Source organism: Monodon monoceros, unplaced genomic scaffold (assembly GCF_005190385.1).
Source record: "Monodon monoceros isolate NGI ecotype Baffin Bay Population unplaced genomic scaffold, NGI_Narwhal_1 Super_Scaffold_6, whole genome shotgun sequence".
Classification (NCBI taxonomy): domain Eukaryota; kingdom Metazoa; phylum Chordata; class Mammalia; order Artiodactyla; family Monodontidae; genus Monodon; species Monodon monoceros.
Genome location: NW_021703783.1, coordinates 6,959,962 through 7,241,800, shown reverse-complemented (window position 1 = coordinate 7,241,800; position 281,839 = coordinate 6,959,962). Strand labels below are relative to the sequence as shown.

Genomic DNA, 281,839 nt, shown 5'->3' with positions numbered 1-281,839 from the left:
GTAAATGATATTGGATAGCTATTATGTAAGGAATATCTCATACCCAGTCTCTGGATTTCTGAAACACCTGTTAGAGGGTAAAAGATGACATTTATTAAATTTGTACATGTATGGTTTGAATATGCACAGAATATTTCTGAAAAGATATCCAAGAAACTGAGAACCAGACTTCCCTGGCGGTCCGGTGGTTAAGACGCCACACTTCCACTGCAGGGGGCACAGGTTCGATCCCTGGTCAGGGAACTAAGATCCCGCATGCCATGCTCTGTGGCCAAAACAAACAAAAAACAAAACAAAAATAAACAAACCAAAAGAAAGAAACTGAGAACCATTTACACCCACAAAATTTGCTTCCATAAAACTTGACTTTACCATTCCACTATCTTCATTAACATGACTTCAGTATTCCAGGAACCTCTTGCCCAGAAAATAAAAGTTGCAAATAATCATATTGTTCATTTCAGAAACATCCAGAAAAACCATTTTAAACTGATCAGCTTTTCCATAGTCAATTATCAAATGATTGTTTATTCTTGAAGACTTTTTGAAACCCTCACCTTGCTGTGTCCACAATCCTAAAACAAGATCCTTACCCAATCTTAATCAAACACTACACTGATAGTCCGCCCCCCCCCCCCCCCCCCCCCCCCCCCCCCCCCCCCCCCCCCCCCCCCCAACCCCCCCCCCCCCCCCCCCCCCCCCCCCCCCCCCCCCGCCCAGACCCCAGAGCCTCATCAATCTCCTGACTTAGCCCTCCCCTCCCAGACGCTACTAAGATGCCTTCAAGGCAACATGCTCTATTACCACAGTTTGAATTAACCCAGCTTTGCCTTATCAGTTGGTGTTTGGGCGATATTTTCAGGGAGCTGGCGTTAGACAAAACTAATAGCAGTTACTCCTGAGGAGGGAACTGAGAGAAGAGATGTGAGACAAAACTAATAGCAGTTACTCCTGAGGAGGGAACTGAGAGAAGAGATGTGAGACAAAACTAATAGCAGTTACTCCTGAGGAGGGAACTGAGAGAAGAGATGTGGAAGGTGTCTTTTTGTGCCCTCAAGTTTCTACATCAGAATGTCTTATCTATTCCAAAGTAAATGATTTCTTTAAAAAAGAAAGAAACAAAACTGAAAATTTAAACACTTAGAAAATGCAGAAGACACCATTGTATATGCTCCTCTCTGACCAGAAGGTGACACTTCCTTGCCTAGGTCGGTGCAGGCTACACCCTTACTGAGGGGTGGGCCAAGGGATGACAGAAGAGCCCAGGTACATGGCAGAGGCCCCAAATGGGACTGGAATTTTAGAAACCTGGAAAGAAGGGTCCAGGATATCTACTCACAGTAATAGCTAATATTTATTGAATATTTTCTAAATGCCAAATAGTATTTTAAAAACAGTTTTCTTAAGGTAAAACTTGTGTATAATTAACTGCACATGTTTCAAGTGTGCAATCTGATGAATTTTGACAGATTTATGCAACCATGAACTATCAGCACAATCAAGATCTTGAACATATTCATCACCCCCAAAGCTTTTCCTCAAGCTAATTTGTAATTCATTCCTCTAGATAAGTTTTTAAGTACTCTGAGGTATGTACTATTACTCCCATTTTACAGAGGAGGAAATTGAGCTGTAGATAAATTACTTGCCAGGTGTCATTCAGCTAACAAGCTGTTATTTAAACACAAGAAAGAGCTCTACTCACCACCAGTCCCTACCATCAGGAAGCTTGCACAAGCCTCTTAGATAGCCTTATCCACCAGAGGGCAGACAGCAGAAACAAGAAGAACTACAGTCCTGCAGCCTGTGGAACAAAAACCACATTCACAGAAAGACAGACAAAATGAAAAGGAAGAGGACTATGTACCAGATGAAGGAACAAGATAAAACCCCAGAAAAACAACTAAATGAAGTGGAGATGGGCAAGCTTCCAGAAAAAGAATTCAGAGTAATGGTAGTAAAGATGGTCCAGGACCTTGGAAAAAGAATGGAGGTAAAGATCAACAAGATGCAAGAAATGTTTAACAAAGACCTAGAAGAATTAAAGAACAAACACCTGGAAGAATTAAAGAACAAACAAACAGAGATGAACAATACAATAACTGAAATGAAAAATACATTAGAAGGAATCAACAGCAGAATAATTGAGGCAGAAGAACTGATAAGTGACCTGGAAGCCAGAATGGGGGAATTCATTGCCACAGAACAGAATAAAGAAAAAGAATGAAAAGAAATGAAGACAGCCTAAGAGACCTCTGGGACAACATTAAATGCACCAACATTCGCATTATAGGAGTCCCAGAAGGAGAAGAGAGACAGAAAGGACCCGAGAAAATATTTGAAGAGATTATAGTCAAAAACTTCCCTAACATGGGAAAGGAAATAGCCACCCAACTCCAGGAAGTGCAGACAGTCCCAGGCAGGATAAGCCCAAGGAGAAACACGCTAAGACACATAGTAATCAAATTGACAAAAATTAAAGGCAAAGAAAAATTATTAAAAGCAACAAGGGAAAAACAACAAATAACATACGAGGGAACTCCCATAAGGTTAAGCTGATTTCTCAGCAGAAACTCTACAAGCCAGAAGGGAGTGGCATGATATATTTAAAGTGATGAAAGGGAAGAACCTACAACCAAGATTACTCTACCTAGCAGGGATCTCATTCAGATTCAATGGAGAAATCAAAAGCTTTACAGACAAGCAAAAGCTAAGAGAATTCAGCACCACCAAACCAGCTCTACAACAAATGCTAAAGGAACTTCTCTAAGTAGGAAACACAAGAGAAGAAAGGGACCGACAAAAACAAGCCGAAAACAATTAAGAAAATGGTAAAAGGAACATACATATCAATAATTACCTTAAATGTGAATGGATTAAATGCTCCAACCAAAAGACACAGGCTCACTGAATGGATATGAAAACAACACCCATATATATGCTGTCTACAAGAGACCCACTTCAGACCTAGGGACACATACAGACTGAAAGTGAGGGGATGGAAAAAGGTTTTCCATGCAAGTGTAAATCCAAAGAAAGCTGGAGTAGCAATACTCATATCAGATAAAATAGACTTTAAAGTAAAGAATGTTACAAGAGACAAGGAAGGACACTACAGGATGATAAAGGGATCAATCCAAGAAGAAGATATAACAATTATAAATATATATGCACCCAACACAGGAGCACCTCAATACATAAGGCAAATGCTAAAAGAGAAAATCGACAGTAACACAATAATAGTGGGGGACTTTAACACCTCACTTACACCAATGGACAGATCATCCAGACAGAAAATTAATAAGAAAACACAAGCTTTAAATGGCACGGTAGACCAGATAGATTTAATTGATATTTATAGGACATTCCATCCGAAAACAGCAGATTACACTTTTTTCTCAAGTGCCCATGGAACATTCTCCAGGATAAATCACATCTTGGGTCACAAATCAAGCCTCAGTAAATTTAAGAAAACTGAAATCATATCAAGCACCTTTTCTGACCACAACACTGTGAGATTAGAAATCAAATACAGGGAAAAAAAGTAAAAAACACATACACATGGAGGCTAAACAATACGTTACTAAATAACCAAGAGATCACTGAAGAAATCAAAGAGGAAATCAAAAAATACCTAGAGACAAATGACAATGAAAACACGACAATACAAAACCTATGGGATGCAGCAAAAGCAGTTCCAAGAAGTTTATAGCAATACAATCCTACCTCAAGAAACAAGAAAAATCTCAAATAAACAATCTAACCTTACACCTAAAGGAACTAGAGAAAGAAGGACAAACAAAACCCAAAGTTAGCAGAAGGAAAGAAATCATAAAGATCAGAGCAGAAATAAATGAAATAGAAACAAAGAAAACAATAGCAAAGATCAATAACACTAAAAGCTGGTTCTTTGAGAAGATAAACAAAATAGATAAACCTTTAGCCAGACTCATCAAGAAAATGAGGGAGAGGACTCAAATCAGTAAAATTAGAAATGAAAAAGGAGAAGTTACAATGGACACCACAGAAATACAAAGCATCAGGGAGGGCGGGAGGGAGGGAGACGCAAGAGGGAGGAGATATGGGAACATATGTATATGTATAACTGATTCACTTTGTTATAAAGCAGAAACTAACACACCATTGTAAAGCAATTATACTCCAATAAAGATGTAAAAAAAAATACAAAACATCAGAAGAGACTACTACAAGCAACCCTATGCCAATAAAATGGACAACCTGGAAGAAATGGACAAAATCTTAGAATGGTGTAACCTTCCAAGACTAAACCAGGAAGAAACAGAAAATATGAGCAGACCAATCACAAGTAATGAACTTGAAACTGTGATTAAAAATCTTCCAACAAACAAAAGCCCAGGACCAGATGGCTTCACAGGTGAATTCTGTCAAACATTTAGAGAAGAGGTAACGCCCACCCTTCTTTCTCAAACTCTTCCAAAAAATTGCAGAGGAAGGAATACTCCCAAACTCATTCTACGAGGCCACCATCATCCTGATACCAAAACCAGACAAAGATACAACAAAAAAGGAAAATTACAGACCAATATCATTGATGAATATAGATGCAAAAATCCTCAACAAAATACTAGCAAACAGCATCCAACAGCACATTAAAAGGATCATACACCATGATCAAGTGGGATTTATCCCAGGAATGTAAGGATTCTTCAATATATGCAAATCAATCAATGTGATACACCATATTAACAAAATGAAGAATAAAAACCATATGATCATTTCAATAGATGCAGAAAAAGCTTCTGACAAAATTCAACACCCATTTATGATAAAAAACTCTCCAGAAAGTGGGCACAGAGGGAACCTACCTCAACATAATAAAAGCCATATACGACAAACTCACAGCAAGCATCATTCTCAATGGTGAAGAACTGAAAGTGTTTCCTCTAAGATCAGGAACAAGACAAGGATGTCCACTCTCACCATTATTTTTTTTTGAAGTTTATTTTATTTATTTTTTTATACAGCAGGTTCTTATTAGTCATCAATTTCATACACATCAGTGTATACATGTCAATCCCAATCGCCCAATTCATCACACACACACACACCCACTGCTTTCCCCCCTTGGTGTCCATACATTTGTTCTCTACATCTGCGTCTCAATTTCTGCCCTGCAAACCACTTCATCTGTACCATTTTTCTAGGTTCCACATATATGCGTTAATATACGATATTTGTTTTTCTCTTTCTGACTTACTTCACTCTGTATGACAGTCTCTAGATCCATCCACGTCTCAACAAATGACCCAATTTCGTTCCTTTTTATGGCTGAGTAATATTCTATTGTATATATGTACCACATCTTCTTTATCCATTCATCTGTTGATGGGCATTTAGGTTGCTTCCATGACCTGGCTATTGTAAATAGTGCTGCAATGAACATTGGGGGCACTCTCACCACTATTATTCAACATAGTTTTGGAAGTCCTAGCCATGGCAATCAGAGAAAAAAGAAATAAAAGGAATACAAATTGGAAAAAAAGAAGTAAAACTGTCACTGTTTCCAGATGACATGATACTATACATAGAGAATCCTAAACATACCACCAGAAAACTACTAGAGCTAATCAATGAATTTGGTAAATTTGCAGCATACAAAATACATGCACAGAAATCTCTTACATTCCTATACACTAACAAAGAAAGATCAGAAAGAGAAATTAAGGAAACAATCTCATTCACCATTGCAACAAAAAGAATAAAATACCTAGGAATAAACCTACCTAAGGAGGTAAATGACCTGTACTCAGAAAACTATAAGACACTGATGAAAGAAATCAAAGATGACACAAAGAGATAGAGAAATATACCATGTTCTTGGATTGGAAGAATCAATATTGTGAAAATGATTATACTACCTAAAGCAATCTTCAGATTCAATGCAATCCCTATCAAATTACCAATGGCATTTTTTACAGAAGTAGACCAAAAAATCTTAAAAATTTGTATGGAGACACAAAAGACTCCGAATAGCCAAAACAACCTTGAGGGAAAAAAACAGAGCTGGAGGAATCAGGCTCCCTGACTTCAGACTATACTACAAAGCTACAGTAATCAAGACAATATGGTACTGGCACAAAAACAGAAATCTAGATCAATGGAACAGGATAGAAAGCCCAGAGATAAACCTATGTACCTATGGTCAACTAATCTATGACAAAGAAGGCGAGGATATTCAGTGGAGAAAAGACAGTCCCTTCAATAAGTGGTGCTGGGAAGACTGGACAGCTACATGTAAAAGAATGAAATTAGAACACTCCCTAACACTATACACAAAAATAAACTCAAAATGGATTAAAGACCTAAATGTAAGACTGGACAGTATAAAACTCTTAGAGGAAAACATAGGAAGAATACTCCTTGACATAAGTCACAGCAAGATCTTTTTTGACCCACCTCCTAGAGTAATGGAAATAAAAACAAAAATAAACAAATGGGACCTAATGAAACTTAAAAGCTTTTGCACAGCAAAGGAAACTATAAACAAAATGAAAAGACAACCCTCAGAATAGGAGGAAATATTTGCAAACAAATCAATGACAAAGGATTAATCTCAAAAATATATAAACAGCTCATGCAGCTCAATTTTAAGAAAACAAACGTCCCAATCCAAAAATGGGTAGAAGACCTATATAGACATTTCTCCAAAAAAGACATACAAATGGCCAAGAGGCACATGAAAAGCTGCTCAACATCACTAATTATTAGAGAAATGCAAATCAAAACTACAATGAGGTATCACCTCACACTGGTTAGAATGGGCATCATCAGAAAATCTACAAAAAACAAATGCTGGAGAAGGTATGGAGAAAAGGGGACCCTCTTGCACTGTTGTTGGGAGTGTATATTGATACAGGCACTATGGAGAACAGTATAGAGGCTCCTTAAAAAACTAAAAATAGAATTACCATCTGCCCCAGCAGTCCCACTACTGGGCATATACCCAGAGAAAACCATAATTCAAAAAGACACATTCACCCCAATGTTCACTGCAGCACTATTTACAATAGCCAGATCATGGAAGCAACCTAAATGCCCATCGACAGACGAATGGATAAAGAAGATGTGGTACATATATATACAATGGAATATTACTCAGCCATAAAAAGGAACAAAACGGAGTCATTTGTAGAGACGTGGATGGACCTAGAGACTGTCACACAGAGTGAAGTAAGTCAGAAAGAGAAAAACAAATATCGTATATTAACACATATATGTGGAATCTAGAAAAATGGTGAAGATGAACCAGTTTGCAAGACAGAAATAGAGACACAGATGTAGAGAACAAACATGAACACCAAGCAGGGAAAGCAACGCAGTGGGGGGAGAGATAAACTATGAGATTGGGATTGACATGTATATACTAATTTGTATAAAATAGATAACTAAATAAGAACCTGCTGTATGAAAAATAAAATTAAAAAAAAACACAGGGAAAAAGTGAAAAAAAAAAAAGAGACACAAAAAATAAACACAGGCAGATTTGACACCAAATATACATTAAACCAGTAATTTTCAAGCTGTAGTACTTGTATCTTTGGGAGTGTATGGAAACTTTCCAAAAGGTACGAGGGCTGAAATTACCAGATCTTCAACTTCCACATGGGTTCTCCATCTGAACGCTTCACTGAGAATGGGCGATGTTAGTGGAAGCTTCGGGATCACTCCTCTGTCTTCTCTCCTTTTCACTTTACAAGAGGTATAAGACTCATTCATTCCGTGGTGCATTGTTCTGGGGGTTAAAAAACAAAACAAAAAAAAGCAACTCCTGGCCACCAAAAACACTTTGAAATATCGTCACTTTGTGTAGGTAAATTACATTACTGCAAAATTATTTTTCAAGTCAAGATTTATAACTCAACCAAATTTAAGGAGTACCTAATCAAGCTGAGCTCGGATAGATCATTAAGAATCATTTTTGATGAAAGAGTGTTATACGGTTTTTGGCATATAACTTGAAAGAGTTCAGAAAATTCAGTGACATTGCAAAAGTTAAATGCCTTCCATTCCTAGTTACTTGTTTATATAAGTGAGATTTCTCAAAGAATGCATCTATAGAAATTTAAAACAGAAGTAAAATTAATCCTAATTTCTATCTCATTCTAGAAATAAGTAATAATCATCTACAGATATATACATTAATTGAAAAAAATCCCAAACTATATCTATTCCACTAGGAATTGCTTTTCCAACATTATTTTACATTTTATGTTTAATATTTATTTCCCAAAATATGTAATATACGGTTAACTTTTTATTTTTTAAAGTTATGCTGATCTGTTGCATCTATTCATAGTTGTAATGTTAACTCAATCCACAAGAATTCTTGAATATCTTTGCACTTTATAAAATAAAAACCCTTTGATATTTCAAGTTATATATGTATTTGGGGGGTAGAAAATTTGATAACACAATCAATAAAACTTTTAAGCATAAAAATATATTAGGAAAAAGTTTATGAGGAAGATGGATGGAAGTATTAATTAAAGAGGGAAAAGGAACAATGTAAAAATTCTGACTGTTGAACTTATTTGTGTAACTTTTTAATGGATAGTTGGTATGAAGTATAGATTACATCACACATTTCTTAAGTGATGCAACAGTTTTATTCTTTTAAAAAAATTTATTGAAATATAGTTGATTTACAATGTTATATTAGTTCCAGGTGTACAGCACAGTGAATCAGTTATATACATATACGAATATATATATTCTTTTTCAGATTGTTTTCCCTTACAGGTTATTACAAAATATTGAGTATAGTTCCCTGTGCTGTACAGTAGGTCCTTGTTGGTTATCTATTATATATATAGTAGTGTGTATGTGTTAATCCCAAACTCCTAATTTATCCCTCCCCCTCAACAGTTTTATCCTGGCCAATATTATAATATCCAGAAATCATACCTTTTCAAGTATTTAAATTTAAGATGAAAATTCCAGATGTTGACTGAATATATTCAAAGGAGTATGTGCTTTTAAAAATTTCTTTTAGGACATATGCAATGAGAAATATTTGAAGTTTATGTTTCCTTCCAAATTTTCTTCATGGAAAACAAAATTAGTGGTCCTGATTGGTTGATCCAAAATCTCTCTGGCGATGTGTTATGGACTGTATTCTGTTCCTCCAAAATTCATCTGTTGAAGCTCTAACCCCCAGTGTGATTGTATCTGGAGTTGTGGCCTTTGCAGAGGTAATTAAGGTTAAATAGGGTCATAATGGTGGGGCCCTAATTCATTATGACTGTTGTCCTTATAAGAGGAGGAAGAGACGCCAGGGAGGCACCCAGTCAAGGCAAGACCGTGTGAGGACACAGTGAGACAGCCCACTGCAAAACAAGAGGAGACTCCTCAGAAGAAACCAAACCTGCAAGACCTTGATCCTGGATGTCTACCCTCCAGAACCACGAGAAATAAATTTCTGTTGTTTAGTCCACCCACTCTGTAGTATTTTGTTATGGCAGTCCTAGCAAACTAATATAGGATGCTTCAAGTATAGAGTATATAGTAGAGACCACAGCCCTGAGAGACAGCCCCATTATTTATGACCACAGAAGCTATTTTTAATATCAAACTACAGGATAGAGTTCTGAATTAGCAAACATCTCTGTCAAAGTCACATTTTAACCTCATGATTTTAATCTCATGATTTGAGCGTCATCAACTCTATTTCAAAGGGACAGCAGAATCACCACAATTCGTTCTCTACCCACAGCTTTAACCTCTCTGTTAAAGGAAAATGAGAATGCATTTTTTTTCCATTTACAAAATGTGACACGGTTCTTGCCCCAAAACTAATAAACAGATACACAGAGATAAATTTGCATATAACTTCATGTTAACTTTTTCCTAACACTATTTGCAAAACCCAAATTCCTTTCATAATTATCATGAATTTTATGCCTCAAAACTCAGTTTGAGGATCAGCTTAGAAAAGTATTGGCTTGGGCTTCCCTGGTGGCGCAGTGGTGGAGAGTCCGCCTGCCGATGCAGGGGACACGTGTTCGTGCCCCGGTCCGGGAAGATCCCACATGCCACGGAGCGGCTGGGCCCGTGAGCCATGGCCGCTGAGCCTGCGCGTCCAGAGCCTGTGCTCCGCAATGGGAGAGGCCACAACAGTGAGAGGCCCGCGTACCGCAAAAAAAAGAAAAGAAAAGAAAAGAAAAGTATGGGCTTACACGGTGGTAGTTCAGTGGAACTGAGAAGGAGCTCTTCAGTATTATCGAGGAGAGGAAGTTCATGAAATCGAGGAATCCTTCAACATTACCAAGAAAGGGGTCTGGGGTAGAGAAGGAAAGAGAGCATCTTGATGAAAATTCTCCTCTCCCTAATGTCTTTTTTTCCACTCTTTAATGTATTTCCTTATTTATCCTTTATGCTTTTCATCCCTCTTTTTTTTTTTTTTTTGTACTTCTCTTTTTTCTTGTATTTCCTTTATCCCACCTACTTTTCCTTTCTCACCTATTCCATCAGGGAACTTAAGAGAAGACAAAGAAGTATCAAAGTAGCAGAATATATGAAGATAGACCAACCATGGCTGTTTTTTGATAGAAGGCAGTACTGCTACACACATAGACTGACGTTATTCTTATCCATGATTTATTGCACTAGCTGCCTAAGGCTCTTATAGTCTAAGTCACATGCTTCTATCTTGAATACACATTAGAGTAGTCCCATAGCTTCTTGGGGGGTGGCTGGCGGGGGGGCTTCATTTTCCTTCCCTATTTTCTCATTTCCCTCCCACCTCAACTTATTTTCCCTTCTATTCACTTTCTCCTTAACGGAAAGTCTTCTTAAATCATGACTATCTGAATGGACACCTCAAATAACCACTTCAGATTTAAGTGTGAAGGGGTAGAGCAGAAAAGTGGATAAAATCCAGAGAGATTAGGTTGGTGTTTAATGGCCATTTCCTATTATTTATATCATAGTTACTGTAGAACATATATTTTGGTACCTCTCATCTAAAAAACACAACAGTTCCCAGTGCTGGTTGTTCATATTTAACCTTGGTTAATATGTGGTACATGTTTCATTTATTAAGTAAATATTCTTGAGCACGTACTATGTGGTGGAAACTTGTCAGGCACTGAGGGGTCAAAGATAAATAAATCTGGCATGGTTCCTGTCCTGAAGGGTTTATAGTCTAGTAGGAAGCATCATGAAGACAAACACAAAAGTACGAGAGACATGAGCAATGCCAAAGGTGTGGCTGAAGTGCTAGGGTAGCCCAAGGGAATACTTGTAGTGCTAAAGCTCAAGGATACCCCGGAGGAGGTGGCTCCTCAGTTGGGTTTTGGGAAAAAGAAGGCAATAGACAAAATTTTAAGATGCAGTGGAGGAAAGTTGGGTGACCTCCACCGCTGAATGACCTTGATTGTCTCAGTTGAGTTTATTCAACAAATATTTATCTATTTTTTTAAAATATTTATTTATTTGGTTGTGCCAGGTCTTAGTTGTGGCAGGTGGGCTCCTTAGTTGCGGCATGTGAACTGTTAGGTGCAGCATGCAGGATCTAGTTCCCTGACCAGGGATGAAACCCCAGCCCCCTGCATGGGGAGCACGGAGTCTTAACCACTGTGCCACCAGGGAAGTCCCTCAACAAATATTTAGAAGACGTTTATTTCAAGTCTGACAATGTGGAAAAGGCTGGGAATGAAATGATGTTTACACAACATCATTTCAATCTGTTTACAATATAGATGCACATTGGTTTTCTATTGCTGCTGTAACAGATTATCACCAATTTGGCAGCTTAAAAAAGTACCCATTTATTTTCTCACAGTTGTAAAATCAGAAGTCTGAGCTGGGCTCATCTAGTGACACTGTTCCAGATCACACAGGACTAAAATCAAGGTATGCGCCAGCTCTGGAGGACAATCTGCTTCTAAACTCATTCAGCTTGTTGGCGGATTACGTGCCTTGTAGCCATAGATGGAGGTCCCTGGTTCCTTGCTGCTTCATCCTTATCATTTTGCCCCCTCCCTCTTCAAAGCCAGCAACAGCTGATCACGTCCTGTTCTCACAGTGGATCTCTCTGTCTCTCTTCTGCTGCATCATTGCTGCCTCCAGCTACAGAAAGTTCTGTTTTTAGGGTTCATGTGATTAGATTGAGGCCACCCAGGTAATCCAGGATAATCTACTTTTTTTAAGGTGTGCAAGCTTAATCATACCATTTTGCCATTAAGGTACCGTATTCAGTAGGGATTAGGGCATGAACATCTTTGGGGGCCATTATACCTACCACAAGATGAGATCAGATAAGTACAGAGACATTTACAACACACTATAATTGGCCCTCTGACACAGGTGAGTATAGCATTTTATGGGACCCATAGCACATGTAATCTTGAAGGGAAATTGGGAAAAACTTCCTCGTATTAATTATCTATTGCTGCATAACAAATAACCTGCAAAACTTAGTGACTAAAACAATATATGTTTGTTTTTTCGCAAGTTTTCTGTGGATCAGGAATTGAGGAGCAGCTTCGATGTTGACTCTAGCTCAAGCTCTCTCATGAAGTTACCATCAAGGTGTCAGCGGGGGGAATTCCCTGGTGGTCCAGTGGTTAGGATTTGGAGCTTTCACTGCCATGACCGATTCAATCCCTGGATAGGGAACTAAGATTCCACAAGCCACACGGCACAGCCAAAAAAAAAAAAAACCACGTCAGCTGGTACAGTCATTTGAAGGCTTGACTGGAGTTGGGTTATCCTCTTAGAGTTTACTAGATGACTGTTGGTAAGAGTTCCTTACGGGATGGAGGCCTCAGTTTTTCACTATGAGGGCCTCTCCATTTGGTGGTTTGAGTGTCTTCATAACATGGCAAGAAACCGTACTATCAATTATTTCCTGATCTCAGAGGTCATACATCATCACTTCTGCCTTCATCTATTCATTAGAAGTGAGTCACTAAGACAGCTGATATTCATGAGGAAGGAAATTAAGGAGCACTTTTTAAAAGGAGAGCTCAAGAATGTTTGGACATATTTTAAACCATCACACCATCTATCGGGTCCTAGGGATATTATATCTATTAATCCTTTCCGTATCTCTCTGTAGGTTAGTCTCCAGTAGAATCCACGCTGACTGGTTGTTCTTTTTTTGTTTTTTTAATATTTATTTATTTAGGCTGTGCCAGGTCTTAGCTGCAGCATGCAGGATTTTAGTTGCAGCATTCGGACTCCTTAGTTGTGGCATGTAGTTGCATGTATGCAGGATCAAGTGCCCTGACCAGGGATCGAACCCAGGCCCCCCTGCATTGGGAGAGCGGAGTCTTACCCACTGGACCACCAGGAAAGTCCCTGACTGGCTGTTCTTTATGACAAATGTACTCACCTTGCTTCTGAGTGTGACGTGCCGACACCTGGCTTCTATCATTTCGGGAACCTACCTTTCTCAGTACTGTCAGGGGATCCAGTTTTTTTAGCACCTCCAACCTTCAGCCCATGCCTGCAACTGCAGCCACCACTTAGCTTCTCCATGATTCTGGTGCCTCACTCAACAAAGCATTCCTATTACTTTGGTAAACAAAAAGTGCTCTGTATCTTCCCATGGACCACTTCTCTGAACTAGTTGATCCCTTCTTCAACTATCTACCATGGCAGTTCTGTCATTTCTGCTTCTCTTAGTGTGGGCATCACTTCCCTCAAGCTTCCTAAAAGCCATCCTGGTGGTATTTTTTGTACCATCTCCTGATATCCTTACCTGGGTATAAAATGCTGTTTCCTCAGAAAGTCCCCCCATATTGATAGACTCTCCCTTATTTGACCTATGTTCTAGATCCCTTGATTCAGCACCTCAGAATCTATCTCATGTGCACTCTCCTGGCTTCTGCTGGTTTAAGATCCTACAGCTTCTCCTGGGTATAATCTTTTTCTTCCATTAGCAGGCCCAGCACTTCCCCAGTCAGACTGTTATGTGACTTAACCCTAGGTATTGGGCAGGAGAGAAATAAGGGACATAGGCTGAAAGGACCACGTGCTGTCTCATAAGGTAGAAGCCTCTGTCTCCTCTTTAAGCAAGGGAGAAATGATAGCATTTAACAGAGAGGAGGCCCTGAGAATTCAGGGGCATCTAGAAATTGAAAATTTTTGAGGGCACCAATTGTGATATGCCCATCCCAATGTCTCAGGGTCCCAGTCCTTCCCAAACAGTGCTTTGACCCCGGCATACCAGACCTGCGATGGCCGAGAGTTCAACCATCTGTGGAGCTATTCAACCTTCCTCTTACGACAAAGTTAATATTCAGATTTTCCTGCCCTTGGGCTGAAATGTATATATCTTGCCAAGAGGCCTTCTGACTTCATACTTGGCATTTAATTGCTTATTAATCACTCTTAACATGTAATTATCTCTCTCCAAAACATCTTTGCTCCTTATCAAAAGCCATCCAATTCCACTGCACTTGTAAATACTATCTCCACTTCTTGATGCCTGGTACAGTACAGATGTTGTGACTTGGATGAACCTTGAAAACATTATGCTAAGTGAAAAAAGCCAGACACAAAAGTCCACATATCATGTGATTACATTCATATGAAAGTTCAGAATAAGAAAATCTATGGAGACAGAAAGTAGAATAATGGTTAACTAGAAAAGATATACGCACCCCCTATGTTCACTGCAGCATTATTTAAAATAACCAAGATATGGAAGCAACCTAAGTGTCCCTCGATAGATGAATGAATAAAGAAGATGGGGAAGGTACAAGCGCTATAGGAACAGAGATTCCTTGGGGGCGATTTACTGATTAGAATAGAAAACACAACTTGAGGGCCACAACCTGTAGGACTAGTGGAAGTTCTCCAGGCAGAAGAGATAGGAAGGCTTTCCAACAGCATGATAAAAAGCACATATCAGGGCTTCCCTGGTGGCGCAGTGGTTGAGAGTCCGCCTGCCGATGCAGGGGACGCGGGTTCGTGCCCAGGTCCGGGAGGATCCCACATGCCGCGGAGCAGCTGGGCCCGTGAGCCATGGCCGCTGAGCCTGCGCGTCCGGAGCCTGTGCTCCGCAACGGGAGAGGCCACAGCAGTGAGAGGCCCGCGTACCGCAAAAAAAAAAAGCACATATCAAAATTATCAGAGAGCATAGTTAGGGAACTAAAAGTTGTCTGGTATTCCTGAAGCAGGAAGTATTAAGTTGGACGGCCAAAATTGGAGCTGGAGGGGCAGAAAGGGAAAGTCCCCCGTGCCACAAAAATGAAGTAGAACTTTATCCCTAGAAGTCCCTAAAGGATTTTAAGTGAGGAAGAGACATAGATTAGGATTTTAAATAGATATTTCTGGAAGCACATCACCTGAAACAATTAGACACTCAGACGTGTTAGTTGAATGAACAGGGACAGCCATGTGTATAGAGAATATACAATATGTAATAATACACTTAGTGGTGGAGGAACGTTTCGAGATGGGGGAGCAGGATTTTTCCAACAGTCTGGATGATGTGATACAAATTTGAGTCAGGGCTTCAGGAGGAGGAATGAAAAGTTCTATGGACTCTAAATTCGCCTCTTGTATATTTTGTTTATTAGGTAGGGCTCTTTCCTGATACTGCTTCCCTTCCTCAGTCCTGTTTCCCACTAAATCCATGATGAAGAATGGGACTTAAGGGAGAAGGGAAAGCCGTCTCAATTAACTTTTTTTTTTTAATTTTTAAAATTTATATTTATTTTTGGCTGTGTTCGGTCTTCGTTGCTGCACGCGGGCTTTCTCTAGTTGCAGCGAGCCGGGGCTACTCTTCCTTGCGGTGTGTGGGCTTCTCATTTCTCGTTGCAGTGGATTCTCTTGTTGAGCAACACAGGCTCTAGGCACGTGGGCTTCAGTAGTTGTGGCTCACAGGGTCTAGAGCTCAGGCTCAGTAGTTGTGGCACACGGGCTTAGTTGCTCTGCGGCATGTGGGATCTTCCTGGGACCAGGGCTCGAACCCATGTCCCCTGCATTGGCAGGCAGATTCTTAACGACTGTGCCACCAGGGAAGTCCCCTCAATTATTGTTAAGAGAAGAAATGTTGGCGAATCCTGGGTTCTGAATTCTTTTCTCTTCCTCTGTCAGTTAAACGTTGACACTCCCTTTCCTTCTCTCCCCTTCTCTTTTCAGTTCCCTGGCTAATCCAGTCTTTTTCTTCAGCTACTGACTTGAGCCTTTATATCCCACGGGCCTCACAAATCCTCGAACTCAATGTATGACACTGAACACACAATTTTCCGTCCTTCTATATCTCTGCCTGAATGGATGGAACCACCCACATAGTTGACGAGATGCAGAACATGCCACCCCAAAATATGCCACTTTGGCATAAGGATTATTTTGAGCTGAAGGCAATTAAGAAGCTGCAGATTCAGGAGGAACTCTCTGCCCTCCCTCATTCTGCCTAAAAGCAGGGCATAAATTTCCCTTTCAGAGCTGCCTCTCCTCCCCTCTCCCACACCAGGAGGAGAACAGCGTATCACAGGAGACAGAAAGTGGCAATGACTTGTATCTACCTAAACAAATCTTAAAATAACCCTCATCTCCTATTCCTTTTGCCCATATATTTACCTTCCCACAATTGACAACCCCTAGAAGCCCAAACCCCTCCTCCTTTGTTTTGCCACTTCTCTCAAATTAGGCTTGACTGCTTCTTTGGGTTTTCCCTTTTTTCCTGTGAAGCAGTGATGTGCACAGGAAAGAAGCCTTTTCTCCTGTTAATTTCTTTTGCCAACTTAACTCTCAGGCCCCAGTCACTGAATCTAAGTAGGTAGAGGAAAAGATTTTCCTCTCTTACAGTCTACAGCCCACAGTCTAGAACCCTGACAGTTTCCCAGACACTTCCCTGACTCTCTTGTTTTACATCCAATCAGTCATTGACAGGAGTGAGCTTTATCTGAGCCCTGTGCTCCTGGAAAATAGGCTGGTTAGGAAGTCCCTCCATCCTTTTGTTTTCCAAACCCCATACCTTTTGTGGCAGGGAAAACAGCTAACTGTAAAGGATCGCACTGCTCTTGTATATTCCATGAAAAGACTCACGTCCGCCCTTGCTCATGACTCCAGTAAGATCCAGTCATGACTCCTTAAGTTTTCCGACCTCTGTAAAACCTCAGATCTCTTTTCCTTTCCATGAGATGCTCTTCATTAATGAACATGTTCTCTATTGCAACAGCCTGAATAAAACCATCTGCTTAATTACCTGGTGCATTTTGTCTTTGCTATCACTGTGTCTTCCTGAGGCTATCTCCTCAGTGAGTAATTCTGAACATGCCCCCTCCTCTTCGCCCCCACTGCCGGTCCACCAGCTCTTACTTAGACTGTTGCAGTGCCTCCTGCACTTCAGGACTTCAGCTTTACTCTTCTCTACTCCATTCTTCACTCTGTTGCTAGAATGATCTTTCTTTCTTTTTCTTTTTTTTAAAAATATATTTATTTATTTATTTATCTGGCTGTGCAGGGTCTTAGTTGCGGCACACGGGATCATTTAATTGCAGCATGCGGAATCTAGTTCCGTGACCAGGGATCGAGCCTGGGCCCCCCGCATTGGGAGTGCAGAGTCTTAACCATGGGACCACCAGGGAAGTCCCTAGAATAATCTTTCTAAAAAGCAATTCGTGACCTAACTTCTCTCTACTTACTCACAGACACACACACACACACACACACACACACACACACACACACACACATCATCCAGGAGTACATTGAACTACTCTGGGGAAATACCAGCCTTCTTCCAAGCTGGTAGCTCACTCTGCCCAAACTTGCTCCCTTGTTTTCTGGTTGCCGCTCATCCAGCTCAGGGACCAACATGGAGAAGCCTTTCCTGATCACCCCGTCGCCTCAGTCTGGGAAGGTGCCTCTCCTATGTACTCCCATAGCTTTATGTACTTTTTTCTATCATTATTTTTTGTCTCACTATATCACGACTGTTGATTTGTTTTCTTTTTCTCACTCCAATAGTCTGTGAGCTCCTTGAAGATAGAAACCTTACTCTTTTTTTTAAATAAATTTATTTTAAATAAATTTATTTATTTTAAATAAATTTATTTATTTATTTTTGGCTGCATTGGGTCTTCGTTGCTGCGCGTGGGCTTTCTCTAGTTGCGGCGAGCGGGGGCTACTCTTCGTTGTGGTGCGCAGGCTTCTCATTGCGGTGGCTTCTCTTGCTGCGGAGCACGGGCTTTAGGCGCTTTAATGCTAAACACTACTTAAACCTTAAAATCACCTTGCTTCTCAAATATGCACAAACGTTTATATTTCAGTAAGTTGAAGAATGTAAATTTTCTCATGAACATTCATTTTTACAGTGTAGTTGATAATATTAAATCATAAGATATTCCTTCAACCCCAGAGACACAAGAATAGTTTTTGTAATCATCTGATATGTTTTTTTGGCCAGATATAACTTCTTAAATCTTGAGGACCACCACCTCCTTCCATTGCAAAAAAAATGGGAAGTTTTGGCAGGAGCTACAGACCCAAAAGAACAGAGGGGTGGGGCTTTCACTGTGTGGGAGGAGCATTCATGACTGCTCTCTTTTCTCTAGAGTTCTCTGTTCTCTTCCCATCATACCGAAGGGTAAGGCAGGCTTAGGGATGACCTCCTTTGGGTATGCTCCCCATCTTCTCTCACTCTGGGAACTCCTAAGAGGAGCAGGGCAAAGTCTAGGGTGGAGGAGGTAAGGAACAAATAGTTTATGCAAGCGTGGCCTTGGGTGTAGGGAAATACCTACATCATGGACTTACTTTTCCCTGACTCTTTTGGTCAGAGTTTCTGATCAGTGTGTGGACTTCCAAGGTAAAAGGGTGTAATTACCTAGAGAATCGTCTCTGTTTAAATATCACTATTCGCTCCCCAACCCCCCTCCCATTGCCTCCAAACTTGTTTCCAAAACGAAAACATTGCCCCAAGGAAGAGTTTACACCATGATAGGTATCCCAAGTGGGCAAAGGCTGGGGGGAATCAGGCTGGAGAAAAGCAGAGATGATAGGGAATTGTGGCCAGCCACTTTTCTTGTTATCAATCACTGCTTGCCCCAAAGTGACAGACTGGCTGAACACAGTCCCTTAATTAGGATTCTCTTTGGACCTCTCTCTGAATACTTGACTCGATTCTTTGCGAAGTCTGGGTCAAAAGGTTTAAGGAAGAAGCCAAATTGTGAGCTTTTGTTAAAGAATAACCATATCTTTAAACAGAACCTTTGGTAACCACAGGAATATGCACAGAGTCGAGCACACAGATTTTCTTTTCAAAGAAAAGAAAAAAATCTTTTTAGTCTATTCCCAAAGCCCTAAATTACATCTTCCCTTAGATTTAACCTCCAGGAAGACATTTTTATCTTCCCTGGAGCACCCTCTACCACCATCTCCTCTCTGGAGAGTCTCCTAAATGGCCCAACAGAATGGTTAAATCAATGACCCCTACCCCAAGGAGCTTTCCCATATAATTCCTCCTTTGTGTGATGATTCCTAGCCCATCCTCCTCAGCCCTGTATTCCGGCACCTGTGCATCTGTGAAGTCGTAGAAAGTAGCTGAGGTTCAGGCCTACCCATCTGTTACCCGCTCACTAGTCAGTCAGAGTGTTAAAGAGAAAAACCACAGGCCCAAAATGGTGTCACTTGTGCTGAAGCCCCTGATACCAAACCTAGATTTAATACCTGACCTGACTGCCATTTCCACCTTCCCCAGGAATGTAATCTTAATCAACTAGTCTGGAGTTTTCCAGTCAGCACCAACAAGGTCATCTGCCACGTGGGCCTTCTCCATCCCCCAGAGGAAGAAGAGGCAATCTACGCCGTAAAATCCTTGCCATTCCCTCCCGCTCATTCCCCCAAAAAGATGTCGTGGCCTAAAAAAAATTCTTTCTTTTCTTTGGCTAATAGCTCCTTTGCCCTACCCTTCTTTATATAAAAACCTTCAATTTTGTACAACCCCTTGGAGCATCCTTCTGGTTGCTAGAAGAAATGCTGCTCAATTCATAAATCACCTAATAGAGCCCATTCAATCTTCAATTTTATTTGGTTGCTTTTTTTTTTTTTTTTTTAATTTTTTGGCCATACCACGTAGCATGTGGGATCTTAGTCCCCTGACCAGGGATTGAACACACACACCCTGCAGTGGAAGCGCGGAGTCTTACCCACTGGACTGCCGGGGAAGTCCTGCATTTTGTTTTTTTTTTTGTTGTTTTTTTTTTTTCAATACGTGGGCCTCTCACTGTTGTGGCCTCTCCCGTTGCGGAGCACAGGCTCCGGACGCGCAGGCTCAGCGGCCATGGCTCATGGGCCCAGCCGCTCCGCGGCATATGGGATCTTCCTGGACCGGGGCACGAACCCGCGTCCCCTGCATCGGCAGGCGGACTCTCAACCACTGCGCCACCAGGGAAGCCCTGCATTTTGTTTTTTAACAAGAGAAACCAAATTGTTTGATTGAACGGGTTCTGCTTCAAGAGATGGAAGAATGCTGTCCAGTAATGTCGTGGAGAATTCGTTTAGTCTCTTTCCATCTTCTACCCTGGAGGGAAAAAACAAAGACAGAAGACATCATGATACACAGAAAGTCTTCACAATCATAGAGGAGTTTTTTCCTGACTAGAAAAAAAAAAAATCTCACAAAACACACGATGGGATTATTAGAGTGTTATCTAAGGGAAGTAGAATCAGGTAATCTTTACGTTTGTCTTAGTATTTTTATATAAAAAGATATATAATGTAATAATTAGGAAAATTTTCAGCCAAAAAAAGAAAATACTGTTTTTAAAAATCACATAGAACCCCTCACACAAATGCCACTATTAACTTTTTCTGATGTGAACTATGGAGATGATTATTCTCTCTCTTCAAGAGTTTAGGACATATTGTACAACAACTATACCTCAGTTTTTTTTTAATAAAAGAGTTCAGGACAAAAAAGGAAAGTCCACTTTATCAAAAATACGCTTCCAAAAGATAATACCCTTAACTCAGAAGAACGTCTCCTTAACTTCTGACTACTGCCACCCTACCCCAAAAGCCCAGCCTTCTTTCTTCTGGGCTTACCTCATTCACAGGGATCAGAATATTGAATTGTTGCCTGTTCATCTGTAAAATTAAATGACATATATTATATTGCAGGCCTAATACCTTCAGAGAGAAAATACTACATAAAAGTTACTGCTTTAACCCTCTTCAAAAGATTTCTACAGGTTATGAGCACATTCAGAATTACAGCAAGTTTCCAATGACTAATATTTGCACACTTGTAGTAAATTAGTCATTGCAGCAAAAATATTAAAAATAGTTAGTCTTTAGAGAACATCGTTCTTTCAGTCTATGGACCACGTTGTACAAAATATGTCTAGTGCAGAAGACATTTTTAAGTGGCATATAATTGAATTAAAATGCTTTAGGAGATCAGATAATGTAATTATGTGCACTTGGCTTGGAAAGGAGTATCTGTAAAATTAAGGAAGATATCATGAAGAATGAAGTAGAAGTATGTTGCAAGATGCAGATAAATCTTGGCCATCACCTGGTAGGTAGTAGTCATAGACTTTGATGGTTGCTGGTTTGAGGTTGGTGACCAACAGGCTTTGGCTGATGGTGAAGGTATAGGTCTGAGACTCCTTACTAAGCTGTGGGGAAGACAGACAAACATCACATTAAAACAAAAGTGAAAATAACATCTCTGTCAGGTGGAGGTTAAAAGGCTCTTGCTGTCATCACACAGATTTTCTGAAGCCCTTCTACCTCTGCTCTATGCCACTCCTAATATTGCCTCCTGCTGGCTTCCTGGCTTTTTCTTCTTAGCATCTTACCGCTTCCTGGTCCTTCTGCAAAATGGGTCTGTTCTTGGTCTACCCTAACCCATGGCTCCTCCACTGAATTAAGTGAAGTGGCCAAAGGAACGGAGGCTTCCACTTCACTCCAACACCTGTATGCTCCCGATCGCCTTTCTCTCTTCATTCAGGTCTCTGATCAAATGACGTCTCCTCAGAGAGGCCTTTCCTGACCACCTTACTTTATCTATTTATGTTTTTAAGATTTTTTTGACGTGGACCAGTTTTAAAGTCTTTATTGAATTTGTTACAATATTGCTTCTGGGTTTATTTCTGTTTTGGTTTTTTGGCCGCGGCATGTTGGATCTTAGCTCCCCCGACCAGGGATGGAACCCGCACCCCCTGCACTGGAAGGCGGAGTCTTAACCACTGGGCCGCCAGGGAAGTCCCCTGATTGTTACTTTAAAACAATCACATCCTGGCCTACCTCCACCACACTCCTGCGTAGTACTGATTACTACTAAAATTATTCCTGAATATGTGTGTGTGTGTGCACATATATATGTACTTTTAAAATTTGCATATTGCTTGTCTCTCCATTAGAATATCAAATCCATGAGGGCAGGGGTCATGTCTACTGTTTTTACTGCTGCATCTCTATCACATCGAAGAGTATCTGGCATACATTGGTGGCTCAATAAATATTTGTTGAGTAAGTGAATAAATGGAGAGTTCAAAACAACTGCATAGATTAATCTAATATAAAAAGAAAATAAGATTTATGCTGTAAATTTATGTATTTATTTACTTTTATTTTATTTTTGCTGCACAGTGTGGCTTGCAGGATCTTAGTTTCCCAACCAGGGATCAAACCTGTGACCCCTGCAGTGGAGCAGTGGAGTCCTAACCACTGGACCGCCAGGGAAGCCCCTACGTTGTAAATTTAGATAGGAAGTTAGAAACACCTAATTGGAAGATATTTCCAAAGAGATTTCTTTAGGTATAGTGCTTCTAAAAGCATGGTCCAGGAACTCTCAGGGATCCTTAAGACTGTATGTGGCAGACTGTGAGATCAGAGTTCTTTTTGGAATAATACTAAGACATTATTTGCCTTTTTCATTCTCATTCTCTTTCACTGTACTAGTGTAAGGGGGCTACCTGATGTGTGATATTGCAACAGATTGAATGCAGAAGCAGATGGGAAAATTTTACTCTCTTTGATTAAGCTAAATATTAAAGCAAAAACATAAAACAATCTGCTATTCTCATTTTGTTTGTTTTGAGAAATACATTTTTCACAAAATGTTATATTAAAATGCAGTGAGTTTATTTTTGTTGTTTTTAAGTGACAATAAATATTTTAATATTTTTCTCAGTTTTAATTTCTAATAAGTTAAATGTCAATAGATGTAACCCACATCACCACAAGCTCTTTGAGGTCATTTAAGAGTAGAGAGGGGTCCTGGAATAAAATCTTTGGAACCACTGTTCTCGTTGGTCATTTAGTTACCATAAAGATTTAAAGTAAATGACTAATATAAACCAAAAGAAAGCTGGGACAGCAGCCTTAATATCTGACCAGATAGAATCTAAGGCAAAAAAAAAAAAAAAAAGTGCCTGTGTACGTAGAAATCTAAATCTAAATCTATATATATATATACACACACACACACACATATATAATTAGTGTAAAAGAAGCACAGTGTATACTAATAAAAGGAAAACTGAAAAAGATATGTTCATAATATATACATACCTAATTATATAGTTGAAAAATATATCAAGAAACAACTGACAGAATTGCATAGATAAATGGGTAAAGGACAAATCAATAATGGTAATTAGAAATTTTAACAAGCCCTTTTCCAAAACTGATAGATTGAGCAGGAAAATAAGCAGAGATAAAAAAAGACATGAACAACAGAAGTAATCGTCTTGGACTTTCAGATCTCTATCTAGATCAAGAGAAAGGGGTTGGACCTTCTTTTGGAGCACACAATGAACATTTCCAATAAAGACCATATATTAGGTCACAAAAGAAACTTCCATGCATTTCAGAGGCTCACTATCATGATCTCAGACCATAATGCAATACAATTAGAAATTAGTAACAAAAAGATGGCTTTAAATATCCCATGAATTTCCCCAAAAATTAAGATATAGAATTAAATGGTAATAAAAACAATGCTTGTCAAAAATTGTGGGACAAAGACAGAGTATACTTAGAGGGAAATTTATAGTTCATATTCATCAGAAAATAAGAAAGACTAAAAATAAACAAATCGGCATTCAACTTAAGAAGTTAGACAAAGAATAGCAAAAAATGTCCTTTCCCCTTCCCTTCAGCCCAAAATAAAGAAAAGAAATAATGAAGAAATTAAGGAAACAGACCCCCCAAACCAAGCAAGCAAATAACAAAAAAACAACAGAGAAGAGGAATAAAACCAAGAATAACTTGTTAAATGTGAATCAGATTGTCCTCTGGTGATGCTGGTCAAGAGAAAAGGGGAGAAGATACATAGAAAAAGGAAATAATCACAGATATAATCATGACGATTGGCTTTTAGACCATTAGACTTGACGTCTCAGATTAGAAGCTGACAAAGCTGGCTGGATACACTGACCGGCCTGCCATTGCAGTCTCAGGAATGGTGCCATGGAAATTAGAATCCCCAGATGCTACTCTGGACACTGACAAACAGGATGACTTGACAAGCACACTCACTCTATAAATTCAGCCTCAGCCTCCTTACATAGAACGAGGGGTGCCGTGTGAGACTCAAAGAAGGTGTGTATGAAAGCATCATAAACTTTGCAAAATGTTTAAACAACTACAATATCATGATTTCAGGGGTTTTCCTGATACACTAACCAGAGTTGTCTCAAAAGAAACTATACAGGACTTATCCTAAAGAACCACCCCCTGGCAGATAAGAAAACCACAGTTAGATGAATTAGTTGGTGTGGGAGCAGAAAACATTACTAACAACAGTAAATTTTAATTGGAGATAGTCTTGTCTGTCAGTTATATAATAATGCTACCTTTCTTCCTTGTGCTAAATAGAGTATGATGAAATAAGCATCGTAACAGTTTTTAGAATACTACTAGTCCTTGAGAACTCCTTATTTGGTTGAAATGAAAAGTTACATACAATGTCTAATGAAAATTAATTAACATTAACATTACATTATAAAATAATAATAATAATTGCTAATGTTTACTGAGGGTTTACTCCATACCAGGTACAATTCCAAATATTTTTTCATGTCTTAAATCACTTAATTCTTTCAACCACTCTGTGAGATAGGTAACTATTTTTACCACTACCCACCCTCATTCTACAGATGAGGAAACAATCATTCAACAATTGCAGCCAATGTTAGAAGCAGGATTTTAACCCAAGCACTCTGGCATCAGAGCCTCAGCTATTAACCACTCTGTTATTCTCCAGAGCTGTCATGTTGGATGTGGATATTAAGCCGTTGAAATGTGGCCAGTCAGAAGTGAGATGCGCTGTCAGTGTAAAACACGTACTGGATTTCAAAGATGTAGCAAGAAAAAAGAAAAAATGTAGATACCTCATTCACACTTTTGTATATTAATTACATGGTGAAATAAAAAAACATTTTGGGTATATAAAATTGAATAAAATATATAGTTAAATTAATTTTATCTGTTTCTCTTTAATTTTTTTAATGTGGCTACTAGAAATTTTTAAATAACACAGATGGCTCCCATTTTGTATCTGTTAGATAGTGCTGTCCTGGAGATGCAAAGGGGTATTCTACGGTACACCAGTAGAGTTCATCTTGTGGTTGTGAACTCCCTCTCCCAGGTTCCTCGTCTTCGTGTATGTGACACTAGTACATGTACATTAGAAGGGAAGTTGAAAAGACACGTAAGCGATCAAGTTCTTTGGTTCAGTTCCTAATCCCTACCTGTTCCAAGTAGATGTTGAGTGTGTCAGCTCCAGATTCAACCTTCTTCACCAGTTGTTGCTGGAGAAGCTGAATAAGAAAGGAGAAAAAAAAAGGAGACTGAGAGCCAGAGCCTTCCCTATCCCCTAGAGTAATCTTCCAAAGCTCTGCCATGGTTGCAGAAACAACATATACTGTGGAAAAGGTAAGAAAAAGGAACCAAGACTGTAACAGGTTCCATATCATATATCCGGTGCACCTTTGTAGCCCATTTAGATAATAAAATCATGAGTTGTATGTATAAACCATGATGCCCATTTCACCAGCTTTTCAATGATAATTAAAAGCTATAATAATAAGCCCCCCCTCAGAGATAGAAAACAGAAGCAACTTACTAACTGATGGGTGCCTTCCATTGGACTGAACCCGGAAAGCATCTTTACTTCCACAATAACCATATTGGAAGAGCTGCGACTCCCCACATAACTGAGGGCAGAAAGAAGCAAATCTGTGTGAGTCCATTATCTTCCCTCTCGGCACACTGTGCATCTGCCACACACACACACACACACACACTCTCTCTCTCTCTCTCTCTCTCTCTCTCTCTCTCTCTCTCTCTCTCCAGCTCAGCTTCCATGGTCTAGGTGCCCCCCACCTCACCTCCGCTGTCCTCACCTGGTATGGATGTTCAGAGCCAAGGATCGAGGTGAAGTATGTTGCTCACACCGAGCTTTCCCTATTTCCACACTAAGATTAAAGGTCTCCACACTTTTAGGAGGGAGAATATTATATCTCAGCACCGTCTAGTTGGAGGAAACAGATAACCAGATCAGAGTTGGGAAGGATTTTAAAGCTTGTTCTGTTTGATAGATAACTAATGAGAACCGACTGTACAGCACAGAAAACACTACTCAGTGCTCTGTGATGACCTAAATGGGATGGAAATCCAAAGAAGAGGGGATAGATGTATACATGTGGCTGATTCACTTTCCCGTACAGCAGAAAGTAACACAACATTGTAAAGCAACTTTACTCCAATAAAAAAGAAATAAAAAATAAAAAGAGGGTACGGTTCGAACGACTTTCCTTGCAAGTAAGGTAGATGAGAGAAGGTTCTACTAGAGGCAGAGATGCCCTCAGACTCTCCTTCCCAACGCACACTAGTCCTCCTGGAGCCCTGCTTACCTGCACAAAGACACAGCCCCGGCCTGAGGCCTCCAAGGTGTACACCCCGGGGATATCGGGCAGAGTCTCCTGCTGAAACACCAACCGGTTGGCAGCTTGAACGTTGAAAGTGTGCTGGAAATTCTGAGCGGATTTTACAGCCAGGTTGACTTCCTCAGATGGCGCATAGACAGTAGTGGCATACTTGGCAAGAGCTTGGAGAGCAACTACAGTATCCTGAGGAAAACAATCAGGCATCAGGCATATGCTTACTGTTTTGTGGGCCATTGGAACTAACCTCCAACAGCCCTGTAACCTACACACCTGATTGTTGTTCGCTAGCTTGGATGATACCTCCTCTAAGTATCTAAGAACCACATTCACCAATGCTGGGGAAGCTGACATAGAAATCATAATATCTTACCTGCATAGAAAATCACCATCAAGTCATTCTTGAACATTCATGGGTCGTTAGGCTAATTTCATATATTTATATTCAGCAATGAAACCTAGCTTCAGAACTGGCTACTGTTAGAAGTAAGTGGATCGAAGGAAATCCAAAAAAGAGTATACATATCTATACGTATAACTGATTCACTTTGCTGTACAGCAGAAACTAATGCAACACTGTAAAGCAACTATACTCCAATTTTTTTTTAATTGGTAAAAAAAAAACTAAAGAAAAACAGAAGTGAGTGGATCACTGTTCAATATATATTTTGCAATTTCTTTATTTGGGGAAGAAACAGCAGTAACTTGATAACCCTAAAAATTGCATGCTCTTCAAAGTTATTTAATTGCATAATGATCTTCTGTGGCACAGGGTACCAGGGGATCCTTGGAAAACCCATCCTTGAAGGACAAAGCTTCTTAGCCATTATGACATGTGACAATCTTTTCTTCATCTGGGAATAAGACAGATAAACTGTTTCTAAGAGAGCATGGCATCACGTAAAAAGTGTGAGCCTTTCCTTTCTGAAAACATGATTTATATAAATTACAACTGGAGGAAAGAAAAAAAGAATGAGATATTCTGCAAAACTGTCATATCTCACTCTGTGTTATGAGAATTTCTGTATGCTCGAAACTTTGTCAAATACCTACTGCAGAATAAAGGAACCCCACTTCTCCCTATCCCAAACAAAAAAGAACCGTCATATTTAGACATCACACTGTCATATAAAGATAGGAAGACAGGTATCAACCCAGGGGAAGCTGTGAACAAGTTATATCTGTGCAGCTTGGCCCTCTACAAACAACTTTTTGTCTATGCTCTGTGACCTGGAGCCCAGGAGGGCTTTATTCCTTGGACATGTGGAGACAATTCAAGGAATGGGACCTCGCCATCACCTAAAAACCAAAGTGGGTGATATGTGACTTCTTGTAATAGCCAAGGATTTTATTGAAAAGCAACTCTGGCATATATCTGTCACTGAGAATTCTAAACATTCCATCCTCTGCTTTCTAAAATTATATAATTATTTAGGGCTCAGCAAGAAGAAGGAAATCCTTCCTGATCTTTGGCCAAGAATTTCCCTGAAATAAGGAAACATAGTACCATATAACTTTTTAAAATTCCAATTAAGTCATTACCATATGCAAGGTCTTAACATCATCTATTAACATCTACACCAGACACTCCATCTATTAAAATCTGTTCATTCTTCCAGGTCTACTTTACACGTTACATCCTCAGTGAAACTGGCCCTAATTTCAACAAGTCATACTATAATCGCTATGAGAACAAAAAATGTGTTTTCTTGTTTACCTCTGTATCATCAGTGACGTGGAAAGAGTAGGGATTTAATACTATTTACAGAACAAATGAATTAATGGCTATTCTCTTTGTGATCATCAAAGATGATTTTTATGACATTATTTGAATTTATCATACAATTCCACCTCTTTTTTTCCCTACTGCCACCCCACCAATTCAATTTCTCTTTACCCCTAAACTAGACAAATGAAATAGTCTCGCGATCTCTTCAAATCCAGTGTCTCTCTCCTCTAAATCATCCCATATCCAAGGGACAAATTAATCTTTCTGAAACAAAGTTTAAAAAAATTAATGGCTCCTCAGAATTAGGCAGAATCTGAGTCTGACATGCAAGGCCCTTCATAATATGAAGCTACCCTACCTTTTCAACTAAGTCCCTTTATGCTTCAGCTAAACCAGTTTTCCCAACAGCCATTCTACGGTTTTGCAAATGGGTGTCTCTACTCAGACTCTTCCCCCTTCCTTTCAATAGTTGCCTAAAATTTTTACATGTCCCTTTAGATCTCCCTCAAATGCCATTCCCCTGTGAAGACTTTTCTTATCCCTCAAGCTGATATGAGGTCTCTCTCCCTCTTGAAATTCAATATTTTGTACCTTTTGTATCTTTGTTCTGTAACCAGATCCTGCTATGTAATATATACAACTTTTCCTAGCTTTCTTTCTAGATTGTAAACTTTTTAAAGACTATATCTTACCAGATTTCCAATACCTGAAATAGGAGGTATACCCGTAAAATCTTGCTCTTATGCTTACAGACCCCATAATTGGCTTTCTAATTTGTGACTATGTAATACATGTCCTCTCTTCATGTAGAACATAGATCTCATGATGTTTCATATTCTACAAAGAAAGAGACTTAAATGCATATAGTACTATTTATGTGCTCAAATGACCTAATTTTATGAACCCTTCTGTATATTTTTCACATGATTTTCTCCCTTTCTATAGAATGATTAGTCTCTGGACCTACAGGGCAAGGGCGATAGTTTTTCCTCTCTCTCCACAGGGGATCTAATCCTACCTGATAAGTGGCAGGAGAGCAGGCTACTTACCTGAGTGGAAGAGAACCCTCCATACGCATTTTGCTGCTTGATCAACCAAGCCACTATGCTAGCGGCCTTGTTTATCTCATCTTGAGTCAAGTCAGCTTTGCTAAGCCAGGCCAACAATACATATGCCGTAAGTTCCACATCTACAGCCTCAGGCTCAGACCAAGGGCCGGCATCTGATGATGGAGGAGGTTTGTGGCTCCAGTGTAAGGACTTTCCTACGGAGGAAAACACATAATTAGGAAAGTCTTAGAAGGAAATGACTTTCCTATATTCACTTTGTAAATGCTACACCTTAAATCAGAGAAAGTACCAACCAAAAATTAATCGTGAGTTAGAAAAAAATATTTCTCAAATCTTCTGATTTATTGGCCACAATGTATATGCAAGGATGTGTGTGTGTGTGTGTGTGTGTGTGTGTGTGTACACCCACACATAATTCCCCAGGGTAAAGCTGGGAGCATCAATGAATGCCTCCAGCAATAATATCAAAACCTCCCTTGTTAATTTATAAATTCTTATGTTAATGGAGATAGGTAAGTAGAAACTTCTTTTAAGAATTTTATGTGTTTGGGGTCTTTTTTTTTTGGCTTACAAAATTTTATTAATTTTCAGCATTTATTTTCCTTAATCCAAGGTCTAACATTTTAAGAAGAATAAAAATGGCAGAATATGCATAAGAACTCTGAGAAACCATAGAAGAAATGCTAATGAGGGCGAGCAAATAAGAGACCAAATCCCGACTCTATGACAGCCACAATGGCAGGTAACTTGAAGACAAAGCACAGCAAGTAGAAATGAGAAGAGTGGAAGGCTAGAAGTCTAACTAAATATAAGGTTAGAGATAATAAATACATAGCCCACAGGAGGCCATCTAAGTGGAAGAACAAAAGAAAACGTGAGCCTGCAATGCAAGGTAATGGAGAAGAGTTAATCACATTAAACTAATATACACCTGAGCAGATATAACTCCACCCACTGTCTGAGATCCCCATTCCACGACTAGAGTTGCTTATACACAGGCCAAAAAACTACCCAGAGCCCATATGAGAGGACAACTCGGCAATGACATTCGTATAAATGAAAGCTGAGATTAAATTTCTGCCTGGAAGTATAATTTTAAATAAACAGCTAGGTAAATAAAATTCATTAATAATGTATTTACTAGATCTGTTAGAATATTGAATACTTTTTTTTTTTGGCCACACCACGTCACTTGCGGGATCTTAGTTCTCCGGCTGGAGATTGAACCTCTGCCCTCAGCAATGAAAGCGCCGAGTCCTAACCCCTGGACCGCCAGAGAATTCCCAGAATATCAAATATTATTCTAAATACATCCAAAAGTTTGAAAAGGACCTTGAGAAATCTTCAAGTTCAAGTCGTACCCCATCAAACTCCATGATTTTTTTTTTTTTTTTTTTTTTGCGGTACGCGGGCCTTTCGCTGTTGTGGCCTCTCCCGTTGCGGAGCACAGGCTCCGGACGCGCAGGCTCAGTGGCCATGGCTCACGGACCCAGCCGCTCCGCGGCATGTGGGATCTTCCCGGACCGGGGCACGAACCCGTGTCCCCTGCATCGGCAGGCGGACTCTCAACCACTGTGCCACCAGGGAAGCCCAAAGTCCATGATTTTACACCAAAGAATTGTTAAATACCTGCAAAAGGGCGGCTCTCCAATGCCAATACGTTTTCTGACTAACTTCTACCATCTATTTTCTCTTCACGTTAAAAATATAACATGCCTTTGAGGACTTTCAGGGGCTTTCCCACAAAACTGTTAACAATGATTTTACGACTTAACTTTTACTAAAATGAATCCTAGAATTGAATAGATGTGGGACTACGGAGACTAGGGAAATTTTTCACATATTTTCACAATTTCAAAACACTCCTGGGATTTCCCTGGCGGTCCAGTGGTTAGCGCTCAGCGTTTTCACTGCGGTGGGCCCAGGTTCAATCCCGCAAGCCACACAGCATGGCCAAAAATAAATAAATAAAATAAAATAAAATAAAAACAAGAAAGCAAAAAATTCCTAACATGGCCAACATACCTGAGATGATAGCCTGTTGATCTAGCTTTTCAAGAAGAATGTTTCTTCTCCTCATATCCCCAGCCAGAGTGAAAGTATAAGCTAGTAGGGCCTGTGTGTAGGGGGTGGTGAAGACGGAACCCTTGAGACACTGCAGACCCTGACTCACCATCATGTCCTAAAAAGTGAAGATGAAGAACTGAATTTATAAGGCATTCCTTTTAAAAGGGGCAATGATAAGGAAATCATATCCTCTTTTGAGTTTAAAAGGCTGGCTAGGGACAAAAATAGGTGACTTTCTCTAGAAACAGGCATGATCAGGAGAGTGTCAAGGGGAGGAGCTAGAGGAACTCACATCTGTGGTCTTTCCCATCTCCAGCAACGCAGCTGTGATGTAGGCAGTCAAGGAGACCTTGTCATCAACTCCACCCTGGATGGAAACGGAGATAAGAAGTCAGGACAGCAGCCAGCACATGAAGAATTGCATGCACATTGCAAAAAGGTGTCCCCTCTGAACAGATGAATTTTTTTTTTTTTTTTTTAAAAGCACTCCTGGGACTTCCCTGGTGGTCCAGTGGTTAAGACTCCGAGCTCCCAACACAGGGGACCCGGGTTCCATCCCTGATCAGGGAACTGGATCCCTCATGCCTCAACTAAAGATGCCGCACGCGGCAACAAAGATCCTGAGTGCTGTAACTAAGACCTGGCACAGGCAAATAAATAAATTTTTTTTTTTTTTTTTTTAAAGCGCTCCTTTCCACAGGCTGACCGCAGCCCCAAGCCTCCAGGACACACAGTGGAGGGGAGAACTGGCTGGACTTCAATAACTGCACAGCCTTATACGGTAACCTGCAAGAAGTAACATGAGGTCTTCAGCTCTGAGTGGGTATTTAGGAAACCCAAGATAAGGTGTTAGGAAGGATAACAGGTTTAAAAAAAGGGAGGGTGAGGAGGTGGGATAAGGAGAAAATCTCTTATTCTCAGATTTTTTACTGAATCTGAGATTCCCCCAAATGGACATTCCCCTCGAGTGGCATAAAGCCCAGCTTCTTCTCCAGGGGAGAATAGGTAACCCCTTCCTTGATTAATGCCTTTCACAGAAGGATATTAGCAATTTTTAAAAAAATATATGTAATCTAAATTACTATCTTTGTTCTATAGATAAGAGTACCAACACTTAAAATGGTTAAATAGTTTGTTCAAGAATACACACTGTGGGCTTCCCTGGTGGCACAGTGGTTAAGAATCCGCCTGCCAATGCAGGGGACAAGGGTTCGAGCCCTGGTCCGGGAAGATCCCACATGTCGCAGAGCAACTAAGCCCGTGTACCACAACTACTGAGCCTGCACTCTAGAGCCCGCAAGCCACAGCTACTGAAGCCCGCGCGCCTAGAGCCCATGCTCCGCAACAAGAGAAGCCACCACAGTGAGAAGCCCGTGCACCACAACGAAGAGTAGCCCCCGCTCGCCACAACTAGAGAAAAGTCTGCGCACAGCAAAGAAGACCCAACGCAGCCAACGAAATAAAATAATAAAATAAATAAATTTATATTAAAAAAATACACAACTAATAAGCTGAAGGACTGGGATTTGAACCCAGTGGGTTTAACTCTGGAGCTCCCGATAAGGACCGAACCACCAAGCTTGACAACATAAATGATGGGTTTCTTGAGAGACTGGCTGGCTCTGGTAAGACAGGAGGAAGAAAAACCTCTAGGATCTTGTTCTAGTCACGTCCTAGCTTGTACTACTCCCCCATATGGGGGACACTGGGAAGATCTTGCATAAAGAACACTAATGAATCACATAGAGATTTTGTTTTCAATGCTCAAGATTTTCTTTTAATTGAATTTTTTTTTTTTCGGCTGCAACGCACAACATGCAGGATCTTAGTTCCTAGACCAGCGATTGAACCCATGTCCCTGCAGTGGAAGTGCAGAGTCCTAACCACTGGACCTCCAGGGAAGTCCCAGTGCTCAAGATTTTTAATCCAGGTCCTGGAATAGCAATAATGATTCCTCTAGGAAAGTTGGTACAGTCTTTCTCTCACTCGGTCTGCTCTGAATTGAACAAGCTGCCCGCACCCCGACACCTTGCTGTGTTGGGAAAGGTCAGGCAGTGCAGTGAATGGGCGGGAACAGTGCCCCTGGAATCCAAGTGCTGTGGTTCAAATTACAGTCCTGCCGCCCACTAGCATTCACCTCAGGCAGTTTACTTAACCCCTGCACCTAGTTTCTTCATCTGTAAAATGGAATTTATAATGATATGCCAGTGCTTAGCACGTTGATTTGTTGTAAACATTAAATATGAATCTCCGATAGAGTACTTAGTGCCTGCCAGAGAGTAAACCCCTTACAAAAGACACTGGGCTGTCTAGGAGTCCCCACCAGAGGAAATGGCTTTGCTTCAGACTTAGGGAAGTAGTAAAAGGCTCAGAGATCTTCTAGTCCAATGGTTCTCAAACTTTAGCAAGTATCAGGGTCTCCCAGAGTTCCTCAGAGTAGGTCTGGGGTGAGAGCTGGAATTTGTATTTCTTTTCTTTTCTTTTCTTTTTTTTTAAGATTTTTTTGATTTTTTTTTAAAAGATTTTTAAAGTCTTTATTGAATTTGTTACAATATTGCTTCTGTTTTATGTTTTGCTTTTTTAGCCGCAAGGCATGTGGGATCTTAGGTCCCGGACCAGGGATAGAACCCATACCCGCTGCATTGGAAGGCGAAGTCTTAAACACTTGGACCACCAGGGAAGTTCCTGGAATTTGCATTTCAAACAAGTTCTCAGGTGGTGTCGATGCTGCCGATCTGGGGACCATACTTTGAGAACCATATTCTAGTACATATTCTCATTTTACAGATGTGGAAGCTGAATGCTCAGACTGGTTAAGAATAATGACCAAGGTCACCCAGAGCCAGGCCTGAGACCTGAAGAACTGACTCTCAGGCCGGTGCTCTCTTGATTCTTCTCACTCAGAGGTACAAGTTCCTCCCAGACACAGTAGTGGGCTGTGGGCCCCTGGGCAGGTCCGCACCTTCATAGTTGTGTGAATGAGCTCTCCCACGTTGGCATAGCAGCCATTGGAGAGTTGGTTTCCCGCCATCCACCTGAGAGCATCCTGGACGTTCCTGTCATCAATGAAGATGAATCTCTGAGCCTGGTCAAAGCATTTGGTGACAAAGGCTGTCAGCCTGTATGGGTGAAGAGGGAAATGTGGCATGAGGGTGGATTTCCAGGGGACGGTGCAATAGTTCTACAGTTTATTCTGTTGAATGGTTCCAGAAGGGGAGTTGAGGAAACATAATGCCATAGGAAGCTTGGAAAAGGGAGGCATTAATTGGCATTCATGGGGACAAGAACTGGGAGGTACAAGGTCAGAGAGAAGAGTAAGGGGCTTGACCATACATGAAGCTGAAATAAACAGTATTAAAGTTGTAGAGGATAGAAAGCAAGAAGGAATGGGGTTAAGGGGAGAGGTAGAGGAATAATTCCAGAGGGTTCAGGAATTATGCTCTGGGGTACAGAACTCATGGGGAACTGGGCAACATTACCATGTGTTTCCATTTTCATCCTGCTCCCCAAAGGCACTGTAGGATCCGTTCCTGTGTTTGTACATCAGCTCCCTCTGGTACCCTGGGAAGCCAGATGTGGTTTTAGATGACAGTGATAACTTCAAAAAACACCCCCATGGCTTTCAAGGATGAGGGACACTTCAGGGGCTGAACTTCCCTGAGTCTTATCACCGATCATAGGCGCTAGACAAGGTGTCCAAGAAGAAAGAGTGAACCAACTCACCTAGCCTCAGGAAATCCACTGCTCGAGACTTGATGTCCTCAGTCAGCATCCCTGTCTTCTGCAGGTACTGCAAGACGTAAATGATGGGAGCGAACAAGAGCATGTTCTGCTCCCCACAGCCCTTTGGCATCTGCACCAGACTGTCTAGGTTCTTCAGGGCTGTGCCCATGATGTCCCCTGGGATCCAAAAGGAGAGGGAAGGAAGGTGGTGGTAGAAGAAGGAACCCTTAAGAGTTATTATCATGCATTTAACAAACACATATTCACTATCATTTAGTGAGTCCCTACTCTGTGACCTTGGGGGCAACAGTCTCCACCTCGAAGAGCCCATAGTCGGGGGGGCAAACAATTACAATACATTGCAATGCTAATTTATTATAAGCAAGTATAACATATATAATATCGGGTATGTACAAGGTGCTGGAGTTCACAGAGAGGTATGTAGGCCACCTGAGGGTGTTCGTGGCTTTTAAGAAGCTGATGAGGTTTGTAACAAAACCTGTAACGCTTAGTCTCAATCTCTAAGTGCCTCCACTGCATATAAATACATCACCCTCCAAATCACCAAGTCTCTCCCAAACACACACACACTCCTGACACGCTTTTCCACGTTATGTCTCTGGACCCCTCCATTTACTTCACAAGCCAGTAAGCCTGACATAAGTGACTCATGAACATCTGCATTTTAGTCATCGAGTTCAATTCAAATGTGCAAATATGTACTAAAAGTCAACTGCAGGAACTGTACTAAAAACAAACATGAAAAAGACATGGCCCTTGTCCTCAAGGATCCCTCAGTGCAGTGTGGAAGAAAGACAGACAGTGAGCTATAATACAGTGAGGTGAGTGCTGTACCAGAGGTATGAATCAAATACAGCCAAAACGGAGACATTTTAACCTGGAAGGGATGTGGGTAGGGGGTTAGAGTACAGAAAGCACCTAACATGTATAGGCCTTCTACTATGTGCAAGATATTGTGCTGGGAAATTTATTATATCTAATCTTTACACCAATCCTGAAAGGTAGGTTATTATCACTGTCTTACAGAAGGGAAAAGAAGGATCGAAATTTTGGGGGGGTTTTTTTGGGGTTTTTTTTTTTTTGCGGTACGCGGGCCTCTCACTGTCGTGGCCTCTCCCGTTGCAGAGCACAGGCTCCGGACGCGCAGGCTCAGCGGCCATGGCTCACAGGCCCAGCCGCTCCGTGGCATGTGGGATCTTCCCGGACCGGGGCACGAACCCGTGTCCCCTGCGTCGGCAGGCGGACTCTCAACCACTGCGCCACCAGGGAAGCCCCGAAATTGTTCATTAACTTATCCAAGTTCACCTGGCTATTAAACGGCAGAACTGGGATCCTAAGCCAGTTTGATACAACTTTCAGGCTCATGTTTTTCTATTTGCTCCCCCTCCTTGCCTAAAGAAGTGGCATGTCCTATGTAAATATGGTTGAATCTTCCCAAAACTGTATTCAAATATATGAAGTCCTCATTTTTAAATGGTTCCTGCAAACATTTCGTCTCCCCTCCACCCAATTTATAGACCTAAACCTAAATACATATCAAGCTTCAACGAGCTTTAACTTCCTCCTGCCCAGACTCTTTGCTGTTTTTAACCAGAGTATACGTCTATCTAATCCCATCTGCACTGCACAGGCTGTATTTGCCCACTTTGTAAAATAAGCTCTTCTTCCTTCATCACTTCTAATCTACCATACCTTCCTCCAGGTAGGGCCATAGGCCTCAACCCATGCCGCACCTTGGCAGCCTCTGGCCCCGTTTTTCCTTTTTGAGCCGAGAATCTCTGGTTGCTTACCGTGAACAGAAACATAAGCCTTGGCTGAATCAGGAACAACATCCACAGGGACCTCCAGGGAGATGGATTCTGAAGCCACTTTTCCTATGAGGGGCAGAGAAAAGGTAAAACAATAAAAGGTGGAAATAGTGGGGGTTCTCACGCCCAAACCACAGAAAAAATTGCCGTAAACCAGGGTTTTCTATACCCAGTGCTTTCCGTGGGCTGGAGGTAGATTTTTTTTACCCTATTCACAGTGGTCTTTGCTGAAAATAAATTCCAGCGAGAGACGTAACTGTGCTGTACATTTTCTCTTCTTCATCCTGCCCTTCAGCTACTTGGCCCCATTGGGAATGGCACCCCTAGACTCTCCTATTTCTTCTTGTCCTGTATATTTCTCCTTTTGCCTAAGAAGATCTCCTGTTGCTAAGGGAATTCTCACACCAACCCCTCTCTGTGTTCACCCACCTTTGGGGCACAACAGTGAGCTGTGTGTCTTCTCCACAAGGACTCCTTCCGGCTGACACGGAGAGAGACAAGGATGGGTGAAAAAACACAGATGAGTATCAGGGCAGGTGGCACTGAAGGAATAGGAAGGGGAAGGGAAACGGGGAGAAGAGGTCCTGCCTGCGCTCCAGGGCTTCACTCAGAACTAGAAAGAACAGAGCTTCTCTTTGACATTCAGAAGGACTCCATTTCAACCCAGGGAGGGGTTTCTCAGTAAAATTCTTTCTGGGCTAGAGCTAAGGATAAGTTTAGGAAACTTCTAAGAGACAGGATTGACAATGGGGTTCATGATGACAGGAAGCAGTGAATGATGACATTAGGGATTTTCTTAGGAGAAACTAACATTCATTGAGTGTCTACAAAGTAACAGGTACTGTATTAGGTACTTCCATAGACCATTAGTATGGGTTAAGCAAGTAGTTAAGGGCAGAAGGGGGTCAGGGAAGGATAAAGATGAGCTGCCTGATTGGAGTTGGAGTAAGACTGCTGCAAGAGACTAACTGACATGGTTAGACACACACTGAACATCCCTGGCTTGGTTGCTGCCTCTACCTCTGAAGCTAGGCCTGCAGAAAACTCACCTTGACCAGAACTGGTTTGATGAGTGTGTCACTCTGGCCCTTTTCTGGAACAAACCCCTTCTGGTCCCCACAGAGTTCATTTAAGTCCAGAATATTAGTGCTGATGGTGAAGTTTACATGACCTGAGAAGAAAGAGGGCAAAAGGAAGACATCAGCTCTATCGGCAGAGGTACCAATGAGGTCTCTTCCCCTCCAGACTAGCGCTTCTTAAACTTAACAACGGCATACAAATCACCTGCGGCTCTTGTCTGTTACAATACAAACTCTATTTCGGTACATCTGGGGTGGGGCCCACATTTTGTGGTAGGTGGCCTCTAAGGGACCCCAGTGATCCCTGCCTCCTGATATTTACACTGTTGTGTAATCCCCTCTCCTTGCCTGTGGGCTGGATTTAGTGATTCGCTTCTAATGGAGAGGATAAGGCAGAAGCAATGAGATGTCACGGCTGAGCTTAGGTTATAAAAAAGACTGCAGCTTCTGTCTCAGGTGCACTCTTCCTCTCAAGCCACGAACTCTGGAGGAAGCCAGCTGTCATGTCATGAGGCAGCCCAGTGGGGAGATTCATGTGATGGGAAACTGAAGGAGGCCACTAGCCAACACCTGAGGCCAAGAACTGCAGCCTTCAGTCTAACAGTCCTTGAGGATCAAAGGCTTTGGAATGAGCTTGGACGTGGGTTCTCTCCTGGGCAAGTCTCTGGATGAGAACACAGCCCTGGCTGAACTTCATGAGGGACCTTGGGCAAGAGGCACCAGCTAAACTGCACAAATTACTGACCCACAGAAACTGTGTGATAATAAATGTTTGTTCTTTTACGCTGCTAAATTTTGGGGTAATTTGTTAAGCAGCAGTAGATAACTAATACACCCAAAGACTGTACTTTGAGTGGCAAGGACTTAATCCAAGAGCAAATGACATCTCATAGGATTACTGTGATGATTAAATGAGTTAATTCATGTAAAACACTTAGGACAGTGCCTGGCCCATAGTAAGTATTTGACTAGTAACATATCTCTTGTCCTGGCGTAAATATTAAAATCTCCCTCTTTCACTCTCAAAATAGTCCAGTGTGGATAGTGTTTTGGTCATCTACCAAAGAATATTTGCTTATTTTTTTATAACATAGACTTAGGAGGGAGAAAAATAGAGGCAAATACAAAGAAGAGGAAAGAGAAAACAAAGCAAATACTGTAGAGGAAAGGGTAGAGTTCTCAGTCTCTGTGCTTTCCTTGCCCATCTGCCACTTGCTTCTCTTACCCAGTTTGACAGCTGTGATATTCCAGTGATAGGATTTTGATTCATCAGTACAGAGACAGCTGGAGGCCTGAGAGTCTGTCTCTGGTTCCACCTGGTACTCCTCTGATTTAGCCAGGTTAGTCTGAACCTGAAGGGGATATTTGAGTGATAAAGTGATAAAGGGTCAGAGTAAAGGAGACAATACACAGAGGTTTAGGAAAATATGGGCACAGAGACACCGACATCTCATTTCTTTCTCAGGGAAAATTGGTACACTTCCAGTTTAGGGACTGACACCTGCTTCTTGCATCCCTAGCTCTTACCCAGATGCACTCCTTCAGATAATTGAAGATGGTGGCAGTCAGACGAAAGGATTCTCCACGAACGACCGAGTAAGGGAGAGTCAGATCAACAAAGAATGGCTTGAAGGCAGTCAGTCCAACAGTGGGTGAAAGACCAAAGCCTCTGGACTGGGAAGTGCAAAAAGTCATGGCCTTCCATGTGGTGATGGTATCAGGAACTGTGACGCGGATAGACTCCTTCCCTGAGTTACTGTGAGAATACAAGAACCCAGGTGAAGCAGACAGCAGGAGAAAGGCATTTGGGAATTAAGCTACAAATTTGTCTGCAGAAGTGAGTATTTCGTTGCTGTTGTGCGTGGGGGAAAAAGCAAAAAGGCAACCGCAGTGGCGGCCCACGTGAATCTCAGAGTGTGAATCTTCGAGTGAGGATGTACAAGTATGGGAGAAGGGGGGGTGTCTGAGGATGTGAGGAGGGGAGCATGTGTGGGTGGGCATCTGTGTGCAAACATACCTGTAAGAGAGCCCAGTGCCCTCTGAATCGGTGAGAATATGCCTTCTTAGGGTTTGTCAAAATGAGGTGGTAAGCAGTGGGCAAGAACCAAACTAATATGAAGATGTGCCTTTCCGTTTGTGTGGGCCTGCAGTGAGAATGCACTGTCTGCACTGTGCAAATGTGAAGACGTGTGAATTTGTTTTGAGTGATCGTATATAACTGTTTAAGAATCCAGGGAAAGAAACACGTTCTCATATCCCCATTAAACCTTCTTGGCTTGAGACTTAGGTTCATTAGAAATTATCTGAGTCACTTCTCTGCTGAATCTACACTGTATGTATAATTTTGTTATACATACAGGCATCACTTCTAGGCACCACTTACCCAACAGGAAACAGATCCCAGAGCCAAGTCTCCGGGAAGTACTGGCGAACCTGAGAATCCTCTGGCTGAATTGGTGATCTGGGAGATGAAGGGAGTCCTAAGGAGACCAAGAACAAGGGAAAAAGCAGAGGACTTATGTCATGTGATAAACTGAGGTGGAGAGAAAACCAGCAAGAAATTCAGAGGGAAGCAGAGAACCTCCAGTCTGAGATGAGGACAGCTAGTGAGCCTGCGCTCTAGAGCCCGAGAGCCACGACTACTGAGCCTTTGTGCCACAACTAATGGAGCCCGCACGCCTAGAGCCCATGCTCCGCAACAAGAGAAGCCACCTCAACGAAGAGTAGCCCCCGCTCGCCGCAAACAGAGAAAGCCCATGAGCAGCAATGAAGACCCAACACAGCCAAAAATAAAAAGATAAATAAATTAATTAGTTTAAAAAAAAAAGAGAGAGAGATGAGGAGGAAGGACCACTGAGGAACTGACTGGTCGTGAGGCTATCGGGAAATGACAGACATGGACGTCTGGCCAGGGAATGAGTAGATAAGGGCTTCAGGCTTCAAAAGTCCTCCCCAGAGACAGAGAGAGAGTGAGATCCTAGGGAAACTGCCTCCATCTATAACCCACAATCCATTATCATTCTGGCTACTGGCTCAGTACAAGAATAGGAGGCAAAGAGGGAGTTTTCAGAGTTCCATGATGCTAAATATCTCAGTGAATCTGCAAGCCACAGAGGCAGCTTACCTCTCCCTGAAGTGCTGTATTCTGAAGTTCGGTAACTGCAATCTGGATTCTTGATTTCGGCATTGGACAGTATTTTCAGGCCCACGTCCTGATAGGCACCAAAGGGACCAGAGAATGAAGAGTTATGGGGGTCCTCTCCCTTACTACAAGGGCTACTGCCTTGAAATTTCACCCTCAAAGGGTTAAACTAACAACTTCTTTGCCTATTAATTGTGAGACCAATACTCAGCCACCAAGATTGGTTCACTTCTATTCCAGCTAGTGTGAAAGCTTTTCAATTAAACTTATTTCATTGTGTTTATATATATAGAGAGAGAGATAGATGTATTATGCATATGTATATACACACATATACATACGTTTTTGCAAAATGATCACCACAAGTCTAGTTAACATCCATTACCATATATAATTACAAAAAATTTTTTTCTTGTGATGAGGACTTTTAAGATCTATTCTCTAGCAACTTTCAAATATGCTATACAGTATCACTAACTATAGTCACTATGCTGTACATTACATTCCCAAGACTTATGCATTTTATAACTGGAAGTTTGTACCTTTTGACTACCTTCACCCATTTTACCCCCCTCCACCTCCCACCTCTAGCAACTACCAATCTATTCTCTGTATCTATGAGCTTGTTTCGTTGCTGTTGTTGTTGTTGTTGTTAGATTCCACATATAAGTGAGATCATACGATATTTGTCTTTCTCTGTCTGACTTATTTCACTTAGCATAATGCCCTCAAGGTCCATCCAGGTTGTTGCAAATGGCAAGATTTCATTCTGTTTTTGGCTGAATTGTAGTATTCCACTTATTTCATCGTTCAATATGTTTAATACTTCTTCCAAACGTTAGTAAATGTATCCTTATTATTTGATTTGGACTGAATTTTCTAAGGGCAGAGACCATATCAGCTCAATCAATTCAACAAAAATATATTGAGCATTATGAAGGAAGAAGCATTATAGAGAATACAAAGATGAACAAGACCCACTTCCTGACCTCGGAGACCTCCTGGTCAGATGTGGGCTAAAGCATCCCAAACTTCTGTGGATAAAATAGGTGCAGTATCTTTCATAAGAGAGACTTCTGGTCTACCTCTCTTCATTTTCCTTCTTGGCTGATCCCATGGAAGTCAATGTTTGGAGACCCCAGAGAGAGGACTAGTGTATAGTCTCAGACAGTAGGTGACTTCTACAAGCATGAGGACCAAGTGAGGCTGCCTTACCCATCAGGAGTTTCTTTCAAGATTTTGCCCCTGCCAGTGCCCATATGACTCTGCCTGCTTTATTAAATGTGGGCTTTCCTTTCCCCCTCCCGCCACAGTTGTTTCTATGAGAACAAAATGGGTAAGAATATTTACCTGGAAAAAATTGAAAAGAGCTATGCTTTGAGGGAACCAAGGCCTCCATAGATAAGTACGCCTGCCCCAACGCTCCTCGGGCACTGCATCAACGCGGGGCTGGGAAAACTCCCATGGGTCAAACCCTGGACAGTCATATTCAGCCACCTGATAGGGGTAGCGATCATACCATAATGGGAACATACGATAGAGCTGAGAAAAGACAGAAAAGGAAATAAATTTTTTTTTCTTAAGAAAATAAAATATTGACATAGTGAAATCAGTTGAGAAACTTCTCTCAGATTCTCATTCTGGTGGCACAGTTTACTGCTCTTGTATTATTTCTCTTCATTATTCCAGAATTTCTTCCATCATAACCCCTTCCACTAGTTCATCTTTTTTCATAATCTGTCACCCTTATCTCCTATTTCATCTTTCCTGATACTGATCACTGTGACCGTATTAATTGTGTCCTTCTCGTATCATCCTTTCTTTCTCTTTTTTTTTTTCCTTTGGCCGTGCCGCATGGCTTGCGGGATCTTAGTTCCCTGACCAGGGATTGAACCTGGGCCCACGGCAGTGAAAGCACAGAGTCCTAACCACTGGACTGCCAGGGAAGTCCCCCTATCATCATTTCTACATTCATTTCCACACCAGCTTTGCTACCACCTTGTGGAGATGCAATGTTTCCCTGAGACTCTCTTTCCCACTGCCTGGGATCCATCTCTTAATTCTGATGCTGTCAGTCTGCCTTCTCTGTTGACTCCCTCTTGCCACCACGTCAGCAGACCACTCACAGAGCTGTTGCTCAGCTCACTCTCTGGCCTAAGCAGCAAGACACTCTCATCCACGGCCCGGACCGCACACAGGGACTGGGGAGCTGCCTTCAGCTGCAGGTCCACATCTGCTCCTGGAAGCTGCTGGGAAGGTGAGAAGCCAAGGGAAACCTGGGGAAGAGAAAAGGGTAATGTGGGGATCAGGTCAGCCTGGAGAGGAGGAGAAACAGTCATCACCCATATGCCCTAAGTATGGTCCCCAGCTCACTCCCTCATTTTTATACTGATTTTTCTTTGTCAAGTATTGCCCTTTAGAAACAGTGTCTTGTAATACAATTGGAAAAACTAAGCAGCACGGTAGAATAATGTAGAAAGTTTCAAAGACAGAAAGTAGAAAGAAAGAGAATTTGTGGAATAGCTATACAGAACACGTGACTTCCCAGCATGACCTTTTAAAAGAAGCGGGAGAGCGGGAGAGTTCAACAGGCCATGCGAAAGATAGAGAACATGATATCCAGCTTCAATATTAACTCCTTCTTTCCCCACCCCTGCCTTATCTCCAACCCCAGCATACACAGGCTGTCTCTCTATGTCCAGATATTTCCTTCACCCTCTTCAATGCCATTTTACCTGATTGTCAAAGCACATCTCCACTGAGAAGTGAATTTTGTCTGCTATAACACCTCCACCGGGAAAAATGGCATACATCACCAGGGAAGGATCAGGGGCTAGTCTGGAGTTGAAGGTCAGTGAGAGAGAGAAGGAGCTTTTCAGTCCTGAAAGGGAAGAGGGGATATTCAGGAATGGGAGTACACACTCACCTACCAATGACATCCAACCCTGTGTTTGCATTTCTTCCTGAGCCAGCTGCAGGCCTCATGGTGCAGGTTGCTTCACACTGTCCTATTCTTCTGTGGTTACTGTTATGGACTGTTCTCATTGCTCTTACTCTTGCTTCTAGTATAAGAACTATTTCTTGGAAATTTAAAGTTTAAGTATTCCAAGAGATGCATGAACACTCACCTTTCCTCTCAGACTTCAAGCGTTTCTGCCCCTCCATCTCCAAATTCCCTTTCCCTATTAACTAAGGAAAAGAAAAAGAAGTCATCAACAACATAGAAGAAGATCTCTAAGCTTTATTCTTTTATAATCCTTGTAACATAAAGTCTACTAAAATCCATCCTTACAACCTTTTATTTAAAACAAATTTTTTTTATTGAAGTGTAGTCGATTTACTATGTCGTGCCAATCTCTGCTGTGCAGCAAAGTGACTCAGTTGTACACATACAGACATTCTTTTTTTATATTCTGTTCCATTATGGTTCATCGCATAGTTCCCTGTGCTCTACAGTAGGACCTTGTTGTTTATCCATTCTAAATGTAATAGTTTGCATCTACCAACCCCAAACTCCCAGTCCATCCCTCTCCCTCCCCCCTCCCCTTGGCAACCACAAGTCTGATCTCTATGTCTGTGAGTCTGTTTCTGTTTCTTACAACCTTTTAAAACTTATCACTCAATTGAAAATTCGGTAGAGGGTAAAGGGGTTGGGGATAAATTAGGAGTTTGGGACTAACATATACACACTACTGTATATAAAATAAATAACCAACAAGGACATATTGCATAGCACAGAGAACTATAAATATTTTGTAATAACCTATAAGGGAAAAGAATCTGAAAAAGAATTTATATATATACAAATTATATATATATATATAAATAACTGAATCATGTTGCTGTACACCTGAAACTAACACAACACTGTAAATCAACTATACATCAATAAAAAATTTTTTTTAAAAATTCAGTGGAAATGAGTATACCTTGAAATTGTCTTGAGTCCTTCTGACATTTGACTCTCTGGAGGAGAAATCTCTTTTTAACTCTCCCTTCCTCTTCACTCTCCCTTGAAACTGAATTCACTGAGATGCTTTCTAAGCAGGCAGGCATCTCAGGCTCCAGTCAAGGGCTCTCTGGCCAGTTTCTCAGACTATCTTCCACACTGAGCAGCCCCAACTCCACTTTTCTCCTGTAGGCCTCGCCACACTTCTGTCCCGAAGACAGTACATGTATTATCACTCTGCCTTATTATTTCCCACCTACCTCTCCTCATTCTGTTATTTAGGATGATTGTTTTAACTTGATGAAGACACTGGAATGATTCAGGGGGAGAAATTCTCTCAGAGACTTTGAGGAGATGATAAGGGAATAAAGAGACTCTGGACCATCAAACCCAAGGTTCACATGAGTCTAAGTTCCTCACGATCATCAAGATGACCAGTAAAACTGCTTGCCTTTATATTTCTTTCAGTCTACAAGTTGTGACTTTATTTCCCCAGCAGAGCTGCTATCAATGTTAATTTTTTTTTTTTTTTTGCAGTACGCGGGCCTAACATTGTTGTGGCCTCTCCCGTTACGGAGCACAGGCTCTGGACGCACAGGCTCAGCGGCCACGGCTCACGGGCCCAGCCGCTCCGCGACATGTGGGATCTTCCTGGACCGGGGCACGAACCCGCGTCCCCTGCATCGGCAGGCGGACTCTCAACCACTGCGCCACCAGGGAAGCCCTCAATGTTAATTTTTAACCCTATGTCATCTACTTAAAAATACTGACCAATGAAACACAGAACGAAATTTATTCTGAGTTGCCATCCCCTCCTCAACCTCCCTCTTACCCATCCACCGGGCTCCCTTTCAGCCCTGGTCAGCAACATTGTCTCATTTATTCCTAGTTTTATTTCCCCACACAATTTCCCTGGACTCCTGTTCAAAATCTCTTTATTCCCCATTTCCCCCCATCTTTTATACCTGTATAAACACAGTGGCCACTGGCCACATGTGACTACTGGAGCCCATGAAATGTAACTAGTCCAAACTCCTTTAAGTATAAAATACATACTTTGAGTTTCAAAGATTTGCAATGCAGCTGAAACACAGAATGTAAAATATCTATTAATAATTTTTTATGTTGACTTCATGTGGAAATGATCATATGTTGGATATACTAGGTTAGACAAAATATATTTTAAAAGTTAGTTTCCTCTGTTCTTTTAATTTTTTTGATGTGGCTTCTAAAAATTTAGAAATTATCTACGTGGCTTGCATTATATCTCTATCCAGACTGTCTGTTCACCCCGTCTAGCTCACTGTCTTTATTCCCTTTCCTTCCCAACACACTCGCACCCATCCCCATTTCCCAGTCTCACATAGTAGGAGAAGATGACTTCCTGGTCAGGTTCTGCATCAGCTGGATCGATGTAATACTCCACCAGCACTTCCTGGGGCCGGCCACATTCCAAGATGCCATTTGGCCGGTGGAGGGCAAGGAAGCTGCGAGCTGTGCTGTAGAAGGGGTCCAGGTACAGGTAGGCATTGTGGTAGTAAGGAGGCATTTCTTCTGAATCATATGCCGTTTCTTCCAATTGGAACATGCCCTGAGAAAGAGAGAGAGAGAAAAAAAAGGCCTTACAATTCATGTACCCCAACTGTATTGACCCCATGGACTTGTTATGATTCTCAAATCTGTACTGCCTAAGAGTGGCATGTAGATATTTCACTAGAGGTTCAACCAAGGATATTTGAGGAGTCCATAATAGTGGTTATATGCAGCAGCATGTTGGTACAAAGGGGAGTAAAATAAGGGCTGAATTATAGTTGTCAGGAAGTAGGAAATTGTGGATGATATACCTTCACAGACTGAAGCAGGGAAGAGATAACTGTGACTAAGAAATTAAAGGATATATCTCAGAAGTAAGAAAACTAGGTACAGAGGATAATAATCATTTCTAAGTAGAGTGATTGAATGATGCCTAGAGTACAGAAATACATAAATTAGCCACAGCAGAAATAATATGTATTTGCTTGAGCAGTGTAGCTGGATGATTGCATTAAAGGCTTCAATTCTTCATCCCTCCCCATAGCAACATCCTTTTTTATAGTTTTTTTTTTCTTAATTTTATTTATTTTATTTGGTTGCACCAGGCCTTAGCTGGGGCAAGCAGGCTCCTTAGTTGCGGCTTGCCGGATCCTTTAGTTGAAGCACACGTTCTCCTTAGTTGCGGCCGGCGGGCTCCTTAGTTGTGGCGTTCGAACTCTTAGTTGAAGCAAGCATGTGGGATCTAGTTCCACGACCAGGGATCGAACCCAGGTTCCCTGCATTGGGAGCGCAGAGTCTGAACCGCTGCACCACCAGGGAAGTCCACTTTACCAAGTGTGCCCTTTTAGTCTAACTGTGGACCTACCATGTGACTTGTTCTTGGGAATGGGTGTTAGCATACGCAAGATAAGTAGAGGCTTAGAAAAGCCCTTGAACGTCTGCTTTTGCTCTTGCATGTCTGCTTTCGCTCTTGCATCGCTTCACTGCCATGGGAATATACCTGGGCTAGCTCAGTGGATTGTGAGACGTGTGGAGCGCCAGCCCACAGTCAGCTGACCCACAGACAAGGAAGTCCACCAAGATCGGTAGAGCTGCCCTTCTGTCTACCCAGCTACAGGAGCAATAAACACTTCTTGCTGTGTACACTAAAGCTCTGTAGCTGTCTGCTAGGCAGTAGTGCGTGGCAACTGATAACTGATACAAGTAACCTTCCCTATAAGTTATGCAAAACCTAGAATTCTCTTCTTTGTTATTTTAATGAGTAACAGAAAGAGGGAAAAGGGGAATAGGAGGAAGAAGATGACTCTGAACCACTTTTTCCTCCCTAATCTGATTTCAAATAAAGGATCAGATAGAGATGGAGTTAAGTTATAAAATGAATTAGCAGAAATAGCAATTTTTATCTGAAGGTCATTTATTTGATTGGTATTAAAAATGGGATCTAAGAAAAACTTTTTGTCAGCTGAAGGGCAGGACCGGTGAATGGGGGAGATGGAATTCCCCAGGGGTGGTGGGTGGTGGTGTAGTGGGGGGAAAAGGAAAATTTTGACGTTTTCCTTCGGGGAGGCCTTCCTTCCTGGAAAGCTGGACCTCCCAGTGCTTACCTCCAGAGAAATGACTTTCCCGTCCCAACTAGCCGTGTCCAGCTCGAAGGCAGCAAGACCTTCGTCGTCAGTCGTTAGGGTCTGCTTCATGGTTCCTTTTTCGCCACGAATCATCAGAAACACTGTATGACGCTTGAGGGGGGAGTCATCATGGCCCCTAACTCTTATCTGAGGGGTGAAGGTCATCAGGGCATTAGAGTCAGGTTTAGTGTAAGTTTGAAACTGTAAGAATACATTTCAGGAAAGAGTCCAGAGAAAGGTAAATGTGATTCAGGGGTTGGAAAGTAGGATCTGTGAGGAATTGAAAAACACACAGAAGTAGCTTGGCCTGGAGCAGAAGTAGATTTGCCACATGGGTTATGAAGCGTCAGGGCCCTTCATTTGCATACAACCCTGCCAAGCCTCTGTACATTTTTTTTGCTTTCATTTTCCTACAGAGAGACCCCTTCCACTCCTAAATTGTAGAATCCTTAGGCTTTAAGAAAGTCTGGATCTACTCTTGGTCTAGAGAAAAGATGACTAAGGAATAAATGGGTCTAAATATGTACAACATTCTTGTGTTCAGCAGTTGTTTGGGAAGTGAAGAAAGCTGAGCTGGAGAGAGGGGTAGATTGCTAGGAATCAGCAAGAAAACACTACCAATGTTTAAATCTCTAAAAACAATGCTTCAGGAGCTATAAATGGCTCTCTGTCACAGGAAGCTTGATATTAACCTTGCCTAGATGCAGAAGCTCAGACTAGATGATCTCTCCAGATAACCTGCAGCTCTAAAATTCAAAGATTTAAACATGAGAATGTGAAGCCCTGGCATGAGGAAGGGCACTGAAGTCACATTAATATTCAAGGCACGTGTCATATGAGATTAAGGACACACAGTGCAAGGAGTTAAGCACATACTCTGAGGCAGGCTGCCTGGCTTTGATCATAGTTAACACTTACGAGCTTATGACCTTGGGAAAATCATTTAACCTCTCTGTGCCTCAGCTTCCTTATTTGTAAAGTGGGGCCAATAACAGTGCCTAACTCAGGATTGTTGTAAAGATTAAACAAGTGAATACACATAAAGTACTTCGAACAATGCTAAGTTAGCTATTATCATATGTGTACAGGAAGGAGGTGACAGTGGATGGTTAAGCATTTTTTTGTCTGTGCAGAGACAAGTTTTAACATACCTTTCCCCTGAAGGGGAAATTAGGGTAATAATAATAATTGGTGTCTTCAAAGGTCATTGAGCCCCTTTGTGAAGAAACGTAGATATTCTGAGTGGTATTGGCCTCCACACCTGCAGAGGCAAACCAGATGTATGATGATCTAAAAACCTGATATCCTCACCTTCATGTTTAACATAAAATCCCTGAAAGGATGGTGCCACTGGAAGTAGGAAGCTGAATATATTTCTGGCCAAAGATCCAAACCAACTCCTCCTCCCCAAACTTTTGGAGAAACAGGGAGTGGATGGCAGAGGGAATCTGGCATTTCCCTTTGACTGTGAACTAGGAACAGAGTCCCTTCCGAACAGCGATGAGGGTGGGTCTTGACTCCTCTGAGTAGGTCTGGCTCTGGGACAGCTCTTTTCCTTTCTCTTTTCTTAATGAACCAAGGAGCATCTCACTTACCTGTCCCTTCTTCCACCACAGTAGCCACGATACTGATGTCCTGTCTGTAAGAATGGCTAGTGAAGTTGAAGGTAGACATGGCCACAGAAGCTGAGAGGCATCCTGCTTTGTCGGTCTAATGACACAATCAGAGAGAGAGAGAGGGAGAGAGAGGATGAATAACCTAACCTTTACTTCCATTCCATGATGTCCTGTAGAAGAAAATAAGTTCTCTTCTCTATACTTTCATTTCTCCAATTTTAAGATAGAAACCCCAACCCATAACATGAAGTATATACCCACACATATATAATTATAAAGCAACTTGGAAGTTCCAAGATATGAGGAGAAAAGAACCCACTTCAGAACAGGAAAGTTTTATCTCCCAAGGGTTTAGGTTAATTTCTTGATTCCAAGGCAGATTCTAAAAGGCTTTATCTTTTGTGGGGATAAAAAAGACTGCCTTGTTCTTTGGAACTGGGATAATAACCATGTGAAATGCTTTCTACTTTGGGTTTTTGTTTGTCTGTTTGTTTTTAACCACTTTTCTATATTGGTGCTTACTTACTCTTTAGGACATAGGAACTAAGGTTCCTTTTCTACATCCCATTTACTCACCTTTCCAGAGATATTCTTGCATCTGTCAGATGGGAATTCCCCTTCTGGCCCTGGAGGCCAGTAGGTATATGCCTTTTGACACACTGATACATGCACTATCCCAGGCACGGGCTTTCCATAGGTGTACCTAACCCAGAAAAGCATGAGAGTCAGAGTTGGGCAATTCTACTTACGATCCAACCCTCCTCCTCCAAACACCACTTATCCTTCTCTCTCACATTCCCACCTCTGGAAATACTCTGACAGTCCTAGCCTTCTCCAGCTCTCATTCACATCCCTGCTTTGCTCAAAGCCTTAGAGTATTGCCATTTCACAATAAATACCATCCAAAGGACAACAACAGTGTCTTTCTTTTTCCTTACTCCTATTTCCCCATGGGATTCAATATTGTGCTCTGTACAAAGGAGACACTAAATCAATAATGCTGGCTGAGAGAGCAGTGGAAAGTAAGGACAGAAGCACAATTAGAACATGTGTTCTTGCAGAACTCTTGACTCTGGACTACATAAAGCAGCCCAAGGTTTAGCTGCTACCTCCACAATCCCTCTTTCCATAACACTCCCTCACAACGTCTCTCAATATAGCTTTAATCCTCACTGGATCCAGAGCTTTATTCTTACCTACAGCAAATTTTCACCAAGAAAGAATCGTCTACCATTGATAACTGTTTGGGTTCCACCACTTCCAACTTAAACTTAGGCAGCACTGGAGAGAGATGGAAAACGAAGAGGAAGAAGGTTTTACCATACAGATAGTGGTCAAAAAGAGGTAGTTTAAAGTAGAGGGGTATAAAGCAGTGATAATTAATTAGCTAATTAAATTAACAGGGCATTATTAAGGTAAAATGCTCCTGAAGTTATCAGCCGGTTTAGCACTAAAAGGAATAAATAATCCCTCTGGGTCTTTTTTTTGTTGTTTTTAGGTAAGAAGTGGATTTATTTAGAGAGAAACACACTCCACAGACACAGTGTGGGCCATTTCAGAAGGCGAGAGGCCCAAGAATATGGGGCAGTTAGTTTTTATGGGCTGGGTAATTTCAAGGGCTAATAAGTGGGAGGATTATTCCAACTATTTTGGGGATGGGGCAGAGATTTCCAGTAATTGGGCCACTGTCCACTTTTTGATCTTTGATGGTCAGCCTGGGAACTGTCATGGCTCTGGTGGGTGTGCCACTTAGCTTATGCTAATGTGTTACAATGAGCATATAATGAGGCTCAAGGTCCACTGGAAGTCAAATCTTCCACCATCTTGGACCTAGTTCCTAATAGATTTTACTTGACCTTTGCTGATTTTGACACAAGATTATGTCCAACACTTTGACCTACTAATTCTCCCACCTACCATATTCTTCCACACTGAAGGTGCCAAAGGTCTTGCCCTCTGCCACAGCCACACTGTAGGTGCCCAGCGTCGCCTCTGGTGCCAGTTGGAAGGACAGGTCTACAATGCCTTCCTTGGGTACCACGTTCAGCCACTGTGCAATCCTATTGTCGTTTGGATCCTGTGTCCATTAAAAAGAAATCCCATGACGTGCCTGCCTCTTTGATTCCCACCCTGCACTGCAGAAAGCAGGTAAAGAAGCAAAAAGAACCTAAAGAATCCCACCCATTGCTCGTGACCCCCATGGTCTGTGTCCAGGAAGAAAAGGGCCCTTGAGGATTCAAACAATCAGACTGAGTCCTTTAAAATGTTATCATGTTTCAGAAAGTGGGCTTTAGGATGCCCTTTACAAAGAGTGATTATTCTTGGTCCCTTAAGTGGGGCAATGCTGAGGGGACTGATTGTAAGATACCTGAATGATAGGTAATTTGACAGAAGAATGGAGGGGAAGCTGTAAGGAATTTCGCCTTCTTAATACTTCTCACAGGTATTCTTGTCATGTTCAATGGTTGAGTGTCTGTGATAATAGCCAACCCAAAGACTAAGAGTACAGAACGAACCCTCGTTGGATTGATACAGTGCAGAGAAGGTACAGGCATCAGAGTAGGAAGGTTCACCACTATAGAGGTTGGTGTCCTTATTTACAGAGGTTTAACACTGAGAGGGGCAGGGTGGGCAGAGGCAAGAGAACAGGCACAGCTTAGGCGGGATTGCAGATACTTTGTGCTGGTGCAGAGTCTCAGGCTCTGGGCCAAGATCCCAGAGTCGTTGCTGACTTCAAGCTTTAGCACCAACCACCTTCTCCACAACTGACAGAAAAGAAAAAGAAACTTCTACTTACTTGCAGTTCCACAACGGAGTACTGAAAAGGAAAACCAGATAATATGGGTTAAAGAAGAGCCATCAATAAGGATAGGCTTGCTGAAAGCAAAAAGTTCACGAAGGCCTCTCTTTTTCTCTGTTGCCCACTCCTTCCTTTCTAAATGTCTCTTTTGTGCCCTGGTAAGAGTAACAGTGGGGCAAAGGCTTATTGGCTGGCGGAGAAGAGAGAAGAGCTTTCCTAAAGGGATTGCCAGTCTCCAAAAAATTTGAAGAAATGGAACTTCAGACCCTCAGCACCCGTCAGTGCTCTGTGACTGAGCTCTTCCACAACATGCCCTAAGAGAAAATATTAGTATCTGGAGACTCCACCATGTTTAAACCTCTTCTTGGTAGCTGACGTTCTCCTGGCCTCCTCCTCCACTTTCTGAATGCCAGTGGGCAGGAACCTTTCAAGCATTGCAAAATAATTTCTTAAAAGAAAAAAAAAGTTTAAAAGAGCTCCATCAAAGGATCATGTACCATTTCCTCAAGCAAATGGATATTAAAACCACTAAGTTCAATTGGAGAATGAGTCTTTGTGCTAGTTGTCAAAGTGTCACCCCAAAATTACTCGCTAATTTCAAAAAAGGACACACCTTATCATTGGAGAAATTAGGCTGTCATCACCTTAACTAAGTAATCAAACTCACCATCACTAATAATGGGACAACCTGACATTATGTGCCTCCAGAGATGTATTTGAGGTTCACAGCATTACCTATTTTTCTTTCACCAAATATTTTTTACCGAAAGTTTAGCTTAAACCTAATTAAGACTTCAGAGCTACTTCCAGAAGATAAAGGAACAAGTTATATTACACAGTAAGGAAATAATCAGGCAAATCAAGAATATCAAATATTCCATAAGACAACTAGGCTTCCTCAAAAGTCAATATCATATTCCAGAATGCGGACATTCTATAAGTCATCTAGCCTGATCTCTCTCTCACCCTCTCTCTCAAAAAAAAAAAAAAATCAATCTAATAAGAAAATAAGGGGGATTTGTTTAGATTAAGAGAAATTTTTGAAATGTAACAATCAAATGTAATGCATGAATTTGATCAGATCATAGTTTGGAAAAAAAAACTCAGTTATTTGGAAAAATTAGAACTGAACATTAAATGATATTAAATAATTACTGTTAATTTTCTAAGGTGTTATAATAATATGATGATTATTTAAGATACACTTTTAAAAGATGCAGGCATCTAAATAAATAAAGCAAATATTAACAGACATAAAGGGAGGAATTGACAGTAACACAATAATAGTAGGGGACTTTAACACCCCATGTACATCAATGGACAGGTCATCTGGAAAGAAACTCAGTAGGGAAACAGTGGCTTTAAATGACTTATTAGACCAAATGAACATATGTTCATATATATATGAACATATAGAGAGATATATTTATATATATAATATAATATAGAACACTCTATCCAAAAGCAGCCAAATGCACATTCTTTTCAAGTGTACATTGAACATTATAGCATGATAGACACATGATAGGCCACAGAAAGAATCTCAATATATTTAAGAAAACTGAAATCATATCAAGTATCTTTTTCAACCATGACACTATGAGACTAAAAATCAACTACAAGATAAAAACAGCAAAAAACATAAACCCATGGAGGCTAACCAACATGTTATTAGACAACCAATGGATCACTGAAAAAAAGCAAAAAATAAAATACTTGGAGACAACAAAAACACAATGATACAAAATCTATGGGATGCAGCAAAAGCAATTCTAAGAGGGAAGTTTATAGTAATACAAGCCTACCTCAGGAAATAAGAAAAATCTCAAAAAAACCCCACAACCTAACCTTATATCTAAAGGAACTAGAAAAGAAGAACAAACAGAACCCAAAGTTAGTGGAAGGAAATTATAAAGATCAGAGCAGAAATAAATGAAATAGAGGCAAAAAAAAAAAAGAAAAGATCAATGAAACTAAGAGCTGATTCCTCAAAAAAGATAAACAAATTGATAAGCCTTTAGCCAGACTCATCAAGAAAAAAAAGAGAGGGCCCAAATTAATAAAACCAAAAATGAAAAAGGAGAAGTGACAATCAACACCTCAGAAATACAAAGGTTTGTAAGAGATTACCATGAATAATCACCCCTCAATAAAATGGACAACCTAGAAGAAATGGACAAATTTCTAGAAATGTACAATCTCCCAAGACTAAACTGGAAGAAATAGAAAATATGAACAGACCAATTATCATTAATAAAATTGAATCAGTAATTTTTTAAAAACTCCCAACACACAGAAGTCCAGGACCAGATGGCTTCATAGATGACTTCTATCAAACATTTAGAGAAGAGTTCTCAAACTATTCCAAAAAATTGCAGAGGAAGGAATGCTTTACAACTTATTCTATGAGGTCAGCATCACCCTGATAGCAAAACCAGAAAAAGATATCACAAAAAAAGAAAATTAAAGGCCAATATCACTGATGAACATGGATGCAAAAATCTTCAATAAAATGTTAGCAAACCAGATCCAACAGTACATTAAAAGGATCATACAACATGATCAAGTGGAATTTATCCTAAGGATGCAAGGGTGGTTCAATACCCACAAATCAATCAATGTGAAACACCAAACAAATTGAAGAATAAAAATCATGTGACCATCTCAACAGATACATAAAAAGCTTTTGACAAGATTAAACATCCATTTATAATTAAAAAAAAAAACTCTCAACAAAGTGGGTATAGAGGGAACATACCTCAACATAGTAAAGGCCATATATGACAAGCCCACAGCTAACATCATACTCAACAGTGAAAAGCTGAAAGCACTTCCTCTAAGATCAGGAGCAAGACATTGATTCCCAAAGAAGTAAAACTGTCATTGTTTATAGACAGCCTGATACTATACATAGAAAATCCTAAAGATGCCACCAAAAAAATAACTAAAACTCACCAATAAATTTGGTGAGGTTACAGATACAAAATTAATATACAGAAATCTGTTTCATTTCTACACACTATCAGAAAGAGAAATTAAGAAAATGATCCCAATTACAATCACATCAAAAAGAATAAAATACCTAGGAGTAAATCTGAGGAAGTAAAAGACCAGTACTCAGAAAACTATAAGACACTGATGAAAGAAATTGAAGATGATACAAACAATGGAAAGATATAACATGTTCATGGATTGGAAGAATTAATATTGTTAAAATGACCATACTACCCAAGGCAATCTACAGACTCAATGCAATCCCTATCAAAATACCAATGGCATTTTTCACAGAACTAGAATAAATAATTCTAAACTTTGTATGGAAACACAATAGATGCCAAATAGCCAAAACAATCTTGAGAAAGAAGAACAAAGCTGCAGTCATCATGCTCCCTGATTTCAAACTATACTACAAACCTATAGTAATCAAAATGGTATGGTACTGGCACAAAACCAGATACATAGATCAATGGAATAGAATAGAGAGCCCAGAAATGAGCCCACACATATATGGGCAATTAATCTACAACAAAGGAGGTAAGAATATATAATGGGGAAAAGACATCCTCTTCAATAAATGGCGCTGGGAAAGCTGGACAGCTACATGCAAAAGAATCAAAGTGGTCTACTCTCTCACATCATACACAAAAATAAATTCAAAATGGATTAAAGACTTCAATGTTAAACCTGAAACCATAAAAATTTTAGAAGAAAACGTAGGCAGTAAACTCTTTGACATTGGTCTTAGTAATTATTTTTTGGATATGTCTCCTCAGGTAAGGGAAGAAAAAGCAAAAAATGTTTAATGGCACTACATCAAACTAAAAAGCTTTTTCACAGTGAAAGAAACTATCAACAAAATGAAAAGGCTGCCTACTGAATGGGAGAAGATATTTACAAATGATATATCTGATAAAGGGATAATATCCAAAATATACAAAGATTTCATACAACTCAACATCAAAAAAAGCAACCCAATAAAAAAAAAAAGGGCAGGACTTCCCTGGTGGCGCAGTGGTTAAGAATCCACCTGCCAATGCAGGGGACACGGATTCAAGCCCTGGTCCAGGAAGATCCAACATGCCACAGAGCAACTAAGCCCATGTGCCACAACTACTGAGCCTGTGCTCTAGAGCCCACGAGCCACAACTACTGAGTCCACGCACTGCAACTACTGAAGCCTGCATGCCTACAGCCCGTGCTCCACAACAAGAGAAGCCACCGCAATGAGAAGCCCATGCAGTGCAATGAAGAGTAGCCCATTCGCCACAACTAGAGAAAGCCCACGCAGCAATGAAGACCCAATGCAACAAAAAAATTTTAAAAAGAAGATGTAATATATATATATATATATATATATATATATATAATGGAATATTACTCAGCCATAAAAAAAATGAAATCTTGCCATTTGCAACAACATGGATGGACCTAGAGGGCATTATGCTAAGTGAAATAAGCCAGACAGAGAAAGACAAATACTGTATGATTTCACATATATGTGAAATCTAAAAAAAAAAACAAATGAACAAGCATAACAAAACAGAAACAGAGTCATAGATACAGAGAACAAACTGGTGGTTGTCAGAGGGGTGTGGGGTGCAGAAAGGAAAGAAATAGTTGAGGGTGATTAAGAGGTGCAAATTTCCAGCTGCAAAATAAATGAGTCATGGGTATGAAATGTACAGTGTGGGGAGTATAGTCCAAATCTATGTAATATTTTTGTAGGGTGACAGATGACAACTGGACTTATGGAGATCAGTTTGAAATGTTTAGCAATATCAAATCATTATGTGATGTAACAGGTACTAACATAGTGTTGTAGGTCAATTATACTTGAAAAACAAACAAACTCATAGAAAAAGATCAGATTTGGGAATTCCCTGCGGTACATGATTAGGACTCGGTGCTTTCACTGCCGAAGTCCGAGGTTCAATCCTTGGTCAGGGAACTAAGATCCTGCAAGCCTTGCGGCCTGACAAAGAAAAAGATCAGATTTTTTGCTACCAAGTCAGGGGATGGGGGGATGGGGAATTGGATGAAGATGGTCAAAAGGTACAAACTCCCGGGCTTCCCTGGTGGCGCAGTGGTTGAGAGTCCGCCTGCCGATGCAGGGGACACGGGTTCGTGTCCCGGTCCAGGACTATCCCACATGCCGCGGAGCGGCTGGGCCTGTGAGCCATGGCCGCTGAGCCTGCGCGTCCGGAGCCTGTGCTCCGCAACGGGAGAGGCCACAACAGTGAGAGGCCCGCGTACCACAAAAAAAAAAAAAAAAAAAAGGTACAAACTTCCAGTTACAGGAAACGTAAGTACTAGGGATATAACCTGATAAATATAATTCACACTGCTGCATGTTATATATAGAAGTTGCTAAGAGATTAAATCCTAAGAGTTCTCATCGCAAGGAAAATTTTTTTCTACTTCCTTAATTTTGTATCTATATGAGATGATAGATGTTCACTAACCTTATTGTGATACAGTACTGTATGTACTGTATCATACAGTACTGTATGCCAATTATATCTCAATAAAACTGGAAAGTAAAAAACAGTTATCTCAGGTAATAGCTCTCTTTCTGGCCCAATCCCACCCATACACACCCCCCACCCCCATCTACATTCTTTTAGGCATTTAAGAAAGAAGTAAAAGTTTCTCCTGACTCTCTGGGACCTTGATTGCCTTCAGCTCAAAATAATCCACATGCCAAAGTGGCACATTTAGGGTGGCAGTTAAGGGGTGGGGAGAATATTCTGCCCTCCTTCCTTAAGGGAAGAATAGGACATGTACAAACCGGGCTCTTTACACAATAAGGAGGCAAGTATCACTGAGATTACTGTGGATTGCTATAAATTCTACAAAAAAACACAACAAACAAAAGAAACCAGTTCCTCAGAGAGCAAAGTACTTTTCTCACACAGGGAGTCAAGAAGCAGATTTGGACACCAGTCAGGCAGAAGCAGTCTCTGGAAGGAAACAAGTGTTCAACTAGGAAGATAGCATTTGCAGTGGAAGCTGCCTGAGGTTTCTGAATAAATGGGTGTAGTAACCAAGTTAGATAGAATCAGTTAGTATCATGTATGCTTCAGTTGCTTGAGGATAAAATCCCGAGCTTTGTAAACTCACAATTTTTGTCACTCTGTTACCGAGTAAAAAAACGTTTAGTTAATTTCAGTGTTTCATTTGGAGTTTCAAATTCAGTGTTTCAAATTTTCAGTATTTCAAGTTGGAACTTGGAGCAGGGGCTGACTAAAGAAATGGTGTGAGGAGGAAGGAGTAATTTGACAACAGAAATAGAGCATAGCTATGGAAATCAGAGCACCCCTCAGCAATTCGGCTCAATTTGAGCATAGGAAAGATAATGTAAGAGGGGTAGCTAATGAGATCAACCTCCAGGGGGCAGTAGAGTCTAAAATAACTGGCTGTGGCTACACTTTAACCCTTGCATACCCTCTTTTCAGCTCTGGAATCAACACTCTGTTTAAGAAGTAAGTACTTAATATTACACCCAACTGATAAAGAATACAGCTGATACGAAGAAGAAACTGAAAAGAATTCTAAATCGGGAAAGAAAGTAGTGGTTGGAGGAGGCTACCAATTAATAATAAGCTTATAGCTTCCCTGTGCACTGGGAAAGGAAACAGCAGTTCTGAAAACATGGAGATGGAAATATAAGTAATGCTTTCTCCAAAATTATCTTTTAAATTTTCATTTGAATACATGGGCTGTAACTGAAGGAAAAAGAAGACAGCCAGGAGTGTCTGAGAGGTCTTTCAAAAGCACTTAGAAATGACACAAGAAAAAAAAAATTGAGAGCAAACCTATCATAAGGCTAATGATTCTAGCGATCAGGTAGTTCAAGGAAAATTTAAGTATTCACCAAATGTTACCACATTTTTACCTTTGGCAACGGAACTTTACCTTAAAAGAATTGTCTGCTCTATAAATTACCTTGCCTCATAGCAAAAAAAAAAAAAGATGGTGGGGGTGGATATTCTTATTTCTTCCTTCTGTTAAATACACTCCTGAATTATTTCTTAGTATTTGAACTGCAAAGCCACTAGGTGTCACTCCTGGAGGGAAAGTCTTGAAGTTTGCAAGAAACTGTTTTAAAAACAGCAGCAAATGAAACCATCTCTCAGGAATGTTAACCTAATTGATGTTCTCAGCTATCAAACATGGCAGCTAGATGCCTCTGCATGTTTTCAGGCAGACAAGGGCGGGGACGATTTGGATGTGTGCCCGGAGTCTAGAACTCCAGTTCCCACAAGCGTTCTGCACCTAGAGGGCCTCCCCACCCCGGAAAGAATCTCTTCTCTTCCCTCTTCTCTCTCAGTCAGCCCTACCCCTTTCCCTTTCCCTGTCCCTCTTCCCAACTAAATTCTCACCTGGTCATTTACTGGAACAAAGTTGCTGGTGAGGGTGACGATGCGAAAATGCACTAGAAGGAAACAGGCATCATTAGCAACGGGGATTTTTTTCCCCTCTCAGAATCTTTCTTTCTTCCACCCTTTCTGCTTCCTCACACATACTTCTTAGTCAGCAAAATCCCATCAGGTTTTACTTTTGTAATAAAACCTAGTCTGACAGAGAGCTCACACCCCAAACGGTTTTTCTTCCTGGCTCCTGACTTTGAAACCTCAGAATGGAATCCCCTTCTAAGGCAGAAGGAACAAATACGAATCACAGGGCTCCAGCCAAATGCCCTTGATGATGCTTTCTGATTTGTACACAAGCAGCTTGCTGTGAGAACCAAGCACCCAGTTACACCTGCCAAATTCCATTCCAAGAGAAATGTGTATTTTGTTTTATTTTATTTATTGACTTATTTGTGGTTTTGGCCGCACCACTCGGCTTGTGGAATCTTAGTTCCCCGACCAGGGATCAAACCCAGGCCCACAGCAGTGAAAGCACCGGGTCCTAATCACTGGACCACCGGGGGACTTCCCTGTATTTTGTTTTAGATACACACACACAGTAGCAACTCCACCAACTAGTCTTTTGTGTTTGTAGTACTGCATGTATTCAACACCCATAACCCTTCATCCCTCCAGACCTCCCTCTCTTCCTTGGTCCACCGGCCTGCCACCAACCCGCAAAGCCCCTCTACCGATGGGTGCAGCTGTTCCCAGGCTTTTGTCTCATCCCATCTGTGTGCCTCTTACCTTGCTGCCCTGGGTTATACACAGGTTTGTCAGTTTGTATAAAGATGCCATTCTGCTGCCTCTGAATTAGAACACTTTTCTTCTCCTCAAAGTTGATTTTATTTCCAGTTCCTCTCACCCGGACCGTGGCTACTTCTTCTGTGCCACCAGAAGGAAGTGGTACCTGGCCAAGACAAGGGAGCTCTGGGAAGGAGTAGGAGACTGGGGGAACAGAATCAACCCGTCTCAACCCAAGAGGGAGAATCAAAGGAAAGAAATGAGTTAGATAGGGGTAGCAAGGGTAGAGCCATTAAAAAGTTGCCAGAGAATAATATCAGAAGTTTTGTCCAGGAATTGAAGTTTAGGAGAGATAGGTTTAAAGGCCATGGCAAGAGTAAAATTACAGAAAACATACTTAAAGAGAAATTATAGTGAATACCCAGGGAGGAGAATAGGAAAGTTGAGGACTACAGTTGGGCTAAGCCTGTACTTACTGAAAAGGACTTGCAATGCAAGAGCTTCGTCTTCAATCCAGAATGTGTTAGCAATGTGTGGGTCTTGCCCTTGGTCTCCAGACTGATAGTAAATTTTACATCATCGTACCCAGGGCTCAGATCCAAACAAACCTTCTGAGTAGAAGGGAACTTAAGAAGAGCTGGTAATGTCACCAGGTAGTTTCTGTTGAAGAAGCAAAAGGATTTCAGGGCAGTAATGATACATCTATTTAATACAAAATTAATCCCTCTCCTGAGCACTCAGCATATAGCAATGAATTAAACAGACCAAGCCCCTGTCTTTATGAGCCTTATTTTCTATAAGGGAGAAGCAGAAAAGTAACAAATAACTCAGTTTACAGCCTTAAACCTCCCACCAGTAGACCATCATTGAGAACCTGGACCTAGGGTACCACGGAGGAAATTAGTTCTCTTACAGAGAACAGGGTACTAGGAGGCTAGTATATTTTAATATCATTTTTTTTAAAGTTTCTTCCTGTCATCTTACCTTTTCTCTCTGGGTAAAGGAAAAGTGAAACCAAAGAAAGGAAAAGATGAGAAGGAAATTAAAATAAACCAGAGGTTATCTCCTGTTCCCCATAGTTATATTTGAGAAGGATAGATGAAGAAGCCGCCTGCCCTAAATCAACGCTGACACCAGCCACTTACAGGGGGTGTCTTTCTGCCATGGCTGGCAATAAGGCCAATATTCCTAAAAGGAGTTGAGCCCACATCTTTGCGGGTGGGACAGATTCCCCAGGACCAGGAACCAGAGGTCTGCTCACCCACTGTGGCATATATATGGAGCTATGGCTGATGCCGCAGCCAATCACCTTTTGGGGCCTCAGGCAGAGGTGGTATACCAGGGTAGGGCTTCTATTCACTTCCTCACATTTATTTGTCCCTGAAACATTCACACTGGCTCAGCCAGTCTATGAAACCTGTTTGGGGAAAAAAAACATGCTGAGTATTCACAGCGGTAAAGTTCTAAGAACAAGTTTTAGATCCTTCCCTTTTTTCTGGCTTTATTCCAAATTCCCATCCCCATTGGATCTTTTTTTCTCTTTTTATTATTCTATTAAGACTTATCTGGGGGACTTCGCTGATGGTGCAGTGATTAGGAGTCCGCCTGCCAATGCGGGGGACACGGGTTCGAGCCCTGGTCTGGGAGGATCCCACATGCCGCGGAGCAACTGGGCCCGTGAGCCACAATTACTGAGCCTGCGCGTCTGGAGCCTGTGCTCCGCAACGAGAGGCCGCGACAGTGAGAGGCCCGCGCACCGCGATGAAGAGTGGCCCCCTCTCGCCGCAACTAGAGAAAGCCCTCGCACAGAAACGAAGACCCAACACAGCCAAAAACAAATAAATTTTTTAAAAAAACAAAAAACTCACTCACTTAAAAAAAAAAAAAGACATATTTGGGAGCACAGGAATGGGAGCAGTATCAATACAAAAGTATACATTTATCTAATTGGGAATTTTTTTAATTAATAATAAGTATTATTGTGACTGTATGGAAATAGGAACATATAACCTCATAGAAGAAATACAAAGTGGACAATCTTAAGGGCAATTTCACAATACACATCAAAAGCCTTTCAGATTTGCATATTCTCTGACTCCTATTCTGGGAATGTATTTTTATGGAAAATGAGAGCAGGCACGTATGCAGAAAATGTGTCCACTCTGAGTTTCTTCCCATTGTTCTTTACAATGGCAAGACCTGAAAGCCACCTAAAGTATAAATTAGTGAGGATACTTTCTAGGACCAATGACCAACCCAAATCAAGCCAACTTAAACAAAAAAGAGTTTTGAATAACTGGGGAGGATCAGACATAAAGAAAGAACGGAACCAGAGAAACTCTGAAAACTTTATGACCTGGAATTAGAGACTTGATCCTGCCAGGACTCATTTTCCCCCCCCAATCTTTCTGTCTTATTTGCTCATCTCCTGCCGCACATAGGATTTCCTTCAAGTGGTGGGAAAGATGGCAGCTGTGAGTCTTCAATCCAGAATCTCCAGCTCTAGGATCCCGGTAGATAAAAATTTTCATCTAAGTTATAGAAATTTCTGAAGATTTTGTTCCTCCTTTCACATGCTCACTTCTGAATCAATCATTGTAGCCAGGCTACTATGACTGGGAGTTCCTGGGTCATTCTGAGGCCTGAGTGATAGGCTACTGTGATTGACAGCCCCATAGAGCCACATGGAATTGGGGACGAAAAATTCTCTAAAGAAAGAAGTGGGTTGTCGACTTCCCTGGTGGTCCGGTGGGTGAGACTCCACGCTCCCATTGCAGGGGGCCCGGGTTCAATCCCTGGTCGGGGAACTAGATCCCACATGCATGCCACAACTAAGAGTTCGAATGCTTCAACTAAAAGATCCTGTGTGCCACAACTAAGACCCGGTGCAGCCGAAAGGAAGGAAGGAAGGAGGGAGAGAGGCAGGGAGGGAGGGAGGGAGAAAGGAAGGGAGGAAGGAAGAAAATCACAGTTTAAAAAAAAGGAAGAGAGTCCGCCTGCCAATGCAGGGGACACGGGTTCGTGCCCCGGTCCGGGAAGATCCCACATGCCGCAGAGCGGCTGGGCCCGTGAGCCATGGCCGCTGAGCCTGCGCATCCGGAGCCTGTGCTCCGCAACGGGAGAGGCCACAAGAGTGAGAGGCTCGCGTACCGCAAAAAAAAAAAAAAAGAAAAGAAACTAAGGCTCAGAAATGTTTAATAAGAGCTAATGAGAGTCAGAGCCAAGGGTTGATTATGTGAATAAAAGTTGAATTAAACAAAAAAAATAAAAAATTTAAAAAATAAATTAAAAAAAGGAAGAAAGAAGTGAGTTGGGGTAAAGATGCTGGGAAAATAAAACGTTAAGTCTATTACAATGCCCAATAATATGAGCTTGGTTGAATAAACTGCCGTATTAATACAAAGCAATTCTATTCAGGCATTCAATGTTTTCAGGACAAAAGGAATTGTTTGCAATACTAACTGAAGGGGTGGGGGGAGGAAATATGATACAAAACAATTTTTAGGAATTTCCACTTCCTTTATAGATGTAAAAAACTGGAGAGAGCATTGCTCTCTCCCTGGCAGTGAGGAAAAGCCAGACAAACTGCAAAATCACAACTTCTCTTGAACCAAAAAGTTGAATCTGAGAGCTGAGTCAAGGCTGCAGTTCAACTAAGTAGCCTGAAATCTAAGGAGACACAGTTCCTCCAGAGCAGTGACTGGATGTCTGGACTGTCTCATCTGTGCCAGAACATGGGAAGTATTTGGGCCATCATAGAAGCAAGTAAGAAAAATACAGCTAAAGTTTTAATGAACTACTAAAGTCCTGTGTGGGCTTGAGCAACTACCAACAAAACCTCTGTGTGCCACAGAAGCAAGGGAAGTTTGTTGTTACTCACGGGTTCTTTTCCAAGACCTTGACCAGGTGCTCACAAGAAAGACTAGGAGAGGATGACAGACTAAATTAAGCCTCTCCTAGTAGTACAGGCAGAGTGGACAATATTATCTATCACTGCAGGAAAGGGCCCAGATGCCCATACTCTTCTCTCAAAAGTCTTAAGCCTCTGGGGGGGAGCAGCAAATACTGTTGCCCCCATTGTTGCACAGGTAAAAACCCATTGTTGCCAAGAAAAGGATAGAGGGAAAAAAATTCTACCCTGGGGGAGGGAAAAGAAACAGTCCTCAGCCAAGAGTTCTAGGCCAGTATTTTCAGAGGTCTCCTAAAACTGAAGGAGGGGCAGGAAAATCTTTCCCACACAAGACCTGCCACAGATACACAGCAGAGGTAGGCAGGAATCCTGAGAAATCTCATTCTCCAATGTCCAGGTATATAAAAACTACCTAAGACTGAAAATGAAGAGGACCACAGAGAACCACCCTACCCCTCAGAACAACCCTAGCAAACACCAAGTAACTAGTAGTAGCAGTCTGCCACTGGCAGAGGAGCAAGAACTTGGAGAGAAACTACCTCTGTATACTCCTACAAGGTGTATAAAGAAGGTTGAGAGTTGAGGGTGGAGAACAAACACTGAGAGATCTTTCCAGCATTCCAGGCCCCACCCTAAGCCTAAGATACCGAATTTGAAGCTTATGGTGCACCGGAAGTAATCTTGGCAATAGCAAAACCTAACTCCACCTCACCTTTTAACTAGATTGACTCTATCCACCATGCTAAACTGCCTGAGAAGAGGCACAAATAGTGTTTACCTAAATCCCTCCTATTCTACACAAGATGTCTGGCATTCAATCAAAAATTATATAATCTACCAAAAGAAAAATAACAAAGAAGACAACCACCTGTCTTCAAAATACAAAGCAATTAACAGAACCAGGTTCAGAGATGATCTACATGTTAGTAGTTTCAAAGAAGGACTTTAAAATGGCTGGGAGCAATCTTATAAAAGATCTAATGAAAAAAGTGGACAACATCCATGAACAGTTAGGGAATTTGAGAATAAAGACATAAGTGATAAAGTCAGATAAAAATGCTGAAAATAGGGCTTCCCTGGTGGCACAGTGGTTGAGAGTCCGCCTGCCGATGCAGGGGACACGGGTTCGTGCCCTGGTCCGGGAAGATCCCACATGCCACGGAGCGGCTGGGCCCGTGAGCCACGGCCGCTGGGCCTGCGCGTCTGGAGACTGTGCTCCGCAACGGGAGAGGCCACAACAGTGAGAGGTCCACATATCGCAAAAAAAAAAAAAATGCTGAAAATAAAAACTATGGTATCAGAGATGAGCAGCTCCTCCTAAAGGCGCATTACTAAACCTGACACAGCTAAGGAAATAATAAACCAATATCTACCTTGAAGATAGGTCATTAGGATTACCCAAACTGAAACATCAAGAGAAAAGAGGAGAAACAAATAGAACAGAGTATCCAAGAGCTGTGGGACAATATCAAATGGTTTAATGTACAAGTTATTGGAATCCTAGAAGAAGAGAGAAAGAACAAGCAGAAGAAATGTTTGAAGAGATAACACATGAGAGTTTTCCAAATGTAATGCAAAACATCAAACAATAGATCCAGGAATCATAGAGAAGTCCAAGCAAGATAAATGCTAAAATAAAACACACCTAATCCATCATGTTCAAACTTCTCTAAACCAGAGATAAATAGGGAGTCTTGGAGGTGGCCAGAGAATAAAAGACACATTATATATATATACATAAAAAAAGAATTACAGCAAACTCCTCATGAAAAACAATATTATCCAGAAGACAGTGGATTGGCATCTTTAAAGTACTAAAAGGAGGGGGAAAAAATGGAAATCAGCATTCTGTACCCAGCAAAAATATCTTTCAATAATGAAAGGGATAAAGAGTTTTTCAGACAAACAAAAGCTGACAGAATTTATTGCCAGCAGATCTATGCTACGAGCAATATTAAAGGGAGTTCTTAATTAAGTCAGAAGATAGAACAGGGGTTGACAAACTATGGCCTGTTGGTCATATCCAGCCTTTCACGGGTTTTGTAAATAAAGTTTTATTGGAGCACAGTAATATTCATTTGTTTACATATTATCAGTGTCTATTTTGTGCTATAGTAGATTTGCGGGATTATTAGAAACTATGTGGTATGCAAAGCCTGCATTATTTACTATCTGATTATCTACAGAAAAAAGTAAATGTCGACCCCTGGAATAACACACCATACAGAAACTGCACAAATAAATGAAGATCTCTGGAAATTATATCAAATAAAATATAAAAGGCATTTAAATCAATTTTTAATCACTCAAAGATAAATGACTGCCTAAAGCAAAAATATAATTCATTCTGAGCTGCAATGTAGAGGTAGTGTTTTACATGTCAAAACAAAGGAACTGAAAAATGAAGAAAGAAAGTTTGTAGAACCTGCTTAGCATACTTCCTTTGGCACCTTTTCCTTCTCTCCTCCTACTTTGAATTTTCTGATTCTAAATTTTTCCCCTCTTCTTCCCTTTGTAACATGTTCAGGGCCCACCACTACACATGTCTACTTCTCACAGCTTTTCTAAAATCACAGAAATACACCTTCATTCTCTTCAGAAAAGAATCTTCTTTTACCCTGGCCCTTTGATTTTAGTTTATAAGATTTTTAAACTTTGGGATTCTGCTGAACATTTTCCAACCATGTGGATCTAAAAGAGAAGTGAGAATGGAGACAAGTATGGTTCCAGCTATGCACGTCCAATAATATATTAGCTATGCAATGAAAAAATAGTAATACCTAAGTTAGGGAGGGGTGCTTATTTACATTACATGTATTTAACTTGGATACCTAGGAAGTTAACTTCACTGCTAAGGGAGATTTAAAACATCTATTTACTGCTCCAGCAACCATAAGACACCAATCTTGCAGAAGAAAGATAATTGTACAAAGAATCTGTACAGAGGATGCCATTTATTAGTTGTGTGACCCATGACAAGTTGTTAACCTCTCTGTGCTTTTGTTTATTCATCTATAAAATGAGAACAATAATAGCACCTATATTATAGAGTTGGTATAAAAATCAAATGACTTGATGAATGGGAAGTGCCTAGCACAGTGTCTGGCACACAGTAAGCTTTCTGCAAATTTTGCTTTAGTATTATTAAAAATTATGATGGAGCACCCTTTTGTAGGGTTAGCAACTTTCAAGCAATTAACATTTTGAAGAGTAAAATAAGGCAAGCTCTGTGGGCTTGTGACATAACAATGTGAATACACCGAACTGTGTACGCTTAGAAATGGTGAAGAGGGTACATTTTTTTTTTTTTTTTTTTTTCGGTACGTGGGCCTCTCACTGTTGTGGCCTCTCCCGTTGCGGAGCACAGGCTTCGGACGCACAGGCTCAGCGGCCATGGCTCACGGGCCCAGTCGCTCCGTGGCATGTGGGATCTTCCCGGACCGGGGCACGAACCCGCGTCCCCTGCATCGGCAGGCGGACTCTCAACCACTGCGCCACCAGGGAAGCCCAAGGGTACATTTTATATTATGTATTTTAATGCAATTAAAAATTAAAATATAATAATTGATAATCAATAAAGATCTGGAGGTTGGAAAAAATACGACAAATTAAATTAGTTCTAGTATTTCTTAAATTTAAAAATTTGCAACTTTCATTAAAAAGAAAAAGATTTGTAGAAAGATGTTTACTTCTGTTTGGGGCATTGAGGGTTCCACGTGATCAGCAGAAGGCACAGAGTGACACAGCAAAGCAGATGGAAAAAACCTGAAAGACTGCTTCTTCATACATATGCTTTTGTCCATGCCATTCCCTTTGCCTGAATTGCCTTTTCTTCTCTACTGGGAGAATTTCTCATTGTCCTTCCAGATTCAACTAATACCTCTATGAAGGCATTTCTAATCCACCTCATATACTCCACTGCTCCAGATAGAATTAATTCCTTTCTTCTCTGCCCCAAACTTCAGTACCTAGTGAATTGACCACAGCACTATCTACCTTGTCTTGTCACTTACTTACATGCCTCTTTTCCCCACCTATACTGTCAAACTCTTTAGAGTGAGAATTAAAGCTTATCTGTCTTCCTTCTCCTAGCCTGGGTACTCAGTATAAACATATAAATGAGGAGTAAAGGGCAAAAGTTATCCCTCATCCTATCCATCTCTTCATTACCTTCAAAATAATTCACTTGGCTCCTGATCTCCCAAACCCTTTCAATGGTCCTTCCCTCTTTGGGGCTCTTATCTGGTATGACTTTATGATTTGTGGCATTATTAACTAATTATTCTTTCTTATAGGTAACTGCACATACTTCATATACTATAGGGAGAAGGGCCCATCTTTTGTCTTAATTGATTTATTAATAAGGGAGACACAGAAAAATGTTTGTTGAAATACATCTTGCTGGGCCCCAGTCCGAGTTTTTGATTCATTGGTCTGTAGCTGGGCTTGAGAATTTGCATTTTGAACAAGTTCTCAGGTGATGCTGATGCTGCTGGGCCAGGGACCACACTTTGAGAACTGAGCTGTAATGTTGGCTCTAAGAGTAGTTTAGTCAGAAAGGCTTCCTGGAGTTTAGAGCAAAGCTCTGATAATAAAGGCACAGAATGTCAACCTCTCTTCTGCATTGCTCCTACCAAAGCCCAATAGAAAGAGGCCAAGAGACTCCAGAGGGAGGGGGTTGGGGAAGGGATGGAGGGATGGAGTGGGAGGCTGAGATTAGCAGATGTAAGCTATTATATATAGAATGGATAAACAAGGTCTTACTGTATAGCACAGACAACCATATTCAATATCCTATGATAAACCATGATGGAAAAGAATATTTTTTAAAAAGTATATATATAGATAGATAGATAGATAGATAGACATAGATAGATAGATATCTGAATCACTTTGCTGTACAGCATAAATTAACTCGACATTGCAAATCAACTATACCTCAATAAAAAATTAAAAAATAAAAAATTTTTTAAAAAAGAAAGAGGCCATGAAACTGTCTTCCTTCTCTCTTCATCCTCTGTCTCTTGTAGTTTGGTCCTCCCAGGACTTCTTTAGTTTGGTACTCTGCTACCTGGAATAAAATGAAAATAGTAACCATATGGGATAGAAGAAATAAGATGCCAACATTAATGAGGTCTTTGTGAAATGAATCCAAATGAGCTCTCCCTTGATGGGAAAGGAGAATTGCGCAGAAAAATACGAAGGGCTGCCTCTGTGCTTTATTGTCTACAATTTTCTTTAAGATATATCCATATAAGCAATGATGCATAAGGAAAAGAGTGAACATTAACTTAAACCTACACCCTGGAGTAGTTAGCATTTGAAGGCCCAGAATGTAAGAGTCACATCTAAATTCATCTGGAAACCTCTCCAGTATGCACAGTCAGACTATATAAGCTGTGAGGGCAGGGACTCTGTTTTGCTGATTATTGTATCTCCCACATTTAATATAGTACCTGGCACCTAGGAACCGTCAGTTAACCAGTCAATACTGGTGGTTATTGATGAGATCATGATTGGATCGTCCATAAATATCCCATCAGATCCTTGTTAGGAATGCACTAGGGAACTCCTATCTACAGTTTAAAATAATCCGTCCATGTTCCCCTCATTCCTACAGCCTCAGCTTGTCCCAGGCATCAGAATGGGACTTGTAAATTTTTGAGGAAAGCATTCCAAAGTTTGGGTCCAGTGAGGCACAGAACCTGGGCAGGAGCCCACTTCCCAGGGTCTGAGGGAAGTTCTGCTCACAAAGACCTCCTCTGACATCCATTTACTTGTGCAAATTCCTTTAATAAAATCTCTTACAAGTTTTTTGTAACACTTTTCTCAGTTGCAATTTTGTATTTGTTGCTGGTTTTTGTTTTTTGTTTTTTTTCCCTGGGCCGTGCCACTGCGTGGCTTGTGGGATCCTAGGACAAATACACACAATAGGCACACACATACATGCACATACCGAAGCTTTCTGTTAGGTATGGAACATTTTGTGGTTGATTCTTGCAGGCTCTGACGGATGTGGACAGAAGGGGAAACCAGTACATCCAATTTACGTTTTATTCTACATTCAATAAATTCTTAAGTAAATAATCAGTTTTATTACAAATACAATCATAGTCTACAGAAAGTTTATATGAAAATGAATACCAATTTAGAGAAACATGAAATCAGAATTCTGAGATATCCTGAACTATATTTCATCTTTCTATTATTAATAACTACTTCCTTTTAAGTATATGCTTCTATCCTAAACCAACCCTTTCCTTTTTTATCTACCCCTCCCTGAGGTGACCATGAAGGGTTGTATCAGATAGCTTTTTAACTGCTGATAGGGCCAGTCGTGACTTTATAAATTTCAAAAAACAAATTATCTAAAAAAAAAAAATGAAACAATCCCATTTATAACAGCATCTAAAACAATAAAATACATAGCAATAAATTTAACTAAGGAGGTGAAAGATCTGTACACTGAAAACTATAAGACATTAATGAAAGAAATTGAAGAAGACACAAATAAAGGGAAAGATAGCTCAATACATGGATCAGAATTATTAATATTATCAAAATGCCCACACCATCCAAAGCAATCTGTAGATTCAATGTGATCTTTAGCAAAGTACCAATGGCACTTTTATAGCAATAGAACAAACACTCCTAAAATTCATATGAAACCACAGAAGACCCCAAATAGCCAAAGCAATCTTGAGAAAGAAGAATGAAGCTGGAGGCATCACACTTTCTGATTTTTAAACTACATTACAAAGCTATAGTAAACAAAACAGTATAGTACTAACATAAAAACAGACACATAGACCAATGAAACTGAATTGAGAGCCCAGAAATAAGCCCATGCATATACAGTCAACTAATATTTGGCAAGGGATCCAAGAATACTCACTGGGAAAGATATAGTCTTTTCAAATGGTGTTGGGAAAACTGGATATTCACATGCAAAAGAATGAAATTGGAATACTGTCTTACGACACTCACAAAAATTAAAATTAATTAAAGACTTAAATGTAAGATCTGAAGCCATACATTCCTATAAGAAAACATAGGGGAAAAGCTCATTGACTTTGGTCTTAGCAATAATTTTTTGGATATGACACCCAAAGCATAAGTAACAAAAGCAAAAATAAACAATACATCCAATGAAATAGTTTCTTCACAGCAAAAGAAATAATCAACAACATAAAAAGGCAACCTATGGAATGGGAGAAAATATCTGCAAACTGATAAGGAATGAATATTCACTACATATAGGAACTTATACAACTAGCAAAATAGCAAAAACAATTCAATTTTAAAAATGGGCAAAAGAGGGAATTCCCTGGTGGTCCAGTGGTTAGGACTCCACGCTTCCACTGCACGGGGCACGGGTTTGATCCCTGGTCAGGGAACTAAGATCCCACAAGCTGTGCAGTACAGCCAAAAAAAAAAAAAAAAAAAAAATGGGCAAAGGACCTGAATAGACATTTTCCCAAAGACATAGAAATGGCCAACAGGTACATGAAAAGGTGTTCAACATCACAAATCTTCAGCGAAATGCAAATCAAAACTGCAATGAGATATTGTCTCACACCTGTTAGGATGGCTATTATCAAAAAGACATAACAAGTGTTGGCAAAAATGTGGAAAAATGGGAACCCTTGTTCACTGTTGATGGGAATGTAAATTGGTGCAGCCACTATGGAAAACAGTATGGAGGTTCCTCAAAAAATTAAAAGTAGAACTACCATATGATCCAGCAATCCCACTTATATATATCACATATATCAAAAGGAAATGAAATTATTATCGCTAAAGTTCATCTGGACCCCTATGCTCAGCACAGCATTACTCACAACAGCCAAGACATGGAAGCAACCTAAGTGCCCATCAGTGGATGAATGGATGTAGAAAATGTGGTATATATGTACATATATATATATATATATACACACAGTGGAATACTTTCAGCCATAAAAAGAAGGAAAACCTGCCATTTGAGATGTACCTTGAGGGCATTATGCTAAGTGAAATGTCAGACGGAGAGAGACAAATACTGTGTTATCTCAATTATGTGTGGAATCTGAAAAACTCAAACTCATAGACACAGAGTAAAATGGTGGTTGCCAGGTGCTGGGGAATAGGAGAAATGGGGAGATGTTGGTCAAAGGGTACAAATTTTCAGTTATAAGATGAATAAGTTCTGGGGATGTAATGTACAGCATGATGACTATAGTTAGCAATACAGTATTTTGAAATTTGCAAAGAGAACAGATCTTAAATATTCTCACCGTATACACACAAAGTGATAATTATTGTGGTAATCATTTACCAACATATACATTTATCAAATCGTCACATTATATGCCTTCATCATACACATTGTTATTTATCCATTATATCTCAGTAAGGTTGGGGAGAAAAAGAAATTTCAAACATGCTTCACTAGTTAAGTATTATATTAATACTAATATAGCCCAAATACACTACTTTGAGTTAAAATCAGGAAACCTCTACATTTCTGCTCTCAATTTCAATCAAACTACAGCTGAATTTGAATAAACTCCAGAGCATAAACACTCCCTGAAGTCCCCATAAATGTGGTTTGCCCGTAACACTGGCATGTGATAGGAACATGATTGAAGCTTGATTTTGGCAAGTTCTGTCTCTCCTTTGTCCATCACTCTGTCTCTGCTTTCTGTGTAAGGAGAATCGCCCAACTCCAGTAATACCAGCTCCTCTGTAGAAGCCTAACTGATCTTCCATTGGAAGTTGGTTATTTTCCTTTACCATTCTTGGCAGTCAAATTGGCCCACCAATTATTTTTTTCTTTTCTGATCCATTTTAAAATCTATGTAAATGTAGTTAACAGCCTGATAATATGCCTGGAATTTGGTGGGGGAAAATGTTGAGGGTGTAAAAATCTCCAAAAGTTAGGCTGCATAAAGTCTTATGGTTGGCATATCATGTGGTACAAACAGAAAAAGCAGCTGTGTTAAAGGGTATTTTGTAAAGAGTTAGCTCACTTGGTTTTGTTTGGGTATTAGAATCCTGACTTGAGGGTGTTAGCCTAACTAGATGTCATAACATATTATCTGAAAGAGTTCTTGTCCACAGACCTTTTACTGTAAACAATAAAAGTATTTCTGGAGTAAGAATTATATCAATAGTATATCATATAATTATAGATTATCTTATTATCTTATCCTAATAGCTTATTATAGTGTTCTATGTATTATCTTAGGCATAACTAAGGGGTGCTCATAAAAATTTCCTATTCATCCTCAAAAAAAAAAAAAATAGTGGTAATAAGTACTCAGTACAACTAAGGAAAAAATTTGTCCTGGTGTGTTTGGAATTTTTTTTCTTTATTTCATCCCAGCTTTCCTGATCCTTTTCTATATATTTTATATTTTGTCCCACATCCTTCTGCTCCAGGATGTTATTTTCTCATTTCCAGATAATTTCCACTTTTTCACACATATTCTTTGGTCTTCCATCTGCTAACATTTTCTTTGAATACTTTGCTGTCCAAAATGAGAGTAGCTCTCTTTACTTGGTAGTCTCCTAGGATACACATTAGTACTATGATATTCTCAGCAAGCCAGCTTTCTGCTCTCATTCCAGAGGAAGCCAGCAGAGAAAGGCCTGTTTCTGTCCCACTGTAGGTCTGCTGATCTGTGTAAGGAGAATCGCCCAGCTTGGGTAATACCAGCCTCTCTGTAAAAGCCTAACTGACTCCACCTCTGGAGAGCAGGAAGTAACCAAAGCAAGTCATACTATTGAGGAAAAGGAAGGGGAAAAACCGCCCGGAGCTGGGGCCACTCCTTGCTTACCTCTGGGTCTCCTCCATCCTTCCCTACTAATTATAGACTCAATTCTTTCTTTTCCAAACCCATTCAAGTGAACTATGCAATATGTCAACGTTCAAATATGAATGCATCAGGGCAAATGCAGTTGCCACCCAACCCCACCCAAGCTTTGACAGTACCTGAACCAGCATTTAGTTTCCTAAGCAAGAAGTGAAAGAAAACAGAAAGTTCCTAATAAAAGAGGCAAAGGAGAAACAGAGAGATCACGTGCTCAGATTATACTTGGGAAAAGGACTCTTTTTCAACAAATATCTATTGATCAATGTTATAGAATGGATTCTGTCCCCTCAAAATTTATATGTTGAAGCCCTAACCTCAATCAGTGCCTCAGAGTGTGACTGTGTTTGTAGCTAGTGTCCAGTCTGCCAGCTGACCCTGCAGAGCCAGTTATAAATGGTGTGTGTGTGTGTGTGTGTGTGTGTGTGTGTGTGTGTGTGTGTGTGTATTTGATTGATATACATAAAACACCTTCAGCATGTCAGACAATAGGGGAAATATTTGAAGACCTTTTCTTTGACTTCAAAGAAAATATTTCATAAAAATAAGATACACACAAAAAGTCTATTAACAAAAATACTAAAGAAATGCCTTGAATAGCATGATTTAGTACCTAAAGCATGGCTACAGGTATTACTCATTTAGAAGACAGAACTGTGGGCTGGGTTAGAGTTATAAGGAAAAGTTCAAAGGAGTATAGTGTGTAATTGAGAAGTTTCAGGGAACCTCTTTCATACAGGTTTTCATTATGCCTTTATCGCTCTTACTTTTTAACTTTAAATCCTTTACCGCCCACCCCCCACTCCCCCCCCCATCTCAACAAAAGAAAATCTTCTTTTTTGAAAGTCAGGACCTTCCTCCTCAGGCCTAACCATATTATTTTGACTATGAGGCACTGTCTTATCCATACTAAGCCACTCTTTTTGAATCTGACTGGACTATTTGTGGGAGGGGGAGGAGGGGGAGAGGTAGCAGAACAGATGTAAGTGCTTCCTGTGAAGTATAACCTTCCTTCTGGAGAAGTAGACTATAAGGGATTTATGTGAGAGTGGAACAAAAGTTTTCCTGGAAAGTCAGCAATGCTGGGCACATAGTAAGCGTTCAATGTGTTTTTGTTGACTACTTAACCAACAGGCCACAAACTCTTCACAGCAAGATACTGGATAAAATTACATTATACCACCAGCCACTATTTTATTACTGTGGTTATATAACATGTGAGCCCCAGGGAAGAACACACTGTATCCTCAGGCCTCTTAGAACAGTGTCTGGCTGTGGTAGGCATTTAAAAAATAGGAATGAATGAAAGAAATAATGAGAGCAAAAAGGCCTAATCTAATTAAGGTGATTTCAGCAAAAATCATACAGTAAGAACCTCCAAAAGTTTGTCCCTCCATAAAAGCAACCAAAAAAGCCTGGCAAGAATGGTCAGAATCAGCTCTAGAATTCAAAATTAACCTAAGGCATTCAGCAATCCAAGGAACATCTAGTTAAGAAAAAGAGCTGAACCCTGGTAACAGCAATGAGTTTTGTGGCGTTTTAACTTACCTTAGTCCCATCCCCCAGTTCCATGGCAGCCTTAAAATAACAGTCTGCACTTCTAATACTGGCAGGGAACAGAAAGGATCTCATTCCCAAAGAAATGTCATTATTTGATCTATCTGCTAGGGGTTCCCTGTAAGACCACTGGAAATGCTCTTTATTCAACTTCACACAAACTTGCCTGGTACTAACCACCTTAGGGAGGGAGGAAAGAGCTTTTCCGGAATGTTTCAACATCACAGCTGCCTGAGATGCTGACACACACAGTAGACTAACCAGAAAGCTTAACAAGAAAAGCTGAGGCGTGAGATATCCATAGGGACTGTGAAAACCTCTGACACTGAAAAATTCTTTGGAATTATTTGAAAAAGTCACTGAACAAACAAATAACTAGTCTAAGAAGTTGCAAAATGATAAACCCTAAGGAGGCAGGAGAATCTGCTTTCCCGAGCTGCCATATATTATTATTTGAGATGTTTAATAAAAAAAAATTATGAGAAACAAGAAAGTGTCACCTATACACAGGGGAAAAAAAAAGCAATCAATAGAAATAGTCTCTGGGATTTCCCTGGTGGCGCAGTGGTTAAGAATCCATCTGCCAGTGCAGGGGACATGGGTTCGAGCCCTGTTCCAGGAAGATCCCACATGCCATGGAGCAACTAAGCCCGTGAGCCACAACTACTGAGCCTGCGCTCTAGAGCCCTCGAGCCACAACTACTGAGCCCGTGTGCCACAACTACTGAAGCCCGTGTGGCTAGAGCCCATGCTCCGCAACAAGAGAAGACACCGCAATGAGAAATGAGAAGCCCACTCACTGCAACAAAGAGTAGCCCCTGGCTCACTGCAACTAGAGAAAGCCCGCATGCAGCAACGAAGACCCAACAAGGAAGGAAGGAAGGGAGGGAGGGAGGGAGGGAGGGAGGGAGGGAGGAAGGAAGGAAGGAAGGAAGGAAGGAAGGAAGGAAGGAAGGAAGGAGTCCCTGAAGAAGCCCAGATGTTGTACTTACTAGATAAAGACTTTGGGTCAATTATTTTAAATACGATCAAAGAGCTAACAGAAATCATGTCTAAAGAGCTGAAGAAAGTATGGGAATGATGTCTCATCAAATAGAGAACATCAATAAAGAGAAAGTTTTTAAAGGACCTAAATAGAGATTCTGAAGTTGAAAATCATATATTCTATCCTGAAAAATGTTTTATATGCACTAGAGAAAATGTACTTTGCTGCTGTTGGGTGTTGAAGTGTTCCATGGATGTCTGTTAGATGTACTGTTGTTCAAGTCTATTTCCTTGTTGATTTTCCTTGTGGTTGTCCTATCCGTTATTGAAAGTGTGATGTTAAATTCTACAGCTATTATTGTTGAACTGTCTATTTCTTCCTTCAATATTGTGCATTTTTTGCTTGTTTTTCAGACCTGTTATTAGGTGCATATATTTATAATCGTTATTTCTTCTTCATAGATTGACCTTTTGTCATTATGTCCTTTTTTTGGTCTCTAGTAACAATTTTTGTCTGAAAGCCTGGATTGTCTCATATTAGTATAGTTATTCTAGCTCTCTTTTTACTTCTTTTTTTTTTTTTTTGCGGTATGCGGGCCTCTCACTGTTGTGGCCTCTCCCATTGCGGAGCACAGGCTCCGGATGCGCAGGCTCAGCGGCCACGGCTCACGGGCCTAGCCGCTCCGCGGCATATGGGATCTTCCAGGACCGGGGCACAAACCCGTGTCCACTGTATCAGCAGGCGGACTCTCAACCACTGCGCCACCAGGGAAGCCCTCTAGCTCTCTTTTGGTTACTGTTTCATGGCATATCTTTTTCTGTTCTTTCACTTTGAGCCTACTTGCGTCGTTGAATCAAAAATGACAACGTATCATTGGATCACTTTTTTCCTTTTATATAGCTGTATGCCAATTTCAGCCTTTTGATAATTTAATCTACTTACATTTAATGTATTAAAGGATAAGTTAGGTCACTCCCTGTTGTGAGAACACCAGAAGCACAACTAACCGCTGAACAATCATCGACAGGAAGACACTGGAACTCACCAAAAAAGATACCCCACATCCAAAGGCAAAGGAGAAGCCACAGTGAGACGGTAGGAGGGGCGCAATCACAATAAAATCAAATCCCATAACTGCTGGGTGGGTGACTCACAAAGTGGAGAACAATTATACCACAGAAGTCCACCCACTGGAGTGAAGGTTCTAAGCCCCACGTCAGGCTTCCCAACCTGGGGGTCCAGCAACGGGAGGAGGAATTCCTAGAGAATCAGACTTTGAAGGCTAGCGGGATTTGATTGCAGGACTTTGACAGGACAGGGGGAAGCAGAGACTCCACTCTTGGAGGGCACACACAAAGTAGTGTGCGCTTTGGGACCCAGGGGAAGGAGCAGTGACCCCAGGGGAGACTGAACCAGACCTACCTACTAGTGTTGGAGGGTCTCCTGCAGAGATGGGGGGGTGGCTGTGTCTCACCGTGGGGACAAGGACACTGGCAGCAGAAGTTTTGGGAACTGCTCCTTGGCGTGAGTCCTTCCAGAGTCCACCATTAGCCCCAACAAAGAGCCCGGGTAGGCTCCAGTGTTGGGTCGCCTCAGGCCAAACAACCAACAGGGAGGGAACCCAGTCCCACCCATCAGCAGACAAGGGGATTAAAGTTTTACTGAGCTCTGCCCACCAGAGCAACACCCCGCTCTCCACACCACCAGTTCCTCCCATCAGGAAACTTCCACAAGCCTCTTAGATAGCCTCATCCACCAGAGGGCAGACAGCAGAAGCAAGAAGAACTACAATCCTGCAACCTGTGGAACAAAAACCACATTCACAGAAAGACAGACAAAATGAAAAGGCAGAGGGCTATGTACCAGATGAAGGAACAAGATAAAACCCCAGAAAAACAACTAAATGAAGTGGAGATAGGCAACCTTCCAGAAAAAGAATTCAGAATAATGATATTGAAGATGATCCAGGACCTCGGAAGAAGAATGGAGGCAAAGATTGAGAAAATGCAAGAAATGTTTAACAAAGACCTAGAAGAATTAAAGAACAAACAAACAGAGATGAACAATACAATAACTGAAATGAAAACTACACTAGAAGGAATCAATAGCAGAATAACTGAGGCAGAAGAAGGGATAAGTGACCTGGAAGATAGAATGGTGGAATTCACTACTGCGGAACAGAACAAAGAAAAAAGAATGAAAAGAAATGAAGACAGCCTAAGAGACCTCTGGGACAACATTAAACACAACAACATTCACATTATAGGGGTCCCAGAAGGAGAAGAGAGAGAGAAAGGACCCGAGAAGATATGTGAATAGATTATAGTCAAAAACTTCCCTAACATGGGAAAGGAAATAGCCACCCAACTCTAGGAAGCACAGAGAGTCTCATACAGGAGAAACACGCCAAGACACATAGTAATCAAATTGGCAAAAATTAAAGACAAAGAAAAATTATTGAAAGCAGCAAGGGAAAAACGACGAATAACGTACAAGGGAACTCCCATAAGGTTAACAGCTGATTCCTCAGCAGAAACTCTACAAGCCAGAAGGGAGTGGCATGACATATTTAAAGTGATGAAAGGGAAGAACCTACAACCAAGATTACTCTACTGGGCAAGGATCTCATTCAGATTCGATGGAGAAATCAAAAGCTTTACAGACAAGCAAAAGCTAAGAGAATTCAGCACCACTAACTGAGCTCTACAACAATGCTAAAGGAACTTCTCCAAGTGGGAAACACAAGAGAAGAAAAGGACCAACAAAAACAAACCCAAAACAATTAAGAACATGGTAATAGGAACATACATATCAATAATTACCTTAAACATGAATGGATTAAATGCTCCAACCAAAAGATACAGGCTCGCTGAATGGATACCAAAACAAGGCCCATATATATGCTGTCTACAAGAGACCCACTTCAGACCTAGGGACACATACAGACTGAAAGTGAGGGGATGGAAAAAGATATTCCATGCAAATGGAAATGAAAAGAAAGCTGGAGTAGCAATACTCATCTCAGATAAAATAGACTTTAAAATAAAGAACGTTACAAGAGACAAGGAAGGACACTACATAATGCTCAAGGGATAAATCCAAAAAGAAGATATAACAATTATAAATATGTATGTACCCAACACAGGAGCACTTCCATACATAAGGCAACTGCTAACAGCTATAAAAGAGGAAATCGACAGTAACACAATAATAGTGGGGGACTTTAACACCTCACTTACACCAATGGACAGATCATCCAGACAGAAAATTAATAAGAAAACATAAGCTTTAAATGACACAATAGGCCAGAGAGATTTAATTGATGTTTGTAAGACATTCCATCCAAAAACAGCAGATTACACTTTCTTCTCAAGAAACGTTCTCCAGGGGCTTCCCTGGTGGCGCAGTGGTTGGGAGTCCACCTGCCGATGCAGGGGACACGGGTTCATGCCCTGGTACAGGAGGATCCCACATGCCGTGGAGTGGCTGGGCCCGTGAGCTATGGCTGCTGAGCCTGCGTGTCCAGAGCCTGTGCTCTGTGGCGGGAGAGGCCACAGCAGTGAGAGGCCCGCATACCGCAAAAAAAAAAAAAAAAAAAAAAAAGAAACGTTCTCCAGGATAGATCACATCTTGGGTCACAAATCAAGCCTCAGTGAATTTAAGAAAATTGAAATCATATCAAGCATCTTTTCTGACCACAATGCTATGAGATTAGAAAACAATTACAGGGAAAAAAACATAAAAAACACAAACACATGGAGGCTAAACAATACGTTACTAAATAACCAAGAGATCACTGAAGAAATCAAAGAGGAAATCAGAAAATACCTAGAGACAAATTACAATGAAAACGTAACAATCCAAAACCTATGGGATGCAGCAAAAGTAGTTCTAAGAGGGAAGTTTATAGCTATACAAGCCTACCTCAAGAACAAGAAAAATCTCAAATAAACAATCTAACCTTACCCCTGAAGGAACTAGAGAAAGAGGAATAAACAAAACCCAAAGTTAGCAGAAGGAAAGAAATCATAAAGATCAGAGCAGAAATAAATGAAATAGAAACAAGGAAAACAATAACAAAGATCAATAAAAGTAAAAGCTAGTTTTTTGAGAAGGTAAACAAAATTGATAAACCTTTAGCCAGACTCATCAAGAAAAAGAGGGAGAGGACTCAAATCAATAAAATTAGAAATGAGAAAGGAGAAGTTACAACAGACACCGCAGAAATACAAAGCATCCTAAGAGACTACTACAAGCAACTCTATGCCAATAAAATGGACAACCTGGAAGAAATGGACAAATTCTTAGAAAGGTATAACTTCCAAGACTGAACCAGGAAGAAATAGAAAATATAAACAGACCAATCACAAGTAATGAAATTGAAACTGTGATTAAAAATCTTCCAACTAACAAAAGTCCAAGACCAGGTGGCTTCACAGGTGAATTCTATCAAACATTTAGAAAAGAGCTTACACCCATCCTTCTCAAACTCTTCCAAAAAATTGCAGAGGCAGGAACACTCCCAAACTCATTCTATGAGGCCACCATCACCCTGATACCAAAACCAGACAAAGATACTACCAAAAAAAGAAAATTACAGATTAATATCATTGATGAATATAGATGCAAAAATCCTCAACAAAATACCAGCAAACAGAATCCAACAACACATTAAAAGGATCATACACCATGATCGACTCAACAGATGTAGAAAAGCTTTTGACAAAATTCAACACCCATTTATGATAAAAACTCACCAGAAAGTGGGCAAAGAGGGAACCTGGCTCAACATAATAAAGGCCATGTATGACAAACCCATAGCAAGCATCATTCTCAATGGTGAAAAACTGAAAGCATTTCCTCTAAGATCAGGAACAAGACAAGGATGTCCACCCTCACCACTATTATTCAACATAGTTTAGGAAGTCCTAGCAATGGCAATCAGAGAATTAAAAGAAATAAAAGAAATACAAATCGGAAAAAAAGAAGTAAAACTGTCACTGTTTGCAGGTGACATGATACTATACATAGAGAATCCTAAAGATGCCACCAGAAAACTACTAGTACCAATCAATGAATTTGGTAAAGTGGCAGGATGCAAAATTAATGCGCAGAAATCTCTTGCATTCCTATACACTAAGGATGAAAAATCTGAAAGAGAAATTAAGGAAACACTCCCATTTACCATTGCAACAAAAAGAATAAAATACCTAGGAATAAAACTACGTAGGGAGACAAAAGACCTGTATGCTGGAAACTCAAAGACACTGATGAAAGAAATTAAAGATGATACAAACAGATGGAGAGATACACAGATTCAATGCAATCCCTATCAAATTACCAATGGCATTTTTTACAGAACTAGAAAAAAAAAAATCTTAAAATTTGTATGGAGACACAAAAGACCCCAAATAGCAAAAGCGGTCTTGAGGGAAAAAAAACGGAGCTGGAGGAATCAGACTCCCTCACTTCAGACTATACTACAAAGCTACAATAATCAAGACAATATGGTTCTGGCACAAAAACAGAAACATAGATCAATGGAACAGCATAGAAAGCCCAGAGATAAACCCATGCACCTATGGTCAACTAATCTATGACAAAGGAGGCAAGGATATACAATGGGAAAAAGACAGTCTCTTCAATAAGTGGTGCTGGGAAAACTGGACAGTTACAGATAAAAATGAAATTAGAACACTCCCTAACACCATACACAAAAATAAACTCAAAATGGATTAGAGACCTAAATGTAAGACTGGACAGTATAAAACTTTTAGAGGAAAACATAGGAAGAACATTCTTTGACATAAATCACAGCAAGATCTTTTTGGATCCACCTCCTAGAGTAATGGAAATAAAAACAAAAGTAAACAAATGGGACCTAATGAAACTTAAAAGCTTTTGCAAAGCAAACTACAAACAAGACGAAAAGACAACTCTCAGAATGGGAGAAAATATTTGCAAAAGAATCAACGGGCAAAGGATTAATCTCCAAAATATATAAACAGCTCATGCAGCTCAATATTAAAAAAAACAAACAACCCAATCCAAAAATGGGCAGAAGACCTAAATAGACATTTCTCCAAAGAAGACATACAGATGGCCAAGAGGCACGTGAAAAGCTGCTCAACATCACTAATTATTAGAGAAATGCAAATCAAAACTACAGTGAGATATCAGCTCACATCATTTAGAATGGGCATCATCAGAAAATCTACAAACAACAAATGCTGGAGAGGGTGTGGAGAAAAGGGAACCCTCTTGCACTGTTGGTGGGAATGTAAATTGATACAGCCACCGTGGAGAACAGTATGGAGGTTCCTTAAAAAAACTAAAAATAGAATTACCATATGACCCAGCAATCCCACTACTGGGCATATACCCAGAGAAAACCATAATTCAGAAAGACACATGCACCCCAATGTTCACTGCAGCACTATTTACAACAGGCAGGACATGGAAGCAAGCTAAATGCCCATTGACAGACAAATGGATATAGAAGATGTGGTACATACATACAATGGAATATTACTCAGCCATAAAAAGCAACGAATTTGGGTCATTTGTAGAGACATGGATGAATTTAGAGACTGTCATACAGAGTGAAGTAAGTCAGAAAGAGGAAAACAAATATCATATATTAACGCATATATGTGGAACCTAGAAACATGGTACAGATGAGCCAGTTTGCAGGGCAGAAATTGAGACACAGATGTAGAGAACAAATATATGGACACCAAGGGGGGAAAGCAGCGGGGGTGGGGGGTGGAGGGGTGTTGTGTGATGCATTGGGAGATTGGTATTGACATATATACACTAATATGTATAAAATGGATAACTAATAAGAACCTGCTGTATAAAAAAATAAAATAAAATTCAAAAAATAAGAAAAAATTAAAAAATAAACAAGCTAAAAGGAAAAAAAAGGATAAGTTAGGATTTATGTCTGCCATTTTACCATTTGCTTATTATACATCTTTTTGTTCCTCAATTCCTCCATTACTGCATTCCTTTTTGTTGTAGATATCACTTAAATTTCCTTGTTTCTTTACTACATGTTTCTTTTTTCTTTATTGGAGTATGATTGCTTTACAATGTTGTGTTACTTTCTGCTTTATAACAAAGTGAATCAGCTATACATATACATATATCCCCATATCCCCTCCCTCTTGCGTCTCCCTCCCACCCTCCCTATCCCACCCCTCTAGGTCATCACAGAGCACCGAGCTGATCTCCCTGTGCTATGCAGCTGCTTCCCACTAGCTATCTATTTTACATTTGGTAGTGTATATATGTCAATGCTACTCTCTCACTACGTCCCAGCATATGTTTAAATTATGTCTTTAGTGGTTGCTCTGTGGATTACTATTAACACCTTAATTGGTAGCAATCTAACTTGGATTAATATAAATGTCAACAGTTTACAAAAACTTTGCTCTTATGTAGCTCCACTCCCTCCTAAGTTTATGCTGTATAATCTCAATTAACCTATCTTCAAGTTTGCTGATTCTTATTCCTGCTCAAATTTCCTTTAGTGCTTGTTTCCTTTCAGGTGTTATATTTTTCAACTCCAGAGTTCCTGTTTGGCTCCTTTTGTAATTTTTATTTCTTTATTGGTATTCTCCATTTGATGAGATATTGTTCTTAAACTTTAGTTCTTTAGACAAAGTTTTCATTTAGTTCTTTGAACGTATTTTAAATAGCTGATTTAATGTGTCCTAACATTTTGTCAGAAACTGGGCATTTCAAGTAATATAATGTAGCAACTCTGGCAGTCAGTCTCTCCTCTTCCCAGTTCATTGTTGTTTCCTCTTCTTGTAATTGTTGATGGTTTAGTGACTCTTCTGTACTGATTCTGTAAAGTCTATATTCTTTTTTGTGTGTAGCCACCAAAGTCCTTACTCAGTTAGCTTAGTGGTCAACTAATAACTGGAGAGAGATTTCTTTAAGGCAAAAAATGTCCTTAAACCAATAAATCTCTCAGTCTTGCTGAGGAGCTCTGTGGTTATATTGGAGCATATCTTCAGATTTAGCCAGGCAGTTTGCAACAGTATCTTAGTCTTCACTTCCTGCTTGTGCAGAGTCTCAAGGGCAGTCAGAGGTGAGAGCTTAGGGCCTTCTCAGGTCTTTCCTTTTTTTTTTTTTTTTTTTTTGTCATGGGGTGTGGCTTGCAGAATCTTAGTTCCCTGACCAGGGATTGAATCCAGGACCATAATAGTGAAAGTGCCAAGTCCTAACCACTGGACCACCAGGGAATTCCCTTTCTTTTTTTTGTTTTTTTTCCTTATGGTCTTTCCTGAGCATGTGCACAGCCTGACTCATGCACATGGCCTCCTAGATTCCAGGAATATGTTGAAGCTTTCAAAGCCCCTATGGTCAATTCATTCTTCAGCTTTTCCCTTTTAAGCTTTTTGCTTTATCTGTTGTTTGCCCCAGCTGTGATCAAGGCTTGGTTTTTTTTTGTCTTTTTAATATTTGAATTTTATTGGAGTATAGTTGATTTACAGTGTTGTGTTAGTTTCAGGTGTACAGCAAAGTGATTCAATTATACATATACATATATTCATTCTTTTTTAGATTCTTTTCTCATATAGGTTATCACAGAATATTGAGTAGAGTTCCCTTTGCTATACAGTAGGTCCTTGTTGGTAAGGTTTGGTTTTAAGCTTTGTTAAGTGTGATTGAATGGCTTTCATTTGTTTATTTATTTATGTATGTATTTGGCTGAGTCTTAGCTGCAGCACACGGGATCTTTGTTGTGGCATGCGGGATCTTTTAGTTGTAGCATGCAGACTTCTTAGTTGCAGCATACATGCAGGATCTAGTTCCCCAACCAAGGATCGAACCCAGGCCCCCTTGCACTGGGAGCGTGGAGTCTTACCCACTGGACCATCAGGGAAGTTCCTGAATGGCTTTTAGTCTGTGGCAATTTTTTCCCACTCCTGATGCAATACCCTTCTGAGTTCTCTACTTTTTGTCCCATGATATATTTGGGTTTTCCACTGTGGCTGGTGGGAATACAAACTATTCCAGTCCTTTTGTGAGCCCCAGGGACCATTCCTACTAATAATTTCAGGTGGTTCTTTTGCTGCCCTTGGGTAGTTTCTTCACATGCATATGCTGGTAAGACTCATCTGAAAAACTCAGCAAGACCCTCTGCAAATCTCTGTATTCTCTCTCTGTGGTCATCTTTCCTCTCTGGTACTCTGCCCTGAGAATTCCAGCAGGCTGGCCCTCTAACCCTCAACTCCATTTCTTCAACTCAGTGGGACCACTAAGCTCCTTTAAGATTGCCTTCCCCTGCACTGTGACCTGAAAACTCCCCATGTAGTAAGATGGAGCAATCACAGGGCTCACCCGAGTAGTTTTCCATCTCTAAGGGATCATTACCATGGGCTAACTGATGTCCAGTGCTTGAAAGCCATTGTTATATATACTATGTCCTATTTTTTAGTTGTTTCAGATGGCAGGGTAAATTCAGTCTCTGGTACTTCACCTTGGCCAGAAGCTGAAGTCCTCTTGCCAGTATTACTGCAGTAGTCTTCCTGTTTCTACCTGTCCAGAGTCTATTATCAACAATGGAGTTAAAATGATCCTTTAAATATGTAAGTTAGATCATATTACTTCTCTGCTTAAAACTGTCCAATGCTTCTCAATTTCTCTCAAAATAAAACAATGTCTCTGCAGTTATCTTAAGGCCCGTTTAATCTGGTCCTTAAATACCTCTCTTCTACTATTGCTCTCTGTGCTCCAACCATACTGACCTCATTGCAGTTCCTCAAACATTCCAGGCACACTTCCAGCTTAAGAACATTTACTATTTACTATCTGTTTCCCCTACTGTACCATAAAGCAAGTGATGGCAAGGATTTAACCCAAACATCTAAAATAGTGTGTGGCACATAGTAGATCCCTTAAATATTTGTTGGATGAAACGCTGAGACCAATCATAGAGCATTTAGGGTAGTAGGAAAGTTACAAAACAGGCACTCAGCCACAGGAGACAAAACAGAAATCCAATTATCAAAAATGGAGTATAATATCAGAGTCTTGCCAGTAACAAAGATCATTTGATGCGAAGTGTTATTGTTGGATGAGAGATATTTAATGTGTTTTACCAAAGAGCAGAATTTAACCTAGAGATTGGGCTGAGATGGGGATACAGTGACGCAAACTGTGGGAAGCAGGACCTGATATTAAGCTCAGTCTGAAATACCTCAAAAACATGATTTCAAAGGGCAAAAATGTCTAATAGCAGGACTTCAGGAGGAGCCTGGATGTGTACTTGGAAAATATTATTCCCACTAGAATTATTTGAAGACTTGTTATATAAGACCATCATTCTTCTTTAAAAACCGACTTGTCAAGATTTTTAATGCTGATGAAGATGTGAAATGGGACCTTAGAAACTAACGGTAGAACTGTGTTGCAAACTTTTCAATTTTAAAAAAATTGTGGTAAATTGTATGTAACGTAAAATTTACCCTTCTAACCATTTTAAAGGGTAGGGTTCAGTGGTATTAAGTGCATTCACGTTGCCGTGCAACCATCACCACCATCCGTCTCCAGAACTGTTTCAATACAACCATTTTTTTTTTTTTTTTTAATTTTTTGGCTGCATCGCCGGGCTAGTGGGATCTTAGTTTCCCTGACCAAGGATTGAACCCGGGCCCTCGGCAGTGAAAACACTGAGTCCTAACCAGTGGAGTGCCAGGAAGCTCCCTCAATACCACCATTCTTAAATGAAAACAAAAAAAAAAGTGCAACAAAAATTTTTTTCTAGAAGTATTTATCCACCTATATAATTGTTGACTTAAAAAGAAACTTCTTCCTTCAATATCCTGAAGAGATTAGTTATACGGTATAAGTAAAAGCAGGAGAAAACATGAATAAAGCCCAGAGGACCTCCTAATTCCTTGTGTGTACATGCAACCACATCTTGTGTTCTGTCTTTGAAGCAGAAAGACTTACAGGTCTCTTTGTCTAAGAAGAAAAACATGTGTCCTAGACTCAATCCTCTTTCATAACGTCAGATCTCATCTTTCTTTCAAATACACCTTACTAGGAAGACTGCTTGGCGGTTCCTCCATTCTTTCATTCAGTGATATCTGCCAATACCAATTCTCCTGGCCTTGAGAAGGGTGGAGTTCTACACAGTGGGCCACCTCATTCGAAGCTGGAAGCAGTTTGTGGGCTGAGGTCTCCGTCTGCCCAAGATAGAGCAGCACGTAGTACCCATAGCAGTTCTAAAACATGTTTTTTGCTTTCCAAGGTAGTAATTATCTTGGTGTTCCCATTTAGGCCAGAGAATTATAGAAGGTACACAATATTTATTGCCTGTCATCCTTTGAGTGGCCATAAATTGGCAAGTTCAATTTCTCACAACTCACATCTCAGCTGCGTGGAGAAACTCACTTCTTCCTTGATTTTCACACTCACCTCCTATCGATTCTCTCTTTCCATCCCTCCCCCCACCCCCAAATCTACCTGTCCTCATCCCTCATCATTCTCATAAATTTGTCCCTGCTGCTTCTCTTTTCGGACCTGGTCTTTGTACGCACACAGGACATTTTTGTTCTTGAATATTTTTGTGTCACCACTTTGGAAAGCTTATCCTCCCTTCCAGGTTTAACTACATCCTACATACAATATAACTGACACATTTAATATAAGTTAGAGCTAGAAGGGACATCAGAATTAACCCAGTCTAATTCCTTCCCTTTCCAGACGAGGAAACTGAAGCTTCTCAAAAGTAAGTGATTTATCTAGGGTTACTCAATTAGTCCATGGCAGCACGGAATACTATTTCCTGTCTCTCAATCCACTGCTCTTTCCATTACACAATGCTACTGCCCTAAATCATTCAATGTACTAGACCCCTGTGCCTGTGAAGCTATAAGCTATGCCCAGTACATGTTATCCCACCATCAGACAAGGCAGCACAAATCTGCCACAGCACCTATATACTATAAATATTTATATAGAATAAAGTATATTTATACATTAGATTAAAACTTTATATTAAAAATATAATACATGTAAATATATATTTATAGTATTTATTTTACATACATATTTTTACTATAAAGATACTTGTATTAGGTTTCTATTGTGGTATAACTCACTTTAGGGATTTAAATTTAGGGATTTAAAACAACTCCCATTTATTATCTCACAATTGTCACGGGTAGGGAGTCTGGGCACAGGTCTTCTCAGGGTGTCAGGAGGCTGCAATCTCATCTGAGTCTCAGGCTCCTCTTGCAAATTCTTGGTAGAATTCAGTTCCTTGTGACTCTGTTCCTCGCCCTCTCTTCTCCCCTCCACATGGCAGTTTGTTTCAAGGCCACCAGGGGTGTCTCTGCTGTTTCAAATCCAATTTCTCCTCTCTGTCCTCTAGAGCTTCTTTTAACCAGCCCAACTGATTGGGTTGAGCCCTCCAAGGACAATCTCCCATTTGATTAGTTTAAAGCCAACTGATTAGAGGTTTTAAGAGTTGCAAAATCCCTGTACCTTTGTCATATAACACAACCTAATCACAAGATGATAGTTCATCATACTCAGAGGTCCCATTTAAAGGGAGACAGAGCATGTATACCAGAGGATAGGAATCTCGGGGGTTTAATGGAAGATATATCATTCTTCTCACTTCCTGAGCATCCAGAGCTATTGCAATTAATTTCCCTTTACCACATCACCATAAAACAGACCAAAGTGCTTGAAATCCCCACTCTGAGAACAGAGACTAAGAGTTAACCTAAGGGTACCTTTTTTAACATTTTGGCTTCGCTACTATGTAACCATTGGAAGGTCACTTAAATCCTCTAAAGCTATGTCTTAATCTTTCAAATACTGTCCCCAGTAAAACAAGATAAGTCTCTATATTAATACTCCCCGTTTTCATTCCATTCATTGTCTCTTCTTTTTAGGGAAGAAAACTGCCCTCCCCTCCCTCTTATTCTTGTGGGAAACTCGCTCTATTATGTATTAGGAGGGGCTGATCTAGCTCGCCAGAACTTATTAGCCATCCTAATGGATGTGAAGTGATATCTCAGTGTAGTTTTGTTTTGCACTTCCCTCATGATTAGTGATGTTAGTTAGCATCTTTCAATGTGCTTACTGGCCACTTCTCCGTGTTCTTCGAAGAATGTCTTTTCAAGTCCTTTGCCCATTTTTGAATTAAGTTATTTCTCTGTTGTTGCAATTTAGAAATTCTCAATTCTAGATATTAATCCCTTATCAGACATAGGTTTGTAAATATTTTCCCCCATTCTATGGATTACTGTTTTACTGTTGATATTATGCAAATTTGTTTTTAATTGTTCACAAGTATTTTTTCCTCTCTCCATCTCCCAGCTGAATTACAGGCTAGTGGAAGACAGAGATTATCTTTTACAGTTCTTTCATTATCCTTCAGTGCAAAGGGGAGAAATCCTAGGTGAGCTATTTATTTAACATCAATTATGTTCCAAATGCTATTACGTTTACTTTTAAATCAAATTAAAACCTATCATTGATAATTTTTGCCATAGAAAAATTGGTGCAAAGAGAACTTAACTTCCACACAATCACAGAACTAGCATGTGGCAAAGCTGAAATTTAGACTCAGTTCTAACTTGACTTTGACAATACTTGTCAAGTGATTAGGCTAGGGTTATTAGACTATTGGACAAATCATAGGCTTGACTGGTCTCATTAGTTACTTCATTGCAAATTCCTTGAACTGGGCAATCTGTATAGATCTACTCCAAGTATAATATATTCATGTTATCCAAAGTCAGGTCTGGTCCAATGTATACTAGACCCAGTATATTTCAGGCTCTTTGGCAGAGATGCCTTACATAAAGTGGTCTGGAATTATGCTAATTCATCTTACACATAAATTGAACTTATAAAATATTTATTACCTATGTCAGCAAATATATTAAATGTTTCTGACTAATGTTGGCATGTGTTTTCACTCAAATGTGTTTTCCTGGAGATGGAGTGGAGTATATACTGAAATAAAATTATAAAACTGTTTTCAAAATACTGAATTGGTTGGCAGCCTTTTTTTCTGCTTTTATTATGATACCCTAATTATGCCAAATATGGATTTTGAAAATATTCCCCGAGTGTGTGTTTAAATACTCAATTGATTTTATTGAACTGGTACAAATGACTTCACTATTCTTGCCGGCACTTTATAGTCCCTGGATGTTAATTAGACTTGGCAATTCTTTAATCCTACCACATCCCTATTCCTCCATTAAATCTAGTGTCACTCAGGCCAATCCAAGACTCTGCCTGGTTTCTGGAACCAAGCCATTACTTTTTAAAAATCAACTCACGTCTTTTTTTCCCATCCTTTGGTAATTAAGCACATGACCAAATTGTGGGATTCACTTTGAATATAACCATGGAAAACTTCGCTGTAGTTTTCCCAGGTACTATTTTTTACCATTAGTATACACATATTTCCCCCCCAAAGATTGTGTTCTAGCAACACTCAATTTGTGTTCAAATTATTTTCAATGTCATCCTAAGAGAAATCTGTCAAAGTTTATTTTCATGTTCTCAGTCTCCTTTCCTGTATTAGAACTCTTTGGTTGCATGTAACAATTTAAACAAAGAGCAAATATCTATTGGAAGAATACTGGGATATTTCAGGTAACTAAGCCAAGGAATTAAATTATGGTAGGAGCAAATAATGGCATTTTATATAGCTGTTTAAAAAAGTTGAGGTAGTAGTATACACACTTGTATGGCAAGATATTAAATGTAATATATTGTAAAGTTATGGAACACGGTTATATCATAATCCTATCGGGCTAAGAAAAAGAGACAGGCTTATAAAATAAATTCAGAAATTCTGGGAGGATATGCAAGAAAACATTAACAGTGATTCCCTCTAGGGAATAAGGTCAGGAGGAGTGGGAGAGGTGCCAGTAGATTTTTCTTTTCAGTTTATTCTCTTATTTCTATAAATAGTTCTATAAATAGAACTATTTATCTATCAAGAGCACTGTGGCAGTCATACAAGTTTGCCAATCAGACCTCTCCTATAACTCGCTGTGAAAAATGTAGTTGGCTTGCCAGCCTCCAGCTGACATTCTTTTGGATCCACCTCCGTATTCTGCTCCAAGGCCAAACTCTTCCTAGCCAATGACTGCACACAGCAGGGATACTAGGGCTCAGGGACATAATATACAACCACTGGTATGGTAAGTGAATTTCCCCCACTATTTCCATCAGGAAAGAAGACTAGAAATAGTTTGCATCCACATGGAATGGATAATATTCATTTAGTTTTGCTCCAAGGATATGATATAATCTAAATTATAGGCCATCTGGACATTCCACAGAACATCACATAAATGTATTACATCAATGACATCATGCTTATCAGACAAATGAGCAAAAGGAAGCTTAGCATACCAGAGGCCTTGCTGAGATACGTGTTCCAGAGGGTGGGAAATAAACTCTACAGAGATCTGGAGATCTGCCATTCCTATAGTTTTTAGATGACCTGTACTAAGAGGCATCTGGAACATCCCCTACAAAGTAAAACACAACTTGTTACATTTACATCACCTGCTACATGGAAACACGCACAATGCCTGGTGGATCTCTCTAGATTATGGAGGCAACACATTTTGCCTAGAAACACTATCCCTGCCTATATACTGGATGGTGTAAAAAGTAACTTAGTTTGACTAGGGTCTGGAGCAAGAAAGGGCTCTGTAGAAGATTCAGGCTGTGATGCAAGTAGCCCTGCAAGTTGGGCCATATAATCTGGTGGACCTTATGGTATTCTAGGTACCACTGGTAGAAAATGATACCAATGCAGCCATTTTTGTCAAAGAGGCTCATGGAACTGTGGAGGAGCTGTTCCCCAAACGTATGTGCGAAGAGATCTATGCAGCATATATTAGAGGTGGAATGTGGTTGCCACAGGTGTGCCACTGAGATCTCTTCAAGAAAACCTGATGTGGGGGCTTCCCTGGTGGCGCAGTGGTTGAGAGTCCGCCTGCCGATGCAGGGGACACGGGTTCGTGCCCCAGTCCGGGAAGATCCCACATGCTGCGGAGCGGCTGGGCCCGTGAGCCATGGCCGCTGAGCCTGCGCATCCGGAGCCTGTGCTCCGCAACTGGAGAGGCCACGACAGTGAGGGGCCCACGTACCGCAAAAAAAAAAAAAAAAAGAAAAGAAAAGAAAAGAAAACCTGATGTGAAAAAAAAAAGCCGGAGGCACACTTCCTGATTTCTAACCATGTCACAAAGGTTTAGTAAACAACCATATGGTGTTGGCATAACAACAGACACATAAACCAATGGAACAGAGAGCCTAGAAACAAACCCGTACATATATAGTCAATTAATTTACAATGCGGGATACAAGAACAGACAATGGGAAAAGGACAGTCTCTTCAATAAATGGTGTTGGGAAAACTAGACAGCCACATGCAAAAAGACTGAAACTGAACCCCTACCTTAAACTATACACATATACCATACAGAAATATTAACTCAAAATGGATTAAAGACTTAAGAGTTGAAAACATAAAACTCCTAGAAGAGTTTTCTAGGCGTTAACTAATAGGTAGTAAGCTCCTTGCCATTGGTCTTGGCAATAATTTTTCGGATTAGACACCAAAAGCAAAAATAAACAAGTGGGACTACATCCAACTAAAAAGGTTCTGCAGAGGAAAGGAAACCATGAACAAAATGAAAAGGCAACATACTGAACAGAATATGTGCAAATCAAATATCTGACAAGGGGTTAATATTGAAAAAATATAAATACAACTCAATAGCAAAAACAATCCAACATAAAAAATGATCAGAGGAATTGATTAGACATTCTTCCAAAGACATACAAGCAGCCAACAGATACGTGAAAAGGTGCTCAACATCACTAATCATCAGGAAAATGCAAATCAAAACTCCAGTGAAGGTCATCTCACACTTGTTAGAATGGCTATGCTCATAAAAAAAACAAACAAACAAACAGGTAGATGAATGCTAGTGAGGATGTGGAGAAAAGGGAAACTTTGTGCCTGCTGGTAGGAATGTAAGCTGGTGCAGCCACTATGGAAAATGGTATGGAGGTTCCCCAAAAAGTTAAAAAATAGAACTGCCGTATGATCCAGCAATTCCACTTCTGGGTATACACCTGAAGGAAACAAAATTTTTTTCCTTATCTCAAAGGAAAAAAAAAAAAAAAAAAAACCACCTCATAGGAAGAGATCAGATTTGTGGTTGCCAGAGACTGGGGGTTGGGGGGAAATGGGTGAAAGTGGTCAAAAGGTATAAACCTCCAGTTGTAAGATGAAAAAGTCCTGGGGATGTAACGTACAACATGGTGACTATACTTAACAATACTGTATTGTATATTTGAAATTTACTAAGAGAGTAGATGTTAAAAGTTCTTATTACAAGAAAAAAAATTATAACTATGTGAGGTGATGGATGTTAAACTTGTGGTAAATATCTTGGAATACTTACACACATCAAATCATTGTTATACACTTTAATACAATGTGATTTGCCAATTATATCTCAATTAGGCTGGGAAAAAAGAAAACCTGAAGCAAACAGCCTCCAGCTCTAACAATAAACTTTTAAAATTACAACAATCACTAAACAAGAGGGGGAGATTATCCCAAACCGTCCACATCTCTTGACTCTACACAACGTTCAGTAACACAGATTTCAATGGCTTAATCTCTCAAATTTATACCATGTACCATTTTAGAGATCATGGAATAGCTGAGTACTCAGGCAACCTCTAGAAGCCTGTTTCATGAAGCCCTCACCTTTAAAGGATTCTTCCTGTGTAATTAGTAGCTGAGTACAGAACTAAAAAATTAAACCACCCACTAAGGCCATCTGTTTGTAGTACTGAAGTCCTTATTTACTAAGCTTTTAAGTCTGAAAAATTGTGAAGGATTCGGTGTCTTAACATTTTTAGAAACGTACACCCTTCTGTCCTGATATTTCTACTTACGGCTAACTTTAACGAGAATATCAACTTTTCCACCTTTCATAACTACCAAAGCACCATTCTTGGTTCATTACAAAGAATTTCAATACATCTGTTTTCCTATCACAGCAAATAACCTCAAACTCTACTGCTAACAAAGCCTCAATTTAGAGAAGTAAAATTAACGGATCATTGCCTAAGGTATATTCAATCCACCCATTCCTCTAGAGTAAGGATCAATCTGTTTTGTACAAACTGAGCTAAGAATGGTTTTACAGTTTTAAAGGGTTATTTTTTTTTTAAGCAAGAGACTGTATGTGGACGGCAAAGCCTAAAATACTTAGAATTTGTCCTTTCAGAGAGTAAAATCCCTGGTTCCAAAGAGCAGTGTTTCTTAAAGTCACCATCACTGACAAAAGATTTAGGGCAGTGATTCTCAAACATTATTATGAATAAGTCACTTGAGGAGTTTGTCAAAAAGCAGACTCCTGGCAACCCAAAAATTCAGGTTTAGGACCCTGGAACCTAACAAATAATCCATGTGATCATGATATAGGTGGTTCTAAGGACACTTCGAGAAAATTTCATCACAGGATCAGCTCAGACCATCAAAAAGACTTCTTACTGGACTGACTTTAGTGGACTAAATTTTAGTGTCATGTTGATTTGCACTGCGGGACATCTCATGATCAGGAAACATTGCTATTCCTGTACAATATATCTGCTTCTATCTTAAGGTTACCATGAATTTTCTAACTTTATTCAACTCTTTGTCAATTCTGTCCACCTCTATCAGAGCAAATGTACAGGATCTGATAGCATGCATATGCATTTTAATCCTTCTTTTCACCTTATTCTTTTCTGTATTTTGGTTTCATCCCAATCTTCTGTTTGTTTTAATACATTTATATTAAGTCTCCTCAAATCATTTTTGGGAAAACAAGTCATACTATCCTAAACTATTCCTTATGGCACATGGTATGCATTTTCCTTACTTAATTCTCTCGGTTTAGGAGCAAGAAAAGAATATGTTATGAGCTGACAGGGGGGAAAAACCTGGAAAAAAATGGGATAAAAGGTTTTTTAAATAAATATAAAATTCCTCAGCCAATGAAATGTGGGAATGAGGAATAATCCGTCTATATTAGGAGAAATCTCACACACACATACACACACACACACACACACACACACACTCACACATAAAATGATCCAACCAAAAGAGTTTAAAAGGGGCTTAAATAAGAAAACTGAAAGGAAATCATGGACTTCCCTGGTGGCACAATGGTTAAGAATCCACCTGCCAATGCAGGGGACCCGGGTTTGATCCCTGGTCCGGGAAGATCCCACATGCCGCAGAGCAACTAAGCCTGTGCGCCACAACTACTGAGCCTGCACTCTACAGCCCGCGAGACACAACTACTGAGCCCGAGTGCCACAACTACTGAAGCCTGTGCACCTAGAGGCTGTGCTCCACAACAAGAAGTCACCACAATGAGAAGCCTGAGCACCGCAATGAAGAGTAGCCCCCGCTCACCCGCGTGAAAGCCCGCGTAGCAACAAAGAACCAACGTACCAAAAATAAATGAATAAAATAATTTTTTAAAAAAAGAAAATCAAGAAAGAAAACCTTACAGACTTCCATTCTGAGATGAAAAAAGATTTGGTATGTCTTGAATAAGATTTCAAAAATCAAAATTTACAGAATTAAAAGACAGTATTTATTAAATGCTCAACTATGTGCTAAGAATTATACATGTATTATAGCTTAGCTAATACTTACACATTAGACTAGCAAAGTAGGTACGGTTCTTTCCATTTTTTTACAAACACTCCTTTATGGCTTGCAGAAGGTGACCTGTCCAAAGACCATTTAAACTGTAAGTAATGAAATCAGAATTTGTATCAGTATCTGCTTACAAAGCCCATGTTGTCAAAGCTTACAAAGCCTATTTTGTCAAAAGTACTAGGGCTGCCTCTGTATACACATGTATATTATTAGATCCCCTACAGTTCAAATAAAGTAGGTCAGACATGGGCTCCAGTCACAAGATTAAAATGTAGTGAGCAATGCTATGACAAGTGTGTGCTAGAGCCTTGTCAGAGTGAAACAGAAAAAAGGCTGCATTTCTTCAGAGATAAAAACACAGCAATAATTATTCAGCATGGACAGATAAACTGAGATGAAAGGGGCAGGAGAAAATCCAAATGCACATTTTAGTGCCTATCTTTGTGCCAAAAGGAGTAATCATATCAGAATATTTTATAGAGAGATCAGTCTGTCAAGAACCAAGGAGTTTCATCTTGCAAAAAGTGAAGAAAAAAAAGAGAATGACACATGTGGAGCTAGACATCAAGTCTAGATATGCAGACTGAAGTGAACCCATACAAAATGGAGTGAGCAGAAATAACTGACAAAAGAACAAACCATACTCCATGCTATTTCATTTCCAGTTCTGGTGTTTTTATTTTAGAAAGCATATTGAATTAAACAGGTTAGAGCTATTGCTTCCTTGTTCTGTGTACTTCTATCCTCCATTTGAAAAAACATACTGTCTTCATCCATTCTGTGAGATCAAAAGAACCTAGGGGGGAAACACACAGAGCTCACTTAAATCACAGTTTTAAACAGTCTTTATAATTAGGATGAGAAAAAAGAAAAGGAAAATAAGAAAATTAACTAATGTGACAATAAAAAAATACAAAATGTCTAGACTGCCAAAAAGAATCATAACCCTTTTTGTAATTACCACATTTCATCTTGGTGATCTCAGCTGACAAAGGTATACTAAGGTATATCATTCATTAAAAATTAAAGGCTTAAACCTGTAACAGGTTTAAAAGAGCAACCTTACTTCCCAGATTTACTTGATTCTTCTTCAGGAGAAACTATTCTTATTTCCTGAAATTTCTTCTCTCTAGAATCAACAATTCAATTTATAGGTCCATTATTTTATCTACTTTTTCAAGATGCTGCCAACACAAAAGCCAAAACTTTGGTCTTCATCACTGGAGTTTTGTGAGACTTATTTCAGTAAGACATCCATGTAAGCATACTTTCCTAGTGATTGATTTAAACTGTACTATAGAGATAATTTATATTTTACAAAAATCAACCCAATTTTAGACACTGAATTTCATATTAAAAAATACAATCATATAAAAGATGTGTCAGCAATATTACTCCTTGAAAACCCTACAATATAGACAATTGTGTTTTATTTTAGCACCAAGAGGAAAAAATTGAGGTAAGAACATTTTTTCTAAAACATCACAGAAAGTTATTGTAGCAAAATGCCTGAACAAACAAAACTAAACTTAAATGCTCTTACTCTAGTGCTCAAGACTACATTTTCAATAAATTATATAATGAGCAATAAATTTTGGTTCAGATTAAGATTCAAGCTTCTTTCAGTTCTAAAGCACTGACATCTCCATATAATAACCAAAATTTGTGACAAAACTCTTTTTAGAAGTTTAGAAATTCTAACCATATTAACTAAGGCATGTATTCTTGTGTTCCATACTAATATATGTAAAACTGTATTTAGCATTAAACAACTTTTTAATAGAAGGTGACTTCTTTTTATACTATTAAAAAAAAAAAACCAGAATTCACCATGTATTTAAACAATAATATCAGTTACTCTAGCTTCATGTTACGATAAATCCTTTATTCCAAGTATACACAGTAAGTCCATTTAACTATCTACTTCCCCTTGCTAACCTGTCAGAAAAAAAAAATTCAGAATATAATGTTTCACCTTTGTTGCAGATTGATTCATTATCCAGAATAGAAATAAAGGTAGGCCAGAGGAGAGGTAGAGGATTAGTGGTATAATAGATCTAAGAGATCCACTTCTCTTCTCTCTTGACCAGAAATTGCAAAGAACCTCTTTGCATCTTCTCTTAACAAGGGACACTTTTTTATTCTCAAACCCTGTAAATGATGTACTCATTAATTCTATGTACAAACCACCTAAAATGGCTGCCCACAGCTTGCCTTAGTATCCTAACCACAAGCCCAAACAGTGACAACTTTCTTTCTAATTCACAGCGGTCTCATTGCAGAGCACTTCACTTATTCAGTACTACAGCAGATTTTGAAGAATGCACGCCACATAATGCAAAGAGCACCATATTGGCAGTTAGGACACTTCAGATGTAGTCCTGGCTCTGTAATCTTAGTTACTAACTTCTCTGAACGTTAGTTTCTTTACCAGTAAATCCAAGATTGTAGTATACTACCTCTAAGCTTTCCACTTTAAAAATTCTAAACTTCTATGGTAGGCCTCTGTAGGCCAGCAGTTGAATCTGTTATTACAGATACTATAGTAAAACAAGTAGTTGAGTGAATAAACGGATCTGCAACTTATTAAAAGAATGGAAAATTACAGTCTTTAAATCTAGGGACTTCAAAATATCACTTCATTTCTTTTATTCAGCCTCATCAAATTCTAAAATGTAGAAAATCACAACACTGGTACTGATGCCCATGTCTGAAGGCAGCTGTTCATGGAAAGGAAACAGACCTATTTACCAGAGAGAACACAAATGAAAATGGGGACACACACACACACAGAGGAATAGGTGGGCAGAGACAAAAAATGACAACATTGGAAAAATAAAATCCCGAGGGACTGAATGACTAAAGAGAGAGATACCAAACCAGGAAAGCAGAAGCACAACTGAAGAAACAGTAAGAGAAGAAGGGCAGAGACAGATAAGCAAGACAGAAAGGTGAATATGCAGAACGGAACTGATGGGCAGGTACAGTGACAAGGAAATGGGACTAGAAAGGAAAGAGACAGCCAGAAGAAAAGGTCATTTTTACCACAAAATATTGTCAAATTACATACTTCTGTAGTTATCCCCCCAGTGCTCACACTAAAAAGGGGACACTTTCATTTTTACAAAATGATTAACAATGCATACTTCATTTATCTTGCAGATTTTTTTAAAAAATTCACATTTACTGTGAGATAGCATAATTTTTGCCATCATTAAGGTCTACATATTGGATATGATAATAACTCTTTCACAATGTATATCAAATCATCATCTTACAATTTTATCTGTCAGTTATACCTCAATAAAGCTGGGGGGAAAAAAAAAGGTTTCACATGTATCAATATACTGGAAATCCCTAATTTTACATATTGCTCATTTTTTTTCCAAATTAAAGAATGATAGTACCCCAGAGTTAGGACAAATTCATCCTACGTCAAGAATTTACAGGCATTCATGATTACACACCACAGTGACTTACAGGACACTGGTATCATATTGAAAACACAGTCTTGAAATTAACTTACCATTTAAGAGTCAAGATCAGGGATCGTAGTCCTGTTTCCATTTTTGCCCCCTTTGCTTGTCGTGGTATGTCATGCTCTATCGCTTCTCCTATGCAGATTCTGTCAGTAGCCATCAATCTGAAGAATTCTTTCTTCTGCTGCCACCTACCAGTTTATTTCTCTGCTGCAGCAGAAGAGTATATAGAAAAAGTTCTTGCTTACTATTCATATTAAACAGAAAAATCCCTTAACATTTCATATTTTCACATGTGTATGAAGTTCCTGTTTCCCCGAAACCTCCCCTCCAAGTTAAAACAACAAAAATCCCAATCACAGAAGATCAAAACACGTGTGATCAATGTTCATGCTAAGCTGGAGGAGGGGGGAGCTGGAAAGATTTAGACACTCAGCAGCTTCCATCTCAAGGAGCCATTCCTTTTCTGTTACTTTCCTTCTTCACCTGTCCCTACAAATAATAAATGCATAACTTAAAATTTTAACTAGGTAGTCAACTCCTCCAAATTTTAAGTTCAGAGACTACCAAAAGACTTGTGGAAGATGCAGCAATAAAGGAGTTTTTAAAAGTAATTCTAGAAACTAAGGGTGTTAGGCGCTTTACCTGCTTGAGTTTTCATGTTCTGGACTGCTTATTGCCCAATGGCTCTGAATACATTAAAACACGAACACATACGCCACCTACATTTAAAATAGGGTAGCATTTGTATGCCCGTATAAGCAATGGGTATATTTTTTGCAAAAGAGTAGTAATTTCATTAGGTCCTTTTAAAAGGACTGACCACAAATGCACATTTCCTCAAACTGTACACATACATAAAAGAATTAAGGGCAAAAAAGCGAGAGTGACAAAGGTAATAGCGGTTGTAGAACTGGAAATTAATACCACATAAATGTTTTGTTTTTTAATATCCTGAGATTCATTTCTATTCCCAGTCTCTTTATTATTGAGGTCTAAGTTTCAAATTTATTCTTTATTCGCTACTAAAGAACAATATGCTAGAATGAGCTAGTGATAACGATGAACTAGTAATAATAGCTTTTGTTCCACCCTCCCACTACCTTTACCCCAAAATAAAAACTTATTTTGTGAACTTAAAAAATAAAACAAACACTGACATAAGCACCAAAGGCTAGTCAACAGTGGCACTGCCGTGACATTGTTTCTACTTTCTCATTCCTTCCCCCATCTCAAGCCCCACCCTTTGACCTCTGATTATGGGATGAGCCTGAGCAGGAGAGTTGGTGATGTCAGGACTGCGCCGTTCCCACGGATGCTCCTAGAGGCCTGCTGTGCTTCTGGGAACTGGGGCACAGGGATGGCTGTCTGACTGAAACCTAAAACAACAACAATTCACCCCACCCCTCATGTTCCCAAACCCCACAGTAGCAGCCAGGTATATATACTATATAAGGACCATCTAATATAGTTTGAATATGGTGAAATCTGAAAGCAAGATCATTTTTAACATGGCAGTGATCTTGGGGGGTGCGGGGGGCAGCGGAATGGAGGTTCATAAATCCTCCACATCCCATGCAACCACAGAGTGCACACATGCTAATGCTAGCCATTCTCATTAGCAAGAGAACAAGATCCTTCCATATGTCATAAATTACTGCAGAAGTGCAGCCAGGATTCCTTTGTTGGTAAATTTCAGTTCAAGACATAAATATGTTTATCTTAAGATGCTTAGGGGAATGACTGTCCCTACCTCATATGAGTGAACTGAAGCACAAAACAAGTTTATGACTTATTTTATGCCTTCAGCTGTAGAAACAGCATTACAAGCCAGGATTTCCTATTCCCTAACTAGTGAGTTACTAGACTTCCAGCCTCCTTGGATAGGGCATCCAAAGAGAAATATATCTTGAAAAGGTCCTGACTACTGACACTGAAATTCTACCTATCAGAAAGAGGATTATCTCCCATAATGATAATAACTCATATTAGAGCTAAAACTTTGGAAAGGACAGGAAAAAGGAGGAAAAGGGTAGGGGGACTGGGGCAGACAGGAAAGGAGAGTAGTATTAACTAACAGGAAGGCTATTAAAATGGATAAGTTGTATTCCTGTTCCTGCCATTAACTTTGTTTTATGGGCTTGATTAATCTGCTCCAAGATCTTGTGCTTCAGAAATGCCCTCCAATCTGTTCAAACCTATAACTTTTCAATATTTAAACCATTACTTAATGATAATCTCGAATGGCTGACATCTCTTTGTTAGAATTAGTGCATCAGAAATGCTAAAATCATTAACTCTGAAATCACGCTGCTCCTGAAATAACTGAAATGCTATTACCTTTTGTCTCATTACCTTTCACTTTTATAATGAAGCCACAGAAAGAGAAGCACTACTAAGGTCAACTGAAGGCTATGTTGAGTTTTTACCATATATATAACCTAGAACCTAATTTTACCTTTTCAAAACTCTAGTTTTCCATACCTGTCCACTCCTAATTGATGTCTTTATACTGTGAGCTCACTGTGTATTCGGAACACCAACCCCTGAAAAAGCTTAAGCCAGAGTAGCACAATGGAAGAAACATACAAACCCAAAACAAAAACAAAGCTAAAAAAGTCACACTCTGAAATAATTATAGACATATATGCAAGGAATGGAGATATCTAAATGGCTAAAACAAATCCCCAAAGAAAGTCCTGGGTTCATCCCAACCAGTTCAAACTTTACCCCCAAAACTTTTTCTATAACCAAATTATTTGCTAGATATGTTTATACATTGTTTTTTGAAATCCAAGTTATATTACAAACCCATTGGTGCCTTCAAAGTACATAAAAGAAAGGAAATTTTAAAAAGAAAGTAAAGTTAGCCTTGTGATGAAAAAAAGGAGAAAGAATCAAATTACCTGCCAGCAGGCTGGGGCTGTGCCTGAATCCAAACCGCTGCATTTACCATTCATTCTACAGCTGCATTATTGGGGGAAGGGGAGTTTAGAAGGGCACTGACCCCGAAAGTTCTCAATACTTCTCACTCATCATCAGGAAGGGGGAAGAAGGAAAGTTTTTTCTCTGGGTATTTTTTTGTTTGTTTGTTTTTGTTTTTTTGTCTCCTGAAAAGGCTGGCAAAGAACAGTAATAGTGCAAGCAGTTAGAATATTTCTTTAAAAACAATTTTAAAAATGCAAAACATTAAGGAATTTAAAACACCACATTTTCGTTAATATAGAAAGAATTTTCACTAGAGTTAGGCAGCCACCCCAAAACAGCATGGCAAAAGGGCATTGGTATAAAGGAAATAAAATACCACACAAAAATCCAAAACAAAACTAAAAACATTTCAAATTAAACCTGGAAGACTAGAAGATTCCAACAGCAGATTTCTGTCCACTACTGAAACATTCCAAAATCCAAGCTTCAAAGGCGCCTAAATGTATCTTAAATGAAATTTTGTTTTGTTTGGTTTAAGAAAAAAAAAAAAGAAAGAAAGCAGTGAACCTGGTTATAAATCCTGCAATATATTACATTTAAAAAATCCTAGTACGACAGAAACAAATTATAAAAGAAATTAAACAAACAAACAAACAAATAAAAACAGTAGCAGCAGAGGTTACCTGTCTGAGCACCTACATTTTCTTAGGAGGGGATCGTGTCTCACCAGCCATATAGCCCATAAACCTTCTCAAAAAGAGTGAGCCAGGAGAAAAATGTAACACAAGATTTGATTTCACAATGTCTCTAAGCGCCCCAGACCCCAAACTGGGGACTCACTGAATGAAGAGAATTTCTTTTTCCTTTGTTTTCTTCTTGAGAAAAAGAAGAGATGATCTTGAAAGTCAATTACTTCTTTCAACGCCTTCGATACCTTTTCAAAAGTCTGATAAAGCACTTGATGAAAGCAAGTCTCTTGATGGATTTTTCTAATGTTCCAGGGTATTTTCTTATTTGATAGCATATACAGAAATACTTCAAAGTTCAGTGGAGTTAAAGCCAACAGAAATGACCAATCAAAAGAAAATAACTATTAAGAATTTTAAATGGAATAGTTCATATTTGTGTGTTTATGTATATACATAGTCCACTTTTCATCATGGGTGACATAAAAACAATATCAGAATTACTTTTAAATACAATTCAGAATTACAATTTTAACAAGGTACAATACTTTTACAATAATTCAGATTTTTGCATGATAAAATAACAACTATACATATTTGATAAATACACATTTTTACCTCTCATAATAGCAATAAAGATCTTAAAGTTACTCAACAATATGAAAATATATTTAACTTTCACTTAAATATCTGGGCTGTTTTATTTGGGTTCTTCCAGTATGGTTTGCTCTTATTCTTTTTTTTTTTTTTTTGCTCTTATTCTTTACCTTACTTTTTGAAGGAATTCAAGAGGATATTCATGTTTTTAAACTCTAAGATGTCCATTCAGTGTACGATCCAGAAATAGGTTGGTAAGGCTATGTTTTAACATAGTGTGAATGCACAAAAGATGGGCAGTGAGTAAAACTAACAGTGAAATAATCTCAGATATTTCTTCTAACGTACTTGGCTAATTTGATAATTTTTTTAAAAGGCTACCTACATTTTTCCTGGTGCCTTATCCCACCCAACAGAAACCTTGAGTTTTTCATCAAATAGACAGGGTGTTCTATTTGTGTTTTAAAATTCACTAATCTATATACATGTGACATGTAACTATTCAAAGTATATGTATCATAATCTATGTGGCAACCAGATGGTCTCTACACACATATGAATGATGATTTAATTAAGCGATTCCTTCTCCCTTGTTTATTTCTCTATCCCGAATAGTGTGCATCTTCCAAAGTATGGTCATTTAGTAAAAGAAGTACCAAGTGAGCCAGAGGTACTTATATATTCCACAATATGTCACACAATAACCCTGTACAAGTCAAATTCTTTTAGATGAGATGAGAATATCCTAAAATAAATTAGAAAGTCCTCTTATGTATCTTTTTCTAAGGTGAAATGAGACACTGCACAGATCAGAGGTACTATTCTATTTGTCAACAATCAACCTTTCACTCCATTTTAATATTATTTAATTCTATGGAAAAAACACGTTTTATTACATTCCTTTTTTAAAATGGGGGAAAAACTGTACAAGTAAGCATGATCAAACCTCTGTTAGAGCTGGTTAATACTGATCTTATTGCCTCGAAGTCTCTCTAGTAGTGTCCAAGAAATTATGTTTAATGTCCATCTGAAGGAAAAAAGCACTGGAGAGGCAAGAAAGGACTCGGGTAAAAAGCTTCAGAGGATTGTAGGGAGATGGAACTTGCCGCTTAAAAAAATTACGTTGAGCTCTGGTGCATCTCCATTTCTTAACACACCTTCCAAACCATTCACTGGGATAGTTTTACCCATGTTTAAAGGCTCATATTATATGCAGTTTGGGGGCTTTTATAAATTCAGAAATAAAGTAATATAAAGAGTAGAATATTGAAGGCTTCAGAGTAGGGCTATAAGAGACTCAATACTGCTAAGTAAGTCCCCAAACAAAAACGGTCAGTCCACCCCAACCCAAAACCTATGTGTAATAGGAGAAAATGCACAGCAAGAAGCAGAGGAAAAGCATGTAGCCTGGAATAAATCATACACTGAACAGTCTAGAACCAAAGAAAAAAAGCAAACAACATACATATACACAAAAGCCTAAGCAGCAGCCATTCTCCTCATGTCTTTAGGTGAGTACCTCTACCAGTAGATTATTGTTATGAAAACGACTCAGCTGTTTTTTTTTAAAGTAAAAAACTGTTTCCCATCATGCTCCATTTTCTAGAATCTTTCCTTTTTGATTGGTTGGTGTAAACAAAAAGCAAAGCACATAAACATGCAAGCGTGCACGTGCGTGCACACACACGCACGCGCACACACACACCCTCCTAAAATGTGAAAAATGCAGATATATAACGCTGGTATTAGAAATCACTTCAACTTTATACTTAGGAACTTATAGACCCTTGATTTGCCCCCCAAAAATATTCTTCCTTGTCCTTATTCTTTAAATGCCCAACCACCAAAAGAAAAAAGGAAAAAAATAAAAGGCTTTAAATGCACATGTTTCAAGTCAGTGTCTTGTTAACAAAAAAGGTAGCATTTTCTTCACTTTGGCCATTGTTAAAGATGCAGGCATAGATCAGGGAATGTTAAGACTAGCATGTATTTAAAAAAAAAAATGCAACATTAACAGAGCATATATCTTTCAAAAAAGGCTAAAACACTAACAAATACAAGTCAATGCACATATTTTTAACTGGTGCAATTTCATCTACAATGGAGTAAATGTTATTTTGTGTGCCAGACATTGCAATACTGTTCATTTCCCTTTTATCATGCAAACATGCCAACTTTATCATTAAAAAAAATCTTTATTGGGTCACATTCACGTTGCCCTCCCACCCAAATTAAGGGGGAAAAAGTCAATAACAGAGCTCCTCAAGATTTCGTAACTATGAACATAAAGCTATCCTAGATAATAGTGTATAGGCTGAATTTTCAGATTTGTATAAAAAAATTATAATTTAGGTAGATGTCTTCCTCACGGATTACTACAATGTGAAGTTACACTACTCTGAAATTTGTACCAACTGTACAAAAACAAAAGCAAGAGACCATGAAAAAATTATGTTCTTCATGGCCTGAGAGCCTACACATTTCTCTGAGTAATGTAAAACTACGAGAGCCTGACATTTTTCTGTATCTCACCTCTTCTGCCTCTCTATCTGTAGGATTTGTAAATCAAAGTCAGTAACATCTTAGTAGCAAAGGTCTCGTCTATCTCCCCATTCTTCCTTCCTAACTAATCCTACTCAATTTTCTCTCATCTTTCTGAGCATTTTCCATGAACAGCATTGCAAGTTGGTTTAAAAAAAAAAAAGAAAAAGAAAAAGAAGAAAGAAAGAAAAAAAGGAAAGAAGAAAAAGAAAGTTTTACAAGGGTTTTGTTGGTTAATTATTTACTGGTGGAATCACTCCACCAGGAGTTTGATTTCATTGGCTAGCAGTTGGTTCATGTTGAATAGGCCCCCCGGGAGCTTGGTGAGCAGCTCTCGCTCCGTGGTTTCAGGGTCGCTGTCAACAGAGCTGGAACTTGCGCTCATGTTGTCGACAGCAGTGTTGGCTGGGGGACCCAGCTCCGGCTCACTAGTCTCACTGGCCGTGGACACCACGGAGAGCAGGGACATACGCCGGGTGAGCCGGCCAGAGGGCAGAAGGGAGGCGGCATAGTCCGCTATGATACCAGCTACATCTAGATTACAAGCCTTATCAAAGGCTATGAAACCTACATTTGCATTGGCCTCGCAGACACAGAAGGAGCCGTCGTCTTTCGTCAACAGGTCAATGCCACACACATCCATTCCCAGGATATTAGACACCTGGATAGCTAGCTGTTTCCCTTGTTCACTCAATGAGCACATCATCCCGACACCACCTGGCAAAAGAGAAATAAGATAAGAAGTTACCAAAATGATGAAATTTTGGAGTAAAACTAAAGCTGACCTTAAAGTTAGCCTCTAAGGCTAAACCTCTCTTCTAAATCAGTAGAATAGCAAAAGTGTTATTCTAGTGTAAAATTGGGACTCTGAAGTCTAAGATTCTTTCATTAGGGAATCCCCTTCCAACGCAGTCTCTTGACAAATTCATGACTTAGTACTTTTTCCATATGCTATTTTTTTCTGAAGACATTAAACTTTCACCGAAGCCTATCTTACTTGCAATCACATGGAACTGTTGCATAAATACAGTTAAACCACTTAATGTTGTTATTGGTTTTTATCAGTTTCAGATTTTGATTTGTAAAAACAGAGATGCATAACAAGGACAGAGGACAGAATCTAGGAACATGCTTTTCTTCCTCCACAGTCCCAATTCTAATCTCTTTGCTGTTCCTAAGCCAAAAGTATTCTGGGGTTTCAGGTAGCTGGAGGACTGTATGTGAAGTCTTCGCTGGTATCTGAGAGAAAAGAATTAGAACTAGTTGGAGACAGTTTCAAGACTAGAAAGGACTAGATAAGGACTAGAAAGCAAAAGAATTTTGACAAAACCTTGGCTTAAGGAGCTCAACAAGAGGAAAGCTGACATCAGTACTATGTAAGTATGCCTGACCCAAAGAGACCAAAGGTAAATGCACATATGACCAGAGTCCCCCTTACCACTGTGGCTGGAAGAGTATGGGGAGGGGAGTGCAGGAAGGAGGGGACTGGCACACTAGCCAATGAATTAGATGACACTGCTTCTCAGCATCCATAGTACTGAGGCCATCTGGAAAGCTCCAAATAACCAGAGCAGAGCTCTGATGTGACGTGACAATAACAAATAACAAGCTATGACTTGAATGAAAGAAATAAGAGCACAAATTCAAGTTTAGCACAAAAAGACTCTCTGAACTAACACAAAAACATGATTACCCAACTTAAAAGTTTCAACAGAGGAACTGAAGGAGAGTTGCTTTTGTGAGTCTAACTTATAACTTGGAAAATCTACTGTAAGAAATATTTTGAAGCACATACAAAAAACCTGAGGTGAAGTCACAAAAGAAGGAGAAAAAATTTGGATAACTGAATCAGAAAAACCCTAACCCCCAGAAGGAGAGAAGAAATTTTCCTGAAGCTTAGAAAAACTGAATCTGATAGAAACAGCTTACTAAAATCCAGGTTGGACTGACTGAGAAGAGACACATATCTAAAAATATCCTGACAAAACTGTTACGCATTTCAAATAAAACAAAACAACCAAAAATAAGAGAACAAAACAAAACAAAAAACAAACTTACAAAGAATATAAATTAACTACCCCCCTCCCAAAATCAAGAGTAGATTTGGACATTCAATTGCAAAAGTGTAAACTGTAGAGCAGCAGAACAGAAGCAAGACTCACACAATTTAAGAATCCTATCTCAGCCAATATATCATTCTCCTTTGAGAAAGACAGCAAGCTATGAGGTATCTATCACTCACATACACCATCCAGGGAAAATAATCAAGAAGAGATACTAACATAACAGCAAATGACTAAGGACAGAAAACTCAAGATATGGGAAGATGCAGATGGGGAGTAAAGAGTGACTAGTAGTGTGATTCTTGCAATACAGGTGTAATTAACTCTAAACAGATAAAGACTGCCTGGGAATGGATAAAGTAAGTGCTACATAAGGATTCTTGAAACAGAAGAGACACACAATAAAAGAAATTCTATTATAGACTTGAACTAAAACTATTAAATGGTTTCAGAAAAACACTGGAATACAAAGCCCAGGGAAGCAGAAATTTGTGTCTGTTTTGTTCACGGCTATATAGAAAATACTGCTATAACAGCACTTGATACTTAGGAGGTACTCAAAAATATTTGTTCAGTGAATGAATGAATCAAGAGGGAGGAGTAGGAAGGGAAGTAAAACTGTTCTAATCCTCTCATGGGAAGAGAGAGGGAACAAGAGGTGATGCATTTTGAGAGTAGAGATTTCAAGGAGTTTGGATATGAGGGGTTAGACTAGAGAGGAGATCAAGAATGACTCCAAGGATTTTGGTCTAAACTAGAAAGATACAGTTGCCAAAAAACAATCAGGAGAAAACTGTGGATGGGACATATTGGGAGGAGGAGTTAGATGAGGAGTTCAGTTTTGGACATGTTAAGACTAAAATGTCTAACAGACATCTACATGGAAATATCGAGAGGCAGTGATTTACATGTGCCTGGAGTTCAGGAAGAAAGCCTAAACTGGAGAAATAAATTTGAAAATAATAACATAGATAGCATCTAAAGCCATGAGCTAGGTAAGATTACTAAGAACGTAAAATACACAGAGAAGAAGAAAAAACCCAGACTACGCTCTGAGGCGCGTCAACGGTAAGAAATCTCAGAAGATATACACTTAAGCAAATCAAAATCAGCAACATTCTTTGGACCAACGGGTAAAATGGGTTAGGACACAGCTTAAATGAAATAATATGACCAAAGAGGGAATTTGTTAGACATTTCACACATGTGCAAATTGGGGTACAAATTGAGCCTGGGTGAAAGCAAATTTATGATTCAGAGAAATCCAACTTCATTACTAGAAAAACAATTCTATACTTTTATTATATTCGTGGTAAATCTATGAATCATATTTACATGTGAAAGATACGTTTTTCAACATATTAAATAAAAAGATCTAAGTTATATACAAATACTCACTGAATAAGCTTTAATAGTATTACTTTATATCCTAGAAAGACACTTGCATTGCTTTTACCTAGTGAGCAGTTGCTTTGCATCCTCCCATCCGTTGAACAGCGTAACATGGTGCCAACCACACGGCCTCCCACGACAATGACACGTACATCCCTTCCATGAGACTCTTTAACATACTTCTGAAACAGGTATGGAGCTTCATGGCGAATAAGATGGCTTAGATCAGCCAAATGGTGCTTATCGCGAGCCAAGAAAACTGCTTTGCCTGTGGTCGAAAAGAATAAAAAATGTAAGTCAACAAACTATGAGCAGTTGATATCATTACCTGCATTTTCTTGTGTCCCTATCTCCTTTTTCAGAACCAACTGCTTTTTAACCAAAGTAACAGCATTATGGTAAAATGTATATAAAGACCAACTAAATATTTGGGTTCTTAAGATTTGTATTCCTCCAGGTTAGCCAATAATACTAGCCTCACTTATCAACAAAACATTTTTCTGAGTTAAAACATATGTTTTATATATTACACAATATTAAGATGCCATGTTTGCACATAGTAAAGTAGCAGTATGTTACTACTTCTATGCCAACAGAAGTGTCTGCTTTTAAAACATGGTTATAGGGCTTCCCTGGTGGTGCAGTGGTTGAGAGTCCGCCTGCTGATGCAGGGGACGCGGGTTCGTGCCCCGGTCCGGGAAGATCCCTCATGCCGCGGAGCGGCTGGGCCCGTGAGCCATGGCCGCTGAGCCTGCACGTCCGGAGCCTGTGCTCCGCAGCAGGAGAGGCCACAACAGTGAGAGGCCCGCGTACCAGAGGAAAAAAAAAAAAAGGATATAAATCCTTTGACATTCTTCCCATCAAGAGGAGGCAGAATCTATATCCTATCCCTTGAATCTAGGAGGGGACGTAATTGCTTCAGAAAGAATACAGAATAGGCAAATCTCTCTGACTTCTGAGGCTAAATTGTAAAAGGTCACACAGATTCTTTGTTCACTGGAGCATTCACTGCAGGAGCCCTGAGACTTCTTGGCTGCCATACTGGAGAAGCCAAGTAGAAACAGTGCAGTCAAAAGTCCCAGCTGAACCCTGACCCAGCTATCTCTGTCAAAGCACTAAACCTTGTGAAGTACTTGGATTTATGAATCATTTTATGCCTTAAGAAATAGTTACTTAATCTGAAGTTATTAAGATATTTTATACACTGTCTTCAAACTATATAAATTGGGATGGGGATGATGGAGTTGGTGATCTAGAATCCTTGCATTGTTGAAAAGGAAGATAAAGATATTGAGACTCAGCCTACATTAAAGTATGCATCTTAAAATCTCTAGGATAGGGGCTTCCCTGGTGGCGCAGTGGTTGAGAGTCTGCCTGCCGATGCAGGGGACACGGGTTCGTGCCCCGATCCGGGAAGATCCCACATGCCGCGGAGCGGCTGGGCCCGTGAGCCATGGCCGCTGAGCCTGCGCATCCGGAGCCTGTGCTCCGCAACAGGAGAGGCCACAACAGTGAGAGGCCCGTGTACCGCAAAAAAAAAAAAAAAAAAAAAAAATCTCTAGGATAACCACTAAACGAACAGAAATGTGAGTTGTTGTTGTTCCAGCCTAGAGGAACAATTCACAAAAGCGCCTTCTGTAAGTCTGAGGTACCATGCACCTAGCAATTTCCCTACAGTAATTCTTCAGAAGCTCTGCTTCAAAAGCTATAAACTTCAATTGACAAGACTACGTCTAGTCAATAACCATGAGCAAATACAAGGCAGATCTAAGTTAAGCCTTAAAAAAATCTGTTTTGTATAACCACTTATTAATTCTCAAGAGTAATTTCAATATTATGTGTGGTAGCAACAACTCATACACACCTCTATGACCCCGTGTATTCTTCACTACCATTGGGAACTCCAGTACTTCTGCTTCATCAATCATTTTAGCAAAATTTTCATGACCACCTGGTTTGAGCAAAAAAGAAATTTAGGAACAGCAACAGAGGTGTTCTGTGATAAATTTTATCTATACTAAAGTCAGCAAGACAAGGGAGGTTTAAGGTAATAACCTGATGGCTAAATTTTGTCTTCAGTTAAACAACCACTCCTTTTAAAATGGATAAAAACTATAAATATTCTAATATACAACTCAAAGAAATTAAAACAAAGTTTCCTGATTCTATAACATTTTTCATATTTTTAGCCCTTATTTCTTTACCACACAAATAATAGAAGCCAAGATCTACTTTAGTATACAGAATTCTATTTGGATTAAGAAACAGAAGAGTGAGGCAGTTGGGTAGACTTATCCAAAGTTGAAAAGATGCTGCATGCACAGGCATGGCTCTCTCTCTCATCAAATACAGAAATTAATATTTCTTATCTCTATTATAAATCAGAGTTCTTTCTACACTGAGCTATTCAGTACCCATGGGTTATGTCTTGTTCTGTTTATATTCCTAGGAACAAACAATACAGAAGCAAAGCTACAGCAAAAATGGATTGTAGTTGTACAAAATCAGCATGATGACAGAATAATCACACCAAGAAAAGGTTCATTAAACAACTGTGATATCATAAATTTTCAGCTTAGAGATATGAAGATGACCTAGTCTCCAAATTTTAAACCTTAAACGTGAGAGCACAGGTAATATTCATTAATTTGGTTAATATACTTTTCTCCTTTCCATTCTCTTAAAATCAGAATTGTAGAACGATGAAATAAGCTATATAATATCTCAAAAGCATCAGGAAGAGAGAACTCTCAAACTGTAACGGGACAGGAATTTCTTTTTAAAGCCTCGTTAACTCTCCAAGCATTCTGCTGGACATTTTAAGAAATATTTTTATGAAAAAGTATACTGATTTATAGCAAGTCTGATTCTTTCCAAACTAGAAAAACTGGAAAGGCAGGAAATATATTAACATAATCCTGTTTACAGTAGTGCTACTCCAAGTGTGGTCCAGTAACCCCTGCCTGTTTGTGACTTCTTTGCTACTGATGTGTCCAAATAAATACAAAAAGAGTAAGCACAAGAAAGCAATTTGGCATTGCTCTGCTATTTTTACGATACTTTACGTGTACTTATGCACAGGAAATGGGTCTTAAAAAAAAAAAAATAGTCCTCTACCACAGATGATTTTAGAAGCACTGGTTTAAAGCACACCTAGTATAGTGTAATTTTCTTTAAAAATAGGAAAATATTTATGAACCATTATCATGAAAATGGTAATGAAGATAATCAGAAATTACAGAGATGACAGATTCTTTTACCTCAGGGGTTGCCACACTAAGGACTGATTTGGCATACAGCCCTTTTCTGTAATTAAGTTTTACTAGAAAACAGCCACACTCATTGTTTAAGCTTTGTCTACAGCACGTTTCACAGTACAACAGCTTTACTGAGGGTCACAAGAGAGAACTTATAGCCTGGAAAGCCCAAAATATTTACTATTTGACCCATTACAGAAAGTTTGGTCAGTCCATTCTACTCATACCATACACAGATTCATAATTCTCCTGCCCAGTTTGTTAAAACTGAAAATCGCTTCTAAGAGTTCTTCCTTGTTCACAAATTTCATTATATCACATAACCCTAATAGTTTAAGTAGGGCTTTCAAAACTTATTGGTGCTCTAAAATTTAGGCTATAAATTCTTATTAGTTAACTCACCATAAGAGAAAGTATCTGGCAGAGGAACACCATGACCTGCCAACTCTTGAAACGTCCAGAACTTATTAACACAGTTTAGGATGGCTTGAGGTCGGTTCATCAACCTGCATCCCATCTTCTCCAGATGACGCAAAACAGTGATGTCACTATCACTTTGCACCCAAGGGGTTGGTACTCTCACTACCACCACCTGAGGGTAGGCAGTAATTAGTTCTCCATTGATACGAAGACCTGAAATATACAGAAATGAAACCATAACCATTAAAGGGGAATATACAATAGAGAAACAGATATATACCAAAGCTTAGGTCTCAAAACTAAATGTACTATTTTGCTAACATTTCACTGGGACAGAGAGACATTCCTCCTTAAATAATTTTCTTTTGTAAGAACAAAGAAGATGTAATAAGAAGAATGTATGCCTGGGTAAATAAATTACAGTACATGTCAATACAATGAAGTATTACATATCCATTAAAAAGAATGTCATAAATCTCCATGTTCGAAGATGGAAAGAATGTCCAGATGCATAAGGTTAAGTTTTTTTTAAAGCAATTAACTCTTGTGTTTACATATGTACAGAAAATATATAAAAATGGCTTTCTCTGAGTATGTGTGGCTGGCAAGGCAGGAAGGGAAAGGCAGAATGAGGAACTTCAAAACATTTTGCTCCATGCAATTCTCTATCTTTTTTAAGTGAGGATATATGCTTTTAGTACAAAAAGAGAATTTTCTTTTTGTAAAAAAAATAAATGTATTTATTTATTTATTTTTGGCCGTGTGGGGTCTTTGTTGCTGCGCGCGGACTTTCCCTCGTTGTGGCGAGCAGGGGCCATTCTTTGCTGCGGTGCACAGGCTCTCACTGCGGTGTCTTCTCTTGTTGCGGAGCACGGGCTCTCAGCTCGCGGGCTTCAGTAGCTGTGGCTCGAAGGCTCTAGAGTGCAGGCTCAGCAGTTGTGGCGCACGGGCTTAGTTGCTCCGCGGCATGTGGGATCTTCCCGGACCAGGGCTTGAACCCGTGTCTCCTGCATTGGCAGGCAGATTCTTAACCACTGGGCCACCAGGGAAGCCCCAAAAAGAGAATTTTTAAAAGAGCAGTTTTCTGAGTTTTATCCAATACCATTCTATTTTTAAAGAGGTCCCAAATAATAAAGGAACAAGGTACTTGTTTCTCCTTACAACCTACTTTCATTTAAAAACTACATATACTTATTTAAATAACATTCAAATACAAAAATATAACACATTTACCTCCCATCCAACATCCTACACAGTGTTAATAGTATGTATTAACTAACAGTTAATAGTTAACTAATAGTATGTTAATAGTATTTTCCCCACCATTATCTAATTATAGAAAAATATATATAATTTTTAGACAAATGAGATACTTTGTTTACATCATTTTATGTCACTTTCTCTCATCACTTAAAATTATACCAGACATCTAAGTCAGTGCACATATAACTGTATTGGGCTCAACAGAATTATATTTAAAGATACACCACATGATCAATCCCTTACTCATGGACATTCATTCATTGAATAAACATTAAGTAATTACTATGTGTCAGATTCTTTTCTAAAAGTTGGGAATAGATTGGTAAATAAGGCAGATAAGGTCCTTGACTAGTCACTGTACTCTATATACATTTACATACCCAGGACTTTTACAGTTAGTGAGTGAGTGAGTGTGTGTGTGTATATGTGTATGTACACCATATTCTTTATACATGCATCTGTCAATGGACACTTAGTTTGCTTCCACGTTGTAATTATTATAAATAAAGCTGCTATGAACATGGGGGTGCAGATAAATCCTCAAGATAGTGATTTCATTTCCTTGAGGTAATATGCTGGATCCACAATTCTGAGCCAAAAGAGATCTTATCTTTTCTGATTAAGGGAACTGAGGTTATGTGCTTGATATTACCTGTTGATACTTCACACCATCCCCATCTTTTACTCCCTCCCTGTATGGCAGGGACTAGAAGCACTTCCTACTCTCCCTTGCCAGCAGGATTCTATTTTGAGAATCCACCAACGAGAGACAATTACACAAAATTTTAAAGGTCAAAGAGAAGTAGAAGTCATTATTCTCCAGGGGCAGCTACAGGTAGCGCTGTGGTCATCAGCAGATGTGAGGTTTTTTGCCAAAGGCTTCAGGCATTGTCCTTGCAGTCGTTCACTGACCATGCTGCTACAGGCATCTTGAGATCAGCAGCAGCGGATTCCTGCAATCCTACATTTTCTCATTTCCTGGGCTTTTGTGCTGACTTGCCTCAACAGGAAAATCTAAACAGCATTTTACTTGAAATCAGAAAAAAGCCTAGTGACCAAATTGGGAGTTAAAAGGGGACGTGGAGAATGGGAAAGGTGAAAAGGGAACCCAGTTTACGGCAAAAGATGCTGCCTCTGGGTGTAGATATGAAAGATTCTGGTGATAACATCAAAGTAGAACTATTCTGTAATAGTTGAAGTACGGATGGGAACTATACAGATGTGTATATACAATACACATGTGTATTACAGGTGTGTAAAATACTTCATATCTGGTAGTGTGGAGTGTGTGTGTGCTTACAGAAGGAATCAGCCCAAGACTTAATACCTAAAGAAATGGGGACGTATAGGCTGAAAAAAGAAAAAGAAAAAATGGCAATTCCTAGGACTGGATTTGATGAATCTCAGTTAAGGGACACGAGAAGGAAGCAAAAACCTGAGGAAAAATGAGTCAAAAACCCAGGAAAATCTAGTTTTAAGTAGTAATATGAAAAATAAGAAAAGTCAGTGTTACCTGGAGAGAATAATCAAATTCGTTACATGAAACAGAGGTAAAACAAAGATTGAGTTTGGGAAAACTTGAGTGATCAGGAAAAGAGACACTGTCAACTGTCAAGAGAAAATTCATCCATTATGACATTATCTTCTCATTTCCCTAAAATGGAGACACTTTTTGCACCTTTTAAGAAAGGGGATAGAGAAGGCAATGTGTTCCACTCTCGGTCTGCTGCCAACGGAAATTGGGAATATGGGAGTACTTTATCCAAAGCATAGTCCGATCTGCATAGCACACTATGTGGGCATTACTGAGGATGGAAAGAAATTCAATGCCTCCAGTAACAGACACTTTATTATCCTAGACAAGCAGAAGGTGATCCGAGACTGCCCAGAAAGAAGGGCAGGTACAGATGAATGTGAGCAAAAAAAAAAAAAGGCAAAGTATTACTGATCTCTTGAGTACTCTTAGTAAATACCACTCATCTTTGATGCAGAGCTTATAAAACTGAAATATAGGGAGGATGACTCTTTTCCTTAGATCCCTGTTATTCATTATACACATGCACAATTCCACTCTACTCATTGTGAAAACAGCTATTCCAATTGAATGTGCTACCAGTCAGCTTTGCTTTCAATTCCACTTCTTCAAGCGTATACTGTCTTTTTTGCTCATCATCTTAAACAGCAACTTATGAAACTATTCATCTAGTTTTGTTTCACACTGGGATAGAGATTTCAATATAAATATTTTGGGTAAGTTTTGAATTAAGTGTATGATTAAACATTAAAAGCTGGGCTTCCCTGGTGGCGCAGTGGTTGAGAATCTGCCTGCTAATGCAGGGGACACGGGTTCGAGCACCTGGTCTGAGAGGATCCCACATGCCGCGGAGCAACTAGGCCCGTGAGCCACAACTACCGAGCCTGCGCGTCTGGAGCCTGTGCTCCGCAACAAGAGAGGCCGCGATAGTCAGAGGCCCGCGCAACGCGACAGAGTGGCCCCCGCTTGCCACAACTAGAGAAAGCCCTCGCACAGAAAACGAAGACCCAACACAGCAAAAATAAATAAATTAATAAACTCCTATCCCCAACATCTTCAAAAAAAATTAAAAGCCAATAAATAATGAGTTAACCTTAGAATAGCAATGGGGTTGGGAACAATTTTTATTCCTACATTTTTTAGATAAAAATGTATTATGTATTATTAAAAGGCTGCTACTGTTGTCAAGGCAGAGTGAGAAAGTGCTGAGGGCTGATTATTCTCCCAAGTTGAAAGATTCCTTTGGGATATTAATAATCTCCTTGCCAGTGATTAAGCGGGAAATCTCTCATGTAGCCTGCTCTACACCTGTGCTTTCTGAAACTAGTTTGGCTACATGGTAAGTACTCGGTGTTTTCATCCTCAGGAAATAAGGATAGGCTTATGTGCTGACTGGCATTTCTTTCTCTTCCATCCTTTAGTATTCCAGAGGATTTACCAGGACCTCTGGAATCACTTTAAAGCTAACAAATTTTAAGAATTTAAACTGGAAGTTTCCAGTGAAGGAGCTATTTGTACACAATTAAAAAGCGACACAGTCTCTGTGCCAAAAATCAAGGACGCACTCAAAGATTAAGACAGATGAGTTACTAGAACACGGGAGACAGCCTGAAAGAGCTTTCATTTAGCCAAATTTCAAAGAAAAAAAAAAACTACTAACAATGCAAAAAAAAAGCTCATTAATCTATAATGATAGTGGAGAAGGGGGGCTCATTTGCTATCACTTGAGGAACTATTACATAAATCTGTATTCTAAAAACTGGTAGGGACTTCCCTGGTGGCGTAATGGTTAAGAATCCGCCTGCCAATGCAGGGGACGCGGGTTCAAACCCTGGTCAGGAAACTAAGATCCACGGGCCACAGGGCAACTAAGCCTGCGTGCTACAACTACTGAGCCCATGTGCCACAACTACTGAAGCCTGCGCGCCTAGAGCCCGTGCTCTGCAACAAGAAAAGCTACCACAATAAGAAGCCCACGCTCTCCGCAACTAGAGAAAGCCCACACGCAGCAACAAAGACCCAATGCAGCCAAAAATAAATAAATTTATTAAAAAAAAAATAAAGAAATAAAGACTGGTAATAAAAATAAATAAATAAATAAATAAAATAAAATAAATAAAATAAAATAAATAAAATAAAAACTGGTAAATAATGAGGAAAAACTACATTTATGCCCCCATCTCAGGAGGAGCTATTTATCACCAGTAGGAAAAGGTCTTCTTTAGAGAAGAATGTCAATTAATATAGAAGGAATAGCAAAATTAGAAAAATCACCATTTTGCAAATCCCAATGAAATATCAAAATATCATTATAAGGGAGGCTTCCCTGGTGGCACAGTGGATGAGAGTCCTCCTGTCGATGCAGGGGACACAGGTTCGTGCCCCGGTCCGGTAAGATCCCACATGCCGCAGAGCGGCTGGGCCCATGAGCCATGGCCGCTGAGCCTGCACGTCCAGAGCCTGTGCTCCGCAATGGGAGAGGCCACAACAGTGAGAGGCCCGCGTACCGCAAAAAATAATAATAATAATAATCATTATAAGGAAAGGTGGATGGGATATCTGTATAGTGCCAAAATATCAAAGAATTGCTAGGCAAAAGATAAAAATAGATTTTTCTAACAGACCATGCAGACACTACCTGTCCCAGTGATCAAACTTATCCTGGACAGTGGCACAGACTATCATTTTGGGCCTCCTGGAAGAACGCACTGTGAAGTATCCATGGTCAACTAAGAGGTAACTGTGTGCACAAAACACATGAACTCTATCTAATCATGCCAACTCACAGGAAGCTTCAGGAGGCAGACATCACAAGAAAACTATCACACAAATCCAGGATACGAGACATTGTTCTGATCACTTCAAAAAGTTGATGTCACTTTAGAAATAAAGATGGGAAGAATGTCTAGAGTTAGAAAGACTAAGTAGACATTATATCCAAATACAATGCATGAACCTTATAGAGCCTGACTTGAAAATAACTGAAAAAGGTATTTTGGAATCAACTGCGACAATCTGATTCTAGAGTATATATGAGATGATATTAAAGAGTTTACTTTTCTTAGGCGTGCTAATTGTGTTGGCTGATAGGGAACAACATCCTTATTTTTTGGCCTCAGATACTGAAATATTTAGGGGTGAACATTTAAGATAGCTACTTGTATTCAAAAGATAATGACTCTCTCAAAAAGCTGTGTGTAATGTACATAATGTTTATACATACTAGGAGAAAGAGATATTAAAGAACTATGACAGGGGGTTACTACTGAACACTCACTCAATCTAGGTAGCAAGAATATACCTGTTCATAATTCTAGTCTTTCAGCTTTTCTCTTCGTTTAAAATTCTTAATGAAAACCCGATTTGTAGGGGAGAATCCAAGACGTATCAAATTCTTAAGTATTCTCTAAAGAGAACTGAGGCTGGTCATTCCAGTTTCAAAATCTCTGGGTTTTGCTGCTCAGCTTTTCTTTTTTTTTTTTTTTAAATGCTTTCTCATCCTTTCTCTCACCAAAAGCCCATTTACTATTCTGCCAGTGACCCATCTCCCTTGCCATTTATGTTTCAAGTGCTACTACTGCAGTAAAAACTTTATATTAGTTCATCTTGGAAGGCGGAGGAGGGAAGACTAACTGAAAGCTAAAGTAACTTGCTAAAGGCAGTCAAAACCAAATCTAGGACAAGAAATCTAACCTGTTCTTTCTCAGGCTGTGAGTTCTACTTAGAAAAAGTAAGGAGTCAGGGTAAGAGATTTATAACTTCTAATCTCCCTACTTCCAGATAAATTCACATAACAAACTTTAGTTGTTCAGGTCAATAATCCAGAATGCTAATCCATTACTTAACTGACAAAGCTATTAAATTCACCACCACATGTAAAATAAAAGGGGCTATATTAACAAAAAAGACGAGATAATTCTGAACGTTTTAAAATACTCAACTCACTATAAATCTATTTATCAATTAATCTACTTTAGGACATTAAAAAAAGATTGCAGCAAGAGGGCTTAAGTCACACGGACCTGGTGCCTACTATAAATGCAAAACTGTCTTCACATGAGAATTGTCCTCCTAAGCTTTTTTTTTAAAAAATCACTGGCTTGGGGCTTCCCTGGTGGCGCGGTGGTTGAGAGTCCGCCTGCCGATGCAGGGGACACGGGTTCGTGCCCCGGTCTGGGAAGATCCCACAAGCCGTGGAGCGGCTGGGCCCGTGAGCCATGGCCGCTGAGCCTGCGCGTCCTGAGCCTATGCTCCGCCAACGGGAGAGGCCACAACAATGAGAGGCCCGCGTACCACAAAAAAAAGAAAAAAAAAAAAAAAAATCACTGGCTTGGGACTTCCCTGGCGGTCCAGTGGTAAAGAATCCGCCTTCCAATGCACGGGACGCGGGTTCGATCCATGGTCGGGAAACTAAGGTCCTACATGCCGCGCAGCAACTAAGCCTGCGCACCCCAACTATTGAGCTCTCGCATCTCAACAAGAAAGCCCAAGTGCCGCAAACTACAGAGCCCATGCGCTCCGGGGCCCACATGTCACAACTAGAGAGAAGCCCGCACGCTGCAAAGAAGAGCCTGCGCGCCATAAGGCAAGATCCCGCATGCCTCAATGAAGATCCCATGTGCCGCAACTAAGACCCGACGCAGGCAGGGGGGATAGACCTGACGCAGGCAGGGGGGATAAATAAATGAATATTTAAAAAGTTATCACCTTAAAAAAATCACTGGCTAGTTTCCCCCACCAGGTCCCAAAAATGTAGGATGAAAAGTAATTACCCAAATTTTGAGGAGAATAGGACAACTGGTAATGGAAATTTACAGTACCAAGGGTCAAATAAATCTCCAAAGAGTTATGTACAACACTAAAAAGTCTTTATTAAGGCTGGGTTAGAACTCATACATCTAAGTTATCAAATATCAAAAACAAGAATAAAAGAATCCATTCTTTTGAGAATATACATGCCTTTTCTATCTGCTTACCTGCTTCCTACGAAGATATATTTTATGTTTCCTATCAAACTACCCCTGTTTAACATCCTCAGCAATCCTTTTCCTGTCCAATTTGTTTCCAAGCCTTATCTCACTATTAATCCCAGGTAGCAAGAAAATTTTTCTCTTCAATGGTATGCTCTTTGGGGAACGATAAGGAACCAATAAAATTCCTTTCCCAGGTCCATCAGTGGTACTGAAAGAAACAAAAGGAAGTCTACTATAACAGTGTGCCTCATTATCACTGAGCAATGCCACTTTGCAGCTGACCATCATGTGTTTGAAAAAAAGAGACAGAAAAGGAGAAAGAGATGAGGAAAGTCAGATTACGACTCTCTGTTTTAAAAACATCTTTTATTGAAGGTAATGACTGGCTAGCTTCTGCTCTAAGTACCTTTAAAAAATACAGAATCTGGGGGTCAAGACAACTGACCCTACCCCAAAAAGCAGGTAGGACACATCAAATGTAGAGAAAATGTGATGCCACTAGCTAAATAATTCTAATTCATTTTATAAATGCTGGCATTCAAGCTCTGCATGTTAGAGTACATTCTCTTTACCTTTTCTATAGATAGAAAAAAATGGCTCAGAAGAAAATACTTCATGAAAGTGATAAAAAGATAAAATACCCTTAAAGGACTCATCCACTTATCCACTCATTCTTTTATTCATTCAAAAACACTGAGCATCTATTTTAAGATACTCTGAGCCTTGGGATAAAGTCCTAGCCCCACTTAAACAGTTATGAGGAGGATGATGGGGGAAAGTGCATGTTAAGTATTTGATAAAGATCGGCACACAGTAAGTAGTTAATAATTGTTAGTGGCTATCAATTACTCTTAGTTTACAATGGTGGGTTGGGGTAGGCTGACGGCCCATGTGGTAGCTGTTGATTCTTCATCTTTTTTTTCTCAACTCCCAAGCAAACTTGATTTATTTGATAACTGATGCATAAGGTCTCAGTATTAGAAGCAAGAAGACATATTTCTATTTTGCTAACATGAAAACTTTATGAATTTTTTTCTATTATCCAAATATGAAATGTTATTATCTAACCAAAATTACATTTTCTTCCCCCATAAGATAGCAATCTATACTGAAATAGTTTAAAAGAAAACTATATAGAAGAAAACTGGGGAAATGTATCATTTAGGTCGCTATTAATGAAGCCAGCCATAAAAAGTTACAGCAGTGTCCCAGCAACAGACTAATGTAAAAAAGGGGAGAGTGTAAGCAAAGTATCTTTGTGATGTCCTTTAAATGTCAAGTGCCTGTCCACTTTGGTTTTCTCTTTTGTTTTGTTTTTGCGGTTCGCGGGCCTCTCACCGTTGTGGCCTCTCCCATTGTGGAGCACAGGCTCCGGACGCACAGGCTCAGCGGCCATGGCTCACGGGCCCAGCCGCTCCACGGCACGTGGGATCTTCCTGGACCGGGGCACGAACCCATGTCCCCTGCATCGGCAGGCAGACTCTAAACCACTGCGCCACCGGGGAAGCCCCCTGTCCACTTTGAAAAAGAGTAAACTTTTTAACAGTGGCTCCAGGTTAAAGACATTTATATCAGTCTGTTTTAACCTCCTTTTGGCAATCGAGAGCAGGTGACCTAACTACATGATATCTAGAAATTTCTCTACTTGTCAAGGAGAGAATTTACCAGCAGACTTAACTTAGCAGTATCAAGACAACCAGTCTGACCAACTGCAAAAGAGTTTAGTTTAAAAACTAAATCAGCCAGGATAGCTAGATCTAACTAGTTCTAAAGCAGAAGCTGTTTTCATTATATCACATGAATTCCCTCCAAAGCCCTAGCAGCATGACAGCTGGAAGACTCCTTTCAACAAGAATATACTCTAATGGTTAGGTTAGACCTATAATCCTAAATACTGGAAAGCCCCTGAATTTTGTTACTTGCCTTGAAGGAAGAATTTAGAGATCTGAGCTCCTCATCATTCCTTTGCTTTAAGTTCCCCAATGCCTTCAGAAGGCCATTCAGTATCAGGTTTCCAAATCCCTCATACTCTTTAAAAAAAGTTTCCTGTGGCAGTACCTAACAGATTCCAAGGCTTTATCTTCAAAAAGACCATGATTCCAAGTGAATAAAAGTAATTACTTAATTACCAGTTTCACCACTGTGTACCATGGGTTATGAGATTCCCACTCTGAAATAAAAAAGGTAGTATTAATTGATTTCTGCCCTATCTATGCCAAGTAACCATGTCTCTGAGCGTCTATTTTTGGCAATATGCTCTCTGGAATTAATTTCTGTCACGGGGAAGGTTATTTGATTTGTAAGCAATTAAAATATCTCTAGTTAACTTGAGCAAGAAACAACCTATAATCTCATCAAAGTGCCATACCAAAAATGATTAAATTCCAAACTTTCTCCTTCTATCCTTGAGTCAAAAATTTTCATCAGTTCAAACATTCTCTCCATTTATTTTAATTTTATTAAGAAAACTCCTAAACAGAAAATAAAAATACTATAATGAATCCAATGTACCATCACCTACTTTCAACCTTGTGAGAGTCACAGTAGTCTAGCGCATCCCTGTCCTCTTGAACCCTTTCTTTTCCCTAAAGGTAACCACACTTGGAAAATTATGATTTATCCTTCTATTAACTATTTTTTAAACCAGCAAAAGTTACAGTCACATACCCATCCTCCCCTCAGATAACAGGATACGCCCTTTTTCCTAACAATAATTTCACTTAACAATGTTGTATTTTATGAAGTAGGTTTTCAACATGTATCTCAAAATAAGGACTCTTGGGCACATACATTTTCTTAACTGGGACACAGAAGCACTAATCAAAAAATAAGAAAAAATAAACCATACTTAATTAAATTTAAAAACTTTCACTGACCAGAAGATGCCATTAACAGAGTAAAAAAGGCAAGCCACAGAGTGAGAGGAGATATTCACAGTACATGTATCCGGTAAGAGGCTTTTCCCCAGAATATAATACAAGACTACAAAACAAAAAGAGACACACACCAATTAAAAATGAGTACAGGGGCTTCCCTGGTGGTGCAGTGGTTGAGAGTCCGCCTGCCGATGCAGGGGACACGGGTTCGTGCCCCGGTCTGGGAAGATCCCACATGCCACGGAACGGCTGGGCCTGTGAGCCATGGCTGCTGAGCCTGAGCGTCTGGAGCCTCTGCTCCCGACGGGAGAGGCCACAACAGTGAGAGGCCCGCGTACCGCAAAAAAAAAAAAAAAAAAGAGTACAGAGAGGATTCCAGGAAGATGGAGGAGTAGGGAGCATCAGGACTCTGTCTCGCCACCTAAACAACAAATGCATTGTCAATCTGTTGAAGGATAATGAAGGAAAATACTGGCATGGTAAATGCAGTTAATTTTCATCAATTTCAGCTCTAGAAAAGTAGCAACTACCCATCCCCCATTCTTTAGCAATACTGCACTTGGTTCTGGAGCAGCTGACATGCCTTGCAGGAGTCAGGGTGGTCCATAAGGACGCTGCCCTCCAAATATCCGGCATCTCTGCTCTGATGGCTGGATGCAGCTTCTGATCAGAGGTGCAGACAAAGAGGCCAGTAGCCATTTTTGTTGTACCACTCCTCCCACTTTTACAAGCCCCTCCCCATCCAGCTGAAGTCACTTCCAGGGGACTTATTTATTTCTTCAAATATCCTCTTTGCCCCTTTGTCCCTTGTCATTTTTCGCCTCAGAAGCCATACACTAAACACTAGGACATTCAACTGCAAATATGGGGAAAATTTAAAAAGTGACTGCAAGTGCCTAGGCAAAGGTTCAGAAAAGACCTTAGAAGACATTAAGATTGCACCTTAGGCTGATCTGAGGTACAGAGACAGCCTATGACAATCAAAACAACAAAAACAGTAAACAAAAAACAGCAAACCCTGGGGAAGGGGGAGACTGATTTCCAGAGTTTCCACATTAGATTCAAATGTACAGAATTCAACAAAAACTCACAAGGCATAGAGAAAAACCAAGGAAGTATGGCCACTAAAAGGAATGAAATAAATCACCAGATACCATTCCTGAAGTCCTAATTAATGGCAGAGAGATTAGACAAAGACATTAAAAGAAACTACCTTAAAGATGCTCAAAGAACTAAAGAAAGATGTGAAGAAAGTCAAAGAAATAATGTGTGAATAAAATGTTAATACCAGTAGACAGAAAACATAAAAAAGAAACCAATAAGTAATTCTGGAGCTGAAAGGTACAATAACAGAAATGAGAATTCACTTAGAGAGATTCAAAGCAGATATGAGCAGACAGAAGAATCAGTGAACTTACACACTGTGGGAGTCCCAGGAAGGTTGGGGCGGGGAGGCGGGTGGTGGTGGTGGGGGGGCGTTGTGCAGAGATAATATTTGATGAAATAGTGACTGAAAACCTCCCAAATTTGATGAAAGACATGAATATAAACATGTAAGAAGCTCAACAGTCTCCACCTTATGAACTCAAACAGACACATGTTGATACACTATACTTAAACTTTCAAAACCCAGGACAAAGAGAGAATTTTGAAAGAAGCAAGACAGAAGCAAACCATCACATTCTATGGATCCTCAATAAAATTATCAGCAGATTTCTCATCAGAAACTTTGGAGACCAGAAGACAGGGGTCTAATACACTCACAGTGCTAAAAGAAAAACTGCCAACCAAAACTCCTACATCCAGCAAAACTCTAATTCAAAAAAGAGGTAGAAACTACCACTGGCATTTTTCACAGAACTAGAACAAAAAATTTCACAATTTGTATGGAAACACAAAAGACCCCGAATAGCCAAAGCAATCTTGAGAACGAAAAATGGACCTGGAGGAATCAGCCTTCCTGACTTCAGACTATACTACAAAGCTACAGTAATTAAGACAGTATGGTACTGGCACAAAACCAGAAATATAGATCAAGGGAACAGGATAGAAAGCCCAGAGATAAACCCACGCACATATGGTCGCCTTATCTTTGATAAAGGAGGCAAGAATATACAGTGGAGAAAAGACAGCCTCTTCAGTAAGTGGTGCTGGGAAAACTGGACAGGTACATGTGAAAGTATGAAATTAGAACACTCCCTAACACCATACACAAAAATAAACTCAAAATGGATTAAAGACCTAAATGTAAGGCCAGACACTATCAAACTCTTAGAGGAAAACATAGGCAGAACACTCTATGACATACAGCACAGCAAGATCCTTTTTGACCCACCTCCTAGAGAAATGGAAATAAAAACAAAAATAAACAAATGGGACCTAATGAAACTTCAAAGCTTTTGCACAGCAAAGGAAACCATAAACAATACGAAAAGACAACCCTCAGAATGGGAGAAAATATTTGCAAATGAAGCAACTGACAAAGGATTAATCTCCAAAATTTACAAGCAGCTCATGCAGCTCAATATCAGAAAAACAACCCAATCCAAAAGTGGGCAGAAGGCCTAAATAGACATTTCTCCAAAGAAGATATACAGATGGCCAACAAGCACATGAAAGAATGCTCAACATCATTAATCATTACAGAAATGCAAATCAAAACTACAATGAGATATCATCTCACACCGGTCAGAATGGCCATCATCAAAAAACCTACAAACAATAAATGCTGGAGAGGGTGTGGAGAAAGGGGAACCCTCCTGCACTGTTGGTGGGAATGTGAATTGGTACAGCCACTATGGAGAACAGTATGGAGGTTCCTTAAAAAACTGAAAATAGAACTACCATACGACCCAGCAATCCCACTACTGGGCATATACCCTGAGAAAACCATAATTCAAGAAGAGACATGGGGCTTCCCTGGTGGCGCAGTGGTTGAGAGTCCGCCTGCCGATGCAGGGGACGCGGGTTCATGCCCCGGTCTGGGAAGATCCCACATGCCGCGGAGCGGCTAGGCCTGTGAGCCATGGCCGCTAGGCTTGCGTGCCCGGAGCCTGTGTTCTGCAACGGGAGAGGCCACAACAGTGAGAGGCCCGCGTACCCAAAAAAAAAAAAAAAAAAAAAGAGACATGTACCAAAATGTTCACTGCAGCTCTATTTACAATAGCCAGGACATGGAAGCAACCTAAGTGTCCATCAACAGATGAATGGATAAAGAAGATGTGGCACATATATACAATGGAATATTACTCAGCCATAAAAAGAAACAAAATTGAGTTATTTGTAGTGAGGTGGAGGGACCTAGAATCTGTCATACAGAGTGAAGTGAGTCAGAAAGAGAAAAACAAATAACGTATGCTAACACATATATATGGAATCTAAGAAAAAAAAAAGGTCATGAAGAACCTAGGGGCAAGACGGGAATAAAGACACAGACCTACTAGAGAATGGACTTGAGGATATGGGGAGGGGAAAGGGTAAGCTGTGACAAAGTGAGAGAGTGGCATGGACATATATACACTACCAAACGTAAAAGAGATAGCTAGTGGGAAGCAGCTGCATAGCACAGGGAGATCAACTCGGTGCTTTGTGACCACCTAGAGGGGTGGGATAGAAGGGTGGGAGGGAGGGAGGCGCAAGAGGGAAGAGATATGGGAACATACGTATGTGTATAACTGATCCACTTTGTTATAAAGCAGAAACTAACACACCGTTGTAAAGCAATTATACTCCAATAAAGAGGTTAAAAAAAAAAAAAGAGGGAGAATTTAAGACATTCACAGAAAAGCAAAAGTTGAGGGAGTTTGTGAACCTGTAAGGTGAAATGAAAGGACATCTACCAGTAACTCAAATTCATATGGAAAAATAAATATCTCAATAAAGGTAAATAAATGGGCAATTAGAAAAGCTAACATTACTGTAACAATAGTTTGTAACTGTACTTCAGAATTTAGAGATCAATATAATTCAAGAAAAAATAAACGATCATTAGTATAAAAGCTAGTATTGCTATAACTTTCGTTTGTAACTCCAACTCTTGTTTTCTATATAACTTAAGAGACTGGTGCATTTAAAAGGATTATCAGTTTATATTTTTGGCCACAAAATGAATAAAGGTGTAATTTTGTGACATCAACAAATGAAAGGGGTGGAGACAGAGTGGTAAAGGAGCAGAGTGTTTGCATGTTACTGAAGTTTGGCTGGTATAAATTCAAATTAGAGTAGTATAACATAAGGATGTTAAATGTAATCCCCGTGGTAAACGCAAAAAGCAAATGAAATATACACAAAAGGAAATAAAAGGAATGTAAAGATTTCTACAAAAATGTCAACCAAACACAAAAGAAGACACTAATACAGGAGACATCAATAAAATCAGCAAAACTTTATCTAGATGGACTAAGAAAAAGAGGGAAGACTCAAGTTACTAAACTCAGAAATCAAAGGGGGAGGGAACATTACTACCGATTCTACAGAAATAAAAAATATTATAGGAGAATGTAGCAGTCCCCTTATCCACAGTTACCACAGTTAACTGTGGTCCAGAAATATTAAGGTGTACTGAAATATATGAGCAAAGACAAAGAAACAGCAATGAGCATAAATGACATTGAGCTTTCATAGTGAACATACTGACCCAAGGCAAACAATACAGACTAATAATAGACAAGGTTGGACAAATGGTCTATCTGCAGCATTTACAGCAGAGTTAACAATATGTGAGAAGAGGAATTTTACTCTAATTTATCCACTTAATTCTTCAAGAGTCTGTTTCCTCACCTGTAAAATGATAATATTACCTTCCTTACAAGATGGTATGAGATTTAAATAATTCAAAATATGTGAAATGTAAAAAAAAAAAACCTAGAAACTCCTGGATTTATGGGACATGCATCAATGAAAAGTCTTTAAAATAAGATTAGATTTAATGTTATAGGGAAGTAGAGAGTTTCTGAAGGTTTTATCATGTTAAGATGATAAAAGTAGTGTTTAATGAATGAGAAAGGGCTAGAAAGGAAAGACTTTTGAAAAAGACATAGAGGGCTGCTGCAGCATTAAAATTTGGGGCCCTAAGATCCTGACCCAGGACAGTAAGAAGTAGAAGTCAGAATAGCTGTGGCTTGGGGGGAAAAAAGCAACAGAATTTTGTGGCATAAATGGCTCTTAAGGATGCATTAGGTCAAAAGAGACAGAGACAGAAAAGCTGAAATAAGCCCATGAGTGAAATTACCTTAAAAGCAGATCTGTACTCTGCATTATTAATTCTCACAATAACCACCTCTCCCTAATAGAAAGGACCAATTTAACTGTAACAAATCCTTTTACAGAGCTTAAAGATTCCTGCAAGTCAGTCCTAAAGAATTTCTACACATTTCCAAAATATCTTCCCCTAGTAATCTGAAAACAATATGAACTACTGAAAATATTAAAAATACTTATCACCAATTAAGTCAAATCATTTGGACACTTTTATCCAGAAAGAAAAGCTGTATTTAACACCACACATATAAAGCATCTTATAAAGAAAAAAGAAAATGAGAATTACATATGGATTTTGATCAATTTACTAAAAGGACCCTGATGGGGTACAAATTCCCCCATAGAGGCACCTTATAAACAAGGCATTTTAAAAATAGAAAACAATAATGGAAGAAAACTAGTAGGTTATCTTTAATTTCCCTCCCAACTATTTCCTAAATAATACAATAAGGGATTTAACAAATACCGGTGTTGCCATTTCTTCCATAAAATATACTAGATTTTTAGACTAGATGATACTTAGTAATAATAAGGCTATTAACAAATCCTTTGCCCTAATTATTCCTAAAATACGCAGAGTCACCAAATTCTAAGTAAAAATGCAAAGAAGTTACTTAACTGTAGACTTACCCAGGTTTCCTTGCTCGACTGTTAGCACCACCTCATCCATCACCACAGCCCTAAAGTCCAGTTCCTCCTCACAACATTTGGCCTTTAATGCTCGTAAGATCTCTTTTTGGGGATAGTCTTCCCTGATTCGACGATCTGTCAAAAACCACAACTTGGCGGCCACAGAGCTACACATCTTGCTCTGCCTGTTCTTCCTTTTCTGGGATTACTTCCTCCTGAATATAGACTCCTTCTAGCTGGAAGAGAAGATATACATACAAAGTAAATCGAGAAACTACTCAATTTTTTGCTTTCACACAAATCACACCATGATTATATACTAGCTATGAAAAACAGGAACTATACCCTGTCTTTTCCATCACTACAAACTCGAACAAATTATGTATATTCATGTATCTATAGCTACTGTTCAATTATCTTCCTTTATTTCATATATGTATAGTTTCTTATAAACATATTTATAGGTATGCTTAAAAATCAGATGGTAGCACATATTACTAGATGAGCATCAACAATGATGTCATTCACATAGCAACTTTAGTCAAAATAAGTAATTTGAGAATGTGGGGGGAAAAATTTGAATAACTGCCAAAGTTATTTAAATAAATGTCAAAGTTCATTCACTAAAATTTGTTTTTCAGTCAGGAGACAGCATGCTCTTACTCACTGTTTTTATTCTATTTTTAAACAGAATTTTTCTTAAACAAACACAGCTTGTTTACTAGAATGCCACCAAGAGTTCTGCTTCTCAGAGTTTATATCATGAGCAAGACAACTGAAAGTCATTTTCATGAGAAGAAAAAAGTTACAAGTTTTACTAACAAGCATAATAGGTGATTTCTAGTATTATCCCAGATAACATGGCAAACCTAATACAGAAGGACAGGACAAGGGCAAGGAATAGAAGAAGCAATGGCCATACAGATGGACGGCTTCCAGCATCACAGCAGCCGGAACTGGTCCCTTATGCACCGTTCACGTGCTTTCCACAGTCTCAGCCAGAAGGGCCTGCTCCACAGATGCACACAGTAAGAGCAGAACATCATGGGACAGAGGCACTACCACACACATACACACGCACACACACACCACCCCCTCCCTCAAGACCTTGACCTGTCCTGCCTACCACACTCACCCACCTGCCTGGGGACCCACAGTCTCAAAGGCATCAGGGGACTGGAGCTCAATTTACACATGAGGAACATGGGATGTGGCCTTCCAGGCGAATGGAAGGGGTCTCACTCAGAAGGAAAAGCTCCACAAGTCACACCAGAGCATCTAATGTAGAGATGTCCAGTTTCCCTCGAGAGGGGAACTATAAAAATGCCCTTAAAATGTTTACAATTGGGTAGGTTTTGAAGCAACCTGTCATTGACCTCCAATACTCCGAAGCCACGTCTGTGCCTCCCCTGACACTTAGTTCTTGACCACTGTCTGTTCTATGATTGACTTCATTGCATGAAATTGCACTGCATTACTAGGGCAGTTGTGGACCCAGTAGAAATCAGGATGGGATGTTATAGCCACTGGCAACTGAGAAGCAGTTATGGCATGTCAGCTTTCAGGAAAATGCCCAGGCCACAACCGTAACACAACATGGTGTTTTCAGTGAGTCTATGACCAGACAATAAAAACACTCCAGGGCTGCAATCTCACAGTCATGCAGCAACTCCTAAGAGATGATGCCAATGGGCATATCCATCTTGTCTGGCTTCATGGCCACAGCCCTGATATCCTCACGTAAAGTTTGCGTGTTTCTACACTGGTGTGCAACCAACAACTAACGACAGGCTCATATCAGGCTCCCCATCGCCTTTCATTTTCTTTTTAATGAAAGGGCTCGAAATCCTCATGAACCTAGGGTTCTAAGAAAGAAAATGATTCCCCTCTCTGTCTGGAAGACATGAAGCAAAGGTAGAGAGCATCATTGGCCGCAACTGGACCACATTCTTTCAGGGGGGATGCCCACAGCCCCTAATCTGGAACTGGAGGAATGCTCTCGCCCTACAGAAGGAGTGGTACCATGGGAGCTGTCACCTTGTCCTGAACTGAGGTAGCTTCAGTTTGATGACGTAGAATACATTTTCTTTATCACCTTCAAAAGATTTTTGCGTTATGCCCTGGTTTTCCTGTAAAAATTTGCAGAGGTATGCGACACTGTATTCCAACTCAGTCTTCCTGTACAAGTAAATGACATCACCAGTTTCTAAAAGACAAAGTGTGCTTAACAACCCTCAGCTGACTGGTGCTGGTATCTTCAAGTAACACCTGTCTAGATTTGTTATCTACTACAATTTTAGTCATCTCCAGAGACCAGTTTATTGCCAGGGAGTGAAAGGGCACAACCTCTTCTCTGCCCAGTGGTCCCCCCCAGTTTCCACGGGAGGATAAGCGGCTGACCATCCTTGGTGCCCAGGGATACTGCTGTAGTGGCTGTTCGCCTTTTTCAGACTGTTCCGTTGGGATTCACATTTAACAATACCCAGGAAACAGGTAAAGATGCCAGCCACAAAGCAGAGGCTCTGCATCTCCAACAGCCCTCCTGGCCTGAAAGGCCACCAATGCATTCCTATAGGCCAGGCAGAGACCAATAGGTTGGTATCTCCTCCCTGACTATGATTTTAAATTTAAAACATCTACTTTTCTCTTTTTTTTTCCCATCTGTTAATATCAAGGAAAAAGACAAAACAAAAAAGCTGATAAAAAGTCAAAAGCATTAACAGTAAACCTACACAGCCTAGGAGCACAAAGTATGCCAATAAAAGGTCAGTACTTAAGTTCATATCATATCCACTGTTTTAAAAGACAGGAGGGGGCTTCCCTGGTGGCACAGTGGTTGAGAGTCCACCTGCTGATGCAGGGGACACGGGTTCGTGCCCCGGTCCGGGAAGATCCCACATGCCGCGGAGCGGCTGGGCCCGTGAGCCATGGCCGCTGAGCCTGCGCGTCCGGAGCCTGTGCTCCGCAGCGGGAGAGGCCACAACAGTGAGAGGCCCGCATACCGCAAAATAAATAAATAAATATATAAAAGACAGGAGGGACTTCCCTGGTGGTCCAGTGGTTGGGACTCTGTGCTTCCACTGCAGGAGGCATGCGTTTGACCCCTGGTCGGGGAACTAAGATCCCGCAAGCCACATAGCAATCAATCAATCAATGACAGGAAAGAGTCCCCTGTAAAGTAAAATGGTTCCCCTTTTTCCCCCTGACATTTAAAGTAGTAGGTTTGGCTATCCAATAACATATCTGTAGGGAAAGAGTTTATTCTCCAACAGTGTAAGATCAATAGGGCATTTGCAAACGTCCACATATACACAGGAGTTGATTTTTCCTCTTAGAATATAAAAAAAAAATCAGATCTACTAATTCCCTATTTTTTTATTTCTCCAGAAGTACCAAATAATATATAAACATCAGATAATAAATAAATGCTAAACTAGCCTTTTTGAAATAAAGAGAAATCTATAAAATTTAATTTTATATTAGAGATAGTTTTCCCGTGAAAACTTCTGGATAAGCACACCAATTTTTATGACTGTCATCTTCAAATACTCCAGGCAAGGCTAATTAAATGAGAATCATAAACAAGGTGATTTTCTTGTAAGGCCCCCTTCCCAGTGGTAATTATTCTGGTAAAGAAAAAGCAAAATCACAATCTACCATCTGACGATATTAAGGGCATCTCTTACTGCTAGAAAAATTCTTTATTCCAGATAAGATATACCAAATGAACTTAGAATCAAAAGACTGAAAAAGAAGATATGTTGGAGGAGAGAATATATACATACTTAAATATAAAAACTAGAATTTACTCAATTTGGCAATAACTACAGCTGTACTTTCAATGACATCGTTCTGTCCTGGATGAGGATTAGGTTTGCACAGAAAAATAACAAATGTGTGAACGGGCACTCTTTCACTATTATTTCCTGTAACTGTTTTCTCCTGACGGCTTTCCCCCTGTACATAATCCCCAGGGCTTCATTCTTAAACCCTTCTTTCCTTTCTCTAGAAAAGTCATTCTCAGTCCAGTTTCAACTACTATCATTGACCTACTAAATATATTTTTCCAACCAGGAGTTCAACTGAATTTCAGATCTTGTTTCAATATGCCTAAACGGGCATCCTTAACTAAATGCCACCCACTATTGCCTCAGTTAAGCAAGTAAAGTACTGCAGTACATATTTATTGAAAAAGATTCCACAAATCAGTGGACTTGCACAGTTCCAACCCACACTGTTCAAGGGTCAACTCTGTGTGTGTGTGTGTGTGTGTGTGTGTGTGTGTGTGTGTGATAAACACACATATTAAATAGATACCTAACAGAAGCATAATGTTTAAAGATGCTGAATGACATGCCTTATCAAACTCCAAATACTGGGCTATTTTAAAACTAAAAGTTGAATGAACACTATTTCAAATTAAACCTCGGTATTAACAGTAACCATTTCCAGATTAAGAAATGAAGGTTAAGAGAGTTAAGAAATGCACCTAAAAAAATTTTTTTTAACTAAGTAATACTAAGTAGCATAGCTTATATTTCCAGAGATTTTCTAAATCCCAACAGTCTCCCTCCAAATCATACTACTTGCCTATGTTAACTTTAATTGTACCTTTTAACACCTACTTTGTTATGCTTAAGGTTTTAAACCAAGGATCTGTTTATCAAGGCTTTTCTCTCAATCTCAGTAAGTTCTAATGCTTCCCCGCCTCCCCAAAAAATCCAAAACACAACAAAACACAATCTGGGATACATATGAAATTTTACCCTCTTTCCTCTCCTTGTTTTATCCAGTCTCTTTCGAAGGTGGATCTGAATTACTGTAGGAAATGAGAATGAATGGGGGTAAGAGGCAGAGGGACAAAAGCATTAAGAAGATGAGAGAAAGGTAGGAACACCCCATTGTGTGTGGGGGGGGGGTGTACTTATTAAAGGGGTACAGAAAATGATAAAATGAAAATCTCAGAAGTCTCAGAGACAACCGATTAATAGTGTTAAACCTGTTACCCCATCATCCACTAAAACAATGTCCCTTTGAAACTTCGGTAGTTCCTCCACAGTCTCATCCTTTAGCTAAGACGCCACTTGAAAAATATCACTGTCTGGGTGCCATTTTCCTTAGCACATTAACTTGGAGTTAGACTGTAAGGCTGTGAAAGCAGGAGCAGGTTAGGTATTAATCAAAGTTGACTTTACAGTGACAGAAATGGATGACAGTCCCCTTATTCTTGAAAGAGTATACCTCAAAAACAGAGCAAATATCTGATTTTCCAAACTTTACATGACACATTCACTCATACTCTCCTTACAGCTCTATCATAATACCTTTTCTTAAAAAAACTATATACAAGATTTTGCATGAAAAATGAGAGGATAACCATTTTCCTATACATACTCAATATGGTCCCTTGTACTCTTTTTCTACTATATCTAAAGATATCGAAGGGAATTTGGATAAAATCACTTTTGAGTAATTATATGTACCAATTACTGTGTTAGGCAGTTTACTTGTATCTTCTCACTTAATCCTCACAATCATCCCTGTGACACCTTATTGTCCTCACTGGGCAGGTGAGGCTGCACTAGCAGACAGGTCATTTGTCTAAATTAGAAAGTGGTAGAAGAGCTCAGGGTCACTTCAAATTCCACACACTCTATGGCAGAGACTGCCACCTGCCTACCAATATCCACTTTCCACTTACTCCTCTGTAATAACAGATCTGATATTTACCTGAGCACAATGCCATATGACTAAGAGACTGCATTTGTATTCCGTAGGCCTTCCTGCAACTAGATATGGTCGCAGAGTGCTCAGCCAAAGTACTGCACTCCAACTTCCAGGAAGCATGCTAAAGAGATGTACTCTTCCTCGGCCCCTCCTCCATTCTGCTACCTGGAATGTGGGTGTCATGGCTACACCTCCAACAACCATCTGGACAGAGGACAAGAGTCGACCCTAGGAAAAGTGCAGCTAAGTGTTAGAAGAACTTGAATCCCTGACAACTGCGCAGTGCTGTGGCCTTAAACTGCTTACTATCTCTTTTTCATGAGGAAGAAATAAACTTCCAACTCAATGATATTTTGGGATTCTTTATTATAGCCAAAAAAGATAAACTACTAAGTACACAAAACTAAGCATTCAACTGCATAATACATTCAATTAATATTTGAGTGCCTACTACGCACTCTCCCTAAAGATACCATGGTTAACAAAAGAGACAAACCCCCAGCCCCGATTGAACTAAAAATGATCTGATGATAAAATGTCATGAATAAGAAAAAATGCTCAACATCACTAAGCACTGAAACACAAAACTACCTCACAGGATGGTTACAATAAAAAAACAAAAAAAACCCCAAAAAAACAGAAAATAACAAGTGTTGGGGAAGACGTGGAGAAACTGGAAGCCCTGCCAACTGCCGGTGGGAATGTTAAATGGTGCAGCTGCTGCCGAAAACAGTATGGAAGTGCCTCAAAAAATTAAAAATGGAATCACCATACAAACCAGCAATTCCACTTTTAGGTATATACCCAAAAGAACTGAAAGCTAAGTCACAAAGAGGTATCTGTACACGTATGTTCAGAGCAGCATTATTCACAATAACTAAAAGGTGGACACAACCCACGTGTACATTTGACAGATGAATAATAAGCAAAATGCATGTATCAGAATCTAATGCCTTAAAAAGGCATTAGATTCTGATACATGCTTACAACATGAATGAACCTTGACGACATTATGCCCCACAAACTAAAGTACTCAAATTCACAGAAAGTAGAATGATGGTCCTTAATGGCTGGGGCATTTAAAGATTAGGGAGTTACTGTTTTATGGGTATAGGGTTTCGGTTATGCAGGACGAAAGAGTCTGGAGATGGATATGGTGATGGCTGCACAATATGAATGTACTTAATACCACTAATCTGTTAAGACGGAAATATTGTGTGTATTTTACAATAAAAAGAAAACTGGAAAAGGAAAAAAACTGTCATGAGCAAATTAACATGCAAACGTTTACACATTCCCAACTAAAGGGTCAAAAAAATATGTTACCTTTAAATAACCTGTAGCTTTGTTGCTAAAATTCCTAAAATAGTCTGTGGTATAAACAAAACCTAAGTTTTCTCTGGAATCCAAATAACATTTCTAATGATTTCACTTAACAGAGAAATGTTACATCAAAGTATCTCTGGAATGTGGCACAAAATTTAAAAAATGTTCCTGAGATGCAATGCACAAAGCTCAAAGTTCATCACATTTAACATGTTAAATGTCAGGCCTTCCTTCGAAATTTTCTTTCTGGACACTATGCTGTAAAAAGGGCTGGGAAGCTGTTAACACATTCAAGAAGGCTTTGCAGATATGGCTAACTACATCACATGTCAAAGGAATAAGCTAACAACTGAGAACTCCAAAGCATCAGGGAAGAATTCCAAGTTTGCTGTATTTGGGCAAACCTGCATGAATTTTCAAGATGTAGTTTTCTGATAAAGCATCAAAGTCTGAAATACTGCCAAATACAGGACAGCAGAGCAGTAACCGGTCTGATCTTTTATAGCAAATCCATGCTCTATCTTGGAGACCTTATTTCTATATTTCTAAGAACAAGAAGCTAAGAGCTAGTATCAGAAGTGGTTAAAAGAGAGAGAGATGGAGAGAGGGAAACAAAAAGGGGACTGTTAAGGAACTGAATAGAGTAAAAACATTTAAGAGGTAGGTTTGGATTATTTTTTTTGATCACAACTTGGTGGTGTGCTGCCACTTTTGAAAGAAAGGTAGTAAAAAATAATAATAATAAACTTGGCATATAAACATTTACATAAATTTGTTCTGCTAATTCATCAATTCACAATCCAGTAGACTCCTCCAGACATTGCTGGGAGAAGTGACTGACAGGGGAAAGGACCAAACAGTAAAGTTTCCAAGTAATGAAAGACGATTTACCCAACATCTGTACCTAATCTGCCCCCCCACCCCCGCCCTCCATTCAACCTCTCTTGAAACAAGAGGACCAATGAAATTAGACAGTAAACTCTATGAGGGCAGAATCCCCATCTGTTGTGTTCTATACTATTATCCCCAATGGGCAGCACAGAACCTCAAAAGGACATGGTTAAGGGTTAGGTGTTACTTTAAAGGACTTTGTTATGCTGAATGACAAAGGAGTATCAAAAAACCAGAGCTGTTTTCAAAATTAAACACCAGGCAAATTGTACAACATAATATCTAAACGTAGCTATTTAAAATTTTATTTTTTCAGTTTCGCATAAAAAACAACCAACACAAAGCTACTGCTACTTTCTATCATCACTATACAACCTTTGTTAACAATTAAAGTGGGGCCTGGGGTTGGGGCAGTAAGGAGAGGGAAAAAGATATATAAGCAGATGGGTTCCGTGCAGACCAGGCTCTAAGGGAGTAGATCTGGCTAGCTCTGTGACTTTTGTCCTCCAAGCCAATTTTGAAAGGGAAAAAACATTGGAAAAGAAAACACTGAAAATGACACCATGGCATCAGTTACCATGAAGCCAGAAAATCAGTCCTTTTCTGCAAACCAAACATTTACACAGATACATATGGCACATAAATCTAAAATATATTATGTACAGATATTTTTGGAGGTACTATATTATTTCTTCACAACACTTAATACGACAAGCAGGAAAATTCCCAAGTAATGCAGGACAATTTACCCAACACCTGTACCTAATCTCCCCGATGCAACCTCTCTTGAAACAACTGCACATGCCAGTACAGCTAACATCTAAAAATACTTTCTTCATTGTTCTTATCACTATCTACCTACCCCTCAATAGCGTAGCTATAACAATTCTAAAGGCTCTTTTCTCAAATGCTTATGACTTAATCCCACTTGCAGAGAATATTCTTTGTAAACTAATCAGCCATAAAATCTCTCTACAAATCCACCCCCAAAAAAGAGTTGTCAGCAAGCAACATACAATAACTCACCCTCCTTACTTTATGTTTGGTTTTCTCACCCTTCATGGCCTGTTTGTGGGTACAGAAGTTCTTCCTCCACCCATTTTCTGTGTTTAGGTCTCTATGCCTGCTCCCCAGAAGAAGATGGTAAAAGCTATGTCCCAAAGTGTGGAACAACTCACTCTACTCTGTCCATTCCCCTAATCTATTCCAGTATTCATGGTGCTCGGTCTTTTAGCTCATTGGGAGGGGAGAGGATTTGAGAGATCGATCAGTCGAGTGAATTACCCCAGTAGCAAACCCCATGTGAATACAAATTGGGGAAAGAAAGGATTGGGAGCTAATTTAAAAGGTATGTTTCATCCTGTGCCCCAACAACGTAATGCATGAAGTTTGGTTGGTGTTTAGAGAAAAAAAGAATGTTCATTTTAGAGCTTTCTTCACAGTACGGCTAAGAAGTGGTAGAAGATTTACAAGATATTGCTGGTATTTCCCTCAGGTGAGGAGGAAGAGGGGACTGAATGAGAAGGGAAAAGAAAAAAAGGATAATTTCTTCTTGTCACTCTCCCCGGCACCCCCAGATGCTATCATATTCAATAGGAAACATGAAAAAAACAATTAAAGCTATCCAACTAGAACTAAGATAAGTGGAATTTTAGCTCATAGCCAAAAGTCTGAAGGTTAGATATACAGCTCCTTACCCCTACCGGGGGAAAGGCAGGAAGAGAAAAGTGGCTCTTCACTGAGTAGAGGGCTGAATGTGACTCGATTTGCTGCTCCCCTTCTTGGCTCTGTTTTCAGAATCACACAGACTGCCTCCCTGCCTAACAAGCAGACTCCAGCACCTGGCAGGGGTAAGAGAAGACAAGAGAGAAAACAAGGGAGACGGAGAAAGAGAAAAACATCAACAGCCATGTTGCCAAACTAACAACTAAGTCTATGACATGAGGGAAGGAAACTAATACCTAACCAAGATAGACTGGAATAAACAAAAGATTACGTCAAAACAAAATAGGCCTCCTCCCGTCTGACACACTAACTAAATCCAGTAACCATTATAAAAGAAATCTAACTATATTACGACTATATTAGAGCTTTTCATTCCAGAAGTTACGGTGACTCTCCATGACTAAAATTTCAGAGTGTTTTATTTCAAGTGAATATGTTAAAGTATTTGGACAGTCAATTGTTTAAGAAATCGTTTTTTTCTTTTTAAAAAGACCTTAGAACTATCCGATGCTATGAAATGAGATCTAAAATAAATAACATTTACATTTTAATGGTTACAGTTAAAAATTAAATCATCCATAAATATAATCAAAATATCAAGCCCACAAAAGGAAAACCTTCCATATTAGGCTGCCCATGCAGTTTCAATACAGACTTCAAATTTAACCCAACTCCACAAAGATGTGGGAACAATTCCTGTAATTAATAAGAAAACGGCACAAGCAAAGAATTTACATCGAGGTTACATTCAACACGGTTACTATAATAATCCCACTCACAGAAGAGAATTAACGCCCCATCTCTATCCGTAAACACAAATGGGAGAAAATACAGGGGATGACAAATCTGCTATCAGCGATAAGGAAAAATTAGTAAGGCAAATCTGAAGTAATTATCCCCTAACTACTTTGGATTTATTGCGGGGGGGGGGGGGAAGATCTGCATCACGGTCAAATGCTGTTAAAAAAAATCAAACGAGACAAGCAATTACTGTCACCCATCTTATTCAGAGGGCTTTCAAAAGAAAAAGAGGAATGGCTGTCACTCTTCTAAAAATGTACACGTAAGGAGGAAAGCGTGGAATTAAAACAGAATAACTGCGGGACCAATACCAGCCCCTCCCGCCTCGGTCACACACCACAGGAATCTGTCTGATGGCAGCAGCAGTGGAGGCAGAGATCACCACGCTGCCGAGGACAGGTTTGCGCCACGCGTGTGTGGCTCCGACGCGCATCCCCAGGGTCACCACACCCCCTCGCCGAGGGGAGACCACACTGCACCCCGCCCGAGGCCGCCGCCTCCCTCCAGCCTCCCGCACCCACCGGCATCCTCAGCCCCTCCCGGAACAGAATCCCAGCCCAGGGTCCGCCGAGCGCCCCGCCGTCCCCGGCTCTGAGGCGACCACCGGCCTCCCCAAGCCCCGGGCCCCAGCCGCGCACGGCCCCGTCCTCTCCCGGGCCCGGCCCCGCTCGTCTGGAGCCCGTTCGGCCCAACTCGGCCGCCACGGGCGGAGGGGGTCGGGCGCGCCTCCGCCTCTCGCCACGACCCCCGCGGAGGGAACGCGAGGGTCCCGCTCACCTGGCTGGGGCGACTCCTCCCTGGCTCTCGGCCGGCGGCGCCCGGCTGGGGCCTCCGAGGGCGGCGCGGGCGGGCTGCCGGGCGGGCAGTAAGTCCGAGGAGAGGAGGGGGATGGGGTCGGGAGGCCGGGAGCCGCCTCCTTTCTCCGCCGCCGCCGCCGCCACGGCTCCCACAGCCTGGCCCGGCGCCCTCGCCCACTCGCCCCCTTTCTCACAGCCGCGCGGTCGGTCTGGCTCTCCCTGACCCCACACACCCACACACACACCTACACACACACTCACACTCACCCCACACACACCCACACCCACGCACACCCGACTGCTCCTCACTCCCTCACACTCCCTCACTCGCCGGGCGTGCGCGCGCGCGACCCCGCTCTCACACAGCGCGCGCGACGCCGGCGGAGGCCGCCCCGCGCTCCCCCAGACCTAGGCGAAGCGCGCCGTCCGCCCGCGCGCCGAGAACCCGTGCGCGCCGAGGACCCGTGCGCGCCCCGGCCCCGCCCTCCAGGCGCGGCGGCGCGGCGAGGGCCGGCCGAGCGAAGGGCCGGGCCAGCCAGCTGGCCAAACCTGGCCGAGCGGATCTGACACCTGCGTCGGGACCCGACCCGCAGGCGTCCCGTCTCCACTCGCAACCCTCGCGGCCTCGGGGGTCGAGGAGAGGCGATGGGGGCGCGCGAGAGCGCGCGCGGAGGAAAAGGGGAGCGCGAGAGCGCTTCGAGGACGCGCTTTCCCCACCCGCCCCCAAACCGTCCTCACTGAGAAAGGGAAACGGGTGGAGGGGTGAGGTTTGTTCCCAACTCGAAACCGCGTGGTGAATCCCTTCCTTTGTACACCCTCCCCGCCCTCACCGTCCCTCTTCCAGCCCCATTCACCCACACTCTGAACCCTGACGCGAGCCCACCAAGTCTCCCAGGCGCAGTGTGCGGAGTGCGTGTCCGCGCCTCCGCGCCTCCCGCCCGTCCCCGCCCACCTCCCGCGCCGCCCTGAGGACCGCCTCCCCCTCGAGTACCCTCAAACCGTAGTCTTCCCTCCGGAGGCAAAGGTTTGGGGGACAAAGACCGTAAACACCCATAAGGTCCTTGTCCCTGTACAGAGTAAGGACAATGCCTATGTATACAGTGAGGCCAATTTTTAAACATCATGTATTCTCCAGGCTTTAGGCAGATTTTAAGATACAGGCGGGGCACCGTGGTACAGCCAGCTCTGCCGCTTAGAAACCAGTGTAAACCTTGTCACTTGTTAATTAACCTAGTTACTTAACTAACTCTGATCCTTTGTTATGAAAAGAGTATATCCCAAGGTTGCTGTGTGAATGAAATGTGATAATAGACTTACAAGCATTTTGTAAATTTCCAAACTGTGTAAAATGAATGTTTTACACTTTTTTTCATTTACACTTTAGGGTGCTTCTTCGCAGTATGGCTGAGAAGGGGTAGAAGATTTTTTAAGATGTTGCTGGTAATTTCCCTCTAGTGAGGAAGGTTGAAAAACTCCTCCACAAAGGAGGGTAAGAATATGAATAGGTCGGAAACAACCACAAATGAATGGGTAAAGATGTGGTATGTATATACAATGGAATATTACTCAGCCATAAAAAAGAATGAAATGATGCTGTTTGTAGCAACATGGATGGCCCTAGAGATTATCCATACTAAGTAAAGTAAAGCCAGACAGAGAAAGACAAATACCAAGTGACGTCCTATGTGGAATCTAAAATACGACACAAATGAACTAACTTATCTACAGAACAGAAACAGACTCACAGACAGAGAACAGACTTCAGGGAGGGGGGTTGGGGGAGGGATGGAGTGGGAGTTTGGGATTAGCAGGTGCATTCTATATAATAGAATAGCCAAACAACAAGGTCCTACTGTATTGCACAATGAACTGTATTCAATATCCTGTGATACACCATACTTTATATGGAAGATTCATTTCCAAATAACCTTAGTCATTTATTACACCAGATATCCCAGATGTTAGAGAGTATGTCCTAACACGTTTGCCTTCTTGTAGATCACAACCCCTTCTCAGTCCCCTCAGCCAACAAATTCTTTTCAGCATTCCTTTCCCAATCTTTAGGGTCTGCTTTTTTTTTTTTGCTGATTTACCTCAGGGGGACTTGAGAGTACCATAACTGAGAAATGTAGTTAGGGTGTTAACTAAGTGTTTACTGCATGTTTTGACACAGAGTAACCTAGGATGGTGAACTATTTTCACGAAAGATACGTTTAGAGGTACAAAAGTGTTATATGATATACTACCTTCAGAAGAAAGAGGGTAAAAGTCTACAGAACTAAAACGTTGCTATTTACTCCACTCTGACATTATCTCCTGGAACATGAAGTACTTCCCTTCAATCTAAAGAGGAAAAGAAGAGAATCATTTTGTGATCAAAGAAAGCTTGATCACAGAGATATGAACACAATGAGAATCTGACACAAAATACATAGGGAAATGAGCACAGAGAAAAGGTCGCGGGCATGCCCAGCAGAGGATCCCAATTCACAATAACCACACACTGCCCAAGAAAACCAGGTTGCATAGGTGAAACTGTGGATAGGGAGTATGAGACTATTAACTAACAGGCCACTTGTCTGTTAAGAAAAATGCTGTCGTTCAGGGCTTCCCTGGGGGCGCAGTGGTTGAGAGTTTGCCTGCCGATGGAGGGTACATGGGTTCATGCCCTGGTCCGGGAAGATCTCACAGGCCGCGGAGCAGCTGGGCCCGTGAGCCATGGCCGCTGAGCCTGCGCGTCCGGAGCCTGTGCTCCGCAACGGGAGAGGCCACGACAGTGAGAGGCAAAAAAAAAAAAAAAAAATTCTGTCATTCAATATACTGTCACTATGTGCCAGACACATCCTAAGAAATTCATAACACACACAACAACTTTGCTTTTCACTTAATCTAGTCGGGGAAATAAACCCAGAAGTATATTTTTAAAAACAAACCCAGAAGTATATTTTTAAAACCAAAGCCAATGATATGTCACTCTATAAGATAATCTTTACATGAATAATGATCAAATTCATACTTCCTATTTTTGTATGAAGTAATGAGGGAGCAGAAATTGTTTTCAGCATTTCCGGAAAGGCTCAGTTTCTTAGATTCAACCATAATCTTTGTGTTTTCACGGTAGTCATGTCTGGTCAGGTATGGACTCACATCTCCCTTTGGTGGCAAGGTAACTCATCTTGGTTTAATCATGCACCACTCATTTTTAACCCATAAACTGATACTCTTCAGGACGGGGTGGTTGAATCCCTTGAGAAGACATATTATAAGTAACCTCACATCTCTGGAGTCAGATAAATCTGATTTATCTGATTTGAAATCCCAGCTTTATTTGCTGGTGTCATGGGATTGTTGCCTCTATCAGCCTCAGTTTTCTCATCAACAAAATGAAGATTAACTATTTCACTGAACTATAAGGATTAATGAGGTAACTTAAATATGAGGCACTACATATGAAGCGTGCAATAAATATTAGCTATTATTACACAAGACTGATGTTCACCCAAGCTGAAGGGACCGAGGATTAGACAAGAGGTGCTGGAATTATCCATGTTTATCTATATCAGCCAGAAAGCATAACTCACCTATTATCTAGACTTCGGGTCAAGCAAAAACTTTAAGTACCCCATAGACACCATCTGGGGCAAATCTTTCTCTCCTGGGGTTAAAGACAAACAAACAAGCTGGGGTTTGATCAAAACTAAGGCCTAAAGTAGTGAAGAGAAAAACTGTAAACAGGAATGAATCCAGAATTATTCTCAGTACCTAAAATACTGTACATCACTGGGTATCTAACGTGATTCGTGTGGGTGGAGAAAAGGTAGTGGGTGTCCTATATCAGAACGTACACTAGCAAATAAGGAACAGTAGAAGCAGCTGCAGGAGATGTAGCTCTCCCTGTGCTTCCTCTCCCAGAACCAGCCGGCTAGAACCAGCCTGGCGGCAACAGTCTTCAGTTAGAATAGCTAAACCCTGATCTAGCCTTTCTCCACCCACATCCCTCCTCCTTTCCCTCCACTCCATTTGTGCACAGTAAGCTGAGCGCCTCTCTAACTATGCTAAGAAAATACAGATGCCAGACACAAAGGAGGATGGGGTGGGGAAAGGGAGGAAAGACGGTACAGATTGGCTGCATCAGAGAAAGAAAAAGTGTAAAGGAAAAAAATGACTTAGAGAGGTGATGTAGGTTTTTCCCCTTAAAAAGAGAGGTGATGTAGGTTTTTCCCCTTCCTTTAATGGTATCTGGCTACTATTTCTTTTTCTCTATTACACAGGAATAAACCAGGATGTTTAAAATGCAGATTCCTTGGCCTTCACCCCGACCTTCTGAATGAGCCCGGGTATCTGCATTTTTTGAGCCAAACAAAAAACTTATGGAATCAGCCAATAGTCTGCAAATTTAACAAGCTTACCAAGTTGAATCTTAGATACATGACAGCTTGAGAATAGTGTCTTAAAGAGATAACCATTTGTAAAATGTTCTTAATTTAAAGCACTCAGCATTTATAAACTCGATGTAAGCCTCAAGCAACCTCGAAATGTTGAGTAAATATTGTTAGTCTCTTCTGACAGAAGGGAAAATCAAGGCAATGAGATAAAATCATTGGTGGCAATTCCGAGTCTCCTGATTCCCTATCCACTGGAGTATCATAAAAGTATCTCAGTCTGGGAAGAACAGAAGAAGAGAGAATGGACTAAGCAAAGGTGGAAAGGTAAGCAGCATGTTCTCTTTTAAAGAATAGAGGAAGCCTCAAATAATAGGGGAAAAAAGAAAACAAGAACCCTCCACTAGGTGCAGGGAGACACCGGATTGAATTTGTTGACATTTCAACCATAGAAATGATGGTATCAAACCACGCATGGGCTGTAGGATCCGCCACACACCTATGTCACCAGCAGCACCTTGAATGATTAACGAACATTTACAGATTGAATGGATGAATGAATGAATGCGTTCTGGGATGCTCCTACTGATCTGCCACCACCGTGACTGTCCTGGTCCAGTTTGCTATCTTTTGCACATCGAAAAAGTTAGACTAGGGAGTTCTGTTCATTAATCTAAGTTCATGTATTTACCCTTGATGCAAAGAAACAGAACAATTTATATCTGTTGTGTCCAAATCCTTATCTACGCTATTTCTACATTTTGTTTTTAAATCATTTTTGCTCTCTTGGGTTACAAACCCATTTTGATCATCGAGCTAGATTTGTTTAATCTTCCTTGCTCTTCTATTTAACCCTTCTTCCATCGACTCTACCTGACTCCCCCAAACTAACTGTTTCCTTGATTTTTTGGTCTCTCTCTCTCAGTGCCTTTCAGTTTGGGATTCATCCTAGCAGCATGAGGAGACAGTGAAGAGAAAGAAAAAAACGAGCGACACGGTGGAATTACTAGGCAAATCTCTCGAAACATACAAGTTCCAAGCCTTCTGGCTACTTTCCCAAAACTTTTCTGGACAACTAGGGCAGACAACGGAAACCAAGATAGAGGATCTATAACACTGGCTTGCTTAGTAAATAAATGGTGAATGAGGAAATTGCCACAGAAATATTTGAAACGCATATAGTTCTATATCTGTCCCCAGTCTCATAATAAACCTAATATGTCTTAGAACATGTTTAATCCTCCTAATAACCCTACTGCGCTTGACTTATCTCCTTTTTACAAATGAGCAAACTGAGGAACAGAGATGTTGAGTAACTTTTGCAAACTCACACAGCTAGCAAGTGCCAAAACTGTGATTTGAATCCAAGCATCAAAGTACATACTCTTAACCAACTCTTTATAATCCCTCAAAGGCTACACAATTGATTTTGTCGGCCATTTCTTCCCACTACTTAGTAAAGTTTTATTTGGATATTGATGCCTGCTATTTTGACTTATGTCTCTAACATCATATACAAACATTTGATAAATAATGGTTATATATGTATATATATATATGGAATATATATATATTTGGAATTTGTCACAAAGGATCTCGTAGTCCATTCCTCAACCATACATATAAAGAGTCAACCAAAAAATTATTACTAATGTTATTCTCCAAATACATATAGATTCCATCGTAATCAACAAAGAACAAATCCACTTAAGTCATAGATGGATTTGTTAAAGTCGTAGAAGCTTTTTATCATTAAGCTTTTTCTCCAACTTCCGTTACTAAAAATAAAAACTGCTATTTTTGTGGGGAACTGAAATGTTTGGCGCTTCAAAAAGGGACCCACTGATATGTTGGGGCAAAAAGGATTTAGCAGAAAGTCAGGGTTTAAAAGACAAACCAGGGTTTAGTGCCTGACGGAGAGGGCAAAAGTAGGTCAGTGTCCCTGGCAGTCACAGCTGGTAGAGAGTGATGTCACCCAAGTAGTGGGGTGGGGGGTAGGGGAGGTGGGATTTAAGGTGGGGAAGTGGAGAGACCCTTTGCAGGGGGGACTGTGGGGATGGGAGGGGAGGAATTTACAGAGGCGTACTTAAGGCAGCCTTTTATAGGGTAATGGCAGAAACAGCTGAAGCACCGCTTCCTCCGCCCTCTTCCCTCTTCCCAGGCTGCTTTCTCCCAGGCCTCATTCCCTACCTCCTATCAACATCAGACCCCTCTGCTGGAGACAAAGACACCAGAGAAGGGAATGAGGAAAAAGACAAGCCTGAAAAGGAATAATTTCCATAAAGGAGAGAGTGGTGAGGAGAGAAGTGAAGTGAATTTTAATCAAAACCAGGGAAACATGATGGGAAAGAAGAAAAAAAAAGGAGAGAGGCAGATGAAAAAAATAGTGGAAAGGGAGGAAAAGATGGCTGAATGAACCAAAAAACATATTAGTGCATGGAGCAAAATTAGTATACTGGAAATACAATTATAATAACTTCTAAGGTTCTAAAAATGAAGCAAGCAAAGAGCTGAGGAAGACACCATAATGGTTGCAATTTGAAACCATCCAAAATATGTAGTGTGTTTGCAACAAAGCGAAACTGGGATGGTCCCAACTAGGACTTCCCTCCACAGTCCACATCCAAGTTCAAAGTTATGCTGCCTCTGTGTTTATCGGTCAGTCGAGATCTAGAAGTTCTCGTGACTAATTTAAATATCTCATTGCAGGTGTAGGTAGTGCCTGTTAAATTGTTAATAATCATAGTAGTAACAATAACCACCTTTGGAATGTGGAAACTGTATTTCAACACCCCTGCTTTTGAAATGTCATGCATTTCACGTACTGTTTTAATCACTTAAACATTTTAAAGAATTAAAATTCAATTAATCTCCGATCAAAACTGAATGTCTTTCCATTATGTCCAATAGCGCTCCTGTCTAACAACAGCACCTAAAAATCCTTTCTCATTTAAGAGCTACTAATGTTCCTTTCCGGATAACTGTTAAGTTTTAAAATATCCCCTGGTGTAAGCAAAATATACATGTAATAAATATGCCACGATGAACTGTGTCTAGAAAGAAATAAGGGAGAAAAGCTAGGAAATATCTCACCAAGGCACCAGAAGTAGGGAAATATATATATATATATATATATATATATATATATATATATATAGTGCCTACATCTGGAAGAATGTTGCTTTTCTTTCTCTTCCTTTCAAATTTCTTCCTTTTCTAAGGAAGGAATTTTTATTGCTCATTTTCTGTTTTCTCATTCATTTCCCCTTTCTCCCAAGTCTTTTTTTTTTTCTCTTGTTGCAACAGCTTCTCTATTTCCATCTCAGGTTGCCCCCATATTTCCTTCTGACTTTGTTGTGTCTTAGCTTAGTCGGCCAGACTTCCACTAAACTCTCAGAGCTGGCATCAGAACAGCGCATTTGGCAAAAAGTCAGTCACACATACCACACAACCACAAACAAGCACTCTGACTGCAAAATCCTTTCAACAATACATTCCTGTTTCTTGCAGTCAGCGGTTCCCATAGACCCACGATCTGAAATAAGCAACGCATACATTCACATACAGTCTGCACGCACATGGCCTCTGCAGTCAGCTCACAAAGACCCAACATCTGCAGAAAGGTCTTGCAGGCAGCATACACAGGCAGCACATTCTCCGCCCCTTTCCTAGCTCTTCCTGACTGGCTCTTTCTCCCAGCCGCCTCCTCCCCTCACGCTGCCTGGCAATGTCTCCCCTCCTTTTCCGGCAGTTCTCAGTGCAGTGCCATCCATCACTCTCCCAACAGATCCTCGGGCAAAGCAATTGTTTCTTGAAGCTCTCTTTTCCCCTGACTGGGAATTTGCTCTTGCAAAAGGACTGTCAGAACAGAATCTCCTTCTGGAACACGATACCGTGGCCTGGTCCCTAGTGTGCTAATTTGTTTCTACAGATTTTAATTTTGCCATGGAAGGCTTCAGGAGAAGGAAAAAGAGGAGAAAGAAAACAGAAAGAAAGAAAAGGAAAGGAAAGAGAAAGCCCCGGGAGACATGTCAACGAAGACAACTTGAACAAAAGCAGAGAAACAGATTTAGGAGGGGAAAGCAGTGGAGAGACAAAACAGAGGTGTTAAAGTAAAGGGAGAAACTAAGAAAAAAGATAAAAGTATGAAAGATTTGGTATAGCAGTTTATTGAGCTTTTTGTTACCCACTACATTACCAAGGTGACCGCAGAAGTAGGACAGAAGATTCTTATAAAGAGGTCAATAGGTGAATCAGAGATAAAGAGAATAATCTCCTGATAAGATCGCATCATTTGAAATTTCTGAAAAAGGCAAAACAGAGATCAGAAATATCTGCCACAAGGAAAATTTAAGTTGCTATTTTGAAGGATTTAGTGACACTTGGAAAGAAAGCACATTTGAATTTTAGTTAAAACAACAGATGATGTCCCAATTTTTGAGATATATTAAAAATGTGAAATTCAAATTTATTTGACCATCCCACATTTTATCTGGCAATCATATTCTCAGAGGATTCTGACTCACGCTCAAGTTTGAGAAATACTGGTGAGAAGTAAGAAGGCCTACCTTTAGTAAGAACACCTGGAGGTGTTTGCAGATCCTTATCCCCACCCCACCATCATACCAAACTGAAATCCCTAAGAAGAAGCTGAAGAATCTTCATTGTGATGATATACATTGGTTTATTTTGATGCACTAAAGTTTGATAATCACTGATTTCCTCACAATTCTTTCATGGAGCCCTCCCTAAATCTTAATAAATGCTGTTCGGTTAACTAAACCAGGGGGCCATTAGACTGAATGGCCACTAAATAGGCTTTAAGCTACATCCCATCAATAATTTCCTTGTTTCTCCCCTTTGCCTATGAAAGTCTCTCCCCAGCTCCTATCGGTGGAAAGCTGCCCAATTAGAACTGATTTTAGTTCACATAAACTCTTAAAGTTTTAATATGCCTCTTTTCAACTGTTCTGTTGTCAGAAGAAGGAACCAAAGGAGCCCCCCAGGGACCCCTCCCAGGAGAAATGAGGAACCAGGTGGACATATCCATGTAGCCCCTTTAACTCACTGCTTCTCTGTGTCTGCTTCTCTGTGTCCAAGTCCCTCTTGGATCCTCGTGTTATGAGCTGTCAGACTTTATCTGAGTTTTTCCAGACTGGGTCCGGAAACCAGCCAGAGTCCAACTTAAAAACCGGACTGGGTCGGGGATTGGACTGGGTCTGACCTAAACTGGACTAGGTCCAGTGTGAGGCTTCAGGTGAGTAAAATTTTAAGACTGAACAAGTATATTAATCTCACCACAGATAATCTTGAATTACAGTGGACACAGTGGGGAACTTTTAACCTAGATCCAGTCAAGAGGTGCCCTAGAGAACAAGGGCACTTCTCTCACTATAAAGAGTAGAAAGAAAATAATTTTTCCTCCTCTACGGTTTCTAGTTACCAGAATAAGAGCTGCTGTGGGGAGTCCCCTGGTGGCGCAGCGTTAAGAATCTGCCTGCCAATGCAGGGGACACGGGTTCGAGCCCTGGTCTGGGAAGATCCCACATGCCACGGAACATCTAAGCCTGTGTGCCACAACTACTGAAGCCCGTGCACCTACAGCCTGTGCTCCACAACAAGAGAAGCCACCGCAGTGAGAATACTGTGCACCGCAACGAAGAGTAACCCCCGCTCGCCACAACTAGAGAAAGCCCACACGCAGCAACGAAGACCCAATGTAGCCAAAAATAAATAAATATATATTTTTTAAAAAGAGACCTGCTGGGACACCCTGCTCTCTCCTGCAGACGGGATCTCAGGGAAACTGGCAGAAGTGAGCCAAGGGCAAGAGTTCTTAAAAAGTCAACGCTCCCAGATCTCTGTCTGTGGCGCCTGGTCAAGAGAGGAAGGTAAAGTTTCAGTTGTCCCTTCCTTACCAAGTTCAGGGTTTGAATTTGATTGTGGGGGACCCGCTTGTTATCCTTCGCTTCTGTCCTAGAGGTAGCAATTGCCTTTTCTCAACTTGTGTCCTGAGGTCAGGGCTTGGCTCTCTGCCTGCCTGGGGCACTCAGGCTGTGGGTTCTTATGTGCATATGCGGGAACCTCAGCCCTCAGGTTGGGGGCACAAAAATACAGCGGGACAGAAACGTGGGCTGTATTCTGTTTGTGGCTAGGGTTCTACTGATTGTTGCTAGCTCTCTCTTTGGGCTACTTTTGGAAGTGGCTCCGGATTTGGGGAAGGTAGTATCTTTTGTACCCTCTTTGGAGACACCTCTTGCATCCATGGGATTGGTCAAAACTACCAGGCATTTACTGTTTGTCCCAGCTGAAACCTGACAAGATATTGGGGGGCGGGGGGGGGGGGGAGGATATATATTTTTAAAAATAGGCCTGTGGTCAGAAGTTGTCCTCATTGGAAGCTGATTTCAAAACTTTTTTTTAGGCGTTCTCTCCTAAGCTAAAATGAAACTATGTAACCAGAGGGAAAGAAAAACATTCTGAGGTCATTGTGGAAGCATTCACGAAAATATTCCAAAGACACACGGCTCTAAATCTAGAACATGGGAATCTTTCCCTCTTAGTTGGAAATCTCCCTAATATGAAGAAACTCATTGAAGATAACGTATTTGGGTGGGTGGGTCAGCCTCTTGATCTTGATCAGGTTGCAACACTATTCTTTGTGGAATTAAAAACAACTGTACTTGCCTTATAAATTGAGTCCTTACAAGAACAGAAGTGCAGCTCTAGAAGCAATTTAAAGCCCAGAGTAAAACTAAGGTTGACTTTGTGGAGTCAATAAAGCCCCTTGGGAAAAACTGGCCTGCTACCCTATTTGCAGGATTCCTGCAGTCTTTCCAGGTGAATAAGGAAGGTCACTTCCTGGAAGGCCTTTAACTCTGGCAATCATCTCTGAATCTATCACTAAGGCCATAGTTGCACAACAAGAGTCCCTAGACTTTCTTGCTAGGATGGTTTTAGGTAATAGAACTGCTTGACATTACTGATCCGCTGAACAAGGAGAAATGTGCACCATAGCAGAACGTCTCCTGTTGCAGCTGGATCAGCGCAATTGGTATTGTACCAAATACAAGAGATTAATAAATAGCCACTTGGCTATTTATTAATAGCCAGGGGTTGATGACCCTTCAGGTACATTCTCTGATTTATTTGAGAACAACTGGTTTGGTTCATGGGAGGTCCTGATTAAGGAATATACTTCACTCTTGGTATTACCCTCCTAATCATGGTTGTTTCCTTGGTGCACTGTGTTGTCCCAAAGGTCTTAAATGCATATTCACAGCCATCAGCAGTACATCAGATGGTCTCGCTGTGCTTGTAGAACAGAAACAAGATGAATAACAAAAACAAAAAAAAATTTTTTTTGGCTGTGCGGCTTGTGGGATCTTACTTCCCCCACCAGGGATTGAACCCAGGCCCTCGGCGGTGAGAGCTTGGAGTCCTAACCACTAGGATGCCAGGGAATTCCCCCAAAACAAATTCTTCTATGAACCTGACAACATAATCAGTTTCACAATGAGACAAGAGTAACTTAACTCTGATGGTGACTGAGAGCGCTGCTAATAGCAAATTTTTGGTGAATCACATACAAGATGATGGTCAAAAGAGAGAAATCATTAAATTCATTAAGCAGGGGGCCATTAGACTGAGGTGGCTCTAATTCCAAGGTGGCCTATATAAGCAAACCAAAATCTAAGCCTGAAAATACCTCAGGGTTGCAATATTGAAACCTAAGGGTAGCCCAAGAGGCCTTAAGCTATAGCCAAGCAATAATTCTCTTGCTCTGCTTCTGCCTTTTCTCTACAAGTCTCACTCCAAGATCCTGTTGGTGGAGAACACCTAACCACTTCCAGTTTGGCGCTACCAGGTTCACATCAATTTTTGCTCAGACTCAGAATATTTAACATGCCTCAGTTTATCTTTAACGTGTTGAACACTGCTATTTTATGTATTTATATATGCATGTCACACTACATCACATTAACTTTTTAAAAGTCAGCGGGAAATGAAAGTATAATTTATCAAAATTTGTAGGAAGCAGCAAAAGCAGTGTGTAGAGGCAAATTTGTCACTGCATGCATATACTAAACAAGAAACATGCAAGAAATTGGACATCCACATGCAAAATTAAAAAAAAGAACCTAGACACAGACCTTATGCCCTTCTCAAAAAAATTAGCTCAAAATGTGTCACAGACCTAATGTAAAACGAAAAGATATAAAATTTCTGAAAAATAACATAGATGACCTTGGGTATGGTGACAACTTTTTAAATACAAAGTCACTACGTCATTAATAAGCTGAACTTCATTAAAATTCCAAACTTCCGCTCAGCAAAACACCGCGTCAAGAGAATAAGAACGCAAGCCACAGACTGGAAGAAAACATTTGCAAAATACATATCTGATAAAGACCGGTTATCCAAAATATACAAACAACTCTTAAAACTCAACAATAAGAAAATAAACAACCTGACTTTAAAATGGGCAGAAGACCTGAAACGTACACTTCACCAACAAAAATATAAGGTGCCAAATAAACACATGAGAAAACGCTCCACATCTTATGTCATTAGAGAAATAAGAATTTAAAACAATGAGATATGACTACATGCCTATTAAAATAGCTAAAATCCAGAATCCTGATAACATGAAACAACAGCGAGGAACTCTCATTCATTGCTGAGAGTCCAAAATGGTATGACCGCTTCGGAAGACAGTTTAGGGTTTCCTATAGAACTAAACATACCCTTACCATATGATCTACCAATTGTGCTCCTTGGTATTTACCCAAAGGAAATACCAAAAACTGCACACAGAGGCTTATCACAGCTTTGTAATAGCCCCAACAGAAACAATCAAGATGTTCTTCAGTAGGTGAATACGTAACTTAACAGTTGTTCAACCCTAAAAAGAAATGAACTGACTACCAAGCCATAAAAAGACATGGAGGAAACTTAAATGCATTATCGCTAAGCGAAAGAAGCCAATCTGAAAAAAATCACATACTGTATGATTCCGACCATACGTATTTTGGAAAAAGATAAAACTACGGGGCAGTAAAAAGGTCAGTTGTAGTCAGGAATTACAGGGGAAGGAGGAATGAATAGGCAGAGCACAGAGTCCTTTTGAGGGCAGTGAAACTGCTCTGTATGAGACTATAATGGTGGACACATGTTATCACACAGTTGTCAAAACCCATAGACTGCACAACAGCAAGAGTGAACCCTGACCGACTCATAACAATGGGCCTCTCGGTACAGGATGCTGAGAGTGGGAAGGATGTAGGTATGTGGGGCAAGGAGTATAAGGGAATTCTCTGTACTTTCCACTCAATTTTGCTGTGAACATAAAAACTGCTCCAGAAAGAGAAGTCTATTTAAAATTGGTAAGGGGGTAGGGTTGCCGCAGACATGGGCTTAGGACGGGGCATGCTTCTCCCACCATCCTACAATTACCTGGGGTTGAATTAGCTGGATTGGTCGTGCGTGTTTTTCAAAATTGTCACTTAGGAGAATCTAAGTTTCTGTCTTATTTACACCCAGTAGTTAACCCTTCTACCATCTTTTGGGCCTCTCACTGTTGTGGCCTCTCCCGTTGCGGAGCACAGGCTCCGGACGCGCAGGCTCAGCGGCCATGGCTCACGGGCCCAGCCGCTCCGCAGCATGTGGGATCCTCCTGGACCGCGGCACGAACCCGCGTCCCCTGCATCGGCAGGCGGACTCTCAACCACTGCGCCACCAGGGAAGCCCACCCTTCTACCATCTTAAGAAGCCAATGATACTGAAAAAACCGGTTGTTTCTTCATATGTCACTTGCTTCTTCATATGTCAGGGAATAAAGGAAGTTCAGTTCACTTCTCTTTCCCACTAGATTCTCGATTCCTTGAATGGACGACTTGGGACTGATTCATCTTTTTTAATTACCGGTAGGTAAGTGAAGTGCCTGGCACTGAAAAGACAGCCAGAATATCAATGAAGTACAGTTCTGAGTCATTAAGAATCTTTCATCCTGTCGGGCACAGCTCAAGAGTTGTGCTCCATGAACTATGTCATCAGTTGGAATAGTAAATGAGGTGTAGGAAAGGGCCGCCAAACTTCAAAACAGGTCTGGAGAAGTGATTCGTTGCCCTCTTGTGTTCAGTTTTAGGAAATACAGTCTCTCCCATACACGGGCAACACATCTCTCTGATGTACGAACATGAGTTCCTGGGTTTGGCCTCAGGCATGCAACAGTGAACAAAGCAACTGCCCACAAGAAGCCCACATTGTAGTGGAGACACTCAGGAAAACAACCCAAAGCTGAGTTGGAAAGGATGAGTAGAAATTAGACAGATGAACATAAAGGTTATGTTGAATTGGTAAATTAAAGATTCTGGTGGAGGTGTTGTAAATGGAATGTAGCATGTACAGCAGTTTAAAGAGCTTGACGCTTTTGCAGAACTGTAAATGATTCAGTGTGTCAGAAAGCAAGATGCAGAATGTGTCTGGGTGGGTGGGTTAGAGCACTGGTGATGAGAGAGGGAACTGAGAAGTTCCGACCGTATCCTAAGGATAATGAAGCGCCTCTAAGGTTTTGTTTTGTTTTGTTTTGTTTTGCTTTGTGGTGCGGAGGCCTCTCACTGTTGCGGCCTCTCCCGTTGCGGAGCAGAAGCTCTGGACGCGCAGGCTCAGCGGCCATGGCTCACGGGCCCAGCTGCTCCGCGGCATGTGGGATCCTCCCGGACCGCGGCACGAACCCGCGTCCCCTGCATCGGCAGGTGGGCTCTCAACCACTGCGCCACCAGGGAAGCCCTCCTCCTCTAAGGTTTTTAAGCCAGAGTAACCTAGGTTGAGTAATGCTAGAAATATTGCTCATAGTGCTCTGTATTATAAATAAAGGTGGGGAAACGCCAGAACTGGGAGACCAGTTAAGACCCTGTTAGAGCAATGACTGGACCGAACTGAGCTAAAGTGGTGATGGACATAATAGAGAAAAGGGATGGATTTGAAAGACTCTGTGTGTGTGTGTCTGTGTGTGTGTGTGTGTGTGTATCTGTGTGTGTGTTGTGTGTGTTGGGACTCAAGGTGAGGGAAAGAGAGAAACCGATGAAACTGGAGGTGACTCCCGTGCTTCAGTTGGGTAATGGGGTGATGGTGGCACCATAGTCCTAGTATGGGGGGGACTATGCAGGGAGCATGACTCAATTTTACACATGCAAAACTAGGGCTTACTCAACATTTATTGAAGCTTCTTTCTTGGGCACCTTCCTGGATTACAGAGGGTGGAAAACTAAGAACGACATACCCTAGACTCTCCTATAGCTAGAGTTTGAATCCTATAGCTAGGTTTCAGCAACCATGTGCACTAATCCAAGTCTAGAATTCAAAACCAAGGTTAAGTGAAGAGAGAGGCAGGGAGGGAGGATCCATTCTGCTGGTGTGGATTCTAGCAGAGCCAGTGTGGTTCCAGAGCTTGAGTGGTGACATCTCAGCACGGAAGGTGGCCTCCAGAAGGTGGGAGGGGCACTAGAATCTTGGTAGTTATTCCTGAGAGTCTGTTCTTTAGCTTCCCCCCTTTCTGCTTAAATGATCCTGCTCTAATACGAAGCCTGACGGACTCAAGGTGCTAATGGGACATCCAACTAGAGATGTACTATTTCACCTTCAGATGTAGAAGAGACTGAAGTATAGATCTAGAAGCAGAAGCCAGTAGATGGTAAATAGAGACACAGGAGTGGGGTGTAGTAAAAAGAGGCGGCTGGGGCAAGAACCTTGAAAACTACCAGCATTTAAGGGTAAACACAGAAGAAAAAGAAATCAAAAAAGAATGCTGAGCCAAGCTAAAGAGGAAAACAGAGGAAGTGATGTCATAGGTGCCAAGAGAAAGACACATTTCAAAAAGGAGGGACAGGCCAACAGTGCCTGATGCTGCAGAAAACAAGAAAATAACACTGAACTTTTTCTATCATATTGAGCATCCAAGAGGTCCTTAGAATTGTGAAGAGAGGTAAATCAGGTTTCAGGGAAACGGCAAAATACATATGTTCTTTGTTTGGCCTTGTCTAATCTGTTAAAAAGATTCATTTTAACTTTGTGACACATGTGGCTACACACTTTTTTGCCACTCCTCCCATCAAGAGGTAAAGTCTATTTCTCCTCCCCTTAACTTGGAACTGAGACCCTATAGACCAACAGAACATGGGAGTGATGCTGGGAAACTGATGCTGAGCCCTGAGAGATCTGCGGCTTCTTCCTTAGCTTCTGGGAACGTTTCCTCTCTCAACCAAGACCAAGGGAGTCAAATGTAAGTGTAGATACTACATACAGTGTGGGTATAACAGTGCAAGACCACCAGCGCCATCTGAAAATTTACACAAAGCAAAATGATGAGACAAAAGCACTCATTATTGTTGATAGAAGTCACTTATGTTTTGCATGCACTGATTTTACAGCCCTTCTGCCAAAATTCCTTTATTTCTGGAATAACTGTTGCCCAATCTCTGTGCCTGTTTCCTTTAGGTCTATTCCTCTCGTATTGGATCAAAACACTGGTTAGTTGTTCCACTGGCTGTGCTCCTGTATCCTCTCAAACTACTTTCTTCTCTAGAACTTTCTCCTTTACTTTGCATTTGACTCAGTTTTTGAATGTTCCTCTCTCGAAATATTTCGAGTCTTCGTCTCACCTCAATTCAAATGACCAAATTTTGAGTTGTTCTGTGCTGATCATTATGTCAGCCAGAGACGAGTAAGAACCTCTCAGTCTAATCAAGAACACAGACATGTAAAACAAAGAATATAGGGACTTCCCTCGCGGTCCAGTGGTTAAGAATCCGCCTTCCAATGCAGGGGACGCAGGTTCAATACCTGGTCGGGGAACCAAGATCCCACATGCCGCTGGGCAACTAAGCCCGGGCGCCACAACTAGAGAGAAGCCCACGCACCGCGATGAAGGATTCCGTGCGCTGCAGCTAAGACCCAACGCAGCCAAAAATAAATAAATTAATTAAAAAAAAAAAAAGAATACAATAAAGTTGAGGGGAACTTCCCTGGCAGTCCAGTGGTTGGGACTCTGCACTTTCACTGCGGGGGGGCAGGGGTTCGATCGCTGGTTGGGGAGCTGGGATCCCGCATGCTGCGCGGTGTGGCCAGAAAAATAAATTTATAAAGAATATAATAAAGCTGATGCCACAATGATTAAAAAAGAGAGGTAGCTCAATAGAGGGAATGATTAACTATTCAGAAGCGAAGGGGACCAGGAAGAGCAGCATGGGGCTGGGTTTTGAGGTACACATCAGCGTTTATTTCCTGGAGCTGGGAAGAGGATATATATTTGAGAAAGGAAGGAACAGAAAGTGCAAGGCATGGAGGCGTGAAGAACAGAGAGGTATGGGTTACTGAGAAGCGGGAACTCTTCCCTTGCCCAAGTTCTCTGAGGACATATGTTTGCTGGCTCTTAACTCCTCCACTGGGTCCATCTCTTAAGTTTGGCGGTTACCACTTTATTGCTTCATTCCCTCTACACACAGCACTCCCCCCCCCCACACACACACCTCGTATAACCCTCCTTCCTTCCTTCCTTTCCTTCCTTTTATGGGATTTTTGTGTGTGTTTAGGCCCTGGATTTAATTTAGTTGGATCGGACTGTAGCAATAACGTTTCTGTACGTTTGCCCAGAGGCCTTCAGCTAATGGGTGTATTCTTCACAGGCCAGTAAACAGATGAATAAACCAGCATGCTGTCTCTCATCCCTGTCTCCCTTCTCTTTCTTTGCATTCTACCCATCGTGCCCTGATTGGAGACCTCTTTGGAAAACTAACATTTTCCTGGATGTCTCAGACATTAGATTGCCTACATTAAGTCGCTTCTTCACCTGCCCGTCAATTCCATGGAGGACTTTCCTGCATCCTCGACCCGCAGGAGATCCACCCTGTGTTGGATGAGTCTGTGGGCTGCTGCCCAGGGAGTTTTTCCCCAGGGTCAGCGAGAACCTTGGAAGAGTCTAGGCTCACATCTCTGGATGGTAGTTGCTCATTCCTGACCGTGGGTGCTGACTCTGACTTGATGTAATTAAATGATAACCACCAATGAGAAAAGTAAATCAGAAGATCTCTAAAACTGGGGGTCCAAGCCAAGACTCTGAAAACAAACAGGGACTTGTGCTAGAAGGGGCCACCAGAGCTGCCATGAACAAGAAATCACCCCAAGTACTTTCAAGTAAATGGCATTCTTGAATGACCAAGAAAGACTACATGGTGGTTTCTGCTCTTCTGCCAGTTCCTGCCGTGCTTCCTTGTTTCCTCTCCCTTCCTTCCTTCCGAGGTCCTGCTCGCTGCCTGCCTGCTCCCTCTGCCTTGCTCTGAACATTTTGTTCCTGTTTTTACTGCCCTAACTTCAGACTCCCCCTCGAGACCCTAGGAAAGCGCCCCCTCCTACTGCCTGGGGAGGCTTTCCTAAGCTACAGTCTCTGGCTGGGAGCACATTGAGGTCATTGCTGTCCCTGCCAAATGACTGGCCTGAGTTCAGTTTCTCCATCTGTCTGTGCTTCATGGAAAACATGAGTGTGGCTCTAGGCTCTCTGTTGTATGCCCTGCCTTAGTTCTGCTTTGCGTCTGCTTTTGTCTCTTCCCCCACCCCTGCCTCCCTGCCTTTTCTTGCCCTGGCTCTCCCCAGACATCTGTTCTGTAGCCTCTGCATTCTCATTGTGGAACAGATGGGAAAAGATCAAGTTCTGGACAGGTCCGACCAGGAAGAGCTGGGTTTTGTACACAGATTTGTTCTGGGGACTGACCAGAACCCATGTATCTCAGAGATGGACCACGTATAGCTTCCTAAGAGAAACCAGAGGTGCTATTTGCTTATTTCTGACTATGTCCATAGCTCTTCCTTGCTCGTGACAGCTTCCTTCCTTCCCTCCCTCCCTCTCTTCCTTCCTTCTTCCCTTCCATCATTTACTCTCTTCTTTCTTTTAGTCTGTAATCCATTAATACTATCTGCCCTGTCTACCTGTACACTTCTCTAATTTAGCTCATCAGGGAAACACAAAATATAGACTAAAGAAGCTAACAGATAACTTGAAATTTACACACTGCGAGGGCACATAAGGGCAACCATTCTTCAGATTTGAAGTTTCTGTAATTCAACTTTACTCCTCCGAAGTGGAGATGTTGTAATGGTCTAAGCACTAGAGTTTCTAGGAATAAGAGTGAAGACAAAGTTTTTATAGCTCCTGGATCAGAGAAAACATTATGTACATATTACGTGACATGAAGGAAAGTACTGATGGAAAATAAAGCAAGCAGAATGAACTTGGCCCCAATTTTCTTTGGGCTTCTGATAGCATTTTTGTCCTTAAGATTCCAGAAACCAAGATTCTTAATATAAGCTTCAACAAAGACAAAAGACAACATAAGGCTGGAATCTCCTCTCATGGAGCTCCTCCACATTTCAAAAAGATGAGGGTTCTGTGTTCCTTAACTTTTCCTAAGACAGCAGCCCTCCTCTTGGACAAAACTCATGTACTGTCTGTTTGCTTGGATGTAGCAATATATGAGATTCTCAAAGGCGTGTGAGGGGGGCGGGGGGTGGTGAGAGAGTCAAACGTGTAAGTCAAGAAAGAGGCAAAGAAAAAAGAGAAACATAAGGATACAAAGAGGGGCTTCCCTGGTGGCACAGTGGTTGAGAGTCCGCCTGCTGATGCAGGGGACACGGGTTCGTGCCCCGGTCCGGAAGGATCCCACATGCCGCGGAGCTGCTGGGCCCGTGAGCCATGGCCGCTGAGCCTGCGCGTCCGGAGCCTGTGCTCGGCAACGGGAGAGGCCACAACAGTGAGAGGCCCGTGTACCGCAAAAAAAAAAAAAAAAAAAAAAAATATCCGCCTGCCAATGCAGGAGACATGGGTTCAAGCCCTGGTCCAGGAAGATCCCACATGCCGCAGAGCAGCTAAGCCCGCGAGCCACAACTACTGAGCCCGTGAGCCACAACTACTGAGCCCGCGCACCTAGAGCCTGTGCTCTGCAACAAGAGAAGCCACCACAGTGAGAAGCCCGCGCACCGCAACGACGAGTAGCTCCCGCTCGCCGCAACTAGAGAAAGCCCGTGCACAACAGTTAAGACCCAATGCAGCCAAAAAATTAAAAAATAAGTTAAAAAAATAATAAAAGGATACAAAGAAAATTTTTGTTGTGGAATTCTAAAAGGACAAAAGTGAGAAAGGGGGCTAGAGGAATGATTCCAATATGGAAGATGGCCAGAAAAATAGAAACAGATTCTGGGCGCGTGACCGGGGAGGGGGCTGGGGAGCTGCTCTTTAGGTAAGAAGGAACCCAAGGAGAAAGGGAGGCTGGAGCCAGAACGTGGCTCACGGAAGGAAGGCATATATGAGCGCCAGCCAGCCCTTCAAGGGAGGAGCAGCATCAACGTGGTCAGAACCTTCGGAATGAGGGTGTGAGTGACTACAAAGCCCCATCCCCCTTCTCCTCCCAGCCTCATACTGTAGCACAGCTTCAGACTCCTCTAGCCCGGCTTTCTCCCTCCCTCCCTCTCTCTCTCTCTTCCTCGCTCTCCCTCATCTCATTGTTTCAGAGTAGGCCAAATTTGAAGTCCTTTCCAGGGAGTGGCCCTGTTCATCTTACTCTCCAGCCAAAGTGGAACAGAGTGAGAAGGAGAGAGACACATTCAACAACCAAAGGACTCGGTGGAAAGAGCAGAGAACCATAAACAGTGAGTTGTTTTGATTGTCTAAAACCCTAAATAGACAGGGGTAGGGAGTGTGTGTGTGTGTGTGTGTGTGTGCGCGTGCGTGTGTGTGTTTTGAAGGGCTGGAAGAGGGCAATGGGGAATGTCACTGACTTAGAATTGAACAGACATCCCAATTATCCATGGAATCCCAACGAGGAGACACCAAGATGAGTAGATGATATTAAAAAGCCACAGATTTCAAAACAGAAGATTAGACACTAGGGTTGAAAGACGCCACAGGGCGGGGGTCGTCATAAACCATTTACAGTATAAAATTTCCTCTGACTTGGTAGAAAAAAAGGAGAGAGTATAATGGCAAATGATCAAAGAATAGAATTTGAAGGAGAAATGTTGAGTGAAAGAGAGGAAGGGTCTGAGACTTATGGGGCACTAGGAAAGTTCCTGGGAAGATGCAGAGACAGAGATCCTACAGATATCCTTGCCTGCAATTGAAATCTCTACTCTCCCCGCCCACCTGTCAGATATGCTGCTTTTGGGACCCAAAGTGCTGCTGCTTCTCACTGTGCTCATCATTCCCTCTGGTGAGTCCCTACCTTTTTTTTCTCCCTAAAATGTCATTTCCTCAGATGTGGGTGGAGGTGTATGTTAGAGGTTGGATGGAATGAGGCTGAAGGGGAATAGGAGAAGAGATGCTTGCTATTGAGCTCTAGAATTGCCATTAAAGAGAAGAACACGGCGAGTTCCCTGGTGATCCAGTGGTTAGGACTCGTCACTTTTCACTGCCGTGGGTTCAATCCCTGGTCGGGGGAACTAATATCCCGCAAGCCAGGCAGTGAAGGAAAAAAAACCCAAAGGATAAAGAAGCTGATATATACAAATGCATACACAAACATATAAGGATCACCTCACAAGAAAGTCAAGTTTAAACCGTGAAGGAAAACAGTGAATATATACACCTAAGAAACACTAGTACCAGCCTACACACAAGCAGATTCACACGCACACAGAAAATATGTTGCCACATCTATACACAAATGAAAAATGATCTTCACAGATTTCAAAGAATCGAACTAAGAAGATTGACCTCAGAAAGTGAACCTTGGCTTTCAAAAAATCCTACTCTTTTTTTCTTTTTTTTTTAAATTCGGCCAAATGCAGACTGTGAGATGATAATTTTTGGCCTTGTTCAGTAGTGCAGTTAAGAGGGGTTGGCTGTGGGGACAGAAGGATGGGACATCAGAGAGTCTGCCGGCCTTCTGTGTGGATCAGGACCCTACCCCTTCTGGCTGGACTGAGGGCAAGAGGGCCTCTTGAGTCAGGGCATAGCAGAGCTCGCCTTTGTTCTCAGGAATCTGCTCTCTTTGAGTGTTCCCACGTCTGTGTGTAGCACTAACGCTCTGAGTACTTTTATATTGAACTATGACAGAAATAAAACACTGAAAGATAAAGTACAATTTTCCCATCATTTTCTGGTTCATCTTATACAAGCTTTACGGGGTATAGAGCTGGACTCATTCACATACATTTTTCTCCTTCCTTTGATACAGACTGGACACCCCTAGGGGTCAACAGCCAAAGAGGAGGTAGGTGAACCCTTGGAACTGGGCTCTGATGAGGTTCTTATTAGGACAAGGTAGCCAAACGGTTAGAGTTCAAGAATTTGTAATACAACACAGAGGTGCATTGCCAAGGTGTGGGAAATAATAGGATCTAATTCACTAGTTCAACAATCCTATTATCCTGGTAATTGCCTGGTGGTCCAGTGGTTAGGACTATAAGCTTCCACTGTAGGAGGCACGGGTTCGATCCCTGGTCGGGGAACTAAGAGCCCATTCATAAAACATTCTTGTTCTCTTTTGAACTACTGAAATAACTTTCCCCAGACCTTCTCTATGTCCGTCTCATTTCCACTCCCTTGGAAAATGCCCACAGATCCTAACAGAAAACATTTTCCTAACCATGTAATAGTGCAGAAACTAAAATGCAGACCTAAGAAGTCTTCCCAGCACCAGAGCAACTGTGGCACAATCAGACAGAACCCAAAAGTTCTGGCTTCCAAAGGGCCACTTCCTGCAGCTTGATGAAGGATACTCTAATCAACATTCCCAGGCTGCCTCCAGGTATCTAACATAAGTTCTCTTGTTTTTCCCAACCCCTGAGAGCACTGCAGTATGCAACCGGTTAATGGGTCAGAAACCAAATGAGTGGGTCACAACTGAGGCTTTTAATGAGTTAGGATAGACTAAAATAAAAATAGAGTACACTGCAAGTACATTACCAGAGTTAAGTATTATCTTATTAAACTTGTTTCAGTTTTCTTTGTGTATACTGAGGTACAATAGCATTTCTTACTGTGCATCCTGGTAGAGAAGCTAAAATATAGAAAAGTTTTTTTTTTTTCCTCTCTCTCTGTTGTGGGTATGGAGGTCTGAATCCCTACATTTTTGAACCTAGGTCATAGTCAGCAGTAGCAAGACTAAAAATCCAAATTGCTTTCTTTGGGCTGGTTAAGGTCCAGTCCTATTTTATGATTTGTGATGCAGAAATAGTACAAGAAATGATGAAAACGTTCCTTCAGGGAACACTCACGAATCCTTAATAAAGCATTCAGATGGTGGTAGCTCATGGAAAAGGTGGGTAAACTGAGGAATATACAGAAAACTAGTACTCTGCCTGGAATTCTGAGGAGACAGCCAGGATACTCTCAAACCCTTTGTTTGCCCACTGCTCCCTCTGTTTCTGTGCGTGGTTGAACCGGAATGTAGCTGGAGAGAATGGGAAACAGGGCAGGATAGGGCTGCACCCCCGGGAGAATCCACTCCCTTCTTACAGCTTCTGGAATGGTTCAGGTCAGTGGCTTTTCAAATATCCTGTGGGACTGGAACAGACTTGAATTCCTTTTATCAAAATTTGTTCCGGAAGACAAAAGCTTATACTGAGTGTTAAAGATGAGGCTGTTGTCAATCTGATGACCTTCTATCCGGAATTTTTTTTTAAAAGGATGAGTTAAGGAATAAGCAGGGGAAATTCCTTCAAAATGTTTTGTGGGGCTTCCCTGGTGGCGCAGTGGTTGAGAGTCCGCCTGCCGATGCAAGGGACGCGGGTTCGTGCCCCGGTCCCGGAAGATCCCACATGCCGCGGAGCGGCTGGGCCCGTGAGCCATGGCCGCTGAGCCTGCGCGTCCGGAGCCTGTGCTCCGCAACGGGAGAGGCCACAACAGTGACAGGCCCGCGTGCCGCAAAAAAACAAAAAAAACAAACAAAAAAAAAACCGTTTTGTGTATTGCTTCTAGTGCAAGGATCAGAAACTCTGACATGCTTTATAAAAATGCTATTCTCACCAGATTTTAAATCTAACATTTGTAAGCTGACGTCAAGGCAAACTGTGATTTTGCTGACCTCTAGTGGGTAAAACAGATTATGACTCTAAGCCATTTACAATGAAGGTTAATTACCGGTGGGATGGTTAACAAACATTTAGCTCTTCACACCGCTTTGTTACGTTGCTTTTTAAAGCAGAGACTATTTGTTTCAGGAGTTGCTGTTATTTACAGTTTCAGATACAGTTTTCTTAGTTTATCCAAATAGCTTCCACCTTAAGACCTGGACCATTTTTATTTCTTCCCCTCCGGCATTTACTTTCCAAGGATCAACAACAAGGCACTTCCTCTCCCCTCTCTTTACCTCACTTATCACTGAGCATCAGAAAACTACCAATGTTACCTTTTGTGAACACTCTTTTGTGTAAAGTCTATCATCAGACTGATATCCAATTACATCGAAATTATGAATATCAAAATCACAGTCTGCTTGAAACAGATTCAGACAGAACGAACTTATGATTACCGGGGGGAAGGGATAGCTAGGGAGTTTGGGATTGACATGTACACACTGCTACATTTAAAATGGATAATCAACAGGGACTGTACACCGTATACAGGGAACTCTGCTCAATATTAAATAACCTAAATGGGAAAAGAGTTTGAAAAAGAATAGATATATGTATAAGCAAATAACTTTACTGTACACCTGAAACTAATACAACATTGTTAATCGACTATACTCCAACATAAAACAAAAAGTTTTTAAAAATCACAGTCTGAGAAAAACAATTTTCATCTTAAATAAGTATCGCGAAGAGGTCATCAATCCATTATAATTATTAACAAGCTCTATGACCTTGTGTGAGTTATTTATTCTCCTGGTCCTGAGTTTTACCATCTGTAAAAACCAGTACATAGTAATCCCAAATTAGCTGTATCTGTTATTATATGCTAGGATGAAGAAGTCATTCTTGCAGTCCAACAGTAAACCGAAGTCTAAGCGAGAAAGGGCGTGCCTGTGGTGGACTGTCTAATGGCCATGTAGCTCACTCATTCCTCTAAGTAAAGGAGCACACAGGGAGAAGGACTCTCTAGTGTTGGGACTGTACAGGTATCTTTATGGAAGTAGGAAAGTGTGACATTTGTTTGGGCTACAGGGGAAAGGACTTAGGCTGGGAAGCAAGGAAAAGGAAACACCTTGGGATCTTACTATGAGCCCCCTGTGCCTGGCAGTTTCACTTACTGGGCGTGCAGGCGTGGGGGGACCCAGGATGCTCAGGAAACGCTTCCCGGTTGTTTTCATGCAGATAATGTGACTCCAGTGACGCCAGAGACATTCACAGAAGATCCCAGTAGGATACTCTTTTGTTTATTTCTTTGCTTTCAAACGAGGGATAGAAGGGTTGAGGTCTGTACATCCTTCCTTAAAGGAAAGACTAGAACAGTAAGTCCCCTGCACACAAACCTTCAAGTTGCGAACTTTCAAAGATTTGAACATTCTCACGTCCAATCACCTAAGTTAGTTCACGTGTCTGGCGTACACTGTCACGTGTGTGCATCCTCCACAAGTGGCTGTGCCTTTGTGTACTTTACTGTGCGGTACTGTATAGAGTACAGTAGTACAGCATCTTTATTTCAAGCCCAGGATGTCCGGGAGCACGTGTAAAGGCAGCGATGACGTCGCTGGTACTACTGTACTTTACAAGGTACTGTAAGATTAAAAATGTTTATTTTTTGTGTTTGTTTTTTATGTATTATGCGTGTGAAAAGTATTATAAACCTGTTACAGTACAGCACCACACAGCCGATTGTGTTAGTTGGGTACCTAAGCTAACTTTGTTGGACTTACGAACAAACTGGACTTACAAACGTGCTCTCGGAACAGAACTCATTTGTATGTAGGGGACTTGCTGAGGTTCAGAGCTCTGTTGTCTATCTTAGATGCCACCGAGGGCTCTAAACATGCCCAATCTTTTTATCGCTCCCTTATATTTTCCCCAAGAGTCCACATTCTTTCACTTCAATCTTGCCTCCTTTTAGATCATCATCCCTTCATCCAGCTCCTCTTTGCTGCTTTTCTGACTTGCATTTTTCATTCCCTATGTTGTATATTTGCAGATCTGGTGAATGATCCTGCTACAGATGAAACAGGTAGGTTTCACTCCTACAGGTATGTTTCATCTCCTTAAAGATGGCGTGATTCTTGTTAATATTCACAATTATTTATTCTAGCTCTTGAATTAATCATGTATTTTTATCACAGGGAAAGGGATGTTGTTCAGTGACGGTGGGATAAAAGGAAAGAATCCTGCTAGTCCTCTAAAAACAGGAAGCAAAGTGGATTAATAGCTTAAAAAAGCATGAATTAAAGTCTTCCAAAAATTAGCATCATGTCAACAGGCCAAATAATATTCAAAAAATATTTAATTATTTTCAATTAACTTTATTCCCTCGGACATAATACACAAACCCAGCCACAGTCTTGACTTTGTCCTGTTATCTATATTCTTCCCTCTTGCCTTCTGCCTTCCCCTTTGCCAATTCGAAACCCTCCTCACACCGCTGTTTTGTGCCTTTTCAGTTCTGGCCGATATCAAGCCTCCCACAGATGACCTGGGTAAGTTCAGATCTGGGATCCCAGGGCCACCGGGCCCGTTCTGGTCTTTCCCTATCCCCCATGACAGAAGGCAGTATGGCTGGTGAAGGATCCTAATTAGGGCTACCATTTTATGTAGCACAATTGTCCAACAGTATAAGTTAAATTAAAGACATTTTTGATCCCCTAACAAGCAAGAACTGCGCGAGGGGTTTGATACACAAAATACCAAGACTTGATTTTTCTCTCCAAGTTTCTGAGACTGGATGGGTAAAGGTAAGACAAGGGTGAACAAAACTGATCTTCTTCTAGATATCTTTTGTCTAGTAGACAAGATAGACAAAGGAATGGATAACCTTATTCAGTTTTACAAATGCTATAATCAGGATAAGCAAAAGAAGCTGTGGAAGACTCAAAGAGTCCTTGACTATACTTTGTGTTGGGAGTTAGGAAAGGCTTTTATGGAAGGCATATTGACTAGGTTGATTCTTGAAAGACAAGTGAATAGAAAGGGGAAGAGCTTTTAGGTAAAGAAAACAATATGGGCAAAGGCTTAGAATGGAAATGAAAACCAATCAGAAAATAGTGCATGCAAAGGAAGGTCCTAAGCAGATTCATGAACTGGAAAGCCGGCGAGAATGCTTTTGCCTAGTCCCAATAAAATATGATGGCCTGAACTACGTTAGAGGTAAGGGAGAGAAATGAGCTGTCAGCGAGCAGGGACTGTTGAGATGATGTCCAGTTTTCTATTAGGTAGATGGTAGCTATTGGGTGGATGGTGGCACCAATGTGAATACTGGTGAAGGGGAAAGATAAGGCAGTTTGAGATACGGAAGGATCTTTTTTTAAAAAAAAATCCATGAACTCTTCCACAAAATGGCAGTTGGATTTGTAGGTCTTGAGCTTATTAGGAGAAAGATCTGGGCTAGACATATAAGTTTGAGAATTCTCAACATATAAACCTGTAATTGAAGCCATGTGATAGATATAGCATTCTTCCTATGGTATCCTATAAGCAACCCTTCCAAAGACATTTTTACAGATAACTCCCGTGGTTAGTCTATTTCCTCAAGACTCATCTTACTCCTTGGCTTATTCTCCATTTTACAAACTTCGCTGGTATTTAACTTGCCCCTAGGTTAGGGCTGGATGTGACTACGACCCTTGCTATTCTTTACCAAATAACTTTTATCCAAGAACCCATGATGATGTATCTAGAGCTTCCACAGCAGAATAATCATCTTTTCTCCCCTTAGCTCTAGGATGACGCTCTTCTGAGCATGGCTCGTTGCCTTGTGTTTCTACTAAATTTGCCTCTTGATAGAAACAAAGATATTCTCAATACAATGAGTTTCTCAACTCTCTAGGAGAGAAAGGAGAAAGACAAAAATCATTTAAAATCATGTTAAATCTCTTCAATTTTGTGGATCAAAACACCCCATTATGGGTTTTCTTTTAGAAGTGGCTAAAAAAGAGTTATTAATTCATCTATTTATGGGTGCCCCACGTGGGTCTCAAGTAAGGCAACATGACAGTTACAGGGCAGTGACTTCTAGAAGCAGTAATAACTGAATAAAATTTTTGCCTTCTAGCCTCGCCCGATAAAAATACCACCACAGGTATGAATGTCTTTTGCATGTCTTTTTTTAAGCTTTTTTTTTCCTTCCTGAGAATTCCTTGTCCTTGCTCTTGGGAGGATACTTGGTACATCTTCTAGTTTATTTCCAATTCTTTCTCAAAGTGTATTTGTAATACTCTTCATTATCCTCCCACCCCACCCCACTGTTTTACGAGCTCCTGTTATAAAAGTCATGGGAAAAAGATGGGACCACCGTTGCATGGTCCCAGACCAGTCCTCTCCCTAAACTACCTTTGGACACTATCTGTTGCTTAGTGGGTTGGGAAGTGACTGCAAGGACTCCACATGACTGTAGATGTCATGCTTTCTCTAATGTACTGATAATTCTGATGTGCAGATAGGGTTGAAAACCCACCAGAACAGAGAAATAGTGACCCACCTTAGAATTCAAACTCTTCAGAATGGGACTGCTAGCATTTGATATTTCATGTTGCCACCTGTATAACCCTAGAAGGAATTTTTTTCCTAGAAGAGACCTCAGGGACTATTTTAACCCACTTTCCTTCCAGGTAAGGAAGCACCTAAATTTCATTTTTTAGCCAACTTCTATTACTGCTTTGTTTCGGTGACAGGAAGAACATGCCCCAACTTACAGTGATCCCCTGTAGAGATTACTTTGTAGGTTTTCCCCAGCTCTCTCTCCCCTCCTCCATCCCCTTAACCCTTTGTTCATGCCTGTTTGTTATGCCTCCCCGTGTTTTTTATGTTGGGCCTCTTCAGAGTGCCGGGATGAGAAATTTGCCTGCACAAGACTCTACTCTGTGCATCGGCCAGTGAAGCAATGCATCCATCAATTATGCTTTACCAGGTAAAGGTCCCAGAACACCTAGAGAGCATCGTCCATGATAGTGCTTTCATGTCAGTAACTAATGAGCATCCACTGTGGAATTTCAGTCTTTGGAGGGGCAGACGTTTCTTAGCATAACCCTCTCAGCTACTCCTCAAGGTGCCAATGAGCACGTGGGGTATGGATTGAGGCACACAGAGAACAGTTTGACTAATAAGTGTAGACGCTAGAAGGCAAAGGAAGGTGGGGGCTGGAGGTAGGATCATCATGAGGGAAACTCCAGTCTATCAAATTTACCACCTCACTGAAAAAGGCTGGAGCTAAACATCCAAGTGTGAAGGTAGAAAATAGTAGGGAATGGTGGGGAGGAGTATGAAGCTTGAGTCTAGGTGGAGTGTGCAAAGTGTCACCAAGAAGAGTGATTGATCCCATTTCCGTCTTCTACACTACTTGGGGAGGTGGGGTGGGGCGGGGAGTGTGAGGAAGAAGTCTGAAACACTTAAGGAAATCCAGATAAGGGGAGAACAGATAGGGAAGAGTGGGACATACAGGAGTTGAAGAGGCATCGCAGGCCGAGGCTAGTTCTCCCTCTCAATGCTTTTTCTATCTCCTTCCTGCACCGTGACATTTGCACTGGTGGCAGTTTACGGCGTATGTACATCATCAACAATGAGGTCTGCTCCCGTGTTGTCTGTAAAGAGCATGAAGTTATGAAAGGTAAGACTGGCTTTTTCGTGGGGAGGGACGGTAATGAGAGTGATAACTAGGCACAAGACGCTAACAGATCCAAGGTCTGGCTTTGCAGGAGGGCTTTAGGCTATTCCCTGACGTACAATAGCTCCCGTTCCAACACGTTACCCCAAATAAACAATCTAAGGAAAGCAGTACGCTTACTATATACATAACCCTAAGAAAAGCACCCCTCCCCAGATCTCTTTCCAAGTAGACAGTAACCCCTAACTTCTCTTACATAGAGAGAGAAATTTCAGATGCTCTGGTTGCTTTGAAGATCATTCACCAGACTTCTAGATGGAAGGCCAAGTCAGCCATTAAAAATAACAGTCTCTACTCGTCTGCAGCCACGTTCATAACTCTGGGGGGGGGGGCGGGGAAAGCCACTGATTTGGAGGCAGTAGCATTTGGATATGTGAAAAATCAACTGGACTCCTAGACACCAGCTACCTTTTAAACATTCCACCAATTCCAAGAACCATTTACCTTGCTTATTGTGAAATGTCAGAGGTAGAGGAAGGTAGAAAGATTTTACAAGGGTCCAGAGTGTGTGGTTATAGACTGTGCATGGTGGGAAAAAAGATATTTGTCACCTTGCCCCTGGCCAGCCCCAAACGATGGCTGTGGTCGGCAAAGGCACCACACACGAAAGCCACTCTGACTCAGCAACCCGCCTTGCACCAAGCCCCTGAGTAAGAGCTGTACTTAACTTCGCAGAAGGAAACTTGCTGCTTGCCCCCAATTGGCTCTATGCAAGCCACCTGCAAGGGAAGCACCTTGACATTGAGGATGAGTATTTGGGACTCTAGGCACTTTCAAGTGTCTCAGGGGACTTGCTAAAGTTAGCCATTTTCACACAGTAAACATTTAAATGTATATTGAGTGACTGGACCTCATATTTTTGCTGTTTAATAAGTCCACGATTAGAAGAATTGGGAGCAAGGTGTATAAAGGAAACTAAAATTTACCGACCACCAGTGTGCTAGGTACCTTTGTATCCATTTTTGCATTTTCATACTGACAACTATCTTGTTGAGGTGGGTATTTTAATGCTTGTTTTACAGAAAGGGATAGTGAGGTTCAGAAAAGTTAAACTTTCTGGTAGGAAGTAAATAACCAGTAAGTGGCGGGGCTGGGGTTCTAACCCTGTTCTCTTTCTCTTCAACCTTTTCGCTACACCACCCTGCAGTCTTCCCTTTCCTTAGGACACGAGCCCTTGCCATCTTCCCGCATCCTCATCCCATTATGCTCTGCTTCTCTTCTAGATGAACTCTGCCGTCAGATGGCTGGTCTACCCCCAAGGCGACTCCGTCGCTCCGGCTATTTCCGCCTTCCCCCCTGTGATGATGTGAACTTGCAGAGACCCAGTGGCCTGTGATGTCAAGGAAGAGGAAAGAAAGAATGTGTGGGTGGGAGGGAGAGGGAACTGCTCTAAGAGGGAACTTCTTGTCCAACCATTGTCAGCCAACCCATAGACATGAGCATTTCTTAAACCAGTCCCATCGCAATGTCTAGCTTTTGCCCCTACTTCTTGATTTTTCACCCATTTATCTCATTTTTCAGTACTTAAAATAGTCTATAGTATTGCATGGTTTTGCTGCTTCCCCATATCATAGACCTAGTAGATATACCATGTGGCTTAGATACAAACATTCTACATACAATTTCAAGGGAAAATAAACTTCAATAAAATTATTAAAAATAATAATTAACTACTGAATCTGTTTGAGATAGATCTTAGGGTGGAAGACGTTATCACTGTCTACCTTAACTAACCATGGAACTTTATTTTTCATTCAAGAGTTTCCTAGATTCACCCCCATTCACCTACATAGTCCCCTTTACTTTTATTAATTATTCTGCTGGATTGTCCTAACATTTGCCTGGTAGGTCCTTTTTAGGAGAAGAATTATGGTAATTTTTGTAGTTGTAGAAAATTCTCCAGAGTCGAGTTATACAAGACCGAGGCTAAAGAGAGAGGAGTGCACCAGGTATAAAACTATTCAATTTTTCATGCAGTTGTTCAGTCGGCAAGTAGGGCTAGCAAGTCTCATTTACCCACTCATTCATGGTAGTAGGGGGGTTAGCCCACCTCCACAAGTTAATTAGACAACTTAATGTGAAACCATATCCTTGCTCCTAATTTCCTTGAGTGGTTGGTACTTCTTTCATCCTCACCACTTACCAAAATCTGTAGAGATTATATTGTGCAAATGGATTCTAGAGTAGCCTGATTTGGGGCATAAGAAGGGAATTCAGACCTGAACTTTAACACACAAGTATAAAGTTTACCTGACGGTTTACAGGAAAGAGTAAAAGAAACACAATATTCAGACAACCTGCGTTCTAATCCTGGCTCTAGCAGTAACCAGGTAGCCTCAGTTAAGTCATGTTCTCTCATTAGGCCCTGGTCTAATTTCCCCATCTTTAACATGACAAAGTTAAATTTATGTTAGTTCTAAGGTTTCTTTTAACTCGATGGTTTGAGATTTAAATGCATTTTTCGTTTTTCTCAAAGCCTAGATGTTATATGTTACAGAATTCAACTTGGTAAGGGTTGGATTCCTTTCACATTGCGGAAATACTACCTAAATGAGGACAAGATTCTTGCTGTTAAGAAGCAATTTAGTTTAATAGGATTTGCACAACGGATTAAAGAGAAACGCTAGAAAAGCCCCAAAGCATGTAAGCCCTACCCCAATCTCTCAAAGCAAATGTACTCGTATATAGACAGACATAGTCAAGGGACATTGTAGCCACTGTAGAGGCATCTCATAGGCACAGAGTTTCCAAGAATCATTTGAGTCTCTTCATGAACTTGACCCTCCAATTGCCTACTGAACAAGAGGTGGCATTCCCACCAGAAAGCACCCCAATCCCAGTATCGGGTATATTGCAAATTAAACATTTAAAATAAATGTCCCCAATTTCCTTCTCAGAAGACAGTGGTCTTTGGTCTGGTTATTTCTTTTTCTATGTTTAGAAAGGCCTGAACTTAGGCTTTGATCCCATTTTGAAAGCTGAGTAGCAGCATTGCTCACATTTCTCTGTTCTGCTCTTCTCCATTGTTTCCTCCTTCCCTCCACAACTTGACCACTGATTCTCCAACATTACAAATTTGTTTACTCTCCCCCAGACGTGGTCCCCTCCTGGGTCCTCCAGAAAATTCCATTTCTTTTCTGCCTCCTTTAGTCTTACTGGGTGAAGTTTTGTGTTTCACCCTCGCTTTTCTTTTGCATCATCAAATTCCCGTGCTTTGCCGTTTCTCACTGTTCTGATATCCTCTGCCTTTTGTACTCGTCTCTATATGTAAACCAACACTTCTAACTCACTTTCCGTCCTTTCTTTCCTTACCCTTACAAAGGCTTATTTTCCCTCATAACTTTCTTCTAAGAACAGTCCCAGGGCAGTTTTGGGGGGTTGCTTTCGGTCCTAGTTCTTTCCCTCTGTCCTTTCTTCCCCGTTTGCAGAATTCCATTCACCTCCTTCTTGCTGCATTTTACTCTCGACCCATTTCAGTTCCCGATGTTCTAGTTTTCTTTCCTTGATCCTCCCCATAAAAGGATGTGAAAACATTTCACTCTTTATGGTATTAACATTATTTTTTTCCTGGTGAACACAAGTGACAACCTTCTTAAACAAGGAACTTGACGAAAATGTTATTTGAACTAAAAGATGGATCTTTAATGTTGGAATTAACAGACCGGGTAAAAGTACCGTTAAGCAATTTGTGACTGAATGCCTTCCTGGTACCTTGAAGAGACTCACCTGCCTACTCACCTCATCTAAAAAAAAAAAGTTTTACTCTTATTTTCTCTTCCAAAATTGAGTTGATCCTGCTCTGAGCCTAACCTTTTCTCAAATTTCATGCTTCTGATTAAAGAAAATTCTCCTTCCCCCTTGAATGAATAAGTTCTGGAAATTCAAGCATGCACTATACTCTCTAAAAAGAGCTCCTTGCACACTCTCTAAGTATTCATTTGACTCAGATGGTGCAAACCCCAAGCTGTCTCCCCACTTTTGATGACCTCAAGCAGTGCGTGTTGCCAGCCACAAGCTCGTCCCTCCCCTGCCTCGGGCACTCGTGGTGAAAGCTGATTTTAGCCAAATACTTTACACCTGGTCAGAGGTGCAAGCAACTGGCAGTCTCTTAAGGTTCACCTTCCTTCTGTACTGAAGCAGCTGTAACACAGTTAAGAGAGACATCTGAGAAGAAACAGAAGTTGGAGGAGTACCAGATAAGGGGGATAAGGAGATGGCAGAGGGATGATGGGTTGACATCAGAGCAGGGGAACCCGGAGGCTCTGGGAATTCACAAATCTGTCTGGGAGAAGGGAATTTGCAAAGTGTGGTGAAGAGGACCCGAGTTCCATACCGATCCATCTGGAACCTTACAGGGTAGAATGAACATCAGAAGCACAGTGGAGGTGGGGCAGGGCTGTGCTTAGAGTTTAGTCAAATTCAGGGAGGCAAAGATTAGGTTAAAAATACAACACTCCAATAAAAATTGAAATCCTTGGGACTTCCCTGGTGGCGCAGTGGTTAAGAATCCGCCTGCCGATGCAGGGAACATGGGTTCTATCCCTGGTCTGGGAAGATCCCACGTGTCGCAGAGCAACTAAGCCTGTGCGCCACAGCTACTGAGCCTGCGCTCTAGAGCCCACGAGCCACAACTACTGAGCTCGTGAGCCACAGCTACTGAAGCTCGCGTGCCTAGAGCCCATGCTCTGCAACGAGATAAGCCACCGCAATGAGAAGCCCGCGCACCACAACAAAGAGTAGCCCCCGCTCGCCGCAACTAGAGAAAGCCCACGCGTAGCAACGAAGACCCAAGGCAGCCAAATAAATAAATAAATAAAAACTTAAAAAAATTGAAATGCTTGTGTGTTTTAGCATTTTTCACTAACTAAACACCAGCGAAAGTGACTTGACTTTCTCTGTGGTAGAGAGAGGAACAGGTGGCCAGTTTTTTTTGTTTTTTTTTTTTCTAAAAACCAGTCAACCAGAGCCAGAAGCGGCGTCAGCCGACAACTTCTGGGCAGAACCCAAGATGGAAAAGCAAATGTTGTTTATATAAATAGAGGTGCAGAGCCCATAACTTCCTGTTGACAAAATGAGCTTCACTTCACCTCAAACACTCAATGGTTTTAAAAATAGCTGATAGTCACTTAGTAACGAGCTTTGCAAACCCAGCCTCCCCAGCACGTTAAATTCAAAGCAGGGCTTTTGTGTGTGTGTGTGTGGGTTTTTTTTTTTTTTTGGATAGAAACTGGTGCGGGTGAAGAGAGAAAGAAGGAACTGGGAAGAGAAGGAAGGGAAGAGGGAAGTTAGACCTCCCTTCCCTCCTTGTCTTTCTCGGAAAACCAAACATGGCATCTTCCATGAAGAGCTTGTTTTCTGACCACAGCAGATATGTTGAATCTTTCCGGAGGTTTCTCGACAATTCCACGGGGCATCAGCAATGCTGATACTGCTATTGCATGCAGCAATTCATGGACGAGAAGCTGCCGGGCATAATAGCAAGGATTGGAGACACAAAATCTGAAATTAAGATTCTAAGCATTGGTGGAAGTGCAGGTGAAATTGATCTTCATATCCTCTCCAAAGTGCAGGCTCAATACCCAGGAGTTAGTATCAACAATGAAGTTGTTGAACCAAGTGCTGAACAAGTCACCAAGTACAAAGAGCTTGTAGCCAAGACATCAAACCTCGAGAACATAAAGTTTACTTGGCATAAGGAGACATCACCTGAATATCAAAACAGAATGATGGAGAAAAAAGAACTTCAGAAGTGGGACTTTATTCATATGATTCAGATGCTGTATTATGTAAAAGACATCCCAGCCACCCTGAAATTCTTCCATAGTCTCTTAGCTACCAGTGCTAAGATTCTCATTACTCTTGTGTCCGGAACCGGTGGCTGGGACAAGCTATGGAAAAAGTACAGATCTCACTTACCCTGGGATGACCTCTGCCAGTATGTCACATCATCTGACCTCGTGCAGGTGCTGGACAAGTTGGGGATTAAGTATGAGTGTTATGACCTTCTGTCCACCATGGACATATCTGACTGTTTTAATGACAGCAATGAAAATGAAGACCTGCTTTGCGATTTTTTGACAGAAACCTGCAACTTTAGTACAACAGCACCACCTGATCTCAAAGCAGAAATTATGAAAGATCTGCAAGACCCTGAATTCAGTGTAAAGAAAGAGGGAAAGGTTCTTTTCAATAACAGTCTGAGTTTCATAGTGGTTGAGGCATAATATCCCCCATGAGAATGTATTCAAATACTATAGCTTGAACAATTTTGATCGTTCACTTATTTGTGTATTAAAATTATAAATATATCTCATAACATAAACAGAGCATTTTCTCTGATATGTAAAATCTGGAAAAATCCCAAGATATTCTTGGACTTCCATGTGGAATCATATATGACACTGCTGGTCTTATCCCATCCCTTCTATCGGTAAAGAGACTACATGCTGTCTACATACCACATAATCTGGAAAAATGAGACAACTAAGTTTCACGGGCTGATTAACAATAAAATCCTTTCCATTTGTTGATTATAATGGAATTTCCTGGAATACTAATAAAATACGTGCTATGGATTTTTAAAATAAAAAAAAATAGCTGATAACTTTTTTTTTTCTTTCAATTTGTCCAATCACTTTCAGTAAGATTCTAGCTTTTTCTTAACTCAGGGGTCCTGAAATTCTTTTCTCTGTCTCTAGTGTTTTCCTCTTTCATTCCCTTTTCCTTTTTTCTGTGTGTTTACCCAGCCATAAATCTGTACTCTGTAGTTTTGGGGAGTACATTATCGGAGTTCCATACCAATCAATAAGGGTTGAACTCGGAATGATCTCATACATTTGTGAGACTCACCTCCCCCCAACTCTTTTAAAAAGTAATAGATGCACTTTGAGCAAGTATAAGGAAATATTTTAATGGAAAATAACCTGAATTATACTTAAGGGGTTGATGGGCATTGAGGTGTCAACTGTGTCATTATATGTTTTCCTAATATGTTGTTCTGTCCCAAATGGTCAAACACAAGGAGTTACAAAGAAGGGTAGTGAGAACTGCATAGAAAAACACTCATATATTCATTCATTCTTGAAAATGGGTGAGATTTAGGGGGGAAGGAAAATAAAGTAATATAAATACAAATCAGCCTATGAAAATGTGCAATATCAACATCAAAATCAATGTGAAAACAAAAAAGTACTTCAAAAATGTTCATATAGGGTTTCCCTGGTGGTGCAGTGGTTGAGAGTCCGCCTGCCGATGCAGGGGACACGGGTTCGTGCCCCGGTCCGGGAGGATCCCATATGCTGCGGAGCGGCTGGGCCCGTGAGCCATGGCCGCTGAGCCTGCGCGTCCAGAGCCTGTGCTCCGCAACGGGAGAGGCCACAACAGTGAGAGGCCCGCATACCACAAAAAAAAAAAAAAAAAAAAGTTCATATAAAATCATGCATGGCAGCTCCTTAATTGGCTATTAAGAGAAACCAGTTTGTTTGTTGGAAGGTGAGCTATAACTTAATTGTGTTAAACAACTATGCTTTTTTCTCTGCCATTAGCTACCCAGCATCAAAAGACCTGACAATGTGTAATAAATTGATAAGTACAATAATTCATAATTAATTTAATTATGAATAATTACAATTCAGAAGAATCACAGTATGTTCTAATGACATAGGACAAGAATAATTTCTCTTGCCATGTAAAAAAAAAGAAACTAAAAATTATATCATCTAAACACAGGGTATCTAGACCCTAAATCAGGTGCATTTGTATCATCCTGTTTGTTTCAAGTAATATAAAAGAATTGATATTGGTTTCCGGGCCAGTCCTGATGTAGCACCCACGTTGTGTGGTCCTAAGGTGATAACCTCTGTTATAACTGTAAATTGGTGGTGATACATCTGCCTTATGAGTGGTTCTGGGGATTAACAAGACCATGTATTCTAAGGTTTGGCGCCTGTAAGACTATTATGTAGTAAAACTATGGGACTTTTTTCCTAGTTAAGCCGACTGGTTTCTCCCTAACTGTCCTTTGACTCTCCTTTCTTTCTCTTGTGACAAAGTGAGGTCACCCTTGTGGATTAGCTTTTGCGTGGAGAGGTATGGAAGCCTGCTAAGGGTGTACAATGCCACCGATGCTAGTTTCTCAACAGTTTGAGCTTCCTAATTTAAATTTAATTTTTTAAGTATCCAAAAATCTTTTAGCAGGGCAGGTTCGTTTTTGTAGCAGCAGCTGGCGGGTCGGCCTCTGGCGCTTGGAGAGCAGACAGGATGCGTGGAGCTGTGCGGTGTTCCCTGGGCCTCGCCCAGACACCTGGACACTTTGCAACCCTTGAGAGGACCGGAGGGCAGGACGGTGCCGCAGCTCTTGGGGGAGTCCAGAGTCTGGTGATGGAAAGTAAGGATCTCGCCTCTGGCCTTGGGGATGCAACTCTAGGCGCGGCTGCTCCCCTGAAGCGCACACCTGAACTTTGGGCAGGTGTGCATCATCAGTTTGGGGGTTATATTGAGACACGCGCATCGTCAGGTATAACTCCCATAACCACAGCCATTCTGTCTTCCCAGTCAGGAAACTTCATCTTCCCGACCATCCAGGAAAGGGACAGGGGCAGCTGGTTACAGCAACTCATAAACAACTTCTTTAGCACAACTTGGCTGAAGGTGGAGTTGGTTGGCCAGAAACCTGTACAGCTTGACAAACAGCCTTCGGGAGATGTCCTGGCCTCGAGCTCCCGGCCCTAAACTCTTCGGTCCTTGTTGTGGCCAAAGTTCCCTCGCATGTTGGAGCCTACTGCTCTGCCAGGTGTTTTGTTTGTTCATTCATTTTAACAAACATCATTATTTCATTTTGAGAGTGACCCTGTGAGGTGGGCAGCAGAGGGATCGTTGTTCCTATTTTTCAGACAGGGAACAAGGTTTAGAGAAATGAAGAGCCCCACTGGCTGGATAAAATTTAGTGTGGCAGAACCATGCCTGAACTAAGTTCTAAAACTTAGGTTAATGCTCATTCAGTTGCAAAAGGAAAACTCAATAACATCTTGTTTAGAAATCAGAGGTAGTCTACTAGCTTGCTAAAGGTTTGTAAGGGAATCTAGACTGCAGGCGACCGTTTTGCTTTCATACACCACACACACTACCCAGCCACTGTGCTTCTCTGGAATTTTGTGGAGACAGCCACTAGTTGTGAGCTATGGATCTGGTTAGAAGAACGTGGGAGAACGTGCAAAATGCCAAATATGGTCATGTTTTTCCTCTTCTCAGAAGGATGGAGAATTAGTTTAGTCAACCTTTTCATCATGGTTTCTTTGATTTCTTCAGGAAATTGAGAAAGTGTTTCAGAGCACAAACACTGTGCTAGGCCACATGGGTGCCAATCCTGACTTCATCATTGTGAGCTTAACCCTTCTGTGCCTCAGTTTCCTCATCTGTAAAAGGAGAGCACAATGTCTTTGAACCTATTTTAAGATCAAATGAATTAGATGTTTAGAATAGCACTTGGGGGACTTCCATGCTGGTCCAGTGGTTAAGAATCCGCCTTCCAATGCAGGGGACGCAGGTTCGATCCCTGGTCGGGGAACTAAGATCCCACATGCTGCGGGGCCACTAAGCCCACACACTCTAGAGCTCGCAAGACGTAACTACTGAGCCCGAGCCCGCTGCAATGAAAGATGCCGCAATGAAGAGCTCATGTTCCACAACTAAGATCCGATGCAGCCAAATAAATAATTTTTTTTTAAAAAAAGAAAGAATAGCACTTGGCACATAGGCCCCCATGTCAGTGTGAGTCATTATCTTTAGGTCAACAGCTTTTGAGCCTGGCACAGTGCTGGGGATACAAAGATGAGTAAGACATGGTCTCTTCCATCAGTGAGATTAGAGCAGCGTCTTTATTACTCAACTTGTTTCTACTTTCACCTCTTACAATGGCACATGTTTTCTTTTCAGCTTTTATTTTTGATCAGAGATAACGCAATGCTTTAACTTATACTGTGTTTCCTCTTGTTCAGGGACAGAGAGATGCTTAAGTTTGTACAGTCCCACCCATAGCCTTCAGTTCCCTGTAAGCACCATGTAAGCAACTGAATTTCCCATTTCTGTCTGGGTTCTTTCTTCCCATTCCCGTTTCTATTCTTTCTTCTCCTCTGTTCCAGGGTATATATCACCTTTGCCTCTCTTATTACGGACTTTCTCCTCTGCTTTCACATACTAACAGCTGAGAGAATACCCATCATCACTCTCACCCTCTCTCCGGGTGTTCAGCCCCTTGAAGTCTCTGAATTAATCAGGACTCTTAAAATTTTGTATTTAGGTGAAATTCACATGACATAAAAATAACCATTTAGGGCTTCCCTGGTGGCGCAGTAGTTGGGAGTCCGCCTGCCGATGCAGGGGACACGGGTTCGAGCCCCGGTCTGGGAGGATCCCACATGCAGTGGAGCGGCTGGGCCCGTGAGCCATGGCCGCTGAGCCTGTGCGTCCGGAGCCTGTGCTCCGCGGCGGGAGAGGCCGCAGCAGTGAGAGGCCCGCGTACCGCAAAATAAAAAAAAAAAACACCATTTAAAGTATAAAATTCAGTGATATTTAACGCATACATTGATGTTCAACTACCCCCTCTATCTACTTTGAAAACTTTTTTCATCACCCTGAAAAGAAAATCCCATATCCATTAAGCAGTCACAACTATTCCCTGCTCCCTCAAGCGCCTGGATAACCATCAGTCTGCTTTCTGCCTCTCTGGATCTATCTACTCTGGGTATTTCGTATAAGTGGAATCATACACTGGGTGGCCTTTTGTGTCTGCCATAATCAGGATTTAAGGTTATCTGTACAGGACATAAGTTACTAATAGGAAGAACTTCTACTTTACTTTTTATGTTGTAGCCATACCTCCTTTAAGGAACCTGTGGATGGAGGTCTAAAGTAACCAGGACATGTGAGAGGCAGGGCCAAGCTGAATAAAGTAACCAAGGTGCTGAGTGTACTGAGTTTCTAATTGCGCTGAGGAAATTGACTCTTCCTGTCCTCTGGTAACAAACTGAAGAGATCTTGGTGGTGCATTTAGCCAATGTGTGGATGGGTTGGGGGTGGTGAAAAACATGGGGGTCTTGTTGCAGGGAGGAAACCAGGTTCACACACTAAGGAATTTGGGACTCTTTGATATCAAGTAGCTGTTTCTCAAATCTCAAAGATACTGAATTTAGTTAAATCAACAGGTGATGTAGGAACTTCCCTGGTGGCCCAGTGGTAAAGGATCCACCTTCCAATGCAGGGGCTGTGGGTTTGATCCCTGGTCAGGGAACTAAGATCCCACATGCCACGGGGCAACTAAGCCCGCATGCCACACTACAGAGCCCGCGCACTCTGGAGCCCACGCCACAACTAGAGAGCCTGTGCACCACAGCTACTAAGCTCTGGAGCTCACCCACCACAACTAGAGAGGAGACTGTACACCGCAACGAAGGATCCCCCGTGCCACAACTAAGACCTAATGCAGCCAAAAATAAATAAATTAAATAAATAATTTTTTTTAAAAAAGAAAAGGTTATGTGATATAATTAGTAGTGATGGAATGATTATTGCAGAAGGCAGTGATTAACACAGATCTTCAAAAAAGGTGAGATCCAAGGAGGAAGAATTTGCCAATATGGTGCCAGGGCTTCCTAGAGGGGATAATCTGATACCAATGAGTGTTGGTCACTAGACAGAGTAGAGAATAGCAGTTCTGCAGGTAACATTTAATCTGTTATCCTTACTTCAGAACCTGTCCCTTATTCATTTTAGAGCTGTTTTTATCAAGATTATCTCTACCAGAACTTCCCAGGTGGTGCAGTGGTTAAGAATCCCCCTGCTAATGCAGGGGACACAGGCTCAATCCCTGATCCGGGAAGATCCCACATGTTGCAGAGCAACTAAGGCCGTATGCCACAACTACTGATCCTGAGCTCTAGAGCCCGCGAGCCACAGCTACTGAGCCCCGCGAGCCACAGCTACTGAGCCCATGTGCCGCAAATACTGAAGCCCGCGTGCCTAGAGCCCGGGCTCTGCAACAAGAGAAGCCACCGCAAGGAGAAGCCCTCTCACCGCAACGAAGAGCAGCCCCTGCTCACCACAACTAGAGAAAGACCACGCACAGCAACGAAGAACTCACGCAGCCCAAAATAAATAAATTAATTAATTATTTTTTAAACAAAAGATTATCTCTACCAATGAAATCACATCACTGCTTATACTACATCACTGAGTAAACAAATACTATGGAATTTGGTCTTGGGAATACACATACCCACAAAGAGAAAGACCTGCATGTTATTTGGAGTACTTCTCATTTTCCCTGGCATTTCAATTGTTTACTAAGTAAGCAAACAAACACATCTCACACACGCGCGCGCGCGCGCACACACACACACACACACACACACACACACTTTTTCAAAAGTATATAAAGTCACATAATCATAGAATTTTACCACTGGGGAAGACTTCAGAGGTCTACTAGGCCAATGTAAACTAACTACCTGCTTGGAATTAATGGGTGTTTGTTGAAAAGGCAGAGTCCTGGGTTGCACTCCAGAATCACTGAGTCAAAAAAAATCTGCAGGGATTAAACACTGGAACATGCAATTTTATACACTTGCTCAAACCTCAAAGTATGAGAACCTCAAAATTATGCACTCATATTTTATTGCTAATCAGAAAATTTTGAACCATGGGAGGAGTTAACTTTGATGACAATAATTTATTTTTTCAAGTATCTGGCCTCCTTAATATTATCAGATATTAGAAGATACTACTATTTTTTAAATTTTATTTTATTTATTTATTTATTTGGCTGTGTTGGGTCTTTGTTGCTGTGTGCAGGCTTTCTCTAGTTGGGGTGAGCGGGGTCTACTCTTCGTTGCAGTGTGCGGGCTTCTCATTGCGGTGGCTTCGCGTTGCAGAGCCCAGGCTCTAGGCACACAGGCTTCAGTAGTTGTGGCACACGGGCTCAGCAGTTGTGGCTCGTGGGCTCTAGAGCACAGGCTCAGTAGTTGTGGCGCATGGGTTTAGCTGCTCTGCAGTATGTGGGATCTTCCCGGACCAGGGCTCAAACCCGTGTCCCCTGCATTGGCAGGTGGACTCTTAACTACTGCGCCACCAGGGAAGTCCCTAGAAGACACAGTTTTATAAAAGTAGTTGATCTTATGGCATACCTTCCCTGCACTAGGCCACATGCAGAGCCACTGATTTTAAATTATTTTTAGCAATCATAAGATAATGATTTCAACTCTTTGGGCCTCAGTGTTCACATCTGAAAATTGAGATAATAGTTCCTACCTCTTGGACTTAAGTGAGACAATATATGCAACATGCTTAGCACAGAACCTGGCATAAATTAAGTGCACAAAAAAGGTTAGCTATTATTACTATTATTTATTCACATTTTATACATGGGGAAACTAAAAAACATATGGCATCAGGCAACACCCAAAGACAATTCACTAGGAAATGGTGGAGACAGAATTCAAGTTTTCATATGTTTGATTATAGAAACCTAACTTTTTATTCTTTCTTGTATGTGTGTGATCAATGAAGCTTTGGTTAATGTTCCCATCAAAAATAACTCTTTTAGACCTTTGACCAACCCCAGGCTTTTGATGAATATTTATTTGTTCTCTCAACCTCGATAAGTCCTGGGCAGCTGCACAGCAGAAGCCGAGTGAGTAATTCCTGTATATGTCCCTCAACTTCTTCATACCCCCAGAGAAATTCAGTAATATGCCTGGCAGTAAAGTGAGAAAAACAAAAATTGGGAAATGCAGAAGTTGAAGCACTCCAAAAACCACACTTTAACCCACGTGGAAACCTTTTTGGGCTCTTTTCAAAAACAACAAAGTATCATATTGAACAATCTACCTGCTGTCCAGAAATAGTGGTCTGGGGAGTCATTGTCTGAGCATCTCATCTCTCAGACACAGGAATGGATACCCTGAAGAATTCCCAGGGGGCCTTCTGGCCTCACACACTGGCCATAACGAAACCCCACCACCTTGTTTTGTTCTTCTCATGAAGGTTACCCATGGTGAAGTCCAGATGTCCAAGACTTAACTCAGCCACCAGAGGCACAATTTCCAAGTCATGTTGTTTCTGTGGTTTTTAACTTTTCAAGAGAAGTTGGTGAGGGGAGAGGGTAGTTAGTAAGGAAAATAACTTTCAAAATAGCTGAAGGAAACCCCACAAAATTGTTTCTTTTAATCTCACTAACTCCAAATCTCCAGGAATGAAAAATGCTATTGTCATCATAAGAGATGTATTTTTCTTTCCTTTAACAGAAGAAAGGTGAGCAGGAACAATAGATTTCTGAGAAATAAAGTTATTTCCTTATGCTGGATGAATCATGCCTCTTTAATAATTTTTTTACAGCCATTATGCAAGTTATTTAAGTCTCCATTTTGTTAGAAAGCATTCCTTAAGCAGCTTATATGAACTGTGAATGTCATCTCATTTTTATCTGTCATTATTTTTTGTTATGAGCCATCACTCAAACCAGAATAAGCTACTTGCTACTAAAACATAGGAAGCCCATTCCTACAGTCCTGCCTTTGTTTATGTTTTCTGCCCCTTGGAGAGAGGATGAGAAATTTTATCAAGCATATTCATGTATTCCAGATACCTTGCTTTCTCACTCACACAGTAAAGCTAAGTAGATTCTTGGAATGACTTTGCGAAGAATTCTTTCCCAACGTCCTGTGTTTCACAGGTGAAAGGTCCAGTTGTAGGGCCCAAGTCTATCTTCAAGACTGTTCTCCAGAAACTCTCTGCTCTGTACTCTTTATTTATTAAAATTTTATACATTCATCAGAGTCTCAATCAAGAACTAGGTCTAGGACTTCCCTGGTGGTGCAGTGGTTAAGAATCCGCCTGCCAATGCAGGGGACACGGGTTCGAGCCCTGGTCCAGGAAGATCCTACATGCTGTGGAGCAACTAAGCCCGTGGGCCACAACTACTGAAGCCCACGTGCCACAACTACTGAAGCCTGCGAACCTAGAGCTTGTGCTCTGCAACAAGAGAAGCCACTGCAATGAGAAGCCCGTGCAGCACAACGAAGAGTAGCCCCCGCTCGCTGCAACTAAAGAAAGCCCATACACAGCAACAGAGACCCAACTCAGACATAAATAAATAAATAAATAAATTTATAAAAGAAAAAAAAGAAACTAGGTCTATTATGAAGCTTTAGATTATGGAGTCTCTCCTTCCTCTGAGCTCATGGCACCGAGTGGGCAATGGTGTCCTGTTAATGGGATTAAACAAGAGGGTAGGAGACCACTGTTTGGGGTGCTTTAGCGAAAATTCTCTACAAAGAATTGTGGAATCATTGGTTCTCTATTTGTTTTTCCCATTAAACTGTCCTATAAAGAAGAGTAAAAATAAGAAATGCTGAGTATCTGAGGCTATAATCTCAAACTGCCCCCCATGTTGGGCTGAAATTTCCCTGGAATCTATGTTTTCTCTTTTACATGATCCTCTATTTACCTGTGCGTCTGCCAGATGTGGGCTTACTCTCCATATGGGGAGAATAAAAATTGTTGAAACCTTCCATGTCATGAGGAATTTTACTTTTTAAATGGGGGTGATAGAGGGTAATGGGGAAAAGCATAAGTGTAAGGAAAACTAACATGCATATTATATTCTACTCTAAATAATTTTAAATACAAACACCATTTTCCCCATATCTTTGGAAAACTTTTATGCTCTAGGATAACATGACCTGTTTATCTTGTAGTTTTGACCTACTCCCTGATATATTGCCATGTACTCGAATTTAGGTGTAAAGATATGTGTATCCCATTTTGAGAAGCACAGGGCTAGATGAACGCTAAGGTCCCTTCAACTTTGAGATGCTATGATTCTGTCATTTTTATTTTAGTCTTTTATTGACATTTAATATTTTTATATTGTCATTTTAAGTACTGTCTATTTTATTTTTATTTATTTATTTATTTATTTATTTGGCTGCATCGGGTCTCAGTTGCAGCATGCAGGATCTTTTGTTGCGACACATGGGCTCAGTAGTTTCAGCACGTGGGCTCTAGAGCGCGCAGGCTTAGTTGCCACATGGCATGTGGGATCTTAGCTCCCCAACCAAGGATCGAACCCGTGTCCTCTGCATTGGAAGGCAGATTCTTAACCACCGGACCACCAGGGAGGTTCCAGTATGGTCTATTTTAAAGTTTAGACAAAATTATAAATTCCTTTAACTATAATGTGCATAACTGTTCCCCTTCAAAGCTCAGCTTTCTCATAATAGTCCTTCAATAAATATTGAATGAATTTCAGTTTTCAAAGGTTCCTTTTTTTTTTTGCGGTACGCGGGCCTCTCACTTTTGCGGCCTCTCCCGTTGCGGAGCACAGGCTCCAGACGCGCAGGCCCAGCGGCCATGGCTCACGGGCCCAGCCGCTCCGCGACATGTGGGATCTTCCCGGACCGGGGCACGAACCCGCGTCCCCTGCATCGGCGGGAGGACTCCCAACCACTGCGCCACCAGGGAAGCCCTGCTTTTTATAAATTACTTATAGAAGCACTTTTTGAGTTGCCCCCGAAGGGACAGAACATCAAAACAAACACAGTAGATATTTTTTCCTCCCTAGCACCTTCATTTTCAAGTACTGGATATCTAAAACATTTGTGTATGTTGGAGAGAATTTTCTTTATGTAGCCTATACACTGAAAAGTAAGATTTTCAAAACAGGAGATAGGATACAAAAATGTACATTGACTATTTTGCGTTTATTAGATTCTGCCAACCCTATCAAATCTAATTTATAAAATAGAATAAATATCTACAGATAATTCTGCTTTGGAAACTACTTTGGAGGAACTGACTTGATGGCCACCTTTCTCTATTCTCTCCCGTACTGCCTGGTCTTGTATGTTTCCCAATATGTAGTGTTTTATTTCTCTTTGCTGCCTGGCTAAGACTCACGTTCCATCATTGAACTGAGAGATGGGAAAACATTCTGGCTAAAAGTGGCCAACGGAGACTCTTGACAAAACAAAGAGCTCCAAAGTCCATGCTTCAATTAGATTTAGATTTAATTACTCACTAGGCCAACAGCCTACATTTTCTATGTGGGAGAGAAATTGTATCATTTTTAGATTGCATAAGCAATAAGCAATAGATTGCATAAGCAATCTATTGAGTTTGCCTGACATATGCAGCCAAACCCAATTTTAAAGACACAGTAATATGGGGGAAAAGCCCCTCTGTGCAGCTCTGATGAAGTTTTCTAAACTGATATCGTCAACGGATAATATCTGCAGGGTTGATTTTACCAGCATGACAGCATTGCATGGGTTTTGAAGTAAGGCTGACCATAAAAAGGAATGAAGGTCTGCTGCATGCTATAACATGGATCAATCTTGAAAACATTATGCAGAATGAAATAAGGCAGACACAAAAGGACAAAGATTGCATGTTTCCACTTATGAGTGTTTAGAATAGGCAAATTCATAGAGATGACCAGGGGTTGGAAGGCAGAGGGAATGGTGAGTTTTGGCTTAATGATTATGGGTTTTCTTTTTGGGGTCATGAAAAGTTTTGGAAACAGACAGTGGTGATGGTTGCACGTTATGAATGCAATTAATACCACTGAATTGTGCATTTAAAAATGGTTGGACTTCCCTGGCAGCCCAGTAGTTAAAGACTCTGCACTTCCACTGCAGGGGGCATGGGTTGGATCCCTAGTTGAGGAACTAAGATCCCACATGCCACGCACAGTGCAGCCAAGGGGGGGGGGGGGGAAGGTTAAAATCCAAGAAACCAAACCAAGCCAAAACTAAACAAAAGAGAAGCATGTGCATCATCAATGGGCCTATTTTCCTATTTCTGGCTGGAACAAAAGGTCATAATTTGAAAAGAGAGAATATACAAAAGGAGCTAATACAGTTTTGCCTAAATCATGTGAAGTTACCACCTGCGGTATCAGTGAGGGGTCTTCCCACTGGGGCAGCTAGGAAATTTTTTTCTAGTTTTTGGATTTAGAGATGTTACCATCTCTGAGAATTAATATTTATTATTTGGAAGGGTGTGTGTGTGTGTGTGTGTGTGTGTGTGTGTGTTTGTGTTTGTGTTATTCTCTGGACAATCGGTTGATAATAGGGTAAAAATGCAACTCATATCTGAGGAAACAAAGGATCACATTTTTACATGCCCTTGTATGATCCCACCTTGTCTTCTGCTGAGGAACTTTAGTTTTGTTTTTTTTGGCTGTGCTGCAGGGCTTGTGGGATCTCAGTTCCCCCCACCAAGGATTAAACCCGGACCCTCGGCAGTGAAAGTTCTGGCAGTGAAAGTCCTAACCACTGGACGGCCAGGGAATTCCCTTCAGAAGAATTTTGAAAACTCTCCGTCCCTATGTTCCTCACTCATCTGTTCATGCCAAAGGTGACCATCTCCTGTCTTTCTGGTGCCGAGGAATTATTCCACAGATAATTAAACTTGGAGAAAAGAATGTATAGAGAGGAAGCTTAGATCCTTGGGTGAGAATAACCCATGACAACACAGCGTAGGGTTTTATAACAGAGGAGTGGACGTGAAGACAGGGGAGCAAGGCTAGGAGTGGGGTTTGGTCATGAGCAGAGCTCCTGTGTAGAGTTTAATTCCTTGCAAATATTCAAACTATAAAAAGCTATAATTAATGTATTGATGTATATGACAATGAATTAATGTATGTGACTTCTCTTTCTCTCACATGTATCATTCCCTTTGGCTCTCCAAACTTCGGTAAAACCTGCTGTACCTTGGGACTCCCCTGGTGGTCCAGTGGTTAAGAATCCACCTTCCAAAGCAGGGGACGAGGGTTCGATCCCTAGTCGGGGAACTAAGATCCCACGTGCCGCGGGGCAACTAAGCCCATGCGCCCCAGCTAGAGGGCCCGCATGCTGCAACTACTGAGCCCGCGTGCTGCAATGAATGATCCCGCGTGCTGCAACTAAGACCCCATGCAGCCAAATAAAGGAATAAATATTGAAACCTGCTGCACCTTTACAATTAATTTAGTGTGGTTGTACTGGAGGAAAGTCATTGTAAAGGGAAGTGAGGCTTGCCCCACATTCAATCCACCCTCTCCCAGAGAGTCCTTTAGAGTGAACTAGCATCATGCCATCCCCCTCTGGGGACCCACACTGGAGCAAAGAATTCGTAATCCAGAGAATCAGTGACCTTGATCACAACTCAGGAGCTTACAAGAGAATTCCCCCACCACCAGTTTTCCTAAATTTGTCTAGCTTGTATTTAAAGCCTTGGCACAAACCTAACCATAATAAGAATTCAAAGCATTAGCTGTTATTTGAATTAATGCTCACTTCAGAAATTCCCCTTAAAGCTCTGGTATTGATGGGTGAGGACAGGTGCAGGACAAATAGGGAAGGGTAGAGTTCTATGGTTTAACAAAGGATGTGATTAGAAAGTTTCTGAGTTGGGCATGAAATGTAGAGAGGAAACAGCATATACTCCCTTCCTTCCATAATCTAAAAAGGATCTTGACTGAGAGGAGAGCTATCACCACCTCCCAACCAGGAGTGCTCTCACCGGTCCCTCGGCCAGTTAGGTCTCTTGTTATGAGATGTGTACTTTTCTTTCATATTAAACATCACTGTTTTAATTATATATTTACATGTGAATGCAATTACTTAATTAACGTCTCTTCCCCACTTGAATTTAACTTCCATGAGATCCTTACTGGTTTCATTCAACACTTTTTTCAGTGTCTATTATACCAGGTACTATGTACTTTTTCTCCATGTGGGTAAAAAAGAAACAGACCAACAAATCCTCCTGTCATGGACCTAAGGCTCAATGAACGTAGACAATACTGTATTTTAAGTGATGCGTGCTAAAGAGAAATATACATTAGGAAAAGGGAAAACGAAAGGTCAGGATGATGGGATATAGTTGAAATTTTAGATATGGGACAAGAAAAAGCCTCAACTACGAGGGAGTATTTGAGTAAAGATAAGGGATCAGGGCTTCCCTGGTGGTGCAGTGGTTGAGAGTCCGCCTGCCGATGCAGGGGACACGGGTTCGTTCCCCGGTCCGGGAAGATCCCGGAGCAGCTGGGCCCGTGAGCCACGGCCGCTGAGCCTGCGTGTCCGGAGCCTGTGCTCCGCAACGGGAGAGGCCACAACAGTGAGAGGCCCGCGTACTGCAAAAAAAAAAAAGATAAGGGATCAAGCTGTAATAATATACAGGGGAATAGCATTCCAGGCAGAAGGGCCAGCAAGTATTCTTTGCTCCTCCGTGTTCTTTGTGCAAGCAAGGAGAGAGGTATGGCAGGGGCAGGTGGTAGAGGATCTGGTGACCGACTGTAAGGATGTTGGCCATTATTGAGAAAATGAGGGACCATGGAGAGTTTTGAGAGCAGAGAGACATGAACTAAAATATTTCAGGGGACTTCCCTGGTGACGCAGTGGTTAAGACTCCAGGCTCCCAATGCAGGGGGGCCCGTGTTTGATCCCTGATCAGGGAACTAGATGCCACATGCATGCTGCAACTAAGAGTTCGCATGCTACAACTAAGGAGCCCGCCTGCCGCAACAAAGACCCGGCGCAACCAAAATAAATAAATAAAATGTTAAAATTAGAATAAATAAATTAAATATCCCAGAAGGATTGCTGTGCAGGGAACAGTCTGTAATTGAAGAAAGGAGGACCAGCTGAGAGGCTGAATGTAACCGTCCAGGTTGTTTAGACCTGGTGGTGGCGAAAGTGGTCAGTGAACAGGATTTGGGCCTGGGATTTACTTACTTTTTAAATTTTTTTTTATATTGGAGTATAGTTGATTAACAATGTTGTGTTCGTTTCAGGTGTACAGCAAAGTGATTCAGTTGTACATATACATGTATCTGTTCTTTTTCAAATCCTTTTCCCATTGAGGTTATTACAGGATATTGAGCAGAGCTCCCTGTGCTATACAGCAGGTCCTTGTTGGTTATCTATTTTAAATATAGCAGTGTGTACATGTCAATCCCAAACTCCCAGTCTATCCCTCCCTGCCCCCACCCCCAGCCTTCCCCCTGGGCATGGGATTTAAAAGGAAAAGAGCAATCAAGAAGACGGCCAGGTTGGCCTGAGCAACGGGAAGAATGACGTTGCCATTGATGCCGTTGAGACAGGGAAGGCAGCAAAAGGAGCAGGTTATATGTTGGGAGAGAGAACAGGTGCTCAGTTTCAGCCATGCCTGAAATGCTCATCAGACATCCAGATGGAGAGGCTGAGGTGGAAGACAGACATACTTGCCTTTAGTTCAAGGGAGAGGTCCAGCCTAGAACTACAGATTTGGGGGATCATCAATGTATAGATGGTATTCAAAGCCTTGAGGCAGGAAGAGAGCAGGAACCCTTGCTGCTTTGCTCACTATTGTAACACCAGCACAGTTTCTATCAACTAGTGGGTTTCTACTGAATGAATAAATAGAATGCATATGGCCTCAGGTAGGAGGGAAAAGCAAAATCTTTAATAGACCAGCTTGCATGAGGGAAGGAATTTAAAGCCTCTTATTTGAAAAGCCCGACCTGTTTTCCAAGTTCAGTGCAGTCATTTACATGCTGATTCTGATGAAATACATCGTTTTCTTTTTGTTCTTTGAGATGCTGCTGCTTCTGACTTTAAATTAGAATATGGCTTCCATGTTTGTGGAAAACATGGCTTATGCAAAAATCCTTTGGTGTAATCACCTAGCCTTCTAGCAATTCTTGTAAAGCAATCAAAGAAGCGGTTTGGGAAGCAAAATCTCTGTCCTATATAACTGGGTTTACTTGCCCGGCCACAAAGCAGGAGCAGTTAGTGCTGGTCTCTACTGAGACTCAGAGATGTTGTGTAATTAAATGAGGGAATAGATGCTTTTGGCTGATGGAACACAAGATGCCTTTAAATAAATGCTACAGGCTTCCCTGGTGGCGCAGTGGTTAAGAATCCGCCTGCCAATGCAGGAGACACGGGTTTGAGCCCTGGTCCGGGAAGATCCCACATGCCACAGAGCAACTAAGCCCGTGCGCCACAGCTACTGAGCCTGCGCTCTAGAGCCCGCAAGCCACAACTACTGAGCCCGTGTGCCACAATTACTGAAGCCCACGCGCCTAGAGCCCGTGCTCCACAACAAGAGAAGCCACGGCAATGAGAAGCCCGCGCACCGCACCGCTCGCTGCAACTAGAGAAAGCCCGCGCGCAGCAACGAAGACCCCACGCAGCCAAAACTAAATAAATTAAATCAATAAAAAATTATAAATAAATAAAGTTACTATGATTATTATTATGCTTCTAAAATTAAAGATATCACTTTACCATGATTACAATTTACAAACTGACTACTCCTCCCGTCTCCTGATCTATATTACCTGTGGAGCATGGACTGGACTTTTAAAGAGGCAGCCCTAAAGGAACCTATGCATTAGGCAGAGTGGCCCTCAATCATTTTAACTATGTGATTTGGCCTGTGAAAACCCCGCCCATCTTCACTGGACCCACACAGGAGGAAGGCTGCCTGGTGGTGGTAATGTTGTTGTGGGGAGGGGCGTAAAGGACTGAGTTCAGATTTGAATGTGTAGGGCCCATGCACTGTCAGCCAGAGCAGCAGCAGTGCTGGAGGAAAGCTTCCCTTCCTAAGACTTTCAGGGAGCCAAGAAAGCCACGCTGGAGTCCACCATGGACAGGTAAAGCAGCCGGCTCGTGGGTGGTTGTGTTTGCCTTCCTCTCAGAGCAAATCTGAGTAATAAGATGGGTAAACTCTCCCCTTCTCCCCTGGCACTGTCTGACTCACAAGATCTGCTTGGTCAAGATGCACATTTATTTTTCTAGTTCTGTCTCATCTTCTGTTCAGATCTTAACATGCTTTCCACCCAACTGTCTCTTTCTCTTTTCTTCCCATAGTCAAAAGAACTTTTATGCACTATGTATTGACTTGTCCTTGCAGTTAGAACTAGTTTATGGTAGTAATATGAACCAAGCAAATGTTAAGAGACTGAAATCATGAAAAGCTCATAGCAATACTATACTAACAGTAGTGGTAACTGTAATCATTCTGTAATCATTCAACTATGAAACCCCTTGAAGAAAAGCTTTACTAGGGAGACTTTACTGAATAATTACACAGTCAAGAAATTATTTTTTAAATGCCAATATTCAAAATTAATTGCTTGCAGGTCACTATGACTCTGTCTACTATTATAAGGAGATAAATCAGTCAAGCAACTTATTTAATATTAAAGGCCCAACTGTTAGGCAGTCAAATGGTATTTATTATTTACCTAGTCTTTCCATTTCTTCAGACATGACTTAACTTACTTCTTCAGTGTGTCTTTTGTAAGATTTTCACAATGTCTTCACATGAAGTTTATGACAAGTATGTTATTATCATAGAACTTAATCTATTCCTATCTTTGATGATTGCAAATGTAGGAAAATTTACACCTAATCCATACTTTATCTCAAACTAATTCTTTTACAAAGAATTTAAACTACAGAGCTAAGAATCTTAAGGGTAGATTCAATGTCCTTCAGAAAACTGAGGGCAAAAATGTCAAATGTCAGCTCAGTTTACAGTGAGATTTTGAAAACTAATCTGAGGTAAAAGAGAGAGAAAAAAGTCTCAGCGGAGATACTTGTAAATAATGAAATGCAAAGCAATGGTAAAATCAGAGCTGCAATTCAGAGAAAGTCAGAGAAGGCAAAGGAGGTGAAATTCAACAGGAGAAAAAGGGAAATACGTGATTTTCATTAAGGAAAATACTATCTGCAGAGCACAGTAGTAATGGCACACGGCGGGAGAGGGTGACCTTGTCGCGATTATTTTTAACCCATTTGTCTCCGGTTTGCATTGCTGGGGATGCAGCCAGTGTTCTGCCTCAGGGAACACAGCTGTCCTGCGCAGCTGTCAACCTGCAGGCCTTACAGACTGTCTCTGCTGAGTCCTCCGTACACTTAAGAGAAACCAGAGGAGCGTAGGGTGCTGGAAATAGGCCCCCAGCTACAGTTAAGGAAAGTGATGGATCAAGATAGTTAATTAACAAGGCCACAGTCATGCAATTCACTTCACTGTGACTGGTAACTTCTGACGGAAACAGAGCTGCTGTATTTTCATGTGGGGTAGGAGATAGAAGGCTATCTGAATCCCTTAGTCTATGTCCTGTCCTTTCTTATACTCCCAGGACACTTTTTCACTCCTCATGGGAACAGGGCTCCCCCACCACCTGCAGTGCATCATATAGTCCCCCTTCCTCTGCTTCTCATCCACACACTCCAGGAAGACAGGTTAAATGTAAAAGGAACTTACTGGTATAGATTATGCATATGAATTATGAATGAATAAGATATGAAGAGATTATGCTTAATCTATTTACAACGGGGCCCAAAAGAGAGAATGATTTTTCTTCCACTCCAGTATTTATCAAGCATGTATTCGGCTTACGTGCTATGCTGAGGCTGATTATGTTAATTATTTAACAATCGTGATAGTAACAGAGGTAGTGCTGTGGTGATCACCGTGTAAATTACTATCACTTTAAAATAAGGCCAATTGGGCTTCCCTGGTGGCGCGGCGGTTGAGAGTCCGCCTGCCGATGCAGGGGACGCGGGTTCGTGCTCCCGGTCCGGGAAGATCCCACGTGCCGCGGAGCGGCTGGGCGCGTGAGCCATGGCCTCTGAGCCTGCGCGTCCGGAGCCTGTGCTCCGCAACGGGAGAGGCCACAGCAGTGAGAGGCCCGCGTACCGCAAAATAATAATAATAATAAATTAATTAAATTATGCCAATTATTATTAGATCTTTGTTAGCATCCATTTCGGATTCCTGTCAAATGTGCATTTTTAATTCTAAAAATCTGATTGACTAATTTTTATATGGTTTCACATACGTAATGTATAGACTGGTGATTTAGATGTATCACCATCTCTGCCTCAGGATTTAAAGTGGATTCCAGGGACTTCCCTGGCAGTCCAGTGGTTAAGATATTGTGCTTCCATTGCAGGGAGGACAGGTTCGATCTCTGGTGGGGGAACTAAGATCCCACATGCCCTAGAGCATGGCCCAAAAAAAAAAAAAAAAGTGGATTCCAATAACCTTCATGTGTGTGAGGAAGACATTCAGATTGCAACAGCTTTAAAAATCTCCAGCACTTGCTTACCTACTTAATAAGAGTGACATTTGAGAACTTGACTTCAGGGTCTATCTCATGTATTTCATTATTAAAATATCAATAATCAGCGTATGTCCATACAAAGACTAGTACATCAATGTAGAAGCTTTATTCACAATAGCCCCAAAATGGAAACAATCCAAACGTCCATCAACAGGTGAATGACTAAACGAAATGTGCTGTATCTAAGCCGTGGAATATTGCTTTGCTGTAAAAAAGAACAAACTATACTGATACATGCAACACCAGGAATGAATGTCACAGTCATAACATGCTTAGTGAAAGAAGTCAGACACAAAGGAGGAAATAATGTGTGCTTTATATGAAATTCTAGAAAATAATTTATAGTTGCAGAAAGCAGTTTAGTGGTTGCCTGGGAGGGAGGGGAAGAATTGACTGAAAAGTTGGGTGAGGAAACTTGTGGGGGAGGGGTGCCCTGAAAATGTTCTGTATCCTGATTGTGGTAGCAGTTTTGGGTGTTTACATCTGCCAATATTCATAGAATTGTACATTTTAAATGGGCGAAGTATGTAAATTATACCTCAATGTAAAAAAAATTGAAAAAAGTTTCAATTCTCTTGCCAGCAAACCGTATTCAAATTACTGACTAGGTCATTACTTTGACAAGTCCTCTGCACTTCTGCTCAGTGCCACTAGGTGGCAACATTACCTCCACAGATTAGATAAGTACATTTCTGGAAAAGTCCAAGGACAAAAACCAGGGACACTCACTCCTGATGCTTTGGTATCAACCGCACTGTACAGCTTGTGGTGTGTTTACAACCACAAAGAAACTTGTGTTAGAGAGTATTTCCACGAATTCAACTCAATTTAGTGCTTATGATATGCAAGACACTGTGCTGGGAAACAAAAAGCAATCTGCCCCTCCCCTAACCCGCCCTGCACACACACACACACACACACACACACACACACACACACACACACCCCGTGTGTGAAGAACATTGCAAAATATTTAGGTTATATTGCAAATTTACACAGGAAATCAGCCTAATCTAAATCCTGTAAATACATGCCTATAAAAAAGACTAGAATGAAAAACGTAAGTATAGTAACAGTAATTATCATTAGATAGTATGTCTAATTATCACTAGATATAGTGGTTAAGCATTTAAAAGTTTTTAACTTTCTACTTTTTAGTAGTATGCAAGTTGACATATTTTTAAAAAGCATGACTCAAAAAGTGACACTTCCTGGCTCAAAACACAGAAATTCTGATTGAGGAGACAGATGTAGCAATCAACTGCTAACAAAGGTTGAACGCTTTGATAAGGATAAACGGAGAACAGTAGGAAACTACAGGAGGGTTTTTTGTTGCTGTTAATGTTGGATTTTGCCTAGAAATTTTGGCATAGTGGCAATGAGAAAGGTCTGAAATTGTGGTTAAGGCTTTGAAGGATGGGTAGGTTTTGCCCAGTGGAAAAAAAGGCAGGGAAGCTTGCAGTCAGGTGGCTGGACAGAAAAGACTAGTGCCAGGGGTCCTGCTGCAGGCATGGCGGGGAGGCTGAAGTGATGCGGAAAAGAGAAAATACTAGGAAACGAGGCTAGAAATGTAGATTGATGTCCAAATGTAAAAGCTTTACTGCATTAAAGAGTTTGGAGTTTATTCTACCAGCGGAAGTTAGGGGCTTTTCGGTATCAGAATGACAGGCCCACACCTGGGCTTTTGTGAGATCTCTCAGGCGCCTCGTGGAAAATGTTATTTTGAAGGGGCTGTGGGCAGAGAGATCGGTTAAGAGGTCAGGACAGTGGATAAAGGGAAGGATTAGGGCTCGGACTGAAGGAGAGAACAGAGGACGTAGAGCAGGAACAAATCCAGAAATATCTGAAAGTTTGACTCAATAAATTTAGATGATTAATAAATTAATTCAATATGAGGAGTGAAGGAGAATCAAATATGATTCCAAGCTTTTAGCCTGGTTACTTGGGACGGAAAGTCGGTAGGAGAGGAGAGGCAGCTCAGGAAAGGGCAATTTGGGAATACTGTGTTAACCCCGTGAGTTAGAGGTCCATGTTGGACATTTAGATAGAGATTGGAGGGGAAACCTGAAAAGATCACTATGGGACTGGGGAACAGGTTTGTAATTCCAAGTTATCAGCATCTAGAAGGCAGCCATGGGAGGAGCCTGTCCTGTGAGCACGTATGGCTTTGGGTTTCTTGCTGTCTCAACTGGTCTTAAATATAAGCATGATAAGGGGTTGTAATGGATTCCAAGCTCAGTAAGTCTCAGGCATCCAACAAAGGGAAGCAAGAGCATCTCCTTTGGTTTGGCCCAAGTATTACAGATTTTTTTTAAAAAGCTGAAGGAAAGCCAGGAGTGACCAGAGAGGATCAGCGATGCTCCCGCACTTCCTCCCTCCTCTCACCCACAGCCTCCTGATGAAGAGGAGGAAGTTTCTTTACCACTTCAAAAACGTGCGCTGGGCTAAGGGCCGCCATGAAACCTACTTGTGCTACGTGGTGAAGCGGCGGGATAGCGCCACCTCCTTCTCACTGGACTTTGGGCACCTTCGAAACAAGGTATCAATTAATACCTGCTTCCCAAGCAGGGCATTTTTAGAGCCACCTGCTGATGGTACCACTTTCAGCCTGTTTCATTTGTCTCCACTAGATTCCTCAAATCTCTTTTTTACATGTCCCTGCAACCACAATAGAAATACCCCCAAAGGGTGTCATTTAATGTCCTCCCCAATCATGCTGAGCACATCAAGGCCACACCTTGCTTCAATGCCAAGAATAACTGCCCCAAAACTTCCTCTCCTTTCCCCAGCATCCAAATTGCCTTTAAGATTAAAGAAGATATCCAAAGAAAGAGGCTTTTGATTTGGGGGAATATATACAGCTCATTCAAGCTGAATTTTAAATGTGGAAAAACAAACTGTGGCTTTAGAATTTTAAAAAATTAAGGAAGAAAAATTTAGGAAAAATTAATGACTCCATTCTGTCTTCCAAATGAGTTCTATTCCTTCCTGCTCACCTAGATCAGAGGCCAGTAAGTACATACCTAATAGTGAGCCTGAGAAAACGCAGGGAAGCCATTAATTAAAACTTGAAGATCAGAGAATTACATTTCCAAGAGACTTCTTCACCAAAACCCAGATGGGTTCACATACTCTTCTGCCAATGAATATCTCCTCTCATAACATGCAGTGACATCTAGTCTTGGTGGAATCCCAGGGAAGAATCCGTGGGTGGAATGACACTGGCTAGTTTCTAGGGCTAGTTTTACTCTCCAATTTTTTTGGCCTCCATTTGTATTGTGTAAATTATCTCACTGCAATTGTTTTACATTCTAATCTCTTTCCTATTTGGTAATAAGACACATTCTAAACATAGAAAGCTTTTGTGTTAACAACCCTTTCCTTCCCTCTCATTTAATCCTCACAACCAAACTTCATTCCGCTGATGAAGAATCAGGAGATCCCAGAGTTGGGTGACTTGTTTAAGTCACAAGAGTGGCGATGCCAGGAAATGGAACCTGGGTCTTCAGATTCTGGGACTAATGACTTTTCTGCAGTAATAAGGGGACTTGCTGGGAATTCCCTGGCAGTCCAGTGGTTAGGGCTCTGCGCTTCCACTGCAGGGGGCACAGGTTCGATCCCTGGTCGGGGAACTAGGTCCCGCATGCCACATCGCAACTGAGTTCACATGCAGCTACCGATCCAGCATGCCACAAGTAAAGATCCCGTGCACCACAACTAAGACCCGGCACAGCCAAATAAAATTTTTTTTTAAAGAGTACATGCCTTAATTTTAAAAGCTTATTGCTAAAAACTGCTATCCTCTAAGCTTTCAGAGAATCATAGTGGTAACAAAGATCACTGACCACAGATCACCATAACAAATAAAATAATGAAAAATTTGAAATTTGCAAGAATTACCAAAATGTGACACAGAGACACAAAGTGAGCAAATGCTGTTGGAAAAAAATGATGCTGATAGACGTACTCAAGACCGGGTTGCCACAAACCTTCAAAACGCAAAATATCTGCGAGTCCAACACAGCCAAGCACAATATTATAGGTATCCCCGTATTTAATTGCTCTTAGCCCCAGTGGCGCCTATTACCTCTCTCAAAACAACACTCAGGGACTTTCCCTGGTGGCGCAGTGGTTAAGAATCTGCCTGCCAATGCAGGGGACATGGGTTCGATCCCTGGTCCAGGAAGATCCCACATGCCGTGGAGCCGCTAAGCCCATGTGCCCCACCTACTGAGCCTGCACTCTAGGGCCCGCGAGCCACAACTACTGAGGCCGCGTGCCACAACTACTGAAGCCTGCGCACCTAGAGCCTGTGCTGTGCAACAAGAAAAGCGCACTGCAACGAAGGCCCAATGCAGCCAAAAATAATAAATAAATTAATTAATAGATTAATTAATTTTAAAAAAACAACACTCACTTGTCAGTCTCATAATCTATCTCCTAACCCTAAATTTTCTGACCTCCACTTAGTGGTCCAGTGTATTTCCACAACGTTACATCAACAGCCCTTCCAAGCCATCTTCCTTCCCCTCCAAGGAAGAAAAAGGAACTTCACAAACAAAAATGAAATCTGAGATAGTGTGCTTCTCCTTCATCCACCCAACTCATTCCATCCTCCCCATTCCACAGAGAAGCTGTACGCTTTTCCCTTCCTAGGGCCAAAAGTGCAAAGTGTTTGGGCTCACCACTTACACTGCGTCCTTTCCGGCAGTTGCTTAACCTTCCTGCAACCTAGGACAAAACTGCAGACACCCCAAAAAAGATCTGGGAGGGACACGAATTAATGACTGTAAAGCTACCGGCAGGGCAGTCAAGGTCAGTAACCCTCCACTGAGCCCTCTGCTCTCTCCCCAGGCGGGATGCCACGTGGAATTGCTCTTCCTCCGCTACATCTCCGACTGGGACCTGGACCCCGGGCGCTGCTACCGTGTCACCTGGTTCACGTCTTGGAGCCCCTGCTACGACTGCGCGCGGCACGTGGCCGACTTCCTGAGAGGGTACCCCAATCTGAGTCTGAGGATCTTCACAGCGCGCCTCTACTTCTGCGACAAGGAACGCAAGGCGGAGCCCGAGGGGCTGAGGCGGCTGCACCGCGCTGGGGTCCAAATCGCCATTATGACCTTCAAAGGTGCGCAGGGACCTTTCTGCCCGGCTCAGCAAAGCACGGTTTGCAATTCAGATTGGCGGGGGGGGGGGGGGGGGCCGGGGGGGGGCAGAATTCTGGGAGTTCTGGTTCGCCTTTGGAGCCAAAAGTTATCAACTAGAATTGGAGGAAAAAAACCAATGGCTTGGGACTTCCCTGGTGGCACAGTGGTTAAGACTCACGTGCCCAATGCAGGGGACCCGGGATCGATCCCTGGTCAGGGAACTAGATCCCACACACATGCCGCAAGTAAGAGTTCACATGCAGCAACTAAGGAGCCTGCGAGCCACAACTAAGGAGCACACCTGCTGCAACTAAGAACCAGCAAGACCAAATAAATAAATAAAATATTAAAAAAAAAAAAAAAAAAGAACCAATGGCTTGGACCCAAGCCTTTGGGCGGAGCCAGGGTTTTCTTTCTTTCCTCATGATTTGAGATCTAAGCTATCCCCTTCCCCCTCCTTTTTTTTATAGATTATTTTTATTGCTGGAATACTTTTGTGGAAAATCATGAAAGAACTTTCAAAGCCTGGGAGGGGCTGCATGAAAATTCGGTTCGTCTGTCCAGACAGCTTCGACGCATCCTTTTGGTAAGTTAAGAGCCTTCTTTGCTTCTCATTTTCTTTCTCTCTCCAAAGTCATCTATCCCTGGAGCTACTTATACTTCTTTTTCTTATATTTCCCATATTGTCGTGTGTGTTTGTGTGTGTGTGTGTGTGTGTGTGTGTGTGTGTGTATTTATCATTCTCTCCTTATTTTTCCTCTGATGAAAACTTTACAGAGCACAGGCTGTAGGCTTCTGTAGTTATGGCGCTCGGGCTTAGTTACTCCGTGGCATGTGGGATCTTCCCAGACCAGGGCTCGAGCCTGTGTCCCCTGCATCGGCAGGGGGATTCTTAACCACTGCGCCACCAGGGAAGCCCCTCTCCCCTTACTTTCTTCAAAAATGTTTACAAAGTCATCCACTCTCTCTTTTTCTCCACAGCCCCTATATGAGGTTGATGACTTACGAGATGCATTTCGTACTTTGGGACTTTAATACCAACCTTCAAGAATGTCACATACAAAGAAATACCTCTGAAGACAGTGGGTAAAAGAACTATCCTTCAAGAATTCTGTTTTTCTTCAACTCTCACTTTCTCTGAGTTTAGAAAAAAGTATTCATAGATGTTTTTAAAATGTCTTGAAAATAGAAGGAACCCAGACCCACCAGGGTTAATGCCGCAACTGGTGCAGTTTTTAAATGCAGCATCGTCCCCTACTGGGAAACGACAGAACTGCAGGGCCTGGGAGCCCCTAAGTGTCAATACTCTGCCATTTAAGCAGAGAGAAAGCAGAAGGTAAATACTGAGGAGCATGGTGAGAGGATCAAATGTTTTATAACCGGTATCCTTTATTATTTGATTCTTGTTCTGAGTTTTCAGTGGTATTAATGATAAATTTTTCTACTCTTTTCCATTGGGGCTCACTTTCAAGTGAACAAAATTCTGTCACCCTGTGATCCACAGAACTTCCTAATGAGAGAACCTGGGTGATTGTAACCCCAAGCCATCTCTTCAAAGCATTAATATCCAAGCATGTGTTGTACGTTTTAATTGTCTGAAGTATGTTTTTATGTTTGTACGTACAGAGGATTTTTTCTTGGTATGGAAAATGCCTGGTCACACCTTTAGGCTCTTGTATAATAAAGGATCTTAAAATGAATTTGAGGGCTGTGAAGAAGACACACTAAAAGTGAATGTATACCTCAAGTAACAAATCTGCAAAAAGATCCTTTTAAGGGCTTCCCTGGTGGTGCAGTGGTTAAGAATCTGCCTGCTGATGCAGGGGACACGGGTTCAAGCCCCAGTCCGGGGAGATCCCACATGCCGCGGAGCAACTAAGCCCGTGCACCACAACGACTGAGCCTGCGCTCTAGAGCCCGCGAGCCACAACTACTGAAGCCCGCATTCCTAGAGCCCGTGAGCCAGAACGAAAAGTAGGCCCCGCTCACCCCAACTAAAGAAAGCCCACGCGCAGCAGCGAAGACCCAACCCAGCCAAATATAAAAACTAAATAAATTAAAAAAAAAACATATATATATATATATATATATATGATCCTTTTAAAATCATAGTTTTGCAACTATACATTTCCCATATAACTAGTGAATGCTTGGAAGGGACTTGCTTGAATGCTGAGAAAAGAAAAATCTATTCTCTCTGATGGGCCTTTGAACCTCAGCAATGCCAACCAGGTGAAGGTTTTCCCCTTTTTGTGTGTATGTGTCACCTCTCACAAAGAAATGTGACGATATAACAGACTGTGACAGAAGAACAGTTGGGAGGGAAGGATGACAGAGCATTGCAAGGAAGTGGTGTTTTATCCAGTAAAATGGTGTGAGCCAGCATGGCGGAGAGCGGTCATTTGTCCCTAATAACTATCCTGGACTCTGAGAAAAATATTCAGAATAACCGTAACACTGTACAATTATTACCTAGCAACCCTTGCAACGCAGATAAACAGATCCACAGGAAAGGCTGAACACATACTTTTATTATTTTATTCTTATTGTACATAATTTGTGAAAGAGTTAAATATTAAAAATCCTTATTCATGTATTCATTAATATTGTATGTTTATGCTATGTGGTGTCTCATATTTTTATCATAATTTCCCTTTCTGATATGTTGAAATGGATTCCTAATGTCTCATAAGTTTATACCTTTAGAAATGCTTCTAGTAGCAAAGCATGTAATTCTAACATAGTCTAACATTGTAATAACATTGCCATGAAACCCTCTTGATGTTTAGTAAACTTTTCCCACAGCAAATTTGATTCTGGCTCTTTTCAATCAACTGAATAAATGATAAATAATTTTGAAAGTTCTGGAGATAAAAATGCCAAATTCAAGTAAATCCAAAAGTGATTTTTAAAAGGTTAAATTACAAAATTCGGATGATGGAATAGAATTCAGAGTCCAGGAATAAGCCCACACATCTATGTTCAACTGATTTCTGACAAGGGTGCCAGGACCATGCAGCGGGTGAAAGAACAGTCTTTTCAACAAAAGATGCTGAGACAACTGGATATCTATGCGCAAAAGAATGAATGTGGACCTCTACCACAATACACACAAAAATTAACTTAAAGTTTATCAAATACCTAAATCTAAGAATGCCCCTAATTAGTACATGCTTAAGTCTGCTCTTTGGAACTCAGGGAAGGCCTAAGATACTAAAGCCTTTTTCTACAAACAAGAAACAGGGGACACAGTGGGGCTTTTGTACCCAGAAGGGTCGTTTTCAATCCTCCCTTTTCTTTGATAGGACTCAATCCTGAGGGGAATGAGGTGGGACAAGAAAGGGGATAAAGTTTTGGATAGAGAGGTTAATCATAAACTCAGCAGGGGAACCCTTGTTTTAGGAGGATTCGGTTTCAGACTCACAGAATGGGGAAAAAAATATTTACAAATATTATCTGTATATACTCTGCATATTCAGTATCCAGAATACATAAAGGACTCTTAAAACAACCTAATTTAAAAACGGCTGAAAGACTTGAGTACGTTTCTCCAAGGAAGATTTACAGACTGCTAGTCAGCATATGAAGAGATTCGCAACATCCTTAGTCATTAGGGAAATGCAAATCAAAACCACAGTGAGATCCACTTATACCTACTAGGATAGCTATTAGCAAAAAACCAATAATAACAATTGTTGGTGAGAATGTGGAGAAATTAGAACTGTCATATGAGAAAGTGGAGAAATGAGAACCATATATTGGCTGGTGGAAATGTAAAATTGTGCAACCACTATGAAAAACAGTTCGGTGGTTCCTCAAAAATTAACATATAATTACTGTATGACACATCAATTCCACTCCTTGGCGTATATCTAAGAATTAACAACAAATGTTCAAACAGAAACTTGTACATGACTATTCTAGCAGCATTATTTGTGGTGGCCCAAAAGTGGAAATTCCCAAACATCCATCGACTGATACATGGATAAACAAATGTGGTACATCTGTACGATGGTATTTCACCTGGTTATAAATAGATGAAGTAATGACACTTCCTACAAAATGGATGAACCTTGAAAACATTGTGCTAAGAAGTCAGACACAAAACACCAGCTATTGTATGATTCCATTTATGTGAAATGTCCAAAATGGATAAATCCAGAGTTCTGATTCCATGCAACAGTGGGCAAGGTATTTAACCTTTCTAAAGTTTTAATTTTCTATCTGTAAAATGGGTATGATATGTTAACTTTTCATATATTTTTTTAAAATTAATTTTTGTTGGAGTATGGTTGATTTACAATGTCGTGTTAGTTTGTGCTATACAGCAAAGTGAATCAATTATACATATACATATATCTACTCTTTTTTAGATTCTTTTCCCATATAGGTCCTTACAGAGTATTGAGTAAAGTTCCCTGTGCCGTACAGTAGGTTCTTTATTTTTGGTCTCAAGTTGAAGGATTACACAAAGCTGGTGCTATCCTCGTGAATAGCATTGCCACCCTCTAGAAGACAGCAACCTAGAAATCACCGCTGACATTCCCTCTGACCCTATATCTGGTCCTGTAGACTTGTGGGCTAAATCTCTTGAATTTATTTACTTTTCTCTATTTACTATCACCTGGTGGACAGGAGTGGGGGTGGCACGGTGGAGGGCAAGGAGCAGCCCCTGACAGTCAAAAATTGGCCTGATACTCGTAACCAGGCCATATCATTTCCCTGTTGGACATAAGTCTCGTAGAATACCAACCTCAGACAGGATGACTCTAAGACCATGATAAAATGAGAGCAAGCAAAGCCACTTCATAATTTGTCTGAGACACCCACAAAACACCCAACACCCCCTCTCTTGGGTAAAAAGAATGTCTGCTACTTCTTTACCAATTACAGCCTTATCCTTGTTCAGGTCAGCCTTCCCCAAAGATTTATCAACAACCATAGAATCGACCCTACTCCCTCACAATGTCCACTCTAACCAATCTAAAGCAAATCTCCTTTTCTTACGCCCTCCCCCAAATGACCAAACCAAAGCCCAAATTCTATAATTGAATGTATAGCTATGGAGAGTCCCAGTAAGAGAAACGCCCTCATGCTGAGACATTTCATGGCTCATGGTTCCCAATGAGGTGCATTCTCCCTCACAGAGAGTCATAAATCTCACTTCTTCAACTGCAGGCATTTTCTTCATGGTCTTTAGCTGGAGCCATTGACACCTTAGTTGGAGCTATCAACATTGCTTGCTTACTCTATTGCCAAGAGTTATGGTATTCACTAACTCTTAATATATTTTACTGACAGTTATTCTGTGGTGGTGATGATGATGGTTGTTTTTTTAAGAAAATTTCATGAGAAATAAATGCTGAATCTGTTAATGGGAATTGGAGGACTTTGGTCACAGAATGTTATTTATAGCATGTTAGAATTTAAGTACATGTTCAATTTATTAAAGATACAAATTTCAATACCTAATTTTAAGCCTTCAAAATTGTGTAATATGATTTCCAAGTCTAATTTTCTATTAAGGGACTTCCCTGGTATCACAGTGGTTGAGTATCTGCCTGCCAATGCAGGGGACATGGGTTTGAGCCCTGGTCCAGGAAGATCCCACATGCTAAGGAGCAACTAAGCCCGTGAGCCACAACTACTGAGCCTGTGCTCTAGAGCCCGCGAGGCACAACTACTGAGCCCGTGTGCCACAACTACCAAAGCCCGCGCACCTAGAGCCCGTGCTCCCCAAGAGAAGCCACTGCAATGAGAAGCCCGCGCACCGCAACGAAGAGTAGCCTCCGCTCGCCACAACTGGAGAAAGCCAGCACGCAGCAACGAAGACCCAGTGCAACCAAAAAATAAATAAACAACATATAAATAAATAAATAAATAACTTTTAAAAAATTTTCATACATATTGGGACTTCCCTGGTGGTGCAGTGGTTAAGAATCCACCTGCCAATGCAGGGGACACAGGTTCGAGCCCTAGTCTAGGAAGATCCCTCATGCCACAGAGCAACTAAGCCCATGCACCACAACTACTGAGCCTGCGCGCTAGAGCCCTCAAGCCACAACTACTGAGCCCGCAAGCCACAACTACTGAAGCCTGCAAGCCACAACTACTGAAGCCTGCGCTCTAGAGCCCACATGCCACAACTACTGAAGCCTGTGAGCCTAGAGCCCGTGCTTCACAACGAGAACCCACCGCAATGAGAAGCCTACACACCTCAATGAAGAGTAGCTCCTGCTCGCTGCGATTAGATAAAAGCCCTCAAGCAGCAATGAAGACCCATAGCAGCCAAAAATAAATTAATTAATTTTAAAAAAAAGTTCATACATATTAAAAAAAAAAAGAATCCGCCTGCCAATGAAGGGGATACGGGTTCGAGCCGGGTTCGAGCCCTGGTCCGGGAAGATCCCACATGCCGCGGAGCAACTAAGCCCATGTGCCACAACTACTGAGCCTGTGCTCTAGAGCCCACAAGCCACAACTACCAAAGCCCGCACACCTAGAGCCCGTGCTCCACAACCAGAGAAGCCACCGCAATGAGAAGCCCACACACCACAACGAAGAGTAGCCCCGGCTCGCCGCAACTAGAGAAAGCCCGCATGCAGCAACGAGGACCCAATGCAGTCAAAAAATAATTAATTAATTTTTTAAATAGTAATTTTGTATTAAATACGAGGAATAACTTTCACTGGTTTTTAATATTAGAGCAACTCAAAACAGATATTAAACCCTTTAAAACAATTTTTTTAAATTAAAAAACAATTTTATTTATTTATTTACTTACAATAAGTAAGTTGGGTCTTCTATTGCTGTCTGTGGGCTTTAGCTGCGGCGAGTAGGGGCAATTCTTCCTTGCAGTGTATGGGCTTCTCATTGCGGTGGTTTCTCTTGCTGTGGAGCATGGGCTCCAGACACGCAGCCTTCAGTAGCACACGGGCTCAGTAGTTGTGGCTCGGCGGTTCTAGAGCATAGGCTCAGTAGTTGTGGCGCACGGGCTTAGTTGCTCCGCGGCGTGTGCGATCTTCCTGGACCAGGGCTCAGAACCCGTGTCCCATGTATTGGCAAGCGGATTCTTAACCACTGTGCCACCAGGAAAGTCTCACTACCTTGTTTCTCAGATTTCCAAGTAGCGCACCCTACTCTGTTCTGACAATTTGTCTGGGGCAACTCCAGCTTGGCTCTCCTCCTCCAGCTCATTACCTGCCATGTCCTGGACGACACCGCAGAGTGAGATGCATCACGGCCGCGAGGAAGCCAGGGACAGCACTTCATAGCAGACAAAGAGTGCCGCCATGTTGGAGTCGGGCGGAACCGACCTCGCTGGCTTCCCATCTCCCTTTTAAAACAATTCTATTGGGCTTCCCTGGTGGCGCAGTGGTTGAGAGTCCGCCTGCCGATGCAGGGGACGCGCGTGCGTGCCCCGGTCTGGGAGGATCCCACATGCCGCAGAGCGGCTGGGCCCGTGAGCCGTGGCCGCTGGGCCTGCGCGTCCAGAGCCTGTGCTCCGCAACGGGGGAGGCCGCAACGGTGAGAGGCTTGCGTACCGCAAAAAAAAAAAAAACAAAAAACAAACAATTCTATTCACAAATATGATCACACTACTTTACATTAACATAGCTGCTTTTTTTTTTTTTTTTTAACATAGCTGCTTTTTAACCACCTTAAATGCTTGACACGGCAGACTGGAAAACAAATCTAACAAATTAAACCTACAAAAGGGCAAAATAAATGTTAAATATTCCAAACATCTTAATATGGTTTACGGACTTAAATTCTCTTAAACCTTTCAGCCTGAAATGCCAATATCTAATGCAGAATTCTTTGCATTACATTTGAATGCATATTATCTTGAACTAAAATCAAAGGTATTATGTAACTGGCTTTGAGACAAGAAGGAAGGGGGCAGGGCACAACGATTAAGAGAATGCCACAACCATTTAAGAACATAAACTGGTTAGAACCGACTAGGTCCAAGATGGCACAAGGTTCTACTTCCAGTAGACCTGGGCCTCATTATACGATCATTAGCATCTAAATGACACACCCGCAGGGGCCATGACACAATTTCCCAAAAAGGCCATAAAGTGGGTGGTGGCCCAATTCCTGGAAATCCCCAGCCCTTCTGCAAGATACTTAGAAGATTCCTCCCACTCACTCGCCTACGAAATTATCCAGACCATAAAAACTAAACACTCCATATTTTGTGGCCGCCTCTCAGCTTCTAAGAAAGCCCACACTCTATGGTGTGTGTATCTCTCTAAGTAAACTTGCTTTCACTTTACTCTGGCTTGCTCTGAATTCTTTCCTGTGCAAAGCCAAGGAACCTCACTTGGTGGCCTGTCCCAGGGACTCACTCAAGGTTACATATATAAGGATATTCATTCCAACACTGTAGTAGGGAGAAACTAAAAGTAACTGAAAGTCCATAGTAGAATGGTAAATATATTATACAACCGCCATTCTTAGTAAAAGTGTGCAACAATTTAAAAAGAATGATGGGGACTTCCCTGGGGATGCAGTGGTTAATAATCTGCCTGCCAATGCAGGGGAAACGGGTTCGATCCCTGGTCCGGGAAGATCCCACATTCCACAAAGCAACTAGGCCTGTGTGCCACAACTACTGAGCCTGCGCTCTAGAGCCCTCGAGCCAGCCTGTGCTCCGCAACAAGAGAAGCCACCGCAATGAGAAGCCTGCGCACCGCAACGAAGAGTAACCCCTGCTCACTGCAACTACAGAAAGCCGCGCACAGCAACAAAGACCCAACACAGCCATAAATAAATAAATAATTTTTTTTTTTTTTTAAAGTCTACAAACAATAAATGCTGGAGAGGGTGTGGAGGAAAGGGAAACCTCCTACACTGTTGGTGGGAATGTAAATTAGTATAGTCACTATGGAAAACAGTATGGAGGTTTCTTAGAAAAGTAAAAATAGAGCTACCATATGATCCTGCAATCCCACACCTGGGCATATACCCGGAGAAAACCATAATTCGAAAAGATACGTGCACTCCAATGTTCTTTGCACCACTATTTACAATAGCCAAGACATGGAAGCAACCTGAATGTCCATCAACAGTAGAATGGATAAAGAAGATGTGATATATATATAAAAAAGAATGAAATAATGCCATTTGCAGCAACATGGATGGACCTAGAGATTATCATACTAAGTAAGTCAGACAGAGAAAGACAAATATATGATATCGCTCATGTGGAATCCAGTTTTAAAAAATAATACAAATGAACTTATTTACAAAACAAAAACAGACACGTAGATTTCGAAAAAAAAAAAAAAAAAGCCTATGCTTACCAAAGGGGAAACATGGAGGGGAGGGATTAGAAGTTTGGGATTAACATACACACACAACTATATATAAAATAAGTAACCAACAAGGACATACTGTATAGCAGCGGTCCCCAACCTTTTTTGCACCAGGGACCGGTTTTGTGGAACACAATTTTTCCAAGGATGGGGGCGGGGGGTGGGGAATGGTTCAGGCAGTAATGGGGAGCAATGGGGAGTGGTAAATGAAGCTTTGCTGGCTTACCTGCCACTCACCTCCTTCTGTGCAACCTGGTTCCTAACAGGCCACAGCCAGGGGGTTGGGGACTCCTGCTGTACAGCACAGGGAACTCTACTCAATACTCTGTAATAACCTATATGGGTAAAGACTCTGAAAAGAATGAATATATTTATATGTATAAATGAATCACTTTGCTGTACACCTGAAACTAACACAACATTGTAAATCAACTATACTACAATAAAAAATTTTTAAAAAAAGAAATTGTTCATTTATGAAGGTTGTGTATGAGAGAGAATTGTATGATTTGTATTGTCTTGTTTTCCCCATTATTGTCTTAGAAGGTTGTCTGAAACATAATAGGCCTTTTATATACATATTGGTTTTTAATTTTATTTATTTGTTTATTTTTTGGCTGCATTGGGTCTTCGTTGCTGTGCGCGGCCTTTCTCTAGTTGCGGTGAACAGGGGCTACTCTTCATTGCGGTGCGTGGGCTTCTCGTTGCGGTGGCTTCTCTTGTTGGGAGCACAGGCTCTAGGCACGCGGGCTTCACTAGTTGTGGCGCACGGGCTCAGTAGTTGTGGCTCACAGGCTCTAGAGGGCAGGCTCAGCAGTTGTGACACATGGGCTTAGTTGCTCCGCGGCATGTGGGATCTTCTCAGCCCAGGGCTCAAACCCGTGTCGCCTGCATTGGCAGGTGGATTCTTAACCACTGCGCCACCAGGAGAGCCTACATATTGTTTTGATTGGCTGAGCATCTTAAACTGGGCTACAGGTCAAGCTCCTCAACAGATCTTTAATTCTAATGAGATTGCTTGCAACCAGGCCATACCTCCTCTTGCCTGGGAGGCCACAAATAGTAAACGTCTGCTGGTCTGTGGAGTGCAGGGTGCCTCTATCTGTTCTGTGGACGATTAGGTCTGTTGACATATGCCAAGTGTCATAGCAGGCCAGGGGATCACACAGTCCATTAGTCAAGGACAAATTTGTCTGGTCTTACTGAGTGGAGGGGTGGTATGATATCCAGCAAAACTGAGGATTACCATAACCCATCACTCCTGGTACATGTGAAGATAGATTAAGGACAACCTAGGTTTGTCCTAGTTTGATAAACTAGGTTATAACTGGAGTCTAAGCTACCCTACAGTTTATAAACTTTTCAAGGGTCTAAAAACTATTTGAGACCTAAAAGCAAACAAATACCTCTAAAATACCCAGCTCCCCATTGCCAAATTCCTGCAAAAACAAAGTAAACATTTGAATGTCAACAAAACATACCATGCCAATTAGCCAATTGTTCCCCAACTCATGTATAAATTTAATGTCACACATAAATATAGGCAATTCATATGTAGTAGGGTCCCCTGTATTGTATACATTAAAAAATAATATTTTTCTATATACCATGACACCTTAAAAATACCTTTCTGGTTGGGGAGAGGCTGTCCTTTCTAGGGTGAGCCAATTCTTAGACATAAAAAAGATAGGCAAGCTAACCAATCCAGAGCCATGACTCCTCTGTTTGGCTCATATACCCCAAGAGGCAATATTCCTCTCCCTTAATCATCCCAGGGCCGGGTACCAGGCAACTAGGGACCATCCCTATAGGGTAGAGCCCAGTGAAATTACTCAAACTAGCCAGTCCTAACTTGCTTGCCCTGCACCGCCTTGCCTTTCCTCCCAGAAAGGCCAATAACATCTCTGGCCTAAACCTGCTCCCTCCCGTCTTGTGTCTCCTGACCGCTCTGTTCTTCTCTGTGGCCCTGGGTGGCATACTGTGCCTCCTATCTCTAAGATCTGCAAGTATAATAAACTTTAGTCTGTATTCTCATGGCTGCACTTGACTGATCATCTCATAAAGGAATGTAAAACAGAAGAAAAAGAATGTTAAACATCTCACCCTACCCAAGGAAGTACCTCCTCAGGTCTATAGGTCTTAAGATAGCACTCAGCCATCTCCTTGACTCATCCCTCGTGATTTTATCTTATACACACCTCTTCCCCCAAGGCCATGAATGGGTCTAGTTGGTGAATGTAAGAATGCCTTTACCCCTCACCCAAGTCATACATAATACACTGGGTATTCCCTTCAACCCTTGATAGTGTTTCTAGTTTTCTGAAAGATAAAATGGTGAAACTGGTACAAGGACACTCTGACCCTCCTTTGTCTCCAAGTAAAAGGTACCCTCCCTGTGCCAGGAGGATATAAAGCATCCTTATCACCAGAGACAAGGAATTTAGGGCCAAGAAGGCTATGTAAACAAACCTTGTTACTTCTTCACCTATTTACTAAACCAAGTCCAAAACCCCTTATCTTGTCAATTCCTCACAAATTTATTGTTTCTTTGCCTAAACAGTATTGAAGCTTCCTGCTTTGGTTACTTCTTTGAGTCTCAGATTTCTATGGGGCTCCAGTACACACAAAATTAAAATTGTTTTTCTCCTGTTGCTCTGTCTTGTGGCAGGTGTAATTTATTACACCAGCCAAAGAATCCAGAAGGGAAGGAAACATTTTTCCACCCCTAAATGGTTTTAGTATTTCCCTAGAAGACTAAATTGCTATGATATGCAATACCTTTTTTTTTTTTAAATTTATTTTTGGCTGTGTTGGGTCTTCATTGCTATGCGCGGGCTTTCTCTAGTTGCGATGAGCAGGGGCTACTCTTCCGTTGTGGTGCGCGGGCTTCTCATTGCGGTGGCTTCTCTTGTTGCGGAGCATGGGCTCTAGGCACGTGGGCTTCAGTAGTTGTGGCACTCAGGCTCAGTAGTTGTGGCTCGTGGGCTCTAGAGCGCAGGCTTAGTAGTTGTGGAGCACGGGCTTAGTTGTTCCGCGGCAAGTGGGATCTTCCCAGACCAGGGCTCGAACCTGTGTCCCCTGCATTGGCAGGAGGATTCTTTTTTGAATTTTTGAATTTTATTTTATTTATTTTTTTATACAGCAGGTTCCTATTAGTTATCTATTTTATACATATTAGTGTATATATGTCAATGACAGGCGGATTTTTAACCACTCTGCCACTAGGGAAGCCCTGTAATACTTTTTATTTTGTTTGTGCATGATTTTCAAGGCTGGTATAAAGGAAGCTGACAACCAAGAATCTGTATTTCAACATGGCTTTATTATTTTTTATGCATCATATAGAGGGTAACTTGTTTCTTTGTGGGAAAACATTGCCTTGAGGTAATATATAAAACTTTACTGAAGGTTAAGAATTTATTACCTTGTGGTATGAGGACATTCGTAGGAAATGTATGACCCTCCATGGAAATTTGATTTGGGATACAGCTGGGAAATTGTACAAACATTTCCATATTCAGGGATTTGGGGATTCAGGAAGATATGGAGTAATTTTCCTTATTATTTTAAGACTCTGGGAACTCCCTGGAGGTCCAGTGGTTAGGACTACGTGCTTCACCTGCAGGGGGCACAGGTTCGATCCTTTGTTGGGGAACTAAGATCCTGCAGGCCACACCGCACGGCCCAAAAAAAGACTCTGGATTATCATCTTACCTCCACTGCTTACCTGGCTATATAATCTCTCATTCAATTCAGCACTTTTGATATCATCAGTCTAGAAAGCACTGTTTGAGTCCTCTCACTGATGACTAGTCAGAACCTGGGAGAATATCGCTGCCATTTGTCTGTCAGAGAATGTGATCGACCCACCAACGTTGCCTTCACAGAAATCCCATAGAATAATTCCCTCCTCTACCAAGAGTATATTGTAGTACAGCAACTATGGTTTTATCCTAGCAACTTGCTCATACTACTATGTACTATAACAAGGCCAGGAAGAGCTGCAGACCACCAACCAGTTTCTAAGATCCTTCATAATTTTTGCATAAAGTGAAAGCATCAGTTACCAAGAGAAGATACAAGCTAGAGATATTGATTGGTTTGCTTCTTCGTGTGTCTCTCTCACATCTCCAGTCCAAACTGGAAGTATGCCCCTTTTCTTTCTTTTTTTTTCTCTTTTTCTTTTAAGCTACTGAAGGTGATAGAGTTAATAACACCTTTAGATTCTCATCTTCAACAACTCTTCTCTATTCAGATACACCCTTCCTGGATCTTCTAGCTCAGAAACCAGCATCCAGCACCAATAAAAATGAAGGAAAAAAATACACAAAAGAGCGGGTGCTTGGAGGAAGTACTTCTGAATCCTTTGCCATCTCCAATACTTGGTGCTATGGGAAGGGCATATGACCTAAAGACAGGTCCTGGGTACTTGCGCTCCAGAACTAGGTACAAAAAGTTGTCCCCGGGCTTCCCTGGTGGCGCAGTGGTTGAGGGTCTGCCTGCCGATGCAGGGGACGCGGGTTCGTGCCCCGGTCTGGGAAGATCCCACATGCCGCAGAGCGGCTGGGCCCGTGAGCCGTGGCTGCTGAGCCTGCGCGTCCGGAGCCTGTGCTCTGCAACGGGAGAGGCCGCAGCAGTGAGAGGCCCGCGTACCATCAAAAAAAAAAAAAAAGTTGTCCCCAGTTTCCTTTCCATACAGGTGTCCAAGTTGAGAGGCGGTCTCTGCTTTATTCCTGGCTCTGTAAACCACAGCTCACTAATAAATGCTGGTCCACAAACACAACCATGAATATTTCCAACGCCTACAAAATCTGGGAAGAGCAGAGTGTATTTCCTGTTGATTTCATAAAAACAGTCAGGATCCTGGCAGGAACTGAGCGCACACTTTCACTACAAGTGAGAATAGAGTTTAAGGGAGCCAAAAAGAGATAGTGAAGTGTCCTGGGGCAAGTAAGAGCACAGGAGCTGTCCCATCTCTTGGCTGAGAGGCCAGAAAAGGTATATTACCAGGATCTGGAAGAATTAGCTGTAGGGAGAGAGCCAGCTAAGAAAGAACTGGCTACCAGAAAACTACTAGAGTTAATGAATTCAGTAAAGTAGGATACAAAATGAATGCACAGAAATCTCTAGCATTCCTATACACTAATGATGAAAAATCTGAAAGTGAAATTAAGAAAACACTCCCATTTACCATTGCAACAAAAAGAATTAAATATCTAGGAATAAACCTACCTAAGGAGACAAAAGACCTGTATGCAGAAAATTATAAGACACTGATGAAAGAAATTAAAGATGACACAAATAGATGGAGAGATATACCATGTCCTTGGGTTGGAAGAATCAACATTGTGAAAATGACTCTACTACCCAAAGCAATCTACAGATTCAATGCAATCCCTATCAAACTACCACTGGCATTTTTCACAGAACTAGAACAAAAAATTTCACAATTTGTATGAAAACACAAAAGACCCCGAATAGCCAAAGCAATCTTGAGAAAGAAAAACAGACCTGAAGGAATCAGGCTTTCTGACTTCAGACTAAATTACAAAGCTACAGTAATCAACAGAGCATGGTACTGGCACAAAAACAGAAATATAGATCAATGGAACAGGATAGAAAGCCCAGAGATAAATCCAGGCACATATGGTCACCTTATCTTTGATAAAGGAGGCAAGAATATACAGTGGAGAAAAGACATCCTCTTCAATAAGTGGTGCTGGGAAAACTGGACAGCTACATGTAAAAGAATGAAATTAGAACAGTCCCTAACACCATACACAAAAATAAACTCAAAATGGATTAAAGACCTAAATGTAAGGCCAGACACTATCAAACTCTTAGAGGAAAACATAGGCAGAACACTCTATGACATATATCACAGCAAGATCCTTTTTGACCCACCTCCTAGAGAAATGGAAATAAAAACAAAAATAAACAAATGGGACCTAACGAAACTTAAAAGCTTTTGCACAGCAAAGGAAACCATAAACAAGACAAAAAGGCAACCCTGAAAATGGGAGAAAATATTTGCAAATGAAGCAACTGACAAAGGATTAATCTCCAAAATTTACAAGCAGCTCAATATCAGAAAAACAAACAACCCAATCCAAAAATGGGCAGAAGACCTAAATAGACATTTCTCCAAAGAAGATATACAGATTGCCAACAAACACATGAAAGAATGCTCAACATCATTAATCATTAGAGAAATGCAAATCAAAACTACAATGAGATATCATCTCACACCAGTCAGAATGGCCATCATCAAAAAATCTACAAACAATAAATGCTGGAGAGGGTGTGGAGAAAAGGGAACCCTCCTGCACTGTTGGTGGGAATGTAAATTGATACAGTCACTATGGAGAACAGTATGGAGGTTCCTTAAAAAACTAAAAATAGGGCTTCCCTGGTGGCGCAGTGGTTGAGAGTCCGCCTGCTGATGCAGGGGACATGGGTTCGTGCCCCGGACCGGGAAGATCCCACATGCTGGACAGGGAAGATCCCACATGCCGCGGGGTGGCTGGGCCCGTGAGCCGTGGCCGCTGAGCCTGCGCGTCCAGAGCCTGTGCTCCGCAATGGGAGAGGCAACAACAGTGAGAGGCCCACGTACCGCAAAAAAAAAAAAAACAAAACTAAAAGTAGAACTACCATAGGACCCAGCAATCCCACTACTGGCCATATACCCTGAGAAAACCATAATTCAAACAGAGTCATGTACCACAATGCTCATTGCAGCTCTATTTACAATAGCCAGGATATGGAAGCAACCTAAGTGTCCATCAACAGATGAATGGATAAAGAAGATGTGGCACATATATACAATGGACTATTACTCAGCCATAAAAAGAAATGAAACTGAGCTATTTATGATGAGGTGGATGGACCTAGAGTCTGTCATACAGAGTGAAGTAAGTCAGAAAGAGAAAAACAAATACCATATGCTAACACATATATATGGAATCTAAGGGAAAAAAATGGTCATGAAGAACCTAGGGGCAAGATGGGAATAAAGACACTGACCTACTAGAGAATGGACTTGAGGATATGGGGAGGGGGAAGGGTAAGCTGTGACAAAGTGAGAGAGTGGCATGGACATATATACACTACCAAATGTAAAATAGATAGCTAGTGGGAAGCAGCTGCATAGCACAGGGAGATCAGCTCGGTGCTTTGTGACCAGCTAGAGGGGTGGGATAGGGAGGGTGGGAGGGAGGGAGACACAAGAGGGAAGAGATATGGGAATATATGTATATGTATAACTGATTCACTTTTTTATAAAGCAGAAACTAACACACCATTGTAAAGCAATTATACTCCAATAAAGATGTTAAAAAATAAAAAAATAAATTAAAAAAAAAAAGGAAGAACTGGAAAGAACTTGTCTTAAGTCAGGCCACCAGGGAAATAGGCACAAAGCCTAGCTAGCTTAATGCATAACAAGCTGTTCTAATCTTTGGACCGTGAAACCTACACAGTACAAATAACCACCTCTGAGTGTTAATCAAATAAATACTGCCCCTAGGGTTTTAAAGCTGTCATGGTCCATGAAATCTGGTTTCTTTTTCCTTCTAATTTTATATCCCATGGGGGCTTCATGTACCTTTACCATAGATGAGATCTGAATCCAAAATTAAGCTAAGAGGGATAAAGTATATCAAAATCAGTAAGCGGTTCACGCAAAGATGAGATTTCATAAGTATTTACTACAAAATAAAAATTGCCAATAACTTACATAGGAATGAAACGGGCTCAGAATTCCATCTTGTGTCCCAGGATGAATCAGCTGTCCCCTAAATTTTTTTTTGTTGTTAACTATTTTTTATAGTACGGTGTGTATGTTAATCCCAAACTCCTAATTTATCCCTCCCCACCCTTTGCACTTTGGTAACCATATGTTTGTTTTCTATGTCTGTGGGTCAGCTGTCAAGTTACTGCAAATTTTAATTTATTCAAGTTACTGCAAATCTTTCTTTGGCATACCTGGTGCTCTTATTTTTAAATTAATTAATTAATTTATTTATTTATGGCTGCATTAGGTCTTCATTGTTGCGCGTGGGCTTTCTCTAGTTGTGGCGAGCAGGGGCTACTCTTCGTTGTGGTGCACCAGCTTCTCATTGTGGTGGCTTCTCCTGTTGTGGAGCATGGGCTCTAGGCACACAGGCTTCAGTAGTTGTGGCATGCGGGCTTCAGTAGTTGTGGCACACAGACTCAGTAGTTGTGGATCGCGGGCTCTAGAGCTCAGGATCAGTAGTTGTGGTGCACGAGCTTAGTTGCTCTGCAGCATGTGGGACCTTCCCGGACCAGGGCTTGAACCAGTGTCCCCTGCATTGGCAGGTGGATTCTTAACCACTGCGCCACCAGGGAAGTCCCCACGCTGCTCTTGACATTGACAATTATCAGTTATAAAATAGTTATTCCAGATAGTCTAGCCTATTCTTATATGAAAGTCTGTACTTTATCTCTGATCCTTTAAGAACCTCTTAGGGAATTCCCTGGTGGTTCGGTGGTTACGACCCTTGGGCTTCCACTGCAAGAGGCTCAGTCAGGTTCAATCCCTGGTTGGGGAACTAAGATCCTACACACCGCAGGGGGCAGCCAAAAAAAAAAGTAAAGAACCTCAGTTTGAGAAATACTGACTTGGCCAGTTTCAGAGGATACCTGTTCTCAGCAAGTATAGGGTCTCAGTGAAACTGTCAAGAACACTAGAAACATAGGTAGCATTCTTATTATATTGTGTAAAAATTTGATACTCTTTGGTGTGCAGGTCAAAACTCATCATCCAGGTCTGTACAGATACATGTATCTGCGTTCACTCACTTTCAGTGCTGGGACAAGGAGGTAGGTGTACAGGAAGTGATTTGGGTTTGTTGGTTCTTTTGTCTCTGGCTCCTATGGAATTTGTTAGTTTTAGTAATGAGGCAATGAAGCAGGGCTGTCCAAGCACATGGAAACTCTTCAGAATCAGAAAACTCATTTTATACTTTAAAGCAAGAAATAGATCTTTCATGAAGAAGGATCAGATGTTTAAAAATATTAGCTCAGGGGACTTCCCTGGTGGTCCAGGGGGTAAGACTCCGTGCTCCCAATGCAGGGGGCCCGGATTTGATCCCTGGTCAGGGAACTAGATCCTGCATGCGTGCTACAACTAAGAGTCCACATGCCGCAATGAGGATTCCGAGTGCCACAACTAAGACCCCATGCAGCCAAAATAAATAAATAAATAATTTTAAAAATAAAAAATAAAAATATTAGCTCAGAAAACAAGTCTGCACTAGGGTGTTGATTCCAAGTATAATGAAAAAGACATGTACGAACTAGCAGAACAAGAACCCACAGCATGTTTCCTCCAAGGGATATTTTTAAGTTGTAAAATCTGAAGGGAAATAGATCTGATCCATAAAGAAAATTATAAGAAATGCTCTTTCTGTCACAAGACGGCTTCCTCTTTGGTGAGCAGTATAGTGGCGTGACAAGGAGCTTAAACTCTGGAGGAAGAGTGGGTTTAGACTTAGTAGCTATGTGACTTTTCTCAAGTCATTTGAACCTATGTGCCTCATTTATATGTTTCCCCATTTATAAAGTGGGGATAATGATAGTAGTTACTTAGTGGGGGCAGTCGTTAAGATTAAATGAGTTCACATGTATAAACCACTTACAATTCTCTATATAGGTATGTATTTATGCATATATATATATAAATGTATATATATGTTATTTCTCCCCATTCTACCTAGTACTTATAAAATTTGATTGCCCTATTTGTCTACAAGGCTGCCTTGACTAACTATACTGAACCTTGTAGGTTTCCCAAGCACCTATGGTATATTTGGAAGAAAAACCACTTAATCTATAACTTTGGAGCTCAAGGGGGGAAAAGTCAGGATTAGAAACATAGTTGTGAAATAATTAATAATAATAACTATCATTTATTGAGTGTTTATCAATATTCCAGGCTGTTCTAGGGATTTCCCTGGTGGTGCAGTCGTTAAGAATCCGCCTGCCAATGCAGGGCACACAGGTTCGAGCCCTGGTCCGGGAAGATCCCACATGCTGCGGAGCAACTAAGTCCATGCACCACAACTACTGAGCCTGCGCTCTAGAGCCCATGAGCCACAACTACTGAAGCCCGCGTGCCTACAGCCCATGCTCTGCAACAAAGAGGAGCCACCGCAGTGAGAAGCCCGTGCACCTCAACGAAGAGTAGCCCCCGCTCACTGTAACTAGGGAAAGCCCATGCGCAGCAACGAAGACCCAACTCAGCCATAAATAAATAAATAAATAAAATATTAAATCACTTTAAAAAAATTCCAGGCTGTTCTAAATGCTTTACATGTATTATATTGTATGACTCTTGTAACAACCGTATGGTGTAGGTACTTTATTATACCTTTTTTTTTTTTTTTTGCAGTACGCGGGCCTCTCACTGCTGTGGCCTCTCCCGTTGCGGAGCACAGGCTCCGGACGCGCAGGCTCAGCGGCCATGGCTCACGGGCCCAGCTGCTCCGCGGCATGTGGGATCTTCCCGGACCGGGGCACGAACCCGTGTCCCCTGCATCGGCAGGCGGACTCTCAACCACCGCGCCACCAGGGAAGCCCTATTATGCCATTTTATAGAGGAGAGAACTGAAGCACAAACAGGTGAAGTAATTTGCCCCATGTCACGCAGCAGAAGTAACAGAGCTAGAATTTGAGCAGTTTGGAGGTTCTAGGTTCTAGACTGTCCTCTTACTACCAGACATCATATTATCATATTTATATATTATAGGTTGCGCTGATATTCAGCCAGTACAACAGAGTACAGCCAGACCGTCTGTCTGATTGGTTGACGCCCTCTTCTGACTTAGTTGGTGCTAGGATGATTCCATTGTTAACATATTATATCACTCCTGATTACAGGTGTAGTTGAAGCCCCGGTTGGACTACACGTTGGATCTGTTTCTTTCACTTTAACCTTTGCTCTCCACTGCTTTTGTTCACTGTCTCTACATAATGGCTTGCCTAGGGGAACCCTGCCCCTCTGCCTGAATGTTAAACCAAAGTGCTTTTGTTCAGGGAAACATCCAGACCTGTTCCACCTGTGGATGGCTGCAAGGAAGAAGAAATTAACACATCCCCTCCCGGAGGCTGGCCATTCCAGGAGATATATGCAAAAATTATGGGCTTTTTACTTTACTTCCTCATCTCCTCCCCCTCTCTGTGCTATAAAAGAAACGGGCATCCAACCCCCATAAGATGTTTTTTCAGAGACACCAGTCTGCCCGCTTTCCAAATAAACACCTTCTATTCATTGGCCTGTCGTGGGGCGAGCAGAGCAGAGCGAGCTTGGACTCAGTAACATTTATACGATTTGAGAAAACTAGTATTTGAGCTCCATGAAAGATAGGGTCTCTTTTATTTACTGCTCTGTTACCAGATTGGTTTTACTCAATCTATCGAATGAATGAATGAGAGGTGATAATCTTATAAAACACCAATATTTCAGTGGTGGACAAAGTAAGAAATGCCTAAGAAGACAACTGAGAAGGAAACCAGGAGACAACAGGTCTTGGGTATCAAAGAGTTCCAAGAAGAATGTGATCAAACACAAGAAGACAAATAGACAAAAGAAGTCAAAATTGAAGACAGCCCATTGGTGTCCTTAGCAAAGGCTTACAAAGCAATTGAGGAGCAGAAGATAAAGAAATAAAATAATGATGGGCTTCCTTGGTGGCGCAGTGGTTGAGAGTCCGCCTGCTGATGCAGGGGACACGGGTTCGTGGCGCGGTCCGGGAAGATCCCACATGCCGCGGAGCGGCTGGGCCCGTGAGCCATGGCCGCTGAGCCTGCGCGTCCGGAACCTGTGCTCCGCGGCGGGAGAGGCCACAACAGTGAGAGGCCCGCGTACCACAAAAAAAAAAAAAAAAGAAATAGAATAATAAGTCTGTACTACTATTTCAAGAAACTTGGCTGGGAAGAAATGGTTGCACGAGAGTAACACATAATTGGAGAGTAGGCGGAGGGTTACCTTTTTTATCTGGCATTTAGAGTTTTCACTAGTGACATTTTGAAAACTCTGCTGGCTCTTTAGGAACACCCACAAAATTATTCTAAAGTTTATCTAGAGGCTTCCCTGGTGGCGCAGTGGTTGAGAGTCCGCCTGCAGATGCAGGGGACGCGGGTTCGTGCCCCGGTCCGGGAAGATCCCACATCACGCGGAGCGGCTGGGCCCGTGAGCCATGGCCGCTGAGCCTGCGCGTCTGGAGCCTGTGCTCCGCAACGGGAGAGGCCACAACAGCGAGAGGCCCGCGTACCGCAAAAAAACAAAAAACATCATAAAGTTTATCTAGTAAAAGAAACATGTGAGAAAGCCAAGAAAACTCTGAAAAAGGAAAAGAATAATGGGGGCAGGGTGGGCGGCAATTGGGAGATAGGGATTGATATATACACACAACTATATATAAAATAGATAACTAATAAGGACCTACTGTATAGCACAGGGAACTCTACTCAATACTCTGTAATGATCTATATGGGAAAAGAACCTAAAAAAGAGTGGACGTATGTATACGTATAACTGATTCATTTTGCTGTACAGCAGAAACACACCATCGTAAATCAAGTATATTCCAATAAAAATTACTAAAAAAACCAAAAGAAAGAAAAGAAAAAGAATGATGGGGCATACCTCCTTGATCTCCTTTCTACTTTTCTATTCTAACTTTGCTTTAAAAATAGTTCATCCATCCTGTTTCTGACCATAATATATTATTCTTCAAGCTTGATTGTTTAAATACACCCACTATACCTATTTAATCTTATCAAGATTTCCACTTCAGTGACCTTTCTGACTTTTCCCAACTCACCAGCCCTCTTCTTTCTTCATTTTCTTTCTTATTCAGCTCAGAGATTGACTCATCTGAAACTTTTTTGCCCCTCTGCCTCTTTTTATTGCTCCCATCTGCCCAAATCCTAAAACTGGCTATCAGCATCCTCCACGCCAGCACCTTAGCAGCTCAGTTCAACGGGAAAATTCCACACAATAGGGCAGATTTCTTTTTTTTTTTTTAGCCACGCCATGTGCCTTGTGGGATCTTAGTTCCCCAACCAGGGATTGAGCCCAGGCTACGGCAGTGAGAACGCAGAGTCCTAACCACTGCAAGGCCAGGGAATTCCAATAGGGCAGATTAAGGACTGTAAATGTATCACCAGCATCCCAAAGGGGCCCTTATAACTAAGAATAGCGAGTCTACTCGATTCCCCTTGTCAACTCCCTCTCACCACCTTGGGTGTAAGGGGGTAGAGGTGAGTGAATGTATTTATACTCTGGTAGAGGGAAAAGTCTAATCATTGTCAAATAACAAAAATAAAACAATTTAGTAACCAGTTTGATATCCTTTACTCAAAGGAAAACAAACCATGAGCTGGGGGAATACAGTGCCTTCGAAGCAGTGGAGCACTCTTTTCTAGGGAGGTCTAGGCAAGAGTGAGTGTTAGAAGGAGCAGCTTGGAAACAGGGCATGTGTGATTGGCTGGGAGGTCAAGGGTTTCCTTGTAAGGCTGGAGGTCCTATTTTCTCGGGTAAGGTAAGCTAAAGCTGAGTGGGAGGGTGGTGACTGGTGTGTGTTAGGTTTCTTGGACAGTGGGGCATTTCCTGTTTAAGTGTGGGCTGAAAACTGAAGTTTTGTGATGTGGACCATCCTCTATTTCTTGGGTCCCTAAATTAGGTCCTAGACCCATTTCCACTGCTAGAGGAGGTTCTCCCCCCCCCCCCACACACACCACCAAACAATGCTTGGTAGACCAGCTGGGTGTCCTACAATTCAATTCAATTATGACACTATCTACCTGGAGACAGCATCAGATTCCACAGGTTAAGAGCTCAGTTCTCCAAGACTACTTCCCAACCCTGTCCTTCAGACACCAATTGCAAGCTCAAATTACCTGCGCTTTTGACTGACCACAAATTAGAGGTTCCAGAGATCCCCTCTAACCTAGGATGCTAATCTCAAGTCCAGGTTATCACTGATACTTCTCACTGACTGGCTATTATCAATCAGAAGTTTCTGGGAATTCCTTGGCGATCCAGTGGTTAGGGCTCCGCGCTTCCATTGCGGGGGGGGGGGGGGGGGGGCGGGGCGGGGCACGGGTTCGCTCCCTGGTCGGGGAACTAAGATCTCACAAGCTGCACGGTGCAGCCAAAAAAAAAGGTTTCACAACCCTCTTCTCAGGTTCGATTAATTTGCTAGAGCAGCTCACAGAACTCAGAGAAAAGTTTTACTTACTAGATTGCCGGTTTATTATATAAACCAGGAAAAAACAGATAAAGGAAATGCATAACGCAAGGTCTGGAGAAAGCGTATGGGGTGCCCATGCCTTCTCCCAGCGCCACCCTCTCCCCACATCTCCACCAACCTGGAAGCTTTCCAAACACTGTCCTGGATTTTTATTACAGGACTTCATTACACAGGCGTGATTGACTAAATCTTTTGCCATTGGTCCCCCCTCCCCTCCTAGAAGGTCCAAGGGTGGAAGAGAAAGTTCCAACCCTACAAACACAGGGTTATCTCCCTTGGCAATCAGCCCTATCCTTAGGCAACATAAGGGCATTCCAAAAGTTGCCTCCTGAACATAGCAAAACACCTTCTCTCTCTCTTCACTTAGGAAATTCCAAGAGTTTTAGAAGCTCAGTCGTAAAAAACAGGACAAAGCCCAAATACATATTCCTTATTATAATTCACATCATAATTCATAACATCCCAGTCCCGATATACAAATTATCCTTATCAGCATGCCGTAGAAACTACAAAGTTTGTCTTTGCCTATATAAAATTTTAAATTAAGAAAAAAAGTCATAACATTACCCCATCAAACTTGGATCTGCCGGCCTCCCTGCAAATCCCATTTACTGACACGGGGACGTGGTGACGGAAAGTACCGCATTTACTTCAGGGCACCTAGGAAGGAGAACAGGTAGCTCATCCTCAAAAGAACTGAACTCCCAGATGGCTTTCAGGGAATGATTTTTAAAGGTGACATTTGGGGTGAGGGTTGCAGAGGGCATGACTTTTTTCTGATTGGTTGCTGGTGAGGTAACAGGGTGGTGTTTCAGAAATCTTAATCATCGACCTTCTGGTTCCAACCAGTCTGGGGTCTACATGTTTGTGGTTGGCATGTAGTCACCATCCTCCACCTGGGCTGGGGTCTTATTTTCTGCAGAGCAATTCAAAGATATGCATCAGATTGTTATATATATCCCTTGAGAGGAACTCAGACTCTTTTATTGCTGCATTATTGCTTCTGGACTGCTTTTCCTGAGTTTCTGCATTCCCTCACCTCCCTAATTAGAAACTGTTAGATTCTGCTCTTTGGAAGTCAGGGGAGGCCTAGGAGTCTAAAGCTTTTTTCTTTTTTTTTTTTTTTTTTTATAAATTTATTTACTTTTGGCTGCGTTGGGTCTTCATTGCTGCGCACAGGCTTTCTCTAGTTGCGGCGAGCAGGGGCTACTCTTCATTGTGGTGCGTGGGCTTCTCATCGGGTGGCTTCTCTTGTTGTGGAGTACGGGCTCCAGGAATGCAGGCTTCAGTAGTTGTGGCACGTGGGCTTCAGTAGTTGTGGCTCGTGGACTCTAGAGCACAGGCTCAGTAGTTGTGGTGCATGGGCTTAGTTGCTCCAAGGCATGTGGGATCTTCCTGGACCAGGGCTCAAACCCGTGTCCCCTGCATTGGCAGGCAGATTCTTAACCACTGCGCCACCAGGGAAGTCCCTCTAAAGCTTTTTTCTAACAAACAAGAAACCATGGGACACAGAGGGGCTTTTGTACCTAGGAGGGCCCCACAGAGTCCGGCTCCGTTTCAATAAAGTCAAAAGACTGGGAAAAATACATATGAGAGAAATGGACGTTTCCTCTAATGTACAAATCTCTCTCACAAATTAATAGAGGAGAGAAGACAAACCAATAAAAAAAAAGGGCAAAGGATTGAAGGGGAGCAAAATTTGCCACCCTAAAACATCTCTTTGGCATGTGGGTTATTTCAAGCTGAAAACAATCAAGGCCCAAAAGACTCAAGGAGAAAATTTGACCTTCCCCCTTAGCTGCCTAAAGAATTTAGATAAAGGGCCAGTTCCCAGAACAGAGCTGTCACCAGAGAGCTCTGCAAAGACTGGGCTGAGTGTGGTGGGGAAACTCCGCAGGGCCTGGAGATCAGAGTCCACTCTGGGTCCCATTGTCTCTGCACAGCCCAGCAAACATCTGTTTGCCATTCACTTTCCATTTCCTTGTGAATTGCGTTCCTCCCCTTTGAGGTCCCAAATCACTACCCACAGCCTCTTTTGTCTTTAGCTGAAGATGGTATTTAAGGTCAGGGCTTCAGCCATTTGGGTGAGTTACTCAGTTTTTCTGGGTCTCTCCCATGTATACATGTTATCAAACTTTTGTTTGATTTTCTCCTGTTATCTATATCATGTCACATCAATTCTTAGACCATCCAGAAGAACTAGAAGGGTAGAGGGAAATTTCTTCCTCCGCAACAGGAAAACATAATTCCCAGTCAATGAATACCCATATACAAAATGCCAAATACCACAAATTAAAGAATTAGAAATTAAAGTACCATTGTTCATCCATCAGATTGTCAAAGATTTAAGAGATTGATCATACCCATGTGACATTGTGATTTATAATAAGAAATATATATTTGGTCTTCACCCTGTTGGCGGCACAAAGCTCCCTTGGAATTTCCTAAATGTTGAGCACAGTAAGTGTCTTTTGTTATGTTTATGAGGTGACTTTTGGAACCCCCCTAGGTAACATAAAGGTGAAGTCTGACTGCCAGGAATATCAACATGCGATTAGAAGGCTGGAACTTTCAGTTCAGCCCCTGACCTTGGGGGAGAGAAGATGGAGAAAACTGAGTTCAATCACCGATGGCCAATCATGCCTATGTAATGATGCCTTCATAAAAACTCAAAAGGTGGGGTTTCTGAGAGCTTTCATATTGGTGAGCCAGAGAGTAACCGTATCCCTGGAGAGCAGTGCACCCCAAACTCCACCAGGACAGAAGCTTCTTTGTTCAGGACCCTTCCAGGTCTTGCCGTATGTATCTCTTCAACTGGCTGTTCATTTGTGTCCCTTTTTTGGGGGGGGGGGGCGCGCCATAGGGCATGCGAGATCTTAGTTCCAGGACCAGGGGTGAAACCTGTGCCCCCTGCAGTGGAAACGAGGATTCTTAACCACTGGACCACCAGGAAGTCCCAGCATTTGTATCCTTTAATATCCTTCATAATAAGCCAGATATCTAGTAAGTCAACTGACTTCATGAATACTGTGAGTTGCTCTAGCAAATTAATCAAACCCCAGGAGTGGGTCAAGGGAACCTCCAATTTATACCCAGTTGGTCAGAAACATAGGTAACAACCTGGACTTTCAATTGGCATCCGAGGTGGGGGCAGTCTCGCGGGACTGAGTCCTTAACCAGCGGGATCTGACACAAGACAGTATCAGAATTGAGAATCAAAGAATTGTTTTATGTGTGGAAAACCCACACAGTTGGTGTCATAAGTGAAGTAGCAAAGCAGGGTGAGAGTAAAGGAAAGACACAGAGGACTGTGTTTTTTCATTATCCAGTGTTGGCAAGGATGTAGGAAAACTGGAATTTCACTTTTTTTTCTTGGATACATTCTTCTGGATCTCTTTATCCTCTTTCTCCAAACTAATTACTTTCTGTTACCCTGGGATCTCCCTTCACTATCATCCTGGGAATTTTTTTCCTCTTCTCTTCTGTGTTGAATTACTTGTGTCCTGAATTCCAAGCACTCTCTTTTTATGGTTTAGTCCCTCATTCTGATGTACTGAATCCTCCAGTGGCTTCCTGAGAAAGCATGGGAAATGATTTTTTTGGATACATTGCATGTTGGAAATGTCTTTATTCACAACTCACTCTAGATAGCTTGGCCGACTGTAGAAGTCAGCTGAGAAACATTTTATCTTCAGAATTTTAAAAGTATGGGTCAAGCTTCTTCTAGATTTCAATGCTGATCTTGAGAAGACTGACAATAATCTTCTTATCTTCTGCATGTAACACCCCCTGCCTCACCCCCAAGCTGTTAGGATTCTCTTTTTAAACATATGTTGAAATTCCACGTGGCTGATGTGCATCAATGTGGGTCTTTTTTCATGTAGAAAGCTGGACACTAGGACTTTGCTCACCTTCAGTCTGTAAAATCACATTTTTTGGTTCTAAATTCTATGGAATTCAAACCAAGCAAATAAAGCAGAAAATCTACAAGGTACTGAAAAATCTAAAAGAGGTAAGTAGGGCCATTTGGAAGTTAGATTTTGAGAATGGAGTTAGATTTTTGATTGTGGCGGGTAATGAAACCGAGTGGGGCCCTGTGAGGCTCCCAGGCATGGAGCCTCTTTTTTTGGCCCCCGATTTCTTGTAGGCAAGACTCCAGCCTCCACGACCTACGCTGAGCTCCAAAGGGTGGATTCAAACAGTTGCTAATCAAGGGAGAACAGGCAAGAAACCACCTGGGGCGACATTAAAGGGACCAGAGAAGCTCATCAAGATTAGGAGGCCCGACCACCTGAAACCCTGCACACACCCTCATCTTGTCAGCAACCCAGCCTTGGGTAATATTGTTATAAAACTTCTCACTGGGCTTCCCTGGTGGCGCAGTGGTTGAGAGTCCGCCTGCCGATGCAGGGGACACGGGTTCGTGCCCCGGTCCGGGAAGATCCCACATGCCGCGGAGCAGCTGGGCCCGTGAGCCATGGCCACTGAGCCTGCGCGTCCAGAGCCCGTGCTCCACAACGGGAGAGGCCACAACAGTGAGAGGCCCACGTACCACAAAAAAAACCAAAATAACCCCCAAAAAACTTCTCACTACCCTCTCCAAGTTGGGACACATAGTCTTTCGAGGCAGGAGCCAACTGTGTCCCCCTTTGCCTGGTAGAGTATTGAATAATAAAGCTATCCTTTTCTACTTCACCCCAAACTCTCTCTCCAAGATTTAATTTGGCCCTGGTGTACAGAGAAGCTGAGCTTTCAGCATCAGTAACAAATTACTTTTTTTTTTTTTTTTTTTTTACTGTAGGACAGTTGTAATACCAATTTTCCCATTATCTCAAGTGGCTATGTATCCCGTTGCATTCAGTGGGACTTTACTTTTCTGGATGCTGCAATTATCTTAAAGTTTCCCTCATCTGTTGATGGCAGAGGGATAACTGTCATAACTAGAGAAAGCATAATTAGAGTATTTGTCTATTAAAGAAAGAAACTTTATTCCAGCCACTCTGATGGTTGGCTAATTTCCTGACTTCCACAAAGCATGGACAATGAGTAAGGATTTCTTTTTTTTTTTTTTTTTTTTTTGCAGTACGCGGGCCTCTCACTGTTGTGGTCTCTCCCGCTGCGGAGCACAGGCTCCGGACGCACAGGCTCAGCGGCCATGGCTCACGGGCCCAGCCGCTTCGCGGCATGTGGGATCTTCCCGGACCGGGGCATGAACCCGCCTCCCCTGCATCGGCAGGCGGACTCTCAACCACTGTGCCACCAAGGAAGCCAGAGTAAGGATTTCTTGATTCAGCCTAGTCCAGCTTCACCTGATTTTTGAAAGTTTGCTTGGGCAGAACTTTCAAACCTATAATAGACCTGCCATCGGTCAAACATTTGCAGTTTTGTTAATGCTTTAAATCTGTATCACTTCTGCAGGAATGGGTTTCCTTCCTAGGTTTTTCAGTTTCCTTACAGATGTTCTCCATTTCTCAAAGTGTGTTTCATGGAACTCTATTTTTACATGAGTTTCAAATATGCATCTTTTAAAAGTAGCTTTAGTTCTTAAGAAGTTGGGAAATTCTGCACAGAATCTCTTAAAGTTTCCTAATATGTATTTAAAAAATAAATGCCCATAAAGAATCTTTACGAGAGTCTAGTCACCACAGAATGCAATTTAGCAATTGCAGGCTTAGAAAGTACTTTGGGGGAATTCCCTGGTGGTCCAGTGGTTTGGACTCTGCACTTCCCCTGCAGGGGGCATGAATGCAATTCTTGGTTGGGGAATTAAAATCCCGCACACCCTGTGCCAAAAATAAAAGCATTTATTTGATGAAATATCAAACAAATATTCACCATGTGCTTTATGTCAGCGAATAACACTGTGACTGCACTAATATTTCAGTTGCAAAATAGAAGGACACCTCCATCTTCTGCAACCTCCGTGTTCAGTCAGTCACCCTTCTTGGGGACTTCCCTGGTGGCGCAGTGGTTAAGAATCCACCTGCCAATGCAGGGGACACAGGTTCGAGCCCTGGTCTGGGAAGATCCTACATGCCATGGAACAACTAAACCCCCGTGCGCCACAACTACTGAGCCTGCGCTCTAGAGCCCACACGCCATAACTACTGAAGCCCACGTGCTGCAACTACTGAAGCCCGGGCGCTTAGAGCCTGTACTCTGCGATATGAGAAGCCACCGCAATGAGAAGCCCATGCGCTGCAACGAAGCGTAGCTCCCGCTCGCTGCAACTAGAGAAAGCCCGCACGCAGCAATGAAGACTCAATGCAGCCAAAAAAATAAAAATAATTTTAAAATTAAAGAAAAAAACAAAAATGCTTCCCTGATGGTGCAGTGATTAAGAATCCGCCTGCCAATGCAGCAGACACAGGTTTGAGCCCTGGTCCGGGAAGATCCCACATGCCGCGGAGCAACTAAGCTCGTGCGCCACAACTACTGAGCCTGTGTTCTAGAGCCCGCAAGCCACAACTACTGAACCCACGTGCCACAACTACTGAAGCCCGCACGCCTAGAGCCCATGCTCTGCAACAAGAGAAGCCACCGCAATGAGAAGGCTGTTCACCTCAATAAAGAGTAGCCCCCGCTCACAGCAACTAGAGAAAGCCCACGCGCGGCAACGAAGACCCAACACAGCCAAAAATAAATAATTTTAAAAAAAAAAGAATTCCAACCCAGACCATTTGCATCTGGAGTCTGCACCCTTTATCACTTCACCATACTTTCTCTTTTGAGACCCTTTCACCTGGAAGGGCCATCCTTGTCCCTCTGATTTACCTAAAGATTACCTGTGGGTAACATGTGCCATGCTTTTGGCCACTCTGTCTATATTTGGGGGATTTCCCACATCAAGTGTGGAAGGCAGGGACTTCCCTGGTGGCACAGTGGTTAAGACTCCCCACTCCCAGTGCAGGGGGTGCGGGGTTCAATCTCTCGATCCCTGGTCAGGGAACTAGATCCCACATGCATGCCACAACTAAGGAGGCGGTGAGCCGCAACTAAGGAGCCCACCTGCCGCAACTAAGGAGCCTGCCTGCCACAACTAAGAGCCGGTGCAACCAAATAAATATTAAAGAACCACTCTGCTAAGTCACTCCCAAATTCCTGATGCAGAAACTGTGAGATAATAAATGTGTCTTGAGTAAGCCACTAGGTTTTGGGGTGATTTGTTATACACCAATAGATAACTAATTCAATAGAGAGAAATAGAAGTTTCTGGCTTCAATCTTCCTTTTCCTTAAGCCATAATCATCCAGATTTTATAGACGTGTAAAATTTTTTTTAATTAATTAATTTATTTATTTATTTTTGGCTGCTTTGGGTCTTTGTTGCTGCGCACAGGCTTGTCTCTGGTTGCTGCGAGCGGGGGCTATTCTTCGTTGCTGTGCGTGGACTTCTCACTGTGGTGGCTTCTCTCATTGCGGAGCACGGGCTCTAGGCGCGCAGGCTTCAGTAGTTGTGGCACACGGGCTCAGTAGTTGTGGCTCACAGGCTCTAGAGCACAGGCTCAGTAATTGTGGCGCACAGGCTTAGTTGCTCTGCAGCATGTGGGACCTTCCTGGACCAGGGCTCGAACCAGCATCCCTTGCATTGGCAAGCGGATTCTTAACCACTGCACCACAGGGAAGCCCTAGATGTGTAATTTTAAGGCTCAGACAAGTTAATATACTCATTCAAGTTTACACCGTTTAAATGACAGTGCTATGAACATTTGGGGGTTTTCTGACATGCAGACAGTGTTCTTTGTACTCTCTCATGTTACCTTTAATACCTACAAATAATTTATTTTTTGATAATTGACTGCTATAGATGACAGGTCCTCTATTAGCCACTAACCTAGGCACTGTTGATATTAAGGTGGATGAGGCAAATTAAGTGGATTCAGTATGAAGCAGAACTGGGAGATGATGGAATAGTACAGGGATCATTTTGATGAGAGTTGTGGATGCGAGAAGGCTCAGAAGAACAGAAAGTAAAAGCATCAAAAGTATTTTGGCAAGAGAGAAGTTTCAATATTGAGAAAATTTATATCTACCTCAGAGATTAGTCAAGGGTCAAACCAGATTTATCTTTCTTCTAGAAATATAGTGATCATAGGCATATAATTATTTAATGTTATCTATTTATTTCAAATTTTAGGTCCTTCCTATATTGTCCCATAATTTTATCATGTAGTTCTTACGTTGCTTATCATTCACATTTTTATGACTGAACTATACCACCTTCCCAAATCATAAATTTAATAGTCAAATTAGTAAAATCTTTTTTCGCGGGCCTCTCACTGTTGTGGCCTCTCCCGTTGCGGAGCACAGGCTCCGGAAGCGCAGGCTCAGCGGCCATGGCTCACGGGCCCAGCCGCTCCGCAGCATGTGGGATCTTCCCAGACCGGGGCACGAACCCGTGTCCCCTGCATCAGCAGGCGGACCCTCAAGCACTGCGCCACCAGGGAATCCCAGTAAAAGCTTTTAAAGCAAGAATAAAATGACAAAAGGTAAGGGATTGGGGTGCCGAGCTTGGAGGAATATGGTCCGTATGAGACAAAGCAACAGATGTAGTATATGAAACTTGGCTCGCAGCCTCCTGAGAACTAAAACAAATGAGTCTTCACATAGCACAGGGAGATCAGCTCGGTGCTCTGTGACCACCTAGAGGGGTGGGATAGGGAGGGTGGGGGGGAGGGAGACGCAAGAGGGAGGGGATATGGGGATATATGTATACGTACAGCTGATTCACTTTGTTATAAAGCAGAAACCAACACACCATTGTAAAGCAATTATACTCCAATAAAGATGTAAAAAAAAAAAAAATTAATGGTTTGTGGGACTTCCCTGGTGGTCCCGTGGTTAAGACTCCATGCTTCCAATGCAGGGGTTGTGGGTCAGGGAACAACCCCTGTTGGGGAACAAAGACTTCACATGCCATATGGCAAAAAAAAAAAAAAAAAAGTAATGGTTTGCACTATTCTTCCTGTATAATAAAAGAAAATACATGTGAGAAACTGCATCCTGTCTTTGAAGGGTTTTTCCCCTAATATCCATTTTTTATAAGAACAAGTAAATGGTAGCTTTCACAAAAGTTGTTTTTATTTCTTTTTTTTTGGCCTTGCAGCAAAGCCCCCAGCAGAAAAAAGCACAGAGTCCATGGGGTCCTAACCACTGGACCACCAGGGAATTCCCATCACAGCAGTTTTGAAATATGCATAGACAGTCTTCAAACAGACATCTAATAAGGTGGCAGCCCCTACTTATGCCTCCCAGAGAAGACTGCCTTATCCCCATGCCAACCCAGGAAGGCAAGCCAGGCGAATGACTGAGCAGCCTTAGTCCATTATGAAAAGCGGTCATGTTTTGGTTACCAGCATATCCTGAATGCCAAGGAAAGGAAAAAAAAAAACACAGCGCACTGCCTTTTAGTTTCATTTCTGCCGTGGTATTGACTATCTGACCCTGGCCATAATGTTTCTGTTTCCTAGTTTCCTCCTTGTACAGACACGTCATGTGTTCACTAAACCCCATTTCCTCTCCTTCCAGGGCACATGGCTGGACTGTGTTTTGTAGCCTCCCTTAAAGCTGGGTGGGGTCACCGGTCTGATTTTGGCTTAGAGGAATCAGGTCAGAAGTGACGTTTGCCATTTCCAGTCCTTGATTCTAAAAAAAAAAACACTTTCACACTGCTTTAATGCTTTCCTTCTCTGTGCGCCTCTGTCTCTCTCGCTCTCCTGTGGGCCAGCTGAGTGTAGAGAATTCAGCAGAGGACTTCAAGGCCATAGGAGATGGTGGAGTCACCAGATGGTAGAAAATGAGGTCCCTGAGTAACCACAGAGAGCAAAAACGTTCCACCCAAATGACGTTAGCCTTGCAACGGGAGCAAGAAATAACCCTTTTCTGTATTTAGATGCTACTTTGTCCTTTGTTTCCCTTTAGCATCTTCTGAGAAATTGGCTCCATGGAATTATTTGTCCTGAAGTCACAGCAAATGTCCCTACAGGTCAAACCCAAAGATGGCCTCCGATGATTCTCATCTCCTGGAATTCAAGTCCTTGTGTGGTTCCCCCCACCCAACATTGAATTGTAGCTGGCCAGTGTGACCCAAGAACACTGCAGAAGAAATAGTGTATGATTCCAAGACATGGCAAATTCTGCCCTGGTCTGTCTTAGGCCACTTGCTCTGTAAGAAGCCAGCCACAAAGTCATGAGGACTTTTAAGCATCCCTGTGCAGAGGCCTACATGATGAAAAACTGAGACTTCCCACCATCCACGGGTGCCCACTCGCAGCCACGTGTGTGTGCCACCTGGGAAGCACATTCTGTAGCCTCTGTCAAGGCTGGAGATGACTGCAATCCTGGCTGACAGCTTGGCAGCAACCTCCTGAGATATCGAGACACGAACACACTAAGTGACTCCTGAATTCCTGACCCAGAGAAACTGTGACATAGTAAATATTTATTGTTGTTTTAAGTCTGCAAAGTAGCGGGGTAATTTGTGATACAGCAGTAGATAATGCTATCCGTGATACTGTTATTTGTGAAAATTTCTATATTCTTTTGTTTTAATCTCTTTCCACCCCAGTATTATTGAATATAATTGAGACATAACACTGTGTAAGTCTTTTTTTTATTAATTAATTAATTTATTTGTTATTATTTTGGGCTGTGTTGGGTCTTCGCTGTGATGCGTGACCTTCTCATCGTCGTGGCTTCTCTTGTTGCAGAGCACGGCTCTAGGTGCACGGGCTTCAGTAGTTGTGACCCACGGGCTTAGTTGCTCCGCAGCATGTGGAATCTTCCCGGACCAGGGATCGAACCTGTGTCCCCTGCATTGGCAGGTGGATTCTTAACCACTGCACCACCAGGGAAGCCCAACTAAGTTAAGGTGTACAACGTAATGATTTGATATATGTATATATTGCAGAATGATTACTACAATAAGGTAAGTTAACACGTTCATCACCGCACAGACTTACACCTCTGTGTGTGGCAAGAACATTTAAGATCTACTCTTAGAAAATTTCAATTGCACAATACAGTATAAACTATAATCAACATGCTGTACCTTATATCCCCAGAATTTGTTCATCTTAAAACTGAAAGTTTGTCTGGGAATTCCCTGGCGGTCCAGTGGTTAGGACTCTGCCCTCTCACTGCCGAGTGCCGGGTTTATTCCTTAGTTGGAGAACTAAGATCCCACAAGCCACATGGTGTAGCCAAAAAAAAAACAAAAAACAACACTGAAAGTTTCTACCCTCTGACCACTTTCACTCCTGTCCCTGGCAACCACTAATCTTGTCTCTTTCCATGAGGTCAGATTTTTTTAAGAGTCCACATATTAGTGAGATCATATAGTGTTTGTCTGTCTCTGACTTATTTCAAAGAGCAAAATGCCTTCAAGTTTCTTCTATGTTGTTGCAAAGGGCAGGATTTTCTTCTTTTTATGGCTATATAATATTCCATTGTGTGTGTATACATGTATATATACCACAGCTTCTTTATCCATTCATCTGCTGGTGGATACTTAGATTGTTTTCAAGTCTTGGCTATTGTGAATAATGCTACAATGAACACAGAAGTGCAGACATTTCTTTGAGAAAATGATTTCATTTCCTTCAGATACATAAGGATTGCTTTGGCTATTCAGGGTCTTCCGTTGCTCCATATGAAATTTAGGATTTTTCTTTCATTTCTGTAAAAAATACCATTGGAATCTTGATAGGGACTGCATTGAATTTATAGATGGCTTTGTATAGTAGGGACATTTTAACAATATTATTTCTTCCATCCACGACCATCGGATGTCTTTCCATTTATTTGTGTCTTCTTCAATCTCTCTTGTAGATTTCAGTGTACAGATCTTTCACCTCCTCGGTCAAATTAATTCCTAAGTATTTTATCATTTTTCATTGCTACTATAAATGGGATTTTTTTTTTAAATTTCTTTTCCAGATAACATGTTGTTAGTGTATAGAAATGCAAACTTAAAATTTCTCGATTCTAATGGTACTCTTTAGTGGGCCATCAGTTCCTGTTCATGAAACAGTATATACTCTATTCATCTCCAAGTCAAAGGAAGTTGTATCAACCCTGTATGTAAAAGGATATGGGGTGGAATCATTCGGTAATGGCAATTTTGAGGAATAAGTCTGAACAAGGTCAGCTGATTCTGATATCTTGAAATATTTAAACAGGGAGGGAGACCCTGAAATAAAAAAGAAGTTAGGGTAATATTTCACAAACATTTCAAAACATCATTTGAAAGACCACTGAACTACTTGCAAGAGAATACAAGTGGGACACATACATTCCTTCAATAAGATGACACACACCAATAAGGGAAAGAAGAATTGTGCAATTTGGTGTAACAAGTATGTGCTGTAACAACAACAGTAATGATGATAACATCTAACTCCTATGGAGTCCACATATATCTTAGACCAGTTTATCCGCTCCTTTCTCCCACTTATTTCCCACAAAGAGATTGTCTTGTTCTCACATTTTTAAAGATGTCAGGTAAATAACTAAATGTCAATATAAATGGCAAAGTGATGGTGAGAAGAGTATGTGTCAACGTAAACAGGAGAGAAGTTTGAAGATGGATGCTTCTTTTCGCATCAGAGTCTTTTTCCCTTATAGTAACTTACTAGAATTATGCAGTGGAGTTCCAGTGCATACAGCTTCATCAACATAGGGGGGTATCTTGGCCAGTGAGCTTCTTTCCCAGGTGGGTAGTTGACAAAATTCCTCCAGCAGTAATCATACTCTAAGGAAACACAAATCTTGGTTCAGTCAATACATACAACAGAAAGTTAAAGAGAGCCCAATTTAAAAATAATAATAATTATTATTATTGTTATTAAATAATAATACTATGGGGCTTCCCTGGTGGTGCCGTGGTTAAGAATCCTCCTGCCAATGCAGGAGACACGGGTTCAAGCCCTGGTCCGGGAAGATCCCGCATGTCGCGGAGCAACTAAGCCCGTGCACCACAACTACTGAGCCCGCGCTCTAGAGCCCGCGAGCCACAACTACTGAGCCGGCACGCCTAGAGCCCGTGCTCCGCAACAAGAGAAGCCACCGCAATGAGAAGCCCACGCACCACAATGAAGAGTAGCCCCCGTTCGCTGCAGCTAGAGTAAGCCCGCACACAGCAACGAGGACCCACCACAGCCATAAATAAATAAATTTATTTATTTTTTAAAAAATACAATATATATAAAATCTCTCTGGCCTATTTATTGCTGGAGAAGGGCTAGACTCTTCCAGAATCCCTTAAAGGAACTCAGCAATTCATTTGAAGATGGCACAGAGGCCATAGTGACAGGAGTGGGGAAAGGAGTCATATCTTTGGTGCTTTCCTTGCTATGAATTTCAGACCTGGTCCTTTCTCCTGTTATTTTGGACTTTTAACTTCTGAGACTTCCGGTCTGGGGTAATCAGTCTCCTGGCCTAGAAACATATCACCACCACCACAGTCTCTAATAAACACTTAAGATTCCTGGCTTATTGTTTTCACCTGTGGGTCTCATAATCTGGATAGTCACACCACTGTGAATCAGGTCTCTGAGTCCTTGCCGGTTTTGCGGATCCATGTGCTGGAAAAGCCGTGCTACGTAAATAAACAGGGTCACTCTAGGATGCTGATTCAAAAATTCCCGAATAGCCTTGGAGCATTCCCAGCAGGGACTCCAGGACAAGAACCAGATGATGCAGCAGTTGACGGATCGGTGAAAACGTCTTTCTGAAGTAATTTTTTCTATAAACTTGCATTCAACATGCTTGGTGGTGTTTTTGTCCGAGTGTCGCCAGACGTGCTGGCTCTTGCCCCACTTGATTTCATAGAGCAGACGGGTCTCTTTACAGAGTTCTCGGGGGTCAAAGGAGACTTCAAATTCCCAGGGTTCAATTCTTCTCCTGAAATATTAAAAATCACCCGTGTTGTTATGTCATCATTTGAGGGACCCTAGAAATAATTTCATCTTCTCCTTCTGGATCAGGTAGATCTAAAACATGACATCTCATGGACTTCCCTGGTGGTCCAGTAGGTAAGACTCCGTGCTCCCAATGTAGGGGGCCGGGGTTCGATCCCTGGTCAGGGAACTAGATCCCGCATGCATGCCGAAACTAAGAGCCCGCATGCCCCAACTAAAGATCCCGCGTGCCGCAACTAAGACCCTTCCCAGACTAAATAAATAAATATTTAAAACATGACATCTCAGGAAACTTTTTTTTTTCTATTCTGTATCTCAAAGTTATCTGGGGAGGTCCGTTTGGATTATTAAATTTTCTCTCACAAACATAGTGAAAAGATTTTTCCCAGCTCACGTTATTTGGTTACCACTCTCTATACCATTGCTTGGTGGTCTTGAATTCAGGTATAAGTGTGTCCTTGTTCCTCTTTTAAACGTTTCTCATTATATTCTAATCTTATTTTATTTTATCGTTTTCTTTTACTTTATTTATTTTTGGCCATGTTGTGCGGATCTTATTTCCCCAACCAGGGATTGAACCCATGCCCTCGGCAGTGAAACCGCCGAGTCCAAACCCCTGGACCACCAGGGAATTCCCTCTAATCTTTCTATCTCACACTTAGAGGTGACCTGTCCCACTCATTAATCTTCACTATTCCTCAGGGGACTCTAGCTAGAGTTTTTTCAGGTGTGGAAGCCTCAAATTGCCAAGAGGATTCTATTCCCAACTCTGAGAAGAGACTAATTTAACCTCAGGCTTCGTCCACATTCAATTCTGTATACTATTTCCTCAAAAGAAATAAATTCAAATTTCTCTCAAGGGCATCTTTAGATACCCACCCTCATTGTGGGTCAAAGCTGTGACTCAGAATTATTCTGAGGACTCTTCCTTGCAATATGGTTGAGTCATAAGTTTATTACATCGTCATATTTTCCACTCATTCCTAAAGAATCACTTCATTTATTATGTAAATCAATCCTTCCGCCCACCCATCACGAGATAATATGCTCCCTGACAAAAGTCTCCCTGTTATAAAAATAGGTCTAGGTGCCAGGGAGGCAAGACCCAGCCTCCCCAGATGCCTTTACTTGTTTTTGGTTTTTTTTGAAAACTGTGCAAAATGTTCATTTATTATGTCCATCATTCTACAAACATTTATTGAGAATCTAGTATGTGCTCTGCTATGTGTTCTAAAACCTGGGGATACAGCCATGAACAAAATAAAACCAATCTCTGCTCTCCTGGAGCTTCAAAAAAAGAAAAATAATAGGTGTAGGGAATTCCCTGGTGGTCCAGTAGTTAGGACTCCACGCTTCCACTACTAGGGAGCTGGGTTCAATCTCTGGTCAGGGGACTTAGATCCCCGCAAGCCAGGTGATGTGGCCAAAAAAAAAAAAAAGTCTAGAAAATGGGCATAGAGTATAGAATAAGAAGATGAAATCAAAGTGACAAATGAGTTCACTGGACTTTTCACTAATGCCTATGAAAACCTGTGATTTAAAGAGAGAAGAACAATAGTAAGACGATAACAGAACAAAGCTGGAAGGTAATTTTTTTCAACAGAAACCAAAAGCCATAGGAGCAAAGATATAGAAAGCAATAATAATCATAGAGGATAGAGAGAGAAAAAGCAAAAGAAAGAATGGGAGCGTGGAATAAGTAAGGAACAATAAGGAAAGCTATCGTCCTCCATCTCTTAAATATCCATCTATTCTTGGTTGAATTAAATGTGCACTATGATAGTATAATTCTTACCTCGAGGTAGCATCTCCAGCTGAAGGACCTGTTGACCAACAGATGATCATGTCAGATAACACCCATATACAAATTGAACTACTAAGAAAAAACGCTCTATTCTTCAAACCCACAAACCATATCAGAAAATGCAGTTAAAAGATTTTCTCCTGGGACTTCCCTGGCGGTCCCGTGGTTAAGACTCCCCACTTGTTTCCACTGCAGGCGGTGAGGGTTGGATCACTGGTTGGGGAACTAAGATCCCTCAAGCCACGTGGGCAAAAACAAAAAAAATCTCTCCTGGATTAACTGGATTGGACAAGGTCATTGCATCAAGAAAAGCAAGATTTTTAAGGGCTCTGCTGAAATTTACTTGCCCAATATCAAACCAGGTAATCCTCTTTAAGCCTCCAAAAAGAAAGGGGGAAAGTCACCCTTCAGAGGATCTTAGGTGTAAATTATGTGCCCCCATAGAATCCTGTACTTCCTTCCTCATAGCAATGATCATGTTATATTATGATTGCCTAATTACATGCCTATAGTAACACATGTAAATTATGTGAGATATGGATTATACATATCTTGTTTCAGACCCTATCACACTGCCTGAAACATGTTGGTTAGCAATAGATACTTATTGAACAAATGAATGAAATGCACCACTATCCGCTATGGATTATTAACAATACTATGCTAGAGGTACTGGACCGCTCATACGTTGCTGGTGGGAATATAAATTGGCATAGCCACTCTGGGAAACAGTTTGCAGCTTCTTAGAAAAAAATCTAAAAATGCAACTACCGTACAACCCACCAATTGCCCTGCTGGGCACGTGTCTCAGAGATAGGAAGACTTAGGTTCACACAAAAGCCTGTACACAAATGTTCATATCAGCTTTATTTGTAATATCAAAAACTGGAATGAGCTCAGATGTCCATGAAGCTTGAGACACTGAGTATAAGGTTCCCACCTGATACCCCTTCTCGGTGGGTCAAAGAGAGACACAAAATTCGCTGCTCCCTCTGAGGGTGAAGTGCCTGCCCTGTCTCCCAGCCAAACTTATCTCTGAGGAGCAGTTTTTGAACCACAAGACCTTCAAAACAGAAGATGCCAAGGCTGTGTGTGTGTGTGTGGTGAGGGGTCCAGATTGTGTCACTGAAGCATAACAATTATTTTGGTCTGAAGACATTTGAAAATAAACTCCCCTCCACGCCCCCCCAATCCACAATCCCTTATTTTCCTACAGGCAGAGCCTCCCAAAAGAACTCAAAAGAAATCAATTGTCATAAATCCCGTTCTTTGGGGCAACCAGGGGAGATTGACTCTTACCAATTGAGACACCCACTCAGACATTGTCACGAATTAGTCTGTCTCCATCTATTCTCCTAACGGCCCGTCTATCTTTCCTAAAAGTCATTTGTTTTCCCATTAGTGTTCTTCTCCCTCTCCACTTCCTCTATTAAGATGGTATATAGGGGCTTCCCTGGTGGCTCAGTGGTTGAGAGTCCGCCTGCCGATGCAGGGGACATGGGTTCGTGCCCCAGTCTGGGAGGATCCCACATGCCGCAGAGCGGCTGGGCCCGTGAGCCATGGCCGCTGGGCCTGCGCGTCCGGAGCCTGTGCTCCGCAACGGGAGAGGCCATAGCGGTGAGGGGCCCGCGTACCAAAAGAAAAAAAAAAGATGGGATATAAGCCATCTTAATTCTAACCAAAGTCCTTGAGTCACATTTTTGTGAATTCCTCTGTGTAATTTTGTCTTTTTTTTTTTTTTTTTGCTAATCTGTCTCTTGTCGGTTTAATTTGCAGTGCCCCCTCCCAGAACAAAATCTAAGAGGGTAGAGGAAAAGATTTTCTTCCTAAACAATGTGTGTGTGTGTGTGTGTGTGTGTGTGTGTGTGTGTGTGATGTCTATTTGTGCATTTGTACTAAATGGAGAGAGACTGTGTATGGCACACTTTCCTGTAGGTGGAAAATGGTTCTAGCTGGTGTGTGAGACCGAAAAGATAAATCAGCAAGATATATAGGAAAGAGGACAGAGTCAGTAAATACTATTCTAAGTGTAACATGAAGAATAAACTTCTCATCCTTAGAAGAATATGCAGGGAATCTGACATGAGATGGAGGAGAAAACGGATGGCTAACACCTTGGAATGGGCACTTCTCAGACCTTACTTCAGATTGGGGCCTTTGGGACTTCCCTGGCGGTCCAGTGGTTAAGACTTTGCCTTCCAATGCAGGGGGTGAGAGTTCTATCCCTGGTCAGGGAGCCTAAGATCCCACATGCCTCGTGGCCAAAAAAAACAAAACATAAAACAGAAGCAATATTGTAACAAATTCAATAAAGACTTTAGAAATGGTCCCCATCAAGGGACTTCCCTGGTGGCGCAGTGGTCAAGAATCCACCTGCCAAGGCAAGGGACACAGGTTTGAGCCCTGGTCCAGGAAGATCCCACATGCCGTGGAGCAACTAAGCCCGTGCGCCACAACTACTGAAGCCTGCGCGCCTAGAGCCCGTGCTCCGCAACAAGAGAAGCCACCACAATGAGAAACCCGTGCACCGCAACGAAGAGTAGCCCCTGCTTGCAGCAACTAGAGAAAGCCTGCGCGCAGCAACGAAAACCCAACGCAGTCAAATATAAATAAGTAAATAAACAAAACAAAATGAAAACAAAAAGAAAACCAAATTGGGGCCTTTGAACCAGCTGGTCTACTCAACGAGGGCCCTGTAGAAACAGAGGCCACACCTCTATGAGGAGGTGAACCAGTGAGGACTTCAGAAAGAGAGACTGAGATACATTCTCAGCACCTACACATGTGGTGCCAGGCAAGAACACTAGGTACATGACTTGGGGTGGTTTGAGGGATAAAACATACCACCTTCAAGGGAAATTACCCAGATATTTCAATTAAATAAAGTCTTTACACTTTTTCCCAAAATACCAGTCACAAGAGAATTTTAATAGAGGGAAAATATAATGGAGAAAAAATATTGTTTCTTGAAACCTAAGACTGACACCTGCATTTTGTCTTATCACATGATGCCCACACTCTTGCAGTAGTCTTTTCACTGGCCTCCTTTCTTCCTGTCTTTTCTGCTTTCAGTCAAGAAGGCATCAGAATGAGAAGCCTGTGCACTGTAACAAAGACCCAATGCAGCCAAAAATAAATAAATTTATTAAAAACAAACAAATTTGCTTTCTAATCTCACTGCAGATTGTTTCCAAGAACTCTTCTCTATCTTAACCAATTTATTCTTTATATTCCACACACAATCTTTGTAAATTCTCTTAAACTCTCAGTGTCAATCAACCTGGAATCTCCTCCTCTTTGCCAATTCAAATTCTGCCCTTTCAGGATCCAGTTCAAATCCCACCTCATCTGAAAATCATCACCTTCCACAACCTGAGTGTTTTTCCTCTCCCACGAATTTTTCTAACATTAAGTAACGGAACCTTAAATTATCCATTAACTTGCCCTTGTGCTATCACTTCTGCTGTTATTTTAAACTTTTATTTAACAGTTGTATTTCTTTTACTTAATTTTTTATTATGGTGAAACAAGCATTGCTTTAGTGCCATCTGATCAAAATCATTTTTGGATGTGAACAGTTGGTATTAATAATAACAACAACAACAATAATAATAAATCCTGTTTAAGAATATTAATATATTAATAAATAGGAAAGTTGGAAAATGTCCAAGGATACAAACAGAAGCAGGACACATATACACGCACGCACACACACACACACACACACACGCAAGCACACACACAGAGTTTTCGCATTTTTCAAGAACATGTAGCTTTCAGGCCCCCGGCCATTTTACCTCTGTCAGAAGCCATGCTGCTCTGTCACTGGACTTTTTCCTCTGGAGCTATATATAGTGCCGCCAGCAACCTGCCTCACACTGTTTCTGTAGGTGTGACCACTGCCACCTGTTTGGGCAGAGGATGACTCACTCCTGTGTCTCAGGCAGATACTGGGTATCTAGACTGCACAGACAGGTAGCAGGTGAAGAGGGAAGTTGCTGGAGGTTGGTAAGAAAGCGTACAATGCAGATAGCTAATGCTGTAGCATAATTCACTGAGAACATCCAAATTTCAAAGTTCTTGCGTGATAACTCAGAATGTAGGAACATTTCCCTTAAAAGTTAAAGCAAGACTGACCCATCATTGTTTACTGGAAAAAAAAGAGGAAGAAGAAAGGGAAGAGAGAACTGGCCTGTTTCCATGACGTGAGTGTTTTCATTGTTGCCTGGTGAAGACAGTGAGTCCTTGCCCTTTAGCTGTTATTCATTTATTTCTAACTTCCTCTTATTTTGCTCTTCACCCTAGATTCTCTTGGAAAGGGGAAGGGCGCTATTAGAAACGAAAGCAAAAGGACTTTGGTCTCTGAGTCAGAAAATTAGTGTACAAGTTTCAGGTGATTTCTCTTGCTTCTTGAAGCTAAGGTTAACGTTAAGCCCAGTCCACTTCCGCTTTTTTTCTTCCTTGAGAAAATGAATACTATACTCCCTATTGCCATTGTCTCCTGTTGCGTGAACCCTGAGTCAATCTCCTCTGGGTTTGAGCACACACACTCCCAGAACTGAGGTCACTCTCAAGACCTAAGTCTCCCTCTAGGGTCTCAAATCTAGAGTCCCTGAACTCTGAGTCTCAAATTCAACGAACCCTACACCTGATCCCTAAATTTAAGACTCTCCTTAATCATGAAATGAAGCTGGAGCCTGGACAAGGTGAAGCAGTTGTTTGGAGTGGCAGGTGATACTTTTGAAGAAGGGACAGAAGTGTCTCATCATAAGTAAAGGTCCTTCAGGGACTTCGCTGGTGGCATAGTGGTTAAGAATCTGCCTACCAATTCAGGGGACATGGGTTCGAGCCCTGGTCCAGGAAGATCCCACATGCCGCGGAGCAACTAAGCCCGTGCGCCACAACTGCTGCGCCACAACTTCTGCGCCACAGCTACTGAAGCCCGTGTGCCTAGAGCCTGTGCTCTGCAACAAGAGAAGCCACCGCAATGAGAAGCCCGCGCACCACAACGAAGAGTAGCCTCTGCTCACTGCAACTAGAGAAAGCCTGCGCGCAGCAACGAAGACCGAACGCAGCCAAAAATAAATAGATAGACAAATTTATTTTAAAATAAAAAGGTCCTTCAGAAGCCAAGTGTTTCAGTGAGGCATGTGTGGTGGGTAGAATAATGGCCCCCCAAAGGTGTCCACCGTCTAATCCCTGGAACCTATAAATATGTTACCTTACAATAGCATAATGGACTGTGCAGATGTGATAGATGTGATTAAGTTAAGAATCTTGAGGTGAGAAGATTATCCTGGATCATCTGGCTGGTCTCAATCTAGTCTCAAAGACCCTTATAAAAGGGAGGCAGAGTCAGAGTCAGAAAAGGACATGTGAAAAAGATGTGTCGGGGTGGGGGGGGGAGAAAAGAAAAAAGAGAAGACGTATGATGTGGTTATTGGCTGAAGAGGGCCGTGAGTCGAGGAATGAGGACAGCCTCTAAAAGCTGGACAAGGCAAGGAAATGATTCTTCCCTAGAGTCTCCTAGAAGAATGGTGCCCTTTTGACACCTTGATTTTAGCCCAGTGACACCCTATTTTGTGCTTCTGATTTCCAGAGCTGTGAGATAGGTAAGTTACATTGTTTTACACCGCTAAGTTTGTGGTCATTTGTTACAGTAGCAATAGGAAACTAACACAGCAAGACAGACTCGGGAGAGGCACATATGTAACAGGTAAGGCGGTATATAATTTGAGTTAGTTTCTACTAGAACTCCTACTGAATGCTTGATCCATCTTCTGTATTATTTTAGGAAATTCAGAATTAACACATGTGATAGACTGTAATGCATTCATCATGTGTAAGAGAGGTCAAAGATAATCAACTATAAAATGTTACTATTCAGTTTAGATCTGTGTCCTGTTCCTGTTATGCATTTTTTTAAGTGCATACATATACCTTTGTATCCGCTCCACAATCAAGATATTTAAGCCTCTCATCACCCAGAAAATTCCCCTGTGTCTGTTTGCAGTCATTCCTCCAACTCCCAGTCCTATAGGCAACCACTGATATTTCTGTCACTAAAGATTAGTTTAGACTGTTCTATATATCATACAAATGGAATCATATAATGTGTAAGCTTTTATGTTTGCTTTTGTGAAATAAAATTCATATTTATGACGAGACAAGAAAAATTTAAACATAAAATTTCTTCTCTGCCCTTTGGCCTTCCCTCTTGCCCCACTGTGCATTGTGTATCCACATTACGCATTGACCAAACCTCCCCCATCAGCAGCTCAACCATGGACAGCGACATTCTCCTAGCAACAAGACAACTCCTTAAAAGTGAACATTCCTTCTTGATGTGTAAAGGACCACAAGACCCACGACAATGGTGCTTAAATCTGGATTAGGTAAACTGTCGATACCTCATTTAATGTACAGTCTTCTGTCTCAAAAAGGTTACATAAACTGTATTTTGACTTCTTTTTTTTTTTTTCTAGTGCCGAGTAGCCAGTGAGATCTTAATTCCCTGACCTGGGATAGAACCCATGCCCCCCAAACCCATGCCGCCCCCGCCCCGCCCCCCTGCAGTGGAAGCACGGAGTGTTAACCACTGGACTGCCAGGGAAATCCCAGACTGTGTCTTGAATTCTAAGGGGTGGAAGTTCTCAGAGCTTTCTGAGATGCTCTTCTGGGTTAAAATCCTCGAATTTGCCTCAAATAAAATTTTGCAATTCTTTCTTAGATTAACTGATAAATTTTTCATCGACACTTTTTTTGCTCAGCTATCCTGTGAAATTAATCTACATGATTAGGTGTATCAGTGGTTCATTTCTTTCTGTTGCTGAGTGGAATTCCATCATATGGGTATGCTACAATTTGTTTATTCATTTATCCTTTGGTGGACTTAGGGTTATTTTCCAATTTTAGGCTATTGTGAATAAAGATGATACGAACATTTGTGTACAACTCTTTGTGTAGGAGTTTCTTTTTTCTTCTCTTGATCAAAGAACCTGGGAGTAGAATTGCTAGATCAAATAGGTAAGTGTGTATTTAACTTTTAAGAAAATGCTGGACAGTGATAACAGTTTACATTCTGACCAGGAGGAAATGGGTGTTCCAGTTGCTTGATATCCTTACCAACACTTGGTAATGTCAGCCTTTCTAGTTGCAGTAATTTCTGTGGGTATGTGGATTTTAATTTGCATTTTCCTGATGATTAATGATGTTGAGCATCTTTTCATGTGCTTGTTAGTTATTTATATATCTTCTTTTCTCAAGCCTGTTTGAGTATTTTGTCCATTTTTAAATTTTATTTTTGTCTCCTTACTGAGTTGTAAGAATTCTTTATATATTGTGGATACCATTCCTTTGTCATACCTTTATATATATTTTGCTAAGTTTCTGGCTTGACTCTTCATTTCCTTAATGGTGTCTTTTGAGGAACAGATATTCTCAATTTTTATGAAGTTCAATTTATCAGTTTTCTTTTTATGGTTAGTGCTTCTTAGATCTTGTCTACAAAATCATTACCTACTCAAAGGACACTAAGATATTCTCCTATATTTTCTTCTAGTACTCATAGTTGTGGTTTTAGCTTTTACATTAGGTCTGCAATCCATTTTTTTTTAAAGGAACATTTATTTATTTATTTATTTTGGCTGCATTGGGTCTTCGTTGCTGCGCACGGGCTTTCTCTAGTTGCAGTGAGAGGGGGCTACTCTTCGTTGTGGTGTGCGAGCTTCTCGTTGCAGTGGCTTCTCTCGTTGCGGAGCACGGGCTCAAGGCGCACGGGCTTCAGTAGTTGTGGCACGTGGCTCAGTAGCTGTGGCTCGAAGGCTCTAGAGCGCAGGCTCAGTAGTTGTGGTGCACGGGCTTAGTTGCTCCGCAGCATGTGGGATCTTCCCGGACCAGGGCTCGAACCCGTGTCCCCTGCATTGGCAGGCGGATTCTTAACCACTGCGCCACCAGGGAAGTCCCTGACCATAGTTTTTGATTTGTATGATTGTTTTGCTGTAAGGAACCCAAGTTCTAAGGGGGTAGGTATTGTAATATTTTGATTTATAATAAGAAATATATGTGTGGTCTTTCTCCCTGTTCCTGGCACAGAGATTCTAAAATCCTTGGAATGATCCAAGAGGTGAGATCTATAAAGCTGTTCTTTATTACGTTGATAAGGGGGCTTTGGGAAGGTCACTAGGTAATCTAATATCATGGGCTGGATGCCAGGGGAATAAAGCATGTGATTAGAAGTTGGGAACTTTCAGCCCTACCCCATCACTCCCTCTCCAGGGAGGGGAGAGGAGCTGGAGATTGAACCTATAACCAATGGCCAGTGACTTAATTATGCCTGTGTGATGAAGCCTCCATAGAAACCCAAAAGGATTGGGTTCAGAGAGCTTCTGGGTTTATGGACGAGAACGCGTCCAAGTGCCGGGAGGGTGGCACACCCCAAACTCCATCCGGACAGAAGCTGCTGTGCTCAGGACCCTTGCAGGCTTCACCCTATGTACCTCTTCATCTGCCTATTCATTTGTATCCTTTAATATCCTTTGTAATAAACTGATAATCTCTCCGGTTTCCTCAGTTCTGTGAGCCACTCTAGCAAATTAATCAAACACAAGGGGCAGGTGCTCAGAACCTTGGATTTATAGTCAGTTGGTGAGAACCTGAGGTAACAGCCTGGACTTGCTATTGGCATCTGAGGTGGGGGAAAGGGGCAGTCTTGTAGGACCATTATGATGTGATTTCTTTTATGTTATGATTCCTGCTTATCAAGTGTGAAACGTAGGAATTAAGCTACGTTAAACTATGTTAAGTTGTTCAAAATCAACTCACCGTGGCCAATGTATGTAATCTTAGTTGTTTTGAAACGTCCACTATAGGACTGTTTTAGAGTGATGAACTGTTACTTTACATAAGAAATTTGTCGGGCAATTTATGTCACTGGAACAGAAGGAGAAACTGATGGAGACAAGACCCCTCCCCTGGGCATAATTGTTGCTTCTTAAAAAGAGACCACTGAGGGCCTCCCTGGTGGCGCAGTGGTTGAGAGTCCGCCTGCCGATGCAGGGGACACGGGTTCGTGCCCCGGTCCGGGAAGCTCCCACATGCCTTGGAGCAGCTGGGCCCGTGAGCCATGGCCGCTGAGCCTGCGCGTCCGGAGCCTGTGCTCCGCAACGGGAGAGGCCACAACAGTGAGAGGCCCGCGTACCGCAAAAAAAAAAAAAAAAGAGACCACTGAGCCGAGTGACTTGAAGGCCCTTCAACTGGAGGCCCCGACTCCACGCTGCTGAGAGCTGATCCAGCTGTTCGGGATGAGGGTGGAGGCCCTGTTGGAGCAGAAGCAACTTCCTACTCACACTTGTCACAGGACTAGTTGCCAGATCGATGATGATGCTTGTGCTGAGACGCCTCCTTCTGGACTTGTCCTTGGAGTGGCTTGTTACACCCTTCTCTGTTTTCCTTACTTTGACTAACCTGTGTTATGTGCTAATTGTGTGCAGTAAAACTGAGTGATTCATGCATTGAGTAATGGCTACATTTCTTATATCTCCAACTTACCTGGACTTACCCCTGGGCCTGTGACAGACAGGAACTTAACCCGTAGGATCTGATGTTGACTCCAGGTAGACAGTGTCAGAACTGAATTGAATTGTAGGACACCCAGCTGGTGTCTACAGAGAACTAGAGTATTGCCTGGTGTGGGAAAACCTCTACACATCGGGTCACAGAAGTGTTCAGTATGAAACATTGAAACACAGAAGTGTTTTTCCTTTATACCATCTTAACCATTTTCAAGTATGCTGTGATTACATTCCAAGTATACAGTCCACTAGTGTTAGGTATACTCACGTTGTTGTGGCACAGAACTTTTTCGTCTTGCAAAACTGAAACTCTGAAAACCACAATTCATTATTTTCTTCTCCCTCAGCTCTGAGCAGCCATCATTCTACTTTCTGTTTCTATGCATTTGATTATTTTAGATATCACATATAAGTGGAATCACAGTATTTGTCATTTTGTGACTAGCTTACTTCATTTAGCATAATGTCCTCAAGTTTCATTCAAGCTGTAATGTGTGACAGGATTTCCTTCCTTTTTAAGGCTGAATAATATCCCATTGTATGTATTTAGTACATTTTGTTTATCCATTCATCCGTTGATGGACAAGTTGGTTGCTTTTGCCTTTTGGCTATTGTGAATAGTGTTCCTATGAACGTGGGTGTGCAAAAGTCACTTTCAATCCCATGCCTGCTTACAATTCTTTTGCACATATATCCGGAAGTCAGATTACTGGACCATATGATAATTCTATTATAAATTTTTTGAGGAACGTCCATACGGTTTTCCATATCAGCTGAGCCATGCAAGAGCTCCAATTTCTCCATAAACTCACCAAGACTTATTTTCTGTTGTTGTTGTTTTAATAGTGGCTCTCGCAACGAATATGTGGTCAGCTGATTTTTAAGAAGGATGCCAAGATCATTCAAACTCGTAGAAGAAAACATAGGTGTAAATCTTCATGACTTGAATTAGACAACAGTTTCTTAAATATGATACTTAAAGCACAAACAATAATAACAAAAAATTGATACATTGGATTCCATCAAAATTAAAAACTTTTGTGCTACAAAAAACACTATCTAGAAAGTGAAAAAACAGCTCACAGAATGGGAGAAAATATTTGCAAGCTATATATCTGATAAGGGCTAGCGTCCCAATTATATAAAAAACTATTACAACTCAACAATAAACAGACAGGGGCTTCCCTGGGGGTGCAGTGGTTAAGAATCCTCCTGCCAGGAGGGGACACAGGTTCAATCCCTGGTCTGGAAAGATCCCACATGCCACGGAACAACTAAGCCCGTGCACCACAACTACTGAGCTTGCGCTCTAGAGCCCACGAGCCACAACTACTGAGCCTGCGTGCCACAACTACTGAAGCCCACGCGCCTAGAGCCCGAGCTCCGCAACAAGAGAAGCCACTGCAATGAGGAGCCTGCGCACCGCAATGAAGTGTAGCCCCCGCTCGCCTCAACTAGAGAAAGCCTGCGCAGCAACGAAGACCCAACGCAGCCAAATATAAACAAATTTAAAAAAAATAATAAACAAATAACCCAATTAAAATGGGTAAAGGATTTGATAGGCATTTCTCCAAAGAAGATATACAGATAACCAATAAGCACATGAAAAGATGCTCAACAGCATTAATCATTAGGAAACTATAAGTCAAAACCACAATGAGATACAACTTCCTAACTGCTAGGATGGCTATAATAAAAAAAAAAAAAATTGAGGGCTTCCCTGGTGGTGCAGTGGTTGAGAGTCCACCTGCCGATGTAGGGGACGCGGGTTCGTGCCCCGGTCCGGGAGGATCCCACATGCCGCGGAGTGGCTGGGCCCCGTGAGCCATGGCCGCTGAGCCTGCGCATCCGGAGCCTGTGCTCCGCAACGGGAGAGGCCACGACAGTGAGAGGCCCGCGTACCGCAAAAAAAAACCCAAACAAAAACAAAACAAAACAAAAAAATAATAATAAAATTTAAAAAAAACCCAACAATTGAAAATTAAAAGTATTGGTGGGGGGAATCCCCTGGCGGTCCAGTAGTGAGAACTCCGAGCTTTCACTGCCTAGGCTGTGGGTCCCATCCCTGATGGGGGAACTAAGATCCCACAAGCAGCACGGCACAGCCAAAAAAGAAAAAAAAATGTATTGGTGGGGATATGGAAAAATTGGAATTCTCATGCATTGCTGTTAGTAATATAAAATGTTGCAGCCACTATGGGAAACAGTTTGATATTAGCTCCTCAAAACATTAAACATAGAGCAACCACATGATTTGGCAATTCTAAGAGAATTGAAAACATATATTCCCACAAAAGCTTGTACATGAATGTTCATAGTAGCATTATTCATAATAGACAAAAGTGGAAACAACTCAAATGTCCATCAACTGATAAACAGATAAATAAGTTGTCGGGTGTCCACACAATGGGATGGTATTCAGCTATAAAAAGGATGAAGTACTGATACACGCTAAAACACAGATGAAATTTGAAGACATTATCCTCAGTGAAAGAACTCAGTCATAAAAGGCCACAGACTGTATGATTCCATTTTTATGAAATTTCCAGCATAGGCAAATCCATAGAGATAGAAAGTAAATTAGCATTGCCAGAGAATGGGGAGTGGGCTGGGGGAGAAGACTTGGAGGGTGTCTGATAATGGATATGGGGTTTATTTTGGGGGCAATAAAAACGTTTTGGAGCTAGATAGTGGTGATGGTTGTACATCTTGTGAATATAATTTTTAAAACCACTGAATTTTATGTTTTAAAATGGTGAATTGTTTGGTATGTGAATTATATCTCCATTTTTTTTTAAGACATAATAAAAAATTAACTGTAGTAAAGCAAACCAAACCAAAGCAAAAGTGTTCCAAGGAAAGTCAGGGGATTGTCTTGCCTGGGGCTAGAGAGAATTCATTAGCACAAGGAATTGACATGAACAAAATTGGGTCTTAGTAGTTGAAGGGGCATTTATAATAATAAACCCACCATAGAGATATGAGGATGGAAAGAAATTGACAATGTGAGAAATAGGTCCCTTACAAGGAACTGAATATTACAAAAGAGTTCATGTGTACTCATACACACAGGATCATAAACAGAGACCAACAAAGGGGAAAAATACCAGGCTCAAGAGAAAAGTGTTCTTCACAGTCCCACAGTTTGATGGCAAGGATTCCATGAAGCAACTGAAGTTATATGCAAAATATTGTGTGTTCACGTGTATTATTTTCTGGGGGAGAGTCTATGTTTTACCAGGTTCTCAATAAGACCCTTGATCCTCTAGATATAAGGAACCATATATGGTTTAATAAATTTGCTCTTCCCTGTTTTTATCAACAGAGGGCAGAAAAGCAATACAATTAGCAGAGCCAACCACCAGTACATAATTTTCTAAGACTCTTCAAGTCCTTCTCAATCTCTGCCATCTATTTCTTCCTTTGCTCTACCTTCTCCTCTAAACTAAAATTCCCTAACTGCAAGCCCCCTCTTCATCCATAAATGTCCTACTATCTCTGACTACCGATATCAATGCAGCCCCACTTCCATAATTTAGAGGGATTCAATCCTCCTCTCATATTCCATTTGCATTCTGTTTATACCTGTGGTAGCTATAGTCTTCCTTTCAAAATAGCTATTGATTTTATTATTATTGTTGAAGGACAAGGTTTAAGGACAAAAATAATAGATTGTGGCTAAAACAATCATTCTTAAAAACTTTTTTTTTGTTGCGGTATGCGGGCCTCTCACTGCTGTGGCCTGTCCCGCTGCGGAGCACAGGCTCCGGACGCACAGGCTCAGCGGCCATGGCTCACGGGCCCAGCCGTTCCGCGGCATGTGGGATCTTCCCGGACCGGGAGCACGAACCCGTGTCCCCTGCATCGAAAGGCGGACTCTCAACCACTGTGCCACCAGGGGAACCCTTAAATACTTTTCTCTAAGATCTGTGTGCATCTTTCTCAATAAGATAAATTTACATTATTGGGACACAGCAAAAGTTATGGTTACAAATTTTGCGATACATTTTTGTCCAAAATAGTCATACCAGCTTGCTGTTTAACGTTGTCAAGCAACGGTTAAACAAACAAGAGTGAGAGCGGACTATGTGCTTTTAAAGCCCACTTAAAATTAGGGAATGTGTTTATGATTGCATGTAATCATTGCCAATCAATTCTGCTCAGAAAAGGTGATAAAAGCAACAGATCCTAGCTCTTTTTTCCCCCTAGCCTTTTAAACGGAAGCAAATGCCTATTTTCAGTCAAACACTCCTCAAAAATTAACAGATTCAGATCTCAGACATGCACTCTGACTGCTCCACTCACAAGCAAAGTACAGAAACCTTTGTTAAAAAAGAATATGTATATGTATAACTCAGTCACTTTGCTGTACAGCCGAAATTAACATAACATTGTAAACCAACTGTACTTCAATAAAATTTTTTAAAAGGGGACTTCCCTCGCGGTCCACTAGTTAAGACTCCATGCTTCTAATGCAGGGAGCACAGGTTCAATTCCTGGTCAAGGAACTAAGATCCCACATCCCACATGCCGCATGGTGTGGTCAAAAAAAAAAAGAAACTTTGTGATAATAGTTGAAGTGCTTGATATTGTCTTGAGTAGAAAATAAAGTGCTAAAGAAATAACCCATGAACAACACTTGATGTCCTGATATTTATGCCGTATTTTCTTATTTTAAAAGAAAATGTAGGCCTGACCTGATTTGGGGATGTGTCATTGTTGCTGAAACCTGGCCTCTGTACACTGGCACTGAATTGAATCTCGGAGACAGAGTTCTGGGTGAAGCAGAAAACAACAGCTTTATTGCTTCGCCACGCAAAGGGGGCCACAGTGGGCTAACGCCCTCAAGACTGTGTGTCCCCGTTGGAGGGGGCAGTGAGGGAGTCTTATGGTAATGGTTCAAGGAGCAGAGTGGTAGATAAGGAAAGAATACACGCAGGCCCTACATATTTTTCCATCCAGAGATCATCTGAAGACCATCAAATCAGGCATCAGGTGGTCTCGTGATGGGCTTCCGTGGTTTTCGAGGTTATCAAGCTGTGACCTTCTCTCTGGGATGAAGAATGCTTACAGAGAGAGGAGTGTAAAGAGGAGTGTTCAAAAGAGAAAAATACCAGGTGCAATGATACAACGAAGCAGAAACAACAACAAAAATTGTCATCTGAAAAGCAAGTCGAAGTGAGGTTAAAACAGATCAGAGCTTGATGGAGGCTATTTTAACTAGTTCTTATAAATTTAGCTGGAACAAAAACCCCACTGTTAATTTATTCCTTCCATTTCAATGGAAAAAGGCAAGTGGGCATCAATCTCATCTGGCCGTTTCTTGCTGAAGCTGGGTGGGTGAGGGGCGGCGGGGGGAGAGGAGGGTGGGGACAGCAAGAAGGGGTTTTTCTTATGGAAGGAATGAACATTCTCATGCCAACTGGCAGGCGGTTTGACAAGAGCCCTGGTGGTAGTTTTGCAGAGATACGACAGGCAACAAGTCATGATTCTAGCTAGAACATATATTCCCATTGCAACCAACAAAACAAAGTAAGAACTGGAAAACTCCTGAGAAAATAGATTGGATGGCCCTGTGGGATCCAGGAAAACAAGTGTGAAAACCAATTGGAGACTCGGGAAGCAACTTCACAGGCATAAGCATCTGAATTACCTAACTGTCTGGATGGGAGATTTCACGTCATTAAGAAGCGTTGTTATGTTTCCTGACTCATCGGGTATAAAAGTATTATACAACATTCAGTATGAATTAAGGCACAAGTTTCCCGCTGTGAGACAGTCAAGATATCCAGGGCCATCTGGTTCTGAAGCACAGCTTTTCCCATTAATGAGTCCTCAGTGTTTAACAAAGTCAAGCTCTGTTGGCTGTCATTAAGGGCTTGCTTTGTAATTTTGGCTAGTACCTCTATGTGGAGAGCCACACTTTCAAGACCAATGTTTAGGACAAAGAAATTGAGTAAATAATCACACCAAAAAAACTGATCTAGTCTATCTACATACTCTTCTTTTTTTTTTTTTTTGCGGTATGCGGGCCTCTCACTGCTGTGGCCTCTCCCGTTGCGGAGCACAGGCTCCGAACGCACAGGCTCAGTGGCCATGGCTCACGGGCCCAGCCGCTCCGCGGCATGTGGGATCTTCCTGGACCGGGGCACGAACCCGCGTCCCCTGCATCGGCAGGTGGGCTCTCAACCACTGCGCCACCAGGGAAGCCCTTATGAGGCTTTTTAAACTGGCAAAATAGGAGCGTTATAAGGAGATCTGCAAGGTCTAATTAGTCCGTACTTCAAAAACCAGTCTAGAACTGGCTGGATTCCTTATATGGCTTCCTTTTTTTTTTTTTGTCCATACCATGGGGGATCTTTGTTCCCCAATCAGGGATTGAACCCGTATCCCCTGCATTGCAAGCGTGGAGTCTTAACCACTAGACCACCAGGAAAGTCCCTGCATAGTTTCCTTTTTAAGAGGATATTGTTTTTTCCTTGGACAAGTCATTCCTGTCTTTACAATGATAGGAATCGGGGCAGTGAATCCGGCCCGTCTGGGTGCCCTGTTAGCCCAGACAGCCTTACTCACTTTTTCCTGGATCCTTTCTGGAATAGACTCAGCTTCTTTCTCTCCTGGCTGTTCGAGCGACTCTTGGAGCCTTAGGGCATTTTCCAGTGGCACTTCTAAAGGCAAAAGTTGTTTCTCAGGTGAAAATGTTATTTGCATATTTACTCTGCCCAAGTCTCTTCCTAAAAGAGGGATTAGACAGTCCGATACGTACAGGAAATTATGTTTCAATTTCTCTTGTCCTATTTTGCACTCCAGGGGCTGGAGCAGAGGACATTGCTGAGTTTGTCCCGAAACGTCCCACTACTGACACTGTGGACTTGCTCAAAGAGGCCAGTTTACAATTTAGAACCGAGTAGTTTGCTCCAGTATCTGCCAAAAAATCTGCTAGTTGATGCTCCACTGTTAATTGTACCCGGGGCTCCTGTGGGGCTATAGCCATTGGAGCCACCAGCATGGCGAGAAGCCCCGGGTCCCATCAGTCACTATATTCTTCTTCAGAACTTTCCTTCCTGGTGACCATAACCTCCACCGGAGGGTCCCTCTGTTTTTTGGCGCATTCCGTCTTTAATTTAGGACATTTCTTTTTCCAAGGTCCTTCCAGAATACGTGGCACCCATATCTATTAGAAAGTCAATCAACTTGTTCCCCACTGTCAACGTTACCCAGGGCTCTTGTGGGGATTTTAGAATTGGACACCTCAAGTCCAAGGGAGTCTTCGGGCCTCTTCATTCAATGTCAGTGTTCCTCTCTTTCTACCATATGAGCAGCTCCTGTCTCCTTTTTATTATTTTCTTTCCTTTTCTTTAGCCTAGGGCAATCTCTTTTCCAATGCTCTTCCTCCTTGCAAAAAGCACATTGTTCCTTCTTCAGTGGTGGCTTCCCTTCCTTTAGGTTGCTCGCCTTCCGGGAATTCAATGCTGCTGCCAGAGAGGCTGCCTTCAATTTTTCATCTTCTTGCTTCTGTCGTTGTTCCCTGTTGTTGAATAATTTAAAAGCAACATCTACTAACTGAGAAGGGTTCATTCCAAATGCACCATCTAACTTCGGTAATTTTTTCCTTATATCTGGGGCACTTTGCCCAATGAAAGTCGTATTTATCATCCTTACATTCTCAGGGGCCTCAGGGTCTGCATCCGTGTAGCACATACAAGCTTGATAAATCCTTTCTAGGAGCTCTGCTGCATCCTCATTTGGTTTTTGTTTTATCTCCGGAATCTTGCTTACCCTCTTTTGTCTAGGTACCCCCTTTTGAAGACCCACTAAGACACACCTCCTATAATGTTCTAGGAGTGGCATGCCCCCACTATTAGGATCCCAGTTAGGCTTAGCGATAGGGACTGACAGATTTGCTTCTGGAGTTCCATTTGGATCCACTAGGTGGAGCTGGTGTGCCTCCTCTCTAGCCTTGTCAATGACCAATCCTCCTTTCATCCTCAGTAAGCATTATATTCATAAGAGTGTGAACGTCCGCCCAAGTGGGATGGTGAGTGGCAAATATGGAGGGGAAAAGTTCAGTCACACGGAGGGGGTCCTCTTGGTAAGCAGGGTTATGGTTTTTCCAGTTAAGCAAATCCAAAGTAGAGAATGGATTGCACATCCACAGGAACCCAGCTGGCTGGTCATTTGCATTAAGGCCTCCTCGGCACAAGGGAAATTGCACTGTTGCGGAAGTGGCTCCCGGTTCAAATTCGGTGCCCTGTTGGGTCTTAGATGGTGATACTAAACCAGATCCCTGTGCCCCAGGGGTTAACAGAGAAAATTCTATTCTCTTCCCATGGGTAGGGGAAACAGGAAGCCGTGAAAGGAGTGAATATGTTGACGGCATGGTGGGGGCAGTTGGAACAACTGCCAATGCAGCCTGTTCAGCCAGTGGGGGAGCTGGATAGGCCAGAGGCGGGTTTAAGTTGTTATTTATTTATTTATTTGTTTATTTATTTATTTATGGCTGTGTTGGGTCTCTGTTGCTGTGCGCGGCTTTCTCTACTTGTGGCAAGCGGGGGTTACGCTTCATTGCAGTGAGCGGGCTTCTCATTGCGGTGGCTTCTCTTGTTGCGGAGCACAGGCTCTAGGTGCGCAGGCTTCAGTAGCTGTGGCTCGCGGGCTCTCGAGTGCAGGCTCAGTAGTTGTGGCGCACAGGCTTCGATGCTCTGCGGCATGTGGGATCTTCCCGGACCAGGGTTCAAACCCGTGTCCCCTGCACTGGCAGGCGGATTCTTAACCACTGCGCCACCAGGGAAGCCCTGTTGGAAGATTTTTAATCACCGTTTCAATTTCATTACTTGTGATTGGTCTGTTCATATTTTCTATTTCTTCCTGGTTCAGTCTTGGAAGGTTATACCTTTCTAAGAATTTGTCCATTTCTTCCAGGTTGTCCATTTTATTGGCATAGAGTTGCTTGTAGTAGTCTCTTAGGATGCTTTGTATTTCTGCGGTGTCTGTTGTAACTTCTCCTTTTTCATTTCTAACTTTATTGATTGGAGTCCGCTCCCTCTTTTTCTTGATGAGTCTGGCTAAAGGTTTATCAATTTTGTTTATCTTCTCAAAGAACCAGCTTTTAGTGTTATTGATCTTTGCTATTGTTTTCTTTGTTTCTATTTCATTTATTTCTGCTCTGATCTTTATGATTTCTTTCCTTCTACTAACTTTGGGTTTTCTTTGTTCTTCTTTCTCTAGTTCCTTTAGGTGTAAGGTTAGATTGTTTATTTGAGATTTTTCTTGTTTCTTGAAGTAGGCTTGTATTGCTATAAACTCTCTTAGAACTGCTTTTGCTGCATCCCATAGGTTTTGGATCATTGTGCTTTCATTGTAATTTGTCTCTAGGTATTTTCTGATTTCCTCTTTGATTTCTTCAGTGATCTCTTGGTTATTTGATAACGTATTATTTAGCCTCCATGTGTTTGTGTTTTTTACGTTTTTTCCCTGTAACTGATTTCTAATCTCATAATGTTGTGGTTGGAAAAGATTTTTGATATGATTTTAATTTTCTTAAATTTACTGAGGCTTGATTTGTGACCCAAGATGTGATCTGTCTTGGAGAATGTTCCATGTGCACTTGAGAAGAAAGTGTAATCTGCTGTTTTGGGATGGAATGTCCTACAAATATCAATTAAATCTATCTGGTCTATTGTGTCATTTAAAGCTTGTGTTTCCTTATTTATTTTCATTTTGGATGATCTGTCCACTGGTGTAAGTGAGGTGTCAAAGTCCCCCACTATCATTGTGTTACTGTCAATTTCCTCTTTTATAGCTATTAGCAGTTGCCTTATGTATTGAGATGCTCCTATGTTGGGTACATATATATTTATAATTGTTATGTCTTCTTGGATTGATCCCTTGATCATTATGTAGTGTCCTTCCTTGTCTCTTGTAACATTCTTTATTTTAAACTCTATTTTATCTGATATGAATATTGCTACTCCAGCTTTCTTTTCATTTCCATTTGCATGGAATATCTTTTTCCATCCCCTCACTTTCAGTCTATATGTGTCCCTAGGTCTGAAGTGGGTCTCTTGTAGACAGCATATATATGAGTATTGTTTTCGTATCCATTTAGCGAGCCTGTGTCTTTTGGTTGGGGCATTTAATCCATTCACGTTTAAGGTAATTATCAATATATATGTTCCTATTACCATTTTCTTAATTGTTATGGGTTTATTTTTATAGGTCCTTTTCTTCTCTTGTGTTTCCCACTTAGAGAAGTTCCTTTAACATTTGTTGTAGAGCTGGTTTAGTGGTGCTGAATTCTCTTAGCTTTTGCTTGTCTGTAAAGCTTTTGATTTCTCTTTCGAATTGGAATGAGATCCTTGCCAGGTAGGATAATCTTGGTTGTAGGTTCTTCCCTTTCATCACTTTAAATATACCGTGCCACTCACTTCTGGCTTTTAGAGTGCTGCTGAGAAATCAGCTGTTAACCTTATGGGAGTTCCCTTGTTTGTTATTTGTCATTTTTCCCTTTTGCTTTCAATAATTTGTCTTTAATTTTTGTCAGTTTGATTACTATGTGTCTCAGCGTGTTTCTCCTTGGGTTTATCCTGCCTGGGACTCTCTGTGCTTCCTGGACTTGGGTGGCTATTTCCTTTCCCATGTTAGGGAACTTTTTGACTATAATCTCTTCAAGTATTTTCTTGGGTCCTTTCTCTCTCTCTTCTCCTTCTGGGACCCCTATAATGTGAATGTTGTTGTGTTTAATGTTGTCCCAGAGGTCTCTTAGGCTGTCTTCATTTCTTTTCATTCTTTTTTCTTTATTTTGTTCCACAGCAGTGAATTCCACCATTCTGTCTTCCAGGTCACTTATCTATTCTCTGCCTCAGTTATTCTGCTATTGATTCCTTCTAGTGTATTTTTCATTTCAGTTATTGTATTGCTCATCTCTGTTTGTTTGTTCTTTAATTCTTCTAGGTCTTTGTTAAACATTTCTTGCATCTTCTCGATCTTTGCCTCCATTCTTTTTCTGAGGTCCTGGATCATCTTCACTATCATTATTCTGAATTCTTTCTCTGGAAGGTTGCCTATCTCCATTTCATTTAGTTGTTTTTCTGGGGTTTTATCTTGTTCCTTCATCTGGTACAAAGTCCGCTGCCTTTTCATTTTGTCTATCTTTCTGTAAATGCGGTTTTCCTTCCACAGGCTGCAGAATTATAGTTCTTCTTGCTTCTTCTGTCTGCCCTCTGGTGGATGAAGCTATCTAAGAGGCTTGTGCAATCTTCCTGATGGGAGGGACTGGTGGTGGGCAGAGCTTCCTGATGGGAGGGACTGGTGGTGGGTAGAGCTGGGTGTTGCTCTGTTGGGCAGAGCTCAGTAAAACTTTAATCCCCTTGTCTGCTGATGGGTGGGGATGGGTTCCCTCCCTGTTGGTTGTTTGGCCTGAAGTGACCCAGTGCTGGAGCCTACCAGGCTCTTTGGTGGGGCTAATAGCGGACTCTGGGAGGGCTCACACCAAGGAGTACTTCCCAGAACTTCTGCTGCCAGTGTCCTTGTCACCATGGTGACCCACAGCCACCGCCCATCTCTGCAGGAGACCCTCAAGCATTAGCAGGTAGGTCTGGTTCAGTCTCCTGTGGGGTCACTGCTCCTTCCCCTGGGTCCTGATGCACACACTACTCTGTGTGTGTCCTCCAAGAGTGGAGTCTCTGTTTCCCCCAGTCCTGTCAAAGTCCTGCAATCAAATCCCGCTAGCCTTCAAAGTCTGATTCTCTAGGAATTCCTCCTCCTGTTGCCAGACCCCCAGGTTGGGAAGCCTGACGTGGGGCTCAGAACCTTCACTCCAGTGGATGGACTTCTGTGGTGTAAGTGTCCTCCAGTCTGTGAGTCACCCACCCAGCAGTTATGGGATTTGATTTTACTGTGATTGTGCTCCTCCTACTGTCTCATTGCGGCTTCTCCTTTGTCTTTGGATGTGGGGTATCTTTTTTGGTGAGTTCCAGTGTCTTCCTGTCGATGATTGTTCAGCAGTTAGTTGTGATTCCGGTGTTCTCGCAAGAGGGAGTGAGCGCACGTCCTTCTACTCTGCCATCTTGAACCAATCTCCAAGGCACTTTAGTTTATTTAACATTCAGGCAGAGGGGCAGGGTTCCCTGTGGCAGGCTATTATGTATGTTACAGCTATAGACAGCATCCTTTTAGTGATTATAATAACAAAAGCAACAAAAAGCAAAGGTAAAAGAAATAGATTTTGCTCTTCCCTGTTACAGATGGGCACAGATAGGTTACTAAGTGGTGCTTGCAGTGATGGAGGTGGTGGTGGAGGTGCCCCGGGAGCCTCCATCAACAAGGGAGGAGCAGGTGGTGCTGGGCAAAATTAGGGCTACAATGGATTCGTAACAGCCAGCGTTGTAAAATTGTCATCCAACTTTTCATTTGGAATCCTGGAATCCTCCACTATTGGAGGAAGAGAACTTTTCTTTTCTCTTTGTACCATCAGTCTACTACCTGGCTGCTCACTTTTTCTTTTCTTTTTTTCAGTACGGGCCTCTCACTGTTGTGGCCTCTCCCGCTGCGGAGCACAGGCTCCGGACGCACAGGCTCAGCGGCCATGGCTCACGGGCCCAGCCGCTCCGCGGCATGTGGGATCTTCCCGGACCGGGGCACGAACCCGTGTCCCCTGCATCGGCAGGCGGACTCTCAACCACTGCGCCACCAGAGAAGCCCATGGCTGCTCACTTTTTGTTTGTTTGTTTGTTTTTCTTTTTTCCATGCCTTGTGGCATGTGGAATCTTATTTCCCCAACCAGGAATAGAACCTGTGCCCCCGGCAGTGGAAGTGCAGAATCCTAATCACTGGACTGCCAGGGAATCCCCTCACTTTCTTTATTATGTAATTGCATAATGCTTGAACATACGGGATCTCCCTTGCCTTCCATTCCTGTGACAAAACAATTCTAGCTGGAGAATGATACAAGAATTTAGGCTACTAAACAAAGGCCACCTCTACTCGCTTTCAAGAATGTACATTGGCCAAACAGCATTACAATAAAATATGATTCTTTTTTTAGTCATAGGTTTATAACTATAGGTCCACCAGCCTGCCAGAGTTTTCCCCAGGGGGCTGTTGGATGGAATTAAAGAAGTGCTTCCCATATTCGATCAGAAAAACATTCATACGGGCACAGACCAAAAGCAAATCAGAATCCTCACCAGCAAACGGGAGCCTCAAACCAGAACAACAAAACCAAACAGCACAAAGCTCAAATTGGCTTCCAAGTCCCACTAAGCCCGTGACTTTAGTCCAAGAGGCACCTTCCAAATGGGATTCCTGAAATGGGGAATCCCCCCAGTGGGAACCAGGAGTTCCCCAAACAGACAAGGCCAAAGGGGCCTCGGCGTGCAAGCTGGGGGACTTACCCTAATGCTGGCCAAGGTGTTACAGCGTTCCAAATGCTGTTTTCCTCCTTCCCCCAAATAATTCCTCGGAGTAGGAGGTTCAGGCTGGCATGGGGAGGAGGAAGAAAGGAGTGTCCTTGAGGCGAAGGTGGCCTTGGCAGATGCTAGGGCGACCCCATTTCTCCCTCCACTCCGCCTTGGAGTTCTGACTGCCAGCATGGTGAGCTGGGTGTAACCCGGGCTCGACCTTTCCAAACAACAGGTCCCAGGCGATCTGACCTTTTAAGGAGTCCTCCAACCCCCCGCTCTGTATAAGAGGCCGGCACGAACCTCAGAGCTTCCGATCGAGCCAAGGGACCCCAGTGGGGCCATCCCTGAGTTTTTCATACGAGCCACCGAATTTGTTGCCTAAACCCGGACTCTGTACACTGGGATCAAATTGAATCCCAGAGACAGAGTTTTGGGTGAAGCAGAAAAAAATAGCTTTATTTCTTTGCCAGGCAAAGGGAGCCACTGTGGCTTAATGCCCTCAAGATTGTGTGTTTCCTCGGAGGGGGCAGTGAGGAGTAACGGTTCAAGACGCAGAGTGGTTGATAAAGATCAGGGTATGTGCAGGGTCTGCATTCTTTTCCATCCAGAAATCATCTAAAGACCGTCAAGGCTGGCATCAGGTGGTCTCGTGATGGGCTTCTGTGATTCTCGAGGTTATTACCTTCTCTTTGGGATGAGGAATGCTTACAAAGAGGGGGGTGTAAAGGGGAGTGTTCAAAAGAGAAAAATACTAGGTGCAATGATAAAACTAAGCAGAAACCAAACAGGTCATCTGAAAAGCAAGTCAAAGTGAGTTAGTTAAAACAGGTCAGAGCAAGATGGAGGCTATTCTAATTAGGTTTCAGAAATCTAGCTGGAACATCATATGATGACAAACTACCCTAAGGCAGAATCTGTGCCCTTCTTTCCACCTTTCAAGGCATTCAATAAATGTCAAGTTGAAATGAACTAAATTGATGGTGAAATTTCAAACCAAACCGGCCTGTGGCACATGGACGGGCCTGCCATTAAAGATCATGAGTCTTGAAATGTCCTGAAATAGACGTGCTATACATGTTGTGTATAATTTATTTCTATTTTGTGCCATTCTGCCCAAATCACAGTGTACAACTTGACTCACTGGCACATGCCTATTTATAGACTGATCTAACTGGACACTTAAGATTCTAAAACGAAGTAGGGTAATATGGCAACAAAGCCAGGAGGCCAGGAATGCATGTTTCTCTCTAGTTTCGTGTGTGACCTCAGGAGATGACTTGATTAACTCAGTAGTGAATAAACCTGCCAGCAGCAGAACTACTAGCGGAAGGAAGTAGCCACTATCTTTTTAACAATTTAAAAAAATAACATGAAGGTATTAAACACAGACACCACCCGCCCCCCCAAATCAAAATCTATTTCTTTAACTCAGGAAATCTGTCAGTAACAGTTCAGTTCAATTCAGAAGTAAATTTAGCAAAGCAGCCTCAGGAATTGTGGTCAGTCAGGTTGGTGATACATTCTTGCAATTTCAGTAATTAACCCAAAGAACTCAAGTTTTAAGGTAAGAAAGGTCATGAAAGAAAGGTTGATCATTATCAGGCTAATGTCAGAACAGATTATCATAGTCAATGTCGTACTCAGTCAAAAAAAAAAAAGTAGAGAGTTCCCTGGTGGCCTAGTGGTTAGGATTCAGGCTTTCATTGCCGTGACCCGGGTTCAGTCCCTGGCTGGGGAACTGAGATCCTGAAAACCGAGGCGCGGTCCAAAAAAAAGTAGTATCGAAGGTGAGGTGCATGCAGCCTGGGGGACATACACCTTGAAACATCTGGGTGGGGGAAAGAAAATATTAGAACTTCTATCCCTGAGACACTGAGATGAGGGAAGAAAGCATTAGAACTTCTGTTTAAAACTTTTAAAGTACCATATACTAATATAGTAGTTAATATAATTTGAATAATCATGTATTCATATATTGCGGTATATGCTAATTTTCACTTAATATTCAATATAGCAACATAGTCATTAATTGTTATGATTTGAATAATTAAATATTCACATATTGGGGTGTATGCTAATTTTTCACTTATAGATATTTGAATAATTTATAGCCAAATAAGCTAGATTTTAAGCACTATGGTGAAAGTGACCATCTATCTTTATTTCCCAAGACCTAGTACAGTAATTGGCATATAATAGACAATAAATAATAAAAGTAAAACTAGAGATAATTTACTTCAGAAATAATCTGCCCAACAGGATGATTTGTAATGGGATCACCCCAATCAATCTGATCAGCTTACATACTCAAGAAAATAGGCCTGGCATGTGGAGTATTACAAATAAAAGAGCCAGAATTCAACCAAGCATGTTGTTGGATTCCTTCCTGAAGAATATTAATAGGAGCGGCATGGTCTGAAATGACTAGAATTCCTCTAGTGTCTGGATCTGGAGGTTCATGAACCTTGCCATTTAGACTTCAACTAACTCCCTTCCTCTGATTTCCTAATACACATTCGGATGACTACTTGTGCCCTTTTACTTTTAAGGAAACCCAGTATGCTGGCTGGCCCTCTTCCCTTGGCATCTTATCGTAAACTCACACACTGATAACTGGTTCACATGTGAAATTTTTATGACTTTTGCTTATGCTAATCAGACGTCCTTGTTCAAGTCTGAGGGTGCATCAAAAAATCCTGGCCCCTCAAAACAGAGGATACGGCTGGGACCACAGTGGCAAAGCAAAACAACCACTGATTGATCTTTCTTCTGTTCCATCAATTTCTTAGCTCTTAAACAAATATAATCTGAAAGTGCTTTGTAAACATGTTGGTTCCTACTGTTGGCTTTGTCTCGATTGTTCTACTAACTCGTTCTGAATGATGGTTTGTCCAAAGTCGTCTTCTCACTGATACCGTCAGAACAGTGTTTCTCATTCCAATGACACGCTTGACAAGCTGAGTGCGTTTTTTTGGGGGGCAGCGCTGCGCTTATGCAGGATCTTAATTCCTTGACTAGGGATCGAACCCATGCCCCCTGCAGGGGGAGCACCGAGTCCTAACCACTGGAGTGCCAGGGAAGTCCCTGAGTGCATTTATTTATTTTATTTTTTATTTATTTTTTTGCGGTACACGGGCCTCTCACTGTTGTGGCCTCTCCCGTTGCCGAGCACAGGCTCCAGACGCGCAGGCTCAGCGGCCATAGCTCACGGGCCCAGCCGCTCCGCGGCATGTGGGATCTTCCTGGACCGGGTCATGAACCCATGTCCCCTGCATCAGCAGGCGGACTCCGAACCACTGCGCCACCAGGGAAGCATGCTGAGTGCGTTTTAAAGATCACTTTTTATGGCTGAGTAATATTCCATTGTATATATGTGCCACATCTTCTTTATGCATTCATCTGTTGATAGACACTTAGGTTGCTTCCATGTCCTGGCTATTGTAAATAGAGCTGCAATGAACATTTTGGTACATGACTCTTTTTGATTTATGGTTTTCTCAGGGTATATGCCCAGTAGTGGGATTGCTGGGTCGTATGGTAGTTCTATTTGCAGTTTTTTAAGGAAGCTCCATACTGTTCTCCACAGTGGCTGTATCAGTTTACATTCCCACCAACAGTGCAGAGGGTTCCCTTTTCTCCACACCCTCTCCAGCACTTATTGTTTCTAGATTTTTTGATGATGGCCATTCTGACCGGTGTGAGATGATATCTCATTGTAGTTTTGATTTGCATTTCTCTAATGATTAATGATGTTGAGCATTCTTTCATGTGTTTGTTGGCAATCTGTATATCTTCTTTGGAGAAATGTCTATTTATGTCTTCTGTCCATTTTTGGTTATTTGTGGTGAGGTGGATGGACCTAGAGTCTGTCATACAGAGTGAAGTAAGTCAGAAAGAGAAAAACAAATAGCGTATGCTAACACATATATATGGAATCTAAGAAAAAAAAAAAGGTCATGAAGAACCTAGGGGTAAGACGGGAATAAAGACACAGACCTACTAGAGCATGGACTTGAGGATATGGGGAGGGGGAGGGGTAGGATGTGACGAGGTGAGAGAGTGGCATGGACATATATACACTACCAAATGTAAAGTGGATAGCTAGTAGGAAGCAGCCGCGTAGCACAGGGAGATCAGCTAGGTGGTTTGTGACCAGCTAGAGGGGTGGGATAGGGAGGGTGGGAGGGAGGGAGCTGCAGGAGGGAAGAGAAATGGTAACGTGTATATGTATAACTGATTCACTTTGTTATAAAGCAGAAACTAACACACCATTGTAAAGCAATTATACTCCAATAAAGTTTTTTTAAAATAAATAAAGAAAGATCACTTTTGTTTGTGTTCAAGAGGCGCATTTAGAGTTGTTACAATCTCGTTGTTACAATCTCTGTAGTTTCTTCTCCGTTGTCCTTACAAATTGTGTATATTCACGGCTGCCCTACACCGAAGTCCTAGACAAATAGATTGCCAAGAGATTTTGTATTCACTCTACACAAATGATTGTTAACAGTCTGTGTGAATGTCCTTAGTGTCCAATAACAGCATAATGGGTAAACCAGTTGTGTAATATGCATGTAATGGACTACTATCCAGCTATGGAAAAAATCAGTTATATTCATACCTGTATCAACCTATAAGAATTTCTGAAATAATAAATTAAGGGAAATAAAGGGTTAGAGGGCTTCTCTGGTGGCACAGTGGTTGAGAGTCCGCCGGCTGATGCAGGGCACATGGGCTCGTGCCCTGGTCTGGGAGGATCCCACATGCCGCGGAGCGGCTGGGCCCGTGAGCCATGGCCGCTGAGCCTGCGAGTCCGGAGCCTGTGCTCCGCAACGGGCGAGGCCACAGCAGTGAGAGGCCCACGTACCGCAAAAAAAAAAAAAAAAAAAAAAAGGGTTAGAAAACTACACTGCAGTATTGTTTCTATAAAGTTTACATATTTGTGAAGCAACACTTTATAATGTCTATGGATCCAAATATATGTAGTAAAATTATAAAGAAATGAATGGGAAAGGTGGACACCAAACTCAGGATGGTGGTTTCATTAGGAGGATGGGAAAAGGGACTGGGAGGGTTATGCAGGCGTTTTTGCATATATACATAATATAGTTAAATTATAATAATCTACATTTTAAAATTTTTAAATAAAAACAAAAGATCAGGTTAAAAATGATAGCAATAATACAGATGAGAATGGTGAGGCTGATTTAAGGTAGTGACAATTGGAATTAAAGAAACGACTAGGGCTTCCCTGGTGGCGCAGTGGTTGAGAATCTGCCTGCTAACGCAGGGGACACGGGTTCAAGCCCTGGTCTGGGAAGATTCCACATGCCACGGAGCAACTAGGCCCGTGAGCCACAACTACTGAGCCTGCGCGTCTGGAGCCTGTGCTCCGCAACAAGAGAGGCCGAGACAGCGAGAGGCCCGCGCACCGCGATGAAGAGTGGCCCCTGCTTGCCCCAACTAGAGAAAGCCCTCGCACAGAAACGAAGACCCAACGCAGCCAAAATTAATTAATTAATTAATAATTTTTAAAAAACCGAGTAGCTATTATCATCATTGAAGGGAAGTAAAAACTTTAAAAAAAAAAAAGAAAGAAAAAGAAACGACTAAATAAAGCAATGATTCACAGACTTTTCCTCTTTAATTCTCCAAACAAGAGAATTAAGTGACTTCATACTTCCTGATATAACCCAAAGTATCCTACCAACTCTAGAGTTTTACATTTGAAGTCCATGTGAATTTTGCATTTTACCCCATAATATATGCATATTTGTTTTAAGATCAATATATTTTATTTAATATATATCTTCTATTAATTATAGAAGAGTCAACTTATACTTTTAACCCTGTAATTTCATGTCTGAAATTTTTCTATGGAGGTGGGGACAAAATGTGGAGAATGATTTGTGAACAGAGTCATAACACTATTCCACCATGAAAATTGCAAATAACACAATGTCCAATGATAAACATTCTTTTACGTAAAATATGTATCTAAATAATTGTATATAATACAGTCATTAAATTAACTATGTAGATGTTGGTGATTTGAAAAAATTTCTATAAGTGAATACAAGAAGATACAAAATTATATGTATGCTCTGATCTTAGCTATAGGATATATAATATTCATAAAAGAAAGGAAATGTTCATGAATATTCAAATGAATGAATATTCATTTGAATGAATGAATATTTGAATGAATATTCATAAAAGGAAATATAGATATCAATATAGATTTCAAGTACTCTTTTGATATATTTTTCTGCATTATTATATATATATATATATTTTTTTAATTTTATTTATTTATTTATTTGGGTGCATGGGATCTTTAGTTGCGGCATGCTGGATCTAGTTCCCTGACCAGGGATCGAACCCAGGCCCCCTGCATTGGGAGTGCGGAGTCTTACCACCAGGGAAGTCCCTGTATATATACATATATATATATACATACATATATATATATATATGTATGTATATATATATTTTTTAAGTAACACTGTTAGCATAGCATATGAGGTCTGGCAGAGAAAGTTGATTTTATTTTATTTTTTTAAATTTTATTCTATTCTATTTATTTTTCTGGGGTTGTGCCGCGCTGCTTGTGGGATCTTAGTTCCCCAACTATGGATTGAACCCGGGCCTCGGTGGTGAAAGTGCTGAGTCCTAACCACTGGACCGCCAGGGAATTCACAAAGTAGATGACTTTAGAAAAATTGGATATTTAGCTGCTCTAAATCTCACCTTCTTTATCTATGAAACATAAATAACAATGTTTACCTCAAAGACCAGTGGAATATATTTATAAGGAGCACACAGAATAATGCCTGCCTATAATAGAAGATCAATAAATGACTGTTTCCTTCTATCTAGAATCTAATATACTCCCATGAGCGTAATGCAGAAAATTAACTAAGATCATTAAGGCTGTGTGTGTGTGTGTGTGTGTGTGTGTGTGTGTGTGTGTTTAAGTGTAACTCGGGACATCATTAATCAGGATGGATTTTCCAAGAAGACAAATTGTAAACATAAATATACTGACAATTCAGATCCAAAGGTCATAAGCCAGATAGTTTTATTAGAACATTTACCCCAAGAACACCCCTTCTGTTCTATTGCTGACAGTCTAGCCACACCCGCACTCATCAACTACCATGTTTTCATAATGCCGTAGAATGACATTGTCATCGTTGTCCTGATAGAGCATGGAGATGGGGGACAGCTTGGTGGGAATGCAGACAGCCTGGGGAACTGCTGGGTCAATGGCGTGCATCAGCGCTTGCATGAAAGCATAATTGGAGCTGTTGAGGGAGGTGGTCAGTGAGAAAGGACAATCTCCGTGGCAGTAATTTGCCATGAAACCCTTGGGGGCAATGATCCACTTGTGCCAACCCAGGTCCCGGAAGTTGATGAACAGCTGGTGACGATGGCAGAGGTTCTTGCAAGAAGCCTTAGAAGCAGGGATGGCTGCTCTCCTTTTGCGGGTAGGAGGGTGGCACTGCTCAGGGTTGAGGGTGACCACCAACAGGGAAGCGTGAAGAGAACGTCTCAGTCTGGCGCAGGTGTCCTCAAGCTGAAAATTCACCCCAGAGGCTCTGCCTCCTTTGACCAGTATCTCTAGGAACAAACCTAAGTTCTTCCGGGGGTAATTATTCCTCTTAGCCACATCCAACAGATTGAAGTGAAGGACACCTTGAGGCCATGGTACTGACTGCAGTGCAAACATTTTACCTGTCTTTGGGGTGGCCTGGCCCCGCACATGTGGTCCCTGAACCAGGGACAGAGCCAATTCCAGTTCTGGTCCCAGGTTATAGTAAGTGTTGGGCCCCAAGTCCAGGCCCAGCTGGGCCATTGTTAACTGTTCCTCATCTTTAATCGCAGACAGGTTAAAGGAGAGGAGCTTCTGTAGGCGGGAGGAGGCTTGGGAAAGGCTCTCGGAGTAAAGAAAGAAACCTAGATGGGGACAGAGAGATGTGAGTCACCTCCACCTGTGTGATGTAAATGTCAAATGTTATATGTATATCCACGTATACAAAACAAGGGCAGGAAATTCTCAGCTATACTTAAACTCGGCCATTTGGGAGGATTTGTTTCACTCCTCATTTATGGCCAGAGGTTCTTATCTTCATATTGCAGGTCCCCAAGGGATCCTGAATAGAATTTAGAAGGTCTATAATCTTGGATGGGAAAAAGAATCACATCTTTATCTTCACTAAACTCTAAGTGACATTTAGCATTTCTTTAAATTATGAATATAGGTGACAAATCCCAATAATATTGTAAGCATCTATGACACTGTTACCAATAAAAATCATAGGTATGTTCATATATTAAGTTGTTGCAAATAGCTTAAAATAACATTTATGCTCAAACTACTTTGAATTGATGGTATAGTCCCTTCTTTAGATCTTGTTATTTGTTGCATGAATAAAATATCATATGCATTACTATACACACATTCATTTTTTAAATATTTCTATAAATGTATTTCAGTATTTAATTGGTTTCTTTTAAAATTCTAAATATTTTATCTTAGGCATATAAACCTTTTTCTGAGAAGGGGTTCGTTGGCTTCAACTGCCAGCCAAAGGGACCTATGGCACAAAAATGTTTAAGAACGCCCTACGCTGTCAGGTGTTGTAACCACTTAGATTTACTTCAAAGCAAACGCCTGTCATCCAGCCAAGGCTGGCCCTCTGGAGCTCCCTTTTGTTGTATCCTTAGGTAATTCTTATCTAAAGCCCACAGTTTTCAATGTCAATAACTTCTAGTCTTATACTTTTTTTTTTTTTTTTTTTTTTGCGGTACGCGGGCCTCTCACTGTTGTGGCCCCTCCCGTTGCAGAGCACAGGCTCCGGACACGCAGGCCCAGCAGCCATGGCTCACGGGCCCAGCCTCTCCGCGGCATGTGGGATCTTCCCGGACGGGGGCACGAACCCGTGTCCCCTGCATCGGCAGGCGGACTCTCAACCACTGTGCCACCAGGGAAGCCCTCTAGTCTTATACTTTTGAATACTTCTCCCACTTCACTGGAAATTGAGATGCAATGTGATTCTTCAATTTCTCCACATGGACCCCCTTCTCTGTATCTTTTGAAATTGTGCTGAACTCTCCCTGTTTGCAAAGCTAACTTCTCTGCTTAGATTTTCACACATCACCTACTCCTCTAGGAAAAGACCCAATAGAGGATACATTTACCCTTTTTTTGTTTGTTTGTTTTGCATCTTCAATTTCTCTCCACAAATAACTTCTTTGACCTGATGCCACCATTTTGTTTGGTAGGGTGGCTCTACCCTAAGAGATTTTCTAAGCTCATTCAGCTTGTGGAGGAATTACAATGGAAACCCAGGTATTCTAACCATTCCACCACAATGCCTCTTCAAGCTCATTTAAAAAACAACAAAATTAAAAAGCATTTAAAATTACCCAGGTTCCTGTTCAAGTCTACTATATCATCTCTCCGTTTCTTTTCATTGACCATCTTCTTAAAAAGATTAGTCTATGTTTGCTGTCTCTACTGCTTACCATATATCCTTGTTATTGTCCAACTCTCTTACCCTTACTGGTCCACTGAAATAAACATCTTTAAGTGTTGACTAGCCAATGCAGGGATGTTTTCACAGGGCTTATCCTTCTCAACCTCTGTGAACAGTTGATCTCTCCTGTTCACAGCTTTAATTCTAACATATTAGTCTCACTTTTTACTCATATCACTAAATCACATTCCTTAGGCGTGAAAAAAACCCCAAAAGACAGAGAAGAAAAGATGAACAGATTTGAAAACATGAAAATTAAAAGCTTCTATATTCAAAAGACATCATGTACAAAATTAAAAGCTGAAAGAACAACCAAGAATACTTGTAATATGTCTATAAAGAGCTTTTACAAATGATTAAGAGGCCTCACAAATCATTAAGGAAAAGAATCCTCAACAGGAAAAGGGTCATAATGTGTAAATAATGTATACATTATTTAATGTATAAATTTGAAAATTTAATGTATAAATTTTCAAATAATAATACAATTATTTGAAAAATAAAAATGAATGATTCATATTTTAAGATAATAAACATGATAAATATAGTCAATACTGCTGTATGTCGTGTATAAAAGAGTAAGTAAATTCTAAGTTTCTAGCACAAGGAAAACATTTTTTTTCTGTTTCTGTGACTTTGTATCTATCTGAGACAGTGGATGTTCGCTATACTTATTGGATTTATTGTTGTTGTTTTGGCTGCACAGCGCGGCTTCTGGGATTTTTAGTTCCCCAATCAGGGATCGAACTTAAGCCATGGCAGTGAAAGCGCCAAGTCCTAACCACTGGGCCTCCAGGGACTTCCCTCACTATACTTATTGAGATAATTGTTTTGTGGTATATGTAAATCAAATCATTGTGCTGTACACCTTAGACTTATACAGTGCTGTATGTCAATTATATCTCAATAAAGCTGGAAGAAAAAAAAGACTATATTCTAAGTCTTAAATAAATAAGCAAATAAATAAATGATTCATTATCCATTTGAAAGGGCATCGTTCCACCTTATTAAAGAAACATATTAAAACAACGAGATCATGTTCTGCTACCAGATTAACAAAAATTAAAAGCTAAAAGAGTGTTGTTACCTAATGGCCACCCAGTGCAGCACGGATAAGTACACTGTCATATACTAACAGAATAAAATCCTAGACAGCAATGAAAATGAACTACAAATACACACAACATGGATAAATCTCACAAATGTAATGTTGAGTGAAAGAAGCCAGACACGAAAATGGATACATTCCACAGTTCAGTTCCACTTACATGAAGTTCAAAACCAGGCAAAACTAATACGTAATGTTCGATGTCAGGATAGCAGTTACCCTTGTAGAGAAGTAGTGATTAACAGAAGGGGGCATGAAGGATCCTCTGGGGTGCTGGTCACGTACTGTTTCTTGATCTGGGTGCTAGTTATTCTGCAAAACTTCATTGAGCTGTTCTGTACAATTTATGCACTTTTCTGAATGTACATTTTACTTCAATAAGTTTCTATTTTAAAGAGACTACTGTCAAAGTAAGTGAGAATTCTCATACACTCAACGTGGAGTATAAATTTTAAAGGATATTTGCTGTACATCAAAAGTATAAATGTAAAAAAAAAAACAAAACAGTATAAATGTGCCTACCCTTTGATACAACAATCCCCTTCTAAGAACTTATCCAGGGAAATAATAGAAGAAGTGCGTGCACGCACACACACGCAAATGGATATAAAGCTGCACTATTATGTTTATGTTCATCAACAGGGCATCAGTTACATAAATTGTAGCATGTCTATACAATGGAATATCATATAACCATTAAAACAGGGATAAGTTGACTATATGTTCTGACTTGAACAAATGTTCATAATATTGGAGGAATGTATAGTATGATCCCATTTATTAAAAATTACAAGTTTATATTATATATATGCAAAGAAGAAAAGTCTAGAAGAATATACATCAACTATTAATGGTGGTTTTCTCTAGGGGGAGCACTAGGGAGGAGTGATAATGAGATCGTGTCCTTTTCCTGTACCATTAGATAGAATTTTGATCATCACAAAAATTAAAAGTTACTTTTTCCATGGTGAAGGGAAGGAAGTAGCCTCAGCTATTTCCTACTCTCTCCTTGGAAAACCCTTCACACCAGCTCCCCTCACCTCTTAACCTTCCTCCAGGAATTGTCCCTGAAGCCCCACCCCCAAGGCATCTAACGTGACACTTAGCACAATGTATGGAAGTCATCTGTTTGTTGATGTGTCTTCTATAAACTCTTAAAAAGCTGACTTTGTCATTCATCTCTGTACTCTCATGGTCTTACACAGTTGCCGGCACTTAGTAGGCATCCAATAAATGCTTCTTGGACTCAAATCTTATTTCCAGTTGCTGTAAAACTAACCAGCCAGGGCTCTCAATTCCTCCCACCTCAACCACCTGGGAGGCTATATAGAAATGCAGACTACAACACCCATCTGTGACTTTGAATAAGAATCGGGTTGGGGGGACTTCCCTGGTGGCACAGTGGTTGAAAATCCGCCTGCTAATGCAGGGGACATGGGTTCGAGCCCTGGTCCAGGAAGACCCCACATGACACGGAGCAACTAAGCCCGTGTGCCACAACTACTGAGCCTGTGCCCTAGAGCCCGCGAGCCGCAACTACTGAGTCCACGTGCCACAGCTTCTGAAGCCCGTGCGCCTAGAGCCCCTGCTCTGCAACAAGAGAAGCCACCGCAGTGAGAAGCCTGTGCGCTGCAATGAAGAGCAGCCCCCGCTCGCCACAACTAGAGAAAGCCCGCGCGCAGCAACGAAGACCCAACGCAGCCAAAAGTAAATAAATAAATAAATAAATTTTTAAAAGACATTAAAAAGAAAAGAATCGGGTGGGGGTGTGAGGGGCAGGAACTAGGCTGGAGAATCAACTTGTAACAGTTGATCTGCGTAATGTTTGGTGGGTGGTCAGTTTGGCAAATTACTGAATTAACTGAAGGGTATGACGATATTATCGCCTTGTATTTACAAATCAAGAATAGCCTTTTCTACCCATCAAAAGTAATGGGAAGGTATGGAGCAGGAAGCAAAAGTCCCAGGCAAACTGAGCCCAGAGGACCAGGATGAGTAAATTTGGGGCTCAGGAGTGGGAGACTGAGCCCTAATTCCACCCTCACACCTCCACCTAAATTGTAGCTCAAAGCTGTTGATTCAGAAAAAACCATTTTGAATCCTGGCTTTGTTCACATACTAGCTGTATGATCTCGAATAGGTTACAGGTTATCTACTGTCTGAGCCTCAATTTCCTTATTGTTAAAAACTTGATAAGAATACCTGCCTTCCTCTCAGGACAGTGGTTGGGATTAAATAAGACAAAGTGTGTAAATTACCAGTACGTGGCAGTCCATGAACCCCTCGGTAATTGTTACTTCCCCTTTATTCCTTTCTTCACACCAGATTCATCTCTAGGAAAGACTCCAATGTCCTCACCTTGATCTGGGAGAAGTCGGAGTATGTTCCCACTGACACCAAGCTCCTTCACGTAGCACAAGTCTTGAGAGACGCCAGCGGTTGCTGCTGCCTCTTGATCCTGGAAAATTCTCTTCAAGATGGAAGGCACAGGTTGGAACTTCTTGGGTGAAGGCTCTTTGTCTAAGCCCAGAGACTGGAGAAAGACACGTTCTTGGAATTGGAATGTCTGGCCCAAGGCCAGGATTAACAGGAGGCCTAGAGCCAAGCCTGGCAGTGAAGGAAGCATGGCCCCTGAGCTGAGGTGAAGCTGGCTAGTGGGGCTGCAGAGAGCTCTAGCGCCTGACTGCCCAGCAATTCAGGTGCTGCTAATTTATCTGAGGTAAGATAATCAGGTGTGAATTGCTCTCTTCCCAGCTCCTCAAAGGCAATTGGATACAAAAGCACAGATTTTTTTTTTTTCTCTTCCCCAGTTCTGCTCTCTCAGAAAAAAATTCACAAAAGAAAGATTACCCACACATGGACCTAACTCTACAACAATCTGAGATTTGTCAGCAGTAGACTGAGTGGAAAGGAGGTACACATTTATTCTTTTAACAAACATTTATTAAGCATCCATTATGTGCAATGCGCTGAGATGGGCGCTAGGAACATATTATTAGTAATTGAAAGTCTTGTCATTCATAGTCTAATTAGACAAATACACAGGTAGAGTTCTACTAAACTATATCCACAGCCAGGTGGAAAACCAAACCGGGGAGGGAAAACCCCTCCTGGGGAGGTTGATCTACACTCCCCATCTGTTTTCAGCTCTAGGCCTGAATTTTGTTCCACTAACTTTGACCTTCCTGATTAAAAGTCAGAAATCAGACTGACTGGGTAATTTCTGTTCCCGTACTTATTAGCTCTGTGACATTGGACATGTCACTTAACCTTCCTAAATTTTGTTTCCTCAACTGAAAAGAAAAACCTGCCTTCTAATTTGCCATAGGAATCTGGTAAGATGATGTGTTTAAAGTGCTCGGCACAGAGCCTGCCAAAAGGTAAGCACACACAAAGTGTTCACAGTGGAGAAAACTTCAAAGCTTAGCAGACATTTCTCAGTAAGACATTCAGGGCTGAAGGAACTACACATGTAAAGGCAAGTAGGTTACTGAGCAGTCTAAACAAGGCAGCATACATCAATTTCTGTTTGGTTCTGTTTTGTTTTGGCCAAACCATTACGAGATTTTTCAAATGCTATAGAAGGATTAGCTTGTTTGTCACCCAAATAATTTTCAAGCTTTTTGAGAACAGTTTATCATTTTACATTATTTTATACCACCTATTTTTTTAATCTTGATAAATTTTATTACTGCAGTATTTGTAGATGGAAAGAGTATATATAGATATATATTTGATTGCCTTTCTTTTTTATAAACAGTAAGCAACTGTTTTATGAAAATTTATCAATTGAACCTTTTAAATTGAGAGTGGTGGGAAGGGGGACGGTTTCTAGTGTCATGAATGATTTGGGGTCACAAATCATTGCCCTGAAATTATAACCATTCATAAACTCAAACCCTTTACATCAGGCTCTCTGAATCTTGGTCAGTTTCTCTCCCACCTTTTTTTTTTTTTTTTTTGGCTGCATTGGGTCTTCGTTGCTGTGAGTGGGCTTTTCTCTAGTTGCGGTGAGCAAGGGCTACTCTTTTTTTTTTTTTTTTGAGGGGGGGCTACTCGGTTGCAGTGCGCAGGCTTATTGCGGTGGCTTCTCTTGCTGCGGACTGTGGGCTCTAGGCACATGGGCTTCAGTCGTTGTGGCACACAGGCTCAGTAGTTGTAGCACGCGGGCTCTGGAGCACAGGCTCAGTAGTTGTGGCTCACGGGCTTAGTTGCTCTGCAGCACGTGGGATCTTCCTGGACCAGGGCTCAAACCCGTGTCCTCTGCATTGGCAGGCGGATTCTTAAGCACTGTGCCACCAGGGAAACCCAAAAGATTATTGTTAATTAAAGAAAAACAGGGACTTCCCTGGCAGTCCAGTGGTTAAGACTCCAGGCTTCCACTGCAGGGAGGTGTGGGTTCGATCCGTGGTTGGGGAACTAAGATCCCGCATGCCATGTGGCACGGCCAAAAAAAAAAAAAAAAAGAAAGAAAAGAAAAGAAAACACAGACATCTCAAGTTAATGAAGTTAGCGCTCTCCTCTGTACGGGAAGATGCAAGAGTCTGAGTTCATTTAAATCATTCCTTGAATACAAGCATGGCCATTTATTAAATAGAATATGAATGGCCTGAGATATCATGAAGGGTCTCACTTTCTTTCCCTATAAAATTACAGCATTAAATTTGACCTTCTTTAAAGGTTCTACAAACAAAAACACTATAATTCTAGGGCAGTGGGGAGGGGCAATATAGGGGTGGGAGAGTGGGAGGTACAAACTACTGGGTATAAGACAGGCTCAAGGATGTATTGTACAACACGGGGAATATAGCCAATATTTTGTAATAACTGTAAATGGAAAGTAACCTTTCAAAATTGTATAAAATAAAAAAATTTTTAATTAAAAAATAAAACACACACAAAAACAAAATAAACAAACAAAAAAACATTGTAATTCTGGACTTTCAGCCCTAATTAGAAAATCAAAAGCAAGACAATATGGCTAAATATTATAGAACCAGTTCTGAAGTCATGGACTTGGATTAAAATCTCAGCTCTTATCACTTACTGGCAGTGAGGTCCTAGAAAAATTGTTTCTCTGGCCTTTGGTTTTCTAATCAATAAAATGAGAAATATATCAGTTCAACAGAATTATTGTGATCATAAGCATAAAAAATATTCAACTTCGATCATAAAAAGAAGCAAATTAAGCAATATGGATGGACCTAGAGATTATCATACTAAGTGAAGTAAACCACACAAAGACAAACATCATACAATTTCACTTATATGTGGAATCTAAAATATGGTACAAATGAACTTATTTACAAAACGGAAACATGGGATTCCCTCTCAGTCCAGTGGTTAGGACTCTACCCGTCCAACGCAGGGCCACGGGTTCAATACTGGGCTGGGCAACACCAGCCATGCAGTGTGGTCAAAAACAAACAAAAAAACAAACAAAAAAACAAAACAGCCTCAGACATAGAAAATAGAAAAGAAACTTATGGTTACCAAAGAGGGGACGGGGAGTTGGGGATTAGCAGATACAAACTACTATATATAAAACAGATAAACAACAAAGTCCTACTGTATAGCACAGGGAACTATAGTCAATATCTTGTAATAACCTATAATGGAAAAGAATATTAAATAGAATATACAAACGTATATATATATATATATATATATATATATATATATATACAACTGAATCATTTGCTGTACACCAGAAACTAATGCAACTATGCTTCAATCTAAAAATTAAAAAAAAGAGAGAATTTATAAATAAAAGAAGCAAATTAGGGCTTCCCTGGTGGCGCAGTGGTTGAGAGTCCGCCTGCTGATGCAGGGGATGCGGGTTCGTGCCCCGGTCTGGGAAGATCTCACATGCCGCGGAGCGGCTGGGCCCGTGAGCCATGGCCGCTGAGTCTGCGCGTCCAGAGCCTGTGCTCCGCAACGGGAGAGGCCACGACAGTGAGAGGCCCGCGTACCGCAAAAA

The 281,839-nt window shown here is 41.4% G+C and overlaps 6 protein-coding genes and 1 pseudogene across 12 annotated transcripts; 3 read left to right on the top strand and 4 right to left on the bottom strand.

Moving 5' to 3' along the window:
- Positions 1 to 20,368: 20,368 nt before the first annotated feature.
- Positions 20,369 to 62,425, bottom strand: A2ML1 (alpha-2-macroglobulin like 1). The gene is made up of 36 exons (XM_029204558.1): positions 62,361 to 62,425; positions 61,692 to 61,875; positions 61,219 to 61,381; positions 60,442 to 60,494; positions 53,057 to 53,077; positions 52,177 to 52,336; positions 51,456 to 51,540; positions 50,836 to 50,962; positions 50,239 to 50,353; positions 49,795 to 49,904; positions 48,623 to 48,790; positions 46,849 to 47,076; positions 44,665 to 44,725; positions 44,272 to 44,417; positions 43,663 to 43,812; positions 42,887 to 43,078; positions 41,519 to 41,606; positions 40,778 to 40,874; positions 39,922 to 40,150; positions 39,620 to 39,746; positions 38,365 to 38,486; positions 37,745 to 37,796; positions 37,298 to 37,381; positions 35,487 to 35,663; positions 35,243 to 35,324; positions 34,726 to 34,882; positions 32,056 to 32,130; positions 31,722 to 31,878; positions 29,676 to 29,890; positions 26,868 to 27,083; positions 26,358 to 26,485; positions 26,078 to 26,168; positions 25,704 to 25,772; positions 21,518 to 21,620; positions 21,046 to 21,087; positions 20,369 to 20,521 (listed from the first exon to the last, which is right to left on the bottom strand). Exons 1-35 carry the CDS (start codon positions 62,423 to 62,425, stop codon positions 21,047 to 21,049), a joined length of 4,338 nt encoding a protein of 1,445 aa, XP_029060391.1. The 3' UTR covers positions 20,369 to 20,521; position 21,046.
- Positions 62,426 to 97,950: 35,525 nt separating this feature from the next.
- On the bottom strand, positions 97,951 to 229,374 carry RIMKLB (ribosomal modification protein rimK like family member B). Of its 3 annotated transcripts, none has more exons than XM_029204560.1 (8): positions 227,083 to 229,374; positions 131,170 to 131,405; positions 114,617 to 114,847; positions 112,822 to 112,908; positions 111,022 to 111,225; positions 103,657 to 108,219; positions 100,798 to 100,960; positions 97,951 to 98,067 (listed from the first exon to the last, which is right to left on the bottom strand). In XM_029204560.1, exons 2-6 carry the CDS (start codon positions 131,342 to 131,344, stop codon positions 107,756 to 107,758), a joined length of 1,161 nt encoding a protein of 386 aa, XP_029060393.1. In that variant the 5' UTR covers positions 131,345 to 131,405; positions 227,083 to 229,374; the 3' UTR covers positions 97,951 to 98,067; positions 100,798 to 100,960; positions 103,657 to 107,755. The 3 variants fall into 3 exon arrangements, with proteins under 3 accessions (XP_029060393.1, XP_029060394.1, XP_029060392.1); XM_029204561.1 differs by lacking the exon at positions 227,083 to 229,374 and adding an exon at positions 151,887 to 151,963; XM_029204559.1 differs by lacking the exon at positions 227,083 to 229,374 and adding an exon at positions 142,417 to 142,865.
- MFAP5 (microfibril associated protein 5) lies at positions 163,391 to 174,275 on the top strand. The gene is made up of 10 exons (XM_029204570.1): positions 163,391 to 163,516; positions 164,017 to 164,076; positions 165,043 to 165,078; positions 168,125 to 168,169; positions 168,936 to 168,968; positions 169,399 to 169,434; positions 171,006 to 171,032; positions 171,773 to 171,860; positions 172,483 to 172,556; positions 173,837 to 174,275. Exons 2-10 carry the CDS (start codon positions 164,019 to 164,021, stop codon positions 173,947 to 173,949), a joined length of 510 nt encoding a protein of 169 aa, XP_029060403.1. The 5' UTR covers positions 163,391 to 163,516; positions 164,017 to 164,018; the 3' UTR covers positions 173,950 to 174,275.
- Positions 177,504 to 178,837, top strand: LOC114885139 (annotated as a pseudogene).
- AICDA (activation induced cytidine deaminase) lies at positions 199,418 to 204,771 on the top strand. 3 transcript variants are annotated; one of them, XM_029204568.1, is made up of 4 exons: positions 199,418 to 200,308; positions 202,624 to 202,895; positions 203,415 to 203,502; positions 203,898 to 204,771. In XM_029204568.1, the coding sequence occupies exons 1-4, from the start codon at positions 200,126 to 200,128 to the stop codon at positions 203,949 to 203,951; spliced, it is 597 nt and encodes a 198-aa protein (XP_029060401.1). In that variant the 5' UTR covers positions 199,418 to 200,125; the 3' UTR covers positions 203,952 to 204,771. The 3 variants fall into 3 exon arrangements, with proteins under 3 accessions (XP_029060401.1, XP_029060400.1, XP_029060402.1); XM_029204567.1 differs by having other exon boundaries at positions 202,624 to 202,897; positions 203,387 to 203,502; XM_029204569.1 differs by lacking the exon at positions 203,415 to 203,502 and having other exon boundaries at positions 202,624 to 202,897; positions 203,898 to 203,949.
- Positions 226,453 to 246,480, bottom strand: APOBEC1 (apolipoprotein B mRNA editing enzyme catalytic subunit 1). 3 transcript variants are annotated; one of them, XM_029204564.1, is made up of 5 exons: positions 246,035 to 246,480; positions 242,229 to 242,256; positions 240,019 to 240,416; positions 239,147 to 239,265; positions 238,440 to 238,704 (listed from the first exon to the last, which is right to left on the bottom strand). In XM_029204564.1, the coding sequence occupies exons 1-5, from the start codon at positions 246,048 to 246,050 to the stop codon at positions 238,558 to 238,560; spliced, it is 708 nt and encodes a 235-aa protein (XP_029060397.1). In that variant the 5' UTR covers positions 246,051 to 246,480; the 3' UTR covers positions 238,440 to 238,557. The 3 variants fall into 3 exon arrangements, with proteins under 3 accessions (XP_029060398.1, XP_029060397.1, XP_029060396.1); XM_029204565.1 differs by lacking the exons at positions 238,440 to 238,704; positions 246,035 to 246,480 and adding an exon at positions 226,453 to 227,175 and having other exon boundaries at positions 242,229 to 242,288; XM_029204563.1 differs by lacking the exon at positions 246,035 to 246,480 and having other exon boundaries at positions 242,229 to 242,288.
- Positions 246,481 to 272,339: 25,859 nt separating this feature from the next.
- Positions 272,340 to 278,485, bottom strand: GDF3 (growth differentiation factor 3). The gene is made up of 2 exons (XM_029204147.1): positions 278,218 to 278,485; positions 272,340 to 273,168 (listed from the first exon to the last, which is right to left on the bottom strand). The coding sequence occupies exons 1-2, from the start codon at positions 278,483 to 278,485 to the stop codon at positions 272,342 to 272,344; spliced, it is 1,095 nt and encodes a 364-aa protein (XP_029059980.1). The 3' UTR covers positions 272,340 to 272,341.
- Positions 278,486 to 281,839: the final 3,354 nt, after the last annotated feature.

Coding starts and splice junctions, on each gene's coding strand:
- A2ML1 (XM_029204558.1), bottom strand. CDS start 62,425: ATGTGGGCTCAACTCCTTTTAGGAATATTGGCCTTATTGCCAGCCATG. Junction 51,541..52,176: donor CTTCAGTGTGGAAGAATATG/GTAGGTGGGAGA, acceptor ATCTCTCTCCAG/TGCTGCCTAAGTTTAAGTTG. Junction 21,088..21,517: donor CTATGACTACTACCTACCAG/GTGATGGCCAAG, acceptor TTAATTTTACAG/ATGAACAGGCAACAATTCAA.
- RIMKLB (XM_029204560.1), bottom strand. CDS start 131,344: ATGTGTAGCTCTGTGGCCGCCAAGTTGTGGTTTTTGACAGATCGTCGA. Junction 111,226..112,821: donor GAATACACGGGGTCATAGAG/GTGTGTATGAGT, acceptor TTTCGACCACAG/GCAAAGCAGTTTTCTTGGCT. Junction 108,220..111,021: donor GCAAAGCAACTGCTCACTAG/GTAAAAGCAATG, acceptor CTCTTTTGCCAG/GTGGTGTCGGGATGATGTGC.
- MFAP5 (XM_029204570.1), top strand. CDS start 164,019: ATGCTGCTTTTGGGACCCAAAGTGCTGCTGCTTCTCACTGTGCTCATC. Junction 164,077..165,042: donor TGTGCTCATCATTCCCTCTG/GTGAGTCCCTAC, acceptor CCTTTGATACAG/ACTGGACACCCCTAGGGGTC. Junction 169,435..171,005: donor GCCTCCCACAGATGACCTGG/GTAAGTTCAGAT, acceptor TTTGCCTTCTAG/CCTCGCCCGATAAAAATACC.
- AICDA (XM_029204567.1), top strand. CDS start 200,126: ATGCTCCCGCACTTCCTCCCTCCTCTCACCCACAGCCTCCTGATGAAG. Junction 200,309..202,623: donor TTGGGCACCTTCGAAACAAG/GTATCAATTAAT, acceptor CTCTCTCCCCAG/GCGGGATGCCACGTGGAATT. Junction 202,898..203,386: donor CGCCATTATGACCTTCAAAG/GTGCGCAGGGAC, acceptor TTTTTTTTATAG/ATTATTTTTATTGCTGGAAT.
- APOBEC1 (XM_029204563.1), bottom strand. CDS start 242,278: ATGATCATCTGTTGGTCAACAGGTCCTTCAGCTGGAGATGCTACCTCG. Junction 240,417..242,228: donor GCTGGAGATGCTACCTCGAG/GTAAGAATTATA, acceptor TTAATATTTCAG/GAGAAGAATTGAACCCTGGG. Junction 239,266..240,018: donor CCAGATTATGAGACCCACAG/GTGAAAACAATA, acceptor GTGTTTCCTTAG/AGTATGATTACTGCTGGAGG.
- GDF3 (XM_029204147.1), bottom strand. CDS start 278,485: ATGCTTCCTTCACTGCCAGGCTTGGCTCTAGGCCTCCTGTTAATCCTG. Junction 273,169..278,217: donor CCGACTTCTCCCAGATCAAG/GTGAGGACATTG, acceptor GTCCCCATCTAG/GTTTCTTTCTTTACTCCGAG.